The sequence below is a fragment of the Orcinus orca genome, chromosome 10 (assembly GCF_937001465.1).
Source record: "Orcinus orca chromosome 10, mOrcOrc1.1, whole genome shotgun sequence".
NCBI classification, from domain to species: Eukaryota; Metazoa; Chordata; class Mammalia; order Artiodactyla; family Delphinidae; genus Orcinus; species Orcinus orca.
In genome coordinates, this window is record NC_064568.1 from 40,787,828 (window position 1) to 41,068,866 (window position 281,039).

The 281,039-nt window shown below is 48.1% G+C and overlaps 13 protein-coding genes across 36 annotated transcripts; 7 read left to right on the top strand and 6 right to left on the bottom strand.

The window, feature by feature from the left end:
- The first annotated feature begins 11,741 nt into the window (after positions 1-11,741).
- On the top strand, positions 11,742-23,461 carry MYL3 (myosin light chain 3). Of its 4 annotated transcripts, none has more exons than XM_033413300.2 (7): positions 11,742-11,942; positions 14,163-14,190; positions 14,327-14,476; positions 15,296-15,469; positions 16,563-16,640; positions 16,756-16,798; positions 23,442-23,461. In XM_033413300.2, the coding sequence occupies exons 1-6, from the start codon at positions 11,808-11,810 to the stop codon at positions 16,782-16,784; spliced, it is 594 nt and encodes a 197-aa protein (XP_033269191.1). In that variant the 5' UTR covers positions 11,742-11,807; the 3' UTR covers positions 16,785-16,798; positions 23,442-23,461. The 4 variants fall into 4 exon arrangements, with proteins under 4 accessions (XP_033269191.1, XP_033269189.1, XP_033269190.1 ...); XM_033413298.2 differs by having other exon boundaries at positions 23,439-23,459; XM_033413299.2 differs by lacking the exon at positions 23,442-23,461 and adding an exon at positions 16,894-17,226.
- A 5,503-nt stretch (positions 23,462-28,964) lies between these two features.
- PRSS45P (serine protease 45) lies at positions 28,965-104,906 on the top strand. The gene is given in 11 exon segments (XM_049716323.1): positions 28,965-29,215; positions 54,797-54,956; positions 71,684-71,872; positions 72,652-72,914; positions 73,818-73,975; positions 80,282-80,531; positions 82,858-82,884; positions 87,798-87,945; positions 88,454-88,728; positions 89,596-89,714; positions 89,716-104,906. Coding segments are annotated over 6 exon segments (888 nt in total). The 5' UTR covers positions 28,965-29,215; positions 54,797-54,956; positions 71,684-71,872; positions 72,652-72,914; positions 73,818-73,975; positions 80,282-80,302; the 3' UTR covers positions 89,806-104,906.
- Positions 42,076-48,247, top strand: LOC125965578 (putative serine protease 42). Its single transcript, XM_049715758.1, is given in 9 exon segments — positions 42,076-42,103; positions 42,256-42,513; positions 42,551-42,572; positions 42,848-42,899; positions 42,901-42,944; positions 42,946-43,006; positions 43,543-43,807; positions 44,705-44,877; positions 46,175-48,247. Coding segments are annotated over 9 exon segments (1,140 nt in total). The 3' UTR covers positions 46,412-48,247.
- LOC101279869 (serine protease 44) lies at positions 56,875-60,405 on the top strand. Its single transcript, XM_049715759.1, has 5 exons — positions 56,875-57,154; positions 57,548-57,713; positions 58,400-58,656; positions 59,435-59,598; positions 60,169-60,405. Exons 1-5 carry the CDS (start codon positions 56,875-56,877, stop codon positions 60,403-60,405), a joined length of 1,104 nt encoding a protein of 367 aa, XP_049571716.1.
- On the bottom strand, positions 83,527-85,148 carry LOC105748780 (Purkinje cell protein 4-like protein 1). The gene has a single exon (XM_012538254.3). It carries the CDS (start codon positions 85,146-85,148, stop codon positions 84,936-84,938), a length of 213 nt encoding a protein of 70 aa, XP_012393708.1. The 3' UTR covers positions 83,527-84,935.
- Positions 104,907-105,817: 911 nt separating the features above from the next.
- LOC101276814 (dehydrodolichyl diphosphate synthase complex subunit NUS1-like) lies at positions 105,818-107,112 on the bottom strand. Its single transcript, XM_033413288.2, is given in 2 exon segments — positions 105,818-106,903; positions 106,906-107,112. Coding segments are annotated over 2 exon segments (888 nt in total). The 5' UTR covers positions 107,098-107,112; the 3' UTR covers positions 105,818-106,207.
- On the top strand, positions 106,915-137,878 carry LOC101279105 (serine protease 50). Of its 3 annotated transcripts, none has more exons than XM_049716303.1 (6): positions 106,915-107,029; positions 122,481-123,331; positions 124,649-124,809; positions 125,795-126,078; positions 133,923-134,042; positions 135,576-137,878. In XM_049716303.1, the coding sequence occupies exons 2-6, from the start codon at positions 122,867-122,869 to the stop codon at positions 135,746-135,748; spliced, it is 1,203 nt and encodes a 400-aa protein (XP_049572260.1). In that variant the 5' UTR covers positions 106,915-107,029; positions 122,481-122,866; the 3' UTR covers positions 135,749-137,878. The 3 variants fall into 3 exon arrangements, with proteins under 3 accessions (XP_049572260.1, XP_049572261.1, XP_049572262.1); XM_049716304.1 differs by lacking the exon at positions 106,915-107,029 and adding an exon at positions 120,836-121,075 and having other exon boundaries at positions 123,140-123,331; XM_049716305.1 differs by lacking the exons at positions 106,915-107,029; positions 122,481-123,331 and adding an exon at positions 124,016-124,550.
- TMIE (transmembrane inner ear) lies at positions 129,530-138,005 on the bottom strand. 2 transcript variants are annotated; one of them, XM_004283860.3, is made up of 4 exons: positions 137,872-138,005; positions 134,548-134,665; positions 131,137-131,286; positions 129,530-130,832 (listed from the first exon to the last, which is right to left on the bottom strand). In XM_004283860.3, the coding sequence occupies exons 1-4, from the start codon at positions 137,965-137,967 to the stop codon at positions 130,732-130,734; spliced, it is 465 nt and encodes a 154-aa protein (XP_004283908.1). In that variant the 5' UTR covers positions 137,968-138,005; the 3' UTR covers positions 129,530-130,731. The 2 variants fall into 2 exon arrangements, with proteins under 2 accessions (XP_004283908.1, XP_033269192.1); XM_033413301.2 differs by lacking the exon at positions 137,872-138,005 and having other exon boundaries at positions 134,548-134,789.
- Positions 138,006-140,132: 2,127 nt separating this feature from the next.
- ALS2CL (ALS2 C-terminal like) lies at positions 140,133-165,346 on the top strand. 9 transcript variants are annotated; one of them, XM_033413279.2, is made up of 28 exons: positions 140,133-141,417; positions 142,907-143,015; positions 147,056-147,181; positions 147,936-148,134; positions 148,466-148,531; positions 148,980-149,145; positions 149,654-149,785; positions 150,490-150,609; positions 152,051-152,109; positions 152,253-152,319; positions 152,763-152,959; positions 154,048-154,113; positions 154,546-154,644; positions 154,735-154,896; positions 155,634-155,745; positions 156,870-156,947; positions 157,793-157,923; positions 159,122-159,295; positions 159,451-159,547; positions 159,713-159,870; positions 160,459-160,527; positions 161,449-161,622; positions 162,851-162,893; positions 163,492-163,521; positions 163,721-163,782; positions 163,890-164,039; positions 164,329-164,425; positions 164,844-165,346. In XM_033413279.2, exons 2-28 carry the CDS (start codon positions 142,988-142,990, stop codon positions 164,901-164,903), a joined length of 2,922 nt encoding a protein of 973 aa, XP_033269170.1. In that variant the 5' UTR covers positions 140,133-141,417; positions 142,907-142,987; the 3' UTR covers positions 164,904-165,346. The 9 variants fall into 9 exon arrangements, with proteins under 9 accessions (XP_033269170.1, XP_033269165.1, XP_033269171.2 ...); XM_033413274.2 differs by lacking the exons at positions 140,133-141,417; positions 163,492-163,521 and adding an exon at positions 142,498-142,598 and having other exon boundaries at positions 147,914-148,134; XM_033413280.2 differs by lacking the exons at positions 140,133-141,417; positions 142,907-143,015 and adding an exon at positions 143,185-143,190.
- Positions 165,347-185,577: 20,231 nt separating this feature from the next.
- Positions 185,578-191,628, bottom strand: FAM240A (family with sequence similarity 240 member A). Of its 2 annotated transcripts, XM_049716325.1 has the most exons (3): positions 190,716-191,628; positions 190,492-190,637; positions 185,578-186,318 (listed from the first exon to the last, which is right to left on the bottom strand). In XM_049716325.1, the coding sequence occupies exons 2-3, from the start codon at positions 190,632-190,634 to the stop codon at positions 186,216-186,218; spliced, it is 246 nt and encodes an 81-aa protein (XP_049572282.1). In that variant the 5' UTR covers positions 190,635-190,637; positions 190,716-191,628; the 3' UTR covers positions 185,578-186,215. The 2 variants fall into 2 exon arrangements, with proteins under 2 accessions (XP_049572282.1, XP_012393709.3); XM_012538255.3 differs by lacking the exon at positions 190,716-191,628 and having other exon boundaries at positions 190,492-190,700.
- Positions 191,629-206,910: 15,282 nt separating this feature from the next.
- On the top strand, positions 206,911-264,583 carry LRRC2 (leucine rich repeat containing 2). Of its 9 annotated transcripts, XM_033413044.2 has the most exons (15): positions 206,911-207,580; positions 208,323-209,129; positions 210,210-213,563; positions 222,420-223,438; positions 225,150-225,298; positions 225,918-225,981; positions 226,867-227,052; positions 240,682-240,825; positions 246,725-246,932; positions 249,595-249,751; positions 254,522-254,658; positions 256,244-256,389; positions 257,953-258,108; positions 259,759-259,889; positions 262,335-264,583. In XM_033413044.2, exons 8-15 carry the CDS (start codon positions 240,701-240,703, stop codon positions 262,382-262,384), a joined length of 1,110 nt encoding a protein of 369 aa, XP_033268935.1. In that variant the 5' UTR covers positions 206,911-207,580; positions 208,323-209,129; positions 210,210-213,563; positions 222,420-223,438; positions 225,150-225,298; positions 225,918-225,981; positions 226,867-227,052; positions 240,682-240,700; the 3' UTR covers positions 262,385-264,583. The 9 variants fall into 9 exon arrangements, with proteins under 9 accessions (XP_033268935.1, XP_049572267.1, XP_049572266.1 ...); XM_049716310.1 differs by lacking the exons at positions 225,918-225,981; positions 226,867-227,052 and having other exon boundaries at positions 206,913-207,580; positions 208,323-208,434; positions 208,742-209,129; XM_049716309.1 differs by lacking the exons at positions 225,918-225,981; positions 226,867-227,052 and having other exon boundaries at positions 206,913-207,580; positions 222,420-223,515.
- On the bottom strand, positions 216,907-221,104 carry TDGF1 (teratocarcinoma-derived growth factor 1). The gene is made up of 5 exons (XM_033413038.1): positions 220,918-221,104; positions 218,985-219,119; positions 218,412-218,526; positions 218,218-218,327; positions 216,907-217,019 (listed from the first exon to the last, which is right to left on the bottom strand). The coding sequence occupies exons 1-5, from the start codon at positions 221,102-221,104 to the stop codon at positions 216,907-216,909; spliced, it is 660 nt and encodes a 219-aa protein (XP_033268929.1).
- A 4,518-nt stretch (positions 264,584-269,101) lies between the features above and the next one.
- On the bottom strand, positions 269,102-271,541 carry RTP3 (receptor transporter protein 3). The gene is made up of 2 exons (XM_004283961.3): positions 271,323-271,541; positions 269,102-269,862 (listed from the first exon to the last, which is right to left on the bottom strand). Exons 1-2 carry the CDS (start codon positions 271,475-271,477, stop codon positions 269,160-269,162), a joined length of 858 nt encoding a protein of 285 aa, XP_004284009.1. The 5' UTR covers positions 271,478-271,541; the 3' UTR covers positions 269,102-269,159.
- Positions 271,542-281,039: the final 9,498 nt, after the last annotated feature.

A 281,039-nucleotide genomic window follows, 5' to 3' on the forward strand; every position in this document is an offset into this window, starting at 1 on the left:
TTCCCACTCCAGTGGTTGTAAAATCCACTGAAGCCTGGTGAGTCCCTAGTGGTGGCGAGGAGGGGGTCTGTGCCTTGGAATGCCACCTCCCATGTGTGTTTGACACGTGTTTCCGCCTCTCCCGGCATGGGCTCCTGCTGCTGCTATTTATAACCTTTAAGAGCTCCTGCCGACTGCAAAGTTTTCTTAAACTCAAAATATCACCGAGGTCCTGGGCATGCTTTCCAGAGGCCGGATGGGCCCTGCGGTTTGAAGGGATGAGGGGGCCAGGAAGGAGGAGGCAGTGGGAAGGGGGTTAGCTCAGACACTGGGTCTTGCCTGGGGGCGGTGGTGGGGAGACCTTGGGTGAGGGACCCTTAGTTCTTGACACTGGGTCCTGCTTGGCCTGGAGGGACCGTCTATGTGGGTGGTCCTTGTTCAGACTGGGCCATCTGGGGACTGCTGGGCCATCTCTCTGGGCCTCAGTTTCCTCTCACCCTGAATGCCTCAGGGCACGCTAGCTGAGCTAAGCAATGAACTGGCAATGACACTGGGGACATCTCGGGCTGGGACCAGGGCTGTGTCTGCCTGGCTGTCCGACACCCAGCACAGAGGCTGGCCCAGAGGCGCCATGGACGTGGCTGAACTGGCCAGAAGGGGAAGTACTTTGGGGAAGTTTATAAAACTGTGTGGGAGAACGATGTTCAGAGAGGGGCAATGGCATGCTAGAGGTCACCCAGCTCATCCAGACCAGGTCTCCAGCCCTTCCCAACACCCAGGGCCCTCTCAGGCTGTGGAAGAGGCTGAAGGGCCCCAGATGGAGACAGGTGAGTTGCCACCTTGGAGGAGGTTCCAGGGTGACAGAAGAATGGCTATGCATATCTCAGAGACCTCCCCGGAGCTGGAGGGGGCACTGGTCACCATCTGGGCCCAGTAAGGACAAGAGGCAGCTCAAAGTCACACACCCAGCTCCTACCTGCCCTGGGCCGCTGCTCCGTCTCCGGGGCCCCTCTGCCTCCTCAGAAGTGAATGAAAGCCTCAAGCCCCGTTTCCCAGGTGGGAAGCAGAAGCCCCGGCGACTATGGACTCAGTCATGCTCTCTCCATAGGGTGACTGGTGGTTTAGCCTCCCCCCACCTCCACTGCGCCCCTTTCCTTCCCTGCCTTCCTGAGCTGGTGTGGGTGTACAGAGGCAGGGAACAGGAGTGCTGACTTCTAGGCCAACTAGCATACGCCGCCCCTCTGCAACACCCTTTGCCCCACAGCCGGCTCTGGAAGCCATTCCTGGCCCAGGGAGCAGAGCTGGGTCCCTGACGGAAGAGTGGCCACCTCCGCCCCTCCCACTTAGTGCTCCACATATATTTTCCAATTTAAGCATGATCACAGAGGGCTATTTGGGGGCGGACGGGGGCAAAGACGTGATGACCTAGCAGAGAGAGGAGAGGGATGAGAGAGAAAGAAAAGTGTTCTGGAAGGTCAGACCTGATGGAGCCGCTCCTTTGCTCAGACGCTTTCCTGCGACCCCCTGGATCAGATCACTTACTCCCCAAGACGCTTGAGAACTTATTGTGTGCGGGGCTGGGCTCAGAGATTGGAGGCTCCACTTCTGGGAGCCACTTCCCTGCAGGCACCGCTGCCCTGGGGTTCCCATTGCCTGAACCCTGGTGAGTCTCTACCCCTGCTTCTCACTGTCTGACTTGCCCTCCCCTTCTTGGCTTGGTGGGGGGGGGTCTCATATACCCTTCAAATGTCCCCTTCTCTCCTAGGTCTTCCTGGATCTGCTTCTGAGCCCCCAGCAGAGTAAGACGTCTCCTAGGTCTTCCTGGATCTGCTTCTGAGCCCCCAGCAGAGTAAGACGTCTCCTAGGTCTTCCTGGATCTGCTTCTGAGCCCCCAGCAGAGTAAGACGTCTCCTAGGTCTTCCTGGATCTGCTTCTGAGCCCCCAGCAGAGTAAGACGTCTCCTAGGTCTTCCTGGATCTGCTTCTGAGCCCCCAGCAGAGTAAGACGTCTCCTAGGTCTTCCTGGATCTGCTTCTGAGCCCCCAGCAGAGTAAGACGTCTCCTAGGTCTTCCTGGATCTGCTTCTGAGCCCCCAGCAGAGTAAGACGTCTCCTAGGTCTTCCTGGATCTGCTTCTGAGCCCCCAGCAGAGTAAGACGTCTCCTAGGTTTTCCTGGATCTGCTTCTGAGCCCCCAGCACAGTAAGACCTCGGATTCTTGATTCTGGCCTCTCTCTTGATAGACTGCGAGCCCTGAGGGCAGGGACTGGGTCATCTCTGTGGTCCTGCTGAGTCTTTCATGGTAGAAAAAAAAGCATCATCTTGTCCCACGTCTCTGCAGGAGGGGAGAATTAGTGGCTGGAGCTTTGGACTTCAAATATTCTCCCCGCCCCTTGCCCCTCTTATCTCTCAGTTGCTATGGAGACAGCCTTCCTCTTCGGAGCCTCAGTTTCCCCAAGAGGAGGGAGGGAATCCCAGGATCTCAGAAAGAACCTCCTCTGGCCTCTGGACGAGTCTCTTGTCATGCATTGTTAGAAAGTTCTTCTCCAGGGAGCCTTAGGAGATTAAACCTGATGGATTGGAAAGTTCTTAGCAAATCAGGGAGCAGCCCAAGGGTCAAGCTGGCAGGACTGGAGCCCAGCTCCTAGATGGGAGACTGAAGTTTGGGAGGCCTGGGGCTGCAGGGAGGACCCGACTGCAGTGCTCCAGCCCAGGCCAGCCCATCTGAACCTGTGGCCTCTGCTCTCAGTGGGATGATGGGTTTGGGGGGACCCCAGGGTCAGGCAGCGGGGGTGTGAAGGTGGTGAGGGCTCTTGACTGATGCAGTCAATGGTTCCTCTTCATGGTTCCTGACCCCAAACTGCATCTACAGTGATTGTAGGTCAGGCAGGGAGCTGCAGGCAGGCTAGGTGGGGGATGCGCTGGGGGAGGGGCCTGCTACACCTACCAGAGAGGTTCCTGCTTATCCCCTCAGACCAGGACTCCCGAAGGCAGGGCCCCTCTTCAGTGGGGTGGGGCTTGCCGTCAGGCAAGGATCCCAGGGGACACAGGAATCCCCCAGTCCCTCCTCGATTATCTGTAGCCTTGGATGAGCCCTGTATTCATGTGGAATTCCAGCCGATTGTTCCCTTGTTGACTTGACTCTAGGCTCTAAGCTCCAGCAAAGAAGCTCCAGCCTTCTCCGAGGCACTGAGACCTGGGCAGGGGGCAAAGGTTGGTGCAAGTGGGGGAAGGAGGAGACTCAGGTCCGAAGATGCCCCAAACTGACTATGTTGGGGGGACTGTGTGTCTGCTGAGCTGACCTAAGACCCCACTCCATTGTACAGGTGTGAACACTGAGGTCTCCAGAGGGCAAGAGTCTCTAGGAGTCAGTGATGGGACTAGGACCAGAACTGGGTCCCCTGCTGGCCCCGATAACCAATCCCAGGACCAACACCTGGATTTGCTTTGGATGGGACATGGTGCTTTGATGTCCCCCAGCACTCCATCCATCTCCTCAAAACAGCCTCTCCATCCAGCTAAGCTGCAGACTTCTCAGACACCGAGTCTCTGACCATTAGCCCTGCCTCCAGAACCTAATGAGCCTCCCTGGAGCAGAGGGTCTCAAGTCCAGATTGTGCAGAGAGCAGGGGGTCTGGTATCATCCCTTTCTGTCTGCTCCAGGCCCAACAATTGGAGGTCCCTGGGCTGGTTCGAGGGGTCACTGCACATTCCTGGGCATCTGTGAATCTGAATCTGCTGTGGACCCCCTCCAGTTCTCCAGCCCAGCATGATGGGGCCCTACCTGTCCCCCAGCCATCCCCTTTGCCCTCCTGCTGCCTGCTCTGGGGTCCAACATCTGGGAAAGGAATGGGTCGGGAGCCTTCCAGAGAGTCCTTTCCCACGAGAGCCGAGCTCTGACCCCAGTCCTTATCTGGCCTGGGTGTTCCAAGAACAACACAGATGCTAAGGCTTGCAAGCCCCAAACTTGGGGACGCTGACCTCCCCAGGCCCAGCTGCTCTGCTCTGGCCTCTATTTCCTTCTGTGAGCAGGGTGGGGGTGGGGATGGCCCTCCAGGGGATTTGGAGAGGAGGCAGTGGAAAGGTTCCAAAATACTGGACACACACGTTCAAACTCACACACACACGTGCACTCACACTCACACTGCCACCTACCCACACCTCACCAGGCAGGCCTGCCATGGTTCCCTGATTGCTATTGCCCTCGGCCTTTCTCCTCCTTCCCAGCACTCCTAATTCCCACCCAGAGCTCTTCCTATACCATGAGCTTGAAGGTGTGATGCGTCAGGGGTATGTGTATGCAGAGGCATGTGAATGTGTGTATGTACGCACGCAAAGGGAATGTGCGGGCAAAGTGCATGTGCACCTGTGTATGAAGGTGTGTGTGCACAAAGGCATCTATGGAGTGTGAGGGTTTGTGTTTAAAGATGTGTGCATAGGAGTGTGCCTGCTCTGGGTCCAAGCCCCCGTGGGTGGGGTTCCTGAGTGACTGTGAGTGCGTGAGTGTGTATGTGTGCATGGGTGCACATACACACTTCAGTGTGGTCCCTGTTGGCCCCCGTATTGGTAGAAAGGGGCCAGGTGACGTGAGGGGTGTCCAGGGACCAGTAGGTATCTTCAGACAGACACAGACACACACCGGGGGTGGGTTAGCCTGACTGGGGTATCCTGTGAGTGAGTGTGTGTGAGTGTGCATGTGTGTGTTGTACTTTAGACATGAATACACCGGGTGGGCGGGCAGATATATAAATAGCCACACAGGCAGGTACAGCAATTGACCCTGACTATTCCTGGCTGGGGGCTTGGGCCATTTGCAATGCAGCTCCACACCCTGAGGCACAGAGGGTGTTTGTGTGACCACTGGAGGCAAGGACACAGCTGGTGCTCGGTGGGGTGGGCTGGGGACAACCCTGGGTCTGTGGGGCCACCACAGCTAGGTGTGGTCTGCAAGGGGACAGGGAGGGAGGCTCTCCCAGCTACCTTTCCCTCTTCTGCTGTCATCACTACCATCACCTCCTGCCTTCACTTCCACCACTGCCATCCCGGTCCCCTGCACTGCCTTCATTCCTGTCACTGTCTCCTTGTCATAGCTGCCCATCCCACCCTCCCTTCCTGCATCCCAGTCTGGTGCCCCCTTCTGGTCCAGCTTGGGCTGCTTGAGGGTGAGTGAGAGGAAAGAATGAATCTGCTTTCGACCGGGCTTGCAGCTGGGACTGGGGGCCAGAGGGCTGTGTGCACATGCATTGTCTGTAGGCTCTGGGAAGCTCCATCCTGCCCTGGGCACTCCCTTTGTCTCTGGTCCTCCTCAACAACCCTCCCTCCCCTCTTTCTGAATCTGTCCCCACCTCTGTCTCTGTCTTGGTCTCTGTGTGTCGGTCTCTGCCGTAGTTGGGGTCCCCGTCTCCAGTTTCTCCATGATGGCCCAGGGGAGCTGGTTCCTCCTCCCAGCCAGCGCAAACTGTTTGCCTGAGACAGTTGGTCCATCCAGTCAAACAACCACCCAATTCAGACTCCTCGTCTGACTGACAGGGTTTTTTTCCTCTGCTAAATTTACTTGCATTTTTGACTGAATTGGCCATTCAACAGAGGTTGTGTCCACATGCCCCTACCCCGCCCCATGCCAACAGATGAACAAGCTCCCAGATGGACACGCACACAGAGCCAGGAGTGCCCAGGCGTGCTCCTACACACATGTGGTCACAGCCTCGTGTGACACATGCCCACAGGATCACACATGTGTTCCCATCCTCCTGCCCACAGTGATGCATCTGAGCACACACAGACTGCACACATCTACCCGCTCACACACACGTTCATACCTCATAACGTGGGGAAGAGTCTGTACACCCTCAGACCTACTCTGGGGAAATTTTGGAGAGATGGAGATCTGGGCAGAGCCCCCGCCCAGCAGCCTGGGGCAGCCACGGCCCCTCTCCTCTGAGGCCAGCTCATCCTCCTTCCTCTGCCTTCAGCCTCTAGGTGGGGTTTCTGGTCATCTCAGGCCGCTGCTGAACCCCTGCAAGCCTCAGTAGCAGCTCCCAGACCCTGATCCTAAAAGGGGACTCTTTTTTTTCTTCCAAGGACAATAAATATTTGCTCTTTGGGAAACTGCTGGTGGGAGAGTACAGGGTTTGGCCCAACGGCGGGGAATGTCCAGGGCAGTTCAGAGAGGCCGCAGGCCATGCTGGGGGATGGGCTGGGCCCCTCTAGAAGCTACACCAGCAGGCAGAACCGGGAAGCCAGGGCTAGGGCTGCACCTCACTCCCTTCCCTTGGACCCCGGCTTCCGGCCTTTGTTTTCTCCAACCCTTTGCGTAGCATGTTGGCGCACCCTGCTCCTATCCCTCGCATCTCAGACCCCTCTGCCCCATACCTCGCCCTCTGAGAGCCTTTTTCCCACTCCCATTCATCTTGTCAGCACCCCCCTCCCCTTTCTCATGCACTCAGACTTTCAATCTACCTCCTTAGACCAGCCATTGAGGGCAGGGATGATGACCCCCAGGCCAGGCCCTTGAGAGCAGAGCACGCCCCTCAGATTGCGCCCCTGAAGTCAAGGCTGTGCCCTCCTTCCTTAAGGGAACAAGCCTGGCCAACAGTGTCCCCCACCCTGTCCCCCATGAGACACTGGTCCCTGGAGGCTCCTGCCTGCCCACCCCTCCCTCATCCTCATTTGGGCTCCCAAATATAGCGGCCGTGGCCACAGCCGGCCAGAACACCACAGCCCCAAGCGTCAGTCCTGGGCCGGGATCAGAGGGGCAGGAGCTGATTATAGGTCCCTGGGCCAAACCCAGGGCTTGTCTGCCAGCCCGCTGGGCCCTGCCACCCCCACCCCCAGAACCACAAGGTTGGAGCATCTGGTCCCCGTCAGCACAGTGGGCAGGAGGAGGGGCCTGAGGGGTGTGTTTGGCCTGCTGAGGACAGAGTTGTCTGTGTGTGGCATGGGGGTGGCGAGGACGGGCTCATCACTGCTCAGGGGCAGTGACTGTCTTTCGAACTCAGGATCACTTTGCCCCACCCATGGCCATTGTACAGATGGGGAAACTGAGGACAAAAGGAACCAGGACAGGCCTGGGTCACAAGAGCATATGAAGTCTCCTGCCTCCCCCTTGGCCGCTCCTTCCCATCTTTCAAGGCCTGGGGCTGTGCCTCCGGGAAGCAGGCCACATCCTGTTGGTGGCAGAGCAGCTCTGCTGGGAAGTCCTCCTTGGAGTCAGACTTTCACCCAAGGCTCCAGGGGCGTGGGATGGTGCCGAAATTCCTCTCCTTCTCTGGGTCCTCGTGGCTGCCTTGTGCCACCTCTATCCAGAGTTGCTGGGCAGCTCCTGCCCCTCTTGGGGCTTCAGTCCCCTCATCTGAGCAGTTGGGCAGGAACTAGTGGCCCTGTGTAGGGTCTGTATTTATGGGCGTGCAGTGGTGAGTCCACATCTATGTCCACACGCTTGTGCCCTGGTGGGTGAACTGCAGCCCATGGGCCTGCCCATGCCCAGATGGGGTCCCCAGGACCTGCTGCACAGCAACATCTGACCTACTTCTAAGGCTCTGGGTCTGGCCCAGGCCACGTTCTTGACTCCTCCGGGAAGTTTGGGCCTGCGTCCCAGCCCAAAGGCTTTGGACAGGAGGGGCGGTCCTGGGCGGGCCAGGGCAGTCTGAAAAGCCTGTGGCCAGGGGGACAAGGGCACGTGGGGAGCCTGACCCTCCTTCCCTGACTTTGGTTCCTGGGCCCAGGGGATAGCCAGGCCTCACCTATCCATCCCTCTCCTCACTCCCCACCATTCCCTCCATGTGGCCACCGTATTCTGAGTTCCCCAAATTGGCTCTGACAGGATGAGGGACATTCCTCATTCCCCTCTGAACGCTAGCAGGAAGGTCTGCCAAGCACTCACCCCTGCTGTTAGCCAAGAGCTAACCCCTCCCCTGCTCCACCCTCGTCTACACAGGGCAGGAGGCAGTGCCCATTTGGAAAACCAGCAGCCCCTGTCCTGGGTCCAGGGTCTGGGGTCTAGGTTTGGGTTTACGGGCCTGGAGTCTGGGTTTAGAGTCCTGGGTCCTGGGCCTGCTGTCTAGGGTTTGGAGTCCGGGTTGAAGGTCTGGCTTTGGCATCCTAGGTTTTGGAGTCTGGGTCCCCAGAGCAGAATCTGGTCCCGGGCTCTGAGTTCCAGGACCTAAGTTTGGGGTTCGGATTCTGCGGCCCGGGTCTGTGGTCTGGGTTTGGCGTTCCAAGTTCCAGATTTGCATCTGGGATCTGGGTTGGGATCCTGGTTTCTGGGGTTTGGGTTCAGGATCCAAAGACCAGTTCCTATCCCTTTTACGCCCCCTGCTGGCTGGTCCTCATGGTCAAGTCGCTGCCTATACCATCCGGTCGTCCCTACCACTTCAGGCTCTCGAGAGGAGTCTTAGCAACGGATGGGGAGTGGCATGAAGAGCAGGCCTGCGTGGAGGGAGGCGGCAGGTGGGCTGAGGGGCAGCGATGGCTGCATTGCTGTCCGGGGTGCCCCCGGCAGACACAAGTACTGTCAGTCAATCCGCAAATCTCCCCTTGCCTTACTCCAGAGATGGGGTTCAGAAAAGCGTTCCGGTCCCCCTGTGAGAGGTGGGTAAATTGAGATGTTTGGGACATTTGCTCATCTGACATTTATGAAGTGCCTACTGTGTACCAGGCTCTGTTCTAGACCCTACGGATATACAGCCATGGAAGACCAAAAACTCCTCCTACGCCAGCTGACATTCATGGGAGGGGGGACACACATAAGAGACAAGATAACAGGGAAACAGCTCGTTTTAGGGTGTGCAAGGATGGGGAGTCCAGCTGAGAGGCAGGGCAGAGGGAGCAGGTCCAGGGTAGTATGAGGAGGCTTCTCGTAGGAGGTGACATCTCACTGAGACCCAGAGGTGACAAGGAACAAGCCATGGCCAGGGTCCCAGTCAAGGGCACCAGAGGGAGGAAAGCCTCTGCCAAGGCATGGGGGCTAGAAGGAAGGAGGCCAGTGTGGCCAGGGGTCTCCTGCCTCTGCTCATGGGCTCCTCAGAAGTCAGGGCCCACAGTTTCCTCAGGTGGGGGAGGGGGAGGTAAGGTGGCTGCCCCCCGAGAGGGCTCTGGGATGTGCTGTCTGCATCAGACTGGGCCACAACTCAGACCATGGAGCTGGGGGAGTCAAAGAAGAGGGATCCAGACCCCTGTCTCTCCCCGCAGGCTCTGCCAGGATCTTGTCTACTGGGCTGTCATTCCCAAGGGGCATGGAGCCCAGGCTGGGACCTGGGAGAGAGAGGTGAGTGCCAAGCCTTGTGTGGCTCGTCTTTGCTACCCAGTGCCTGCCTCTCCCTGTCACTAAGTCCCCTCTCCTGTCCACCTGCCTGCCCACCTGCCCACCCCTTAATTTCCTCCTGTCCTCGGCAGGCATGTTGCTGGCAGTCAAGGGGGGTGATCCCTGCAGAGTCCCTGCTGGGGTCTAGGCATTAGTTATGGGTTGAGAGTGGCCCTGTGGGGTGAGCCTAGGGCACTGCTGCTCCCAGGAGCCAGAGCTCGGACAGTCAAAGGCCCATCTGAGCCCTGGGGAGGGAGTGGAGGATGGCTCTGTACACGGCGTCCCCACTATAGGACCATATCTGCCCTGTGCTCGAGGGAAGAGGACCAAGACACCCCCTCCCCAAGCAGAGGAAGATGGCTCTGTGTGGCTGTAGCAGGCTGCATGAGTCTGCAAACCCGGGAACCAAGCCTCAGGAGGCCCATGTCACTCATCTACTCCTGTTCCCACTGATGCTGAGTGGTTTCCAAGGGATAGCAATTGTGTGTGGATGCAACAGTGAGATCGGTGTTCTGGGCACCCCTGTGGATGTCCAAGGCTCTGGGCCTCGGTTTCCCCCATGAGGAGTGAAAGGGGATTGGATGGTGTCTTGTTGGCTGTGCCTGTGGCTGGTGGGAGCCCTCGAGGGTGTCCAGAGTCAGTTGTCCTGAGGGTCAGCAGGTCTGGGTGATGGGGCCGCCCAGAGGTCTCTCTCTCTGTGTCCCCCTCTGTCTGCCTTCTCCTCTTGTGGTATTTCTGGCTGGTCTCTGAGGATCCTCCTCCACCCCTTTCTTTCTTAATACTCTTGCCAAACATCTGGAAGAAAAGTGAAAAACTTGCCTCTCCCCCAGCGCCGGATGTTGTCAGATTTCCAGATGTGGGGTGTTCTGCCCTCCAGATGAGGGGAGGAATGTCCTGTGTTCCAGCTAGGAGGGGACCCAGCCCTGTCCCTGGACTGCTGTTCCCCTCACCATGAGGCTGAGTGACAGGATGAGAGGGACCTGGGCTCAGCAGGGGGACGTTGGGGGCATCCAGGTAGAGGCCCAAGTGATCTTCACCTCAGGCTCCACCCACGGTGCCTCCCTACACCTGGGAAATCCCCGGGGGCCAGGAGAAGGGGCAATGCCTCTGAAGTTTCTATCAAAGGCTCCAGGCATTTAAAAATAATAGGGAACACCTCCTTCCCACCCCCCCACCCCCCCGGCACAGACACTGGGCAAGGAATGGAGGCCAATGTGTTTGCAAGATGTCCCCACTCTCCGAGTTCTGTGCCTGGAAAGGCCTTACGCCACCTCAGCCTTCCCTCCTCCCCCCAACTCCTGAAATGGTAGACCAGCCAGGCTGCCCTCTGTCACTGCCATCTGGGGTGGCATTGTGGGTAGGAACTGGGGGGGGGGGCGTACCCTAGACTGGGCACCTGGGAGGCAAACCTCTTTCAGTGCCCTGGGGTCCTTCAGAGAGGCAGACCCTCTCAGGACCCCACCAAAAGTGTCAGCAGAGGGCAACGTGGGGCAGTGGAAACAGCTTCCTGGAGGAGGGTGCCGTGCGGCCGAGCCTTGAATGCTGCAAGCAGAGGGGCAAGGGCAGAGGGTGCAGTGTGTGCAAGGGTCTGGCGGGGAGCAGGCCCTGGGGTGTGTGGGGAAAGTGGGTCGCAGGGAGCTGTGGAAGAGGGGCAATAGGAAGTGAGGGTGAAACCAAGAAACCGACCTCAGGGTCAGGCAGGTGCGGATGCGGGAGGCTGTGGAGGCTGCTTGGCTGTTGAACTAGGCTGGGTGACCGCCCTCGAGGGAGCAGACCCCATCCTACTGCCATTTAGGGTGTTCTCAGAGATGGACTGCAGCTGCCTGCAAGCCATGACCAGACACTCACGCAGGCATGATAAACACCCAGACACAAACACACAGAAGCAACACCCGCGGACTGGAGTAGGTCATCCCCCACGTGGACACAGACCCTCCCACCATAGATACACAGAGACCCTCTCTGCATACAAACACCCAGCCAAACGGAGACAACACACATGGACACACGCAGACCTCCCTCTCCCCCTCCGTGTAGACACACGGGCACAGACACATGGGAATTCGATGCACAGATGGGAAGTTTAACTCAAGGGGTGCCCAGTCCTCCTGCCCCCAACACAACACACAATACATGCTCGGTGCAACCTTCTGCTCCCTTTCAGTTTATTGACCTGCTGAGGGACAGCAGGGCCCCTGCGTATGTGCGCGTGCTTTTGAGGGTGTGTGTGGGGGCTGAGCACCGACCTCTGTCCTCCCCTCCCCCGCTCTCTTCCCAACAGGTGATTGGGAGGAATGAAGAGCCCTCCCTCTCCCCCACCCATTCCTGAGACTGAACAATGCCCCCCCAGGCCCCAAAATAGCCACTGAGCCTAGCCAATGTCCTTTTATGGCTCTGTCCCCATTGTGCCCTGCAGGGGTGGGGCTGGGGTCATGAGGTGTCCAGGCAGGATAAAGGCTGGTTACGGGAAGGCTCACCTACCCGGCTCTCTGCTTCCTTCTCTCCACGTCCCTCTCTGCTTACAACCTCCATGGCTCCCAAAAAGCCAGAGCCCAAGAAGGATGACGCCAAGGCAGGTGCCAAGGCAGCTCCAGCTCCCGCACCTGCACCCGCACCTGTACCAGAGCCCCCCAAGGAACCTGAGTTCGATGCCTCCAAGGTCAAGGTGGGTGTGGGAGCTGGGTTTCCGTGGGAAGGGCAGGGTAGGTCAGTGGATCTACCCCGTGGAAGACCAGGTTCCAGAAAGTGAGTACTGAACTGAAGCTGGAAGCTTCAGGCATCAGGAGGGCTGCAGCAGGAGGGAGGGTGGTCAGACATCAGGCAGGACTCCCCCAGTGCTGCTGAAGGGACTATCTTTTTGGTGGTTGGAAACTGACTCTCCCTTGTCCTTTTCCCTGGACCTCACATCCTTGGGGAATCCTGGACCTGCCTGTGCCCCTCACCCCCGCAGCCAGGCAGGGATCTTTCTTGTCCAGCTGTGGGGTCTTAAGTCCATACCAAGTTCCCCAGGGTGGACAGGGTGGGGAGTAAAGGGAAGCAGGGCTCCTGCCCAGTCTGGGTCACACTCACCCCTGCCAAGGTCCCTGAGCCCCAGAGCTGGTGGGGCCTCAGCTTTGAGCTGGCGATACTGAGCCAGTCTGGGTAGGTCATGGAGGAAGCTGGTCTTGGAACTGTGACCAGTGGCCCCAGGAGCCCTTCCCCGGCTTGGCTTGAAAGCCTTTCTCAGAGTCTAAACCTGGAGAACGAGCCATGAGTCCCACCTGCGGCATCTGCATAGTGGCACGTACCCGTGTCCTGCCCGTTGCCTGTTCTCGGATGGCCACTGGCCACTGCTGCCCTGGCTGCTGGCTGAGGGGCCCCATGGAGCCCTCCCAGCCCTTCACGGTCCCCAGCGAGACCTGCAGCCCATCTGCACAGGTCCGTCTCCATTCCTGAGCCCTTCCTGGAGGCACCTACCTTGTCCCTCAATACACGGGCTCAAATCCCAACTCTGCTCCATTCCCATCACTGCTCCAAGGCTTAGTTTCCTCAGCTATAAAATGGGACAATAAGTCCTCCTCACAGGCTGTTGGGAACCACTCATGGCAAGTGCTCCGTGGAGTTGACTCTGACTCCTGACCATCCCCAGACCCCAGGTTTGTGTCCCACAGGCCCCCTGGTGAGGGTCAGCCAACCCTAGGGCCCAAGGTGGCATTGTGTGGTCTCACCGGATCCGAGGCTGCACAGACTCCCCTGTGAGCAGAGGAACTAGTGCGACCTCTCCCGTGACCCCTGCGGAAAGCTGTGCGGGGGGCCCAGGGCCCGTAATCTCAGCAGGCTTCTTGGTGGAGAGAGCTCTCGGGGGCGCCAGGAGCAACAACTTGGTCTTCCCAACACAGGGCTAAGCCAGAGGGTTGGGAGGGACAGCCCAGCAGGGTGACAGGGGCAGGACCCCCCTCTGCACTGGTGTGCACTACTGAGGTTGGTGGAGGGGACTCCAAGGGAGCAGCAGTGGGAGAGGCGCCAGTCAAGTCCCCCTCCCCCAAGCTCCTTTCCCTTGTGCGACCTTGACCTTGGGGCGAGTGACTGCAGTGATAAAAATAGACCTGGTATCCAAGTGAGGAGGGGGAAACCGGGTCCCAGGAGGCCTCCTGACCTCAGATGGCCCCGATGTGGCCTCAGAAAACACTCAACCGCTGGGCCCTGGCCCCCTGCTGTGCCACGCTGGGGGCTGCCCTGCGCTTATGGACAGGACTGTGTAAGACTCAGGTGTAGGCAGGGCCACGTGAGTGAAAGTGCCCAGCCTTGAGGGCTCTGTGGGGGGCAGACACATGCAAACAGATGCACACACAGGTGTGCGAACGCACATGCACGTCGCACACACACCCCCTCCTGCAAATATGTTCTCATGGTGACAGGGCTCTGCGGCCTGCCCCCTCGCCTTTCCTCCTCCCGCCCCCGCCCTGGTGAGATGAGGCCTCCCATCTCACTTATGTGGACAGTCTACCCACTGGGCCCCAGGCCTGGCAGAGCTGGCAAAGCCAGTCTGTGCTTCAGGCACGTCTGTCCAGGACCAGGGGCCTCAGGTAAGGCCCACCCCGGGCTGGGGATTCAGGGCACCAGGCCTCCCTCCTCACCACTTCCCCTGATGAGGCCTACCTGGTGTCAGGGTCTGGGCACTTGCAGACCCAAGGTTCTCAGGTGGGATGGCGGGAGGGGTAAGGAGGCAGGAGGGAGTCAAGGTGGACTGCAGGAGGTCCTGGGCAGTGGAAGCTGGAATCCTGGAATGTGGATGGGTTGGGGCAGCTGAGGGGTTGAGGCCTGGTCTGGGCGTGGAGGCACCAGGAGGACGCCTGGCCCCATCCTCTGAACCAGACACTCAGAATCTTTGGGGGTCTCCTTTCAGATCGAGTTTACGCCGGAGCAGATTGAAGGTGAGTGGGGGTTTTGAGCCAGGGGCTGCAGAGTTGGGGCCTGGGTCCCCCAGGCTGAGAGTCCTCCCCTGCAGTGTGGGGCGAGTCGGGGGGGCTGACTCTAGAAGTGTCCACAGCTCACGCCCTCTCCTGGCAGAGTTCAAGGAAGCCTTCATGCTGTACGACCGCACACCCAAGTGTGAGATGAAGATCACGTATGGGCAGTGTGGGGATGTCCTGCGGGCGCTGGGCCAGAACCCTACACAGGCTGAGGTGCTCCGAGTCCTAGGGAAGCCGAAGCAGGAAGGTTGGTACGCCCGGCCTGAGACGTGTCCCCATTAGGGCCAGTCCCGGGGGAGACCCCCAGGGTGGGCTGCCATCGCTGGTGGGACAACCCGGGAACTCCCCTGCTGTGCATTCTCCTAACATCTTCCCGTTGTCTGGAGGAGGACCTGGAGGCCAGTCTCAGGTGATGCTGGCAAGGTGACGAGCAGTGAGGGTTCCTGTACCATCTGGCCCCACGCCTATTTGCCAGGCCTCCTGGTCGTAGGGGACTGACAACAGCGCGAACTAGCTTCAGCAGCAGGCGTGAGGGCAGGCCAGGCCGTGTCTGGCCTCAGCATCCCATATGCTCTCCCTGTCCTTCCTGGCCTCCTGGGCATCCCTCTGTGGGGCAGGGTCAGCTTCCCTCACCACCATGGCCAGAGAGGGTTGCCTGCTTTGCCCCAAGGAGGAGTGAGAACCAAGCCCTCGCCACAGGTGCGGAAGTCCCAGAGAAGGTCTCTGATCGGCCCAGCTGCTCTCGACCAATCACAGGTGTGGGGAGAGCGGGGTTGATAAGAAAAATAGAGAGACGCTAGCAAGAACTGTTTCCCCAAAGAAGAGCAGAGGTGCTAGTCGGAGCCCACTGTCGTGCCACTGTCCTTGTGAACAGCAAAGGACGATGTGAATAATGCATTTCTCAGTTGACTGTAAAGTGCCTTGTGATGGTGGAGTGCTTTGTAAATGACAGACTGGTGTAGAGTGCATCGGGGGCTGGGTGAGGGCAATAGCTCCTCATTGCCAGACACAGGGGAGGGATGCCCATCTCCCCTCAGAGCCTGATGCTTGGGCCATCTCTCCCCAGAGCTTAACTCCAAGATGATGGACTTTGACACGTTCCTGCCCATGCTCCAGCACATCTCCAAGAACAAGGACACGGGCACCTTCGAGGACTTTGTGGAAGGGTTGCGGGTCTTCGACAAGGAGGGCAATGGCACGGTCATGGGCGCCGAGCTCCGCCACGTGCTGGCCACGCTGGGTGAGGGCAGCCTCCTCCCCACCCCACTCTCTCCTTCCTGGGGCATCCGGGGGAAACCACTCTGTCACCCACCGGGCCTGTTTCTCACTTGTGAAATGGAGGGTGATGCAGTCAAGGTGCCTTGATGGCAGGAGACGGAAATGTGGGGAATTAAAAATTTAGGTGGGGAATAAAGAAAGCCAGCCGGTGCAGCTCACAGAACTGGAGGGGGATAGGAACAGCTCTGGGGACAGGGTGGGGCAGGGCGGTACATCCAGGGGGATCAATCCAGTCCTTGTGTTCATTGCCTCAAGGTCAAATTCCAGAGCCGAAGAGGTACTGTGCCTGCCTCTTGGGCATCTTGACCCCCGCTGTCAGGTGCCTGGCTGGCAGGAGCGCTCCTTTCTCAAAGAGAAGTTTTCCTACAGCAAATGTTCATTGAGCACCAATTGTGTCTGAGCAAAGTGAACTTTTCCTGCACCAGACATTTACTGAGTGCCTACTGTGTGCTCAGCCCTGTGCTGGTCTCTGGGGTTGTGTGTGTGTGTGTGTGTGAGACTGGGGGCTAGGAGGTGTGAGGGAAACTGCAGTGGGCATTCCAGTGGGGGAAGCAACACAGCACATACAAAAGCACAGAGGCGGGAAAGTTCCAGACTTCTCTGGGGAGCAGTGGTGGTGTCTCTTGGTACCCTCCATGGTCATCCCCTAAGGTCCCCAGCTCTATCTTAGGCGTCCTTCCTCTAGCCTTGAAGGGCTGCCCCGAGGGACTGCTTCCAGGGAGATGGGGGACCTGGCCTACTCCTGATGGAGGGAGTCCCGCCAGCCTGTTGAGGACAGGGGACAGTATGTGCTGGTGGCCTGAACAGCAAGATGGCACTGTTACGGACAGAGCCCAGGCTCGGAGAGAGTGCCAGGCCTGCACCCCAGGCCTTGCCCTTTTTGACTTGTCACTGATTCTTCTGGTTTCAGAAATAAGGGTGACAGCCCAGGTCTCGTGTGTACCAATATGAGGTGTGGGAATACTGGAGAGGCACACCCACCATCCTGCGGGGCTCAGGGGGCCCCCCACCCTTCACACCTCAACAGTGCTGACTCAGCTTTCCACTCCTGCCAGGTGAGAGGCTGACAGAAGATGAGGTGGAGAAGTTGATGGCTGGGCAAGAGGACTCCAATGGCTGCGTCAACTACAAAGGTAAACTCAGCAGGGCAGGGAGTCTGCTGGCGGGAGCGGGGCGTTAGGATCCTAGGTCGCCACCTTTGGCTACCCAGGGCCGAAACCCTGCTGCTCACTCCTTCCTTCTTTTCAGCATTTGTCACGCACATCATGTCCAGCTGAACCTCTTGCCCCAGGTGAGACCTCCCACCCTCCCTTCCAAACCTGCTACCACCTTTGCCACCTCTGCTGATTTCAGCCCCATTGTCCCCCTCCTGCCTCTGTCATCCAGATCCCCTGTTGCCACCTCCCCAGCTCCACCAAGTCCAATTCTCAGCTGACATCCCGCAGCCTTGCTTGCACCTCTCCACTGTAACCTGTGACCGCCTTTGCTCTCAGGGAGCCCAGGGGAGGCCGTGCTGGGGACAGCTCATCTTCCACTCGAGTTGCTGACACCCGTGGCCTGCAGCCTGTGGGACGGAGGGGAGCACATTGAGACTCCTGCACAGGCTCTCTCTGCACAGCTCTGCGGGGCTGTCATCTCTCCCCATCAGGCTGCACTTGCCTGTGACTGCATCTCTGTCCCCGGCCCTTGGGCCTCATGAATAAATGGCTTCTTTCCTTCTTTCTTTCCTCCCTCCTCCCTCCCTTGCTTCCTTCCTCCCTTCTTTCTCTTCTTCCTTCCTTCCTCCCTCCCTCCCTCCCTCCCTCCCTCCATTCGTTCATTCATTTGTTCGTTCGTTCCTTCCTTCCTTTCCTCCCTCCTTCCTTCTCTCTTCTCTGTGGCCCTTTGGTTGACTTTTATAAAAATCTATGAGCCACACACGGTGAGCCCTGGACAAAACGAGAGGAATCACTTTGAAATCTTGCCTCCTTGCTCACCGCATCAAAACTGTCCCATCTGGTGTGCCAAACCCTCTGAGCCTGCCCACCAGGACACTGGGCTGAGCTGGACGAGGACTGGGTGCCCTGCCCCACTTCTGGAGACAGTAGCCATGCTCTGGCCTCTAACACAGGGTTGCCACTTGGTGCCTGAGAGCGCTGTCTGAGCTGTCTCACTCCACAACCAGAAATCAGGGAACTGCAGGGCACTGGCCCAGAGCCACCCATGTCACAGGTGGGGAAACTGAGGCCCAGAGCAGAGAATGGCTTTGCCTGACTCACTGTCCCCAGGCTGTCAGAGGCCTGAGACCCCTGCCTGACTCTGGTCTCTCTGCCTGTGCTGTGGCTCTAGGTCAGAGGGCGAGAATACGGGGTCCACCAGTGGTTTCTCAGCCCTGGGCTTCTCAGCAGAAGACAAGTGCACAACCCCTGCAATGACAGGAGGAGATGCACACACCCTTGCACATGCCAGCCCCACTGTCACACCCTGCTCTGGGGCCAGGCCCTCCCCTCCTTTCGGAGCTCAGTGGGGAGGGTGAGGGGAGGCTTCCTGGAGGAGGTCATCCACTCTGGTTTGAAGGGGAGGAAGAGCAATGCCCTGTAGAGAGTCTTGGGGGCCCTAGAGATAAGGGTTGTGGAGAGATCAAGGGCCCAGAGTGTGGAGCGGGCCACACAGGGTAGGAAACAGCTTGCAGGCCGGGAGGACTCAGGAGGTCAGGGCAGCCCTGCTAGGGTGCATTTGGATGTGAATGCATCTGCTTGTGAGATGAGCGTGTGGGTGTATGAGAGCGGGTTTGAGGCTTGCACGGATCAGGCTGCCTCAGGGCGTTTGTGTGGTGCGGCGAGCATGGCAGGACTGTGAGTGTGAGAGTCTGTGTGCGCGTATGTGTGGGAGGAGTGGCGGCAGCGTGTGTGAGAGTCTGTGAGGGGCTGTGAGTGTGTATGCAGGAGTCTGTTTCCCTTCCTTTCATCCTTTCAGCATTTATGGGGCACCTACTGTGTGCCAGACTCTTTAGGCCCTGGGAACACTGCAGTGGAGGAAGCAGCCAAACCCCTCACCCTTGTGGCACTCGTACAGAGCTGACAGATCACCAGAGCCGTAAAGTGTGTCAACCAGTGATAAAGGCTGGGGAGGGGCCCAGAGGAGGGGAGGGCTGTGCAGTCTGTGTGCAGTGTGTGTGTGGGGTGGTGGGGGGAGGCAAATGACGTGTTAAATAATGAGGTCAATGAGTATCTGAGAAGGCAATGGCTGGGCAAAAATTGAAAACAGGAGAGATAATATCCTGAATATATAAAGGCTTCCTACAACAACAACAAAACGAACAACCCAATTCAAAAATGGGCAAAGGACTTGAATAGACATTTCTTTTTTGTTGTTGTTGTTGTTGTTGTTGTACGTGGGCCTCCCACTGCTGTGGCCTCTCCCGTTGCGGAGCACAGGCTCCGGACGCGCAGGCTCAGCGGCCATGGCTCACGGGCCCAGCCCGCTCCGCGGCATGTGGGATCTGCCCGGACCGGGACACGAACCCGCGTCCCCCGCATCGGCAGGCGGACTCTCAACCACTGCGCCACCAGGGAAGCCCGAATAGACATTTCTTTAAAGAAGATAGACAAATGGCCAATCAGCACCTGAAAGATGCTCAATGTCACTAATTAGGGAAACGCAAATCGAAACCACGATGAGATACCACTTCACACCCATTAGGATGGTTATTATGCAGAAAACAGAAAACAACAAGGGTTGGCGAGAAGGTAGAGAAATTGGATCCCTTGGGCACTGTGGGTGGGAATGTAAAATGGTGCAGCTGCTGTGGAAAAACTATGGAAAGTCCTCAAAAAATTTAAATCATTATTACCATATGACCCAGAAATTCCACTTCTGAGTATATATCCCAAAGAATTGAAAGCAGGGACTTGAAGAGATGTTTGTAAACTCATGTTCACAGCAGCATTATGCACAATAGCTGAAAGGTGGAAACAACCCAAGTGGCCATCAACAGATGAATGGATAAACAAAATGTGGTCTATACATACAATGGAATATTATTCTGACTTACAAAGGAAGGAAATTCTGACACATGGTACAACATGGATGAACTTTGAGGATATTATGCTAAGTGAAATAAGCCAGACATAGAAGGACAAATGCAATCTGATTCCACTCCAATGAGGTTCCTAGAGTGGTCAGATTCATAGAGGCAGAGAGTAGAATGGTGGTTGCTGGGGGTTGGGGGGAGGGAGGAATGGGGAATCGTTGTGGAAGATAAGAAACACAAAGAAGAGAGGCGAGATGGAGTGTCTTAGGCTGGACTTCCCCAGAAGCAGAGCTGAGACAAGGACCTGAATGTAAGTAGTGTCCCTGGGAGGTGGCCCCAGGGAGCACGGGAGAGCAGCTGGGCAGGGAAGGAAGTCCTTAGGGTGCATGGGAGCAGAAGACCCTGTGGGCAACGGGGCCTCAGCCCCACTGGGGACCTCCAGGAGATGGTGGTGGTGTCTCACTGAGGGCATGAGGAAACCAGACTATTTATCTACCAGCTCCCACCTTCGCTGGTGAGGGCAGGGCCCCAGAGGCAGGCTGGAACATTTGTGTGGGGCAATACTTCAGCATCTGCTCCAGGGAGCCATGAGGGCATCAGAGCAAAGACATTCCAGCAGAGACGGGAGCAGAGAGTGCGGTGGGGAGGCGACAGGATGTGGTGGAGGGTCCTTGGGCCGTGGGAAGGGCTTTGGTGTGTGCTCTGGGGAGATGTTTTATCAGCATCACTCTGGCTGCTATATGGAGAGTAGACTGGGGCACGTGAGCGGAAGCAGGGACCGCAGGTAGGAGGGTCCAGGAGAGAGAAGAAGATGCATGTGTGGTCCAGTGGAAATGGTGAGAAGTGATCAGATTCCAGGTCATTTTTTAAGACACTCTCAGCAACATTCTGGGCAGATTTTGAGGCTTTCTTCTTCCTTTCCTTATCTAAACACAGTCCACTCCAGCCCCAGATCTGGCGTGGGGTGGGAGTGAGGGACCGTAGTCTGCCCTTTCACGGTGCATAGTCTGGCTGGCTGGTAGGGCAGGGAATGGAGGCACTAGTGGACTTGCTGCAGTGGCCTCTGCTAGTAAGGGTGTCTGCTTGTGCATGTTTGACTTTGCTGGGCTCTGGCTAGCTTCCCTGGCCAATTGGTGGCCGCAGACCCCCACAGAGGAGAGCAGGGTCTCCCTTTGGCCCCAGTCAGGGCAGAGAGACTGGCCAATATCCTTCTGGGCAGGCCCCAGCTCCTGCCTGCCCAGCCACCTTGCTCTTGGACACCAAGCCCAGGAACAGCTGAGTTCCCTTTCAAAAGTCTCCAGGATCCACATGGGACTGAGTGGTCCCAGCTTTTTCTTTCCACCCTTGCTGAGTCCTGTAGGCAGGGATCACACCTGTTCTCAGCCATCCCCAGGCAAGAAGCGGTCCTGCCTCCAAGCTTCCATGTATCTGGGATCCCAGGGAGTATGTGTCCTGCTCTCGCAAGAAAGCCTGCCCCCTCCTCTGGTTTCCAGAATGGTCCTACAGTGCCCCCAGTCCTCCCCCAAACACACCCTCCTTCTTACAGGCTCCCCTGCTTCCTGGGAGCTGCCACCCTACTCAGCTTGGCCTGGCAGTGGAAGGGAGTATCCCACACATCCCCCGAGACCCTCTGCGGCTCCCACCCGCCAGTCTTCAAGTGTGGACTGGGAGTGGACAGGCTGTGGGGGGCTGGCGCGGGCAGAGCTGGGGCTGTTGTGTCTGTTGAGCTCTGCCTGGGGCTGTTTGGTCCCCCCTTGTTGGGGCTCTACTCCACTTAGAATGTGTCTCTGTCCCAGTCACGGCCGTGATGCCACTCTGGGGCATTTTGCCTGTTATATGTGGCTGTGCTGACCACGTGTGGGCTTGGGTCACTGGCTGTGGGTGTGAGTGTCAGAGTGGAGGGGCCTGGAGGGTAGAACTCAGCTGCAGGGGTGAGGCTTCTCCTCACTCAGGAGCCTCCCACCTACCTTGGCTGGGTGAAATGTGTGTGCATTTCTGTGTGTCCCTGTGTCTGTGTGTGCATACGTGCACAAGTTTGCCCGTGTACTTGTGTCTGTGAGTGCGTCTGTGAGTGTGTGTCTGTATACCAGCGAATGCCGGTGTCCATTTGTCTGTGCACATGCACATGTATGTTTACCTCTGTGTGTGTGTCTGTGTCTGTTTGTGTGCATGTCTGAGTGTGTACGTGCTGGGGGGCTCTGCTGAGTCAGTGCTTGTGTTGGGCGGGCAGCACTGCCAGCCAGGCTGTGGCCTCCCCACAGTTGCATAAACACTGGTCCCAGCTCCCCCTTCAAGCAGGGTGGTCCAGCCTATGTCCCTGCGGCCGGTGGAAAGGGGTGGGTGTGGCAAAGGGTTTGCCCTCATGTCAGCCTGGTGCCCTCCATGCCTCAGGTGCCAGGTCACGTGCCCCATAAGGCTGGAGTCTGGTCTGGGGTCTCTCTATGCCTTACTTCCCCCACCTGGCCCGAGGCCTCATCTCTGAGGTCTCTGTAAGGTGTCAGGAACATTTACCTATCCAGTCGTGGTCCAGGCTGAACCAGAGGGTCAGTGGGGCAGGCAGGGGGCTAGGGGGCCAGGGGCAGAGTTCAGCCTCACAACCCCAGGACCAACCATCCCTCCTCTGCTCTGATGTCTCTGCACGGCTCCCTGCCACAGCCTGCATCTTCTCTCCAGATGCCTGCCATCTGCAGAGATCCTGGGGTCACCACTGGGACATGGATTAGGTAGTACTGAGTCGGGGGGCGAGAAGGCCAGAAATTCAAGTCGAGGCAGAATGAAGTCAGGCAGGGTCTGAAGAAATCAAATATTGGAGGAAATCCGTAAGCAGGTCACAAGAAGGAAGGAAATCAAACTGTAGGGATGAGGCCCTGGACTGTGGGGCTCAAAGCGCTCAGTGGCACAGGGGCTGACAGACTGAGGATAAAGATCTTAAGAGAATGTGGGGAGGGGCGGGGAGACTAAACGGGTCCAAGCAGTGGCGTGCACAAAATCAGAGGGAGTGTGAAGATGAGGTGGGAGGCAGGAGGGGCAACAGAAACTGGGCAGTGGTGTGAGGCAGTCCTCATGCTGCATAAGGGGTGCTTGGGGGCGTGCCAGGCCGGAGTGCTGGGCTGTTGCTTCCGAGGCCTTGGGAGGTAAGGAGGGTTTAGGGGAGGGGGCTAGGGCGAGCCTGCCTGGGTACAGGGCCAGCCACACCCCAGGGAACACAGGTACCTCAGGGAACAGCAGGAAGACCCTAGACTTTGAACCCAGTGACCCAGGGAGCCTCCCTGGGGTTCCCTTTCCAACCAGCCCCAGGTCCACCGTTGCCCAAGTTTGGGGGTTATTTGTTCCTGCCCTCCCAAAGCCACACAATGCTGGTTTGCCCAAACGCTGACAGAGCACAGCTGGAATGTAGAGTGAATGTGTGTACACGAGGCTCCCCAGGGTCGCCCGCCCAACAGGCCCCTCTAGTCTCAGCAGCCAGGGACCAGGTCCCCTTGGATGGGGAAGGGCCTAGAAGGTCAGGGCTGGGAAGGGCGCCTGCCTGCCACTCCTCCCCAGCCTGGCTGTGGACACCTGAGGTTCCACCATTTTCTTCCAATCTCCACTCTCTTCTTTGGCCTGTGGGTCCGGGCACTTTGCACATCTACTGAGGCCTTGGTGAGAATGAGAATGGGTGTGTCAGAGCCTTTCTGGAGGGCTGGGGCGTGGAGTGAGGCAGTGGAAGACTCTGGAACTCCAGAGATGGGGAAGACAGTGCTCCCTGGGAAGTCTCAGATCTTTGCCAACTTCCTAATTTTTCTACTTTGGTCCAGTTGAACACGAGCACCCCTTTTCCCCACCACGCCTATGCCCTGGGTCTGGAGGTCTGTCTTCCCTCCCATCAGCACCTTGTCCATCTCACTCCCTTCTTCGTCTCTTTCCCTCTCTCCCATAGTAGGCTTGCTTGGAAGCCACTTAAAGGTGCTTAGGATGCCATCCCTAGCTCCCAAGCTAACTCGGAGAGACAGTGAGCACCCTGTCCCAAGGGATGTGCAAGCAGAGGGGAACCAGTTCCAGTCAGGAAGGCTGCAGAGGGATTCTTGCTCTGCTGGAGACTGGAAGCACCTGGGTGTCCTCAGGCTCCAGGGCCCAACGTGTGACAATATCCAAGACAGTTTTCATGGGAGAAGAATAAGGCCCGTGTTGCGTGTTTTCCATGAAGCTCAATTTATGCATCTTCAAGGCCTGGCTGTTTTTATTCAGGGACTGCATCCTGCCTTACTTTATTTTTATTTTTTTTGCCTTAAGAATATTATTTTGTTCCTAAAACAATGGTGATGATAGCTGGTGCAGTTGTTTTCCTTGTCTTTACTTGGCAAAATAAGACCTTACAAGTCCATTTTTAAGTTCTGAGGCAATCGCACAGTTTGTTGCAGTGAAAATCTCCCCAAGTCCCTGGATAGAGACCCTTGAATGGGGCAGGTCCTTTCCAGGCTCAAGCCTCATATGGGTCAGGTGCCGACTGTGCTCCACCATGATGACTAACAGAGGCCTGGCCCTACCAGCTGGGATGGAGCAGTGAGTGGAGACGTGGCAGGGGCAGTGCAGATGAGCTTGGGGCTGGGGCACATGAGCGAAGATGCCTCAGCTCCCTTCGTTGGGGTGTCTGGGACCCTGAGATTCCAGGTGTCCCCAGATCGCCGGATGCCCATACCTGTGTGCACCTCTGGTGGGAAGCCAGTGGCAGTGACCTTTCATTCCTTGCTGCAGCACATGGTGTGGGACAGTGGCTGCTGGGCAGGAAGGCAAACACTGAATGGCTTCTAGCTTTTGTGAAGAGAAATCGTGCTCAGGGCTGAGGGATAAGAAGGGAAGCTGGGCACATCCCAGGAGTACCAGGGGCTTCCTCTGCACGGCCTGGGCTGGGGGCCCCCAGGAGGGTAACACACCCAGATCCCACGGCTCTAGGTGGAGACAGCTCGGGCCAGCTAGTAGCAAGCTGCTCTCTCTCTCAGGGGCTCAGGTTCTGTGTAGTCCGTCCCCCACAGGGTGCCTTCCTTGCAGTAAGGGGGTCCCTGGGGTTGGTCTGGAGAGTAGAGCTGGAGGTGTGGGCAGGCCCTGGGCCCCCAGGCTTGCTGTGGCTCCAGGGCCACATCACGGAGTGATTCCTACCCTCCTGGGCACCTAAGGATCCATCCGTCAAGCCCCATACTCAGGGTGGACAGGCCTGGCTATAGGGTCAGCAGGGGCAAAATGGTTACAGAGTGCCAAGAATGACCTTGAGATTCATTTCCCAGCACGCCCAGGTTGCCTGCCCTGCCTGGGCTCCTGCCTCAGTTTCCTCTGTGGTCAGAGTGCCTCTCCTAGGTGGAGGCCCTGAACCCTGCAGGCTGCCTTCCTCTCCTAACTCTAGTAGGGCCCATTTAACTCATCAGTACACAGTGATCACACGTCTATTGTGCTCCCAGCACTTCCCCAGGTGCCAGGAGCTTGTAGTGAACTCACGAAGAAAACGCTTTGGCCGGGTCCTGCTCTGGCCCTGGCCCAGCTCCCAGGTCTCCTGTCCTTGTGTTGTGCCTGTGACTTCAGACCTGAGTGAACAGGGAGGTGCACCTAATTCTGTTCATCTGGAGTGGGTACTGTGCCTGCCAGCCCGACTCTGACCTCAAAGTTGGGCAGGAAGGGGCCTCAGATACCTGGGCCAACATCTTTCCCAGGGGAAGACTGATGAGCTGCTGCTTGCTTGAACACCCCCAGAAACAGGGAGCTCACCCCCTGTTGAGGCAGCTTGGCCAGGCAGGCAGCTCTCTGACGTAGGGCCAGAATCTCTCCAGGCGTCTCTAGTCCTCAGAAACTGGGTCCTTAGAACTGTTTTTCCCCCGACCTGAACCCTCTGTGATCCACTAGGCTGACCCCAGCCCTGCTATTTTCTAGGTTGATCCCTTGTTCCAGGATGGGCCTTGCCCTCTGTAAGGCTGCTGAGCCAGTGGGGGTTCAGGGGTGTTTAGGGTTTTTTTAATAGAAATCTTTTTTTTTTTTAAAGCACCCCAGTGTTTTCTTTCTTTCTCCCTCCCTCCCTCCCTTCCTGCAGGTCTTACTTGCCACATGCAGGATCTTCGTTGCAGCATGAGGGATCTTTTTTTTTTTTTAGTTGCAGAATGAGGACTTAGTTGCGGCATACATGTGGGATCTAGTTCCCTGACCAGGGATCGAACACGGGACCTCTGCATTGGGAGCATGGAGTCTTATCCACTGCGCCACCAGGGAAGTCCCGGCACTCAGTTTTTTAGGGCCCTGAAGACTATCCCAGCACCTGCTCCCGGAGCTGGAAGGCAAGGGCTGGCTCTGCAGTGTAGAGGGCCCTGAGGTCACCTGTGTGGAAGGTGGCCGGGAGGGGGTGTTTCCGGACAAGGAAGACAGTGTTATGGGAGAGGGAGGTCCCTGCAGGTTGCCCTGGGGCTTCTTCTCTGGGCCTCAGTTTCCCTCTGGTGCGGGCTGGAAGTGTTCTGAGCTCCCACCAGAGGTGGGAACCTCTGGTGTTCTGAGCCCTGGAGAGGCCCCTTCTGGACTCTGAGCTTCGGGCTGGGGGCGGTCGGGGGAGGCGACAGCTGCTTTGAAACGTGGAGAATAATAAAGCAAGGAATGTCTGAGCTCAGGGGAAAAATAACCCCCGCCTGCTGGGCCTCCCACCCTGCACGTAATGAATTAAGTACAGGGAGGCATGTTTCAAGTTGGGGTGCTGGCTGGGGGAGGCTAGAAGGCTCCTAATGAGAAACAGGGTCCTGGATGGGGCCACTGGGAGCTGGGGGTTTGAGGTCACCTAACCTGACCCCTGGGGGTGCGCTCACTCCCCAGAAGCTTCCTCTCAATCTCCCTTTGTCTGAATGGGTGAGGGGGCGGTCATCCTGTCCCATCTCCATGCTGACCTCTGATCCCAGGCTGCACCCCAGTGCTGGCCCTGAAAGGTCAGAAAGGGGAGATGGTGAGGCTGATTAGGATGGATCATCTCCTCATTCTCTCCCTTCTTCAAGCATTTACTGAATACCTACTGGGTAGGTATCTCCTGCCAGCAGGATTGTGGGGTCGACGCTGCCCCCTGCTGGACTGATTGAATCCACAGAGCCCATCAGCATCTGACCAGCAAGCCCCCAGGCCCCAGACCACCTCCTGTCTCCAGTCTCCACAGCCCTTCCCCTTCCTCTGCCAATCCCTCTGTCCCCTATGGCCTCACCCGCCTTCCACTCCTATGTTCCTGGCCCCAGCTCAGTACTACCCCTGCCCCCTTCGCTGGGGCTTGGACATCAGTGGCTCTGGGTCCAGCTCTACCTTTCCAGTCCACCAGGGATCTGGCTTTATTATGGGTCACCTCCCCTCACCCCCTCCCCAGTAAACTTAATGTTCCCCCAACAAGGTCCACACTCTCGAACTTCACTCATACTCTTCCTTCTGTCTGTTGGACCCCCATTCATCTACTCCCCAAGACTGCTTTCTAAAAAAAAATCACTCCTTTCCAGAGGGGCCCAGGGAACAGTGGATAAGTGAGTAATTAAACAGTCAGCAAAAGGGTAAATTCTCAGCAAGGGAGCTGTAGAGGAGTGGAGTCAGGTAGGGATGTTCCTAAGGCTCCCCAAGGATCCTGGCCCCCCAGCCTCTGCCAGCTTGGGGCAAGTCTCCCATTTTATTTTTAAGAAGTCTGACCAGGGCCCTGGAGCTTGAAATATTCTCCCCCACCATCCCTTCTCTCCCCCCACCCACTTTAATTAAAACCATTGTTTTTCAAGCACATGTTAATTAAAAAGCAAACGTGTTTTGCTGAGTAATTTGGAAGCTCTGGTTATGCAAACCAGCGTCATTCCAGTTAAAAAATCCCTCACCCAGATTGCCCCAGTGTCTTGGGAGCTGAGGACCCTTGTGGCTACAGTAGATGCACATCCCTTTAGACTTTACATTCCCTGTGGAGGTCTAGCTAGGGCAGGTGTCCTCTCTGTTTCACAGGTGGGAACACAGAGGGGTTACAGAGGCCTAGAGTTCCTAGCAAGCCCAGCATCACCAACCCCCTGCAAATGTGTGCTCTGGGCCTGGGGAGCAATAGCTGGTGAGGAGGGCGATTGACTCCTGTGCCCCACCCTGCAGGCAGGGTCTTTGTCTCAGAGCCTCTGCCCAGCTGTGGGGTGAGGGGAGGAGGATGCAGGCATGACAATGCTGTGAGCCCAGCCAGGTGCTGGGCCACCTCCCTGAGGTCTTCAGCACAGCTGGGGCTACGATTAACCAAAGCTGGGACAGTAGGTCCCTGAGGTGAGGGCCCAAGGTAAGGACCAGCCCTCTGGGTTGGGGGAGCCCTGGATGCTCAGAGGTACCTGCTGCAGCCCCAGCTCCCCACTCTGTGTCTGGTGTTGCCCACAGTGTCCCCACCCTCACTCCTGGCCCTGGGAGTCTTGCAGTCCTGGGGCCCTTCACATCTTGTGCAGTAGCCTCAGGGCCCACTGCAGGGACCTGGAGCCCCCAAGATGCAGGGTTCAGTGACCTCTAGTCCCTCCTGCTCCCTTTCCCTGGCAGGGATGGGGGCATTGCACCAAGAGGCCTTTCCAAACCCTGTCACCACTTTGCAACCTGCCTGTTGGCTCTCCCAGCTCAGAGTCTCACCAACAGCAGGGTGTCTCACATGTGTGCCGGTGTGTGCTCCATGTGCGAGTCTGTACCCAGGTGTGTGTCACTGTTCACCAGGGCCCTGGTGTGAAGTGCTCTCTCCCTGCTTCCTGAAGGAGACCAGTGTCGAGGTTCTGCAGGGATGGGGGTGGGTGGTGGTGCGGTAGTGACCAGGAAGAGGATGTCTAATGCGGGAGGGAAGGCGGACACCCACAACCCCCGCCCGGCACTGTGGAACACGATGGGCCGGCTCGCACCTTCTGCACACACACAGGGACACAGGCGGGGCGCCTGGAGTTCCGGGCCTGTGCCACCCAGCCAGCCCTCTCCCTTCCCTGCACTCAGCCTTCTTCTCTGTAAAATGAGAAGTATGTGCTGTGATGTTTGCAACTTATCACACGCAGTGTCTTCCCAACGGGGACACACACACCCTCACAAGCCACGACACACGGTGGCACACAGCGACGCACGCTGGCAGCCGGTTCCCAGAGCCCGCCCTCCCTGGGCGACGCGCCAGTGACACACACACTGTCGCCGCTCCAAATCACACCCACGTCCCGGGAGGAGCTGTACTCCCGCCGCGCTCCCCTGGGGTCCGCGGCGCGGCGCGGCGCGGCGCTTCTGTGTTCTGCTCCCTCCGCCGCGCCTAGAAACCGCAGTGGGCCGGCCGGGATGAGCTCACGCCGCCTCCGGCCGCCCAGGTCTAACGCGCTCCAGATGCCCCGCGGCCCGAGCCGGGAGCGCGGAGGACGGCCCTCTGGCTCCCCCTGCAGGGCTCAGCTGCTCCCGGCGGTGCAGGCACCCGCGGGACGGGGTGGGGCTGCCTCCGGAAGGGGCGGTGCTTAGCTCACCCGCCCGCTTTTCCTCCGGTTCTGCCCGCCGCCTGAGTTCGGAGCTGGGGGCGTGCTGCTGCGAAGGCTGTCACGCCTGTCCCGCGCGGTTTCCAGGTCCCAGCCCACGACCCCCGTGGGCGGCTCAGCGGCCACGTGCTGGGTGGCGGTCCCGTCACCGGCTGCCCTCGCCAAAACATGGGATTCCACCCCACTCCACCCCTAGTTACTCGGCCCAGCCCGGACCCTTCACCAGGTACTGCAACTCAGGGCCCCGCGCGGCCCTGACTAGGCCCTGACTAGGCCCTGACCAGTCTTGCTCCTCTTGGAACAAACAGCCTAGTTTCTACTGGGAAAGCAGCAGGGGCCTGACCACCGCCTGTTTTTAATAAGCAGCTGGTATTTCCCCGAAATCGCGGCCTCGTGGCTGACCTCACGGGGATGACGGCTGGCTGTGGGCCAGGGGGCGGGAGCTGCCTCAGGGTGAGCCCCTGATGCCTGGCCTTGCAGAGGAGTCGGGCAGAGAGGAGGACCTCTGGTTTCCTGTCCCAGCTCAGCTGCTGGCTCATCCAAAAATCTGTCCCTCTGTCTGTCTGCAGTGTTGTGCATCCCAGGCCAGTGCTTCCAGCGCCCCTCCTCCTCAGCTATGCCTAGGGTCCCGCTTTCCTCCTGCCTCGTTGTATGGTCCTGGTAAACTGCTTAACCTCTCACCTCTCATTTCCTCCACTGTAGGATGGGGTCATTGTGGGATTTGAGAGGGCACCAGCAAGGGAGAGCAGATGGACCCCAGGAACAAGTAATTTCCAGAGGACTGGAGGAGGAGTCTCTCGGGAGCTAAGGGGCCAGGGATCAGGCCTTGGTCTTCCTGGGCCAGAGTTGGGGAGGTAGAGGAAGGGCCGCCGGAGAGACAGATAGATAGGGCAGCACAGATGTCCTGGCAGAATGACAGTGTTCAGTGAAGGGTCAGCATAGGGGGCTTGGAACACCTGGAGTCAGAGAAGGGTGTCAGGAAAGGCTTTCCAGAGGAGGCGGTGCTGAGTGAGGTGCAGTTAGTCAGGCTAAGACCTGGGGCGGGGGGCAGAGTACTTAGGCAATGAAGGGGTGGGTTGGGGGACAGAGTGGAACCAGACAGTTGGGTCCAAGACATCTCTGGTAGTGAGTGGAGACTCTGCTGGAGGCACCATAGGGGGTGACGGCCCTTGGGAACTGGTCCTGAAGCCCCGTCTGTAACTGAGGGACAAAGACCGAAAGCCAGAGGAGGACACAGGGTCCAGTGGAGGGACAGAGGCCAGGAGCCACAGGGGGAGCAAGGAGACAGGGAGAAGAGTTGTAGCAGGCAGATAGGTGTGCGTTGGACATATCTGGTAGCTGGAAGATTCGTTTGCTCTGGAGCTTGCATTTTGCAGATGCTTGGGGCCCCTCCTCAAAGGAACAACAGTAACAGTGAGTAATACTTTTTGAGCAAAGCGTGTGCCAGGCAATGCTCTGAGCACTTGCAGGTATTAACTCATTCTCTCTTCACTAGAATTTTATTCATTTGTTCATTCATTCAGCAGATGTTTGTTGTGTACCTACTGTATGCCAGACATGTTCCAGGTGCTGGGAATCCAGCAGTGACAAGACATACAAAAACCCTGTCCACAGAAAGTTTACATGTGGAAGGGGAAGACAGCTCATGTATATGTGAGTAAAATGAATAGTATTTCAGATTGTGAGAAGCGCTACAGAGAAAATTAGAGGATAAGGGGGATCAAGAGGGCAGAGTAGGGGGGCACACTTTTTGAGAGGGTGTCCTGGGAGAGCCTCAATGGGGAGGTGACATTTGAGTACAGACCAAATCTGACTCACCACCTCTTAGCTGAGAATAGTTTTTACAGAAGAGCATTTGCGATCATTTCCAAGATAGGGAGCACTAATTTTGATGTTATCCCCCTAAAAGAATTCCATTCTTCTTAGTAGACCCGTATTACCCCAAACCAAAACCAAAACCGAAAAAACAACAAAAAAAACCCCCAAAACTAGTACTCAGTTCTTCCAATTATATTTTGAATTTCATCAATAAACATTGATGGAAATTCATTTTCTCTTTTGTTATATAAGCACCTGTATAATCTCGATTTTGTCTCTTGGTCCACAAAGCCTAAGATATTTACCATTTGGCCCTTTACAGAAAAAGTTTACTGATCCTGGTATAGACCCACCAGGTGAGGAAATGAGCTGTATGGACATCTGGGGGCAGAGGGAACAGCCAGTTCAAAGGCCGGGAGGCAGGAGCTAGTGCGGCACATCGAGGAGGCCAGCAGGGTTGGAGCCCTGTGAGTGAGGAGGAGAGTGATAAGAAAGGGTCAGAGGAACCCAGGCAGATGATGCAAGGTCTTGTGCCAATTCCCAGGTATTTTTTTAAAAAGTGTGTGTGGCTGTCTTTAATGGAATATCTTTTTTTTTTCTATTACATTTTCTAATTTATTATTGCTTCAGGGTAGAAAGTTATTGATTTTGTATATTGATCTTTTCCCCAGCCCTCTTAGTTTATTCTCTTATAGTTTTATTAATTTTTCAGTTGGTTTGTTTGGCTTTGTTTTAGAAAGCAATTATACCTTCCACAAATGATGCATTTTGGTCTTCCTGCCTATATATAGCTCAGTTTCTTCCTTTCTTTACCTTCCTCCACTCCCCTTCTGCTTGTCTCCCTACTCTCTCCCCTAACTTCCTTCCTCTCTCCTCTCCATAAGGCACAGGGTTTCAATCTCTTCACATCCTTACCAACACTTGTTATTTTCTGTGTTGTTGATTTTGGGTTGTTTATTTTTAGCCATCATAATGGGTGTGAAGTAGTATCATATTGTGGTTTTGATTTGTGTTTTCCTAATGTTAGTGATGTTGGTTATCTTTTCATGTGCTTACTGGACATTTTTGTATCTTCTTTGGAGAAATGTCTATTCAATTTCTATGTCCATTTTTAAACTGGGTTTTTGTTGTTGAGTGTAGGAGTTCTTTATATGCTCTAGATATCAATCCCATATCAGATATATGAATTGCAAATATTTTCTCCCATTCTGTGGACTGTCTTTCACTCTACTGATAGTGTTTTTTGCAGCACAAAAGCCATTAATTTTTTTTATTACTAATTAATTAGTTAATTTATTTTTGGCTGCGTTGGCTCTTCGTTGTTGCGCGCGGGCTTTCTCCAGTTGTGGTGAGCGGGGGCTACTCTTTATTGCAGCGCGCGGGCTTCTCATTGTGGTGGCTTCTTGTTGCAGAGCATGGGCTCTAGGTGCGCGGGCTTCAGTAGTTGTGGCACGCGGGCTCAGTAGTTGTGGCTCACGGGGGGCTTTAGAGCACAGGCTCCGTAGTTGTGGCGCACGGGCTTAGTTGCTCCGCGGCATGTGGGATCTTCCTGGACCAGGGCTGCAACCCGTGTGCCCTGCATTGGCAGGTGGATTCTCAACCACTGCGCCACTGGGGAAGTCCCGGGATTGTTTTCTTAATTTCCCTTTTTATCCCAATTTTATTTTTATTTATTTTTAAAAATCAATTTTAGTGAGGTATAATTTAAATGAAATAAATTGCACATATTTGACTAGTTTTGAGAGATACATATTTTTGTAAAGCCACAACAATAATCAAGATACAGAACAATTCCATCCCCTGTAAAAGTGCCCTTGTGTCCCTTCACAGTTCATTCTTCCCTCTGCCCCTGGCCCAAGGCAACCACTGCTCTCTCTATCTTCTGTCACTATAGATTGGCCTACATTTTCTGGAATTTTTTTTTTTTTTTTTTTTTTTGTGGTACGCGGGCCTCTCACTGTTGTGGCCTCTCCCGCTGCGGAGCACAGGCTCCAGACGCGTAGGCTCAGCGGCCATGGCTCACGGGCCCAGCCGCTCTGCAGCATGTGGGATCCTCCCGGACCGGGGCACGAACCCGTGTCTCCTGCATCGGCAGGCGGACTCTCAACCACTGCGCCACCAGGGAAGCCCTGGAATTTTATATGAATTTTTATATAAATGGAATAATTCTGTATGGGTCTGACTTCCTTCACTCAACATAATGATTTTGAGATTTACCCATACATTTGTATGTATCAGGAGCTAGTTAAGTAATTAATTAGTTAACTTTTGATGTGTATGGATGTCATATTTTGTTTATCCAGTTACCTGTCAGTGGTCATTGTTTGTTTTTTTTTCCCCAGTATTTGGCTTTTGTTCAGTTTTTACTGGGCCATTTGTCTTCTTACAGAGCTGTAAGTGTTCTTCATATGTTCTAGATACAAATATTTTGTCATATATGTATTGCAAATATTTTCTTTCAATCTCTACCTTGAATTTTCATTCTTTTAACGGTTTTCAAAGAGCAAAATTTTAAAATTTTGATGAAGTCCAATTTATCAATTTTTTCTTCTATCACTTGTTTTTATGTCTTATTTAAGATATATTTGCCTACTTCAAGGTTACACAAATTTTCCCTCATAGTGTTTTCTAGGAGTTTTATAGTTTTTGGTTTGACATTTGAGCCTGTCATTGATTTCTGGTTAATTTTCGGCTTAATTTCCTTTTTGATTGTTCACTGTTAGTGCATAGAAATGCAACAAATATTTGCATGTTAATTTTGTATCCTGCAACTTTTCTGAATTCATTTATTATCTCTAACGTTTTTTTGTGGAATCTTTAGGGTTTTCTATATATAAGATCCTTTTGCCTAATCGGCTGGCTAGAACTTTCAGTACAATGCTGAGTAGAAGTGGTGAAAGTGAGCATCCTTGTCTAGTTCCTGATCTTAGGGAAAAGCTTTTAGTCTTTTGCCATTAAGTATGATATTCATTGTGGGTTTTTCATATATGGCCTTCATCATATTGAGGAAGTTTCTTTTTGTTCCTAGTTTATTGTTTGTTTTCTTTTTTGATCATGAAAGGGTGTTAAATTTTGCCGAATGCTTATTGCCTCAATTGAGATGACATGTATGTATATGTGTGTGTGTGTGTTTCTTTTTCTTCTTTGAACATGTGTAAAATAACTATTTTGAAGTCTTTGTCTACTATGTCCAACACATGGGGCGCCTCGAAGACCCCATAAATTAAGTTTCTCCTATCTGCTTCTTTTCCTATATATTGGTTAAACTTTCCTGTATCTTTTGCTGACAAAAAATTAATCAATAGTCAATCTAAGAAAGAAGTAGAAAATTTTATTTCAGCCAGCCTGAGGATTATAACCTGGGAGACAGTTTTTCAGAAAGTTCTGAGGGGGCTTCCCTGGTGGCGCAGTGGTTAAGAATCCTCCTGCCAATGCAGAGGACATGGGTTCGAGCCCTGGTCGGGGAAGATCCCACATGCCACGGAGCAACTAAGCCCGTGCGCCACAACTGCTGAGCCTGTGCTCTAGAGCCCGGGAGCCACAAGTACTGAAGCCCGCATGTCTAGAGCCCGTGCTCCGCAACAAGAGAAGCCACCACAATGAGAAGCCCACGCACCGCAAGGAAGAGTAGCCCCCGCTCACTGTAACTAGAGAAAGCCCACGTGCAGCAACAAAGACCCAACACAGCCAAAAATAAATAAATAAAATACATAAAAAAAAAAAAAGTTCTGAGGGCTGTTCTGCCTGTTAGAGATCAAAGCGCAGTTATATAAGATTTTGAGACAAAGTTTTATGCATCAAAGTCCCATATTGGGGGCTTCCCTGGTGGCGCAGTGGTTGAGAGTCCGCCTGCCGATGCAGGAGACACGGGTTCGTGCCCCGGTCCGGGAGGATCCCACATTCTGCGGAGCGGCTGGGCCCGTGAGCCATGGCTGCTGAGGCTGCGCGTCTGGAGCCTGTGCTCCTCAATGGGAGAGGCCATAACAGTGACAGGCCCGCGTACCGCAAAAAAAAAAAAAAAAAAAGTCTCATATTGACAGTTTACATAGTTCACCAAGGTGAGTAGTGGGTTATTGTGAGCCCTTACAGGATTGAGAAAGGAATGTTATCTCCTAAGGAGTTACCTTCTGGTGCCAGGAGGAAATTGGTTTTCTTTTGGCGAGTAGGTATTCCTGTGTCTTCTGAGGAGAGCTAGTGTATAATGCAGATGCACAATGCACACTAAAGGGGAGGGGGTAGTGGCTCAAACAGGCAGAGAGAGAATTTTATGTTTAAAATTTTTCTGGTCCTGCCTTAAAAATAATTTTATTTCATCACTTTGCATGTCTTGTAATTTTTTCATTGAAAAGCAAATGTCATAGCAAATCGGGATACTGATTCCTGCCCACCCAGGACTTGTGGTGATCATTTGTCTATTTGTTTAGTACTTGTGTGAGATAATTTTGTGAAGTCTATTTCCCCCTCAATTTGCAGCCTCTGATATCCCTGCTTAGGTTTTTTCCTTATTTTTATATTTTAGCCTGGCTTCCTAGGGTTAACTCCTGGATCACTGTAAGCTAGCTACTCATTGGTCAATGGTTGTGTGTAAAGTAAGCCCCTTTGGTCAGTTTTATTTTCACTATTTATCGTTGGAAATGTGTGTGTGTCTTGGAGACGGCTTTCACCATTTAGGGAATTTACTCTCCCCTCCGCCACCACATGTTCATCCAATGACTAGAAACTTGGAAATTCCCTATCCATTCATTCTTGAAAAGACAGAGGCTTGGGTATGTGCACCGTCTCTCAGCCTACTAAGGATGAGTGTGATTTTATTTTTAAGCTGGGCTTATTAGGAGTTGCCCCTGGGTCAGAGAAGCTCATTGTGCAGCCGGTATTTGGTCAGAGGTTGTGCTTAAATCCACTGCACTAGCAAGGTTTCTGCACTTTGCTGATCTGTGTTTGGTTTGGAAAATACATTTAAATTTGCTCTACTTCCTGCTCTTATTGTTCCTGAGTTGGTGTAGCCTAGTGCATGCACAGTGTTTTAGACCCCTGGGGATGAGTGTGATCCCAGGAGAACTCTTCTTGGCTGCTTCTTTCACTGGCTTTCTCTGTTAAACTTCTGGTTAGTCTGCTGTTTCACTTTTTGTTGCTAGTATCATGGAGCTACTGACCCTCTCTTAACTGCTCACCAGGAAGATCTCTGTTGTTCTTAACAACTCCATTAGGCATGAATTTCTCCACCCTCTGTTCCAAATAAATTCAGCTATTTCAAGCAGAGTTGCAGAGCATTTCTTTCAGCCTGCCTATCCTTCTGGGCAGAATGTTTGTGCTATTGTACCAGAGCTAGGGATGGGGATGGCAGCCTGTTTCTCCTGGAATGAAACTCCTGTTCTATTAGTGGGTAATGGGGAGAGAGTTGGTATCTCACTTGCCCCTCCCATGGAACTTCTGCTCTATGAGTGAGCTGGGATGGGACAGTTGAAGACCCAGTATTCTTAGCTTGCTGTGCCTGGGGTAGAGCTTCTGCTCTATGAGTAGGGGCTAAGTGAGGGAAGGAAGCTCTAGTCCTCTTGGTCATGCCTTCTAGAACAGAGCTTCTGCAAAATGGTCTTGGGAGAATGAAAGACACCAGCTATCTGCTTCTCCTGGGGTGAAACCATAGCTGGGGCAGAGGGAGACCCCATTGTCTTGGCCACTTGCCCAGAACAGAGTTCCATAATACGAAGCTAAGGAGTAGGGATGGGAGCTGGTCGTGGCTCAAATACCACAGACTCTCGCCAAGAACTCTTGGTTCTTACCAAGAATTGTTAGATTTTCTTGCATAAGTATTTCTCAATTTTCTGTATGCCCTTAGGACAATTTCCATAGAACTTAAATAGTTATTTTTAAAAAAATAATTTTCACCAGATAAATAGCTTTCTCTCTGGAGAGAGAATCAACCGAGTTCCTCATGCAGCCATTTTAGAAGTCCAAAATAAAAGTTTTAAAGTCTGTCCAAACATTTGGCAATTTTCAAGATATTTTTCTATTATTGGTTTCTAGTTTAATACTGTTATAATTTGAAGACATATTCTGTACAATTTTAATTCTTTCAAATTTGCTACTATTTGTTTAATGGTCCTGTAATATGCTCTATTTTGGTGTATGCTCCATGTACACTCAAAAAAGGTATATTGTGTTGTTGCTAGGATATAGTATTCTATAAATGTCTGTTAGGTCTAACTCATTGATAGTGTTTCACAGATCTTATATATACTTAGTAGCTCTCTGTATACTTGTTCTATCAATTATGAAAGACATGATAAGTTCCAAATTCTAATTGTGGTTAGAATGTCTTTTTCCACTTGCTCTGTAAATTTTGAAGATCTGTTGTTAGCTCCATTTAGGATCCTAACATATTTAGGATTTTGTTTATCATTATGCAATTAATGTCTTTATTTATCCCTGACAATATTCTTTGTTCTGGTGTTGACTTTGCCTGATAGTTATCTAGCCATTTCCTCTTTTGATTAGTGTTTGCATCATATATCATATTCTATACTTTCCCCCATTACCCGTCTATATTTAATGTGGGTAAATAGTTGTGCTTTTTAAAAAATATCCTGTCTGACAGTCTGTCTTAACTCATATAATACAACATGAATGTGAATTAATAGAATCGCTAATTCATCTAATAGATTCATTTACCTTTGGAGTAAGTATTGTTATTGTTGGATTAAAATCTACCATCTTGCTAGTTGTTTTCTATTTGTCCCATCTCTTGTTTCTCTTTTCCTCTCTGCTTTTCTTTAAATTAATGGAGTTTTTTTTTTATAGAATAATTCTATATTTATCTATTTATTTATTTTTGGCTGTGTTGGGTCTTCGTTTCTGTGCGAGGGCTTTCTCCAGTTGCGGCAAGCGGGGGCCACTCTTAATCGCGGTGCGCGGGCCTCTTCACTATCGCGGCCTCTCTTGTTGAGGAGCACAGGCTCCAGACGCGCAGGCTCAGTAGTTGTGGCTCACGGGCCTAGTTGCTCTGCGGCATGTGGGATCCTCCCAGACCAGGGCTCAAACCCGTGTCCCCTGCATTGGCAGGCAGATTCTCAACCACTGCGCCACCAGGGAAGCCCATGGAGTATTTTTTATCCTCACTATTGTCTTACTTATTATAGTTTTTTAACTTTTCTCTAGTTTCCCTTGAGTTTACAGTGAATATCTTTAGTTAATTGTCCTCTTTCTTCAAATAACAGGATTAGTTTTTTAGGTAGTGCAAGGGTCTTACAACAGTATCTCCCATCCTTTATTAGTTTTCTTTTGCTATTTATACTATGGTAAAATCACTTTGATGATAAGTAATGTTTTTTGAATCACAAGTTATATCAAGCTACTTTAAAAAAGTCCCTGTGCTGTCCAAAATTAAAACAAGGAGGAAGACATGCATTTCAACACACATTTGGAGTAGATATATTTTCTGAGCTTTCTGCTACAGTTCGAGAAGCAGTTTTTGGACCTTAATTAAGCAGTTTTAACCTACCTTAAGCAGTTTTTGGACCTTATGCAAAGGACATTTACATATTTCAAAAATCCACTTAACATTGCAGTTGAGGAGCTTCCACCTAAACTTCAATGAAGTGATTAATTTGCAATGTAATGACAGGATAAAAGGCACATATCAAGAGAAAAATCCAAAAGAACTCAATAAATGCCTTCCAAGTGAAGATTTTTTTTTTGCTCAAAGCCATATGTTCATAGATTAATAGCAGCATTTGATGATGGCACTTATCTGCATGAAAAGACACTCTTAAAGGTGAAAAGCATATGGGCTTCCCTGGTGGCGCAGTCGTTGAGAGCCCGCCTGCCGAGGCAGGGGACACGGGTTCGTGCCCTGGTCCGGGAAGATCCCACATGCCGCAGAGCGGCTGGGCCCGTGAACCATGGCTGCTGAGCCTGCGCAACGGGAGAGGCCACAACAGTGAGAGGCCCGCGTACCGCAGGAAAAAAAAAAAAAAAAAAAGATGAAAAGCATAGGGACTTCCTTGGTGGTCCAGTGGTAAAGAACCTGGCTTCCAATGCAGGGGACGCGGGTTAGATCCCTGGTCGGGGAACTAAGATCCCACATGCCGCAGGGCAACTAAGCCTGCGTGCCACAACTACTGAGCTCGTGCGCCTCAACTAGAGCCTGCGTACAGCAAACTACAGAGCCCACGCACCCTGGAGCCTGCGCCCCACAACTAGAGAGAGAAAAAACCCGCATGCCACAACCAGAGAGGTCTGCCCGCCGCAACTAGAGAGAAGCCTGAGCAGAACGCACGGGATAATGAAAAGATCCTGCATGCCTCAACAAAGATCCCGTGTGCTACAACTAAGACCTGACGCAGCCAAAAAAAAAAAAGAAAAGATGAAAAGCATAAAATATAGGGTTGGCCAAAAAGTTCTGGCCAACCCAATATCATTACAGTTCACCATTAACAGAACATTTACAATTGATTTTGATGATAGAGAATGCTAACTTTGAACCCCAATTAAGTAAAATGTTATTCCTCCCCTCTCCAAAATTTCAGTCTTCTCATTAGTAGATTTATATTATAAAATATTATATCCAATTCGTATTATTACTGTTTTTGAGGAAATGGTTCCTTCTTATAAGAAAACCTACATAATATCCTTAATTTTATCTTATGGTTGGCAAATTCTAAAATATTTGCTATTTGGCCCTTTATAGAAAGTGTTTATGGACCTCTGGACTAAAGCCTTCAAATATATTCATCATAGCATTTAAAATTTCCTGTGTGATAGTTCCAAAATCCATGTTATGTCTTACTCTAGTTCTGTTGATTGGTTTGTCTCTTGAAAGAGTGTTGTTTATTTTTTGTTTGTTTGTTTGTTTTATTGTGTGTCTTGTCATTTTTGGTTGAAAGTTAGCCATCTTGTGTAGAATAGTAGAGACTTAAGCAATACTATTTATGTCCAGAAATGGGTATGTCTTTTCTTTAGTGGGGAGTGTTGACATAATTGTGTCCTGATTGTCTCTGATTTTTGTTGTTGCTATGGTTACCCTCAATATGCAGCAGGCTTCAAACTCTTCTAGTGTTATTTTTTGCTTAGAGTGGTAGCTGATTTGTTGGAGAGTTTTTCTCAGTGTCTTCTCCATTCTCACCTATCTGTCCTCTCTTTGTACCTGTGTCTCACAGAAGATGTCTTTCCATGCTTTTACTCTCTCTTCTAGCAATAGACTGCTGTTACTTGTTCCTGGACACTTGCTAGTGGAGGGAGGAGGTGGGGCATTCTTTGTTGTCCTGATTCAGCCTCCCTCTTAGGCAGGTGCTATATTCTTGGCTCTCAGAGAAGAGGCCTTCTCATTGACCTTGACCCTCTCGCTGTATAGGAGATCTCTATAAGTCTGGTCCAGGAGAGTTTCCTGCTCCTCCCCCAGGGATAGAGGTTATTTTATGTTCTCTTCACCCAGCTACAGTAGGCTTTAAACTGTGTCCTGAAAATTACAGTTTTATGCCCTTCCCCTAGTTGCATAAGGCAGCATCTCCTCCTCTTCCTCCTTCTTCTCCTCCTTCTCCTTCTTCTTTGGCAGCACAGGGGCAGAGGAAACAGTATAGAAGGACCCAGGCCAGACTTCATACCTTTCCCATAGTGATTCCTGCTCACCTCTCCAAAGACTGCACTGTAATTAAGGCTTACAATTTTTTTAAATTAATTCATTAATTTATTTATTTATGGCTGTGTTGGGTCTCCGGTGCTGCACGTGGGCTTTCCCCAGTTGCAGCGAGCGGGGGCCACTCTTTGCTGCAGTACGTGGGCTTCTCACTGCGGCAGCCCCCCCCTGCTGTGGAGCACAGGCTCTAGGCGCATGGGCTTCAGTAGTTGCAGTGCGTGGCTCAGTAGTTCTGGCTCACGGGCTCTAGAGCACAGGCTCAGTAGTTGTGGCGCACGGGCCCTGCTGCTCCGCAGCATGTGGGATCTTCCCGGACCAGGGCTCGAACCCGTGTACCCTGCACTGGCAGGTGGACTCCCAACAACTGCGTCACCAGGGAAGCCCCAAGGCTTACAATTTTAACTTCTCAGTTTAAAAACTTCCTTGACTTTCCTAAAATATTTTCATATGCCTTATAACTGCAGGGTTGATGTAGTTGATGTAGTTGATAATAAGATGTAGTATCTGATCTTTTGGCTCACTGAATTTCAACATAAATTGAATTAAGAGCTTCATCAGAACTCTTAAAAAAAAGTTAGGGCATTGATTGGGAGTGAGACCCTGAAAATTTACATGGGAATACATTTGGATAGATTTAGGACACCCTTACCCCCAGCCACGTTGAACCACTCTTGCTAACAGAAACAGCGCCTCCTCCCATTTGATAAGGCCGGCCATCTCCACCTTAGAGACACTGCAATGACTTCATGTGAGTAAATTACATTATAAGGGCATACCAGTTCTCTGCCTGAATCACCCCAGTCTTCACTGCCTCTAGACCTAATAACTAGAGTAAGATCCCAGCACGCTCTAGGGCAGGTGCAAAGTATAACCCAGGGGTAGAAGACTTCCTTACAAAAAGAACTGCAAGATTTTGCTGATCTACATTGGAAGGAACAAGGGGTGTATATATAGGATGGGATTCAAAGGATTCTTGATTGGGAAGGCTTAGTCCCAAATTTATCAACAGTACACTTGCTAGAAATTTGGAATTCAGTTTGCTGGTTCAGGCAGGTGGGAATGATTCTACATGTTTACTGGGTTGTTTTAAACCTGAACGCAGTAGTGGACCACACTAAAGGAGATTGATATGTCAGAAATTCCTTGGCCTAATGTGGAGAAAGGAATGCAAAGAGAGAGGGCTTTAGAGAATAACCCCTTCATCAAAACATTGAAAAATAAATTGTGAGGGGAACACCCATATCCTCGAAAAACACTGTAACTGGCTGTCCTCTTTTGGCTGGGGAAAAGTGGGAAGTACTGCAACTCAAAAGTTGTTATTGTTGTTTTTCCCCTGACTTCAACAGGGATGATGAAACCCAGAGAGGCAGAGGCCTGGTAGAAGCACTTATGCAACAAAGACAAATAGACATCAGGGGCGTAGAGCTAATAAGAATGGATTGACCTGCGGGTCTCTTTGGTGGTGGCTCATTTTTACAGGCATCCCCGTGACTGAAATTGCATAGCAGCCAGCTCCTTTGTGCAACCCACATCCACTTCACCTGTAGTCCCTCTCCCCGCAAATCTAGGTTTGGTGAATGAGGCCCTGCCTTGTGGAACCGTTATGGAGAATTAAGTCTCCTCAGCTAGTTCCCAGGATGCCCATCCCCACCAGCTCCAGGCCAGGTACCACACCAAGAAGGGCAGGGGCGTCAGAAAGCGCCCGCCTTTTAGAGCCAACGTTAAATTGGAAGGTCCCTAGCAAGGACAGTCTCCTCAGATGTACCCTTACCCCTCGGACCTGGGCAGTGTTCTGGCTGGACACAGTCTGGCGTGAGGATCTGAGAGCGCAACCCTGCACTCTCAGGCAGGAGACTTCGTGGGCAGGGGCACGCAGAGCGCTGAGGCCGTCACCAAGCCCGTGGCGTCCCCGGGCGGCCCCTGCAGCCTCCTGGTCTGGCTTCTGCTCCTTCAGCGCTGGCTCAGGGAGGCCCCAGCGGGTGGGTCAGCGACGCCCTCGCCCACTTCACCCCTCTCGGGAGGCAGCCTCGAGGACCCCACGGAGGACCAGCCAGACCCTGGAGGGGGCTTAGGGAGCCCCTGGGAACCCCAGGTCCCCTGGGGCTCCGGGAGCCCCCAAGTTGGTGGAGTTTAGGTCAGGTGACTCTTCGCATTGGCCTTCCGGAGGGGCGGGCTGAGGCGCCAGGGTAGGGGCCGGTGTTCCCTGGGAGTTTGAGGGGATCGGGGTCTGAATTAGTGCAGCCCTACTGTGGAGCCTGAGGGAGACGTGCCTTGTCTGTGGGTCCATGGCCTGCAGACTTGGAAGCGCTGCCCTGGAGCCTAGGAGGACATGGCCTTCTCGGCTGTCCGAGGGGCTCCAGGGAGACAGGGCCTGTTTCTCTGAGGTTCTCCTTGCTACCCTGTCCTCACCCCATCGTGTGGCCAAGTGTTCCTGAAAATCGTGGAAGGAAATCAGAGTGAAAGAAGGGAAGTGGCCCTGGCAGGTGAGCCTGAGGGTCAGTGGCAGACGTGTGCGGAGGTTCCCTCATCACAGCTCAGTGGCTGCTGACTGCAGCCCACTGTATTTTAAGATGAGTAATGACAAGTGGAGATGTGAGAGTTCTGGAGTCAGTCCTGCCCTCCTCAGATACCCACTAGTTTCTGCTGCCCTGCAAATTGATAAAAACCCAACCCAAACCAAAGCACACACAATAAAAATGGGAGGGATTCTGCGCTGGTAGTCTTGTTACTAGGAATACTAGTTTGGTGAACAAAACCAATTGTTTGGGAGAGCAAACCAATTTTTTTTTTTTTACATCTTTATTGGAGTATAATTGCTTTACAATGGTGTGTTAGTTTCTGCTTTATAACAAAGTAAATCAGTTATACATATACATATGTTCCCATATCGCTTCCCTCTTGCGTCTCCCTCCCTCCCACCCTCCCCATCCCACCCCTCTAGCGAGCAAGCCAATTTTGAGAGTCATTAGGAGGGTTTTTTGGTGATAGGGTCGTAGCGAGAGTGGTGAGAGAGGTTGGGGCCACATTGGGAAACAGCTGATATGTGTGGAAAGGCACAAGGGATGCTTCCCAGGGTTTCTGTGAGGGACATGTCCTCCTCCCACAGCTGTTACCGCTGCAGTGTCATGATGGGAGATCGGAGTGTCTGTGGTGAAATCTCAGGGTTGGTGGTTCCTGTCAGCCGAGTCATTGTTCACCCTCAGTTCTCAACACGTGGAACTGTTAAATATGACCTTGCTCTTCTCCGGCTCTTCTACCCTGTAAATTTCACTGGGGTCATCCAGCCTATATGCATCCCTGAGAAGACTTTCCAGGTGGAAGCTGGGACCAGGTGCTGGGTGACTGGATGGGGCAAGCAACAAGAATTCGGTGAGACTGTGAGGCAGGAAGTAACCTTGGGCAGAGGGAGGCAGCCTTATCCCTGGAGTAGGCAACAACACTAAAGGGAGCGGTAGGGAAGCACACCACCTGGCAGGTGGGTTAGGGGGCAGCCAGGCTAATGGTTCCCGGTTGGCTTGAGCCCAGAAATTGGTTGAGATCTTTTGTTGCCACACAAATATTTGATGGCAGCCGTTTAAGCAAGGCACCAGTCCTGGGACCTAGAGCTGCTCAGGAGAAGAAGAAATACATGGGTGAAGTCTCCTGCAGATTTGTGGGGAACTGTGCCTGGTTGGTTTGGGGGCATTTTTAGGTTCCCTGGGGACAGAGCCAGATGCTCTGGAGTTCTCTCCAGGGTGGATTTCTGCTCAGGGGGTGATGAGCTGTCTGCCAGGCCGAGGTGTCCCTCGCTGGAGGTATCTGCCTTGGTGCCCAGGGACTTTCCTGTCCTTGGGAATGTTGGCAGAGCCCGTGGGCCCCAGTTGGTGAGGCTATAGGGCCTCCTGTCTCTGGGAAGAGGCTGGATTGTTCCTTTGGGTACTACCTGTCTGAGAGTCTGTGATTCTGCTTTAAAGTAAAGACACTTTGCTGATGCACCGGACAGCTTTCATTATTGCTATTGATGCACCGAGTGACAGATGCGTGGTTATCATTTCTCAGGCTGGTAAGGCCTCGCCTCTTCCTGTCCTGATCTGTTCTTCCTTCTCTTGTCCTGGTTTTGGTTCCTACCTTCTCTTCTCCCCATGTCAGCTTTGGGCTTCAGTTTCCTCCGTTGTCAAATGGGGACAGTATCCTCTGTGCTGCCTTCTTCAAGGGGGATTCAAGGTGTTTGGGGGCTTACTGTCCGCCTGTGCAGATCTACCCACTGCTGAGTTTCTTTGCTTGTAGGTGGCCCATTTGTCTCAGTCTTTCTCTGGGAGATGGACCAATATATCATCTACTATGAAGAATGTAATGGGATGATCCAGAAGGCCATGCCAGCAGATAAGGATGTAGTACTGGAAGGAATGCTGTGTGGCTATAATAGTATAGGAAACGATTCTTGTCAGTTAAGTTCATGGGTCTCTTGCCACCTCCGCACTGAGGTTGTCCCCTCAAAGTTTCCTCATTCCCCAGTGGCAGGGCCTGGGTTATTTGCCACCTCCTCTTTCAGCCTTTAATTAGGAGATTCAGGGGAGAACCCCTCAGGATGCCCCTGAGCTGGCCTGGCCCATTCCTTCAATAGGGAGCAGCCCTCGCATCCTGGGCGTGCTGCCAGGGTGTGGTGAAGTTGGGGGTGATGATGATAATAATGTAAGTTCCTATAATTGAGTTCCCTCTATGGCGACTTACTGTGCCAGTGTGAGCATTCACCCACATTAGCTCAGTTACCCAGCTCACAACCCTGCAGCATAATTATACATATTATTATACAGATGTGGTCCCTACAAGACATGAGCTCAAGGTCCCCCTGGGAGTGCCTGGGCCCACAGTCTCCCCTTTGCACCAAGCAGCCTTTCTGAGCAGGGGGCATCTGAGCCAGGTCTTAGAGGATGAGTATTTGGAGTCCTGGAAAGAGGAGAACATCACTGTTGGGAGAGGGAACAGCAAGTACAGAGGCTCAGAGTTCTGAAGAACGTGTCATGTTTAGGGAATGTGTTTCAGATCTGGAGCAATGAGGTGGCAAATATGGCCAGAGAAGGTGATTGGATTCAGAATATGTGTGGCCTGCAATGCTGTGCTATGTTTCGCGTTCTTGTCCATGCAGGACTGTAGGCCAGGAGTTTGTTTTCACCATGCAGGCAATGGTGTTGAGCCCCAGGCAGGACCTGGGCTGGTGGGGAGGTGAAGGGGTTGTGTTTGAGGTTGAGTCATCAGTTCTTGGTGACTGACTGCCTGTGAGGGTGCGGGTGAGGGAGAGCTTGAGGAGGACTCTGAGTTTCTGACTGAGCTGGTAGATGGGGGGCCACCAGAGCAGTTTTAACAAAGGATGTGCCGTGTTTGCGTGAGCTGGGGTGACTATGTGGGATGTCTGAGAGTGTAGCTTAGAATATGGAGGGAGCTGGTTATATGGTCAGGAGCTCTAGAGAAACTTTAGGCTAGGTGTAAGGATTTGGGAGGCTCCATGCAAAGGGGGTATTCAAAGTGTTTAACAACCACTGTGGTATAGGAAATGACCAGTCATAATATCGTCAGAGGATACTAAAGTTTTCCAATTGACTATTCAGTTCTCAGTTCTCAAAATCAAGAAATCTGGGCCTGAGAGATGTCTGGAGAAGGCCCACAGGTGCCTGTCTTTCAGCACCTTGCAGTGCAATCAGCCTGCCCTGAAGTGGGTGCTCTTCCATTCCTGCGGTTTGTTTCTTTCTCTTTTTCCAGGGAGATTCTGGGGACCCTCTGGTCTGTCAATATAATACCACATGGGTCCAGATAGGGATTGTGAGCTGGGGTGTCAGCTGTGGTTGTAAAATTTCACCTGGAGTTTTTATGGATACTGCCTTCTACACTAAGTGGCTAGTTGCAGTGGTGAACCAGGCTACCTCTTTGTATCCAGTGGTGCTCCTCATCCTACTGGTGTGTCTGGTGCTGCCTCTGGGCATCCTGGCGACCCTGTGATCACCCTGGCCCACACCCCCTTCTGTTTCTGAGACTCACACTAGCCCTGCCTCTGACCTCCCACTTCTACTCAATGCCCTTTCCTCAATTTCGTTTGGGATCCACTGACCCTGTGGAGATCCACATGACAGAGAGTGGCAGCAGGAAAGGAACCCTGGAAGTTTCCTGGCCTGGTGATCCAGGAACCTGCCTCATCCACACCTACACCTTGGCTGTGCTCTGCCTGCCAGGAAGAAGTGGGTGAAACCATCCCAGCTGGATGGCCAGTGACCTGCCAGGTGATGCTTCATGATGCTTCATCCACATCTTGGAGAACACCTAGCAAAGGAGGGACATCATCTCCGGTGAAACAGCGTTAGACCTGACACTTTATCAAACCAGTCCGCTTGGTGATTGTTGGGAGAGAGTGAGGAGGCATCACTATGTCCACATCTGACTCAGCTGTCTGGGTTGGGAGAAGGTCCCCAGCTGCCCAGTGCGGATGCATCTGTGAGTGTCCAGCCTCTGCCACACAAGCCCTCCTGGGGCAACTCAGTCTAGGAACCCCCTTCCCAGTGCTCCAGCGGCCACATCCAGGCTCACTCCAAGTTGTGTTGAGGCGTCAAGGAGTGCAGAGATTTCTGATGTCAACTGAATAAATGTTTGAAGAGTCGTGTGTGTGTTCTGGTGTGTGTGTTCTCTACTGGTCTGGAATCACTGAAGAGAACTTACATTTAGCTTAGGAAAGTATTTGTGATCCTTTTTAAACCCTGGAGTGATGTGATGTGAGTTGACAGGTAGCTTTAGCAGTTGGGTCCTGCTGCCGTGTTCCTCATAGCCATTAGCATCTCTGCAGGGAACTCTGTGGATGAGTTTGCTAGCCAATGCATCTGGGAAGGAGGAAGTGAGAGAGACTGGAAGCAAGAGAGGGGTCAGGGCATTGGGCCCAAACATCAAGCCCTTTTTCTGTGTGTTTCTGCCGCTCCCCTTCTTGGTAAATAGAGTCTTGAGCACCAGACTGCCTTGGCCAGGCTATGGAGAACGACACTGAGACTCAGGGAGGGGACAGGTTGGGGTGCTTACTGTGTCTGTGCTGGCTTATTTCCTTCATTACCATATCATCCCAAATTAGCTCTTTGTCATGATGCAGAGCACTTCACTTTTCCTTGATTTCTTTCGTGAAAGTTTGAGGTTGCCTTTTTTTAGGAGAGGATTAGCGCATTTTGCATATGGGAAGAGGTGCAAGTGAATAGTTAGGTGAATAAAAAAGTGGACTGGGGTAAAGCTTGATAATCCTCTCTTGTGGCACCTTTCATCCCCTTCCTTCTGGGCATATAGTGGATCAGAATAAAGAGTACATTTCCAACCTTCCCACGTATCTAAGTTTGGCAATAAGTTCTGGCCAATAAAGTATAAACAGAAATGTTGGGTATGAATTTTGGAAAATATCCTTAAAAGGAGAACAAGCCCTTCATCACCTTCTTCTTTCCTGGCTAGAATGTATACATGGTGACTGGAGCTTGCACAGCTATCTTGGGACATGAGGAACATGTTAAGGGTATGGAACAGAAATTCAGAAGGAGCTTGACTCCTTGGAATTTATAGGGCTGCCATCACAGCTCTTTATGCAAGAGAGAAATAAACTTCTCTTTTAATTAAGCCACCATCACCTTCAGTCTCACTTGCTCACAGAAAAACCTCAATCTAACTAATTCAGTTGATATTATCTGGAGCTTTATTTCTGGATTGTTAGGAATATAAGTTTTTAAAGTCATTTCTTATGTAGACTAAATTCTTCTTTATTCCTACTTGGCTGTATGCCATTGCTTCCTTCTCTGTTCATATTTATTTATTTATTTATTTATTTTTGCGGTACGCGGGCTTCTCACTGCTGTGGCCTCTCCCATTGCGGAGCACAGGCTCCGGACGCACAGGCTCAACAGCCATGGGCCTAGCCGCTCCGCGGCATGTGGGATCTTCCCGGACTGGGGCATGAACCCGTGTCCCCTGCATCGGCAGGCGGACTCTCAACCACTGTGCCACCAGGGAAGCCCCTCTATTCATATTTTAAAATTGGTAAGGTTAAAACTTTATATTGATGAATGACTGTATTATCTCAATGCATTTCTGTATTATTTTCTTTATTGAGGTATAATTTATTCATAGTACAATGCACACATTGCACTGTACAATTTTATGAGTTTTAACAAATGTATACCCATGCTAACATCACCCAAATCGTGATAGAGAACATTTCCATCAATCCAGGATGTTCCCTTATATTCCCTTCTATCATCCCCTCCCAGAGGCAACCTTTGTTCTGTTTACTGTCAGATTAGATTTGCAGGTTATTGCATCTCACATTAATGGAATACAGTAAGTGTTCTTTTGGGTCTACCTTCAACATAGGTAGGGGAAGTTTTTGTCTTCTTTTTTCTTTCAGTTTTATTGAGATATAATTGACATATAGCAGTGTATAAGTTTAAGGGATACAGCATAATGATTTGACCTATATACATCATGAAATGATTACCACAGTAAGTTTAGTGAACATCCATCATCTCATATAAACACAAAATTAAAGAAATAGCAAAATAGTTTTCTTTGTGAGAACTCTTACGATTAGCTCTCAACAACTTTCATATATAGCATACAACAGTGTTAATTATACATATCATGTTGTACATTACATCCCTCGTACTTATTTATCTTTTTTCAAAAATGTATTTATTTTATTCATTTATTTATTTATTTTGGCTGTGTTGGGTCTTCGTTGCTGCGCGCGGGCTTTCTCTAGTTGTGGCGAGCGGGGGCTACTCTTCGTTGAGGTGCGCAGGCTTCTCATTGAGGTGGCTTCTCTTGTCTTGGAGCATGGGCTCTAGGCACATGAGCTTCAGTAGTTGTGGCATGTGGGTTCAGTAGTTGTGGCTTGTGGGTTCTAGAGTGCAGGCTCAGTAGTTGTGGCACATGGGCTTAGTTACTCCACGGCATGTGGAATCTTTCCGGACCAGGGCTCGAACCGCTGTCCCCTGCATTGGCAGGCGGATTCTTAACCACTGTGCCACCAGGGGAGCTCACTTATTTATCTTATAACTGGCAGTTTGTACCTTTTGACTGCCTTCATCGAATTCCACGTATTGTTTTTGAGATTCATCCATGTTGTCATGTGTATCATCAGTTCATTCCTTTTTATTGCAGAATAGTTACCCATTATGTGAATTTTCCACAGTTTGTTTATTCTCCTGTTGATGGACATTTGGGTTGTTTCTCGTTTGGTGTTATTATGAATAAAGCTGCTGATAAACATTCTAGTACAGGACTTACTGTGCCTATATGCTTGTGCTTCTATTGGGAATAGACCTAGGAGTGGAACTGCTGGTTCATAGGATAGATGTATGGTTAACTTTATTAGAAATTTCCAAAGTTTTCCAAATTAGTTGTACCATTTTATACTCCTACTAGCAATAAATGAGACTTCCACTTGATCCACATCCTCATCGGTAGTTGATGGGGATTCCCAGTTCTAATAGGTATGCAATGGTATCTCACCGAGGTTTTAATTTTGCATTTCCCTGTAACTAATGGTATCAAGCACCTTTTCATATACTAATGCTCATATGTATATCTTCTTCTGTGAATCATCTTTTCAATTCTTTTGCTCATTTTAAATCAAGATGCTTGTCTTTTTATTGCTGGGTTGTAAGTAGTCTTCATAGATTCTGATTAGAGTCCTAAGTCTGTGATGTGCTTTTTTCACTTTTTAACTTGAGGTTGCAAAATTTTTCTTCTATTTTTTCTCCTATAAGCTTATAATTTTAGCTTTTACATTTAGGTCTATGGCCTACAGATTTTGGGGCACAGAGTGAGATAGGGAACAAGGTGTAGTTTTCTCTATCTTTAATTTTTATCCAGTTCCATTTGTTGAAAATACATTTATTTTCACATTGATTTGCATTGGTACTTTGGTAAAAATTAATTGGCAGTATATATGTGCATCTTTCTGGACTCTATTCAGTTCCTTATCTATTTGTATATTCTTATGTCAACTTCACAGTGTCCTAGTTATTACAGCTTTGTAGTTAGTCTTGAAATTTGGTAGTGTTATACCTCCAAATTTGTTCATGTTTTTCAATCTGGAGCTTTTTTTGTAAAAATTGACAAGCTGATTCTAAAATATGTATGGAAAAGCAAAGGACCTAGAATAACTGAAATAAAGAACTACTGGATGTCAAGACTTAGTATAAAGGTATAGCAATCAAGACAGTGTGGTATTGGCATAAGGGCAGACATATAGATCAGTGGAACAGGTTAGAGAGTCCAGAAATAGATCCACATGTATATGGCCAGTTGATTTTAACAAAGGTGCCAAGGTAATTCAACTGGAGATAGGATAGTCTTTTTAGTAAATGATGCTGGAACAATGGGACATTTGTATACAAAAATAAAATAAAGTGACTCAATCCTTACCTTGCATTATTTAGAAAAAATAACTCAAAATGGATTATAGAACTAAATGTAAAAAACTTAAAAGAAAAATCTTCGTGACCCTTGAGTAGGCAAAGATTCTTTATATAGGATGCAAAAAGCATGAACCATACAAGAAAAAAAAAAAAGGTTATATCAAAATGAAAATCTTCTGTTCTTTGAAAGACACTGTTAAGAAAATGAAAATAAAAGCCACAGACTGGAAGAAAGTAGCAACAATGGCTACTCAAAGACTTATATATGAATGTTCATAGCATCTTTATCCATAATAGCTTGAATCTAGAAACAGCTCAAATGTTTGTCAGCAGATAAATGATAGCCACTGAAATACTACTTGGCAATCAAAAAGAATAAACTGCTGTTATACACAGGAACATGAATGAATTCAAAAACATTATGTTGAGTGAAAGAAGCCAGACCTGAAAGAGTACAATAAAGTGAAAAGACAAATCATGATTGTGAAATGACATTTGAAACACACATTACCAACAAAGATTAGTATACATAAAAAAACTGAACAAAAAATACTTTAAAAGCAGCTCAAATGTAGAATTGAGTAGATGTTATGAACAAACATTTTATAGAAAGAAGGCACAAATGATAAGTAAAGATATGAAAATATACTCAACTTCAGGGAAATGCAAATTAAAACCATAAAAAGATTAATTTTATGCCCATCATGTGGGAAAAGCTAATAACTGTGGGAATAACTGTTGAGAAGAATGGGGATAATAGAAAGAGTCACACTGATAGTGGGAGTGTAATTCGGTAAAACTACTTTGAAAATTGGCATTATAAACTAAAAAATACAAATGAACATATTTACACATGAATCGTTGACATCGAAGGTCATAACTCAGAAGACACAGGTAATTCAAAAGACACACATTGAAACAGAGGACTCCTAAATCAAAAGTGAAAGTATACCATGAGTATGTATAGAAAACCAGTTGTTCTACTTTTTTGAAAGACTGGAATTGTTAAGAGTTAGCATTTCTCTCAGCTACACTCTTAACCCTCCTACATCTAACATCCTCAGCAGGTATTTAATAGTTTCTCCTTTCAGATCAGAATTCTTGATCACTTTAAAGGCCCAATGAGGTACCTCTCTCAATTTAGACTGGTAAGCAATCTTCCCAGTTAGGAGAACAATTTTGGACTTTCTTAATGCTGGTGGGGAACTGTCCCTCTCCACACATTAGTCCTTTGTGACTTCTTTGATGCAGGCGCTGTATCTTCATTCGATGGCCTTTAAGATTCCTCCCGTAGGTCAACAACAGTATGAGCTTTAAAAGCTGCCTTAACTTTTCAGACACTTTTTACCTCCCTGCAGGTTTCCAGTTGCAAAGCAGAGAGAATTTTCAACTCAAACTACCAAGCACTTATGTCTTAAGTAGCCAGAGTAGTAATGAGAAGGAAAGGATGAAGACTCCCAAACTCTCCAACCTTTTTCCTTCCCTACATTTCTAAGTGACTGCCTCTCTAAGAAGTCAGGATTCCCAGAGCAAGCAAGATAGGAAGAGGAGGGAGTCACCAAGGAGTCAGATTCCAACTCCATTACCAGATTTTTTAGGAATTTGTCAAAACCTGGGCTAACCCCAGGCTTTGAATTAAGCTTTTTTTTTTTTTTTTGCCGTACGCGGGCCTCTCACTGCCGTGGCCTCTCCTGTTGCGGAGCACAGGCTCCGGATGTTCAGGCTCAGCGGCCATGACTCACGGGCCCATTCACTCCGCGGCACGTGGGATCTTCCCAAACTGGGGCACGAACCCGCATCCCCTGCATCGGCAGGCGGACTCTCAACCACTGCGCCACCAGGGAAGCCCTAAGCATTTTTTTAAAAAAATCAAAAAACTGAGGTGAACGTTTCAGGACACCAAGAGACCTAGAGATCAGTCTAAGCTTTCTGTTTATCTATTTAAAAAAAGAAACTCAAAGTTATATTGTAGGGCAATGAAGAAATATCCAGTGTGGAGTTTGATTTCCCATTATAAACAGCTAGAAAACTAGATGGAGTAAAAGAAACGATTTTTCAGACATCAGGACAATAGGCAGCATTAGCACAGTGATCCTGGAGAGAAGGAAACAAGTGAGACGAACCCTGTAACTGTCCTGGATTCCTAAGCAGAGGCAATTTTCAGATGGCACAGGGAGAGAAACCCAAACAGAACATGATGGTATCACGAAGTTAAGGAGACAAGAGATTGGAGTTCAGGAAGGCTAGGTATCTGGAGTTTGCAGGTCAGAATACTGTAGAGAAGTGTTGGTAAACTATGGTTTATGGGCCAGTTCCAGACATAGCCTGTTTTTGTACTGACCTAAGGATGATTTACACCCTTTTTTTTTCTTTTCCCCGGTACGCGGGCCTCTCACTGTTGTGGCCTCTCCTGTTGCGGAGCACAGGCTCCAGACGCACAGGCTCAGCGGCCATGGCTCACGGGCCCAACCGCTCTGCGGCATGTGGGATCTTCCCGGACCGGGGCACGAACTCGTGTCCCCTGCATCGGCAGGCAGACTCTCAACCACTGCACCACCAGGGAAGCCCAGATTTACACACTTTTAAAAAGTTTAAAAAAAAGAATATGTGGCAGAGTCCATGTTGGCCTGCAAAGCCTAAAATATTTACTGTTAGTCTCTTTACAGAGAAAGTTTGCCAATCCCTGCTGGGTAGGATGGAGATATGCAGAGAAAGAACTCCAGAAACCTGCAGAACAATCCCCTTTAGTCTTTGGCTGAATACTGATCTGTACACACGTAGGTTAAATTTCCAGGAGGCTAGGCAAAAGAACAAAGAACATCTGCCAGGGAACTATAAGGTGAACCAGCCTCAGAGCCCACAAGGCACTAGGAAACATTCCAGTTTCATCCATCCAGAGGGCAGGGACTTCACTGTCTACTCAGGTTATCAGTAGAGACCCTGCAAGGCTCACACCTTAGTATTAAGGCTGAGGTAACCCTAGAGTAAAGGCACACTTAACAGAAGACAGCTGGGTTATCATTCTCTTCCAAAATGTATTTTTCTGGCTGAAGTATATGAAAAAACCTAGTCTCACATAAATATACAGCTGGAAAAGGGAGGAGTATTTTAATAAACTTTTCAAGTAATTGAGGATTTAAAAAAATCATTTTATAATACACCAAAACTTGACAAGTGGTAGTTTTTTGCAATGTGGAATATGAAACTTTTTGAACTTTTTGTACTTATTACATTAAAATCCATTGGTCTACCATTCACTCCAAATGGATCTTTTGAAGCTATGCATAATTTTGTAAATCATTGAAAAATATTGGTTCACTTAGTTATGCAGAGTTTCCAGATGTTGACACATTTCATTACACAGTATCAGAAAATCACATTCACTCATATTACCACTACTGTTGTCAGAAAAGTATTTAATTATCGAAAAGCTGTTGAGCACATGGTAGCAAATATAAATTTTCCAAAATTCAAATCCTCACCTCTAAGCTCAAATTTTATCATTGCCAACAAGTACTGTCAGTTGTTTTCTTCAAAGTTGCAGACTCTAACTTTATTTTTGAGAATATGTCTGCCAAATATGCGTCTAAATAACCGCAGTTTATTAGTCACTCTTGTGAAGGACCATGATGTCCCATGATGAAAGCAGCTAATTCAGCTCACAGCTCAAACAATTGTACAGCTTGCTTGAGTTAACATCCAACTTCTTTATACAGCAGCAGTGCTTTGTGCATAATTGTCATTTCATTACACAAAATCTTAAATGTGGATTAAAGGGTCAGTACTTAATAAAATTAATAATTTTTACTTCTCCATCAAGGACATTTGAAAAGTGAATCTGGACTGATTGATTCCAGGAGTGGGATATCACCCTTGTCATTATGCTACAATATGTAAGACTGTCTGGCTGGAAGACTCACTCTGTGTGTCTTCCTCTCCTTGCTAGCTTTGAAGAAGCAAGCTGCCATGAGTCCTACAGCCAAAGGAAACGAATTCAGGCAACCACTGATCGAGCTTGGAAGCAAACTCTTCTCTAGTCGAGTCTCCTGGTGGATGAGAACCCAGCCCTGGCTGACACCTTGATTGCAGCCTTACAGAAGACCCAGGTAAGCTGTACCTTGACTCCTGGCCCCCAGGAACTGTGAGATAATAAACGTCTGTTTCTTTTAAGCCACTGAATTTGTGATTATTTGTTACAAAGCAGAGAAAACTAATACAGAGGCCATTCCCATATGTGATAAAGCCTCTAGCTTCTGTATAATGAAGTTCATGATAGTTCCGGTGGGTCTTTTAATCATGTACCTACTTTGCACCTTCCTGACCAAAAAGCAGGTCCTTATGTCTAAGGTGATGTTACTCAGGATTCCATGATGGTAAGTCAGACCTTCCATGAGTCCACTGATAGTGGTGTCAACAAAGGCATTATAGGCAGGCAATGCTAGCTATATATAGAATATATATGTGTATATATAACCCCTGAGTGTGTATATATAACCCCTGAATAACTAGTGCAACAGTAGTCTACTTTCAGCCGGCACCAAGATTTTGAGCCCATCTGTGAGCCAGGGCCAGGTTTTTTCTTCTTTCATCCGTTGGTCATAGGATACACCCTATCAGGCTATGGGTGTGAACTGATGGAGAATTGTTTCAATTCAATACAAATAAGTGACATGGGGGTCTAGGCCTTTTCTCTGCACAACTTACTTGTGTCTTCAAGATTGCCATGATCCAATCCCAAATGTATCACTTCCAGTGGGTCATGAGTTGCTTTTTCCAACTGAGTTTACGACTTAGTGAATTTGGCTAAATTTCCATCTTATGATAGGAGGTGCTGGTCTCTTAGTCATTTAATGTCCCATGGTCTGGCATTTAGTTTCTTTTTAGGATTCAGTAGTGTGCCAGGATTGCTTTTCAAAGGATATACAGTTTCTTTGCAGCAGAGAGTATGGTCGTGCTCCAGAACTGTAGGGATCTATACTGTGACTGTCTAATTAGGACATAGCAGACTCCTTACAGCATTTTAATTCACCACAGCAAACTCTAGCACCATAGGATTTGCCAGGTCATATAGACCTAGTGACATGGCTGCTTATATCACAGTCTGACTTTGTCTCTTGACGGAGAAACTGCAAAACATTGTGGCCACTTTTATGTATGTCATCTAGGTTAGTCTCCTTTTCTCAAGATTAAAAAATTTTATCTCATTCTTTTTTTGCGATGTAAGGTAATATATTCACAGGTTCCAGGGATCAGAATGTGGATTTCTTTGGGAAGCCATTATTCTGTCTACTACAAGGTTGTTTCCAAATGTTGGCTAGCATGAATTTAGCCACTGTAAACATTTGTAAATGTATTTGTGTGTGTGTGTTTGTGCATGTGTGTGTGTACATAAATCTTTATTTCTCTGGGATAAATGCCCAGGAGTACAATTACTGAGTCATATAGTAATTGTATGTTTTGTTTTATAAGAAACTGTTGATCCGTTTTCCAAAGTGGCTGTAATATTTTATATTCCTACCACGGTGTATGAGTGATCCAATATCTCTGCATCTGTGTCATTATCGGTGTTGTCATTATTTTTAAATTTTAGCTAGCCTGTTAGATGTGTGGTGATATTTCACTGTGGTTTTAATTTGCATTCCACTAATGGCTCTTTTCACGTGGATGTTGATTTTTTAAAAGATGTCGGTATCATTTCTAACTCAGTGGTTAGTAACGTTCAACGCAACATTTATATTGAGGAATTAAAATTTTTACTGCCAACAAGAAGGGGAGGGAAACGCCGGTAAAGGCCTGATGCAGCCCTACAGGGAGTTCCGGGTACATCTCTGTGCGGCGGTGGCGCGGCTGCCACTCTCTGTGGCCAGCGCTCCGAGGCCCCGTCCGGTCCAGGCCCTGAACCTCAGATGACCCCACAGGCGCCGGGGACCAGTTTTCCCGCCCAGCCGTTTCCCGCCAACAGGAGGGCAGGCGCGGAGCCGCCGCGAGGGGGCGCTGCAGAGCGCGGAGGCGACCAGAGGTACCATGGCGTCCCGGGGCGTCCTCCGCAGCGGCGGCGGATCCCTGGGCCTCCTGGTCTGGCTCCTGGTCCTTCAACCTCGGCTCAGTGAGGCCCGGGCGGGCGGGGAGGGGGCGCAGGGCTGGTCGGCGCTGACCTCAGGCTCTCCACCCATCTCGCGGGGCGGCCGCGAGGACGCCAGGGCACGCCCGTGGAAGCTGCCTCCTCGAGGGCTTCCGGGAACTTCGGGGGCCACGGAATCCCGTATGACTGCGGCAGCCCCCGATTTGGTGGCGTTTACCCTAGGTGACTCTGATTCTTACAAGGCTCTGACACCTCCACATACACCAGCACCAGGAGCGACCAAACGACCACAGCTCTTTCCTTCAGGTGATGTTTCCGGGCCAAGCCCTGCGGCAGAGAACTGGCCTGGTCTGAGGGGCATGGGCCCCAGCCCTGGGGGAGGAGGCTCTCAGGGGGACACGAATTTTCCCTGGGGGGGTCTGAGTGGACCCAACCCTGTCCTTGAGATCTGAGAGGACATGACCGTTTTCTGAGGAGTCTTAGGGGATACAGACCTGCCCTGGGGGTCGGAGGGGACATAGCATTGCTCTGAGGGTTCTGAGACTTCTGAGGATTATCTGGCTCTGGTCGTGGTGGCGTCGGCGGCTTTACTTTCAGTCCTCTCCCTTCATTGACCTGCTCTAGTGTGTGGCCATTGGACTTCAAGGGTAGTTGGCGGAAGGCCGGCCCCAGAGAGGAAGTGGCCTTGGCAAGTCAGCCTGCAGATCAATGATAAACACATATGCGGAGGCTCCCTCATTGCCAGTTGGTGGGTGCTGACCGCGGCCCACTGCGTATTTGGGTGAGTTTTCGGGGTTCCAGGCTTGGGCTTCTGGTCAGGCTGTGTGACCTGGAGCCAGTCCTGACCTCTTCCTGAGCTTCCTCTTCCTCATCTGAAAAAGAGGGTCACAGTCCCTGACTATAGCTCTTCAGGGTACAGTCAGAGGTAGGTGATGTTAGGGCCCTTGGTAGCCTGGAAAGTCAAAATGCAAAATCAAGTTCAAAACTACTTTTTTTTAACCCTGTGCTGAGTAGCCTTCAAGCCAAGTGGCAAGAAGCGGGGAGAGATGCAAGTTGGGAAACAGTGTGTGGGCAGAGACTTGTAAGAGGGAATATTTACGGGGAATAGAATGTAGCTGACCAATTTGGCTAGCTCAGTGGTCTCAAACTTTAGTGAGCATGGGAACACCTGCAGAGCTTGTTAAAACAATAATTGCCCATCCCCAACCGCAGAGTTTCTGATTCAGTAGGTCAGGAGTGGGACCTGAGAATTTGCATCTCTGACAAGCTCCCAGCTGACGTTGATGCTGCTCATCTGGGGACCAAACGTTGAGAATCACTGGATAGAGTGGCCAGGGGTCCAGGAAGGGATGTGGTCGGGAGGGAGGGAGGGAAGTGACCGATAAGTGGCTTTGGAGATAGGACCAGGCTGGGAAGAACCTAGAAGATGTGGAAGGGGAGTGTAGAGCCTCGAAGATCTCTCTGCAGCCATGTGGAATACACAGTGAAGATGGGAGACATACGCTTGATGCATACCTCCAAAATGGCAATCAAGGTCCCAGTCCGAGACATGGTTATCCACAAATATTTTAATCCTATTGGAACAGTGGGAAATGACGTTGCCCTTGCTCTGCTTGCCTTCCCTGTGAATTTCTCCTCGAACATCCAAACTGTGTGCCTCCCTGAAAAGGCTTTCATGGTCCAAGCTGGTACAGAGTGCTGGGTGACTGGCTGGGGAAAACTAGGTGAAAGAGGTGAGACTGTGAAGCAAGATGGCAGCAAACTCGGGCCAGGGAAGGGGCTGCCTGGTGCCCTGGTGTTGGCCTACAAGCTAAAGGGAGAGACAGGGAGGCAATTTTCTAGCAAGTGGGTAAGGGAGGAGGGTGGAGAAGATGCTGGTGGGAGTAATTTGATGGTTTTACAAATTTTTATTAGTATGTCAGGACCTGGGGGCTTGAGTGACAAGCAAAGTGGGTTCTCTCTAGGGTGGATTTAAACTCAGGAGGTGTTGATTTGTCTGCTAATCTGAGCTGTCCCAAACTGAAAGTACCTGCCTCGGTAGATAGGGAGCTTTCTGTGAGTGAGAAGAGTCCAGAGAACTCCTCTGGATGAAAACTGTGGAGCCTCCTATCCCTGGGGCGAGACTGGATTTGGTACCTTTGGGGCATTGCCTGTCTGAGATTCTGATCCCGCTCTAAACTAAAGATGTTTTTCTGAGGTACAGGACACCTGTCACTATTACTGATGATACTCAGAGTGACAGACACTTGGTTTTGACTTCTCAGGTTGCCTCTTCCTTTCCTGATCTGTTCTTCTTTACCTGTCTTGGTTTTGATTCTTACCACTTCCTCTCACCATGTCAACTCTGGGCTTCATTTCCTCTAGTGTCAAATGGGGACAATATCCACTACCCTAAGAGGGCATCTGTGTGTGAACACACTGTATTGAGACCCAGAGTGGGTACCAGGGGCTCCTGTTTTGTCCCACTAGGCAGATCCACCTACTCCTAAATTCTCTCTACAGAACCATCACAAGCATCTACACTACTGCTTCAGGAGGCTGAGCTAAGCATTCTTCACTATGAGAGATGTAATGAGGTGCTCAAAGAAAAGATGGAAAGTCGATTTGACGTGGTCAAGAAGAGGGCTATCTGTGGTACCAGCCCCACAGGGAAGGATGCCTGCCAGGTCAGTTCATGGGCCCTTTGCTGCCTCTGCATTTTGGTTGTCCTCCCAGATGTTCCTCATCCACAAGCAGTAGGACCTACGTTATCCGGCAGCACCTCCATTCACCTGTCTTCAAGTTAAGAGGATTAAAGGGGACAAGCCACCAAGGCTCTGCCAGGCTGGCCTGACCTGATCCTTCAGTAGAGAGGATCTGATGCTGCCTAGAGGGAGACAGGGGAGGAGGGGAGATTCAGGCATGAAATACCAATAATACAAGTCAAGTGACAGGAAATGTATACAAGTAAGGACTTTATTCATTATTAATATCTCAGAGTACATACATTTTCTTGGAGAATATTCAATTTTTTGTATACAATTTATTGATGACATATATAAATTTTGTTTGTAAAATTTTTTCAACTCTCACGTCTCAGATTCATGGAAACCTAGGGCTGGTGGAGCCTTGGTGGAGCCTTAGTGGAGCCTGGGGAGCCCCATGCATTCCAATTTCCCAGCGTCTTGCAGTGCATTGAGCCTGTTATGATGTTGATTCTCTTCCATCACTGTGTTTATTTCTTTCTCTTTCTCTAGGGAGATTCTGGGGGTCCCCTGGTCTGTCAACTTAATGACTCATGGGTCCAGGTGGGGATAGTGAGCTGGGGCATTGGCTGTGGTCGCAGAGGGTATCCAGGAGTTTTTACAGAAGTGAGTTTCTACAAGGATTGGGTCGTTGCTAAAATCAATCAGGCTTCTCATATAGACTCAGCAGGCTACTTCAGCCTAACGCTGTGTCTGGTGCTTCCTCTGGGCGTCCTGCCGACCCCGTGATCACCCTGGCCCACACCCCCTTCTGTTTCTGAGTCTCACACTAGCCCTGCCTCTGACCTCCCACTTCTACTCAATGCCCTTTCCTCAATTTTGTTTGATCCACTGGCCCTGTGGAGATCCACAGGACAGAGTGGCAGCAAGAAAGGAACCCTGGAAGTTTCCCGGCCTGGTGCTCCAGGAACCTGTGTTGTCCACACCTATGCCTTGGCTGTGCTCTGCCTGCCGGGAAAAAGTGGGTGAAACTGGATGGCCAGTGACCTGCCAGGTGATGCTTCATGATGCTTCAGCCACATCTTGGAGGACACCTAGCAAAGGAGGGACATCATCACCGGTGAAACAGCGTTAGACCTGACACTTTATCAAACCAGTCCGCTTGGTGATTGTTGGGAGAGAGTGAGGAGGCATCACCATGTCCACATCTGACTCAGCTGTCTGGGTTGGGAGAAGGTCCCCTGCTGCCCAGTGCGGATGCATCTGAGTGTCCAGCCTCTGCCACACAAGCCCTCCTGGGGCAACTCAGTCTAGGAACCCCCTTCCCAGTGCTCCAGTGTCCACATTAAGGCTCAAGTTGTGTTGAGGCATTAAGGAGTGTGGAGATTTCAGATGTCAACTGAATAAATGCTTGGAGAGTCTCTTGTGTGTTCTGAAGCTCTGCTCTCCTGGCGGTTGTGGGGTTGCACATAACATACTCTAGAGAACTAGTTTTCCACTTAGCCGAGGGAGCTTGCATGGATTCCATTACTGTCTAGAAAGTGTGAGATGAGGAGCCTGACTATCTGGATAGAAGTCTGATGGATGTCTTAGGCAGTGGGTCCAGCGGCCTGTGTTCCTCTTGTAGGTATCAGCATCGCTATAACTGGGGGCATTGCAGTTGAGTCTGGCAGCCTCTGTAGACAAGAACAGGGGAGCAAGAGGGCAGAGACTGGGGCATGGCCCACTCACACAGCCTCGTACCTCTCGTGCTGCCCCGTAACAGGAATGCCTGAGGAGACCCCATGGGCTTGGTGTCAAGACACTTAGAGCCCAAAGAGCTGAGGTCCCACAGGGGAGGGTAGGAGGAAGGGCCTGGCTGTGTGTGTGTGTGTGTGTGTGTGTGTGTGTTGCTTCTTTGTCCCTATCAGTAGACCTAGTGTCCCATAGTCACCTGGACTGGTTGCTGATCTTCCCCCAGCCTCTGCCTCCTGCCCACCCATCCTTCCTTGGTCAGTGTTCAGGCTTCCAGATATCAGTGGACCTCAGAGAGCCATGTGTGATAGTCCCACGTGCTGCCTGAGGGAGGCTGGGGCGGGACACTCTGCTTTTCACGCCCCAGCTGGTTATAGTTAATCCTAGTAAAGTCTAGTACCGTCCTTTTACAGAAATGCACAGTTGGGCAGACTTGGAGGCCGGAGTTTGGCTACATACCACTCTCACGTGCAGCTTTCTTTCAGAACAAGCTACCTTGTTCTTTTCTGTGATGTTCTCTTGCTGAGAATGTCAGTATGGCTTCTCATTTCCCTTTCTCTTCCTCCTCACTGACCAAGACTCAGTATCAGCATTGAGTCCTCCCCAGAGCATCTCCTGTGGACTACCCTGGCCTGTGTAATGTGCTTTCTCTGGGCCCCCCTGACTCTGTTGGTCCTGGGCCGGTTCCTGTCTCTTGTTTCCACTGGGTGACATTTTGTACTCAAGGTTAAGAGACTCTGTGTCATCATTCTCTACCTTCCCCCCTCCAACTCCAGGTTTGGGATAGAGCATGATTTCAGGAAATATTTGGTGAATGAGTGAATGAATGGAAAAGTGAATACTCACATCTCCTCTGTCACCTTACTCCTTTCTCTCAGGGCCCTCTCAGCTCATTGCTCTGTCCCCCTTTTACTTTCCAGGTTGACTTGTCCAGGAGGGAAAATCCCACCTGGGAAGCAGGTGTTACAGCCCCTGCTGTAGGAGAAGTCCCAAGCTTTGGGAAGTTCATGGTGCTAGCCTGGGTGCACTTTGGTGTGCTGATACTTGAACGTGATTTTTGTGGTGGGGGAAAGGATTTGAGTTCAAGCAGCTTAGATATTGAGAATTAGCCTCTGGCTCCCAGAAAAGTCAGGCCTGGCCTCTCAGAAACCTGAACAGCAACCTCCAACTGAATGGTAGCCATTTTTATCCTCTCCGGCCAATATTTATGGAGTACTTTTTGTGAATGGGGCACTGGGCTGTGGCCGTAAAGATGTGGAGCTCAGGTGGGAGGGCAGAAGTGGTCATTAGGATGACCCGCTGGTGAGGGGCTTGGCGGCTGGGTAGAACCGCCCTCTGAAAGAGCTAGGTAACACAGGGAGAGGAGGAGGTTGAGAGGCAGCCAGTGCGTTCTAGTAAAAATACTGGCCTTCAAAGGACAAGGACACAAAGCCCAACAAAAAACGCTGGGGGTTTCAAGTCATAAGGAGTAGTGAGGCGTACCAGTGTGAGTTTCTAGTGCCCAAATTGTGGTTTGAAATATGATTTTCCACCCAAAGAAACCAGGGCTTCTTGGAGAACCAGCTTGAAAAATGTCCAGGTGTGGGCCAGGAAATGTATAAATTCAGCCTGAAATTTCCTGTCACACCAGATGGTGAGGAAGTTCTCCAAATGACTAGGATCGTGTCAAAAGGACTCAGGGGCTGATTGGTACAGGTACCCTGTAGTGAAGTGTGGCATTTCTGCTAAATCCCACTTGCAGAAAAGTCACACCTATTCCCCAGCATCTGTGAATACCAACTCACAGCTACCTTGCTTGCAAAAACTCAGCTGCAGAAACAGATTCACTCAAGATGACACCCCTTCACAGGGAGTAGCCCATAGTAAATGACTGGCAAGCAGGGATAGGAAGGCCCAGCCTCTTTGCCTCCTTTTGGGATGACTTGGAAGGGCTTCTCTAGGGTCAGCTGAGACCGCAGTTGCAACTGCATGGCAGCTCAGCTTCTCCCATTGCCAAGTTCTGCCTCACATGCTCCCTGGCAGGTATGAGTCCTCCCAAGAGCACTCCTCAACAAACCCTTGCATACAGGTCTCTCTCAGAGTCTGTTTCCAGGGAACCAATCTATGACACTTGGCCTGGCCAAGGTAAGACAGTCTGACTTTCAGTAAGTGTTTGTTACCTATTTCTGTGTGACAAACCACCCTAAGACCTGGTGGCCAAAATCACCAGGGTTTCTTGTGGTTGATATGTTCTATGAAGTAGCTCTGAGCACTGATTAGCTGACACTGAACAGTTGCTTCTCAGGGAAATGCAGGATTAGACTCCTGGGAACCTCTGATCACAACCTTTTCATCAAGTGATCAATATGGAACCTTATTTTATGTTTCTTTTTGGTTAAAAACACCTTATTTAATGTACTCTGTTGATTCAGTATCATTGAACTCATGGCCAACAGCAGTGTAATTCATGCCTGTAAGAAGCAGACCTAACCCATCTGTTTTCTTTGCAATGCGCATCCCAGGCTGGAGTCCTCAGGAGCGCTAGACAGCACTCCAGCAATATGCGTGGGGCCTTTTTAAGCAGTGAAATCACCAACAAAAAGCACAGAAGTGCAAAAATATGGCACTGAATAGACTGGGAATAGGACATCTGTTTACAATATGAGAGCTGAAACGAGAAGGCACAGCAACATCTTCTCTGACCTCAGCTGAGAAAATTGCTTGCATTGTTTCTACTGAGAAATGTCCTGTCGTTTTTATCTTCCTCCTCTTACTTTTTCGTTGGTTTTGAGCAATTTGATTACCTTATACTTTGGTCTCATTTTCTTCATATTTCTTTGTTTGGTGTTCATTGAGCTTATTGGGTCTCTGGAGTTACAGTTTTTATCAAATTTGGAAAATATTTGCCATTTTTCTTTAAATATTTTTGTCCCTTCTGCCCTGCAACACTTTGGAAGTCCAGTGACACATATATTAGGCCCCAGCTCACAATTCTCTGTTTCTTTATGCTCTCTTACCTGTATTTCATTTTGGATTTTTTTAAAAAAAAATTGTCATGTCTTTGAGTTCCCTAATCACTTCTTCTAAATGTTTATTATAGTGTTAATCCCATCATCAGTATATGTTTCTCATCCCACACATGGTAGTTTTCATATCTAGAGTTTGATTGGGGTCCTTTTACATCTTCAGTATGTCTACTTAATGTTTGAGTGTGTATGTATGACTGCAGTTCTAATGGCTGTTTTACTATTCTTGCCTGTGCATTTAACATTTGTGTCAGTTCTGGGTTAATTGTGATTGATTATTCGCTTTATGGGTTGTATTTTCATGCTTCTTGAATAGTGGTTATTAGTGATTAGATAATCCTTTAGATGATCCTCTTAGATTAGATAATTCTCTAATCCTTTTAAGAGATTGTTTCTCTGGCTTCAGGTATCTTCTTTTTTTTTTTTTTTGACGTCTTTATTGGAGTATAATTGCTTTACAATGTTGTGTTAGTTTCTGCTGTATAACAAAGTGAATCAGCTATATGTATACATATATCTCCATATCCCCTCCCTCTTGCGTCTCCCTCCCACCCTCCCTATCCCACCCCTCTAGGTGGTCACAAAGCACCAAGCTGATCTCCCTGTGCTATGCAGCTGCTTCCCACTAGCTATCTATTTTACATTCAGTAGTGTATATATGTCAATGCTACTGTCTCACTTTGTCCCAGCTTACCCTACCCCATCCTGGTGTCCTCAAGTCCATTCTCTACGTCTGCATCTTTATTCCTGTCCTGCCCCTAGGTCCATCAAAACCATTTTTTTTTTTTTAGATTCCATATATATATGTGTTAGTATACGGCATTTGTTTTTCTCTTTCTGACTTACTTCACTCTGTATGACAGACTCTAGGTCCATCCACCTCACTACAAATAACTCAATTTCCTTTCTTTTTATGGCTAATATTCCATTGTATATATGTGCCCCATCTTCTTTATCCATTCACCTGTCGATGGACACTTAGGTTGCTTCCATGTCCTGGTTATTGTAAACAGTGCTGCAGTGAACATTGTGGTACATGTCTCTTTTTGAATTATGATTTTCTCAAGGTATATGCCCAGCAGTGGGATTGCTGGGTCGTATGGTGGTTCTATTTTTATTTTTTTAAGGAACCTCCATACTGTTCTCCATAATGGCTGTATCAATTTACATTCCCACCAACAGTGCAAGAAGGTTCCCTTTTCTCCACGCCCTCTCCAGCATTTATTGTTTGTAGATTTTTTGATTATGGCCATTCTGACTGGTGTGAGGTGATACCTCACTGTGTTGGGTTTTTTTTTTTTAACATCTTTATTGGAGTATAATAGCTTTACAATGTTGTGTTAGTTTCTGCTGTATAACAAAGTGAATCAACTATATGTATACATATATCCTCATATCCCCTCCCTCTTGCATCTCCCTCTCACCCTCCCTATCCCACCCCTCTAGGTGGTCACAAAGCACCAAGCCAATCTCCGTGTGCTATGCAGCTGCTTCCCACTAGCTATCTATTTTACATTCAGTAGTGTATATATGTCAATGCTACTGTCTCACTTCATCCCAGCTTACCCTTCTCCCTCCCTGTGTCCTCAAGTCCATTCTCTACATCTGCATCTTTATTCCTGTCCTTGATTTGCATTTTTCTAATGATTAGTGATGTTGAGCATCCTTTCATGTGTTTGTTGCCATCTGTATGTCTTCTTTGGAAAAATGTCTATTTAGGTCTTCTGCCCATTTTTGGATTGGGTTGTTTATTTTTTTGATATTGAGCTGTATGAGCTGCTTGTATATTTTGGAGATTAATCCTTTGTCAGTTGCTTCATTTGCAAATATTTTCTCCCATTCTGAGGGATGTCTTTTCATCTTGTTTATGGTTTCCTTTGCTGTGCAAAAGCTTTTAAGTTTCATTAAGTCCCATTTGTTAATTTTTGTTTTTATTTCCATTTCTCTAGGAGGTGGGTCAAAAAGGATCTTGCTGTGATTTATGTCACTGAGTGTTCTGCCTATGTTTTCCTCTAAGAGTTTTATAGTGTCTGGCCTTACATTTAGGTCTTTAATCCATTCTGAGTTTATTTTTGTGTACGATGTTAGGAAGTGTTCTAATTTCATTCTTTTACATGTAGCTGTCCAGTTTTCCCAGCACCGCTTATTGAAGAGGCTGTCCTTTCTCCATTGTATATTCTTGCCTCCTTTATCAAAGATGAGGTGACCATATGTGCATGGGTTTATCTCTGGGCTTTCTATCCTGTTCCATTGATCTATATTTCTGTTTTTGTGTCAGTACCATACTGTCTCTTTTTCTTCTTTTATATATTCTCTTTTTAAAAAAATTATTTAACTTATTTATTTTTGACTGCATTTGGTCTTCATTGCTGTGCATGGGCTTTCTCTAGTTGTGGCGAGCGGGGGCTACTCTTCGTTGCCGTGCACGGGCTTCTCGTTGAGGTGGCTTCTCTTGTTGTGGAGCACGGGCTCTAGGCACGCGGGCTTCAGTAGTTGTGGCACGCGGGCTCAGTAGTTGTGACTCACGGGCTTAGCTGCTCCGCGGCATGTGGAATCTTCCCAGACCAGGGCTTGAACCCATGTCCCCTGCATTGGCAGGCGGATTCTTAACCACTGCACCACCAGGGAAGTCCCCATACTGTCTTGATTACTGTAGCTTTGTAGTATAGTCTGAAGTCAGGGAGCCTGATTCCTCCAGCTCCATTTTTCTTTCTCAAGATTGCTTTGGCTATTCGGGGTCTTTTGTGTTTCCATACAAATTGTAAATTTTTTCGTTCTAGTTCTGTGAAAAATGCCATTGGTAGTTTGATAGCGATTGCGTTGTATCTGTAGATTGCTTTGGGTCGTATAGTCATTTTCACAATGTTGATTCTTCCAATCCAAGAACGTGGTATATCTCTCCATCTGTTTGTATCATCTTTAATTTCTTTCATCTGTGTCTTATAGTTTTCTGCATACAGGTCTTTTGTCTCCTTAGGTAGGTTTATTCCTAGGTATTTTATTCTTTTTGTTGCCATGGTAAATGGGAGTGTTTCCTTAATTTCTCTTTCAGTATTTTCATCATTAGTATATAGGAATGCAAGAGATTTCTGTGCATTAATTTTTTTTTTTTTTTTTTTTTGGCGGTATGCGGGCCTCTCACTGTTGTGGCCTCTCCCGTTGCGGAGCACAGGCTCTGGACGCGCAGGCCCAGTGGCCATGGCTCACGGGCCCAGCTGCGGTGTGGGATCTTCCCGGACCGGGGCACAAACCCGTGTCCTCTGCATCAGCAGGCGGACTCTCAACCACTGTGCCACCAGGGAAGCCCCTCTGCATTAATTTTGTATCCTGCTAGTTTACCAAATTCATTGATTAGCTGTAGTAGTTTTCTGGTAGCATCTCTAGGATTCTCTATGTATAGTATCGTGTCATCTGCAAACAGTGACAGCTTTACTTCTTTTCTGATTTGGATTCCTTTTATTTCTTTTTCTTCTCAGATTACTGTGGCTAAAACTCCCAAAACTATGTTGAATAACAGTGGTGGGAGTGGACAGCCTTGTCTTGCTCCTGGTCTTATAGGAAATGGTTTCAGTTTTTCACCATTGAGAATGATGTTGGCTGTGGGTTTGTCATATATGGCCTTTATTATGTTGAGGTAAGTTCCCTCTATGCCTACTTTCTGGAGGGTTTTTATCATAAATGGGTGTTGAATTTTTTCAAAAGCTTTTTCTGCATCTATTGAGATGATCATATGGTTTTTCTCCTTCGATTTGTTAATATGGTTTATCACATTGTTTGATTTGTGTATATTGAAGAATCCTTGCATTCCTGGGATAAACCCCACTTGATCATGGTGTATGATCCTTTTAATATGCTGTTGGATTCTGTTTGGTAGTATTTTGTTGAGGATTTTTACATCTATGGTCATCAGTGATATTGGCCTGTAGTTTTCTTTCTTTGTGGCGTCTTTGTCTGTCTTTGGTATCAGGGTGATGGTGGCCTCGTAGAATGAGTTTGGGAGTGTTCCTCCCTCTGCTCTGTTTTGGAAGAGTTTGAGAAGGATAGGTGTTAGCTGTTCTCTAACTGTTTGATAGTATTCATTCAGGTAGCTTCTTTGCATACATGTACTGATCAGTGCTCAGTCCAGCACTCAAGGGGGCACCTCCACTGATCTCTGGAGTTCTCTCTCTGTGTAACTTCCCACTCCTGTATTGTCTGAAAAGCTGCCTTGGTGTGCGCAGCCTCTCAGCTTCACCTGCTCGCCTCAGGGGGCCTGCTGGGTTCTGCCTAGGCCCTCTCTCTCTGCACTGCAGCCTCGAAACCCTCTCAGGCAGTAAGCAGAGGCAAAAGTAGGGCTCACTCAGTCAATCAACAGTCTGTCCTTTGTGGCCTGGTGTCCAGTGTCTTCAAAAGTGTTGTTTCATACTTTTGTCAGTTTTGGTTGTTTCAGGTAGGAAGGGCACTGCCTATTAGTCTATCTTGGCCATAGGAGAAGTCAGCATATGCAGTTAATAGGATTCTTTAAGAACTAAAAAAAAAAGCCTGAGGGACTTCCCTGGTGGTCCAGTGGTTAAGACTTTGCCTTCCAATGCAGGGGGTGTGGGTTCCATCCCTGGTCGGGGGGCTAAGATCCTCCATGCCTCGTGGCCAAAAAACCAAAACATAAAACAGAAGCAGTATTGTAACAAATTCAATAAAGACTTTAAAAATGGTCCACATCAAAAAATCTTTAAAAAAAAATTAAAAATGTCTGTCATATCTTTAAGTTGCTTCCCTTTTTTCATTCTGTAATTTGGTTTTTCTTTTGTAGCATTTTATTCAGTCTTCCTAAAATGTCTCTTATTAAACTTTTCAAAGACCACAGTTCAGATTATGTCAATCCTCTCTCTAATCTTTCTCTATTTTATTGATTCCTGCTCATGTTTCCCATTATTTCCTCCTTTCTCCCAAACTCTTTCATTGAGTTTACTCCATTATCTTTTCTACATTTTGAGTTGAACTCATTTTTTATCAGTTTTCTTTATTTTCTGATATAGTCAAAGCTATAAATTACTTTCTGGGACTACTATGGCTGTATCAGGTACAATTTCATAGGTAGTGCTTTCATTGGCATTGATCTCTAAAAAGTCATATTTCCCTCATGATCTCCTTTTTTTTAAAGATTTTTTTGATGTGGACCATTTTTAAAGTCTTTATTGAATTTGTTACAATATTGCTTATGTTTTATATTTTGGATTCTTGGCTGCAAAGCATGTGGGATCTTAGCTGTCTGACCAGGGATCAAAGCTGTATCCCATAGGGGTAAGACAGGAATAAAGACACAGACCTACTGGAGAACGGACTTGAGGATATGGGGAGGGGGAAGGGTGAGCTGTGACAAAGCGAGAGAGAGGCATGGACATATATACACTACCAAACGTAAGGTAGATAGCTAGTGGGAAGCGGCCGCATAGCACAGGGAGATCAGCTGGTGCTTTGTGACCGCCTGGAGGGGTGGGATAGGGAAGGTGGGAGGGAGGGAGACGCAAGAGGGAAGAGATATGGGAACATATGTATATGTATAACTGATTCACTTTGTTATAAAGCAGAAACTAACACACACACACACACACACACACACACACACACACACACACACACACAAAGCTGCACCCCATGCATTGGATGGCGAAGTCTTAACCACTGCACCACCAGGGAAGTCACATGATTTCCTTTTTAAAGGAGGACCATTGTCTAGGGTTTTGGCTTTGTTTCAGAAAAATGGGATTTTTAAAAAGTTGTTCTTTTTTCTAATATATTTATTTATTTATTTATGGCTGCGTTGGGTCTTCGTTGCGGTGCGTGGGCTTCTCATTGCGGCGGCTTCTCTTCTTGCAGAGCATGGGCTCTAGGCACACAGGATTCAGTAGCTGTGGCTCAGTAGTTGCTTGTGGGCTCAGAAGTTGTGGCTCATGGGCTCTAGAGTGCAGGCTTAGCCGTTGTGGTGCACGGGTTTAGTTGCTCTGCGGCATGTGGGATCTTCCTGGACCAGGGCTCGAACCCATGTCCCTTGCATTGACAGGCGGAGTCTTAACCACTGGGCCACCAGGGAAATCCCCAAAGTTGATTTTAATGTTACTGACTTGCGGCTCATGAACAGAATGTGTATCACATTGATTACTTGAGATATTGGTTTTCCTTAGGGCCTTGATTCTAAAAGTTCCCTGTGTGTTCAATGAGTGTTTTCTGTTGGTAGTTGTAAAATTCATCATAGTGCTGTTAGGTGTAGATGATCAGGTGTGAGAGTCAAATAGTCTCTATTTTTGCTTAATTTTGCCTATATAAGTTGTCAGCTTCCTAAGAAGAGCACATCAGAAACTCCAGTTTCCCATAACTTGGTCCTCTTTGCTTTTACCTTTAAAGCCTTGTCATTGCATTTTCTCCTTCATGTCTTCTTCTTACTCTATCTAACTTCTTCTGTCCCTTATACAATCTTTGCTTTAAATGCTATGATTTAATAACCAAATTGCAATCCTAGCTTTATTTTTGCACCAGTGTGACCTGGCATTTCACTTTAAATTCCTTTATTTCCCATGTATCTGTATCTCTCTGTTGTAAATTTGTCTCTTCAGAGAGTCTATTTCTGGACTTTGCCTTTTCGTCCAACATGAAAGTCCTTATGTTGTTTGGTATGTTCAACTCATTCGGGCTTATTGCAGATGCTACTGCCGTTTTGTCCTGTATTTTCTATTTACCATACTTTCCTTTGTTTTTCTTTTATCTTTCATTGGGCAGATTGCATTTCTTTTTCTTTTATTTATATATATATATTTAAGGGCTCCAGTGATTAGATCATGCTGAGGTATATAATCCAGAATATCTCTACTACCAAGTGGAGAAATTACTTACAAGTTCAAGGGCCTTAAGAACATGACCTAGAATAGGTTTGGTTGAATATGCATGAGGTGAAGATCTTGGGATTCGTCCCTGGCCCAGTGTTGCTGCCAACAGGAGGGCAGGCACGGAGCCGTGGCGAGGGGGCGCCGCAGAGCGTGGAGGCGACCAGAGGTGCCATGGCGTCCCCGGGCGTACCCCACAGCGGCGGCCGATCCCTGGGCCTCCTGGTCTGGCTCCTGGTCCTTCAGCCTCTGCTCAGTGAGGCCCGGGCAAGCAGCAAAAAGAGAAGGCTGGGCTGGGCTGCTTGTCTGGGGTGGAGGGGGGGAGGTTGTGGGTAATGGGGTTTGGCAGGTGGGTCTTGGGGGATGCAAGGTGGGGTTGGAGGGTGAGTAGGGTGCGATGGGAAGAGGCCAGTGATGTGCGGGGTGCAGTCCAGTCAGCTCCTCTTCTCATTGTTCTTTCATCTTATCCAGGTGAGGGTGACGGACCCAAGGAGGATCCTGCAGTGAGCCCGGCAATCCAGGAGGCCCCCTCAGCTTTAGGACACCTAAAATCCCTGAAGATTCCAGTACCCACTGTGTCTCTTGTGCCGCCCACACCCCCAGTGGGAGACACTTTGAAATCATTACAGGACCCTGTATTTGGATGCTTGCCTCCTCAAGGTACTGCTTCTGTACGGGACTGTACAGGCCCGCCTGGGATCTAATGGGGAACACGGCCTGGCTGGGGGGTTGAAGGTTCAGACTATCCTGGTGGAATTGAGAGTAAACCTGGCTCTGCCCTGGGGCAGGGTGGAGTTGGTGTACGTGGGGCTAGTGGAGGTGGAGGTGGTGGAGGTGCTGGTAGAGGAGGCGGAGGTGGAGGAGGAGGTGGCGGTGGGGGAGGTAGTGGAAGGGAGGTAGCAGCTTCACCTCCAGTCCTCTTTTTACTGAGGCAAGGAGCATATGCCCATCAGAGTATTAGGATAGTTGATGGAATGGCAGCCCCAGAGAGAAAGTGGCCCTGGCCGGTGAGCCTGCAGATCAGAAATGTTGAGGTTCCCTCATTACCCCACCGTGGGTGCTGATTGCAGCTCACTGTGTAAAAGGGTGAGAATTTGGGGTGGTGGGATTGGGCTGCTGGTCAGCCTGTCTCCCTACCTGAGCTTTCCTTTCCTCACCTTAAAACAAGGCCAAAGCCCCTGGTTTGTGCTCACTGGGAATGAAACATGAGTTTTGCATTTCTACCAAGGTCCCAGGTACTGCTCTGGTGGTCCTGGGACCTCACTTGGAGAAGCACTAGCTCGAGTGGTTAGGGGTCTGTGGAGGGGATGTGGTTTAGTGGGAGAAAATGGCTGATGGCTGGTGTAGGAGATGGGCACAGGCTGGGAAGAACCTGGAAGGGGTGGAGGGGAGTGTAGACCCTCCAGCATCTCTCTCAGGTGCATGTTGTCTTCCCACAGCTATAAGGACCTTACAGTGAAGATGGGAAACACATTTTTATATTCGGATTGCCTAAGTGCAGTGGTCGTTCCAGTTCAAGACATCATTTGGCATAGGGATTTTAATGCGAGCCTTATCACTAACGACATTGCCCTTCTTCAGCTGGCCAACTCTGTGAATTATTCTTCGTACATTCAGCCAGTGTGCCTCCCTGAAAAGAAGTTTGACGTGAAAGCTGGGACACAGTGCTGGGCAACTGGATGGGGCCGAACTTTAGAATTCGGTGAGACTGGCAGGCAGAATCTGAGGGGGGCAGCCTGGTGCCGTGGGGTTGGCCTGCAGGCTGAAGGGAGGGACAGGGAGGCTGATTCTCTAACAGGTGGGCAAGGGGGCAGGTGGAGAGGATGCTGCCTGGGAGTGATTGAAGTGCAGTAGGGATTTCTATTGTTATGTTAGGACCTGGAGGCTTGGGTCCAGGTATTATGGGTTCTCTCCAGGGTGGATTTCAGCTCCAGGGTGATGAGCTGTCTGCCACTCAGAGCTGTCCTTCTCTGGAATTACCTGGCAGGGGGCAGGGAGCTTCTTGTACCCGGGATGTAGGTCTAGCCAGAGCAGGCCTGTTGGTGAGTCTGTAAGGCCTCCTGTGTGGGAAGAGGCTGGTTGGGTACCTTTGGGCACTACCTGTCCTGGAGTCTGTGACCCTTCCCTGTACAGGCACCTGTCACTGTTACTATTGATACTCGGAGTGACAGACACTTGCTTTTGTATCAGGCTGGTAAGCCCTTGCCTCTTTCTGTCCTGATGTGTTCCTCCTTTTGACTTGACTTTGCTTCTTACCTCCTCTGTTCCCCATGTCAGCATTTGGCCTCAGGTCCTTCTTTGTCAAATGAGACAATACCCACTGTCCTTCCTTTCTCTAAGGGGGCAACAGAGTGTGAATGTGCTGATCAAGACCCAGAATACAGGACTTCCTTGGTGGTTCAGTGGTTAAGACTCCACGCATCCACTGCAGGGGGCGCGGGTTCGATCCCTGGTTGGGGAACTAAGATCCCGCGTGCTGCGCGGTGTGGCCAAAAAACAAACAAACAAACAAAAGTTAAAAAAATAAAAAGACCCAGAATGGGATCTGGGGGCGCCTGTTCTATTCTACTCATGCAATCCTTTTACTTGAGTTGTCTCCCTGTAGCCACATCACTGCCACGTGTTCTTCAGGAGACTGAGCAAATCATTCTTCACCACAAGGAATGTAATCAGAAGATACAGACACAGTTAGGAGTCCATCGCCAAGTAGTTGGAAGAGGGGTGATCTGTGGCTATCACGAAAAGATTAAAAGTCCCTGCAAGGTGAGTTCATGGGTCCCTGGCCACCTCTGCCATGAGGTTGTTCCCTCAAAGTTTCCTCATTCCCCAGTGGCGGAGCCTGGGTTATTTGCCCCCTTCTCTTTCAGCCTTTAATTAAGGATATTCAGGGGAGAACCCCTCAGGATGCCCCTGAGCTGGCCTGGCCTGTTCCTTCAATAGGGAGCAGCCCTCGCATCCTGGGCGTGCTGCCAGGGTGTGGTGAAGTTGGGGGTGATGATGATAATAATGTAAGTTCCTATAATTGAGTTCCCTCTATGGCGACTTACTGTGCCAGTGTGAGCATTCACCCACATTAGCTCAGTTACCCAGCTCACAACCCTGCAGCATAATTATACATATTATTATACAGATGTGGTCCCTACAAGACATGAGCTCAAGGTCCCCCTGGGAGTGCCTGGGCCCACAGTCTCCCCTTTGCACCAAGCAGCCTTTCTGAGCAGGGGGCATCTGAGCCAGGTCTTAGAGGATGAGTATTTGGAGTCCTGGAAAGAGGAGAACATCACTGTTGGGAGAGGGAACAGCAAGTACAGAGGCTCAGAGTTCTGAAGAACGTGTCACGTTTAGGGAATGTGTTTCAGGTCTGGAGCAATGAGGTGGCAAATATGGCCAGAGGGGCTTCCCTGGTGGCACAGTGGTTGAGAGTCCACCTGCTGATGCAGGGGACACTGGTTCGTGCCCTGGTCGGGGAAGATCCCACATGCCGCAGAGCGGCTGGGCCCATGAGCCATGGCCGCTGAGCCTGGGCGTCCAGAGCCTGTGCTCCGCAACGGGAGAGGCCACAACGGTGAGAGGCCCGCGTACCACACACACACACACTATATATATATATATATATATATATATATATATATGGCCAGAGAAGGTGATTGGAATCAGAATATGTGTGGCCTGCAATGCTGTGCTATGTTTCGCGTTCCTGTCCATGCAGGACTGTAGGCCAGGAGTTTGTTTTCACCATGTAGGCAATGGTGTTGAGCCCCAGGCAGGACCTGGGCTGGTGGGGAGGTGAAGGGGTTGTGTTTGAGGTTGAGTCATCAGTTCTTGGTGACTGACTGCATGTGAGGGTGCGGGTCAGGGAGAGCTTGAGGAGGACTCTGAGTTTCTGACTGAGCTGGTAGTTGGGGGGCCACCAGAACAATTTTGGGAAAGGATGTGCAGCGTGTGTGAGGTGGGGTTTAGCATGACTGGTTGTGTTTGGAGAGAGGGGGAACTGGTGAGAGGATGCTATTGGCTATGTGGGTTTAGGGGCAGGGAGAGATTTCAGGGTAGATGTGATGATTTTGAGTCCCCATGCAGAAATGATACTCAAAGTATTTTACCACTGTGGAGGCCTAGGACTGACTAGTTGGAATTGACTCTGACCTTAGAGTTGGAGAGGGGCTCTGGAAGCTGCACACAGTGCCAGGGGATGCCCCTTTAGTTGCTGGCTGTTGGGAGGTTTGGAGAGGGTCATGGGGAAGGGGTCAGGCAGTGAAGGATTAGGGTCACTGAAAGAGAATTTGAGTATATCCTGGCAGGACTGATGTACAGGGCTTACTGGTTTTATAGCTCCTGTGGTCCCTGAGCACCTGGGAAGGAGTAGTATTTCTCAGATGATGTTAAAGTTTCCAACTCTCAAATCTCATTCACAGAAACCTGGGCCTGGTGGGTACCTGGGAAAGGACCTAGGTGCCTATCTCCCTAGTGCCTTGCTAGCAATCAGCCTGCTCTGATGATGATCCCCTTCCATTCCTGTGTTTGTTTCTTCTTTTTCTCCAGGGAGATTCTGGAGGTCCCCTGGTCTGTCAGTTTACTGACTTATGGGTCCAGGTGGGGATTGTGAGCTGGGGTGTTCACTGTGGTCACATAGAATTGCCTGCAGTTTATACAGAAGTTAGTTACTACAAAGACTGGGTCATTGATCACATCATTAAGGTGTCCTCTTGTGGCTCAGCAGGGTTCTTTATCCTAACGCTGTGTCTGGTGCTGCCTCTGGGCATCCTGGTGACCCCGTGATCACCCTGGCCCACACTCCCTCCTGTTTATGAGTCTCACACTAGCCGTGCATCTGACCTTCCACTCCTACTCAATGCACTTTCCTCAAACCTGTTTGGGATTCACTGACCCTGTGGAGATCCACATGACAGAGAGTGGCAGCAAGAAAGGAACCCTGGGAGTTTTCCAGTCTGGTGCTCAAGGAACCGGACTCATCCACACCTACACCATGACTGTGCTCTACATGCTGGAAACAAGTGGGTGAAACCATCCCAACTGGATGGCCAGTGACTTGCCAGGTGATGCTTCATGATGCTTCAGCCACATCTTGGAGAACATCTAGCAAAGAAGGGACATCATCACTGGTGAAACAGCGTTAGACCTGACACTTTATCAAACCAGTCCACTTGGTGATTGTTGGGAGAGAGTGAGGAGGCATCACCATGTCCACATCTGACTCAGCTGTCTGGGTTGGGAGAAGGTCCCCGGCTGCCCAGCGCGGATGCATCTGTAAATGTCCAGCGTCTGCCACACAAGCCCTGCTGGGGCAACTCAGTCTAGGAACCCCCTTCCCAGTGCTCCAGTGGCCACATTCAGGCTCACCCCAAGTTGTGTTGAGGCAGTTATGGGGTATGGAGATTTCTGATGTCAACTGAATAAATGTTTGGTTTGTTCTTTTGTGTTCTTATGGTCTCCTCTCCTTGGGACCGTGGGGTTGCATATAACATGCTCTGTAGAAAGCAATTTTCTCATTTGGCTTAGAAACTATTCATTGTTCTTATTAAGCCCTAGAGGGAGAGGTGAGTCTAAACCTGCTCATTCGTGAGTCTAAGGATGGTTTTAGCCAGCTGGGTCCTGCTCCCTATACTCCTGTTATAGTCATCAGCATGTCTGCGGGGAGATTTGTAGCCTAATTTCGTAGCCTTTATAGCTCAGAGTAGAGAATCAAGATAGACTGGAACTAGGAGTAAGTAAAATTAGGGCATGAGCAATATTATTCCTCCTCCCCTGCTTCTACTTGCTGCTCACCTCCACTCTTACCAAAGATTGCATTCCCACAGGGAGAATTATATGAGAGATTCCCTATATTAGGTACTGGCTCTTTACCATTTTTCCGGGACAGAGTATCCCAGAGTCTCTGTGTCTTGCTGGTGATTTATTCCCTCTCAATCTCCTGTCACCTGCCCTTCCAGGGGTCAGCATTTCAGCTCCCAGATATCCATGGGCTTCAGAGTGCAGTCTGTCTCGTGTTGCCCGAGGAAGGCTGGGGTTGAGAGACTGGGAACTTACATGAAATACAGTCTATTAATAAGTATCGAGCCAGCTGCTTTAAGAAGCCACTGAAAATCAAAACAGTGTGGTAGGGGCACAAAAAGAGACATATGGATCAATGGAACAGTATAGAGAGCCCAGAAACAAACCCACACATGTATGTTCAATTATTCTTCGACAAAAGAGGCAAGAATATACAATGGGAAAGAGACAGTCTCTTCAGCAAGTTGTGTTGGGAAAGTTGGACAGCCGCGTGTAAATCAATGAAGTTAGAACACACCCTCACACTATACACAAAAATAAATGCAAAATGGCTTAAAGGGGACTTCCCTGGTAGTCCAGTGTAAAGAATCCGCCTTCCAATGCAGGAGATGTGGGTTCGATCCCTGGTCAGGGAACTAAGATCCCACATGCAGTGGGGCAACTAAGCCCTTGCGCCACAACTACCGAGCTTGCGTGCTTCAACTAGAGAGTCTGTGTGCCACAAACTACAGAGAGCCCATGCACTCTGGAACCCACACGCCACAACTACAGAGCCCACGTTCCTTGGAGCCTGTGTGCCACAACTAGAGAGAAGCCTACGTGCTGCTGTGAAAGATCCCACATACCTCAACAAAGATCCCATGTACCGCAACTAAGACCTGACGAGGCCAAAAATAAATAATCTTTAAAAATATGGCTTAAAGACTTAAATATAAGACATGACACCATAAAACTCCTAGAAGAGAAAATAGGCAAAACTTTCTGACATAAATCATACCAACTTTTACTTAGGTCAGTCTCCCAAGGCAATAGAAATAAAAACAAAAATAAACAAATGGGACCTAATCAAATTTACAAGTTTTTGTACAGCAAAGGAAACCATAAACAAAGGAAAAGAGGACCTAGTGACTGGGAGAATATATTTGGAAATGATGCGACCGACAAGGGCTTAATTACAAAAATATAAGAACAGCTCATACAACTCAACAGCAAAAAAACGAACAACCCAATCGAAAAACGGGCAGAAGACCTAAATAGACATTTCTCCAAAGAAGACATACAGATGGCCAACAGGCACATGAAAAGATGCTCAACATCACTAATTAGTATAGAAGTGCAAATCAGAACTACAATGAGGTATCACCTCACACCAGCCAGAATGGCGATCATCAAAAAATCTACAAATAACAAATGCTGGAGAGGGTGTAGAGAAAAGGGAACCCTCCTACACTGTTGGTGGGAATGTAAATTGGTGCAGCCACTATGGAAAACAGTACGGAGATTCCTCAAAAAGCTAAAAATAGAGTTACCATATCATTCAGCAGTCCCACTTCTGGACATATATCTGGACAAAACTATAATTCAAAAAGATACATGCGGACTTCCCTGGTGGTACAGTGGTTAAGAATCCGCCTGCCGTTGCAGGGGACATGGGTTCGATCCCTGGTCCGGAAAGATCCCACATGCAATGGAGCAACTAAACCCGTGTGCCGCAACTACTGAGCCTGTGCTCTAGAGCCCATGAGCCACAACTACTGAGCCCACGTACCACAACTACTGAAGCCCGTGTGCCTAGAGCCTGTGCTCTGCAACAAGACAAACCACCACAATGAGAAGCCCGTGCACTGCAACGAAGAGTAGCCTCCGCTCGCTGCAACTAGAGAAAGCCTGCACGCAGCAATGAAGACCCAATGCAGCCAAAAAAAAAAAAAGATACACGCACCCCCTATGTTACGAGCAGCACTATTCACAATAGGCAAGACATGGAAACAACCTAAATATCCATTGACAGATGAATGGATAAAGATGTGGTACATATATATAAAGGAATACCACTCAGCCATAAAAAAGAATGGAACAATGCCATTTGCAGCAACATGGATGGACCTAGAGGTTATCATACTAAGTGAAGTGAGTCAGAAAGAGAAAGACAAATACCATATGATATCAGTTATATGTGGAATCTAAAATATGACACAAATGAACTTATCTACGAAACAGAAACAGGCTCACAGACATAGAGAACAGACTTGTGGTTGCCCAGGTGGGGAGGGGGGGGATGGATTGGGAGTTTGGGATTAGCAGATGCCAACTATTATATATAGAATGGATAAACAATAAGGTCCTATTGTATAGCACAGGGAACTATATTCAATATACTGTGATAAACCATAATGGAAAAGAATGTGAAAAAGAATATCTATACCTATATAACTGAATCACTTTGCTGTACTGTAGAAACTAACACAACATTGTAAATCGACTATACTTCAATAAAATAAATGTTTAAAAAAGAAGCCACTGAGTATTTATGGGTTAAAAATAAATTTAACTTCTTGTTCCTGTATCATCCCTATCAGGTGTTCTTGATCAGCAGGTGGCTTTTCTCCATCTTATAGCCCCACTCAACCCTGTGGTTCATGCTTACCTACCTCAGAATTCCCTGGAGGGCTTTTTAAACTACAGATCACTGATTCTACTCCCAGAGTTTTCAATCCTATAAGTCTGGGGTGGGTCCTGAGAATGTACAACTCTAACAAGTTCCCAGGTGATGCTGGTGCTGCTCTGCAGACCACACTTTGAGAACCATTGCTCTGCATTAACACAAGTAGAGAAGTGAACCTCCTCTCTACTGCCTTGGCATGGAAGTGGCATCTGTAACCTCTCCTCACCTCCTATTGGTGCAACTCATCATCTGGACCACTTTAGGTGCTAGGGTGGGGAATGTGGTCCCCAGATCTGGATCCCTCACACTGGACAGGAGCAGCAGGAATCTTGGTTGTCATCTCCCAATCTTGGACACACTGAGCAGATCCAAAGACCACATTCTTCTACAAAAACCCTGTGAAAGCCCAAGAAATGGTGGGTTTTGCCACTATTTCTTTCAGTTTCCACCATCCCACTGACGGTTTGTGGAAGAAGATAAATGCCTTTCCTTTGAGTTCTCCCCCAAGACTCTTTGTTCATCTTAGGTCCAGCTTAAATGTCACTTTTGTAAAGACATCGTCCCTGATTCCCTAGCCTTACTGTTCTTTCCTTGTGCTTTCTACACCTTTTCAGATTCTCAAATCAATATAAATTATGAAGCTCTCCAATGCACGAAGCCCAGGGACACAAGGTTATGATCAGAGGCTGGGCGACAAGGTGCCAGCACTAGTCCAGGGATTTGGATGTGCCTTCACCGGCCAGGTTTTGGGGGACAGTCACCCACTTAAGGCACTTGGGGGTACTTCCATGGGACTGGCCACCACGGAGGCAATGACAAGCCCCAGGCTCTGCAGTCATCTTCAAGGAACCCGCACGAGGTGGGGTAAGTGCAGAGGAACGTTCAGCGTTCCAGGGGCACCGTCACAGGTCCGCGACGTCATCACGTGCTGGAGGGGCTGTCACGTGCCGGAACTCCGTCACGTGCGTCATGTGCGGGAGACGTAGTCGTGGTGTCCGGGGCTACTGCGAGCCCTCCCTGCTGCCGCTAGCGGACGCCTCAGGGGCCTCATGGCTGCATCGTTGACCTGGCTCAGCGATGGGCCTGCAGCCTCGAGGCCCTCGGGCAGGAGCTGCCACCTCCTGGTGCTGATGCTGCTGAACTCCGGTGAGGCGGCGCCTCCTCTGCGCCGCTCCCGTTCTGGGTCCTTCTTCCCCGACGCCGCCACCACCCTCCCCCCCCGCGCCAAAACCCACACTCGAGGCCGGGACAGGCCCCGCAGCGCCCACCCGCAGCCCCTTCTCCTCTGCTACCCCTCCGGGCATCTCCTAGGGCGGTTCCGGGGATCCCAGACTCCTGCGCTCTCAGCTTCCACCCTGAGACCCGCCAGCCCTGTAGCCTCCTGGGGCCTTGTGGTGCGGGGCGCATCCTTGCGTTTCCTCCTGGAGGCGTGGATGTCGCGGCTGAGACCCGAACCACCCTCTTGACAGCATCCTCAGGGCTCATCTTCCCACGCAGCAGGGCAGTGCTGGAGACCCCGCTCCAGGAAGGCGGTCCGGGCCAAACTCATGGTCTCCAAACACTTAGACGAATGTTCCTCACCTCACTTGCTTCCCAGACCCTCAGCTCCTACCGAGGGTGCTTCTCTAGCAGCGGCTTCCTTCCCTCAGGAAACGCATGCCCTCAGGCGCTGTCCCCTTTACTCCCTCAGCCCGGGGACCCCTCCAAACCTGACAACTCAGTGCCACCCGCTCCCCTTTCCTTAGGAATCAGAGACAGACCTCCTGTTCAAGGTCAGGCTGCTCATCCCTGCTCTGGACTCTGGGCCCTTCCTGTGCTCTCATCGATCTCTATCCTCTCCCTTTCTATTTGCTGTGTTTCTTCACCCTATCTCTTCCCCTCACTGCCACATTTCTCAAAATAAGTTTTCACTTCATGTTTCCTTCAGGTGCTTCCTCACTTTTCACTTAACCCTTAGCCCATTCCTGGCATGCCTCTGTCCTAACATCCCTAACCTTTCTGCTCCTCCCTCTTTTTTCATTTTCTCTAGTCCCTTGGCTTCTCTCAGGCCATGCCTCCTAATTCTCCTCTACCTCAGGGTGACTCCCTTGCCCTTCTGTGTCCCTCCCAGGCCACCCATGCTCTGTTCATCCCTGACGTATTGGTGTTCCCTAAGATGCTGTCTGGGTTCCTTCTTCACTGCTCCCTGGGTGAGCTCACTTGCTCTGGGCATTGAGCTGCCATGTATGTGATGCTGCCTCGCAAAACAATGTGCATGGATGTGCAGCCACCTACTGGACATCTGTACCTGGATGACCTAGAACCATCTCAACTCCTTGGGTTCCAAAGTTGAGGCCCTCTTCTTCCTATAAACTGGGTTCTCTTACTCAGTGGATAGTAGTCACTCTTCTCTAAAATCAGAAACTGGGGGGTCATCCTAGATTCAGCCTTCTCCCTCAGTCCCACATCCAGCTCACCAAGTGTGTTCTCACTGCCACTTCTTCATTCAGCCCTCATTTCTTGCCTGGGTTCTGCAGAGCCTATGGTGGGATCTTACTGCGTTCAGTCTTGTTACCTTCCTACCTATTCTCCATACTGCCTTCACAATACAAGTCTGACCATGTCACACCTCCATTGGCCTCCCTCCTCCCAGAGTGTCTCACTCAGGCTTCTTGGCCTGGCTTATGAAGGCACTCATGATGACCCCTGACTTTCTTCCCCGGGCATCATTTCTTGTCATCGTGGGCCTTGCCCTTTATCCTCTGGAGTCTCCAGCTTACACCATGGTGTTTCTTTCATAAGGAATGTCATCACTTTTCATTGCTGTTTTACCTTCTCATCCTTAAGATCTGGCACAATAACCCCTCTTCCTAGAAGCCTCCCTGTCCACCACTTCTTCTGGGCTTACCTGACACCTGTGGCCTTGTCCCCACATTGGTCGCACATGGGTGATTGTGTGTTTACTTATGTCTCCTCTGCTGGGCACCCTGCTCTTCAAGGGCAAATACAGGATGTATCTGTCTGATACACCTCTGTACACCCCTGCGCCCTGCCCCCAGCCCCCTGGCCTTGGGCTCCAGGCTGGGAACAGAGTGGGAGGTGGGGAAATATTTGGTGAATGAATGAATGAACTAATTAATGAAGAATGCACCTCTTCACTGTCATCCTGTTACAACCTCTTACTTCATCTCTGTCCCCCTTTCTCCTCCAGTTTACAAAGGAGACAACACCAAACCAGGTGGGTGAGGTGAGCCCCTGCTTCAAGAAAACCTTGGATCCTGGGAGGGTATGTTCTGAAGAGGGTCACAGAGATAATGTTTCTGGGTCTATAGGAAGCAGAAATTCAGTCTAAATGGCCTGCCTTCTAAAGAACAGCCTGTGCTGTTCAGGACGTACAGACTCAACAGTGCACATTAAAAGAGTATTTGGGCCTCCTGTGGGAATGCAGAACCTCTTAAAGTTGAACCCAGGCTGCATCCCATCAGGGAACATGTCCAGGAGGCTGATGCAGATCCTTTTCCACATAGAAACATTTTGAGCTCTAAACTGTTCATTTGCAAATGGAGCCTCTTGGGCCCTGTGGCAGTGTCTTCTGGGGTCTTCCTGTCATTTTCCTTAGACCTCAGGGGTGGAGGGTTGGGTTGCTCCTGCTTGTTCGCGGGCTTCCTTTGTCACAGGTGCACCCTAATTTGTTATGGATTGTTTGGTTAAGTTAGTTATTTCTGCTTGTGTCCATGCCCCACCCCTATTCCCCCTCTTCACCCTTCTCCCAGCCTTTCTTGTATATTTGATGTGTATCTTTCTGTTTGTGTGTGTTTTTGTAAAAATACATATTGTGGTTTTGTGTGCATGTATTTCTAACTTACGCAAATAGCATGTTCTCTAGATCTCTTTCTGTTTCCTCCTCTTTTCATTCAGTCCCATTTAAAAAAACATTTTATTTGGAAATAATTTTAAACTTACAAAAAAGACTGCAAAAATAGTACAAGGAACATGCACACACACAAAATTTTTTTCAGAATCAGTTGAGGGTAACATACAGCATGGCTCTTTAAATACTCTGGTGTGTGTTTTCTAAGAATATTCTCTTAGATAACCACAGTACAAGTTATCAGTTTCAAAAATTTACATTGATAGCATATTTTAATCTATCGCCCATATTCCAGTTGAGTCAGCCCTCTGCATTCCTACCAGCAGTTTGTGAAGGTGTATATATTGCTACAGACCTCCCACCCCTTGGCATGATCCAGCTTTTACATTTTTTGCCTATCTAATAGACAAAAAAATGACTTCTTAGTTTTTTGTTTTTTTTTCCCACTTGAGGATTTTGTTTATTGCTTTCATAATTATTAAACATGCTAAAATCACATAGAGTGGCTGTTCCACTTCTGCTCTGACTCCACAGTGGGGCAGGTGAGAGCTACAAGAGTCACTTGGTTTTTGTGGCCTCTGGGGGTGGCTAGGCATGAGGGGTTAGAGGTAGGCAGGTTAACAAAGCCCCAAGAATCCTTCATATAGTACACCTTTACCAGCAGTAACTTGTGTCCTTAGACATCTCCTCCTCCTTCATTTTTCTTTTCTTCCCAAATCAACTGGCGATTTCCTTCCCAAATCTTCCCATTTCCCTGCCTGTAGCCCCTTGAACCTCTTCCACGTCTGCCCCTTACGGTTCTAGACTAGACGATGAAGGAAACTTTTCCTTGTCTCTACCAGTCCCAGTCGGCCTTCCTTGGAACTAATCTACTGAGCATGCACTAACATGGGAGCAGTTTGATTTAGGTCTGCCCAGGGGAAAGGGAGGCTCCAGTCCCCACTGTGGCTTAGCTCATAGGAGGGAAGTTGAGGTCCTGATGAGAAGGATGTGAAGGTAAAAAATGCTACCTGAAGTGTGAATGTTGTAACCAGTGGAACAGGGCATATGCCCCACCCTCGGGCACCCTACTCTGAAGGCTTTTCCCTCACTCCCACATTGTCAGGGGTCCCTCTCTCAACCTCAAATCCTCTTGCTCTTCAACCTCATAGGGCAGGCACAGGTACTGATCAAGGAGCTGTATCCCAAGGAGAAAATGTTTCACCCTTAAGCAAGTGGCTGCCTGTTGAATTCTTCATCTTCCCTGTGTTCCTTGTGCCTCTGCAGCTGCGATGGCGTGAGGGGCCAGAGAAAATAATGTATAAGTGTTGAACTTGCCTCAATGAGAAGCTTGAGGGACAAAGAGACAAAGATACATGGGAGTCAGAGCTGTGGAGAAGGGGAGGGAAGGGAGCAAGGTGAAGGGTAAGGCTGGTTATTCAGGAACTGGGATCCTTTTTCTTTTTCTGGAATCGCTGGAACTTGCCCTGAATAGCAAGGGCAGCCTTCTCTGTTTCTGGTGCTGTCAGATCAATGTCAATCTCCTCCTCCTCCTCAGCCTTCTTGGCATTGCCAGCTCTCCCCTTTTCCTCTGGGCCAGCTGCCTGGTTGGTTGCTGGGGATGTTTTTGTGTTAAGCTCCTTCCAGGGCATTTATCAGCATTCAGATGATGTCTTGTCCTTCCACTTGAGCTTTAGATCCCATTCCCCTTTTCTCCTCCTCAGGAATCTTCACAATCAATTCTCTTGACTTGCTTATAAATAAAACGTCTTCCTTTTTCACTCAGTATGATAATCTCCAGGTCCATCCATGTTGCTGCAAATGGCATTATTTCATTCTTTTTAATGGCTGAGTAATATTCCATTGTATATATGTACCACATCTTTATCCATTCATCTGTCGATGGACATTTAGGTTGCTTCCATGACTTGGCTATTGTAAACAGCGCTGGTTTCAGGACTTAATGAAGCTCAGGTTCTTGATGTCTCATTGCAGAAAGAATTCAGTGAGAGACAAAGTGATAGGTAAGAAGTGGATTTATTTAGAGAGAAACACATTCCCCAGACAGAGTGTGGGCCATCTCAGAAGGTGAGAAAAGGCCGACTTCTTAGTTTAACTGACATTTTTCTCATTACTAATGAGTTTGAGCATGTCTCAATGTGCTGTTGGCTTCTTGAGTTTCCTCTTCTGATAAATTGACTGTCTTTATCCTTTGCATATTGTCTATTCTTTTTTCTTGTTGATTTCCTGGAGTTCCTTGTATATTCCTAATAAAAGTCTTGTATTGATTTTAGATATTGCAAATATTACCTCCTAATCTGTCATCTGACGGTTAACTTTGTTCCTGGGGTCAAAAATCCTTGATTTTGATGTAATCAAGTTAATCAGTTTAATGCTTTATGGATTGTGGTTTGAGGTTTTGTTTAAAGAGTCCTTTCCCACCCCATGCCACATGGTTGGCTGTTAACTTTATGGTTTTACCTTTCACGTTTAGGTCTTCAAGTACTACTAGAGAGGAATCCAGTTTTGTTTTTCTTATTTCTTTTATAGTGAGCGAGTTTTCCCAGCACCATCTACTCAACAATCCATCCTTTACTCACTGATTGTGGTGGCTCCTTTATTTACATTAAGTTCCTGTATTCTCTGAAACAATCTCAAGCTCTCTATTCCTTTTTTTTTTGGTCCACTTGTCTGTCCTTGTCAATACCACACTGTTTTTGTCACTATGGCTTTGATGTGTGCCTTAATATCTGCTAGGACAAGTATCCCTTCTTTGCTTTGTCAAAGATGGAACTATTTATGGACCTTTGTTTTTCTATTTCAATTTTAGAGTAAGTTTATCAAATTTCTTAAAAATTCTAACTGGGTAAGTGACTTTATAGATTAATTTTAGGAAGAATTACACCTGAAATATTTAGTTATTCTATTTGAAAGCAATAGATCTTTCTCCATTTATGCCAGTCATTTTCAGTGTCCTTCATTAGAGTTTAAAATGTATTACTGCAAAAATCTTGCTTAGTGTTGGATACTTTAATTCCAGGGTATTTTATAATTTTTAGCTATAAACTGTATCTTATTTTGAATATAGTTGTGCTGTACTCAGGTTGGTTGGCATAGAGAAATATTATTGATTTCAAAAGTCAGTTACTGAAGTATTATATACATACACAAAAAAAGTGCACAAATTATGTGTCCAGCTCAAGAAATTATCACACAGTGAACGCACCTGTGCAGTCTCCACCGAGTTCAGAAAGTAGAGCAGTACCAGTACCCAGAAGCTCTCTTATGTCCTCCCAGTTACTTCCTTTGTCCTCCTCCCACAAAGTATCATTATTCCTGGCTTCAGAAAGTATAAATTTTTGGCCTGTTTCTTAATGTTATATGATGTTTGCTGTAGGTTTGTGGCATATAACTTGTATAAATAAGTATTTTCTTTCTGTTCCCAGTTTGCTAAGAGTGTTTTGTTTTTTAGTCGTAAATCTGTGTTGATTTTTTCAAATACCTTTTTCTGTGTCTATTGAGAAAAGCAGAGTTCTTTTAGAGAAAAATAACTGTTTATGTGGGGAATACACAGAGACCGCTTCCATTGTGGGACCACCCTTGTACCCCAGGACAATCTCTACATGATCATGGTGCATAATTTTAAAAAATATAATATTGGCTAATATTTTATTTACAATTTCTGCATCTGTGTTCATATTCATGCAGTCATACAACTTGATTGTTGGAACTACTTGCAAACTGATAGTGTGTCAGCTGTTACACAGAGTGGGAGGCCTCCGTTGGCTCCATGCTGGGACTTTTTCTTGAATGGTCTGTGTAAAGACTTCTGACCTAGAAGTCTGGAGCTTTTCTTGACTCTGAGTAGTGTGGGGACAGAGGCCTTTTGCATCTAAGAGATGCAGAAAGCTTTATAGCCTTTCCGGAACGTGGCCTAGGGACTTACCCTGACACAAGAAAATACATTTCCTGTCCTGGGGCTCCTTCTATGCTTCTCCCTTGTTTTGAGGGTCTGTGCTGTTTGCTCCCTGTGTGTCTCAGTATCTCTCTCCTCCTCCTGTCATATCTCTGTGTTTCTGTCTTGATGCTTTTTATCTCTGTCATTGTCACTTTCTGTCAGCTCAGTGCCTTTGGGCAGGCCACTGCTCTTCTCTCACCTTCGGTCTCCCCTTCTTTGAAATGGAAGCAAGCCCCCGAGTTTACAGCCTCATGCAAATTACCCTGGAGGGCATCTTGGTCACAGTCATTCTTATCCTCCTCTATGCAGCCACTGTATCTCCCTGTCACGCTTGTTCCTGAAGCTTGTGGCAAACCCTGGTGGCCGAAGAATTTGGACGTGACACGCCATTGGCCCTGGGAGGTGAGCCTCCGAGTGGAAAATGAGCATGTGTGTGGAGGAGCCCTCATTGATCTCGACTGGGTAGTGACTGCTGCCCACTGCATCCAAGGGTGAGTGTGGCCCACGGAGACCCAGGGCTGCAGCGGGCCCAGCCTAGACTCCTCATTTCCTCTATGAAACAAGGTGGCAGTGGGGGACGTGGGGCGGAGTGGGAAGGGATGTCCAGAACAGGGAAGAGTCATGCTCATGATCTCACAGAGGCCGGGGACTGAGCTTGGGCAGGAGCCCCAAGCAACAAAGACTATATCCTGACCAGGGCAACAGCATGCACCCCGTATACACCCCACCCCTCACACACATTAGAACACGCGTGCATGCTAATAGCTGCACACTCAAATCCACAGCACATAGACCAGGCCACTTGAATCAGCTTGACTGATGAATGAGGAGGCAGTCATATCTCTGACTCCGAGGGCCCCCTGGGTAGATGAGCAGGATGGAGTGAGCAGGGCTAATCAGGCAGGACTTCTGCTAAGGGGAACGTCCTTGGCGGAGGTAGGAGCATAGTGTTGCTTGAGAACCTGACATCTACCAGGTGGGGCTCTGTGTCTCCTGTAGCACAAAAGAGTATTCAGTGATTCTCGGCACCTTCAAGCTGAAGCCCACGGACTCCACGAGGGCCCTCTTGATCCCTGTGAGGGACCTCATTACGCACCCCAAGTACTGGGGCCAGAACTTCATCGCGGGTGATGTTGCCCTCCTCCAGCTTCACACTCCTGTCGTCGTCAGCAAGTACGTGCAGCCCATCTGCCTCCCGGAGCCCAACTACAACCTGAAGGTTGGGACGCAGTGCTGGGTGACTGGCTGGGGCCAGGTTAAACAGCGCTTCTCAGGTGAGGAGGATGGGGTCGGGGTGACATGTGGTACCCCAGAGGGTGCACTCCTTTCCTCTGGGGCCTCTCCTGATGAGCCCCCTCATGGTGCCTCTCAGGAAGCTTGTGGCCGTTACTTCTGGCCCCTGGTTCTTTGGATGTGTTAGGATTGCTCCTCACATGGGAACTGTTGCCATGGTTTACGCCATTGCATGTGCTATGGGCACTTCATTTAGTCCTAGGAAAACCTGATCATTTGCCTCTTACGGAAGCTCAGAGTCAGGGATTCATAAATTCACTCACTCACTGATTTGTTCATCTGAGAAACTTCGATGTTCAGGCATCTGCCACACGCCAAACCCTTGTCACTGGTAATGCATGCCCTGCCTCTAGGGAACTCATAACTGAGTATGGGTGGAAGCACAGATTAACAAGGAAAGAGGCAAAGACTTTGTCAGGTGATCTTGAGAGCAAGTCGGGAGGGATCTGGAATGAGCTCCAGCAGAGAGTCTGCCTGAGATGCCTGAAGGAAGAGCGAATGTCAATCAGGTGGCAGAGGGCACAGCCAGTATAGAGTTCAGAGGCTGGAGAGAAGCAGCATGGGGGTGGGCTCTCAATTTCTGAGTGGTTGCATTGAAACTTGGATTGTAGCCTGCTTGGTTCAGGAGCAAAAGATTCCCAGAGAAAGGGATCCTGAAATAGAGCCTTAGAGGGCAAGGTGCTTGCCCGACATGGTCCACACCACAGGGGGAAGGGCCAAGTGAAGGAGGGCATGGAGGTGTGAAGGGGTGTGGCTGAGTCCTGAGGATGGAGGTGACAAGACCCTGGGAATAGGCAGGGCTGAGTAGAGTGAGGAGTCAGTTCTCACCCCACTGGACTCCTCCACAGCCAGCTCCACACTGACCCCAGAGTTGCGGGAGGCCGAGGTGTTTATCATGGACAACAAGATTTGTGACCGGATTTACCGCAAGAAGTCCCTCATCCCCCGCGTTGTCCCCCTTGTCCTGGGGGGACATGATCTGTGCCACCAATTATGGAGAAAACTTGTGCTATGTGAGTTTCTGGGAGGTTCTGGCAGCTCTCCTTCGGTTGGGATGACCCCAGGTGGGGGGCATTTCCCCAGGGGGAGGTGTGCTTGGCCTCCCTCTTTGTCATCATCATCAGGTAGTGCTCTGCTCCTATCTGCCTTCCCCGTGAATTTGATTTTGCCTGATATTCTGGGATGGGATCCCCAACTGAGGAGTGAAGGAGGACTCCAGGTAGTGAGATCCTCAAGGAATGAAAGAAGCTTCCAAGCAGAACTCAGAGGGTGGGCATTCTGGGTCCCCCAATCCCTTGGGTCCCAGCTGGGTCCAGAGCCTCCATCACTCCTCTCTCTTTGCCTAGGGGGGGACCCTGGGGGTTCGTTGGCTTGTGAAGTCGAGGATAGATGGATTCTTGCTGGGGTGTTGTCCTGGGAAAAGGCCTGAGCCCAAGTACATAATCCAGGAGTGTACACCCGTATCACCAAATACAGCAAAGGGATCAAGAAGCAAATAAGCAATGGGGTTCTCTCAGTCCTCTGCACCTCCTCCTGGCTCCTACTCCTGTCCTGGCTGCTGCAGCCCCAGATGGGCCCCTGATCTCCCTTCTCCTTTCTTCTCTGTGCTTTGCCTTTGCCAAATGGGGCCAGATCAAGGTTAGACCAAGGTCATGGGTCTGTAATCAACAAAGATCAAGGTGGGAAAAGAGTGGCCCCTGGGAGACTGGGTCCTGCTTTGACCTCCTAGTGGGGAGGATGTGGTGGATGACTAGGCTTTGAGTGACCAGGAGAAGGAAATTGTGGCCTAGAAGGGCTTTGGAATTGGGGACCAGGATAGCAGGGATTATATCTGTGCAAACATGAGCTGGCTCTGTTCTCTTTTCTGGGTGGCCCCCGGGAGTTGGGGGTTGGTGCGTGGGTAAGGCCTCCTGGAATTAATTCTGCCAGCAGGCTCCCCAGAGTGGGGACTGATGGTTTTTGCTATATCACTTGTGCTGGGGCTTTGGGAAAGGGCCTGGGCCTGAGGCATCAGTTTCCTCAACTGGAAATTGGGCATGCTGTAAGAGAGCAGTTGAGACATGCACTGTAGGTGACAGTAGGAAGGACCCACATATCGTGCTCCAAAATCAGCTTTCTCTTTTTTTTAAAAATGGCATTAAAAAAAAAAACACTGATTATAAAAGTTCCCCTCCTACATTTTTTTTTTTTTGCGGTACATGGGCCTCTCACTGTTGTGGCCTCTCCCGTCGCGGAGCACAGGCTCCGGACGCACAGGCTCAGCGGCCATGGCTCACGGGCCCAGCCGCTCCGTGGCATGTGGGATCTTCCCGGACCGGGGCACGAACCCGTGTCCCCTGCATCGGCAGGCGGACTGTCAACCACTGCACCACCAGGGAAGCCCCCCCCTACATTTTTTAAAAATTAAAAACAATTAAAAGCAATGTCTGAATTTTTGTTGTGATTTACCAAAAAAATTCAGAAATACATGTAAAGATTCTCCCTTGCTCATTCACCCCCACCACCAATGCTGCTCCCCTCCCCAGAAGTAATCATTGTTGGCATCCTTAAATAAAATATCTTTATGGTTTTTTAAATAAATAGAATCTTATATATGTATTATTAATAACCTACATTAAAAAAAACTATATGCCTTGAAAACCTATGTCAGTACCTAGAGCTATTCATAATTTTACATTATTGCATGTGTACCGTGTGGATGTAATGTATGTTATTTAACCAGCACCAGGTTTTAGGCTGTTTCTGACTTGTCAGCATTGTGACAGTGCTGCCATGAGCATATTCCTGCGTGCTCGGGGGTGGGGTGGGGGAGAGCACAGTCTGAAGCATTTCTGCAGCGGTCTTCCTAGGAGTGGATTCAGGGGAGGACCATCAGAGTAGACACAAATTTAGTAATTTTGGATGAATATAATTTACTCCTCCCAAAAGCTGAACCAGTATACATTCACACCTACAGTATACAAGAATGAACGCTTCTCCTTTTTGCTAAAAATGGATATTATTAATCTTCAAAAATTTTGCCCATCCAGTGGTAGAAAGTTATATCATTGCTGTTTTAATTTGCATTTTCTTGATTGGAAAAATGTCTTTTCATGTGTTTATTGAAAAAAAGGTATACTTTTTCACTAGTAAATCCTCCGTTCATATGCTTATTTTAGAAATTAGGTTGTTTATCTTTTTCTCATGGAAGGTCTTTATCTTTTCTAAATATTAAGCTTTTGTCAATTATTTTACAAATATTTTCTCCAGTTGTTGTCACTTATCTTTTACAAATATGTGGAATATATGGGTAATTTTCCTGTAAAGACTTTAAAAATTATTATTGAATGAAGTCAGTCAGTGTTCACTTTCTTTATGGATTTTGTGGCTTGCTTAACTTGGCCTTCTCCATCTCCAGATTATAAAACTATCTTCACATATTTCTTTTAATATTTTGATAAATTTATTTTTTATGTGTAACTGTAATCCTTTTGAAATTTCTGTTATATATAGTGTGAGTCAGGCGCTAACTCTGTTTTCAACTGGAGAACCAACTCGGTTGACATTATTTCTTGTAGAGTCCATCCTTTCCTGCTGATTTGAATGTCCACATTTATAATAATGAAATCCTAATATATTTGTGGGTGTGGTTTTGAAACCTTTATTATTTCCCACTAATCTGTTTGTCTGTCCCTGGGCTAGTGCTGTACTGTTTCAATCAGCTTCATGTTATGTTTTGTTAAATGGTAGCAAAAGCTCTCCTCTTCTTTAAAAAAAAAAAATTGCCTAATCTACAAAGTTTGCCTTCCATATAAACTTTAGAATCAGTTTGTCGGTTTTCATTAAAAATGCTATTGGTATTTTAACTGAAATTAAATACACAGAATAATTTGGGGAGAACTGTCATTTTTACAGTGTTGAGTTCCTAACCAGGAATACGGTATATGTCTCTATTCATTCAGCTCTTCTATTCATGGATGTCTGGAAAACCATTGAGTTTATTTCTAAGTAGTTTACAGATTTTGATTATGTCTGTTATGGGTGGTATCTTTTCCTATTACACTTTTTCTAATTGTGCATATTAGGTATTTTAAAGCTGTTGATGGATTTAAAAAAAAACAGTGATCTTGATTCCTGGTCATCTTGCAAAACTGTGTATTAAATTCAGTAGTTTTTCAGTTGATTCTCTTGGCTTATTTTGGGGTAATCACATCACCTAAAATGGTGACAGCTCCCTCTTGTCCTTTTTGAAAGTCACACCATTTATTTCTTTTGCTATCTCATTGCTGGAGACTCCAGCACAATATGAAATAGTAGCAATAATGGTGAGGGTACATGTGCTGACCCTGACTTCATCCTTTCATTCATTCCCCAGATACTTGGAATTTCCTCTGTGTCAGGCACTGTTTTGGGCCCAGGTGACACAGTTGTGAACTGTTAAGATGATTATTCTTATTTAATTTGTTTACTTAGTGAAACACATGACTAGATCTCCAGTAGATTTCTTAGGTAAATCCTGTAATACACTCTGGATTAAATTTCTTCCGTTTTGTTTAGAATTTTTGTTCCAATATTGGTTTGGCCTACAATTTTCCTTTCTGTTCCACCGTTGGTGCCATTGCTATGCTAGCATCTTAAAACATGTTGAGGAGCTTTCTAGTCTTTTCCTGTGCCCTAGAGCAGTTTATATAACACCAGCATTATCTGTTCCTTACGTTTGGTAGATTGTGCACATAAAACTTATTGGGCCTGATGCCTTTTTTAGGGGACAAATCTTTGACTATTTAAAAAAAAAACTTTAATAGTTATTGGCTTAGTTGGGTTTCCCACCTCTTTTTGCATTAATTTTACTAAAATAAATCAATTTAGCTTAGATTTAAAAATTTTTAACTGATACGTAAAATTTGAACCTATGGCTCCTTTCCTATTTTTAATATTATTTACATGTGTACTGTTTCACTTTTCCTAATTATTAAAGATTAAAATTGCCAAATTTTTGTCTATTTCATAGGTATTTTCCAAAAAAACACCTGATGTACTGTTATTGGTTAGCTTTATGGTATCCATCCTTCCCTCATATTACTACAGGTCCTAGTCAGTAGTCCACACTGTCTGCCATGTTGCTCATCATCTTCAGGAAGAAGCTGTCACACTCCCAGCTCCCAAGTGGGTGGCTCATTGGCTTGATCTAATTAGCATAGTCCAGTTCCCGGCCACCTGACCCCAGTTAGGTTATCCCAATAAGCATAAGCTATGGTTAGAGGAGAGAAATGCATACTGTCTCTGTTTTTTTTTAATTTTTATTTATTTATTTATTTTTGGCTGCGTTTGGTCCTCGTTGCACACGGACTTTCTCTAGTTGTGGTGAGCGGGAGCTACTCTTCCTTGTGGTGTGCGGGCTTCTCACTGCGGTGGCTTCTCTTGTTGCAGAGCGTGAACTCTAGGCATACAGGCTCAGTAGCTGTGGCACACGGGCTTGGTTGCTCCGCGGCATGTGGGAATCTTCCCGGACCAGGGCTCGAACCCGTGTCCCCTGCATTGGCAGGCGGATTCTTAACCACTGCACCACCAGGGAAGTCCCCATACTGTCTCTCTTAATGTGGATGAGGAGGCAGAAGGATGCTGGCAACCATTTTTCAATAAGGAGATCAACTCAGAATGAAGCCACCATCACTGAAGAGAGACAGAAATTTTAAGCCTGTTTGAGTGGAAGTTTCTCTTACTTGTCAACTCCTAAATGGTACAAACTACCTTTTGATTTTAGTGATCAAATATGCTTCTTTTTGTTTATTTTATTTCATGAAAGTTCTTTTAGCTTTAGTAATTCAGTCTTCTCCTTTGGGGAGATTTACTTTATTGTTCTTTTTCTAACTTCTTGAGTAGTATGCTTAGTTCATTATTATAGACTTTTTTCATTTCTAATATTTTCACTAATTCCATAAAATTTCCTGTGAGTCTCACTTTGGCCGTATTTCACAGGATTTTATATGTACTGACCTCATTGCCATTCATTCTATATTGTTTTTTATTTCACACTGTATTTCTTACTTAACCCAAGAGTACTATATGGGTGTTATTTAATCTCCTGATGGATAGTTTGGGGGAGGGACAGGGGCTTCTCCTTTTTCTCTATTAAAAATTATATCAATATGGATTTAATTATTTCCACATTCTGGAATGTGTTGAGGTTTTCTTTGTGCCTAGTATTTGGTCAGTTTTATTGAATATTTCATGTGCGTTTGAAGTAAAAGTGTGTGTTTTGAAACAGAGTTCTAGCTAGAACTGACTGGATCAGGCTTGTTGATTGTGTTATTCAAATCCTCTAACACTTCAAATATTTTATATCTATAAATCTGTTGATTTCTGAGCGGTTTATCATGAGAATTCAGAGTTTGTCTATTTCTTCCTGCAGTTCTAACAATTCTTGCTTCATGTTTGAAAGCTGTGTTGTTAGGAGTGCAAGGTTCATGCCTGCTGTACCATCTTGATGGGTTATACCCTATCAGTGTAAAATATGCCTGTTGTCCTATTTAATATTATTTCTTTTTACAAAGATCCAGATCATAGAGTTCATTCCTAACTCTGCTGTAATAATTGGTTAGGGTATAATTTTATATTTTGTACATGTTTCTTACAGATTTTCCTTGGGGTTATTTTGTACCTTTTACAGTTTCTTGCTTTGAACATTTAATTCATTTATTTTCATTCTTTGTTATTCAATAATAAATACCTTTACGGTTATAGATTTGCCTTGAACACACTCAAAAAGTTTTTTTAATGCATTGCTCTAATAGTATTTTCTAAATAGTTTATAGAATGTTTTTATTTCCTTGAAATAAGTTAACCAACTTTATTTTTAAAATTTTCAAGTCATTTGTTTTATTTCACTTACTCATTCTTATTAAATCTTTGTGTCATTGCATCATCGTAAAATATGTGGCCCAAACTAGTTCCACTTATAGGGAAATCATTGTGGTTTTCTTAGTAGTCTAGTGTGCAGTTGATTTTTATAGATGTTCAATCCCTCAAAGATAGACAAAGCTGGAGAAGACTCTCCCACTGCAAGTGAAGTTTTTCCATTTCTCGTGTATCACTGTTTGATGTTGTTACTGATGACCAGCTTTAATGTTACATAGTCATTATAATTTTTATCTTTTTTCAACAGAAAGTAATTTTATTTTTCTGTTTAAAGCTTTTGTCCTGAATTACATCTCTAGAGATTAATATTGTCATTTCTATTTTTGCTTACATATACTTAATATATTTTTGCCCATCTTTTACTTTCAACTGCTTCATATCACTTTGTTTTAGGTGAGTCTCTATTGAGTAGCATGTGAGTAGATTTTTTTCTACCCAATATAAGAATCTCTGACTTGTAAAAGTAGAGGTTTTTCTTTGTATTCACATTGGCAGTGATAACGGATATGCTTGGTCTTTATTCAATTATCTTGGTTTTATTGGTTCATCATTCCCCCCGCAAAGCATTACTTTCCACAAAGGCAGAAGAGTAGAGAGAGTTTTGCTTCTCTGGATTTTCTTTCTTCTCTCTCTCCCTCCCTCTTTCTCTCTCTTTCCCCCAGAGGAAATCTGATTGTAGGAAATCTGATTTTCTACCATGTATCCCTAAAAATACAGGGATAGTTTGCGTTGCTTGTTTTTGAATTTCATGCAATATGTACCATTTGGTGTCTGAATTCTTTCACTCAGCAATATGTTTTATGAGATTCCCATGTCACTACATGTAGTGGTCTGTTCTCATTGCTCGAGTATTCCGTGCATTCATCCTGCCTTTGATGGCAGCTGGGTAGTTTCTAGTTGGGGCTCTACCCAACAGTGCTGCTGCCAACAGTCTCATGTGTCTTTCCTCCTGCATACGTGTATGATGTTTCTAGGGCTCACAACCAGGAGTGGAACTGCAGGTTGTGAGGTAGGCACATTTTCTGCTTTGCTAAATGATTCCGAAGTTTTCCACAGTGCTGGCCCCAGTCCATCTCCTCTAGCAGCGTAATGAGCAGCAGTCTCATTACCCATGATCTTGACAACACTGGCAACGGTGTGGAGCAGGAGTGAGCCGTCCTCATGGACAGTCCCTCAGGGGATTCTTGGGGTGGGGACTTCAGTGGAGTGGTGGAGAGGGGTCCCAAAATGTCATTTATTCTGCTGATTCATGAAGACCCAGGCTTGCAAGCTGCTTCCTCTCAGGAATTCACCTCCCAGGCCCAAAACACCTGGCCTCTACCCATGAGCTGTTCTCTTAAAAATGCAAAGTGGGAAAAAGGAAAACTTCAGTTCCAGCTCAATCAGTCACAGCAAGGAACTAGCCGTCCCCCTCTCAGAGCCTCAGTTTCCATACCTCCAGGGGAGCCACGAGAAGGGCTTCATAAAGGAACTTGAACTGGGCACTGGGAGTGCCTCACAGGCCAGGCACTAGGCACTGTCACAAGCCAGATACCTGGCGCTATCACAGACTTAGGGTTAGGGATACAGGGGCCCCGTCAAGGCCAAGGCTGAGCCCAGGAGGCAGTGTCTCGGGCCAGACAGCACGTGCTGTCACAGGTTCAGGGCAAGGCGTCAGCAGCACCATTCCAGAGAGGTGTCTGGCAGCAGCATCACATCATGGCTCTGGCAGGCCACATTGTCTACTTAGCCTCCTGCTGCTGCCCCAGCTGGGTGAGCCCCCAACCCTGGGGCGGAGGCTCACTCCCTGCTGCCCTGCATGAACAAACCATGAGTTCTAGAATTCTCACACAATAGAGATGCCCTGCCCCACCCTGCCTCCAAGTCCCATAACGAGGACCAGTGAGGGCCGTGCAGTTGCTTGCCGTGGCATGTGGGCAGGGAGATCTTCAGGGCCTCGCATCTCCATTTCCTTCTGCCAGGGCTGAGAATAATCTCTATGTTCAAGGTAGGGCTTTGGGAGCATGGGAGAGAGGCAGGAGGGCTTTGTTTGCCTGGGTGCCTATGTCCACTGTCCTCATGCCTGCATGGCCTCCATTTGTTCCTGATGGGCATCTCCTCATCAGACTGCATGATGTGCCAAACCTGGGGACCCAGACAGTGTCGAGGCAGTTCCTGTTTGCCAGTGACCATGAACATGAGGAAAGAGCCTTATTAAAAATGGAAACAAAGTAATATCCATGGAACGGATTTGGGAGGCACAGTCTCAGAGAACTGGGACTTGTGATGAGGACGATGTGATGTGTGGGTGACTGCTCATCCCACATAAGGTATCATTCACATGGCTTATATCTCAACACCCCCTGAAGTGGGCTTTACCAATATCCACATTTCACAATAGGAACCTGAGGCCCAGAGAACTAAGCGCTTGTGGTGCCAGTATTCAGTACCAGTTTTCAGCAGACTCTTTGGGGGTAAAAAGTGTGGGACCCCATGTGACAAGGTCTCTGGGCTCCCACCCTAACTGACCACATGTAATCTTGTGGTGGCAGCCCTGATTCAGGTCACCTGCCAGCTGTCCATTCTGCCCCTTGGCAGAAAATTTGCTGGCGTGGCATCTGTTAGTAGGGATGTGTTCCCCACCTTAGGGAATTTGTCCTTTTCCTTCACTGTGTGACTCCCCTTCCCAGACCAGTTCCTTGAGTGAGTGAGTGAGTGAATGAGTGCTCTCCTACTCTGTGCTGTCCTCAGGTATCTGTGACGTCTGAGGGTGGTGAGGATGTGCACTGCTCCTTGTAGCTAACTGCTGTGCCTGTGATGATGTGGGGGTGAGGGTCTGGGACCTTGTAGGGACAGAGGTCATGAGCCAAGACACACATTCCCATTGCCACATGTGAGTGCACGGGGTGACATCGGAATACAGCTTGTGAGTGGGAGCGCTTGGACTCGAACTCCAAGAAGGGGTAGAGGTCGTCCGCAGTGGAATCTGTTTGAGCCACTGAGTGTCCCCCATATATGGAATGGTATCACTGTGTCTATGACAAGATTGATCCGCAACACCTCATGCCCCCAAATTAATCCATCATGGCTCCCTCCAGATTCAGCTGCTGTTCTTGGTGCTGGCATCTCCAGGCTGAATCCCGCACATCTTGTATAAGGTTTGGGGGAAGGAGATCAGAGTCAGCGTTGTCCTGGACGTGAGTTGTGAGGAGTACTGTTCTCTGAAACTGAGGAACCCACTGAAGGTGTGGAGCACAGAAGCAAAGCCCAACCCTACCTCTTAGAGCTGTCACTTTTTTTAAATTTAATTTAATTTAATTAATTTATTTATTTTTGGCTGTGTTGGGTCTTCGTTTCTGTGCGAGGGCTTTCTCTAGTTGCGGCAAGCGGGGGCCACTCTTCATCACGGTGCGTGGGCCTCTCACTATTGCGGCCTCTCTTGTTGCGGAGCACAGGCTCCAGACGCCCAGGCCCAGTAGTTGTGGCTCACGGGCCAAGTTGCTCTGCGGCATGTGGGATCTTCCCAGACCAGGGCTCGAACCCGTGTCCCCTGCATTAGCAGGCAGATTCTCAACCACTGCGCCACCAGGGAAGCCCAGAGCTGTCACTTTTAAAGTAGCAAAGTTCATTCTGTGGGACCCTGGGTCTCCAGGGCCTAAGCTTTGTGAGAGAGGGAAGGGCAAGGCTTTGGAAGCTCTCTCTTTCCTACCAAAGTCTCCATTGGAGCAGGCTGTAATCTGAAACAAGGTAGCCATAAACCCACCACAGTATATGAGAAGGGCTGGAAATGTGGCTCCCCCTTGGGGGAGACAGAATATAAGACAGCAAGCCATTGGACAGAAACATGGGCAAGAATGGAGCAATGAGAGGGCAAGGCAGACGAAACTCCATGGAGATGTTGGGGCTTGTGCAGGTGCCTGTGGATCCCTGTGGGGAGCCACTGGTTGAGGGTAAAGGTGACCAGCCATGGGAGTGTGTGGCAAGGGGACCAGCCATCCACATCTGATAGCAGTACCAGGAGCCCTGGGACATGGTGGAACAAGACCAAACATCAATGGTTTGGGACCCTCTGAGGGACTGCTATGAGGCAGAGCCCAGTAGATTTTTCTGCTAATGTGTATGAGTTGCAATAGATTATTAGCCTGGTCTGTTGATTGTTGTACCCTCTCCACCACCACCACGGAACGCGCCCCTGCCGCCCCCCTTCGCCCCCCGCCCTGTTCCCAGGCAAGGACGAGCCTTGCTTGCTGCTGCTGAGTCCCTGAAGCTCTGGTTGGCACTGCACACTGAACTGCTGAAGGGAACACTTTCTGGAACCACGTCTGCTTGAGACAGTGTAAATACGTGTCCAACTTTGCCTGTATGAGGAGGTCCATGACCGCCTGTGACAGCTTCTTGGGCAGCCCAAACTTTACAGCAGGCTATACATAAGGAACCTTTTAATTTGTCTTTAGTCTTGGTCTCCAACCTTTGCTGTAGAATTTCTCCCTTTCCTGTCCTCAGTGATGTTCAGTTATTAAATACCAGTCCAAGGTGGTCCAGTTCAGAATCTCAATCTCCTATCCATTTCAATGCAGCCCCCACTGCTCCCATTCCTGCTGTTGGAGCCAGTGAGGGGCAAGGAGGAAATTGATAAGCATCTCTACCCATTTCCTGGTATGGTCGCAGAGAGCGCACCTCCAGGGCTGGTGGTCTATGGAGGCATGCCCTGGAGTTGTACAATGTGACATCACTGTCCATTGCTTTCTGGCTACAACTGACTAGCAGCCCTGCTCATTGTGCCCCATCACTTAGCGCTTACTGACACTCACCCCTCTGATGATTCTCTCTTCTCCTTCACTTGTGTAAACAAGGGAGAAGGGATGAATCCTGGGCTGACGGATTGTAAGAAGCCCTGGAGGGGTTGTCTGGTCCCCGTTGTTTGGAGGCTGTCTTTATAACATGGGGCTCCTGCTGCCTCTGGGCCTTTGGTTGCCACTTTGGGGGTGGTGAGAAAAGCCCCTCCCCGCATGTGCATGTGGCAGTGGCTGCTTGTGACGGCTGGAAGTCTGAGGGCTGCCCTTTGCTGCCCGAGAGTCTGCATGGGGCTGTCATGGCCCCCTCTCTACCTTTTTTCTAAGGGTCCTGGTTCCAGGCCTGTGGTCAGACTAACATCTCCTGCAAGAATGTGAAGGGGAAGCTAGTAGAGGCGGGCAAATGGCCATGGCAGGTGAGCATCCTATTCCTGGGCGCGAACAACTGCAGTGGCTCCCTCATCCACCACCAGTGGGTCCTTACAGCTGTGCACTGCTTTCAGAGTTCAGTCAGGGTGGCCCTCCAGTCTCAGGGGCTTTGCTTTCTGGCCTAGGAGGCCCTGCTGAATCTGGGAATCCGGGAGTAGGGGCCTGGCTGGGTAGCCCTGTGCTCAGCCTGTGTCTCTCCAACCATTCCATGTTTGACCTCACTGCTGGTGATCTGCCTCCTACCCGTGACCCTGCAGATCCAAGGACCCCAGATCATACTCCGTGAAGATGGGAATTCAATGCCTCTCAGAAAATGGCACCGAACTCTCAGTCACTCGCATCGTGATTCATGAGGATTTCACCAGCCTCATGTCCCAGGATATTGCCCTCCTGAAGCTCAGGGACTCTGTCTCCTGGTCCCCCCTCATCCAGCCTGTCTACCTAACCCTAAACTCAAGCTATCTCTTGGATCCATGTGCTGGATGATCGGGTGGGGACAAACATATACTCGAGGTAAGTGAAGGCAGGCCGAGGTCCCAAGACACCTGCCTCTTCAGAACATAACTCCACCACGGGCTCCTCCATCCATTCCTTTATTCACTCATTCATTCCGTCAGCAAATATTTCCTGAGCACCTACACGTGCTGCACGTTGCCCTGAACTCTGTTGATAGGAGGATATACACAGTGCCCTGGTGTAAAAGACACTCATGGCGTGTATGGACCTCAGTTCCCAAAGTTAAGTTAACTCCAATGTCAAGCTCTCACCTTGCCGCCTGGAAGGAAATTAATCTTTGGCTATTAATGGGATTTCTTGTCTGCAGGTGGCACAAGGACTGTGGTCTCAGGGGGGTACCTAGGCATTGGGTGGCCATTGTAAACACTTGTTACCTTGAACACCAATAATTCCTGTCCCTTGTTGGTGTCATTCTGAGGTCCTAGAATTGAGGAGCCTTTGTGGGGTCCTGCCCTCCAACGGGTGGCTCACTCTGGGCTCTAGGGTCTTGCCACATTGGCAGGTAGCCATGGAGCAGTGCCCAACCATTCACCCTCATGGAATGTGAATTACTGGGGTAATCTCTCCTTGGCTTCATTCAGTGCTTGGATGTTGGTCTGAGCCCCTCGGGAGACTTTTTAATGAGCTCGGGCTTTTTCAAAAGTCAGATTGTGGTTTGGGGCCTTTATACATCACTATCCCAGGAAATGACCCTGCCTCCCACATTACGAATCTGGATAGCTCCAAGAGGGAGATGTGCCAAAGAGCTGAAGGGATGACGAGGCAGGATCTCTCTCTCTTCAGAGACCCCACATCCCTCCTACAGTCTTCAGGAGGTGGCTGTCAAGATTGTAAACAACAAGATCTGCAATCAACAAACAGTACAAGTTCCTCTTCTTGAAGGGCCAGAAAAAGTTAATAGGGAATGACATGATTTGTGCCATCTTACAGTGGGGCATGGACACCTGTCAGGTGCACAGTGTCTAGACCCGGGCGAGAAGACGACTTTCAGTGGTCATGCATTCCTTTCCACATGGCACTGGGAGACCTTATGAAAATCTCCTTTCCCTGGGCTTCAGTTTCCCAATGTGTAAAATAAGGGTGAAAATACTTTTCACTCCTCTCCACAATTATGGTTAATAATGGCAGTACTTCTCAGGTTATTTGAGCACTTCTGAACATCAGTCACATGCCCAGATCTGGGCCAGATGCTGGTGGAACGAGTTTAGCATAAATGGCATCATTCTGTAAGCAAGCTTCTGCTTCTTGCATCTTCTAGTCAACATTGTTTTTGAGATTTATCCATATTGATACATGCCTCTGTAATTCATTAATAGCTCTATCTACAATATTCTCTTTTGTGAATATTCCACAGTTTATTCATTCTCTGTTTATAAACATTGAGGTAGCTTCTAATTTTTTCATATCGCATACTCTGCTGCTCTGAATATTCTTACACACATCTCCCTATTTACATGTTCTAGAATTTCTCAGTATGGTGCATCCTGCAAGGAACTGATGGGTCATAGGCTGTGCATACTTTCATCTTTAATAGTCATTGCCAAATTGTTTTCCAAAGTGATTGTATTAATCTATATTCTTTTTTTTTTTTTTTTGCGGTGAGCGGGCCTCTCACTGTTGTGGCCTCTCCCGTTGCAGAGCACAGGCTCCGGATGCGCAGGCCCAGCAGCCATGGCTCACGGGCCCAGCCACTCCGCGGCAAGTAGGATCTTCCCGGACCGGGGCACGAACCCATGTCCCCTGCATCGGCAGGCGGACTCCCAACCACTGCGCCACCAGGGAAGCCCCTAATCTATATTCTTACAGCAGTGTTTGAGAATTCCATTGTTCCATATCCTTGTCAACTTTTGGTATTGGTCAGACTGTAAAATGTTTTCCATTCTGAGGATGAGAACTAGAGAAATAGTATCCCTTTGCGGTTGCATGTACCTGTCCCAGTTACTAATGCAACTGTGCATCCTTTCATATGTTTATTCACCATTCATAATTCTTTTTCTGTGAATCACTTGTTCAGATAGTTTACACATTTTTCTATTGTTTGCCATTTTCTTTTTATTGTATTTTTATGTTTGGGATACTGATTTTGTGTTCATTGTGTATATTGCAAATATTTTCTTTCTTTTTGATCTTGTATATACTCTCCTTTGCTCAACAGCAATTTAGATTTTTTAAAACAAATTTTTATTGGAGTATAGTTGACATAATGTTGTGATAGCAATTTAGATTTTATTTCAATCAAACATATCTTCTTTTTTCCTTTTTGGTTTATGCTTATTTAAGAAATCCTTCATTTTCCTGAGGTTATAAGGACATTTTCCTATGTTTTCTTTTTCCTAAAAGTTTGGGAATTTTGGTTTCCACATTTGGGTCTTGAATCCATGTGCATTCATTTTGTGAACGGTGTAATTTAGGGGTCTATTTTTATTTATTTTGTGTATGGACTACCAGTTGTCCCAGTGTCGTTCGCTGAAAAAACCCTTTCCTGTACTGGCTGTCACCACTTCTCTCATAAATCAAATTTCTGTATACACAGGGGATAATTTCTTGAGTTGGACACCTTCAAAAAATTTTTTTTCATTTTTAAGACAAGTATTTCTTGTGGTTTTTAAAATTGAAGTATAGTTGATTTATTGTGTTAGTTTCAGGTGTATAGCGTAGTGATTCAGTGTTTTTGCAGATTATATTCCATTATAGGTTATTACAGGATAATCAGTATAATTCTCTGTGCTCTACAATATATCCTTGTTGCCTATCTATTTTATATATATTGAATAGTAGTTTGTATCTGTCAATCCCATACCCCTAATTTGTCCCTCCCTGCTTCCCTCTTCCCTTTGGTAACCACAAGATTGTTTTCTATATCCGTGACTCTGTTTCTGTTTTGCGTATACATTCATTTGTATTATTTTTTAGATTCCACATATAAGTGATACCATGCAGTATTTGTCTTTATCTGACTTATTTCACTAAGCATAATATTCTCTAGGTTCATCCATGTTGCAGATGGCAGTATTTCATTCTTTTTATGACTGAGTTATATTCCATTGTTATATATATATATATCTCACATCTTCTTAAGCCAATTGTCTGTGGGTGGGCACTTGGGTTGCTTCCATGTCTTGGCTATTGTAAATAGGGCTGCTATGAATATTGGGGATGCATGTATATTTTTAAATTAGTGTTTTTGTTTTTTCCAAGTATATACCCAGGAGTGGAATTACTGGATTATATGGTAGCTCTACTTTTAGTTTCTTAAGGAACTTCCATACTATTTTCCGTAATGGCTGCACCAATTTACATTCCGACCAACAGTGTACAAGGGTTCCCTTTTCTCTATATCCTCTCTAACATTTGTTATTCGTAGATTTTTTTTTTTAGTTTATAATCATTTTATTTCAACTGTTTTTTAAAATCATAAATGAGGTTTTGGAATCCAAAGTCAAAACATTTATTCTTCGTAGCCTCAGAATTTGGCAAGCAATTCCAGACCTTGCTTTCCAAATCCAGTCTTTGCTATTTTTCAGAGTCTGAGCCCTAGTTTTTAAACTACTCCATTCTAAACATACAATTTTGGATAACTATTGTGCACTTGTTAATAAGATTCTTCTGAAAACAGCCCATCAAATATAAAGAATAATGGTTTCTGTCTGAGTATCAGCAGTGAGGGAAGAAAAACTAAACACCTATCAAAAAATCATTTCTTCATTTAAAAAGTAACAGAACCAGTGCTGTTCTCTGCCATGAAAGAGAACATGCAAAATTAAATTACTTTGTAGACTTTGGTAATGTTTTATTACCTACACAGGCCTCAGTCTTACTTAAAGATCATATTTTTACGCAAAGTCACCGTCAGGATTTATTAAGTAAAAATCCTGGGTACTAACATGGTCCTAAATGTGCTATTCCAAAGAGGAACAGGTTACTTTTGAGGAAAAGAGCTGCCTCGGTAATTTCCCTCAAATGCTTATTTAAATAAACACAGTTAATGGAAATTTTTTAAACCAGCTTTGGGTACTATCTAGCCCACTGCCCACCAAACAGAAAAGGAGATCAAAACTTTCTTTCCTTATTCAGGAAAGTTTCACCTTTACTTTTAAGATTACAACCTTTTCACCTTTTATGACTGCCTCATACAATATTTAAATTTTTTTTAATTCTGCATTTCAATGTTGTAAGAGTTCTTTTTCAAGTGATCTTCACAACCCAGAACACAGACAACAGAGCGACATTTTCAAGTCACACTTTGACAATAACGAAGAGATGAAAATGGACGGATGTCTGAAAATATGTATTCCCTTTGCTCCAAAGGTGAGCAAACTTTTAACATGTGAACAACACAGAACTTCATTCCTCTGGAGATCCCTCAAACTCAGAATGCTTCCGTTTAATACATCAGTATACTTAAAAATTAAAGTTTGGTCACTTGGAAAGACTGAACAAAAGTTATTCCCCTCCCCCACCAAACAACAACAAAACAGCTTTAATCACCCCTTTCTCTCCCCACAAAAAAGGGAAGTAGTTGGGGCTGAAGCGTGTAAATCTGAAATTTCAGCTCCTAAAACATCGCTGCTATTTGCTCAAAGGTGCAAGTCCACATATTTCCTCCTCCAATACTTCCCCCATTTATAAGTTTATTTCCACACACGCATGCACATGCACACACGCACACATACACACTCATACATGTACTCTTACTCTCAAGTAAGACACTTTTTTGTGTTTGTTGATAAATTATGAGGATTATGAACTAGATGTGTACAGGGTTTCATAGGTGTTTTGTAAACATCAGAGTCACTTGAGTCCTTTTCTCCAAAAGCCTGAAATCAAATTACACAACCAGGGATCGCTACTTTCCCTGACGCTGTTCACAGGCTGCATATTGACAAAGGGCAGAGAAAAAGTCCTCATAACTGATGTTCAGGTGGGAAGGCAAAGAGACAATCTCAGTCAACCTGATGTGCCAGGGAAGAAAGCCTAGTGTGCTGTCCACAGGACCAAACTTCAATACTAAATCAGGATCAGGGAAACCATTTGAACTAAGTAAACTGTCTAACATATCTACATCCAAATCTGTGCATTTCTTTTGCTGCTGAGCTACTAACTGGCAGAAGTCTTGAGCAGCTCTCACAATATCTACTATTCCATCTTCTGGGGACAGCACCTTCACTGCCGATTGGCAATTTAAAACTTGATCATCTTTGTCATTACTATTTGCAAACTCTGGTGAGTATTTGGAACAATATAAGCCCAGGAGTTCCTGCTGTTGTTTTAAAATTTCATCCATCAATCTGGAATTATTTCTTTTGAGAATACCTTGGTGGTCGTAGAAGCTAATGTAAGAAACGCCCACGGCCATACACCACACCACGAGGCTTGCGATGTCCGAGAAGCTGGGCTCCTGCTCCTCCTCGGTGATCACCAGGCCCATGTGCACAGGCAGCTTCTCCAGGGAACTGCCGTCCGCGCGCCAGCGTAGCCGCGGGTGGTCGGCGGCCGGGGTCGGCCCCCCGCGTGGATGCCGGTGGTGACGGCGGTTCCTACCTTTCCTGCGACAGCCAGGAGCTTGGGGAGCGTGAAGCCGAGCGGCGCTAGGACAGCGGCGGAGGCGGCCCGACGGCAGCGCCACCAGATCCAGTTCCAGGTGCCGGACCAAACACGGAGCCAGGAGGTGAGCATGCGGTGCAGGCAGAGCAGAGCGTGCAGCACCCGCCACACCAGCTTGTACACCCTCGTCATACTCTCGTGGCGCCCGGGCACCCTACTCTCTCCTACACCCGCAGCGCGACCGCTTCTCATCCGGCCCTGCAGCCGGCGCGGGCCATCTCTCCGCGTTCCCCCGCCCCCCGCACCCGAACCCCTTTCTACTGCCAACACCTCACCTCGACCCCGCCGCCATCTATTCGTAGATTTTTTGATGATAGCCTTGCTGACAGGTGTGAGGTGATACCTCATTGTCGTTTTGATTTGTGTTTCTCTAATAATTAGCAATGTTGAACATCTCTTCGTGTGCCTGTCTTCTTTGGAAAAATGCCTAGTCAGGTCTTCTGCCCATTTTGATTGGATTATTTGTTTTTGTGATATTGAGTTGTATGAGCTCTTTGTATATTTTGGATTTTAACCCTTTGTCAGTCACATTATTTGCAAATATTTTCTCCCATTCCATAGGTTGTCTTTTTGTTTTGTCAAGGTTTCCTTTGCTGTGTAAAAGTTTTTAAGTTTAATAAGGTTCCATTTGTTTATTTTTGCTTTTATTTCTTTTGCCTTAGGAGACTGATCCAAGAATAAAATTGCTCTGATTTATGTCAAAGAGTGTTTCACCTATGTTCTCTTCTAGGAGTTTTATGGTTTCATGTCTTACATTTAGGTCTTTAAATCATTTTGAATTTATTCTTATATATGATGTGAGGGAATGTTCTAACGTCATTGTTTTACATGTGGCTGTCAAGTTTTCTCAGTACCACTTGTTGAAGAGAATGTGTTTTCTCCATTGTATATTCTTGCCTCCTTTGTCATAGATTGACTGTAGGTTTGTGGGTTTCTCTCTGGGCTCTATTTCTGTTCCATTAAGCTCTGTGTCCATTTTTGTGCCAATACCATGCTGTTTTGATTACTGTAGCTTTGTAGTATAGTCTGAAGTCTGGGAGAGTTATATCTCCAGTTTTGTTCTTTTTTCTCAGGATTGCTTTGGCAATTTGATATCTTTTGTGGTTCCATATAAGTTTTAGGATTATTTATCCTAGTTCTGTGAAAAATTTCCTGGGTTATTTTTTTGTTTGTTAGTTTGTTTTTTGCGGTATGCAGGCCTCTCACTGTTGTGGCCTCTCCCGTTGTGGAGCACAGGCTCCAGACGCACAGGCCCAGTGTCCATGGCTTACGGGCCTAGCCGCTCCGCGGCATGTGGGGTCTTCCCAGACCGAGGCACAAACCCGTGTCTCCTGCATCGGCAGGTGGACTCTCAACCACTGCACCACCAGAGAAGCCCTCCTGGGTATTTTTATAGGGAGTGCATTAAATCTGTAGATTGCTTTGAATAGTATGGCCATCTTAATAATATTAATTTTGAAATCTAATAACACAGGATATCTTTGCATTTCTTTCAGTCTTCTTCAGTTTCCTTCATTAATGTTTTATAGTTCTTAGTGTATAGGTCTTTCACCTCCTTGGTTAAGATTAACCCTAGTTTTTTTGTTTGTTTGTTTGTTTTTGACACTATTTTAAACAGGATTTTTAAAAACTTTCTCTTTCAGGTATTTCATTATTAGAGTATAAAAATGCAACAAATTTCTGTATATTCAACTTGTATCCTGCAAAGTTACTGAATTCATTTATTAGTTCTAATAGTTTTGGGTGGAAACTTTAGGGTTCTCTATATAGAGTATCATGTCATCTGCAAAGGTGACAGTTTTACCTCTCCCCTTTCAATTTGGATACCTTTTATTTATTTTCCTTGTCTGATTGCTGTGGCTAGGACTCCCAATACTATGTTAAATAGCAGTGACAAGAGTGGGTATCCTTGTCTTGTTTCTGAATTTAGGAGGAAGGCTTTCAGCTTTTCACTGTTGAATATTATGTTGGCCCTGGGTTTGTTATAAATGGACTTTATTATGTTGAGGTATGTTCCCATATGTTGTTGAGATACCCACTTTGATGAGGGTTTTTATCATGATTGGATGTTGAATTTTATCAAAGGCTTTTTCTGTCCACTGAGATGATCATGTGGTTTTTGTCTTTCCTTTTGTTAATGTGGTGTATCATATTGATTGATTTGTGTATGTTAAACCATCCATGGGACCCTGGAATAAATCCAAGTTGATCATGGTGTATGATCCTTTTTATGTATTGTTGGATTCAGTTTGCTAATATTTTGTTGAGGATGTTTGCATCTATATTCATCAAAGATATTGGCCTGTAATTTTCTTTTTTGGTAGTGTCTTTTTCTGGCTTTGGTATCAGGGTAATGGTGGCCTCATAGAATGAATTTGGGAGTGTCCTCTCCTCTTCAATTTTTTGGAATAGTTTGAGGATAGGTGTAACCTGTTCTTCCTATGCTTGGTAGAATTCCCCAGTGAAGCTGTCCAGACCTGGACTTGTGTTTGCAGGGAGTTTTTTTGTTTGTTTGTTTATTTGTTTTACAGATTCTATTTCACTTGTAGTGATCAGTCTGTTCAAATTGTCTGTTTCTTCTTGACTCAGTCTTGGCAGGCTATATGTTTCTAGAAATTTGTCCATTTCCTTGGTATTGTCCAATTTGTTAGCATATAACTGTTCATGGTATTCTCTTATGATTTTTTGTATCTCTGTGATATTGGTTGTTATTTCTCCTCTTTCTTTCTTATTTTGTTTATTTGGGTCCTCTTTTCTTCTTCGTGAGCCTGGATAAAGGTTTATCAATTTCATTTATCTTTTCAAAAAACCAGCTCTTGGTTTCATCATTCTTTTATATATATATATCTTTTAACTCTCTATTTTACTTATTTCCTTTCTGGTCTTTATGATTTCCTTCCTTCTGCCAACTTTGGGCTTTCTTTGTTTTTTTTTTTTCTAATTCTTTTAGGTGGTAGGTTAGGTTGTTTATTTGAGATTTTTCTTTTTTTCTTGAGGAAGGCCTGTATCACTATAAACTTCCCTCTTAGAACTCTTTTGCTACATCCTGAAGATTTTGGAAAGTTGTGTTTTCATTTTCATTTGTCTTGAGGTATTTTCTGATTTCCTCGTTGATTTCATCATTGACCCATTGGTTTTTTAGTAGCATGTTGTTTAGTCTCCACGTGTTTGTTCTTTTCCTATTTTTCTTTCTGTAGTTAATTCCTAGTTTTACATCATTGTGGTCAGAAACATGCTTGATGTAATTTCTATCCTGTTAAATTTGTTGAGGCTGGTTTTGTGACCTAGTGTGTGATCTAACCTGGAGAATATTTCATGCCCACTTGAAAAGAGTGTGTATTCTACTTTTTTTTTTTCTTTTTTGGATGTAGTGTCCTACAGATATCAATTAAGTCCAACTGGTGTTTGGTGTCACTTATGAACTCTGTTGCCTTACTGTTTTTCTTTCTGGATGATCTGTCCATTGAGGTCAGCAGGGTGTTAAAGTCTCCTACTATTATTGTATTATTGTTAATTTCTCCCTTTATGTCTGTTAGTATTTGCTTTATATATTTAGTTGCTCCTGTATTGAGTGTATATATTAACAAGTGTAATATCCTCTTCTTGTATTGATCCCTTTATCATTATATAATATGCTTCTTTGTCTTTCATTATGGTCTTTGTTTTAATGTCTATTTTGTCTAATATGAGTATTGCTACCCCCACCTTCTTGTCATTTACATTTGCATGAGATATCTTTTTCTATCCCCTCACTTTCAGTCTGTGTGTGTCTTTTGCCCTGAAGTGAGTCCCTTGTAGGCAGCATAATGAAGGGTCTTGTTTTGTTTTGTTTGTATCCAATCAGTCACCCTATGTCTTTTGATCAGAGGATTTAGTCCATTGACATTTAAAGTAATTATTGACAGGTATGTACTTATTGCCATTTTATTCCTTGCTTTCCAGTGTTTTTGTAGTTCTTATTTTTTCCTTTCCTCTTTTTTTTTGTTTTTCCCATTGTGGTTTGATTATTTTCTTTCATAGTATTCTTGAGGTCCTTTCTTTTTGGTTTTTGTGTATACAAAACCTACAATAGGTAGGTTTTTGATTTGTGGTTACCATGGGGTTTATATATATTGACCCCTAATTATATCTATTTGCTTTAAACTGAAGTCATTCAAGTTCAAATACATTCTAAAAGATCTACATTTTTTACTCCCCTCCTCCAGATTTTGTGTTTTTGATGTCATGTTTTATATCTTCATGCTTATCCCTTTACTGTTTATTGTAGTTATAGTTGCTTTTACAATATTTTTGTTTTTTTATTCTATGTACTGGCTTACTTAAGTTATCTTCAATCCTTACTATATATTTGTTTTTCCTATTGGGATTTTCCCTTTCGGACAGATTCTTTCTTCTTTTCCATTTAGAGAATATCCTTCAACATTTCTTTTAGGGTAGGTTTGGTATTGCAGAATTCTTTTAGTTTTGCTTGTCTGAGAAATTATTTCTCTCTCTTTCTGTTCTAAATTATAATCTTGTTGGGTAGACTATCCTAGGTTTCAGGTTTTTCCTTTTCATGAGTTTGAGTATATCATGTCACTCCCTTCTGGTCTGCAAAGTTTTTGCGGAGAAATCAGTTGATAGCTTTATGGGGGTTCCCTTGTACATGACTCTGTTTTTCTCTTGCTGCTTTTAGGAGTCTATCTTTAACTTTTGACATTTTAACTTATGATATGTCTTGGTGTGGGCCTGTTTGGATTCATCTTGTTTGGGATCCTCTGTTCTTTCTGTACCTTGATATCTGTTTCCTCCTTTAGGCTTAGGAAGTTTTCAGTCATAATTTCTTCAAATACATTTTCAATCCCCTTCTCTCTCTCCCTTCTCCTTCCAGAACCCTTACTATGCATATGTTGGCACATTTTATATTATCCCATAGATCTCATATTTTGCTTTCTTTTTTTTTTTTTCCATTTGTCTGTCTGTCTGCTGTTCTGATTGGGTTATTTCCATCATTCCATCTTCCAGATCTCTTATGTGTTCTTCTTTGTTACTTAGTTGGCTATTCATTGCTTCTAGAGTGCTTTTTATCTCAGAAATTGAATTATCTACTTTTGATTAGGTCTTTATAGTTTCTAGTTCCTTGTTAAAAAGCATCTGTGTTTATATTGATACTTTTTCTTAATTCACTTAGCACTTTTTTTTTTTTTTTGCGGTACGTGGGCCTCTCACTGTTGTAGCCTCTCCCATTGCGGAACACAGGCTCCAGACATGCAGGCTCAGCGGCCATCGCTTATGGGCCTAGCCACTCTGTGGCATGTGGGATCTTCCCAGACCGGGGCATGAACCCATGTCCCCTGTATTGGCAGGCAGACTCTCAACCACTGCGCCACCAGGGAAGCCCCACTTAGCATTTTTATTAGCAACTTTTTTTTGGAAATTTCCCCCTTTCTTTTTTTTAAATTTTTTAATTTATTTTTTATTTATTATTATTTGCAGTACGTGGGCCTCTCACTGTTGTGGCCTCTCCCGTTGTGGAGCACAGGCTCTGGATGCACAGGCTCAGCGGCCATGGCTCATGGGCCCAGCCACTCCATGGCATGTGGGATCTTCCCGGACCGGGGCACGAACCCACGTCCCCTGCATCGGCAGGCGGACTCTCAACCACTGCACTACCAGGGAAGCCCCTCTTTTTTTAAAAAATAAATTTATTTGTTTTATTTATTTATTTTTGGCTGCATTGGGTATTCGTTGCTGCACGTGGGCTTTCTCTAGTTGCGGTGAGCAGGGGCTACTCTCCGTTGCCGTGCACAGGATTCTTATTGCAGTGGCTTCTTTTGTTGCTGAGCACAGGCTCTAGGCGTGTGGGCTTCGGTAGTTATGGCACATGGATATTAGCAACTTTTTGAAGTCAGCGTCTGGTAGACTGATTATCTGTTTCATTATTTGGTTTTTCAAGGGTTTTCTTTTGCTCTTTCAGCTGGGAGTAGTTCCTCTTTCTTTTCATTTTACTTAACTTTCTGTGTTTCTGTGAATTTAGGTGAAACAGTTATCTATTGTGGTCTTGAAGTGGTGTTTTTACGTGGGAGTGTCCCTACATAGACTGTGTGTGCCCAGTGTCTTCGGTGTGAGGGCCGGATTTGATGCAGATGCCAGCCACGTCTTTCCTCATGGTGTGCTGGCCACTATCACTTTGATAGAGGGTGTGGCTGGTGATGGAGGAGCTAGAGCCTGAACAGGGTGTGCGGTGGGACTTCCTCTCTGCTCCCTGGCTGTGGCTGTCCTGTCAGGGGTGGAGTCTGCTCCCACATTGCTAGGGCAGAAACTCTGAGGTCGGGCTTGAGCCAGCTCTGTTCCCTTTAAGTGTGTGTTTTTCCTTCTTGCTGCACTGGGGCTTTTGCCCCAAAGGAGGGGAGTGATGAAGTAAATGGGGCTGAATTGGAAGATGGTTGATTTATAATGTTGTGTTGGTTTCAGGTGTACAGCAAAGTGAATCAGTTATCTATATCTATATAGATATAGATAGATATATCTATCTATAGAGATATAGATATAGATACAGATATATCTGTATCTATATCTCCACTCTTTTTTAGATTCTTTTCCCATATAGGCCATTACAGAATATTGAGTAGAGTTCCCTGTGCTATACAGTAGGTCCTAATTAGTTATCTATTGAGAAGTTTGACTTTAAATCAAGTCTAGCTTTGTGACTATTGCGTGACTATGGATATTCTGATTTCTGGACTGAGATGTTTATGTGACAGCGTAATCATACTGATTATGATTACATTAATCACAGTGAGCAAAACGTTCTGACTCTGCCCAGTTTTTACCCAGGATCAGAGAAAGAACTCACCCCTTAAATACATTTTAAAGGGACAAAGGGGATTCCAATGAAGATGCCTTTTGTGTTCAATGTACCATTTACACTTTTCCCTGTCCTTTGTCCATGTTTTTCTGTTAAACTACTTTTCTTTTTATTGATTTGTAAAAACTGTAGATATTATATGCTGTAGTAATTGGTAAAGGAACATCATGTCTTTTTCAACTTAATTTTAAGTGGTTCATAAGTATAGGTGTATACATACACACATACTTATGGAGAGAGAGAGAAGATAAAACAAATATGGTTAAACATTAAATTAGTGAGTCTGGGTAAAAATATTATGCTTGTATATTTTCTGTAAGTCTTAAATTATTTCAAAATAAAAAGTTAAAAAAAAAAACTTTAGGAACCGGAAGTTTTAACCCTTTGTGAAATGCTTTACAATATTTTACACTACTTGTCCATGATTTACCTTTTTTACGTGTGGATTTCTTCCCATAGAGTTAATTATTAAAATTTTCATATGTTCATATTTATTGTTATTTCCCTTAATGATTGTAGTTTTTGTGCTGTGCTTAGAAATATCTTTCCTACCCTAAGATTATAAAATTCTTTACTCATACATGTTCTTAATTTTTTCTTTAAATATTTTAATTTTGATTCATCTAGAAGGGTGAGAGAGGAAACCAGTTTTATTTTTCTCCAAATGTAGCCAGTTATGTCAATAATTTTTATTGAATACTTTTTTTCGGCAGTGAATTAGAAATGCCCTCTTTATTATATCATACATTCCCATCTTATTTTTGTGTATTTCTGCCCTTTGCAGTCTCATTCGTGTGCCACCACTCTTTTTAAATTATTGTAGCTTTATAATTCCTTTCTGTATGTGGTAAGGCAAGTCCTCCTTCATTCTTCTTCTTTCTTTTTTTTTTAACATCTTTATTGGGGTATAATTGCTTTACAATGGTGTGTTAGTTTCTGCTTTATAACAAAGTGAATCAGTTATACATACACATATGTTCCCATCTCCATTATTCTTCTTTTAAAGAATTTACCTTGCTCTTCTCCCATGTTCATTCTAATTGAACAATCTTTGTCTCGAGGTATTTTCTGATTTTTTCTTTGATTTCATTGTTGACCCATTGGTGTTTTTTTTTTTTAATTAATTAATTTATTTTTTACTGCATTGGGTCTTTGTTGCTGTGCGTGGACTTTCTCTAGCTGTGGCAAGCGGGGGCTACTTGTCATTGCAGTGCGTGGGGTTCTCATTGCAGTGGCTTCTCTTGTTGCGGAGCATGGGCTCTAGACATGCTGGCTTCAGTAGTTGTGGTGCATGGGCTTAGTTGCTCCGCAGCATGTGGGATCTTCCCCAGCCAGGGCTGGAACCCGTGTCCCCTACGTTGGCAGGCAGATTCTTAACCACTCTGCCACCAGGAAAGCCCGACCCATTGGTTTTTTAGTAGCATGTTGTTTAGTCTCCAAGTGTTTGGTTTTTTTTCCCATTTTCTTTTGAACAATCTCAGTATAATACTAAAAGGAAAATCATGTGGTGATTTTGGGAAAATAGACTCTATTTTGCTCTATTTTATTTGTGTCCCTAGAGCTGGAGTTTATATAGCTTTCTCCATATAATTACTGCATGCTGCTTCTTAACTTTATTCCTAGATATTTTATATTACATCTCTATTGTAATATAAAATGTTTTTTCCAGTGTATTTTCCGTTTGTATTATATATTGATTTTTTGTGTATTTACTTTGTAATAAGCAAAATTCCTAGATATAGTGGATATAATGGATTCTCTTTAATTTTGAGACATACCATCTGCAAACAATGGTAAATTTGTCTCTTACTTTTCAATATGTATGCCTCTTACTTCTTTCTCTTGTTTATTGCAATGTCAAGAATCATATTCCAGAACAATTGCTCTGTCTTCCAGGAGACACTGTGTTATCTTGTTTTAGGTATGTCTTTTAATAACAGTGTAATGCTCAGTGCTATATTTTTCAACGCATTTGGGAGGCTTTCCTTTAATTCATTTACCAAGAAGAATGTTTCTTTTTATCCCCCTACTTTATGTATTGGTTTGATTTTCTTTTTCCACTCCACTTTTCCCCTGTAGTGGTTTAAAAGTTGTCATATCTCAATGTCATTGTACTACAGATATTTTCCACACATGTATTTAAACTTGACTTAACACCTAGAGTTAATCAATGTCTACTGCTTCCTCCTTAGCAGGACAAGAGCCTTCCTTTTCACTTGCCTCATTTCCATCCCCCAGACTCATCTTGTTGAAAACATCTGGGAGTTCAGCTCACTGAACCCTTCTATTATATCCAAGAGTTTTTAATTCACTCTCTTGGGCTTTCCAGGTTTATGCCCATATGAGCTACAATTAGTGATGATTTTGCCTCTTTCGTTTTCATGATTTTTACTTTTTTCATTATTTTGGGTACTGCTCCCCAAAAGCAACCTGGAATTGTAGCTCTACTTTTTCCTGTTGCTTACCTTCCTGGAAGTTCTTCCCACACTTCATCATGAAGCATGTTGCTAACGTGGCATATCATCTGTCGAGGAGAGAGCCATTCCTTTGTTTCACTGTGGCATTTTATTTCAGGAATGAATGCTATGCTTCGTAAAATGTGGTTTCTGCAGCTATCACGATGACTCTACACTCTAACTCAGCTAGAGTGAGTTAGAGATATGGTTGACTGGACTCCATATCTAGAGTGCTGAGTCAGTTCCATGAACAGATTCTTCATGTCCATTTACCCTGCCTGCCAGGATTAGCCCTCCCTGGTCATGGTGTGCTTTGGTTTCATTCATCTGTTGGATTCAGATTTATAATATCGTTTTTTAGAATACATTTAATTTATTTGTTCATCCAACAAGACACCCCGTGCTGGGCTCTGGGCCAGGCACAGGATAGTGTTGGTGCATGGCCCAGGAAAGGTACTGGCCCTGGAACAGCAGTTCTATGAGACACCATCCACGCAGCCTTTGCGTTTTGTTTTGTCTTCCTCCAGTGAGGCTGGGCTCCACCGAAGGTGTGTTGAGGAAGGCACCCCCTTTGTCAAGTTATAGAATCACAAATATGCTTCACTTGAAAGCACAGTCTATGTTCTGGAACATTTGAAATAACATAAATTATCTGCTCCTTGAATGCTGGATAGAAGTTGCTTGCGAAACCACATAGGCCTGTTTTCCTTTGAAGGGGTAGTTCTTGAGCAATACTTTAAGTTGTTTTGTCCGTGATTATTGGATTTTCTTAGAAATTATTCATTTCATCCAGATTTTAGATCCATAAAGAGAAAGTTATAAATAGTCTTCAGATACTAGAAAGTGTATTTTCCCTGGGTCTGATTCTAGTCTCTTTTCTACTTATACCACAAAGTATTTGAATTTTCCTTCTCTTTGAGTTTTTCTTGGTAGGACTTACAAGATATTTATTTTGTTGTTGTTTTTTAAGTACAATTTATTGATTTTATTCCTCAAGTCTATGATTTTTTTGCTTTCTAATGCATGACACCTGCTTTTTGTCTTTATTAATTCCTTTTCAAGTGTCTTCAGCTGAATGTGCAGTGATAAATAATTGATGATGACAATAAATAATTTATTTTCATTCTCTCTTGTTTGGTATTAAAGTATTTAGACTAAGACTCTTCTGTGTGAAATTCAGGCCCGCATCCCGTGGGCTTTGCAATGTATGTCCTTCTTATCTTTCTACACTCTAACTGTAGATTTTAATTCTGTTTTTACTTTAACATTTTTGAAAGTTAATTTTTTTTTCTTTGATGGGGGTGGTTCACATTTTGTTACTGGATTCTGGCTTAATTTCATTGTGGTAAGAGAATGTCCACTTACAAGATCTTTCTCTCTCTCTTCTATTTTCTCTCTCTCTCCCTCTGAGTTCTCTTTTTCTCTGGATTGCCAGAGTCCAGTCAACCATATCTCTATCACTAGCTTGATTATCACTGGCTTGATTTTCCCCTTCATCTTCCATTTTCTCTCTCCACAAAAGGCCCCTACTGAAATCTGTTTAATACATGTCTTTAAAGAAGTCTGTATCTTTGAAAAATGCGTAGTGTTGCTATGTGTATATTTTACTTTGCATAAATGATGTTGTGCTGCAGTCCTCTCCTGTATTTGTTTGTTGAGGAATCTCAATTTGTTCGAGAATCCACATTAAATAGTTTTATTCTTTCCAGTCATTGCCCCCATATGCCCTGTGTCAAATCTTCTTCCCTTCTCCAAACATCATTTTGGGCAGAGCTCATAATTTTCAGTTACTTTCAGTTATTAAATACCTTGTCATATTATAAGGCTCAATTTAAAAATCAATTTGATTGGAACTTCCCTGGTGGCACAGTGGTTAAGAATCCGCCTGCCAATGCAGGGGACACGGGTTCGAGCCCTGCTCCAGGAAGATCCCACATGCCGCGGAGCAGCTAAGTCTGTGTGCCACAACTACTGAGCCTGCACTCTAGAGCATGCGAGCCAAAACTACTGAGCCCGCGTGCCACAACTACTGAAGCCCACGCGCCTAGAGCCAGTGCTCTGCAACAAGAGAAGCCACCTCAATAAGAAGCCCAGGCACCACAACGAAGCGTGGCCCCTGCTCACGGCAACTAAAGAAAGCCTACGTGCAGCAATGAAGACCCAATGCAACCAAAAAATAAGTGAATACATAAAAGTCAATTTGATTTAAACTTCGCCAAGCCCTACTCCATCTCCCTCTTCTGGAGCATGGGGGTCTGGACACTGGGAGCTGACAACTGGGTCAGCCTAGACATGGAAACCTTCAAGTCTCCCTCAACTCACTTTCTCTGCTTGTTAATTTTCAGGGTTTCCTTAGATAGGCTAAAATTGACCTCTAGTTGGTTTTAGACAGAGAAAATGCCCTATCTTAATTCATCATCTATCTTCAATGAGATTTGGTGTCTTTCATTGAACAGATGGTCTTAACTTTGATGTAATTAAGCCTAACACATTTGCCCTCTTCAGGTTTGTGGGGTTTTATCTTATTTTAAAACATGTGCTTCATCCCAAGTCATAAAGTCATGGCCTTACATTTTTAATTAGCTTTATCTTTCTCACTTTTCACATTTAGAGTTTTATTTCCTCTGGAGTTTTGTTATGGCAGGGTCCAACTTCATTTTTCTCCATCAGTTTCTCCACCATCTACAGCAGAGACCTCCTTTCTCAGTCATGACACTTTCTGGAGCATGTGCCAAGTTTCCTCCACCTGCAGGCATCTGGCTGGCTCTCCATTGCCCCATTGGTCTATTTTTCAGTTTCTATGCTAGTACCGTGGTTTCTATAATTATAGCTCTGAAATAGATCTAACTCTGTTTAGATGTTTCTCCAGTCCCCAGCCTCTCCAATTTGCTCTTTTTTTCTCAAACCTGTCATAGAATTCATGGACTATTATCCTTCAATATCAATTCTAGAATCAGATTGTCAAGGTCCTGAAAAAATCCTGCTGACATTTTATTTGGAATCGCTTGAACTTTAGAGGTCAACATAAGGGGAACTGGCATTGTTATAATTTTTGACTCTTTCACTCTCTGTTGAATACAGATAAAAGAATATTTATAAAATGTGTATGGAGAATAAAGAATAACACAACCAACACCAATACCCTCAGCACCAAGCCTATAAAATAGTGCATTACCAGAAACTTGGAGGCTTCCACGTGATGATTACTGAATCTCAAACCAGGAAGGCTCTGATGCTGCTTTGGTTTTTCTCTGCTGGCTGGCGTTTGCTCTTGGTGCCTCAGCTTCCCTGTGTGCAGGGTGATGTTCTAAGAGGACATGTTCTTTAGAGTGTTTTTTTTTGTGGGAGTTCGCTGAAGCATGGCTTGAAAGTGGGTTCCTTCAGTCAGAATCTATATTTGCTTCTGCCAGATACCTGGACATAAAACCAACCCAGGACCTCTTTAAATGACATTCTTGGCTCAAGTTTTTTTAACCACCCAGACAGTGTGAATTCAAGTTGCAAGTTCACATGAGGGCAGGTGTTCCTAGTTTATCGTCACTCGGAAGGTGTGGTCCTTTCTGGGAGGTATAGTTTTTTGCAGGAGGTTTCCTCTTGGGCTCCCCTCCTTGGGCAGGCCCTGGGTTTTGCCTTTCGTCTTCTGCACCCATGAATGAGGCTGTGAAAACCAAAGCTCAGTTTCACGGGGTTTGGCCTATGGCTTTGGGGCAAAAGTCATCTTCTGGGCTTTGCTGATGGCTCTGTGTTTTAGCCCTCGCTTGGGTTTTGCACTCTGAGGAGTCTTTATTTTCTTGCTAGCTCACCCATGCATTTAAAATCTCACAGGTTTAGTTATCTTCAGCAAGGTGGGAAAGGGGATCTAGTCTTCCATACCGTAGGAAGCCAAATGTTGAGAACTGACTTTTTTACATTGTTTTAAGTTGCCTCATCTAAGAACAACGGTATATCTGTACATTAATGTGGGTCTTCTTTTGTGTTCTTAAGTATAGTTTTATTATTTTTTCCTTACATGTTTTATGCACTCTTCATTAGATTATGTCTTATAAATCTTGGTTTACACTACAAGAAAAAATATACATATATGTGGGGGAGGGAGGGAGGGAGGGAGGGAGAGCATGAGCTGTTTTTCAGATTTATAAAACTTTTCAACAATACAGAAGAATGTAAGAAACTTTTAAGAAAATCATAAACCCACCATCAGCAGAAATAACAGCTACTACTTTTTGATGTATGCTGTTGTAAACATTATTCTTATACATGCACCTGCTTTGCACAAAGAGAGAGGGGGCAGGTTTGCATTTCAAATGGCTCATTCTGTAAGCAGGATTGTAGGAAAGAAGAAAGTCAAGGGCAACACCTTGGAGGCCCGCCACGATTTAAAGAGAAGGCAGAGGAGGGGACCGGCAGTTATGGTCAGAGAGTTAGCAGGAGAATGCAGAGAGAGCCCATTGTGATCCTGAACTTGGGCCCCAGTGCAGTGCTTCCATGTCACAGAGCAAGTTCATAGCCATGCGTTGATATCAGGGACAGCACGGGCCTAACACAGCTCGTGCTAAGGATATGGCCCCGGAAGGTGCAAGTTTATTTGTCCAGGACTTGCAGGGAGGCCTTCCTGCTGCCTCCTTTATGCCTCCCTTCCTCCCCTCCACAGGGTAACTCTGGCAGTTCCCTTGTCTGCCAAGTGAACCACACCTGGATTCAGGTGGGGGTGCTGAACTGGAGCTTTAGCTGCAGCCGGCACCGCTTCCCGGGCATCTACACCAGCACCTCCCACTTCACCGACTGGATCAAGAAACAGATCAGTGATGTGAGGTTCGTCAGTAGGGCCGGGCCAGGCTTCCTGAACCTGGTCTTCCTCACTGGCTACATTCTGCTGGTTTCCTTGGGCTCCCTGTGGCTCCTGTGAGTGATGTTTCCAGGGCAGTCCCTCCCGGAGGCCACTTCTTCCTCCCCTCTGTCTGTCCTCAGGAGAAGTGGAGGCTGGAGGAGCACAGGACATCAGGGCAGAGTACTCTGGGGGAGGGTCCCAGAGCCACTGTTTTTTCAGTTGTTCAGTGAAGATGCTCTTGAACTTTGTGTCACTGAAGTCATCATCTTTCTTCTTGATTATGGCCAGACCCTTCAAAGCCTCCCCTCCCCCAAGAGGCCTGGCTGTCCTCTCAGGGGAGCCTCCCTGATAGTCCTCCTTGTACTTGTGCTCATCATGTTCCCCTCTCTGGGCTACAGTTTCCTCTTCTGCCAAATATGGAGCTGGACTTTGTGATCTCACTCCCTGCTTAGTCATCCCAGCACTCCAGCAATTCCCAAGTCCCCATGACTCTCTCCTGGGTCTCTGACCCAACAGTTTTCCCTCAGGCCTTACTGTGAGGGTTGGCCTCTTCCCAAGAAACTCACAATGACCAGACCTGCACTTGTGGACCTGGTTCCAGAACATGTGGGTCTCTCCCAAGCCCTCATATCACCCTAGGAGTCTACAGAAACTGACTGGTTCCTCCTCTCTCCCTGGCAGGGATGGGTGATGATGGGGGGCAGGGAGGGGGGCAAGGCAGAGTGCCTGCTTAGGTGACTGTGTGAGGTGACGGCACCCTGAGCTCCTGAGCTGCCTTAGTCACCTCCATCATACTCTGAAGAGGAAGGACAGGCACAAGCTAGCCAGACTGAGAGGGCAGAGCTCTGCCACCCTTGTGGAAGGTAGCATGGGCACCCCCTCAGACCTGGTAGGCCTCAGGTTCACAGTGGCCAGCTACCCTTGCCCTTGGGGTCCAGAGTGTAGTAGGTGTGGTTTGCAGGAGATTGGAGTACTGAATGGCCAGCCCTATCGTCTCTCCCAAGACAGCAGGACCTGGCAAATGTTAGACTGTCCTGGCTTGATTTAACTTTCACCTTACCTTTTATTAGGCTAGAATTTTCCAACAGCTTTGAACCAAAGCTTCTCATAGGATTTCCCCAGACTATTTTTTAATTGTATTATCCATCTGTGTCACTGAGCCATCAAAATGTTCCCCAAATTCCAACATACCAAGTGGCCTTCTGCTCCAGAAGGGCCCAATGGTTACTATCCCTCTTTCTCTGTTTATGGAAACCTCACCTGTGTCATCTTTCTAAGCAGATGGATCTGTAAGGGAAGGGCATTTGCTGAATGGCGACAGTGCTTAAAATTATGCACTCTTGAAAAATTATTATTGAAAACATTTTAATCTGCTTAATTTCAGTGCCCTGGGGCAAGGCCCCACCGTAATTACCAGGCTGGAGGGCAGGTGGGACGGCTTGGAAATCCCGGATGCCAGCCCCAGGGGTTGGGCCTTCATCTCACCGGGTAGGGATGGAAGTGGGCTGCCGGAGGAGGAGGTGCAAGAACCGGCCGAGGTGAGGTTAAGGGACTCCAGGAAACTGCTGGGCCAGGCCGACTGGGAGACACGGGGTCCCAGGAGGGCAGAGGCGTGGCCAGAAGCCAGGCAGTCCTGAGCACCAGCAAGCCAGACAGAGGGCGGCTGGGACACCAGGAGCACCATCGCGGGGGGGCCACTGGGGGGCGCCGCGCGGACGGGGTCGGGAGCACCCTCGCCCACCACACCAAAGAAGCTGCCGCTGGCTGCCAATGGGGGGCGCCGTCGTGGGGCCAGCCCCGGGAGCGGCATCGCAAGAGGAGCGCCGAGGCTTATTCGCTGCTTCTCGGGGATGGAGCTCTGGTGTGGGGCGCTGGCCGGCTGGCGCAGTCCCCCGCAGCCCCCGAACGTCCGCCCTTGCCCACGCCGGGCTCCTGCTGATGCTACTGCTGTTACTGCTGCTGCTGCTGCGGCCCGCGGGTGCCGCCCCTCCGCTCCTCCCACAGGCCTGGCCTCCACCTCTGATCCTCTGCGTCCTTCCACAGGTTGCTTGGGCGCTGGCAAAGTGCCGGGGGCACTGTCCACGGATGCCCCCGCCGACCTTGACGCCCCCTGTGCCCCCAGTGCCACCTGTCCCTCAGGCGGACGTCGCTTCCCCCGGCAGGCTGCCACTAGCCAGCCGCCCAGGACCCTGCAGTACTCTGCTTCTAAAGCCGACGAGGATGAGTTCCTTTCCCGTGAGTCCTGGGAGGAGGGTGCCCAAGCAGCCTGAGGACCTTAGGGGCAGCGGAAGAAGGGGCACGGAGAGTGAGAGGGGACCTTCCTTTTACCAGTGCTTATTGAGCACCTGTTGTGGGCCAGGCCTCCCATGCTGTCGAGGTAGGAGGCAAGGAAGGTGGGGGGAGCCTGGGGTGTGCTCATGTCCTGCCTCCCTGATGGTCTATGGGGACAGCACCTCTCCATCCGGCCCAGTCCCTGATCCAGGCTCCCAGCCAAGGCCTTAGGGGGTCTCCAGCATGGCTTCAGGGAGCCTTCCCTTGTGTGTCTCGGGGCACACCCACAAGGCATTCTCTCCATCAGTGGCTTCCAAGCATGTTGAAGTAAGACCCACATAAGAAATACTTCTCATCCTGGAACTGAGTGCACAGAATTTAACTGTCACAGAAAGTCACACACAGGACCCAGCTGCACCCTGCTGTGCTATTCCCTCTCCTGCGTTAGCCTTTACAGCCGCTGGTGACAGCCCACTTACATTGATCTCACGATCCTCTAGTCCATTTGGAACACGTAGGAGCGGGACTGCTGTGGTGTTAGATGTGTGCATCTTCAGTTTAAAGAACTTTTTCTGTAAAATCTTTTCCAGGGTGACTGCACCCATTGACCAGCACTCACTCCAGCAGTGAGTGAACAGTCTGGGGCCCTGCTCCTCACCAACACTTGTTATCAGGGATATTTAGTTTTGCCTGGCAGGTGGTGGTGAGCAGAACCTCACTGTGACTTAAGTCCACACTTCCCTGAGGACTAATGGGGCTGAAGAGCTTCTGCATTTGTTTGCTATTGGGGTTTCGTCCTCAGATGTATGTGTTCTTGCACACTACCCATTTTTCTCTTAGGTCACCTGCCTGTCTCTCACTGAATCACAGGAGAAGGATCCTAGAGGAGGGGGAGGGGTCTTCCTTGGCTGAAGTAAGGGAACCAGATGGAAACACAGATGGGTTTGTGAAGGGCCTGGCCAGAGCTGATGTCTGCTTGACCAGGACAAAGGAGCTAGTGGCGCACCAGGCTGGTCAGCTGGGAACGCCCTGGGGCCTAAGCTGTGGGACCAGAGAGAGGGATACCTGGGGAGTGCTGAGGCCCTTCTGAGGCTGGAGACCCCAGTCCTCATGTGAACAACATCATTATGTGATGACCAATGAAGAAGGAGAATCATTGGATGGGTGCAGGCCATCTAGAGAGGTGGGAGATCAGGCTGAGGGGAGGAGGAGGGAGAGGTGCTGTGGGATGTAGCTGGAAGGGCCCATTCGTTATCAGGCTCCTTTCGTTTTCCTCCTTAGCCTGTGGCTTCTCCTATGAGCGGAACACCACCCTCAGGGATCCGGAGGCCATGGCTCGGCGGTGACCGTGGATGGTCAGTGTGCGGGCCAATGGCACATATCTGTGCAGGCACCCTCATTGCCTCCGAGTGGGTGCTGACCGTGGCCCACTGCATGATCCAGTGAGTCGGGGCCTAGATGGATGGGTGGAAAGTCATTGGAGCCACCAGGGCCCCAGTCATCTTGCCAGCTGGCCCATCAGTGGCAGACACCATAGTCCTAGCCCCACCTCACCCTAGCTCTGAGCAGGTGGGGGATGAGTCCTGCAGATTCCTTCCTGGGAGCTGGGGGTTTCCTCGCCTCACCTGGCCCCCTCCAGTCCTGTGCAGTCATTCCATAGATAGGAAACGGAGGCTTGCAGCCACTGTCTAGGCCTCCTTCCTCCTATCCGCAGAAAGAATGTCCTAATTCTTCTGCTCCACACCCTTTGTTTCACTTACTCATTCCTTCCTTCATTCAGCCAACAGCCTTGGCACTCTTTGAAGCCAGGCCTGGCCTGGGCACTGGGGGCAGAAAAGGGCTGCACCACTCCTCTCAGGTTGCTGGGGAAGACAGACAAGAAGATAGATGCTCACAGGGGAGTCTGGTCAGGGTGGGAATGAGAGAGTGGGCATGCCCATGTTCTGGGGCCAGGGAGCGGCCTGAGGGTCACATCTGGCCATGAGGGCTGACCAGTGGAGAAGCGAGCTCCAAGCCTAAGGGACACGCTGAGAAAGTAGGCTGGAGGGCAAGGCAGCGCTGATTGCACAAGGTCTCTGTCACTTCCAGGGCCCAGCATGGGATGCTGGACAGAGTCCAGAGTTTGGAGCCAGAGAAAACTGGGTCCACGTCCCAGCTCCACACTTCTTAGCTGTGTAGCCTTGAGTCAGTCACTTGAGCCCCATTTTCCCTCTCCATAAAATGACGGGTTGTTGTGAGGACTGGACCACACAGTGTGTGTGCAGGGCCCCCTTCACATCTGTTGTGAGGAGTGGGCTCTGGGGCTTGAAGCAGGTGGGTGGCCTACCTGGATTTGCTCAGGGTGCAACAGTGTGGTGGAGGGTAGGGGGTGCAGGCTGGGGTGGGGTTCTTGGAGCTGATGGAGGACTCTCCTTGCTGTTCCCCTAGGAGTGATGTTACCTATTCAGTGTGGGTGGGGAGTCCATGGGTTGACCAGATATCCAAGTCTACTGTCGACGTCCTGGCGCAGCATGTCATCGTGAATAGCCATTATCGGTCCCATCGGTACTGGTCCGGGGTCGGCCGGGCCAATGACATTGCCCTCCTTAAGCTTGAGCGGCCACTCAAGTACAACAAGTATGTCTGGCCCATCTGCCTGCCTGGCTTGGACTCTGCGCTAAAGGACCACACCCTGTGCACCGTGACAGGCTGGGGACTCCCCAGGGTTGATGGTGAGTCGGAGCCTCCCCACAGCAGGGTGGGTGGTGTGGGAGAGGACCTGGGTGCAGGCCAGGGTCTACCGTGGGCAGATATTTCTGAGACACCTCCCCCAGGGACCCCATCCCCACCCCCATCAGGCTCTCATCTCTGAGGTCTCTTTCCCTTTGAGGGTCTCAGCAGTGAATGTATCATGGCCATTTAGGCCTTAGGGGACCCAGATTGCCCTTGAACCCTCAGGCCCAGGCCAGGGTTGTAAATAGGACTTCCTTGAAGGTAGAGGGGGCACAGAGTAGTATCTTGCTGTCTGCACACAATCCCAGGGCATCCGTGTCTTGAAGCAGAACAGCCAAGGTGAGAGGAGCAGGATTCTGTGTCTGTAAAAGGCTCCCCAGAAGATCCCATGTGGCTGGCTAAGGGCAATCTGCACCCAGAAGGTGGGAGTCACTGAGGGTCCACTCATGGCTCCCTCCCGCAGCAGTGGCCCTCAATCCCTCATCATCCCAATTTAGGAGCCCAAAGGGTAGGAGTGTTGTCCCAGGGCCGTCCAAGGGACCATTTCCTTATGAGCCCTAGGAATGTCCATTTCCTTCAGGGAACCCCTATTCTTTTCCCACAAGAGAGGCGCCCTTCCTTGTGGCCTCACAGAGCCAGCTTGCCTGAAAGCACCCACAGGGTCTCCAGCCTAGGGTGGGGTGGCTTTTTGTCATGCCTTCCATGGCCTATCTGAGGAATGGCTGGGAATGGTTGGAAGTCACCTGTCCCCTAGGAGCTCAGACTAGGGACAGAGATACAATTGAGAGAACAGGGAGGGGAGTAAAGAGTGCCTGAGACCCACAGAGGGGAGTCTAGGGAAGCTTAGAGAAGGAAGTAGGCCTTTGGGGAAAGCTTGAAGAAAAGGCAGGATTTGGACCTTAGATGGGCCTGGTAGGCTTTGGGGATAGAAGGAACACAAGAGCCAAGATGCTGAGATCAGAATGGACTCAATGGATAGTACTCTGCAGGATGTGAGACCAGGTCCAACAAGGCCAGATCATGGGTAGCCTGCTCCCAAGGTCTCTATGTCAAGGGGCCCTTGGGAGGCATCAACTGGAGTGGTGGGTGGCCTATGCCTGGAGAGATCTCCAGAGGTGCTGTGTGGCAAGGAGAAGGGGCTAGAGGAGTGGCGAAGAACAAAGGGAAGATGGACACAAAGCTGGCGGCAGTGGGCAGGAGCGAAACCGCCAAGCCTGAATGGGGGCCCCTGTCCCACAGGTGTGTGGCCCCAGTTCAGGACCATCCAGGATAAGGAAGTCACTATCCTAAACAGCACGGAGTGTGAAAGCCTCTACCACAGGTTCTCCAAAATCCCCTCTGATTCAGATCATCAACTCCCAGATGATTTCTGCAAAGGACGTCAACAGGAACAGTTTTGCTATGTGAGCATCTCTCCCCCTTGCTCACTTGCCTCCAAGGGCACCTGGCCAGGAATGGGGCTGGGGGAACAGGGAAGCCAGGACCTGCGGGGAGGTGGGGAAGGGGATGGGGATGAGCAGGGCTGACTGAGGGGGAAGATAGGAAGATGGGGGAGGGGAGACTTGATGAGGAATGGAGATTGGGAGGAAAGAGATGAAGGTTGGGGTGAGAGAGATGGGCAGAGGGGATGGAGGTTGGAGATGAGGGAGAAGAATGGGAGGCAGTGGGAAGATGGAGGGTGGGTATTAAAGAGATGCGGGATGGAGAACTGGCAAGAGAGAGATGGGAGGTGGAGCCCTTTGAGGAAGGTCTCCTGGGTCAGGACCTCAAGGGCACCCCCTCAGCTATGTGACACTCGGGGGCTGCAGGGAAGGTCTGATGTGAGGGCACCCTGCTTCTTCCTGAGCTGGATTAAGTCTCCCTTGGACTACATCTGGCCTCCTTTTTTTGTTTCCCCCACCCCTCCCCACAAGAGATAAGTGGTGAGCCCTTGGCCTGTCCTGTGGAGAGCATATGGTACCTGGTGGGAATGGTGAGCTGGGGCCCAGGCTGCAAGAAGAGCAAGGCCCTGCCCATCTACCTACACATCTCCTCCTGCCAGTAGTGGGAACGCCTCAATGGGCAGACGCTGCCAGCCCCATCCAGGGCCCTGCTCCTGGCACTCCTGCTGCCCCTCAACCTCCTCGCTGTCCTCTGACACTCGTGCCGTTGTCTCTGGGTGCACCCTCCCTTGCCCAGGCCCCTCCTCACCCTCTGTGCAGCTCTCACAGCCTCATAAGGCAGGGCAGAGACTAGGTGCTCAATTAAATGTTTCTCTTCCCCATGCTTCCTCCTTCCTGGGCCTGCTCCAGTGGGAGATGAGAAAACCAGACAGGGGTGGGATGGGCAGTTTATACTGAAAAGTACAGAGCCCCAGGATCCGCCTCCATCCAAAGGTTCAGGGTGGCTACCACAGAAGGTGGAGGGAGTGTGTAGGGATGATATTGGGGTCCGATGATGGAGGGCCTAGATACTGGGGTCAGATGATGGAGAGTCAGGCTGAAGCTGGAGCTGCCAGGACGCAATGTGAGGCTGGGAATAAGGGTGCAGCTCTGTCTGGGCTGGGGAGGTAAGTGTGTTCTCCTTGACTTTGGCCCATCTTCTGGCCGGTGGCTAGAACATACCCTGTTTTTGCCCTGAAGCACTGTAGTGGACTTTGACCTTCCAGCCCTGTCCCCTGTCTGGAGGCTGGGGCAGATGCCCACTGGGATCAGATATTATCCCCACCATCATCAGACATGCCTGTCCATAAAGGGCTAGTGGAGGCCCAGGTCAGAGGTCAGGGAGGCAGCTGGCAGGGCAGATGTAGCCCGGGCCTGGACTTACCCCAGGCATTACCAGCTGCTTCTCTGACTTATAGTGGCTCCTGCTCCTCTGGGCTTCTGCTGCCCAGCCAACAGGAGGGCTCTGGCTTGTATGAGTAGAATGATCTTTGCCACAGCCATATGTATGAGAAGCCCATAGGCTGGAGCCCAAGGGCAGAGTCAGGGTTCCCACTTGGTGGCGCAGTGAGTACTCAGCTTCCACAGCAGGGCCTTCTGTAATCTCTCTGCTCCCTCATGGCTGTAAGACCCCATGCTCCTTCCCCCATGCCCCTTCCCCCATGCCAGCCTGGTTCCCTCTTCTTGTGTAATAATGGTCCAGGTCCAGATCAGAATCCAGGTTTGACTCCTCTGTGTCCCAACCACTTATTGAAACCCAGGGTGTGGAGCAGAGGCAAGTGGAGAGCAGGCAGCTTCCTCCCTGGTCCTGCTGCCCTGCCTCAGGGCTAGGCCCCACTGGCTGCAGCTGACCCTCTGCCTCTTGGCCACCACCTCTCCCTCCAGCTCATCTGAATTCAGGCTGGGAGAAAAGTCAGGAGAGGGAACGTCAGCCTGGCCTACACCACCTATCATCGATCACTGCATCACCCTCCACATAAGTGCTCCAGGGATGGGGCATCCTGAGGGGTCATCTCAGGTCACTCGGGTATGAGAAGGCACTCAGCTTTATTTACAAATCTCTGCAGGCTGCAGAGTCAGCGTCAGCTTTGCCAGCAGCTCCCCCTGGCTCGGAAATCTCCAGTGTCTCCTTAGTCTCCAGGCCCAGGTCTGAGTACCTCAGTTGATGTTCGCTGCCATCTAGAAACCCTTCTCTGCATCTCCCCTCCCCAAGGATTCAGTCCCCAGGTCAAGTTTGAGCCTTCACCTTCTGGCTAGCAGTGCTTCTTTTAGGCACCGTTGTTAAGAATGGAAGAGGAAGCTCTGGGCTGTTATATTCAGCACGTGGAAGGCTGGTTGCTACCTCAATCCCTAACTGCCCCCTGCGGTGATCTCCTGGGGTGCTGACACCTGCTACCACAGCTGAGCCTAGAAAGGGCCAGCAGAAAAACCCAAAGTCCCCCTTGGCTTCTCAAATTTTCCCTGTATTCCCAAGATGGGGCCCTTCTCTCTCTGGCCCACTGGCCTCAGCCTTCTGCACCCCTGCAGCCCCTAGCCCTGAGCCCATGGGCCTCATGCTAGGCCCTCCAGCAGCCTCAGCTGCATCACAGCGTGTAAGACAAGTGTACCCATTGCTTAGAGCTCGGTATCTGCTATGCTGGGGGTTCTGCTTCTGGTCTCCCTCTGCTCACTGCCCTGGGACAGAACCCCTGCCAGGCTTGGGGCAGCCCCCTCATCACCAGAGCTGCTATCCAGCTAAGTTCGAGAACCTTCTGCTGCCCCTGCTTCCCCCAGTGACCCTCTCTCTCCTCATGGCCAGCCTGGTGTGGCCTCACATCTAGCCCATCCGGGTCAGCCATCCCCTTCCAGAAGGAAACCCACATCCCATTACCCCTTTAGCCACTGCTGTGCCTGGCAGAAGAGGGGACAGAGGCATGTATGGGTGGGTAGAGGCCACTTTGGGTCTACAGAGGGACAGTGGCCCAAGACCACCTCTGCTGAGTGGCCACTTGGATGGGGTGACAGGAGTGGAGTCCAGGCTGGGAGGCAGCACACCTAGTGAAGTCATATCCTTGCCCCAGTAGGCTCTAGGACAGGGTCCTGGGCCTCAGCAACCCCCTCTGAGCAGGGAGAGGGTGTTCTGCAACCTCTATGGTCCATGTATGAGCTTGGAGTCTAAGATGTCTGGACTCTGGCCAGGACTATGAGCCCCAGGGCCAGCTAGCCCCAGCCTCCACCTCCAGGAAGCTCTCTTCATTTCTCTTCTTTCTTCTTCTTGGCCTCATTCTTCTCATCCTCCTCTACCTTGATGGCCACTGTATCCACACTGTCCTTCTTCTTCTTCTTCTTATCACCTGTGGAGCAGAGGAAAAAGGGTGCAACAGGAGTGAGACAGGGTCCTAGGGCCTGCACCAGAGCCTCCCAGTCCAGCCCTTCATTCCTTCTTCCTTCCAAACCTCTCCTACCTGCAGAATAGCTCCTTGTTTTCCCTGCCTCACTCTGACCCATTTCTTTGCTCTGGTCTCCAAAAACAGGGCTGGGTCCCCTCCCTGAACCAGGTGGAGGGGAGGAATAGGGCAACTCTGGGTGGCAGGATGGAGGAACTGGCCAGTGTGGCAGAGTCGGAGGGTGGCGGGGCTGGGGGCCAGGCCTGCTCACCTCCAGGGACTTCTGTGAGCTCATCGAGGGGTGGCACAGTCTCTAGTTTGTCCGTGTATATCTTGGCTGCCTTTCGCTGTAGGTACCGGGCTTCAATCTCCTTCCGGGTCCGTGGCACGCGGCAGTTGAAGACACAGCAAAGAGTGATAACTACGGGGAAACAGAGCAGGCTTGGCAAGGGCCAGAGCTCAGACACCCCAGGAATGGTTCCCAAATTTCAGGCCTGTCTCCATCTACCTATGTGTGTCCCACCCAAGAGACCCTCTCAGGAGGCTCCACATTTTGACAAAACCCCTGTGGGCTCTGGGATTTTCAAAATATCTTTCCTGAGCCGGGCTGGCTTCACATAGTAGGCCCACTTTCAGGAGGGCCTTGTGCTTGGTTTGTTATTCTGCTGTCACTTCCTTGAAATTCTTAATGATTTTTGAACAGAGGGACTCACAATTTCATTTTGCACTGGCCCCGTATATTGTGTTACCAGTCCTGGTTCTGGTGGGTCTTTCTGACTAGACTGAGAGGTCCTGGAGGGCAGGCAGTGGGCTGGACCATGACTCAAGCTACAGCCTCCTGGAGGGTGTCCTGTGCTTCTAACCCAGGCCTCTGGGCTCCTGTGCATCCTAGTTTTTCCTCCCCAGGCTCCTGAGAGCACCTCAGACCCTGGAGGACATGGCTGCATCCTCCTCAACCTCCCTGAGGACAAGCCAGGGCTGCTCCTGGCTGTGAGAGCGTGAAAGAGGGCACAGACCTTGCCCCGGCGCGTTCACCTTAGACAGGGTTATTCCAGGAGTGGTTTTCTGGCTCAGGGCAGCTGTGCCCACGCAAGCTGGCCAGGGCATGGAGCTGGCCTGTCTAGGGATGGGCAGGGCAGGGCTGCCAGGACCCGGCTGGACTGAGTTTATTTTTCTAAGGCCCCTACAGTCTGACCACCTTGGCCCCAGCCTCAGGGGAGGGGATGGAGCTGCTTCCTATTATAAATCAGATGACCAGACATAACTTCCTGACAGACTCCTAGGGGCAGGAGGGCCAGGCGGACAAGTCAGGCCTATTTTGGGGAAGATAGATCAGACCCATGTGGCCTGGGCTGGAGCACCCCTTGGGGTCATCTTGTGCAACCCCTTCAGCCAATGTTGTGGTCCCACTGAGTCTCCCCCAGACTCACAGAATGAGAGAAAACAAATGAATGAGATGGTTTCAAAGCCTTTGTGGCTGAGGACAGGACTGGACTCCTGAATAAATGGATGGGGTGTCAACAGCATCCAGGAACACATGGTGGGGGGTTAGTTGTGCAAGGGTCCCAGCAGTAGGTCTGCCTTTCTTACCCAAAAACCTGGGTTCTGGTCCTCTCCAGACCCCTGTATGCCAGAGGTCCAAGGTTGGACCTCCACCCTACTGGCTTGGACCACCTCTTCCAGCTACCCCACCAGGTGCCTCCTCAGGACCATGCCCATGCTCTCTGCAAAGGCTGGAGGCCTGGGCTTTAAAGGGAGCTCAGCCACAGCTATTGGCAGTCAGAGCAGGACTCCAGCACCGCCCCTCACTCCAGGCCTGCCCCACCCAGCCTGGCCTGTTTGCTTCTCTTCAAAGAGGAGAGAAACAAAGTTCCTTGGATCGAGTTCCAGGCCCAGGCAGGGGCTTGGGATAGGAGTCCCCAGGCTGGAGGGGACCCCGAAGAGGTACCCCATCCAACTCCAGCTCTCTCCACAAGGTTCTGGGGGTGATGCTCCACAAACAGCTGTACCACCTAGGCCCAAGCAGACAGGGAAGTGGGAAAGATGTTTCCTCCCCAAGAGATGGCGTTCCCTACTCCCTAGAGCCCTGAATAGAGGGTAACAAATGCTAAACTGTTGCTCAGAGGCCTTTGGGACTATCCCTTACCTTTCTCTAGGAAATGGGTTTAGGAGAGGAAGTCAGTCTGTGTGGTTGAGGTCCAAGTGCCTTTTTGGGCCTGACACTGCAACTTTCCTATGTGGCCCCAGGTACTTCTACCATCTAGGGCCAAGCAGAGCCCTGGAGAAACCATTGTGTGTCTTGAGGCCCCACGGTGCCCTCATCCCTGCTTCTTGGGGTGCCCCAGAGCTGCTCCTTGGACCTGCACCCTGGATTGCTCCTGTGGCCCCTGCAGGGCAGATACCTCCCCCAACCCTGCCTCTTGGTACTGGGGGTTATTCCCCTCTCTGGACACATGAGCTGGGGCTGCAGCCACAGCTGTTTCTCTGTGGGGCCTCCACTCAGAAGCCTGACTGATCATTGGCCGTGGCTAGGAACAAAATGCAGGCTCTTGCTCCCACTCCAGCCGGGAAGACATGGGGGCGTGGAAGGGCACTTCTGGTGCCAGGAGAAGCACATGCAAATTAGAGGTCCTTGCCTCCCCTGGAGCCCCCGCATCTAGATGGGCCCTTCTGGTCAGCCCTGCCCCCAGGCTAGCTCCAGCTAGGACTTAAATGCTCCTTTAGCCCCTGACCCGGGTGCACTCAGTAAACGTCTTATGGGGGTTACCTGAGACCTGTGTGGAGGCCATTTCCTTGCACCTCTGCCCACACTGTACCTCTGCCTGTAATGCCTTTCCAGCTGCCTAACACAAAACCACTCATCCATCCTACCTATCTACAGCTTGGAGGACCCCTCCTCCATGAACTCTTCGCTGGGGGAGTGTGTTTTCTTTCTCTTTACTGCCTGTGCCCCACTCCTCCCTTTGGCCTGTAGGAACCTCTGTCAGACTCTGCTGTGTACCTGGCGGCCTCTGCCATCCAGTTGGCGTTTCTCGGCCCCCTTTTCCCCAACTCCAGACCCCAACAATGGAAGGACAACTGAAGGGAGCATGCCAAACCGGCTTCTGTTGCGACTTCGCATCAAGCAACTCCCAGGTCCGAGAGAGGAAGGGGGTCTCCTGCTTTTGACTGAGGTAGGTGAGTCGTTCCAGGGAAATGGTATTTGACAGTGCAGGGTTTGCAGCCTGGGAGCCACATTTGCTGGGTGTCTGGGGAGCCTTTGGGCTGAGCTGTAGCCAAGGGTGGCCTTGCTGGGGCCCCTGGGTGTGGGTGTTTTAAGCTGGCCAAACTGCAGAAAAAGCATGAGGAGGCCAACGATAGGGAAAAATGACACGTCTTCGTCCTGGTTCAGTGGAGTCCCCTGTAATTACCATAATTGCCGTGTGGCTGCATCGCCGGTCGGGCAGAATACTTCAGGTCACCACCGGCCTGTCAGCCCTCCACAGGGACTTTGTGTGGATCAGGAGGTGCCAGAAACCACAGCGGGCCTCCTGTGGGCGCCTGGCCTGCCTGCACTGCCCGGAATTGCTGCTCTGAGCCCCTGGGGGTGGAGCGGGGGGGTGGAGGGGTGATGAGGCGGTGCCGGGCTCCTGCTGTGTTGTGGCAGCGGCAGGGGGCGGTGATGGGGGGAGCAGCTACTCACTGATGGACAACACGAAGAGCGAGAAGATGCCCACCACGTGCCACAGGCGCATGTCCCAGAACACCACCGTCTCCTTGGTCAGCGGGGGCGGCTTGGGCTTGGGTGGGGCCGTGCTGGGCTGTGGGTCAGGAGAGAGTGGAATGAGCCAGGCAGAGGCCAGGGGCTGGGACGGGGCCGAGAGAGGCCCAGGTCTCAGCAAGCACTCACTCAGTCCAAACATTTCAGAATCTCCTAGAATCAAGTGTCTTAGACGTTCATAAACAATGCCTCAGACCTTGGGAAGTTCCAGATTTAGAACGGGAAGAGGGTAAAGCCCCAGAACCATGGAGCTGGGAACTTGGAGTGCAAGGGTTGATGCTTGAGGAAACCAAAGCCCAAGGGGCAAAGGTGGATGGCTTGTCCCAGTCAGGTTCAAGGGCCCTTCTCTCCTCCTGCTCTGGCCCTGGGCTCCTCCACACTGGCAGATGGGGTCTCAGGACCAAGGCCAGAGACAAGGCGAGTCCTGTCCTGTGGGACTTTGTTCACATGTACCTCCAGTGTGGGGTGGGGTGTGGAACTGGAGTCAGGGCTCTGTGACTCTGTTACTTGACCAGGACTCCCACCAGGTGGCCTCAGCAGTCACCTGTCCTACCTGAGTCACCACCTCTGACCAGGCTAGGCCAGAATCCTCACAAAACGGGTCTAGATAATATGTCTGAAGTGCAGTAGCGACACCTGGAGGCCAAAAGCTGTAAGCACGGCTGGAGCAATCGTGAGCAGAGCACAGCGCGCCACTTCCCACCTTCCCAGTAGGACACCACCCTGTCCTGGGAGTCTGAGGGGACATGGCCCTGCTCTGGTGGGTGGGAGCAAGACCTATGCATGACCTGTGGGGCTGAGAGGGATATGACCCTATCTCTGTCACCAAGTTTGGCTGAGGGGTGTGGATGGGGGTTAGTACTTGGAGGGAGAGGGGATCCTGGGGCATCTGTTCAGTGCCTTGTCCCCTGATTAACCAAATAAGGACAGACATGAGGAGTCTCTTCCAGCTCTCTGGGAAGGAAAAGCAACCCGCAGCTCAACCATCTGTCCAGTCTTTCCTCTGGTGCATAAGCATGGATGGGGCACCTACCAAAAGCCACGTACTTCTTCATCAAATGGACACCACCCTTCGGCATGTATTGGGGACACTTGGAGAGGATCAGCAACCTGTCCCAGGTAACCCAGAGGATCTGTGTGCCCAGGAGTGGTACATGATTCCTGGCTCTTTTCTCTTAACCAAGGCAAACTGGGGTAGGAGACTTCTTTTCTCTAGGCCTCGGTTTCTCCATCTGAGTGGGATGGTTCCAGCAGTGTCTGGGAAGCTCTCTACACAACCTGAGTGGTAAAACTGACAAGCTATCCTTCCTCAGCATCATCCCAGGGGCTTGGACCCATTTGCGGGCTCAGACACATGTCTGTGGGGTCTGGCCCATGTGTGTGGGGTTGGGGCACACATATGGGGTTAGGGCTGGGCACTGTGGGTATAGGGCACGTGCGGTTGGATACACATGCATGTGGTTGGGCACCCATCTGTAGAGTCAGGGCCAAGGTCTGGGCAGTGGCAGGGTTCCCTGAAACTAAGGCTCAGTGTGTTGGCCCAGTTGGGTTATATAACTGGAAGATTCTGAGGGCCACGGTAAAGGTCTCAGATTCAGAGCCTGGGCAGCCAAGAGCTCACTTCTTACACATTCTTGTTCCAGCTTTGTTCAAGACACCCTGATAGGGGTCGTGGGTAGAGGGAAACAGGTAACAGTTGGGCATCTCCTTGTGGGCACTGCTAGGGGTCTGAACTCAAGCTTGGAGGCCTGGCCTCCAACAGAACCTCACAGGCTGATGGAGGGTGATGCCTGTGGGTGGGGTGGGTGGTGCCATGGACCCTAGCCCTGCTCATCTTTCTGGTGCTTCCCTGGATCGCCTGGACTCAGCCAGGGCCTCGTTCAGGCTGTAGGCAGATGGCAGGCAGATGGACTGGAAATGCAGTTTCCCTTGATGGGCTGGGAGAAGATGTTTTCCTGGGGGCTGAGGGAAGAATCCTTGGCTCAGAAGTGAGTTGACCCCCACGCTCAGGCTTCTCCTACACCCAGACCAGCTCAGTTTCTGTGCCTGAGGCCTCAGGGCAGCTGGTGAGGGGACCAAGTATACTCCATGGGGCTCAAGCCAGCCTCGTTCCCCTTACAGGGACACTAGAGCTGACATCTGACTCCAGCCCAGCCTTCTGATCACACCCCCTGGTCAGCAGCAGGAACAGGGGGTGCAGGGCTCTGTCTCCATGTACCTCAGACCCACCAGTTCAGGGCTGTGTCCCCTCAGACCCCACGGAACAAGTGCCCTGTTCTCCCTCTCCCATCTTGTCCTCCAGCACCTGCCCCTTGCGGGCTCTCCTGGGTGCTTGGCTGTCTCTTACACTTCTGTTTCCCTGCTGTCTCCACTCTGCCACTGCCTACAAGGCTCTGACCCCACTCCTCCCTTGTCCTGCCTCTTGGGCCTTCTCCCTCCAGCCTAATGCTCCAGAATTTTGGGTCTGGTCAGCCTCTTTGACTCCCCTTCCTGGCGTAGCAGGAATGGGGTACAGAGGGGCCAGCCAAGGAGGCTGCAGATGGCCCCCACCCTTCCCTCCCTGGCCCCAGCCAGGCTCCTGGCCAACCCCCCAGCCGTCCTCTTCACCTCTTCCCGGGCGATCTTAGCAGCTCCTTACAGTTCTCCCAACTGTGTGCCCTCTTCTGATTTATTCTCCTTCCAAACCAGGACTCATGACTCTTGCCCGCTCAGAAACGTTTGCTAGCTCCCAGTTATCACCAGGACCAAGTGAGACCCTGAGTTCTTGGGCCCTGCCCTGCTTGCCCCTCCCCTCCAGGGCCTAGTGTGCAGCATGGAGTCTAACTCAACACATGGCTGCTCTAGGAAGGATGTCCTCACCCTCCTGCCTCCCACCCACCACCTTCGACCTCACTAGACCAAAGATTAGAATAGGGGCTGAGTGTCCCCCATCAGACACTCGCTGATGCCCGGCTGTATCTCCAATCAGACCGGGAATCCCTAAGGTCAGGGTGAGTCTCCCCCATCAGAATAATGTTCCTGAAATCAGAGGCTGTGCCCTCCCATCCGACCAAGGACACTAAGATTGGGGGCTGGGTCTCCTCCACAGCCTGGAAGCACGTGGGATAGAGCTGTGTCTCCCCATTAAGTCAGGTCCTCTAGGGCAAGAGGAAGGGAAAAATCAGCTGCTGGTCAGTAAGGCACCCCCCAACCCTCTGCCTGGAGGGTGACAGCCACCCCGAGCCCCTCCGCGCCGCCCCGCCTCACCTCCACCAGCTGCCCGGCGACCCCCGCGAGGCAAACCCCCAGGGCGGCGCCGCCCAGCGCCCAGAGCGGCCCCGCGCCTAGCCGCTGCCCCGCCATCTTCGCGCGCTCCGCGCAGCTCGGCAGCAGGTCAAGGGGAGCCGAGGGATGCCTGCCGGGCCGCCTTGGCTCGGTGACTAACCCCCGGGCCAGCCGGCGCTCGGCGGTGGCGATCTGGTCTCAGGCAGGCTGCGAGTGGGCATCATTTATTCATTGTCGGTGTCTGGTTCCTGTGCTGCCCGCTCCCACACCACTCTGGGTGGAGGGCCCGCCCCGCTGCGGAGATCACACTCCAGACTCCGCACTCCCCTAACCCGACCGAGACCGACATAGGGCCGGGAGTGGGTGGGAGGGAGGGCAGGATGGGGTCAGGTCCTTGAACAACAGGTCCCACCTTCCCTTCCCCACTCCGGCCTCAGTTTATTCATTTGGGACAAAAGGGAGGGGCTGGAATCTGCTGATCTAGGAGGCCCTTCCCATTCTGACGTTCTGAATTTGAAAAACTGTACTGGACCCAGATTGGGGGTGTTGGGAATGGCATGGCAGGCAGGTTGCCATGGTGACAGGTGCTCGGGGATATCCTGGGCTTTCTGGGCTGGCTTCCTGCCCAGAGGCAGCTCTGGTCACCCTGGACACCAGAGCAGGGGGGAGGGAGAGGGGGAACAGGGGATGGCATAGTCAGAGTAGCCAGCTGCGGGTGTGATGGAAGGTTCCTGAAGGAGCCAGCATCTGTGACCCCACAGGACAGGGTGGGCTCACCCTGGAAGGGCTGGAGGACCATGTTCTGTTTCTGATTGATCCTCAGCCTCTGCCCCAGCCTGAGCTCTGACTCTCACTCCAGTCTGAGCCATGACCCTGACCTCACACTGAACCTGGCCCACACTGCACTCTAGTCCTGACCTCAGAGTGAGCCTTGACAACCCAGGGACTGAGGGAGGGAGGCTTGGAGGAGCTGTGGAGACCTGGGGAGGACTTTGGAAGAGGAGTGGGGAGGCCTGCGATAGGGAGACTCCTCTGATCCATCCTCCCCCTCTCTCCTTTCCTTCCTTCCTTCCGTTATTATTAATCTGAGAAGCAGCCCAGGTGTTGGACCCCTGCATTCCTCATCACCAAGGGCACCAGTGGAGACCTGTGCAGGCTGGGGTGCTTTGGGCCTTGGGCCTGCCCTCAGAACTGGGGACCCTGTAGATCCAGAGTCTTTTGCGGCTCCTGCCTGGTGGTGCCGTAGATGGGCAAGGACCAAGGCAGGCTGCAGCAGAGAGGAGAGGGCCAGCTGCGGACACCTACAGGCGTCAGGGCTAGGAGATGACAGGGCAGGCAGGAAAATGAGAAAACCACTGGCAAAGGACAGCTGGTCCATCGAGAAGACCCTTGACAGTGGGTGGCAAAGTCTGGGGACTGGGTGGGCTGGGCCACCCCACACTCCCCAGGCTTGCCCTCGTCAGGCAAACCACTTGCTGCAGCTCTCTGCCTGCCATTTCTTCAGGCCATCTGTTAGGAGAGCCACACTGACCAGCCAGGGACAATGGCTGAGGTTAGTGAGCCTGACAGTGGCCTTGAGTAAACCATTACTCCTCTCTGCTTTGATGTCCTCACCTATGGAATGCAGAGGGCAAGACTCTCATCACAGAGCTGATGGGAGGATTATATGATCTAACGATTATGGGAGTGATGAGTACAAGCTGGCTCTCCTTGATGGGACAGCTCAACCCAGGAGGGGAGGGTGTCGTTGCTTCTTTCCATCCAAAAGGTAGGGAAAGCCCAGTGAAGAAATCTGAAAGGGAATACAATCACGTGTGTCCGCAGTGTCCCCTGATATGGCCTCTGCTCCAAGTGTGCTTTACCTCTCAGCAGGCTGTTGAACACAGCTGAAATGTCACTGTATGCTATTTATCATATACCTTTTTCCCAATACAACATCCTAGATCCCCACATCCCCCAAACACAGTGTCAATACTGTCATGCAGGCTTTGGAGTCAAACTGACTTAAAATAACAAGATGGCCCAAAAGGCTTAGTGCAGTTTTAAGCTTTAATAACCTCAGAAGTATAAAACTGCAAACTTACAAGAGACACCATTTGAAAGTTTAATTATTTAAATTTCCTTTTTTGCCCTTTGGAGATGGCAAAACTTGACAGAAAAAAATTAAAGTTATCCAAAATTCACGATGAAATTAGCATAAAGAAAATATAAGGAATGAAACTTTCAAATTATGTTTCTTGTAAATTTGTAGTTTTATACTTTATAACTTCTGAAGTTATTAAAGCTGAAAATGGAGACTTATGGGTCATGGTCATATTGACAGCTGTGAGCTCTTAGTGGGCTACTGAACCTCTCCAAGCTTCAATCCCTCATCTGTAAAATGGGTATAACTACAGTATCATGGCACCTGCACATTACAAGCCTTCAGTAAATGCAAGTCGTTATGATTATTGCTGTCACTGTTGTTAAAGGCAGTGTGAAATTACATTGTATGAAACCCAACTATACTTGGTTCATTCAGTTCCTTATTCTCGAATATTTGCGTGTTTCCAGTTTTCCAGTGTTAAACACCATAGTGAGAGGGACATCCTGAAAGCTAAAGCCTTTTCCACCTTTTTATTCCTCCCCCTGTTTACTTGTGAAGAATTGAGGCCCAGAGAGGGGTTGTGTCCTACCTAAGGTCACTCAGGAACTGGGGCCTCAAACTCAGTTTTCAGCTCCTAACCCAGAGCTCTGCTCACTGTCCAATACTGTTTCTACTTCTTATGAGGGTCCCCATATATTCCTGCACCCCACTCCCAGTTGGGCCCATCAGGTCTGGGGTGGTGGAGCTCTGGACACCCATGCTCTCCAGCCTGGCTTCCCTGGAAGACAGTGTTCCCTCCACGCATGGTGGCATGAACGCTGGCCTGCAGAATCCTGTTTGTCCCTTGTGTATTATTTTTAGTTCCTTTGGGTTTCCTGTAGGGATCCAGTCCAGCCTCCAGGGCCTCTGGGCTGGAAGCTGTGGCCAGAGTCATTTGGCAGGGGCCAGGGGATCCTGTAGACATTCTCTTCTGGAGCCTGAAACCCCAGAGCTCAAGGTTCAGCTCTGGGGAAGCAGGGGGTAGGGAGCGAGGATCCCCCTAGTCACAGAGCCAGGCTGAGATCCAGTGCATCTTGGACTCAGCCTGGGCTGGGGTTGGGGGCTGGCTGGCCTAGGCCTGTGACACAGTGGCTGGGGCCTGTTGGGAGCTGGCAGTCTCTGACCTTGTTGGCCTCGGGCCTGGCCCAGAATAGCTCTGGGGCTGAGCTGGGCCTGGGTGAGACCTGTGTGTTCATCAGCATGTGTTTATGTCCCAGGGCACTCAAGTACGTGGGAATACACATGCACTCTGCACTGGCCTCTGCATGCCTGGGTCTCTCAGTGCGCACTCCATGGAGCAGTGTGAGTCTGCACACACGCACGTGTACAGAGCTGCCACCCAAGTTATGCAATATGGAGGCCCTGCCAGTGGGTTCAATAGCAGATGGGTCCGTGTGATACAGGTAAGTGTACACACAACCATATTCCTGTGACTGTGGAGTCATGTATGTGTGCAGGGGGTGTAGGAGAGGTGCAGGTGGGTGTGTGCACATCTGTGGTGGGGTTGGGTAAGGGCCCTGGGCTGTACTGCAGGGGGTCAAGGGCAGGTGGACCAAGTGGAGGCTGTCTTTTGGGCACTACCGGGCACTACAAATTACCAACAACGCTGGGAGAGAGGCTGGGCAGGTCTTGCCCCATTTATCAGGTGTAAAACGGCTTGGCAATGGCTGTGACACTACCCAGTGAGTGGGGAATGAGTGAGGGAAGACCAGCCCTCAGCCTTCCAATTCCCCTAGATGTGGCTGAACAGGAAATCTAGGCTCTGGGGAGGAAGTCAACAAGGCGCTTCTCTTCCTGCTTGAGCCCAGGCAGCACTGCCTTCCCTCAGCTACAGGTACAGATAAGGAAACTGAGGCCCAGAGAGGGGGAAGGGCTGGCCCAGAGACACCCAGCACAAGATTAGATCCCTCCTGCTCAGGGCCTGGCCTGCCTGCCCTGTTTGTTGCCAAGTGGTGGGACCGTATGCTCCTGGATCACCTTGCTCTCTCCACCTGTGGCTATGGCCACTCTTCAGCCCTTGGCCCTTCCTCCCAAGGCCCAGAGACCTCTTGTCTGCCCACCGCAATGTGCCAGGCCACTCACAAACCCGCCAAGACCCTGCTCATCTGTGAAGGAATGCTTGCAACCCGCCATGTACTCCACGGGGGATCTCTCTTCAGCCTGGCAGGACGGGGCATGCCTCCCACCAGCTCAGACTTGAGTAGAGCATTGGTGGGCCATCCTTTCTGCATTTCCACTGCCTGTCTCTGGATGGGGCCTCTCGGCCTCAGTGTTGTCAGCCGTGAAAGGGGCAGTGACGTGGGTCATTCCCTGGAATCCGCGTGCCTCAGTAAGTGAATGGAGAACCGGAGGCAGGCAGCAGACTCCTTTGTTACAGGCTTGAACCGTGGGCCCTTCCCCTGCCGGGAGGTCCGCTGGAACAAGGCTTCCCCGCCACCTTTGCCAAGGTCGCAGGCCCTGGCGCGCAGACAACCGCTGGCTTCACGCTCTACTGGGCCATGTTGAGACTCTGGAGGGCGGGCAGGGGACTTCCCCAAGGTCACTCAGGAGTGGCCGCTGGCCACGGACACCCTGCCCACCGCGGGTAGCCTCGGTTTACCCTACTCTCGGCCACAGGTTTCATGAACCCACCTGGTGCTCCTCTTGTGCCGGCCCCTGTGACTGGTGCGGGCGGAGGCAGGTCACCGGGCTGCACCTAGGCCCGCAGAGAGTCAGAATGAGGGCGGAAGGGAGGGGAGGGGAGAGGGATTGGAAAAGACCCCGCCGGGACGAGAAAACCAAGACTGCTTCCTAGACACACCCAGGCTCTCCTGGGCGTGAGCAAGAGCGTGTGCGTGTGTGTGTTGGGGGGAGCGAGGGTCAAGCTCCCACCTCCTCTCCTCCTTCTCCCAGCCCCCCACTGTGTCCCAGGAGACTTCAGACCCCGGAACACAGCAGACTGAGACTTCAGGAGAGCCCTAGTGCACGGGGCAGATGGACGCCAAGCCCCGCCTACTTCCAGGCAGGCCCCCGCCCTTGACTCGGAGCGGTACCCGGAGGCGAGGCGGGGACGGGGGGTGGGGGTGGAGTGGCCTTCGGGGTGGGGCCTGCAGGGGCGGGGCCGACGTGGGGCGGGCGTCCGCGAGAGAGCTACCGCGGCGGCTTTCCCGGCATGGGACCCCGCGCGCGCCGCACAGGTAAGGGAGGGCTGGAGGTCTCACGTCTGGGGTAGAGCCCTTCTGCTCCCCGCCCCTCCTCGCTCCAGGTGGGACTTTAGTCTCCGCGCCCCCTCGGGCCGCCGCGCGCCGCCCCTCCACGACTCCTCGGTCCCTGGCAGCACTCACACCCGGGCCGTCCGAGTTTGTCCGAAGGTCCCTCCCTCCCAGCGGGGTTCAGCTTCGTCCTCCCTGCCCCTTGGTCACCCTGTCACCACGGGACAGCCTCCCTGGGCCCGTGCTTGACATGAGGGCAGACAAACACGTGGGCAGTGCCCAGGGGCTTGGCCTGGGCTGTGGGGTGACCCCGCGGGGCCTCAGCCAGCCTGAGAGACTGCCAGGAGGAGGTGACGCCGGCTAGTATTGCTTGCAGTGAGAAGGCATGGGCAAATGCCTGGTGGTGGGAAGTGGATCCCATGTTTGGGAAATTCCAGTGACTACTTAGGAAGAGGAAGGAAAGCTGTGAAAAAAGCGGCCAGAGAGATTGGGAAGTGGGGGGTGGGGTCTAGGACAAGAAGCCTGGAGCCACGGAAGGGCAGAGGAAGGGTGCCGGGGTAGGGTGGGGGGAGAGGCCCAGGTGGAGGCTGGGACCCGTCAGCTGTGACAGTTCAGCGCCCCCTCCCTTGGGCAGCCCCTCCCTCCTCTGCCTCCCACTGAGTTTGCTGGATGATCAAAGGGGTTCCAAGGCAGCCCAGGAAAAAGCCTCCACAGCAAGCAGCACTTCCTTGCCTGTCCAGACCAGGAAATAACAGAGTGAGTACCATGACAGGGTGTGGCCCAGGGGCCTGAGGGGCCAGGCCTTGGAGGAGGCAAGGGAGAGAGGGACCCAGCGTGGACAGAGGCCTAGAATGCAAGAGAGAGAAAGAGAGAGAGCACGAGAGAGAGAGCGCGTGAGAGAGACAGCAGGTCTGGCGGCTGGTTAGATTGCCACGGGGACTGGCAGCTGACTCACCTGGACACGCCAAGACTAGCCAGTCTGTCCTCACCCCGCCCCATGGTGAACATGAAGCCTGCCTGGGAAGCCTAGGTACTTGCTGTGGCAGCCTTTCAGGTGAGCTTGGTGGGACTGGGAGCCAGAGGCCTGGGTCTGAGCCCTGTACACGCTCTACAGTTAGTGTTTCTGGGCCCTCCCATTCCTTTCTGGGCCTCAGTTTCCCCATATGTACATCATGTGCAGTCTACTACTAAGGAACCTTAGAGCTGGATGGAGTGAGAGCGTGAGGAAGCCATGCCCTTAACCAGAGAGGAGTGGGTTGGAGGTGGGACTGGGGTTTGAAAGGGGAGACTCCTGCCGGGTCCCTGTGGTGTTAGGTTCAGCACCTCTTCCTCTTCCCTCGCCAGTGTACACACTCAGGCACACTCACGCCTGGCCTGGCCCCTGCCCTCACACTCTCCTCACTGCCTGCGGGATGAAGCCCCAGAACTCCCTAGCCTGGGAGCAGAGGCTCTCGGGACCAACCAGACCAGATGTCTAGCCTCAACTGCAGTCTTCTCCCCACCCGCCGTCTCACCAGCCATGTTTAACCTCTGGCCTTTCCTCTGGGCAGTGTGACTCGGTTTCCTAGGGTTAGAGATCCTTTTGGGGCCACAGACCTGGCCAGTCTGTGTTGCCAGTGTTGCCAGTTTGTGTCGGTAAGACTCATCGTCAGGGGCCCCAGGCTGCACTGAGAGATAAGGGAGACTGAAGAGCAGGTCCCCATACCCAGAGGAGCTCCCCTCCACCGGTTTATGCTTTCTAGGGAGGACTAAGATAGTTTGAAAAGCTGTGATTTAGTCAGACCTTCATTTCACAGAGGAGGTGATTGAAGCCCAGAGAAGAGCAGGGCTCTGGATAAGCTGGGGCATGGCCAGGGCCGAATAGCTGGGCAGAGGTCAGAAGGGGGTCCTGTGGGAGCTACTGAGGTGTGAGCCATGGGTCCAGGGTAGGGGAGCTTCTGCCAGCCCCATGGGGGCAAGGGGAGGAAGCCTAAGGGGGTGAGGAGTGCCCTGGGTGTGGCATTGGTTGGGGTGGGCCCCAGGTAAGTGTCGGGGATCTGATGTGCAAGGCCTCCCAACAGTGAGTTATCTGCTGCAGGTCCCTAGCTCACCCTGATCTGGTTCCTAGTCTGTACCTCCCATCCTGGCTGCACCCTCTCCCCTCCACCTTTAGCTGGTGTCCTCACCTCTCAGCTCAGACCCCGACAGACTGCCAGCTGAGGGTGGAAAGGCCACTTCCCAAAGGGTCTTTCCATTCCACCAGTTTCTGGAGATATGGGTGAGGGTCAGATGGGCCCAGGCCGCACTTGCTGTACCCCTGACTCCTTGGCTGTGTTGTCCTGGTATTCTGAGCTGACTTGGAGCAACCCTCCCCCAGTCCTCCACAGGGGGCTGGGGCTGCTGCAGGGGGCCAGCAGAAAGAGAAGCCTGCAGTTGGGTGTCCAGCCATTTCTCCTTCCTGCTTCTCCCTCCCAAGGCCTCGCCCTCCTGAAGCAACAACAGCAGGAAAGGTGGGGCAGGAATGTCCTGGGCCTGGGCCCTTGGCCAGAGTTCTGAGGCACTCATCTCACTCTGCCCCAGAGCCAATTCTCTGGGAATTGTAGGCTCTGTCAGGAGCCTGGAATGCCCTTTGGTGTCTTTGGGGTTGGGTGGGGAGGGATGAGACCCCTTCTCATTTGATCCTTTAGGTCTGTCTGTATCTTCTCATATTATGTCTACAGCCCCACCGAGGTCAACCAACTCAGAGCCTCAAAGTGTCAGAGTCGGAGAGAGGCCGAGTCTGAGGGTCTGGGGTTAAAAGACTCTCTAATTCTCAACCCTGAGACGTACAGTCACGTAATCTGGGCAGATGACCTCCTTTGCCAGGTCTGGTAGGAGAGGGCTGTGTCTGATTGGAGGATGCAGCCTGGCTATGGGGATGGGTTCGAACCCAGGCCCCTTGCTCCCCCTCCCTCCAGTCAGGAGGCTGCGTTCTCAGGTGATCCTGCTTTCTTGGAGGGTCCCGCTCTCCAGGGAAGGAGGTCCAAAGACCTGCCCACCCCCATGGCCCCCACCTCTGGAGTAGAACCCGTCCTGCAGCTTGCAGGGGGGCATGAAGTGTCTGGCTCCTGCCCACACTCACCTTACCCTCTCATGGCTTGGAATCATCTCCTCTGAAACTGTCACCAAGTCCATGTCCCCAAGTCTGACTTTGAATCCCATCACTCCCCCACTCTGAGGCCCTCCATGGCTCCTCTATTAGCCACTTAGGGAGCTCTTGGTGGGCCACCTGCAGAGCCTGGGCCTTCATGCCCATGAGCCTTTGCTCATGGTTCCCCTACCTGCATGCCTTGTCCTCCTCTCTGCCTCTTTATTTCTTGCCCATCCTTCATGGCTCCAGCAGGATATTTCCCACTTCTCCCAGACCCCTCCTACATAGCCCTGTTGGGTGACAGGGAGTCCTGAGCCATGGCCTTGAGATAAAGGCTGTGCTCCTCCGAGAGTATGTCCGTGTTTCCAGAGAGTCAGTGGAGAGAGGACTAGGTCGGAGCACTACTAGATGTTACTCTGAGCCCTTGGGAGCCATGGTGGGTGTTTGAGCAGAGGAATGAGCAGGCCAGAGGGCTTAAGGAGCGTCTGCCTTTTGGGTAAAAAATAGATGCTTCCCTTGGCAGTTCTGAGTCCTCTTTCCCACTCCTTCAGGCTCCCCTCAGCTGGGCCCAAGTGGAGCATGAGCAGGGGTCACTGGCCAATTCAGAAACTCCCCTTTGGGGTGACATGGGCTCCTTGCTCAGTTCTGAGGTAGGGTGGTCATGGGCCTTTTGGGCATATAGCCTGAGAGGGCACCCTGCTCCCATGGCTGCTATTTGCTCTAATTTTGCTTGGTTCTCAGGCCCTGAGTCTGGCACCCTGGCCATGTGCAGCCCTCAGGAGGCAGCCCTGCTGCGGCTGGAGGAGGTCTTCTCAGCCACACTCGCACGCATCAACAGCTTTGTCCTCCAGCCCCTTCTGGAGGCCGGTGAGTTGAGGGGAGGGTGGGGGATGCAGGAACCGTCCTAGGGACAGGAGTCCTCCCTTGTTGGACCTTCTGAGCTACAGCTTTCTCAGCTGCAAATGGGAGCGGTGACATTTGGTGTGGGTGTCTTCGGATGGATCCAGGGCCCTCACCCCCAGTTGCTGGCTGCTTCCTTCTCAAAGGGACCCCAGGGAACCAGGCTGTGAACCCCGTTCTAGCCCAGACCTTCTGTGAACGGAGACGATGTTCCATCCCTCCCAGGGCACAGGCCTGGATTCTCTGCCTGAATTCTCATCTTGCTTTCACCCAGGGCATGACTGGAAGGCAGGATGCCCGGTTTACAAAATGACCTTGGGCAGGTGCCTTCCTCTTGGGGGCTCTGTTGGTGCATCTGTGAATGGCAGGAGACTACAGGACCCTATGGACTTCACATTCTGGACCTGAGGAAGCTCTGAAGCTCAGGGGGGATTCTTGTACTTGGTGGCCCTAGGTCATCAGTGCTGTCCCTGTTTAGTGAGGAGGTGGACACGTGCCCCTGTTGAATCCACTGCTGTAGCCTGCCCATCCCTTGCTGAGCTCAAGGGGGCACATGGGCTTCCAGTTCTGTCCCAAGGACCCCAGGGATGTGAGACCCTAGCTGCAGCTCCAGGGCTAGGGGTGCTGCTGCCCCTCCGGTGACCACCCAGGGCCCCTGCGTGCTCCCTGGAAGGTGGAGCGGCCCTGTTCTCCTCACAGTGTGCTTGTGCTCCTGCCCCAGCTCCAGAGCCCTCAGATCCCTGGGGCAGAGAGTGCCTACAGCTCCTGCAGCAGCTGCACAGGAGCTCCCAGCAGCTGTGGGAGGTGACGGAGGAAAGCCTGCACTCACTGCAGGAGAGGCTGCGCCACCCGGACTCCATCAGTCTGGAATCCCTGCTGCTGCTGCACAGCGCTGACCGTGTCTTGCAAGTCCACCTGGAGTAAGATAGCCGAGGCGGGGCTGGGGCCGGCACTGGGACTCACGTGGGTCAGGGCTTTGGCAAAGGTTTGGGTTCAGCCCTGGGTTTGGGTGTTAGCCTGGTGGCAGGCTCAGGCACCCCCGATCTGAGCCTGGTGGCCTCCCAGGGAAAAGAGACTTTGAGTTAGAATTGTCTAGTTGGGTCAGTTAAGACTCAAGGTCACCAGTGCCCAGAGCCAGGCCCTCAGGGCTGCAGCCACTCAGTGGGTAGGATCTGGGGACACCAGAAGGGCAGGGGCTTGGGTCTGGAGCTGAGCGTTGGGCTTGCTGGGTGTCCCCTGTGCTACCTACAGGTACATCGAGTCCTACACAAGCTGTGTGGCAGTGCAGGCCTTTCAGAAGGCAGTAAAGAGGAGGAGGTGAGCATGGAATGCTGCAGTGGGCCTCTGAGTTGGGGGTGTCTGGGAGGGAGGGCTTGGGGAAGCCACGTCCCCAGAGCAGTGAGTGTCACGGCCCGGGACTCATCCTGAGCAATCCTGGCTCTAGCAATTGCATGCTGCCCCACACTGAAGAGAGGGAGGGAAGCCTAGTGAGGCTGTGAGCAGAATCCATATACCAGCTAACGGGAGTGACCCTGGGGCGGGGAAGCATTCCTAATTGCTACTCAGGGTGGGCTTTCATCTCTGAGATGCTGCTACCAAATCTCCAAGAGGGTCACTCAGCCACTGTTTTTCTGATGGGAGAGAGGTTTGGGGTCTGGGACTGTCCTGGGATCTGAGAGATTAGCCAGGGCAAGGGGGCAATGGTGGCAGGTGTGGGAACAGAGGAGGGGAGAATGAAGGGGTGTGCGGCCCTCCCTCCACTCAGCGAGTACTGGCAGGGCCAGCGGAAGGCGCTGCGGCAGTTCCTGTCGGGCATGAGCTCAGAGGGCTCGGTGGGCACAGCGCTGGTCCAGGCTCTCCGCCAGCCACTCACCCATCATGTGCAGCAGTGCGTGCTCCTCCTGCTGAGCCTCAGGGACACTGTCGGGGAGGTAGGTAGCAGGGGTGATGGGGAGTGGGGGGTAATTGCTGGTTATCAGGCCTGTCTACCGTGGGGAAGCTGAGGGATGGGAGAAACGGGCCTCTGGCTCAGGGAACCTGCCTACTCAGGAACCCTGGTTTGAGAAGGACCTGGCCATGCCTTGGGGACATGGTCTTGTTCTGGGGGGGTTGAAGGGATATGTCCTTGCCCTGGGGTATCTGAGGTACATGGCCCTGCCCTGGTGGAGCCAGCAGAGACCCAGAGAACAGATGTAGAATCATGTACTGGATGTGAGGACACATGGCCCAGCCCCAGCTGGGGGAGTCATCGAATGGTCCTAAATCCCCTGGAAGCATCCTCCTACTGCCAGAGGAGGGGCCGGCAGCGAGAAAAGGGAAAACTTAGACTTAGACCCAGACCTCCTGACCGGCTGGGGCCAGGCCAGGGCTGGGGCAGTCATCACAGGGTGGGAGAGGATTCTGTTAATACCCCACCCCGGCTGCTCTGTCCCCCTACAGAGTCACCCCACCCGGGAGCTGTTGGTGCATGCAGCCACCGTCTTTGGGAACTTGCAGTCCTTCATGAGGCAGGAGCTGGACCAGGCCATGGCCACGCAGGCCCTCTGGCACACTCTGAGCAGCCGGCTGCGGGTGAGTTCGAGGCCTGAGGGGCAGGGAGGGAAGGGGTTGCCATCCGGCAGGGGCCCGTTGGGTAGCTTGAGCTGCCTGCTGCCTGCTCCATGCCTCAGCTTCCCCACCTGGGTCGGGGGGCAGTGGCTAAAGCAGGTGTCTGTGACGTTCCCCTGTCCAGCCATCCTCACCCATTTGCTGAGCACCTCCTGGGCTGGATGTGAGCTTCTGGCTCTGGGGAAGAGTGGTCAGCAGAATCGACCCTCTCTCCTGGGATGTCACTGAATGATTGCACCCCCGAGTCACTGCCCGTATTGCCCTTGCAGGAGGGAACGTCCCCTGTGCTCTGATAGGGCGTGACAGGCTTGGGGCCCAGTGCAGCAGAGAATTAGGAGGACAAGTGAAGGGGACAGGAATTGCCAGAGAGAGGCAGGGATTGTAGAACCCTGGGTGAAAGTTGATGAGGGCTTGACTGGGGCCGTGGCCTGAGATGGGTTGGAGGAGGACAAAGTAAGGCTTCAAGAGAAGTTGTGCTGTCCTTCTGGGTATAGCCAGGAGTGAACCCCCCCACCTTGGAGCCCCAGTGCCCATCGCTGACCTGGGAGCCTCCAGGAGATGCTCAGAGTGTTCGGGGAGGTGCCTGGGGCAGAGGCGGGCCGTGGAGTGGCCAGCAGCATCCAGGACAGAGGTCCCTGAGCCTTGCACCTCCCTCCTCGCCTCACCAGGATGTGCTCTGTACCCCCGCTCACCGACTCTTGCAAGACAGCCAGGACATACCTGTGACGGTCACCCCGCTGAGGGCAGAGCGTGTGCTGCTCTTTGATGATGCCCTTGTCCTGCTACAGGTAGGGTGGGGCTGGCCAGAGGTCGTGGGGTCACAGTGGGGGTCTGAGGGCTGGTTGAAAAAAGGAGTAGGAAAGAGACATGTGGCTGGGAGCGAGAACTTGGGCCTGGGGAGGTGATGGGGGCAGAAAGGCAGAGTGCTAGGGTGGGGGCAGCAGGTGGAGCCATCCCTGAAGGAGTGTGGGCTATGGAGCAGGGCTCTTCCAGTCTCAACTCTCCACAGCTCGTATCCCTGTTAAATGTCTTCCCCTCAGTTTCCTTACCTGTAAAGTGGGACACTTGTCAGTTTGTGCTTCAGCAGATGGCAGACAACTCCTAGTTGTCTTCCTCCAACAGGAGAGGAACCTCAGACAACGGTCATAAGTGGCCCATAGTGGCTGAGGAGGGCTGCGTGAACCATTCAGGGCACATGCAAGGCTTCTAGAGAGGAGTTCCATGTAGCAGCAGTGCCCGGGCTCTCGGCATTACAGAAGTCAGGAGGGAGCCAGTACTCGGGTTTGGGATTTGTTATGTGGCCCATAACCTTGGCTGTGCCTAGTTCCCCCCGAACTTATATTGCCCCTGTGATAGCCAGAGCACTGTCTTCTGTATCCCCCTAGAGTCAGCCTGGAGCTCCCCTGCAGGTAGGGAGGCTGAGGCCTAGAAGGGATGCTACTTGCCCATCCAAACCTGTGTCTCCTGAAGCCTGGTTTTGGGGTTTTGATTCAGTTTGAGTTTCCCTCCACTCCCGATTTCACCCTCTGTGCTCCAGGTATGCTGACGAGATACTGTCACTAAAAGGTGCTGAGCCCTTTCCCACCTCTGGACCTTGGCACGTCCTGTTGTCTGTGCTGGACCTTCTCTTGTCCTGGCCCGTGTCTGGCACACTTCTCCTCGCCTTCAGGCCTGGGCCTGGTGCCGCTTCCACCTGTGTCTGTTGCCAGGCGAAAGGTCACTCCGCAAAATCTTCCAGAGGAAGGGAGGTTTGGTCTATCTCTCAGATCAGGGCTGACATTCCAAGTAGACGGAAGAGCACATGCAAAGGTTCAGGCTGAGGAGAATTTGTGGCAAACTGGAGGAGGCCCAGGCAGTGGAGGGGAGTGGTCTGTGTGGTCTCAGGGGTCAGGCTCAGCCGTAGGGACCTTAGAGAGGTTTCCAGCAGGGGCTAACAAGATCCATGCTGCATTTCCAGAAGACCACTCTGGGGGCCCTGATGGAGCAGAATGTCGGGGGTGCGGGAGGCTTGTCCTGGGTTTCTGGCCAGGCCCTCGGGTGGGAAGGGAGGTGGAGGACCTGCCCTGGAGATGGGGAGCCGGCAGGGGTGGTGTGGGACTCAGTGCTGGGCGTGCCGCACTGAGCATGCTGGGGACACCCAGCGGTGTGCCAGCTAGCTGCTGCTTGGGAGCAAGGCCAGACCAGAGAATAGGTGAGCATCTTGCCCACCTGTGCCCCCTTTTCTTCCAGGGCCACAGTGTCCACACCTTTGATCTGAAGCTGGTGTGGGTGGAACCTGGGCAGGACGGGTGAGCACCCCCATCCAGTGACATCCCAGGCCTTCCCTCCCTCTACCCCGTGTAACCTGCCCGCCCCAGGGCTCTGACTTGGGCCCTCCCTCGGCACCCTCCTGGACAGAGCCGGAGCCCACTCATTGGCTCCATCTGTCTAGGTGCATGTTTCACCTCCTCACGCCTGAGGAAGAGTTCTCCTTGTGCTCCAAGGACCCACAGGGCCGGGTGAGTGTGGGCGGACTGTGAGTCCGGGGAGTGGGGTCAGGGGAGTGAGGGAAGGCGACAGGAGGGTGAGGGGAGGGCACAGGTATACAACCGTGGAGGCTCGTTGGGAATGTCAAGCCTCTGGAGTCACGGTCAGAGTGAGTCAGGGGTCAGCCTGGGCTCAGGCATCAGAATGCCGAAGAGAACACGTGTTTTTCTCTGTGAAGCCAGGGTTGGGGCCTGTTCGAAGGTTCTGTTTGGCCTCTCTGGGCAGGCCCAAAGCTGCAAACAAGTATTCAGGTCTGAGTGAGGCCCCAGGGAGCAGCACGGGAGCCGTTGGAGGTCCCTGCAAGTGATAAGAGTGGGTGTGGGTAGGGTGATACCTGATGCTGCCCCAGGAGGCTTCCTAGAGGGGCTGCCTCCAGCAACAGTGGCCTGTCCTGTGTTTCCCTGTCCCCCCGCAGGTGGCCTGGCAGTGGAAGGTCACCCAGGCTGTGTGCCAGACCTTGCGTGGGAAGAAGGACTTCCCGGTGCTGGGGGCGGGCCTGGAGCCTTCTGAACCCCCCACCTGCCGCTGTGGAGCATACACCTTCCGTGCGGAGGGCCGCTTCAGCCAGGCCACCTATGAGGGCGAGTGGTACGGTGGCAGGCCCCATGGCAAGTGAGTGACCGAGGAGGCTCTGGACCAAGCAAGGCAGGGATCCTCCTGGGAGTCTGAGGGGCAGACAGGACCCATATGGACCTAATTGCCTCGGGGCATGAACCAAAGGCTGTTACCCCCCTGTGGTGAAATCTGTTTGTCCCCCACAGTCTCTCTTAAGTCCTCTTGGACAGGACCTGGCCCACTGTAGGTTTGTGCCAGATACAGTCTTGATGGCAGTGAGGCTACCGAGCGTGGGGCAGACATCAGGAAGCTGACCTGCAGGGCCCACGGTCACCATTCTGTTCTCAGGCGGGTGGAAGAAAACTCTCATGTCTACATAGCACTGTCTGGTGGTGGTAGAAATGTTTTGCAGACATTCTGTCTTCATCAGTCCTTACAAGAATGCTCTGGGGGAGTGTTATCACCCCCTTTAGGTGACAGGTGCAGAAGCTGAGGCCCAGAGACTGGCATGACTTTCCCCAGGCCTCAGGGCAGGTTCTAGGGTGAACCTGGCCTCAGTTGCAGGTCGACACGACCCCACAGGCAGATAGGCTTTTGAAGAACATGGCCCCAACTTGTGCTACAGCTGGCGAAACCAAGGCCCAGAAAGCAGAAAGGACTCGCCAAGGTTACGCATGCAAGCATTCCACTCGTTTCTGATACCCTGCCTGTTTCCAGAAAGGGCTTGAGGAAGCTTATGAACAAAAACACAGAAAAAGCAATGCTGTATCAGAAGAGGAGACAAGGATGGTAGAAACCCCACTGACTAGCACTTGGCTTGAGCTTGAAGGTTAGCTCTGAGCTTCCTGTTGGTCAAGGGAAAAAGGCAACCTGGATGCTTCCAGAGCTCTCCCTGCTGGGTGTGGAGCACACTCTGTGAGGCTGCTGGGACCATTGTGCCAGGAGTAGAGAAGGGCTGAGAGCCCATGTGGGGTCATAAAGCTCGGAGAAGAAGACCGAGTTGGGGCAGAGAGTCCAGTCCAAGGGGGATCGAGGCCTCGGAGAGAGTCTGCGGCGGAGGTTGGCTGGGGGTCTTGTGTGTGTTGAAGGTCTGGTGGGTCTGATGCCCATGGACCTGATGCCCGTGGACCTCGACTGTGTTACAGGGGAACCCTGAAGTGGCCAGACGGGCGGAATCACGTGGGGGATTTCTGCCAGGGCCTGGAGCACGGGTAAGGCTGGGGCTGACACAGGACTGTGTGGTGGGCAGGCAGGGAGTGGTTTCCACCCCTCTCCACTGTCACCAGCCGGGCCCCATCCTACATTCCCAAACCTCAAGCAGAAACTTGGAGGCCGTGTGGTCCAGCTCCACTCATTGTCCTAAAGGGGAAACTAGGCCTGAGGAGGGGGGCAGGTCATGGAGGGAGTGGTCCAGGGCCAGAAGGCCCTCCCAGAGTGCATGGGGGTTGGGGTGGAGATGGGGTGTCCTGAGGGGCCCTTGGGAACAAGATGGGGCTCAGCACCTCTCAGATTCTCCCCATCGTCTGAGAAGGCCCCTTGGAAGAGCAGGGACGCTCCTGGGCATGGAGGGGGTGTGACAGGTGTCTTGGGCCGGGGCTGTGGCCCCAGTGCTGACTTCCCTCCCTGCCCACCCACACTGACAGCTTTGGCATCCGCCTGGTGCCCCAGGCCTCCGAGGATAAGTTTGACTGTTACAAGTGCCACTGGCAGGAAGGCAGCATGTGCGGCTATGGCATCTGTGAGTAAGTGACCCTTGGCCTGATGGTAGGACAGGCTCGTGGGACAGGCTCGTCCTCTGGGAGGCAGGGCCAGCCATTGGTGACCCTCCGCAGGTACAGCACCAGCGAGGTGTACAAGGGCTACTTTCAGGAAGGCCTGCGGCATGGATTTGGGGTCCTTGAGAGCACCCCGCAGACCCCTCAGCCCTGCAGGTACACGGGCCACTGGGAGAGGGGCCAGAGGAGTGGCTATGGCGTCCAGGACGACGGCGACAGGCGAGTGCTCTGCGGCCCCGCACCAGGATTGAGGGGCAGAGGGGCTTCACAGGCCAAATGCCTCAGGGCCCGGGTTCCCTGTCGTCACTGGGTCCATTCTGTCTGTCCCCCAGAGTCTCTCTGAAGCCCCTCACTTTCTTTCCATTCCCTCGGTTGTTGCTGAGGCTCAGGATGAGGGACCCCGACCTTGACTGCAGGAGCCCCCCCAACTCTGGCCCCTCCCTGCGCTTTCAGAGAGGAGTTTCTGGCCCCCTGATCTGGTCCTATCAAAGGATCACAGCCCTTCTAGGCTCTCTGGGCTGAGACAGAGCCCAGTGTCCTTGGCCTGACATTTGAGGCCTTGCCTGCTCCTCTGACCTCATGCCTGCCATGCCACCTGTGTACCCCCTAGCCTTTTAGACCACTGAACGCCCCCACGTATCTATCGTACACTCCTGCCTCAATGGCTTTGCATATGTTAAATGGCACCCTTACTTACTCCATCTGTCCTTCCTGCCACCTCTCCCGGGAAGCCTGCCAGGATGCCTTCCCCCAGGCAGGCTCCCTTCCTCCTCCACCCTCATTCCTCCTGTGGGTCCTCACCTCACCTGCCCTATGTCTGACTTGAGTGGATTCAGGCCATGTCATTGCTCCTTATCTGACCCCTGCCCCCACCCCGGTCCCATGTCAGCAGAACACACAGAAGGTGCATGGGAACAATTCTGATCCAACTCTGGCCCTACTCTCTCCTCCCCCAGGGGTGAGCGCTATATTGGCATGTGGCAGGCTGACCAGCGCCATGGCCCAGGGGTCGTGGTCACTCAGGCGGGTGTCTGCTACCAGGGGACCTTCCAGGCAGACAAGATGGTGGTGAGTGCAGTGACTGACCCACGTGTGTCCTGAGCTACCCTTTCCCTGCTCTGGGGGCTCCAAAGCTGAACTGAGACTGGTCAGGGGTGGATGGGGCAGGAAGCGGGGTTCCGACGTGCTGGAGGGAGCCAGAACCTGGGCAGGAATCCAGTTCTGCCACCTACCTACCCTGGCCTTGGCCAAGTCCCTGCCCCTCCCAGCCTCAGTTTTCCCATTAGCAGCTCAGGTGAACTACTTATCGTAACGACTCACTAAAATAGCAACAATGAAGTGCATAGTAATGAGGATGCCAGCAGCCTCTACTACCCATGTTTATAGACCCCTAACTGGGTGTCTAGCTCTGGGCTAAGCCTCCCAACATGATCTCATGGGATCCTCCCAGTAGCCCTGGGGTCATGTTATTGTCCCTGGTGTAAAAGTGACAAACGTGAGGCTCAGAGAGGTCAGAGAACCCGCCCACTGTCGCATTCCGTTGAGTGTCAGAACTGAGGCTCACGTGCAGGTCTCCCGTGCCCGGGCATAGCCCTCACCTTCTGCCTCACCCACACCCTGCCAGGTGCTTGGCACATAGTGCGGCTCTGGCCTGATGCTGTCACTGATATTGTGGCTTGTTTGTTTATCTATACTTCGTCCTGGAAAGGATTGAAGGAGGAAGAAAAGGTAAGAATAGGCACATAAGATAGATTCAGAAATAAGTAGAACACGAATTGTATCCCATTTGGTTCTGAGCTTCCTGGCAGCCAGTGCAGCACAGGAGCCTGATCAGCTCCACGGTCCCCGGGGTCAGTGACAGGGAAGTGGGGATGGTTCAGGAAAAGCCCAGTACTTCCTGAGCTGTAGGTGGGAAGGAAGGGTCCCCCAGGAGGCTTCTTGAGAGAGGCTGCTGGAGGGGAGGAGCCAGGTCCCAGGGTGTCGGTCAAGGTAACCCAGGGTCGAGGTCCATGGGCCTTGTGCTCAGTGCTCAGAAGGCCAGGGGCTGGCATCCCACCTAGGCACAGTCCTGGGAGGTATGGCAGGACTCAGGACCCTTCTGCCCATGGGTCACTGCCCACCTCCCCTCCCCACCGCCAGTCTTCTGGCCCTTCCTAACCCACTGCTCCTACCCTCCCCGCTTCCTTCCCTAGGGCCCAGGGATCCTTCTCTCTGAAGATGACTCCTTGTATGAGGGCACCTTCGCCAGGGACCTGACCTTCGTGGGGAAGGTGAGAGCCACAGAGACCTTACTCCACTCCCTGCTGAGACCTTGGCTGGGGCCTGTAATCCCCCTGCTTGGATTTAGGGCTGAGGGTAGGTGGAGCAGGTAAGGGAGGGCCTCTCCCATCTCCACTACATCTAGGGGGTGGATACAGTGACGATTCCCTGCTGCGGAGGTGTGATTTGATCGGGTGTGAGTCAAGAGGGGATAGGTAGGCTTGCCTTGGGTGCAGAGGGTGCTGGTGGTCTGGCTGTGTCCCCTCCTGGCCCCCAAGATAGGGATCCACCCCCTCCACCACCACCATCAGTGCCTTGGGCAGGTGCCCCTGGAGGCATTGTCCTTCAGTATGTTTCTGCCTGAGCTGACCTCGCAGAAGGTATCCCTGCTGTATCCCTGCTGGGGCCTTTGGAAATGTGGGGGCTACTTGGGGGGTACTATGGCATCTAGTGGATGGAGACTAGGAATGCTGTGAATGGAACAGTCGCATGCAGCAAGGAATTGCCCCTCCTCAAGGCCGGTAATGCCTCATGTCCTCCCGAGGCCTCTGCCTACTTCTGGACCCAGTGGTGGTCCTCCCCACTCTGACCTGTGAGTCCCTTCTCTGTCTCCTTCGCCGTTTCCTGCCTCAGAGATGAGCCCTTGGTGGTGGGCACAGGCAGGGGCTCCTGCAGGGGTGGAGGATTATGAGCCCCTTGGGGTGGGGCAGATTGAATGGATGGTGGGAAGGCCATCCATCAGTTTCTAGCCTCTGTGACCCGGGATGGACAGGCATGAGGCCTGTCATGATGGGATGGAAGGGCAGCTGGACAGACAGATGGACAGACATCCCTGCATCTGTCTCCCGGCTTCCAGGGCAAGGTCACCTTCCCTAATGGCTTCACCCTGGAGGGCTCTTTTGGCAGTGGGGCAGGGAGAGGACTGCATACCCAGGGTGTGCTGGACACAGCTGCTCTCCCTCCAGATCCAGGCAGCACCCGCAAGAGGTGAGAGACTGACCGTCTGGCCTGTGTATTCTGAAGCCTTTCTGGGGGGTGTGTCTGTGTGTGTCTATGTTTCTACCCTAAAGACTCAGGTCTCATTAGAACGGCTTTTCTGTACCTCCTCTTAGCTCTTTGGAGAGTTCAGAGAGCTCAGGTCACATAGCCCTTGTCAGAGACTCTTGGAATTAAGGGCTATGTGACGGTAACTCCACATGCCACAAAACTGGAGAAAAATACTATGTGTAGGCTTTGCTTAGACCCTGCTTTTATTCTAGGAAGGGTACAAGACAGTTTATGAAACAAAACAAACAAGAATAAGATAGAAAATTAAAGTGTGAGTTGAGCTTACAAGAAAGGGAGGTGCAGATAGGCCTTATAGTCAAGCATTAGCCTGGCTCTGAGTTCCCTGGCAGCCAGGGTAAAGAAGGAAACTTACTAAGTGGAATCACTGTCCCTATCCTGGGGTATTTGAGAAGAGGATGGACTTCTTCCCTATGGGGACAGAGTTCTTCCTTGGAAAACCGTTGTTCAAGTGGTGACTCTTACTATGTCTGTTGAGGTGAGGGTGGTGGTTCTAATGGTGCCAACCAGCATTTCACATGTTGTTTACTTGACACATTGTCCCTGCGTGTTTCTTTTCCCTGACAGCAGGAGCTAGAAGTGGATGGCAAACCCTAGGGGTGTGAGCCCGGGTCGGGTGCAGGTGTAGGAAAATCTATGAGCGTGACATGGGAGAGCAGTGCTCCATTAGACACTGCACCAGACACACACACGGCCAGACCCCTAAGCCTATTGGCTGAGACAGGATCAAGCTCAGGAAGGACCCAGGTGTGGTAGGAGGGAGAGCGGGGTCCCGTGGCGGGGGCATCCTGGGATTTGGGCCCTGGTCTCTCTTAGGCCAAGACCCCACTCTCTGGACTTGGCCTTCAGCTCTCCAGATCTTTCTGTTTCTTTTCCAGTGCTCTGTGTGCCCCTGTCTCTTTTCTCTACCGTGGAGTAGATTCTCTCTGACCCTTCTCTGCCTCCCGTTTCTCCTCCTGGAGCCTTGGAGGTCAGGCCGCTCTGCATCCCCCACTCCACCCACCCCACCTGGGCCCTGACTCTGGGCCAGGCTGGATATCCCCACCTCTCCAAGGGCTGATCAGGGTCCTGCCCAGCATGGCTCCATCCCTATCCATGTCCCCCACTGCCTCCATCGCAGGCAGCTGGGCCTGGGCGTCTTCCCCGTGGAGAGCCGCTGGCAGGGCGTCTATGGCCCCTTCCAGGACTTTGTTCAAGCCGGCTGCCCTGGAGACCTGCAGGAGGCCCTGCTGGGCTTCCACGTGCAGAGCTCAAGGGAGCTGCGCAAGTCCCAGGAGTACCTGTGCTGCGAGAGGTGAGGCCCAGGCATGCGTGGGCGTGTGTACCCATAGGGCATCCAGAGCTCAGTGTTGGGGTCAGTGGGGCTCTGAGTGGGCCAGGGGAGGAAGGCTTCCCAGAGAGGGCAGGCCTGGGCGTGGGTGAGAGACGTGTGTGTGTGTGGTGCCCCAGGACCCACCCCGAGGACCACGGAGGCAGAATGGAGGACATCCTGGAGGAGCTGCTGCAGCACCGGGCGCCCGAGGCCCTGCAGCAGTGCCTCAGGAAGGTAAGGGCTCCAGGGGAGGGTGCTGACCAGAGGGGACAGGCCTGCCTGTGGGCCCTTGCTGAGAGTGCCTCGGTGCTCCCATTGAAGAAGTGGGGTCCTGCGTGGGCATGCTGTGCTCCAGCCCACGGTGCTGAGTATCTCTTTGTTGCCTTTGCACCTGCCCAGGCCCTGAGCAACTCTCTGCATCCCCTGGGAAAGCTTCTCCGGACTCTGATGCTGACCTTCCAGGCCACATACTCAGGCATTGGGGCCAACAAGCACCTGCAGGGGCTGGCGCAGGAGGAGGTGAAGCAGCACGCCCAGGAACTCTGGGCCGCCTACAGGTGAGCTTGGTGGTACATGGGGACAAGCACTGCACTGTGACCACGGGGGGGGTGTGGGGGAAGCTCTGCCCTTTCCAAGCATCAGCTCTGCCAGGTGCCCTGGGTAGGAAGGGTGCCTTTGCCTTGGGTCTGGATTGAGAAAGAAACAGAGGGTGGGTTGGTTAATATGCAGCTGGTGAGCATAGGGGTTAGAGGGTGGGGAGGTGATAGCAAGGCCTGACTGCAGCCAGAGTCCAAGCCCCAGCCAGGCCCCGGGCTAGCCCTGACCCCAGGAGAACTCTAACCCCACTGCAAACGGAGCCTGACCTGGGCTCAGACACCATCTCCCGTCCTGTCCCGGCTGAGCTGTGACCTCGTCAAACGCTATAAACTGAAACCTTAGATGCTGCAGTTAGTGCTGTGGTAGGGTTCCAGGACACTCAGGCAGACATCCCGTGCTCCCAACCTCCTCACTGCTGGGGTTTGGGCCACTGGGCTCTGCAGTCCTCAGGCTCCATGGTTCTGGGGGTGGAGCCCACCTGCCTGGCCTTTGGTGACTCCCATCCTGTGGGAGATGGCAGCCACGCTGCCCCTCCCTTTGGTTTGCAGGGGTCTGCTGCAGGTTGCCTTACAGTGCAAGGGCCAGGTCCCAGAGGAAGATCAAGATGCAGAGACAAGGTGACTGCCCCCATTAGGTCTGTGGGGTTCTCTGCCCTGGTGCAAGCAGCCAGGCTCGGGCCCTGGGAGTCCTTATACCTTTGCTTCTGGGCCCTCCTTCGGGGGAAAAGGGTATTTCTTGGGAAATGTTAGGGGTTCATGCTATTGACCAAATATTGCTCATTGACCATTCAAGAATCAGAATGATCCATGACCTCTCTTCCTTGAGCAACCTGGGGAGGGGCACTGCCACAGTGCATCAAATACATCTTTGTTCTAAACATGTTATCCCACCCTCATCTCTTGGGTGTATGGAGGGTGAGCACTGCCTCAGGCACCTCCTTCTCCCTGTGCACAGATGTGGAAACTGAGGCCTGGCAGGGGCTGAGCCTGAGGTCACACAGAGCAGGAATTAAGTGGGTCATTAAATCTGTCTCCCCAGTCCCCCGAGACCAAACCTTACAATTTGCCTTCAGATTCCAGGCCCAGAGATCCTGATCAGAGAGGTCCTTCTGTTACTGCATTGCAGGAGGCATGGGAAATGGGGTTAGACATTAGGGAGAACTTCCCCCTGAGTCCTAGGAAGCACAGAAAACTAGGAGGCAGAACTGGACTAGCTTGGAACGGCTGCTGAGAGCTTTGCTGCAGGTCACTCATCTATCAAGGCCCTGGTTTTGCTTTCAATTAAATGGGGATCAAAATGCTGCCTCAGCTGCCATATTGGTTCTCAAAGTCAAGTGAGAGTGTGAGGTAGTCACAGATGACAATTGGTTGTGAAATGACTGAGAACAGGCTGGGAAGGGTTTTCTCCGGGATGGAGGAGGCTGGAGGCAGGAACACTGTGGTGGGACAAGGAGTTCTGTGGACTCTTTGAGGGGCAGCCCAAGTAGATCCCCACGCCCACCCTGCTGACCCTGACCTGTCCTGGTGGCTCTCACTCAGGGACCTGCAGGTGCACAGATTGATGCTACCCCTTGTCCTGCCCAGCTTCTACTCGGAGCTCTTCACTCTCTACCTGCTTCTTCATGAGAGGGAGGACAGCCTCTACAGCCAGGGCATTGCCAACCTTAGCCTCTTCCCCGACACCAAGCTGCTTGAGTTCCTGGATGTACAGAAGTAAGCCTCCCTACCATGCCACGATTGCCAGAGTTCTTGTGTAGCAGAGGGTACAAACCCAAATTGTCTTCAGCAAAAAAGCGGGGAGGTTAATTGGCTCGTGTACCCATGAAGTTCTAAGGTGTGGCTAGATTCAGGTGTGGCTGGATCTGGGTGTCCAGTTGCATGATAAAGGAAGCAACTTCTCTCATTCTCTGTTGGGCTCTCTGGCTCCCCCGTATGGTGACAAATATGGTACCAGCCACTCGAGGTTTATATTCTCCCAGCTCAGGCCCCACAGGGAGCTGGTGTCTCCTTCCCAGCAGCTCCAGCAGAGCCTCTGAAGTTCCTCCCTGGCTTGGCTGGGGTCTTGAATGTGCCCCTGAATGCTGGCTGTGGCCCAGATTGGCCAGGCTGGCCTCAATATCTACCACTGGGGCTGGGGCAAGGTCGCCTGCTCCCAGCTCTTGGACTGAGAGTGGGAGAGGGGAGATCCTCAAGGGGAAACTGAGGACTGTTCCGGAAGTAGGTCAGAGCCTCCCTTCCGCCCTCAGTCATCAAAATGTTCTTTCTCCTTCATGCCCCTTTGATCCATTGATACTACCAGTGTTGAGGGCATGAACGCACTCTCTCCTCCCACACCTGGTTTCCTTTGTCTCAAGGTGATGGCGCTTCCCATTCCCCTTCCTGCCGAAAAACCTTGTTTCCCCTTCCGATGTGGTGAATGTTTCCTGTATCTGACCAGGCACCAGCCCAGAGACCTGGTTGTCCATGGCTTTGCAAGAGTCCCTCCTCCCCACCCCTCCTGCTGCCTCAGTGCCGCCTCCTCCATGCTGGCCTCCCTGCTCCATTGGCTCTACTTGCCTTGCGTGGCATCCCTACTTCTCGCCAGCCTGGGCCAGCTCACTGAGCCCCTGGAGCAGTCTCTACCACTGAGCTCTCTGGCCTGACCCCCAGGACTTTGCCCAGGAGGGTCCCCTGGCCTGCAGCACTGCCCCTCTGTCTCCTCATTGTGTTCCAGTCCCACTCGTGTTTTGGGGCTGCATGGAGGGCTGCCCTCTCAGGGAATCCCTCCTGCCCTCCTCTTGCCTGGGCTTCACACAAGCGTTCCCAGATGCCATTGTGCATCCCCTGCCCCTCTCCCCTGCTCAGCCCTCCTGGGGGACATGGAGGTGCAGGGAATTTGCCCTCTGACCTCAGACCCCGCACCCTGGTGCTGGCAGAGCTTCCCACCTTGCTTTAATTTCAGGCACCTGTGGCCCCTCAAGGACCTCACGCTGACGACCAATCAGGTGAGAGTGTGGGCCCATTACCTGCCCAGGAGAGGGAGGTCTGAGCCTGAGCTGGGCCCCCAGGTTTGCCCAGGCTTCCGAGCAGCTCTCTGCCTCATGGTCACTGGTCAGAAGCTGCATAGGCGGGTGAGGGAGGATATGGCAGGCTTTCTGCACTGTTCTGATTTCCCATGTGGATGAGTGTACAGCCACAGTGACCAGGTTCAAGCTTAGGTTCCACCCTTGTACTGGCTGTACGACCTTGGGTGAGATGCTTGATCTCCGTGCCTCAGTTTTCCCATCTGTGGAAGTAGTCCCTGATGCGTACTAGCACTACCTCCTGTGGTTGTTGTCGGGTGATATGGGCCAGAACACGAGGGGCGTTGGTTCTCAGTGTGTTTGCTGGATCGGCAGCATCCGCGTCGTCTGGGAGCCTGTTAGAAAAGCAGATTCTTGAACCCATCCCAGACCTACTGAGTCAGAAACTCAGGGAGTGAACTTGGAATTTGTGTTTCAACAAGCCCTGGGGCTCAAGAACCATTGACATAGAACTGGGCGGCACCCAGTGACCATTGGCTGTTACGATTCTTATCTTCTTTTTCCATTTTGATCCTCCCAGCCTCCTGGAGAGCATTTACCCCACTTTACAGTTGAGTAGACTGAGGCTTACAGTGGATCTGTGACCTTCCCTGGGTCACTCAACCCTCTGGGCAGAGCTGTCCTGAAGCCAGTGATGGGGAAGGGGGTGGGTGGTGAGGGGCTCGGGGGCCAGCCCTGACCCTGGGAAAGAGGAGGTGACGGAGCTGGGGGGCTGCGGCCTCATCTAACCCACTCCCCCAACCACGCAGAGATACTCCCTAGTCAGAGACAAGTGCTTCCTGTCAGCCACGGAATGTCTGCAGAAGATGATGTGAGTCCACACCCCAGGGAGGGTGGGTGTGGGTGGCAGGAGTGTTGGGGCCCCTGGTTGGGACTGAACCTGAGGGCCTTGATCTGGAGCCGGCTACCCTGCTGCAGCACCACGGTGGACCCCCGGGAGAAGCTGGAGGTGCTGGAGAGGACATACGGGGAAATTGAGGCCACTGTGTCGCGGATGCTCGGCCAGGAGCACAAGCTGCCCATGGACGACCTGCTGCCGCTGCTCATCTACGTGGTGTCGCGTGCCCAGTGAGCCCCAGCTGGGGGTGGGCTGCAGGAGGTTCCCTTCCCACCCTGCCCACCCCCAACCAAGACATACTCCAAAGTCTTTGAACATGGGGGTTTATGGACACAGCCTTTCTTGGTACACATGGGGAAGCTGAGGCCCAGAGAGGCCCACCCAGGGTCCTGTGGGTGCCAAACTCAGAGCAGGGACCAGGTGTCCAGCCACCCAGGCCAGAGCTCCTTCCCGGCTGCTGGATGCCTGTCCCTGATAGGTCCCCTCTTCCCTCTCGTTGTGGTGGCGGTGGTTCTCCAGAATCCAGCACCTGGGAGCCGAGATCCACCTGATCCGTGATATGATGGCCCCTATCCACACAGGAGGCCTGTATGACTTCTTGCTCACGGCCCTGGAGGTGAGGGACAGAGGCGGTGGGCCAGGCAGAAATGCCCTGGCCACTGGGGCAGACCCCTTTCACCCCAGACACCATCACGGGGATGAGCTCAAATTCACAGCTTCTGTGTGTCTCCATGGGAAGGGTCCTCACAGAGCCACTGCTCTTGCCCTTGTTAAAAGGGGCTGGGTGGGGGGAGGTGGGCACAGTGCATCCCGGCCCTCGGATCCCCAGGGCTGAGTGTGTTCCAGGCTGCATCCCTGAGCACAATAGGAGAGGGAAGGAGCCATTTCCTTGCAGACTGTGGCTGAGGGCTGAGTTGGAGACACAGTGGTCCAGGCCCGGGAGGTGGGTGCACCCCAGTGTCAGGCCCTAGAGCCTGTGCATGTGGCTGAAGCGGGCAGGCCAGCTGGCTTCAGCCTCACCTCTCTCCCGCCAGTCCTGTTACGAGCACATCCAGAAGGAGGACATGAGGCTGCATCGCTTGCCCAGCCGCTAGAACTCCAGGGAGCCGTGGTAGCTCAGCTTCTCCTGGACAAACTGCAGAGCTGAGAGGGGCCGCCGTGGAATTCCCGTGGAGTGAGCGTGGCCCACTCTGGCCCTTGTGGCCCACAGGACAGAAGGCAGGATGAGCCCTGGAGGTGGCTCTTGGGGGAGATGAGCGTTTAATTTCTCGCAGGGAGATGCTGCTGCTGTCCTGACTGGGAGGAGGGTGAGGGTGATGGGTGTGGCCCCAGAGCTGGTGGTTTCCCCTCCCCCTGCCACTCTCTAGGCCAGCCTTGGATGACCTTCTTGACCAGCAGCAGCTCATGGACTGGGGGCAAGGAGCTCCTGGCCTCTCCTTGCCTCATCCTTGCCTCCAAGTTATTGAGCCTCTCTGGGCCTCAGTGTTGCCATCTGTAAAATGGTGGACTACATGGTCTGTAAAGGGCCTTCCATCCATCTTGCTGACGTCTGGCGTCCTTCCGTAAGTCTGACTTTGGTCTGTTGGGCTGTAACTGAAGTTCTTATGTCTCGGGTGGTGTCATTCCATTTCTCCTCTCCTGGTCAGAGGCGCCAAGCTGCTAGTGACAGCTCCATTTATTGGGCTTTTTTCCCATGAGTTGTCTCCTGTGGACCTGCCTTCTTCCCGACTGCCCCAGGGCAGAGCTGGCCTCTCAGGGCTGCAAGGCAGGAACAGCTCCACCTCCGCCCTGACCTGCTGGATGGCCTCTGGCAAGGCCCTTCCCCTTGCTGGGTATGCAATTGAGAGCGTGGGCTTGGGGGTCTCTGAACAGTCCGCATATCATGGCCATGCTGGAGCAGGCTGGGGGCAGGGGAGGAAACACCTTGCTTGCCTCACTGCCAGCAGGTGCCAAGGGAATTACACACCTATGACCTCTGTGGGCCTGCGTGCAGGAGGGACAACGGAGGCACGAGGTTGGCCTATGCCCTGACCGATAAGCACCTCTGGCTCAGGACCCCAACAGGAGTTGGGGAGGGAGGCATTGGGAGTTCCTTTGCCTTTGGGAGGGGAGGACTTTATTTAAATAGTGGTTCTAATGTGGAACCAAAAAACACAGAACTGGGTCTTGGGGCAGCTTCATCCCTGCCGGGCCTCAGTTTCTCCTCCCCACATGGAGGAGTTTGGGGCAGGTGGCCTGCAGGGGCTCCCCCTGCCCTAACAGGAGATGTGTGACGGTAGGCAGGGTGACTGTGTTCTGAAGTGGTCCAAGGGCAAAGCATGGGGAGAGGGTGGGTTTATGCAGGGGCGTAGCCCTGGAGGACAAGCTGGGCCTAGCTGCCAGGCCCATGCCTTGGACTGTAAGAAAATTGGGTCATACATCTTGGCTTCCATAAAAAAACCCTGAGGGAGGCTCCAAGAAAGCCTGGGCCCAAGGCCGAATCCCCAAGGATTTAGCAGGGGTCAATCCAAGGACCCTCAGAGATACTGTGGGGCATTGAGTGGAGAGACTCAGCTGCCTCCATGCACTGCCGCCTCCAGAGGAAGGGGCGGGGGTGAGCTTTCCCTGGCTGTTCTGCCAAATGTGGCAGCTTGAATGGAGAAAGGTCCTGGGCTCTGGTTTTGCCAGACACTCCTGTGGTGTCCCCGCAGAGTCCTTGGAAGAGGGTTGAACTGAGGAAGGGTAAGGATATCCAGGCTGCCGTGGGCATGCACCTCACCCAGGACTATGGCAACTCTCCAACAGTTGTCAGGTAGTTCTTGTCCCTTAACAAGTGACAACAGCCTTGCCCAAGGGCAGCCCTGAGTTGGTGCGATGCCGCAGCCTCACTCCAGAGAGCACCGCACACTCCCTGGCTCCATCAGGATCAGTGCACGCTCACCGCAGTGCAGATTCACCAGGACCTTTCACCCATCCTCTTGCTGGGCCTCCCCAACACCTACTGAACTGGGGCCCCTGGACAGGGCTTCAGGAGATTCCCGGGGCAGCTCGGGCTGTTGTGTCAGACCCTTTCAGCACAACCATAAAGCCAGCAGGGGCCTTCGAATTAGACAGTGAGCGAATTGACAGCTGAGGTCAGTTCTTCATTTACAGAAGAGATACCTGGAGCCAGGTAACCCCCTGCCGTGTGGGTGCCTGGGGAGGCTGATGGGGATGGCCACCTGCGGGCAGGCGAGTCCCCGCTCCAGTGATGGCCTCCCCCGGCTGCTGCAGGAGCCCCTTCGCTGCAGTGAGAGCACTGGTATCCACTCTGTGAGTCTGGTTGGGAACCAGGAACTCTAGCGCCTCGGGTGATCCGGATGATGTCAAAAGCAGCCTCTGCGCTCTGTCTTTCTGGTCCCCATCTCTTCTCCAGGATGAGAATTCTGCTTTCAGCAGTGATCGTGAGGAAGTGGTAAAATTCTTCACAGTCAGTCTCAATCAGGACTTCATGATCACCAGGGCCAGAGAGGAGAGAGGCCAGGGGAGATGCTTTTCACTGACGGCGTTCTGACAGGCTACAAAGAGCCACACTGGCCCTGCCCTCAAGGACCTGGACTTGGGGCTGAGAAAGACAGAGACACCTGAGAGTTATTAAATGGCCTCTCAGTGAGCAGATGTGTCCGAGTCACACGGCCCAACCCCCCACTTTTCTCCCCCAATGCAGTCCTGGTCCTGCATGCAGTCGCTCATGCAACCTCTCAACCCCTGCTTCCCCCCCACCCTTTACTTCCCTTCAACAGTCAAACCTATCTGCTGCCACCTACTGCTCTCCAGCTCCTGCCCCTCCTTGTTCTGTCCCCTAGAAATGTCCTTCTCCAGTTCCACTGGGTCCCAGGCTGCTCCATCCTCGCAGGCCCAGCTCTCATGAAGCCCCGTGTCCCGGGGCAGGAGTCTCCCTGCTCCCCAGCCCTTCTCCAGGGCCCCTTCCCTGGCCTCATCACGTTACTGGTGTGTGACTGGTGGGTGCCTGCTTCCCCCCAGTTCGCCAGGCACACGGCTCACTGTGCATGCTAGGCCGAGAGAATGGGGAGCGGATCCGAGTTCTGACCAAGTCTCTTTATTCAGACCACCCCTGAGGGTGCTGGGAGCTAGTGCACAGTTTGGGCGGCCCCTTGCCCACTGCAGCCCCAGAGATGCTGGAAGGAGTCGGGGTGGGGGGTGAGAGAGCAGTCTGAGCAATGTTATGTAACCCGAGCAGGGACCTGAGTGAGGGCCACATGGCCACACCTGTCGGGGCTCCCAGAGGGATGGCTGCTTACTGTGGGGTCAGCAAATGGCAGGGACTGCCCTCCTGTGGGCACTGGGGAAGGAATAAGTTCAGGGTTAGGGTCAAGGTCAGAGTCAGGGTCAGTGTCAGGTTAGGGTTAGGGGTTAGGATTGAAGTGAGAGTGAGAGTCAAGGTCAGGTTCAGGTCAGCTCAGGGTCCTAGTGCAGGTTGGGGCTTTCCTGGTTGGCTTGGTCAAGAGTTGTGCAGAAGTGAGCTCTGGCTTTTATCTCACCATGAGCAAGAACCAGGGATGGGGACCAGGCTGCCAAGGCCTTGATCTGTCCATGACCTCGGCCAAGTCCCCCTAACTGGGTCCTCTGCGCTGTGTGTAAGGAAGGTTGTTGCTAGGCACTATTGTTCTGCCATCCAGGAAGGAGGAGGAGACCTGGAGCGGAGGAGCATATGTTCTGCTCCTGGAGAAACACAGGACTGAGCGGCTAGGTCAGGATGGGGACCGAACCTAGACAGCCTCACTCCAGAGTGCAAGCTCCACCTGGGGGGTGAGCTGGAGCCCAGGAGTCGGGGCCACCTCCCCTCTCCCCACACGCACAGGAGGTGCTTCGAGATGGGCAAGTCTCTCCCAAAGCCACCTCCGCATGTGCCCCTGGATGAGGCCTGACCCCTCAGATCCAAGGGGGGCTGGCAAGAGACCGGGAGAGGGGGAGGTGGTCCCGTCAGCAGGACCAGGTGGGGGGTGACGGATCCAGCAATCAGTTCAGTGTAGAGCACTAGCTATGTCTGTAGGAAGCACACAAGAGAAGTTTGGTTTTGTTCTTGTTCTGACAGTAGAGGGAGACCACAGGGCACCAGCAGTAATAAGATGATGCTAAGGGAGATGGTATCAGCATCTAGAAAATTAATCTTATTTTGTCATTTTGGTGGAGGCCATCCTGCCTCCCCAGTCAATAGTCCTCAGTTCAGAGTGTCCCGAGAGTGGGTGTCCAGGACTTGGATCGAAGGCAGTGGTGATGGTCTGGGATGAGGTTGCCAAAGCATTCTGAGATGACAGGCTGGGCCAGGTGTCCTGCAGGTGAGAGCCAAGTCGCTAATGCCCCCCTCCCCAACGTCTCTGACCTTCAGGAGTCCGAGGTGCCCCTTCCCCACCAGCGGAGCAGCTGTCCTTTCTCGGCTGCACGGTCAGTGTATGTATGACCTGTCCCTGCAGCACAGGGACTTTACGCTTTTAGAAGTCCTTGCCATTTCTTACTCCGGCTGGATTCATCCCTAGGAGATTGCTGTGTGGCATCCCTGAACGTGGTGGCCATGCTGGCAGGACCACCTTAGGAGCTGTCACCTCACACTCATGCTCATTATCAGCGATGTCCACAATTGCCTGATCCAGCAAGCATAGGCATGAGGTAAGGGAAGCCCCAGGCTTGTCATCTCAGAATGTTTTGGCAACCTCGTCCCAGACCATCACTACTGCCTTCAGGAAACCAGGCTACGGGACCTGTGGGGGCAGAGCAGAGCTGAAGGTGGGCACAGGAGGGGAAAAGGGAAGTGGGAGAAGGCACGTTACCTGAAAGGTCCCATGAGTGCCAGATAGTTGTCTGCTGTTGGCACGCGTGACCATGAGGGTGGCATCACCGTCTGACTGGACGTGTTCAGGGAGTTCAAATATGTAGCAGCACATTTAGGAGTTCTCAGATGGTATGGCCTGCGTTTGCTCTGCAAGTGGGAATTGTTGTGTTGTACCCAGAAAGGGTCTCACTGTAGTCAACACCCAGTGGTACCCCTGGGACAAGGGTAAAGGGTTTCTAGAGTCTATTTGCCAGGACTGGCCAGGTCTAGTGCACTGGACCGTGCACCCCAGAGTTCCCTTTGTCACTTGCTGGTGGAGCTGCCAGTCAGGCACATTAGCCAGGCTTCCTTGGCCTCAGGTGCTGGCATTGCCATGCCCTTTGTGATGATGTATCCAGGTGGCTGTGGTCTTTACCTGTGTGATGCAGAATTGGTCAGCATGTCGGTTCCAATGATGTTCATTGCCAAAGCATCATTTTCCATGGGTCATGGACAGAGTGCATGGGTCCTGTGCAGTCTGCTGCCACAGTGTTTGTCCCTAAGGGGCTAGGATTCGATCCCGGTTGTTCGGTTGTCAGGTGCTACACTGATGTCCATTGGCTACTGGCTGCAAGTTGGTGAAAATGTAACAAGATGTGTTCAGTGGGTGACTTCCAGGACAAGCACCAGTCTGCACCTCTGTCCACGGGCAGAGTTTTTTCCTTTCTACATGCTTTGGCTTTTTTCTGTGGCTGCCCAGCCTCAGTGGACCGTTTAATATAACTGGGCTGACTGTGCGTCGGGCCCAGGCATCCTCTGGTACCTTGGTGTACTGAAGACCCCATGTCTGAGGTTCACCCATTCATGCAGGTGAGAGAGTCCATTGATGGCTGGTTTACTTCTTTCTTGGGTGTACCAGTTTCATTTAATAACAGGTGCTTGCTGGGCAGGGCCCACTTTATCCCATAACACATGTGCCAGGGAGGAGCAACACAAGGGGAGCTGGTCTCTCATCGTCCACCTATGCCCAGTTAGAAGGCAAGTGAATTGGCCCTCACATGGGGTATGCTGAGCCGTGACTGTCAGGCAACTGCCACTCAAAACACCAGGGGTCGCCTTTGCTGCGTGTCAACTTCCTTCTGCCCCAGGCTCCAGGTTGCGTATCTCAGTTCCCCACACTGTCATTGGAAAGGCTCTTTAGGACAATTGGCCTGAGCGGGAGGCAGTCTGTACAGCCTGCTGATTGCTTTCTTTAAGCACTTCTGCGTCCACAGCTTTTTAGTCGGTGTGTGGTGATCTCCTTCCCCGTCCACCCTTGTCTTCTAAACTGCTTTACTGCTACCATGTGGCTGGGCCGGGGAGCCTGGAGGGCACCTGTTGGGCACCAGTCCCAATGTCATTGTCCTGACTGTGGCCTTTCCCCAATGGCAGCATCCCTCACAGTAAGAAGTAGTTCTCATCCTAAAACCTCTATTTCCGCAAGGCATTATTCAGCAGGGTCAGCTACCTGGGTGTGTGGAATGTCCACCAAATGAAACAACACAGGTTAGTTTCAAGCACGTGGTAGGGCCAGTGTTGGCTGAAACGGCACCTTTGTAACCTAAAAAGGACAGCCTAAAGCACTATCCTTGCCTGGAGAGGAGTGGCCAGAGATCTCATCAGGAGCATATAGGGCCACAGCCCCATGGAGTGTGCCTTTTTTCCCTGTTAAGACAACCTTCTGACTGGAGTTACAGATCCAGCACACAGTGATAGCTTCTACCTCAGAAACATAGGTTCCTCCACCTTGTGAGGGACAGCAGTTCTTTTCTTGCTGCCCGAGGGAGGCACCCCCTTCTCAGAGTTCTGGGTTCCTTCCCCATAGGGCCCGTCTTCCAAGTTTCTATATTTTCATATCTTTAGCCTCCCCTATTTCTTCCTCCAGCCCTAGGGAGAGGAAGCTGCTTTATATAACTGTTCGAGCATTCTTTTTTTTGCCTTTTTAGTTCTTCAGTTGCTGGGTGTGGTAGGCAGAATAATTGTTCTCCGAAGATGTCCACAGCCTAATCCCTGGAAGCTGAGAATAGGTCACCTTACATGGCAGAAGGGACTCTGTAAATGTGGTTAAGTTGAGGACCTTGCAATGGGGAGCTGATCCTGGGTTATCTGGGTGGGTTCAATCTAATTATGTGGGTCCTTAGAAGTTGAGGAGGGAGGCAGAAGAGAATCAGAGGGAGATGTGACCACCGAGGAATGGCCCGGGAGATGGCAGTGTTGGAGCACGGGAATGTGAGAGACTCTAGAAACTGGAAAAGACAAAGAAATGGATTCTCTCCTAGAGCTTCCAGAAAGGAACACAGCCCAGTGAGAGCCGTGTTGGATTTCTAACCTACAGAACTGAAAGAGAATGCATTTGTGTTGTTTGAAGTGACCAAATTTGTGACAATTTGCTCTCGCAGCAATAAAAAACACATAACTGGTTAATGCTTTTATATTAAATCCTCTTTGTTAATATAACTGGTGAGGTTTCATCCTCCCTGCCCTGGGCTAATTCAGAGACTCCCTCCAACTCCCTCACGTCCTGCATATTCCTGTCACTCCAGATAGTGGGCCGTGTGCGCTCAGGGCAGATCCCATCTCTCCCGCCTCTATCTCTCATGCTGGGTGGCTCTGACATGCAGGAAATTCTTCCCTCTGATGAGCCTCTGTGTGTCTCTAATCTTGTGTGTCCTATAACTGGCCCCTGGATGGCACAGACCCCACAGGATTCCCAGGCTCCCAGGAAGCTAAGATTCTATTCCCTCCTTGCTTGTGACATCTTCAACTTATAAAGTACCCTGTCATCATGTAGGGCCTCCCCAGAGTTGGGGCTTTTGGCCCCAAACCCTCTTCAGCCTTTCACTTTAGACCCTTCTGGTCATGTAGACCCAACTCACTCAGGGCAGGTAACAAACCACATGCCCTCCAGTTCTCTCTCATGAAAAGGGGTGGTGTAGCTTCCTCCACAGACCACAAAAACAAGCACCAGATAAACTGAATAGTTAAAAGGTAAAAATAAAACTAAATATATTAGAAAAAGAGATAGCAGAATAAGTCCCCAAATTAGTATGTGAAAGACCATTTTATTTAAGGATGAGCATGAACTCCTGTTGATGCTGCCTAATGGTTTTGGGGACCAAATTAAAATAGTAGACCACCTGGTAGACTGTACCAACTATCAGTGCATAGGCTAGAAAATTCATTCAAGAAGTGGAGGGTAAAATGAAGTTCTTGTAAATAGATAATAGATTTAATGTTGGTGAGCAGAATATCCAAGATGACCTTGAAGTTTCAGGAACTGCTGACTGAGCATGGCTGTGCCCCTGGTATACTAGAGAACATAGAAAAAAATCTTTGTTAATTGAGAAAGAGAAATTATAAATTTGGCTTTGATTCACTGTCTTTATAAAAATGGTGATTCATCTTCATGTGTCTGTTACTCGTCTATTTGAGAGCCATGAGTTAAATCTTTGGAATGCTTATTGGCTCTAGGACCTGTTTTACTCCTTATCCCTTGCAAGATGTTCTTATCAGGACTCAGCAGAAGACTAATATAGCACTTGGGGGCAAAGATTCAGCCTAGTAGTCCTGCACTGGAGGCCGAGATGGAAAAGATCTCCATGGCCACCATGGTGCTGTGATAGACAGGGAAGGATGTGACCCAGACACTGCAGAACACCAGCATGCTTGAACTTGACTTCATTGAAGGTGTCAGGTAGATTCCTGGCCCAGAAAGCCACAGCAGTGCTCCCCAGGGTCAAGGATCCCATATATCCCAGGACACAGTAGAAGGCAGTGACAGAGCCCTTAATGCAACCAGTGATGTGTGTAGGGTCAGAGTGTGTGCTTATTTCAATGAAAGGAGGAGAGAGTCCCAATCTGGTTCTAGATAGTGACTTGGATCAAGGCACAGATGGGAAGGACAGAGTCAGGTACTCCTGATATCAACCACTGCCTCATCCTTTTCCCTTATGTTTTGAAAGCCAAAACCACAGAAATGATTTTACCCAAAACAGTGGAAATAGCCACAGTAAACACAAATGCAAATGTTGTTTGCTGAGGTATGCAAATGCCTGTGTTGGGAAGGCCAATGGAGAGTAAGAAAGAGAGGGAACCCAGGAAGAGGGAGGTGAGCAGGATGTAGCTGTGGGTTGGATGTTGGCCTTGACGATGGGAGTGTCTGTGCTTCCCAGAGACCCCAAGGACCACAGCTGTGAGAACAGAGAAGCACAGAGCAGTGCAGGCCAGAGCCATCCTCAGTGGGTCTTGATAAGGTAGGGAAGTCACTTTCTTTGGGAGACAGTGGTTTTGATTTGGGTTTGGGTACTGATGATCTGGACACCTCACACACTGGTGTGTATCTGACAAGAAGAGAAAAGATGTGCAGTGTCTCCAGTTCAGGGACTCCTACTGATTCCCAAGAAAAGGAGTCCCTTTGGGAATTTTGGACATATTGTCCATCCTGATGCACATTCAGACAATAGCAATGAAATTTACAATTTTCCATTGATGCTGTCTAAAGGTTTTTGGAGAAAATGAAAACTTCTGTCACTTATCATTTCCTATGTGTAAGGGAGCTATTTTGTTTCTTTTCACAGGGAAACTATTATAGATTCTTAGAGATATAAATATTATATCTTCAGGTTATGTCCCGGATCACAATGTTTCCCCACCTTAGGTGAGTAATTTATTCTTGAGAAACATGTTTTTACTGAGGATTAGATAAGTTTAAGGAATGACTGTTGGTTTTGTTAGGTGTGATAATTTTTTACTAGTTATATGGGAAAATGTCATATTTTCAGAGAACTTTTCAGAGAAACCTAAGGAATGAAATGTCAATATATCTGTAATTTACTTTCAAAAACATTTGCGGAACAGTAATAAGTGAAGCAAACATGGCAAATGTTAGCAGTTAAAATTTTGATCACATATATACGCATATTCATTATACTTTAAATTTGAAAATGCTTATAACATAAAGATCAGAAGAGGAAAAAAACCATAAACATCATTTGGGGCAAATTCTCCTAAGTTAAAAGCATAATTAAGTTTAATTTCAGTGGAAAATTGTTAATTCATTCCAGAGCCCCAAATTTAAGCACTGAGTTAAAATAACACAAAATTCCTTTAAAAGTAGGCACACAGTTATTCCAGGTTTTAATGTTATCTGTCATAAACTGACATAATAAGACAGGCTCGCTTTTATTAACTTACATCTGTCTACCTACACTGCTTCAAGTCCTTTGTGTCTCTTACATATTATACACCTAAATTTCTGCTTATAAATTATGCACTTGATAATCAGTGTATGTTACTTGAGTCTTTCATCCAAGAATCCATCAGAAAACATAGGATAGAATTAAAAAGTCTACAAAAATAATGTTAATAAAGCACCAAGATTGCCACCACAGGAAACGAGCAAACCAGGAGTAAATCAATGAGACATGCTTTTTTTTTTTTTAAGTGGAGTATAGTTGTTTTACAATGTTGTGTTAGTTTCTACTGTACAGCAAAGTAGAGTTCCCTGTGCTATATAGCAGGTTCTCATTATTTATCTATTTTAGGCATATTAGTGTATATAAGTTAATCCCAATCTCCCAATTCATCCCATCCCCCTTTTCCCCCCTTGGTGTCCATACGTTTGTTCTCTACCTTGCAAACTGGTTCATCTGTACCATTTTTCTAGATTCCACAAATATGCTTTAATATACAATATTTGTTTTTCTCTTTCTGACTTACTTCACTCTGTATGACAGTCTCTAGGTCCATCCACGTCTCTACAAATGACCCAATTTCGTTCCTTTTTATGGCTGAGTAATATTCTGCTGTATATATGTACCACATCTTCTTTATCCATTCGTCTGTCGATGGACATTTAGATTGCTTCCATGACCTGGCTATTGTAAATAGTGCTGCAGTGAACATTGGGGTGCATGTGTCTTTTTGAATTATGGTTTTCTTTGGGTATATGCCCAGTAGTGGGATTGCTGGGTTATATGGTAATTCTATTTTTAGTTTTTTAAGGACCCTCCGTACTGTTCTTTATAGTGGCTGTATCAATTTACATTCCCACCAACAGCCTAAGAGGGTTTCCTTTTCTCCACACCGTCTCCAGCATTTATTATTTGTAGATTTTCTGATGATGCCCATTCTAACTGGTGTGAGGTAATACCTCATAGTAGTTCTGATTTGCATTTCAGTGAGACATGATATTGATCCCTCCATCCCCCTCTGTCCTCACTGAAGCTCCTTTAAGGAGAAAGATTCTTAGGGGCGGGGCAGAGGTCTCCCTTTCCCCAAGAGGGATCAAAGGCTATACACACCTCTCCAAGTATGCTGGGGAAACTCAGAGAAGGGAAAGACTTAATCTTTCATGGTTCTGTTGGATACAGACACCTGTCTCCATCCTATCAGGCCTGTAGGTGACTTGTATCTTGGGGGTGTCATAAGAGACCTTTGAGTGCTTAAAGAAACACCACCAGTGGCTCCTGTAGCCCTCAGACAACTGCCAAGAGCTCTTCAAAATGAGGCTACTCACTATGTATGTGCACCCTGAGGGCATTTTCCCCGCAATGGGAATCGTCCAATTAGAAAAGGTGGTGTGAAAATTTGTCCCTGATTTCAGCTGAAGTGACCGACGACACCACCTCGGCTCTGGAAGGCATTCAGGGCAGCCTCAGCTCACAGGCCAGGGTTGTTATGGATGACAGAATCTGCCTAGGCTTCCTCCTTACAGGAGAAAGTGGGGTCTGCAGTCACTAATACACCCTGCCCATCTGGATTAATGCCTCGGGCCAAGAGGAAAGGTCAATATGGAGACTTAAGGGGAAAGCCACGTGGCTTTCTAGAGTACAATTCCATCATGGTTGGTGGGATTTGTTCAGCTGGTGGGATCCTGGACCCTGGGGTACATGGTTGAGTCAATACTGTAGGAGAGTTTCATCCTGCAGCTTGAGGTCCCGTTCACAGTTGGCTTAATTAACTGCTGTGTGAATCAAACGAAATGCATTTGGCTGGCCTGTCAGTCAGATGTATTAGATCAGGAATAAATTCTTCTAAACCCTTTGCATGATTCTTTCCAAAAAACTATTCTATCTCTCTCGTTTGTGGGTTTTACTTCCCTCGGTTCGTTTTCTGCCTTCTTTGTATCCCTCCCTCTTCTTGTCCTAAGTCTTCCGTAGACTCTGGAGCTGTCCTCCAAGATAGCCTTCTGGGGCTGGGAGGATCTGAATGGGGCCACTGTCATGAACAAGGGGCAGGGACCACCCATCAGTAAAGTGACTCAGGGCATACATATACAATTATGTTTATTAGGGAGAAACTACCAGCAGAGAAGCCACAGAGCACACCTAGAGGTGGGCTCAGGCCTGGCACAGATGGACTGGGCACATGTGAGAAGGTTCCAGAAGCACCACACCCCTGTAATGCCCTTCATTTTATAGGCTGAATGGAAACACTTGGACAATTATGAAATTATGAAATCTTCCTGGTCAGGAAGTGCCCTTGTAAAAAGAAGCCTCTGAGCTTAGCCACTGACATCAGCCTGTTTTATGTGGACTAATTCAGACAAGCTGAGCTAGTTCTCTGCTAAAAGGGGGAGGAAGTAAGCCTGGGGTGACAACTGTTCAGTCTCCTCTGCCCTGCTGTGAATGGGGTATTGTTGAGGAGTTTCTCATAGAGCAGTGTGCTTGTGCAAACCCTCCGTTCAATTCATCCAACAGATAAGTTTCGTGTCTCATAACATATAGTGTTGTTCCAGATCCTAGGGCTGTACCAGATGCCAAGGTTTCTGCCTTCACATTCAGCCTCTGAGCCCCCTGAGGTGGGTCCTGGGTCTTTCTGGCCCTAACTTATCTTACCCTTTCCCCATAGCCATACTGTGTAGCTGGAACCTTCCTTTCATGGTCTTCTCCCGTTGCCTTTCTCAAGTTCTCCCAAAGCTGGTCTCCAGCCTAGTGGATGCATTATCCTGGTGACCTTTCCATAGATTAGAGAAGAGCAAGCAGGATCTGCTCATTTCCAAGGAACAACAACTAGGACTATTCAGATCTCTGAGAGGACACCAAGCCACTGGGGAAGAATGGATTGAGAGCTGAGTTTCAAGGCCTGATTCATCCCCTAAGGCTCTTTTTTGACCTTAAACAAACGAACCCTATGTCATACATCTGTTATTTTCAAGGACTAAACAAGGTTCCAAAAACACATGTTTTTCCTAGAAGAGAATTCCATTGGAGCTTTAAAAGTGATGAGTTACATCCATATAGGCAGACATGACAAGCTGATTTTATGATCAATCCTAAAAGAGGAATTTCATTCTGCTTACATTGCTGTGCTTTACAAAAACACTAAACTAAAACACACCAATCAATAAAAATTTCTTCAGGGCATATTCAGCCTGGGAATAGGATAGAGCCCCACCCAGTCAGCAACACTTGGGTATTTCCAAGGAGAGACATCCCTTTTTAATACTCAGAGATGAGACATTCACAGACTGTTTCACCTGCCAGCACACCCATAATACCTCTCCCTATGGAAATGGGACCTCCAAGTCCAAAACCTCTTCTTCCCACTCATCACCTCCTTGACCATGAATTCGTCATTCTTTCTGCTGGGTGGAGACCAGCATGGAATCAGCCAAGATTTCTGCCAAGTCTCTATCCCCCATTTCGAAGACCAGATAGACATCAGAACAGAGGGTCCTAAGATAACCACTTTTACAGTATCTAAAAAGTGTCCTGAGGAGGTAGTGCTCCAGAATATCTGAGCAGTGACCTGGGAATAGAATTCCTTCTGTGTTTCACACTCCATTTAAAAAGTACCACTTCCACCAAGCTTTCTGAGTGACCTACAACCCATCAACCCAGCTCCCTTGTACCCACCCTGCGTGAGCCATCGTTCATGGAAAGGGGGCAGCAACTGCCTGGAGGAGGTGACCTTGGGGAGGGTGGGAGACTCTGACCTTCGCTTATAAATTAAGCAGTATAAAGATGATAAGTTTTAATTGTGTTAAAATTACTGTGACCCTTGAACTAGGGTGTAGTGGTCTGATTCTAAACCTTGTGAATTTTGAAGGTAGAACTGGCAGGATTTGTGAGTGGCTTAGATGGAAGGTTTAAGAGAAGGAAAGGAGATGGGGTGACTACGTTTTAATCTGAGTAACAGGATGAATGGGGCAACATTTATGGAAATAATGAGATTGGGGGGTGGTGGAAGATGGGGGTGGGGGTGGAGAAGCCTTCTGGAAAAATCTTAGAAGAAGGAATGCTTTGATTTTGAAATTTTAAATGTAAGAACAGCCTTTAAGTGCACTCACTTGAAGCCCATTTGTAATTCTAGAAATTATCATTCTTAGAAGCTTAGCAATCTATTCAGTTGTTTTGCACCACCATTTGCACCATCTGTTTGCCTACCATAACTTACTATGTGTCAGGCACTGTATTTTACTTATGAGGAAGATAATTATTAACTGTATTATAAAGATGAGGAAACTGAAGCTCACATCTTAAATAACTTGACTAAGGTTACCTAGCCAGAATTATGCACAGTAGAATTCTCTTTCTGTATAGTTAATATGTTATATGGAAAGTTAGCCCAACACAGTAGGGGCTTTCTGGCTTCAAAACAAACAGCACCAGCTCCCTGCTCCCTGTGGAATATGTGCTCCCCCATCCAGTAGCTTCCTGATCACTAAATCCTTTATCCAGTGAGTGCATAGTACTTAACTTGCTGAGCAAGGAGAATCTAAGAGAGATGTCTTTGAAAAATTCTTGGACTCCTGTTGGAGTATATTTATGATGACCACATTTCTTCACCAAAAATGGTGACACGGGATCAGATATTGGCAGCACATTTGAAATCGGGACTGCTCTGGAGACCCCAGGTTATGAGGCTGCCCTTGAGATAGAACTGGGAGCAGGTTTTTTTGCAGAATTTAGTCCTTGAGTTGAGTGGATTCTGGGTGCTCTCCTCCCAGTAAGTAACCCAGTACCTAACTTCTCAGACTGATGCTTTCCCCTAGAGGTGTAACTTGGCATTCTAGAACATTGCTCACATCTGGGGCCTCAGGTCCCAGCAGACTTTACAGGTGATGTGGGAGGCCCTGTCTCTAAAGAACAGCCCCATTCCCTGATGCAGACTCTGAAATCTCCTTTTAATCCATATTATTTGTAACCTTCTTTGTGAATAAGAGAAATGTGCAGGCAGCTTAAAAGAGGGAATTTATCCCTGGTGGTGCAGTGGTTGGGAATCCGCCTGCCAGTGCAGGGGACACGGGTTTGAGCCCTGCTCCGAGACGATCCCACATGCCACAGAGCAATTAAGCCCATGCAGCACAACTACTGAGCCTGCACACCACAACTACTAAAGCCCATGTGCCTAGAGCCCATGCTCAGCAACAAGAGAAGCCATCACAAGAAGAAGCCCGTGCACTGCAGCAGAGTAGCCTCCGCTCTCTGCAACTAGAGAAAGCTCGTGTGTAGCAATGAAGACCCAAAGCAGCCAAAAATAAATAAATAAATCTATTTAAAATTTTTTTAAATAAATGTATTTAAAATTTTTTAAATAAATAAATTTATTTAAAAAATTTTAAGTAAATAAACTTTTAAATAAATTATTTAAAAATAAATAAAGTCCCTTATTTATTTATTTATTTTTGGCTGCGTTGGGTCTTCATTGCTACACGCTGGCTTTCTCTAGTTGGGGCGAGCGGGGCTACTCTTTGTTGCAGTGCCCAGGCTTCTCATTGCTGTGGCTTCTCTTGTTGCGGAGCACGGGCTCTAGGTGCGCAGGCTTCAGTAGTTGTGGCTTGTGGTCTCTAGAGCGCAGGGTCAGTAGTTGTGGTGCACGGGCTTAGTTGCTCCGTGGCATGTGGGATCTTCCCGGACCAGGGCTAGAACCCCTGTCCCCTGCATTAGCAGGCAGATTCCCAACCACTGGGCCCCGAAGGAAGCCCCAGTAAGGGAATTTATTATTCAGATGCAGCAGTACCTCGGGGAGCCCAAGTTGGGAAAGCGGCCAGACCCTGAGAAGGACCAGAATTGGGAGTGGAAGACTGCCAAGAACCATGGAGGGTGCTTTTGTCACCCCTATGTTTTTCACCAGGTGTCTACTTCCCTCTCATTTCCTAGCAGTTAGGCTTTCCAGTCTGAGGGCAGTGGTGGCCCCTGGAGCTCTCAGATCTCCATGGTATTAGTTCAGATGCTTGGAAGGAAATGGATTCTTCCTTGGCCCCACCCCACCCTGGGGAAATGTCCGCTGGATCTGTGCCATTCTCTCTTCTGAACCCGAGTCAGGACAGGATTTTGTGGTACAAGCGTGGCTGTTGTGGGGACCACAGATCTGGAGAGGAATAGCCAGAAAGAAACTTCTTTGAGTTTAGCTCTGGGCAGACACTGCTCAGAACAGTTAAGGGTGGAAGCGTGACTGGGTTCCAACAGGAGGTCTGTTGAGGTCCTGTGGGTGTTTGCCATTTGGTCATGGTCCCCTTGGATCTATGGGGACTAATTATTTTCTACTCAGTACACTCTTCACTTTTTATTTGAGAAACTGATCCCCATTCCATGTAGGCCTGGTGGGAATCATACAGTATTTGTTCCTTCATGACTGGCTTATTCCACTTAGCCTAATGTCCTCAAGATTTATCCATATTGTAGCATGTGTCAGACATCCCTTCCTTTTTAAGGCTGCATAATGTTCCATTGTATGGATATACCACATTTTGCTTATCCATTCATTCATTGATGGATACTTGGGTTGCTTCCACCTTTTGGCTATTGTGAATAATGCTGCTATGAGCATAAGTGTACAAACATCACTTCAAGATCCTGCTTTCAGTTTTTTGGGTGTATACACAGAAGTGGAATTGCTGGATCATATGATAATTCTATGTTTAATTTTCTGAGGAACTGATATATTTTTTCCACAACAATTGCACCATTTTACATTCCCACTAATAGTGCACAGGCTTTCAATATCTCCACATCCTCACCAACACTTCTTATTTTCTGTATTTTTTGATAGTAGCCATCTTATGGGTGTGAGGTGGTATCTCATTGTAATTTTGATTTGCATTTCCCTAATGATTAATGACGTTGAGCACATTTTCATGTGCTTATTGGCCACTAGCATATTTTCTTTGGAGATTTATATTGAATTTCTACGTAAATATGTCTACTCAAATGCATTATCCATTTTTTAATTAAGTTGTTTATTTTTTGTTGTTGAGTTCTAGGAGTTCTTTATATGTTCTGGATATGAATCCCTTATCAGGTGTATGATTTGTAAATGATTTCTCCCATTCCATGGGTTGCCTTTTCACTCTGTCGATTGTGTTCTGTGATGTAGAGAAGTTTTTAATTTTGATGTAGTCCAATTTATCTATTTTTATTTGTTATCATATCCAAGTCAAAGCCAAGAAATCATTGTCAAGTTCAATGTCATAAAGTTTCCCCCTGTTTTCCTCTAAGATTTTTATAGTTTTAGCCCTTATGTTTAGGTCTTTGATCCATTTTGAGTTTATTTTTGTAAATGGTATAAGGTATGTGTCCAACTTCATTCTTTTCCATGTGGGTATCCAGTTTTCCCAGCACTATTTGCTAAAAAGACTGTCCTTTCCCTATTGAATGGTCTTCCCACCCTTGTTGAAAATCATCTGACCACATATGCAAGAGTTTATTTCTTGGCTCTCTATTCTATTCCATTGGCCTATGTGTGCAGCACCACATTGTTTTGATTATTTTAGCTTTGTAGAAAGTTTTGAAGTCAGCAAATATGAGACCTCCAACTGTCTTCTTCTTTTCCAAGATTGTTTTGGTTATTTGGAGTTCCTTGAGATTCCATGTGAATTTTAGGGCAAGTTTTTCTATTTCTGTAAAAATCACCATTGGGATTTTGATTGGATTGCATTGAATCTGTAGATTGCTTTGGGTGGTATTGACATCTTAACAATATTAAATTTTCCAATCTGTAAACATGGGATGTCTTTCCATTTATTTGCATCTTTAATTTCCTTCAGCAGTGTTTTGTAGCATTCAGTGTACAAGTCTTTTGCCTCTTTGGTTAATTCCTAAGTATTTTATTCTTTTTGATGCTATTACAAGTGGAATTTTTTTCATAATCTTTTTCAGATATTTCATTGTTGGTGTATTAGAAATGCAATAATACATTTTGTTTTGTGTGTTTATTTTGTATCCTGCAACTTTTCTGATTTCATTTATTATTAGTTCTAACAGTTTCTTTTGTATGTGTATGTAATCTTTAGGGTTATCTGTATATAAGATCATGTCATCTGTGAACAGAGATAAACCTTTTATTTTCTTTTCCTTGCCTAATTGCTCTGGCTAGACGTTCAGTACTATGTTGAATAGAAATCGTGAAAGTGGGCATTCTCTTCTTTTGGGACTCCAGTGACACAAATTTCAGATCTTCTGTTATTGTCCCACAGGTCCTGACACTCTGTATCTTTCTTTTTTTTTTTTTAAAGAAAACTATTTTCTCTTTCTCGTTCAAATTAGATAATTTTATTAACTATCTGAAACTTCACTGATCCTTTTTTCTGTATTTTCCATTTTGCTGTTGAGCTCATCCAGTGTTATTTTTGTTGTTTGTTTATTTTGGTTATCGTAGCATTCATTTCTGAAAGTTCCATTCAGTTCTTCTTTATATCTTTTGTTTCTTTGCTGATATTTTTACTTTCTCCATTTGCTTAAAGAGTGCTTGTAGTTGCTTGTTGAAGCATTTATATAACTGCTTTAAAATCCTTGTCATATAATTTCAACGCCTGTGTCATCTCAGTACTAAGTGTCTGTTGAGTATCCTTTCTCATTTGAGTTGAGATTTTCTTGGCTCTTGGTATGAGTCATTTTGGACTATATCCTGGACATTTTGAGTACAAGGCTAGGAGACTCTCCTTTTTATGTATCTGTTTTAATAGGCAGTCAATCTATTTATGTTAAGAACACATGTCCTGGCCCACTTTTGTGGGCTACACTTTAAATGTCAATTACTTTTCAAAGCCTTTGCTTTTGTGGTCTGTTGCTTGTGTGCTACCCAGAGGCCAATTTGAAACCTATGGTATTCCACACCATAGTTCAGCTCTCAAAGTTTTTGCTGTTTGAGCCTGGTCAATTTTATAAATGGGATGTGTCCAGGACTTGATACATAGTTTGAAAGCATCCCATTCTGCTATGGACTGAATTGTGTCCTCCCTGCCCCTCAAACCTTACCCTGCCCCAAATTTATATGCTGAAGCCCTAATCCTTCATGTGATGGTATTTGGAAATGAGGCCTTTGGGGGGTAATTAGGTTTAGATAAGGTCATGCAGGTGGGGCCCTTGTGATGGGATTAGTGTCCTTATAAGAAGAGACACCAGAGAGCTTGTTCTCTCTGTCCCTCTCTCCCCCTCTCCCTCTCTCCCTTTCTCTCTTTCTCTCTCCTCATACCATGTGAGGACACAGTGAGAAGCGGCCATCTACAAGACAGGAAAGAGCTCTCACCAGAAACCGACCATGCTGCCGCTTTGATCTTTGACCTCAAGCCTCTAGTACTGTGAGAAAAGGCACTCATGCTTCTCTCCCTGTCTCTTTCCCCCCAGTCGCTGCTGCCAGGGCACTGAGGACTTAGTGTAGGCCTTCTTACCTCTTGGGAGGCATCTGCAGAACCTCCTGGCTGGCCTTCCCACCTTTGTCCTTGCATCTTTCTGTGCAAAGTAATCCTCCTGAACCATGGCCACTGTGGCTCTCCCCTGGCCAACACCCTTCAATGGCTTCCTGTGCCCTTGGGAAAAGCTCATACTCTCATCCAGCAAGGCCCTGAATGCTGATTTCTGCAGATTCAGCTCTTGCTACACCTTCTTCTTACTCCCATTCTAGCTTAGCTAAATGTATTCCCTCAAGGCACCCAGGACCTGAGCCCTGAATCTTGCCTTCACTGGATCATGCTTACTTGGGTTTAACTACCCTGTTCTTAAGAAGCCCTCCCTAGACCAGAATGGGTCCCACATCAGGTGGACACCTTTGCCTGCTGTGGCTCCCAGTGCTATTTAGTCCCTCACACTTATTGCCTTGGCTTTTCTGCCATCTTCCCTAGACTGTAGCCTCCAGAGTCATCACTTCTGGTTTACTCTGCTGTATTTGGTCGTACAGCACAGTGCCAGGTATGCGGTGGATGAATTAATGCACAACGAATCTTCACATGCATTATCTGCCTCACTTGACTGCATTTAGATTCCAGCAGCAGCGTTTTGCGGTTCATGATGGGAGGCCTTTTCTTCTGAGAGCCTCTCAGCCTGAAAGCTCTGTCTTTTCTTCTCCTTCTACTTAATTCCTATTTCCCTCTTATACCCAACAAAAATTCCTCTTTCATCAATCTCAAAAGAACCCAGCTGGGATTCATGGTTTATTAGTTGAATTGAATCCCAGGTTGAATGAGAGACCATAGCAGGAAGCAGGGCTCCAAGCCCTGTTTCCTGGATCATATGAGTGTGGAATCTGAGGAAATGCTCCCCCAACTCTTCTTGCCTCCTGGTGGCTCCCATCTGGGCTCCCTGGGGATGTGGATGGAAGCACTTTAGGGCACATCAGGGCATTTAGAGGACTGGAACACCACACTTGCTCTGTTCAGAATTGCATCTGCCTTGCTCTCTGTGTCTCCTGGTAACACTGCCCCTTAAATATGTAAGGCTTTGCAGGCACTGCCTACAACCATTAAGTACTTTACAGCATGTATCTCTCTGCTCCTTTGCCCTGGTTGGGAAAGGTTGCACCAGGCCTAGGTACAGTTTGCACTTTTAGAAGCAGCAACCCTGTATGGGGACCTGAGAGATGGCTGGGCAGTGACAGTGATATTTCAAAGTCCAGAATCTATGTGACAAGCACTTTGTTGGGGTGGCCAGATATACTTTAGCTGAGCTGACAGAGAGCCAACCAGTGCCAGCATGTGGAGATTTAAAAGAAAGCAACAAAATGAAGAGCATGTGTACCAGTGATGGCATGGCAACCAAGTTTTATTAAAATTATCCCGATCTTATTGAATGGTTCTACGTAAACATGTTTTTGAATAAGCCTATTAAATTCATGTGAAGAAAAATAATATTAGATCAGTTAATTTGTAAACCTTATTTTAAGGACTATTTACAATATTTTTATTTCTGCAGATAGGTGCATTTCTCTTCTCATAAAAAGAAAACAAGAGAAAGGATTACATGGTGCTGTTTCCTAGGAGAAATGTGGAGCAAAACTAATGTGCGATGATTAAAGTATGACCGTGAAAATCATCCCCCCTCATGTGCTTAGAATTTCAAATATTGGGATTTCAAAATTAGAAGATAATTATATGGAAATAAAGTATGCTGCATGGAGCTTTGCTGTTAGATAATCTCGTCTTTAGACACATTGGGGATAATATTCTGGTCCCCATGCAGAGAGAACTGCCTTGGCTAATAATTCCCACTCAGCAGTGGGGAAGGATTCACAGGTAAATCCCCACAGGATTTACAGGTGGGGGAAACAATAGTATGGGATCTGTATGGTGTAGCAAAGGGACTCAGGGATTTGCACTGGCTTGTCCTGGCAGAGTGACCTCAGTGCTTTGTATCCTCTTGTGTCAGTGAAGCTCTTGGCCAACATTGGCCCGCTTTTCTGTCTCATCTGAATTGTTCCGCAGTCTCAGCTTTGTTTCCAGTTTCTGCTTCCATTCTTCTCTGAGCCTGAAAATAGAAACAAAATATACACAAATGGAGTATTCATCTCCATGGCTTTTGGTTCAGGGACGCTTCCTTCCTTTTTATTCTGAAGGTGTCTGTGTATGCATGTGTGTGCATGCATGTGTTCAGGTTTTAAAAGGTATGCAGAAGACTTGCAAATTTAAATATATACATATTTGAACTCTCACTTCTGTTTGAGCACTATTCTAGTCTTAATTCTCTGAAATTTCCCTTGAAAGTGCAATATCTTTAAAGTACAGGAGGGGGGAAAAAACTTCAATCTAGAATTATTTACGCAGCAAAGCTATCTTTCAAAAACAGAGGTGAGATAAAGTTGTTTTCAGATATGCAAAAACTGGAAGAATTCACTACCAGCAGACTGTCACATATGACATGTTAAAGGAAGTCCTTCAAACAGATGGAAAAATGATACCACATGGAAATCTGCACAGTGGAACGAAGAGCACCTGGAAGGACATCTGTGTGTGTGCGTATTAATGATTTTTTTTTCTTACTATTTAAATCTCTTTAAAAGATAGTCAGTGGTTCATGGGAATTCCCTGGCGGTCCAGTGGTTGGGACTCTGCGCTCCCACTGCAGGGGGCACGAGTTCTATCCCTGGTCAGTGAACTAGGATCCCTCAAGCCGCACGGCACAGCCAAAAAAAAAAAAAAAAGATAATCAGTTCAAAGCAAAACTGTTAATGATGTAATATGGCGTTTATAACATATGTGGAAGTCAAATTGTACTCTGTATAATAACACAAAGACCAGGAGCAGAGAGATGGGACTATATGATTGTAAGGTTCTTACCCTCTACAGGAAATAATGTATCACTTGAAGGTAGACAGTGATAAGTTAAAGATGTATATGTAAATGTTAAAGCAACCACTAAAATAACACACAGAGATATAGTTAAAAAGCCAAAAGAGGAGATTAAATGGAATCATTAAAAATATTTAATTCAAAAGTAGGCAGAAAAAGAAAGGGAATAAATAAATGTTGAGAGAAAAAGGTGACAAATAACAAGATGGTAGATTTAAACCCAATCATACCAATTAATGTTAATGACATAAGTAATCCAATTGAAATGCAAAGGTTGACAGATTGCATTAAAAAATATCCAAATATATGTTGCCTATAAGAAATTCATTTTAAATATGAAGACATAAATAGGTTAAAAGTAAAAAGATGGAAAAATATCCCATCTTAACCCTAATCAACGAAGGCTGGAGTGGTTATATTAACAACAGACAAGGTAGAGTTCATAGCAAAGAATATTACCAAAGAGAAAGAGGGTTGTTTTGTAATAAACGGTTTAATTCATCAAGAGTATATAATAATCCTAAACATTTATGTACCTAATACAGAGCTTCAAAATACATGAAACAAAATGTGATAGGTCTGTAAAGAGAAATAGATCTGCAAATCTTCAGTACCCATATTTCAAGCATCAGTAAAACAGACAAGAAATCAGTAAGGATATAGTTGAACAACACTATCAACCTACTGCTCCCCACTAATTAAAGGCAGTAACTCCCTAACATCCCTCTTCTGTCAGTGTTTGTTTCTCTATGATAAAAATAACAAGGAGGAAACTGAGGCACAGGGAGACTTGCTACTCATCCAGAGGGCTCTTCCTTTGGCAACTTGCTGCTGCTATATTCAATCCTGGATTAAGTGGGAGTGTGGAGGAGGCAGGGAACCTGACATTTGTGAGCCCTGACCTTGGGCCCTGCCCCATGCTGGGTGCTTTAGGCACATTTTCTTTTTTTTTTTTTTAAGTTTTTTTTGATGTGGACCTTTTTTTTTTTTTTTTTTGCGGTATGCGGGCCTCTCACTGCTGTGGCCCCTCCCATTGCAGAGCACAGGCTCCAGACGCACAGGCTCAGCGGCCATGGCTCACGGGCCTAGCCGCTCTGCGGCATGTGGGACCTTCCCGGACCAGGGCACGAACCCGCGTCCCCTGCATCAGCAGGCGGACTCTCAACCACTGCGCCACCAGGGAAGCCCTGATGTGGACCATTTTTAAAGTCTTTATTGAATTTGTTACAATATTGCTTTTGTTTTATGTTTTGGTTTTTTGGCCACAAGGCATGTGGGATCTTAGCTCCCGGACCAGGGATCAAACCTGCACCCCCTGCATTGGAAGGCAAAGTCTTAACCAGTGGACCATCAGGGAAGTCTCTAGGTACATTTTCTTATTCAAGCCTCAGAGCAACCTAATGAACCAGAACTGTCTTCTACAATTTATGAAGGGACAACATGGAGTAGTGGTGAGGAGCAGAGAGTCTCTGGAGCCAGACTGCCCAGGTTCAGATTAGAAGAGGCAGGAGAAGGATAAATAAGAAGTTAGAGCTTTGCAACCCCACCAACCAAAAGTGTCTTTCCTGCAGTCTTTTTTATGTGCATGGAGAGATCCTGCACACATATATTTTAATGTTTTAATAAACCACAGTTTGTTTCAGAGCTTATTTTATTCACCCCTTGGCTTACTCCTTGCTTAGAGACAAGGTTTTTGCATCTTCCGCAGGTCAGTTTCACTCCACCTGAGGCCTTCTGTGTACTGCCCTGGGGGACACACACGTGGCACAGGCCTCAGTGTGGCCTCTGGTGTGCAGCATGCTGAGTGGCCTGGCCTCGGGGGAGGAAGATGGCAGGGACTTCCCAGATGACTGGCCACCTGACTCAGCTTCTCTGAGAATCCCTGGACAAGATGCCCTAACACAACGCCTCAGCAGGTAGGACAGTCTGCTTTTTCTTGCCTGTGGCCAGGAATATGGCTGAGCAGGTCTCTGCATGTAGAAGAGGCTGGGTTTGCCTCTAGGGCTCAGGACGGGGTTTTGGAAGGTAACAGTGAATATAACTCTTGTGAGTTCATGCATGTTCTCAGCCTAGCAACCATGGACTGACAGTATGGAGTCACAGGCCCTGCCGTTGGGCCAGCACACACCTGTCCCACCAGCAACTGGCTACACACTAGCTGTGGTCTTAGTGAAGAGACAGTGGCTGAGCTGTTCCCTATGAGGGGGTAGACAGCCCAACCTGTCTTTCCCTGTGTTCTGTGGGTGACCCCCTGCAGTCATCGAGAGGCAGTATGTGTGAGTGTGGTGAGGTGCCACTGTTTCCAGAGACAGCAACCCTGGTCTGCTCATGTGAGTTACTGCTCTCCACTCGACTTGCTTGGCTAGAACAGGGATGCACACCAGAGGGCTGAGAGCCCATTGGCCCTCCTCCTAGAACCACGCAGGACATCCTGTGTCTTGACCCAAACGAGCACTGAGAATTAATTGGTCATTGTCTCCTTTGCTTGATTGCCCTTCATGGATACATCTGCTGATCTGCTCCCCAAATTTAGTGTAACCCTCACACACTAGAAATGGTGACAGAGAGGAGAGATTTTTCTGTTTATACAGATAAGAACTAGAGTGTACATTTGTTAGCTTAGAAGAATTTATTATTTTTATTTATTTATTTTTTGCCGGCACGTGGCATGTGGGATCTCAGTTCCCCTACCAGGGATTGAACCTGCATCCCCTGCAGTGGAAACATGGAGTCACCAGGGAAGTCCTAAAGAATTTTTAAAATTACTGCCCATAACCATAGATGGTGACAGGACCATATGCATGGAAAATCAAAATAATTATGTCCTCTAGGATGCCCATCTAGCATTCCTCTGGGGAAATCAATTTTGCTTTTAAAAAACAGACAAGTGTGGGGCTCCCCTGGTGGCGCAGTGGTTGAGAGTCCGCCTGCTGAGGCAGGGGACACGGGTTCGTGCCCCGGTCCGGGAAGATCCCACATGCCGCGGAGCGGCTAGGCCCGTGAGCCATGGCCTCTGAGCCTGCGCGTCTGGAGCCTGTGCTCCGCAATGGGAGAGGCCACAACAGTGAGAGCCCCGCACAACGCAAAAAAAAAAAAAAAACCCCCCAAAAAAAACAAACAAAAACAGACAAGTGTGGGTATGATGTGTCCATGTGGGTTCATGGACTGTAACAGATGCACCTCTCTGGTGGGGCATGTTGCTGGTAGGGGAGGCTGTGTGTGGCGGGGGAGGGGGTGTATGAAAGCTCTCTACTTTCTGCTCAGTTTTGCTGTGAGCCTAAAACTGCCCTAAAAATTAAAGTCTATTTTTAAAAATTAATTATCAATAATAAAAAATAGACAAGCCACATACTTTCCCAGTGCACTTCTTCCCAGGCGATGCTCTTCTGATTCTCGGTAGTAAGTCTGTTTGCCAATTTCTCTTTCCCAGAAGCGTTTGAGCTCGTCACAGGTGTTCCGGCAGAAGACCTCCCGGCGGACGTACTGATTGTTCATCCCCTGAAAAAGAAAATATCAGCCGAACCCCCGTAGAACACGCTCTCTTGGACTCTGGAAGGTACAGGCCCTGCTATTTACCTGAGGGAGACCCAGGTCAAGCACAGGACCTCACGGGGAGGTACACTGGTTTGTTGACAGGATCCAGGGATGTGAAGGCAGAAGCTCTCTGCTGGAGCCTGGCGTGTCTCAGGCACCCAGCAAATAGCTCTGTCCTTCCTTCCTCCTTACAGATGAACGGCCCCTTGGCTTTTTATCAGCAAGTAGTGTGTGACAGGCATTTTATGTCTTTAGTTATCACCACATCCCCATGAGTCAACATTCCCTTCCTCATTTTAAAGGTGAGACATTTGAGGAGTGATAGAATTTGCTTGTGGTCCCACAACTGTAACTGGCAGAAGCAGGCTGCACACTTCTGAATGTTTTCAAGCCCTTTACTAAAGAGGTTTGTCACAGAAAATGGTCCCAACATCTGACACAACCGAGCAAGCAGCTTTGAGGTTTGTGCGTGCCTGTGTGTGTGCACACGCTTGTGTGTGAAATCATACATATCAGATACTCAAAAATGGTCCCTTTTTTACATGAAGAAACCCCTGCCCAACTCCTAGACCTTGGTTGGTCTAGCAGACAGGTCAAAAGCAGGGGCTAGAGGGTGAGAGTGGGTGCGGGGAAAGGAGTTAGTGGGCTACTGGAAATGTCCAGGGAGGAGCTATGACCAGGTGGTAGAGGCAAGGGTAATGAAGGCATTCTGGAGGTGGTCAGCGCCACGTGGTAAACAAAGGTGAGGGATGTCAGCGGAGCTGCACTGGCTGTGCCTGTGCAAAGATGGGCACCCAGAGGAGGAGGGCCATGCAGAGTGACCTTGAGCAGTGCTGGACAGAGTTTGAGTTGCCTGGGCGTTAACATCCAAGGGGAAGTACTGAAGGGGCTTCTGGACACCTGGGTCTGGAATCAGCATGAAGGTCTGGATCACAGCTCTCTCAGAGGGACTGACAAGGGCAGTGGGGCAGGGTGGAAGCAGAGGGGTTTGAAGCCAGACATTCGCTGCAGACCTATTTGTCCATTAACTTGATGCACCCTCTGTTTGACAGTAAGTTCTCCAGGCCTCAGACTCCTCATCTTTAAAATTTCTCTGAAGATTAAATTTGATCATGAATATTCAATTGTTCCGCAGTTTAGAACTTTTGTAGTTCTAAAACCTCATACTGTATAGGATATAGTGTAATCATTAACAATAAGTAATCATCACAACCTCCCCCAACTTTCTTTCTATAGACATGAAATAATTCTACTTCTCTTTTCTTTCTGGATCAGTGTCTATTGACCTTGGCTGACCTTGGAATCGCTTGGAGAGCTTTACAAAAAACAAATGCCGGTCCCCAGGGAGTCTGATTTCATCAGCCTGGGATGTCAGGATTTTTAAAAGCGTCCCCCGTGATTCTAATGTGCAGCCAAGGTGAGAACTCTGTCTTTGATCCTGTCCTCTTGTGCGATGGGTCAGAGCTGGCCCCACGGACGCTGAGGTAGTGAGGGCTGAGCATAGGGATGTCACAGCAACAGCCATCTTGCAAGGTAAGCACTATTCCGCAGGTTAGAAAGTTGAGTAGCAATTTGGCTTTATCGAGGTCATACAGCTGGTAAGGGGGGCAGCTGTCGTAATCAGGGCCCAGGCCCCACCCACTGCCCCCAGCTGTCCCCTAGGGAGGAGGAAAGTGACTTTCTTAACCCCTGGAAGTGCTCAGTGATCTCATACTTTCCTGGCAAAAGAGCAGAGATCCAACTGACCTTGCAGTAAGCCCTCAGAGTTGTTAGGAAATGTGATTATCCTATGTTTTATTTAAATATATTAAAGCATGTACTGGTACTCAATAAATGTTTATTGAATTGAATAAATGCCCCCCTGTCTCCAAGTTATCTTTATCCTGAAGAGCTGGCCTGGAAGTGGCAGTGGTCCCTGTGGTAGTGCTTCAGGCATTGAGGGAAAGTCTGTGGGGCCAGTGAGGGGAACCTTGGAGTCACCTGGCCTGGTCTGACGGCTTTGGGGTGCTTCCTAGGGGCAGGGACACGCAGGACGAGTGGGTGGGTAGGAGCACCCAGGATGCAGGAAGTGGACTGTGCAGAGGCCTGTGGTGAGAGCCCCACAGAACCAGAGTGACAGAAGCAGTTGGGGTGGCCTGGGGTCGAGGTGAGGGAGGGGAATGACTGCAAAGGGGCCTGGGGAACCTTTTAAGGTTGTGGAAATGTTCTGTATCTTGCTTCTCATGATGGTTAAACAACTGTATACAATTGCCAAAACTTATCAAACTGTACATCTAAAGCAGGTGGATTTTATTACACACAAGTTATGCCTAAATAAACGTAGAAAGGGACTTCCCTGGTGGTCCAGTGGGTAAGACTCCATGCTCCCAATGCAGGGGACCTGGGTTCGATACCTGGTCGGGGAACTAGATCCTGCATGCATGCTGCAACTAAGAAGTCCTCATGCTGCAACAAAAAGATCCCGTGTGCTGCAACTAAGATCCGGTGCAGCAAAAATAGAAGAAATAAAATAAATAAATATTATAAAAATAAAATAAAATAAGCGTAGAGAAAAATTATCTTCTGTCTTTGGACTGGAGATTCATCCAAGCTCCCCAGCTCTAACCTCCTGGGAGACCCAGCATCTCATTGTTAGGGTTTAGCCCATTCCTTCACGGGTAATACATGTTTCTGGGAGCATTGTGTTTTCTGGCTTCTAAAATGTGGACAACTACCTTGCAGAAATGTGATGAGGAAGATGTCAATAGTTGGAAAGCCCTTTGGAAACAAAGGGGATTGTCCTTGATAAATAAATGGCTCTATTCGTCTGTATCTGCTCAGCTAAGAATACCATCCACCAGGCTGCACTCCGCTCAAGAGAATCAATAGTATTCCTTCCAGTCAATCACCACCAACCCAGAAAAGCCATAACGTCAATGACAATTATGAACTTTACTTCACAAAATTAATGAGTGCTTAAAGAGAACGACAGTGTATAACACCTTCACAGAATTCAGTTAAACAAAGTGTGTTGAGCTTGTCACCATCTGTGAGGCATTTGTGCTGCACCAAGTGCCAAATGTTGTTAGCGAGTCAGCTGAAACAAAGACACATTTGTCCATTGTGAGCGCTAATTGCTGTGCCAACCATTTAATCTCCTAAGTCTCTGGTTACTCAGAGTATTAAACCCAAACTGAGGAATGTGAGAGTTATTTTAAGAAGAATTTTGACGTATCAGTTATTCCTGTGACTCTCGGCTAGTGTGGCTCACTGCATCCCAGCTGACTGTGTGTGCCACCAACGTACTTCTTGCATACCCAACACCTCATAAGAGCAACTATTTCATGGTTCTTTTTTTTTTTAACAACATTTCAAAAAGCTTCATAAAGATCATGGTTTGAAATAGGGTTCCAGTTCCAGATAAAATGGAGGAAGCACACTCTACCCATCTCTCCAAAGAACGCAGCTCCAAAGCCTGGACAGAATACTCAGTGCAACTGCTTGTGGACTCCAAGAAGTAAACAGTAGCAGGTGGATTGGAGAAGAAGGCCAGAATTCCAATTACCATTGAATGGCACTAAGTTTTCTATTTTTATTCTGGTATCCCCAGTTTAGACTCAAGTCAACAGGAAACTCAGAAGTGGGAACGTGGACAGAGAGAGCTCCAAGCAGTCCTCTGATTCTAGGAAGAAAGGAGACTCCTGATGCTCAGAGAATGAGGGAAATCACTAGTTTTCCTTTTCCCTATTCTTGCGGGTCTCCAGGAAATTCCAAGGCGAGGGAGCTTGGCAGCATCAATGGAATTGACCAGCAGCAGGGCCTGCAGAGATGCAAAACCCACCTGCTCAGATAGGAGGAGTTGTGGTCCTACTGGATGGAGCCGACCCTCGCTGCTTCTCTCTCTCTCTCTCTCTCTCTCTCTCTCTCTCTCTCTCTCTGTCCTCTCAGCACATGACCAAGGTGTGGGTGCAGCCTCCAGAAGTGCACAGCAGAGCAGGTAACTAAAGCCCTAAGTTTCTGGCCAGAGGATTGAAAAAGGGGAGTCCAGGGAATTGGAAATTACCAGGGATACCACGGAGGTGGGTATCTTTAAAAATTGCTCATGAGCGCCTAGGCTGGCCTGTGGGCTGCACATGTGTGGTTCTGATCCCAAAGAGCAGAACTTAGTGGGGAGGAAATCACCAATGCAGAAAAATTGGGCAGCAGCAGCAGCCAGCTAGATCTAAATGTAATTTATAGATCTCTACCCAGTGACGACAGAATACAGATTCTATTCAAGTGCCCATGAAGCAAATCACAAAAAATAAATTCCTGGAACTAGTGAGTTTAGCAAAGGTGCAGGATATGAGTTTAATACATAGAAATGAGTATATGCTACCAGTGAACAATTGGAAATTGAAATTAAAAAGACAATCCCATTTACAATAACTCCCCCCAAATTAAATACTTAGATATAAATCTAACAAAACGTGTGCAAAATATGGTTGCTAAAAACTGCAAAATGCTGATGAATGAAATAAAAGAAAACTTAAATAAATGCAGAGACATATCATGTTAATGGATTGGAAGACAACATAGCAGAGATATCAGTTCTCCCAAAATTAATCTGTAGATTTATTGCAATTCTAATAAAAATCCAAATTGGATTTTTAAAAATAAAGACAAACTGATTATAAAACTCATGGAAAGGCAAAAGGACTAGAGTAACTAAAGCCCTTTTGAAAATGAAGAATGAAGTTGAAGGAATTACACTACCTGATTTTAAGTCTTACTATAAAGCTACAATAATGAAGATGTGTGATACCGGCAAAAAAAAAAAAAAAAAAAAAAATCAGAGATATGTCTCAACAAATAGTGTTGGAACAATAAGATACCAATATGCAAAAAAACCCAAACCAAAAACCCCCTAAACCCCATACCTTATATAAAAATTAACTCAAATGGATTATAGATCGAATATAAAATGTAAAGCTATAAAACGTTTAAGAGAAAATATAGGAGAAATATTTTTTGTGGCTTGAGGCTAGGCAAAGAATTCTTAGACATGACAAAAAGCACACTTCGAAAGAAAAATTAATAAATTGCGCTTCACCAAAATTAGAAAATTTTGCTCTCCAAAAGGAATGAAAAGACAAGATACAAACTGAGAAAAAAATATTTGCAAATCACGTATATGATAAAGGATTTGTGTCCAGACTATATGAAGAACTTTCAAAACTCAACAATTTGAAAGCAAGCAACCCAGTTAAAAGATGGGCAAAACACTTTAGCAGACACTTCACCAAAGAGGATGCACAGATATCAATTAAGCATGTTAAAAGATGTTGAACATCATTAGCCACTAGGGAAATACAAATTAAATGAAAAGTGCAGAGATACTGCTACATCCTTATAAGAATGGCCAAAATAAAAATTTATATATTGACAATATCAAGTGCTAGAGAGGAGAGGTATGGAGCAATTGGAACTTTCATACGTTATAACTTATAAAGTTAAACATATTCTCACCATATGACCCAGCAATCCCGTTGCTAGTTATTTAGCTTAGAGAAATGCAAACTTAACGTTCTAGCAAAAACCTGTACACCCACACACAGTTCTATCTGTCATTGCCAAAATGTGGAGACAACCAATAGTCATTGAATGTGTGAATAACTGTTGAACATCCATAGAATGGAATACTGTTCAGTAATAAAAAGGAACAAACTGTTGCTACTTTCAATAACTTAGATGAACCTCAAAGGCATTCATGCTGAGTGGAAGAAGCCAATCTCAGTAGACTATATACCCTCTATGATTCCATTTATATGACATTCTCAAAAAGACAAGGCTATAATAATTGCCTGGGGTTAGAGGTAGGGGGAGAGTATAACTGCAAAGCCATAGCATGAGGAAACTGGTGTGTGGTGGGGAGGGGGTGATGTAATTGTTCTGTATCCCGACTGTGATGGTGGTTACACAGAGCTGAATGTGTGGTAAATTCTTAGAACTGAGAACACACAGAAGAGTCATTTTGCTCTATGTTAATGTAAAAATCAAAATTTAAAAACAGAACAGAACTATTTTTTACTTTTTGCTCTTTGATAAGATTCAGTGATTGCAAAGTCTAAAGATTATTTACCATCCCTGAAACACCACTGAACCCTGCTTCTCAATTGTCACATGGACCAGCAGCGCTGGCATCACCTAGGAGTTGTTATGAATGCAGAGTTTATCAAGACCAAAATCTGAATCAAAATTTGCATTTTAACCTGATCCCTAGATGATTCATGTACATAGGAAAGTTTAAGAAGCTCTGCTTCAGAATTACAAAGACCAGAATTTAGCACATCCTCTTAAGCATCAGTCTTCTGAGGAGCCCACTATGGTTGAGAGTCTCTATCTGAACATTCCTTGAGGATGTTGGTTCCTCTGAGGGTTTTAGCATCTCTCCCTCCATATGCACTGTTTTCATTTACAAGATTTCATCTTATCAGTGCCGTGTTAAATGAACACTGGCACTGATTCCTGGCGCTCTCACAGAGTTTAGCTTGTTTTGAATGTATCACTTAAATATATAAATTAGATATGGAAAAGCCCCATTAAGATTTCTAAGTCATTCCCAAGCAGATGCAAAGTGAGCGTTCAGAGGGAAAGATGAACCCCAGTGGCTGAAAAAGACAGGGTTACAAGGAGTCTATCCATTTGCTTCCCCCAAGAAATACAAGATGAACTTCCATCCCAGGCACACTCAAGTTCAAAATCCTTTACCTTTGAGATGGGTCTGCTGCTGTCTTGATACAGTGTCAAGGAGGGTGAGTATTGCAGCTCTAGCGTTTGCAAAGTCCACGGCCTGTCCTGAAACCTCAGGGCCTCAACCCTTTATATGCCCAGTGGAGGTGTTTCAGAAATGCCTCAGCCTTTCAAGGTTACAGGCACCAAATTAGCAGAATCACAGAGGTCTCATTCCAGGGACATGGTGACGTGCTTCCTGGTGAAAAATAGTTCCCATTGCCTGTTCCCCCTACCCACCCAAGGGCAGGCGAGCTTCTGCCCTGGCAGGCCCTGCAGGGACCATGACTTGGCTGGAACCAGTTATTGTTCAGAACATGCTCTGGATTATCCGTGAGCTTAAACCTGCTGTGCATCAGGCAAAGCGGCCCTGTGCCCTTCAGAGGGTAAACGAGCCCAGGATGGTGTGACAAGTCACACTTTGGGGTCACTTTACAGGACGACTTAGAGATGTGTGTTGCCCTTTGGAGCTGCTAATCCACTCGGGGAGCTTGGTGATGACTTTTCACAGTTTGCTTAGTTGTCCCCCAGCAGGAGCAAGAACTGGACACCCCTGACCATCTTCCAGCAAAGGCATTAAACCGAGAAGGGCTTCTCAGTTGAAAGGGGCCTTCAAGCCATTTCAAGGAGCTTGTTGTGTTCTTGGGTTAAACATCTGGGATGCTCCCTGTCTGAGAACAGTCAGGTCATCATCAAACCCTGCTAGGCTATTAGTAAGCATGCTTATAACTTAGTTACATGAGTTTCAGTGTCAAAGCTCAAACCTCCACTGCAAAATCTGAGGGCAGTGAAGCAAGTGGAATCGCTGATGTTGAATCTGCAGAGGTATTCTAGTAAGTCTTTTCTCTCCGAATATGAATGCCTAATGGAGCAGCAGAACCAGATGGTACAGTGGAGGTTTTCTCATTGGGGAAAGAGGGAGGTAGATTTGGAAGCAACCCCTCAAAGCACCACCTATTCAAAATGATAGCAAGAGCAACGCTGATATCACTGGATTATATGTAAAGTAAAAATACCCATTTTGCTTTTAGTGTTTTTCTCTTGATACATGTTATATGCAAACAGAGAGGATAGGATAAAAAAGCTAGTAAAATATTTCTACTGTAAGTTTTTAGTACCCTTTTCCTCTTTAAAAGAAATCCACGGTGGAACAATATTTAATAGGTGAAAGATTAACTTGAAAGGTTTGTTGCTGTTCTTTTTTTTACAGACATGTTATATGCTGGGAAAACCTTTTTGGTTACATGAGCTTCTTCACATTTTAGTGAAGCCATTAGCAAGTACTTTAAGAAAAAACTTACCAAACTAAGCTTCTGAAGTGTTGCTATTTCCTCTGTGCTCACAAGTGATCTGAAAACCTACTTAATGCCCTGGCATGGAATTTCACAGCCTCTATAATTTGTTTACTCCAAAGGACAAACACTTACGATTTTCCTAATTTGACTGAATTTTGAATTGACAACACAGAGTCGAAAGGTAGACCCATACGATCCATGACGTTGCTGAGCCACTGAATCCACCAACCCTAGAGGCTCCCTACGTTAGGAACTCAAAATAGTGGGAACGTAAATTTCCTTTATAGTCTGAGTCAGTTGAGATGTTCTTTCCCATCTTTCTTCCTAGAATATAGTCTATTCTTTCTCCTTTTCTCTGCTTTCTGAATTTTCCCCCTCCTCCTCTTTCTGGTAAGGCTTCCGCACACACTGACTCACACAGACGTATTGGACAGGACATGCACTTGGAGGCTCTGGATCTGGATCTCAGCTCTGTCACTAGCCGATCCACACCAGCTAATTAGTTTTGCTAAGTCCCAGCTTCTTCACTGTAAAATAGGAATGATTAAACCTGTAGAGAGATATAATAATGGTAAACAATTGTTTTTATTTGTATTATAAATAACAACTAGCATTTATTAACTCTTTCTAGGTGTCTGGTACTGTTCTAAGATTTATAGGTACAAACACAGTATGATATACATCATATACCTATGATCAGGGACTATCATCACTCCCACTTCATAGATAAGAAAACTGTGGCCCAAAAGGGTAAGCATCTTATCTGAGGCCTTATGGATAGTAAGAGACAGATGGGGGTTTGAACCCAAGCAGCCTGACTTCAAAGCCCTTAATCCAATGTGAGCTCCAGTATTGTTAAAGGTCATACCCAGATTTCTCTAGGTCTCTGCCCTGTGCTTCCATCATCTGTTCCCCAGCAATAAGTTACATAGTGAAGGGGGTTGAGACTTCATGCAAAGCTGTGGGGCTGCCAGATAAAGTGAGAAGAAAGGACACCACTCAGGCCAGACTCCCCAGGGGACATCTCTTGGGAGCTGAGGTCATGGCAGTGTCAGCAGGGCAGCCCATACAAGCTCTGTCCGGGGCTTGCTGTTTTCTTGGTTTGAACTTTTTATTTTGGAATAATTATAGATTCACAGAGAGTTGCAAAGAAATGTACGGGGTGGTACTGCACATCCTTCACCCAGTTTCCCCCAGAGTTAGCACCTTTCATGACTATAGTACAATAGCAAAACCAGGAAACTGTCATTGGTACCACCCACACAGCTTCTTCAAAGTTTCACCCATTTCACACGCACTTGTGTGTGTGTGTGCGTGTGTGTGTAGCTCTGTGCAGTTTTATCATATGTGCATATTATGTGTCCACCATCGCAGTCAAGATACAGACTTGTTCCACCGTAAGGATCCCTTGTGTTGTCCTTTTATACTCACAGCCACTTCCTTCCTTCCCTCCACCCACAACCTCTGGCAACCACTAATTTATTCTTCATCTCTACAATTTTGTCATTTCGATAATGCTATATAAATGGAAATCATGCAGTGTGTAAATTTTTGACATTGACTTTCTGCACTCAGCCTGATTTCCTGGAGATCCATTTAAACTGTTGTGTGTATCAGTAGTTTGTTCCTTTGCTGAGTAGTACTCCATGATGTGACTGCATCAGCTTCTTCGATTTTTTACCTATTGAAGGGTGTTTTGGTGCTTTCCAGTTTGGGGCTATTATACACAAAGCTTCTATGAACATCTGTGTACAGGCTTTTTATGAACAGAAGTTTTCTTTCTCTGGAATAAATACCCGAGAGTTCAATTGCTGGGTCACATGGTAAGTACATGTTTAGGTTTTTAGAAAAGTGCCAGATTACTTTCTGGAGTGGCTGTACCACTTTATATTCCCGTCCTGCATATATTTTTTTAGTATCTTCCTTTTCACTTGTCATGTTTTGCTTTGTTTTTTTTTAAAACTTTTTGTTTTAAAATAATTTCACACTTAACAGAAACTTTGTAAGAATAGTACAGAGAATTCCATATCATCACCAAGATTAACCAAATGTTCATTTTGCCACATTTGCTGTAGCATTTCCTACATCTGTCTCTCTGTATATACCTATCATCTCTATCCATCCATCCATACATACATACATCATCTCCTTTCTGAACTGTTTAAAAGTGAGTCGCAGACATCATGCCCCTTTACTCTTAAGTACTTCATACTTCAGTGTGTATTTCCTAAGAACAAGGATGTTCACTTACATAACCACCATATAATGGTCAAAATGAAGAAATTTTAAAATTATTATCTTACATACAAATGGTTTTCAGATTTTCTCAATGCAACTGATAGCAGTTTGGAATCCAATCCCAGATCGTGTGTATACTGCATTCACTTGTCACATCTGCATTAATCTGGAACACTTCCTCAATCTTTTAATTAATTTATTTATTTGGGTCTTTCGTCACACTGACAGTATTTAATTCTATAGGTCTGTATTTTGCAGAATATCCCTCAACTTGGTTTTGTTTGCTCTCCTGTCATCGTTAGAATCAGATTATGGGTTTTTGGCATAAGTATCAGTGGAGTGATGTTTCCTGCTCAGGGCACCCTAGCAGGACGCACAGATAGCCATTTGTTTCTATGTTGGTGGTGTCTCTGTTGATCATTGATTAACGTAGTGTCTGCCAGTTTTATCCACTGTAAAGTTATTATTTCTCCCTTAATTAATAAGTATTTTGTGGGGAACAAGTAGGAGACTGTAAATATACTGTTGCTCATCAAACTTTCAGCCTCCACGTTTAGCACCCACTGATGACTCCTGCCTGAAACATTTTTTGTTATAATGGTTGCAACTGTAATTTTCTAATACCATCTTTACTTCTACATGTATTAGTTGGCATTCTACAGTAGAGTTTGCTCTTCTCAACTATCTCTCAGTCTATTGGTCTGTCTATATATTGTCAGTATGGATTCATAGATTATTATTTTATTCAATGGATTATAATCCATAGTACCATTTAAAAGTTTGATGCCCAGATGGTTGCAGAATTGGCCAGGGGGAGCCTCTTCAAGCTGGCTTCTGTGTCTTTTGACATGTCCCCATCCTTCTTTGAGGACCTCCTTACTTTTTGGCTCATCTTGTACCTCTCCTGCCCCTGCCCTGGAATCAGCCGTTTCTCTTTGCAGACCTGGCTACTTTTCCGGAGGAAGGTGTTGATACACCAAGACCTGGGTGCTGGGTGTGCTTGCAGTGGAAGAGTCACAGCTTCCGAGCCCTCTCAGCACCCAGGTTTCAGGCTTTCTGAAGCGAGTTGTGGGGACGCTGCAGAGCCTGATGCTGCTTGGTTGGTTTCTAGTTACATTTATTCCTAAGACAGCCCAATACAGTGGAAATGGGACATTTTCTGAGTTGAGGGTTTGAACAACTCCCTCCTTGAACTTGGCCTGACCTAGTAGGGCAGCTGCAAGAGCCGTGCGGCCGAAGCAGTCCTTGGAGGACAGGAGAGAAGCAGGGGCCACAGTCCTAGGAGAAGACTGCCACCAGGCAGAGCATTTTGAAAATGCAGCTGCTTTGCTCCTCACATAGCTCTTGTCCCAGAGGAGACCCTGATAGATGGAGATGTTTTTGCTTCCGCTATTGTTGCTGTTGTCATCGTACACAGTCTTTCTCCTTTCTTGGAAACAAGGGATTTGTGCTGATTCAGTTTTTGATATGGGTTGTCCCAAAATGGTGAAGGAGAATTCCAGGGGTTGCCAGGGCCCAAATGAATCTTGAGATGTTTTCATTCAGCGCAGCATGTACTCTTGGCTCTGAGAACTGTGTTATTAGATGTGGTGAGGATGGGCAGGGAGAGAGTGAAATAAATAGCATGAAAACATGCCTCTCCTGCAGGAGATAACAACCCAGCTTAAAAAGCCCTCCCCCCAAACAGTCCAAGGGAAACCCAGTTAGAGAGACCAGCCTGCACACCAGGAACCCTAACCATCAAGAGTCATTCAGCTCCAAGCAAGTGGGGACCTGGTCCAGCCATCAGGTTCACAAATGAGACTTTGTGAGACATCCCGTTTATAAGGAAGGGGGCTGCTTTACTAAGCTTGGAGGCTGAGTGGAAGCAAAGAAGTTATGAGTCATTGGTCAGAAGAGGGCTGGCAGGAAACACACTTGCAGCCCTGACTGAAGAAGTGGCAGAGCCCCCAGGAAGGGCCATCTCTGTCCTTTGCGATGGGGCTCTAAGAAGCCCCTCGTTAGAGGAAGGTGCTTTCGTTCAACGCTGAGCTGCAAGTACTGCCCCTCAACAATGTTAGGCCTTTTACAGGCAAGTTCAAGATCAATAAGGCAGAAACTGGGGAGCCAACACGTTGCTTTAGCTGATCCCAAGCTCTTACTAGCCTGGGTTTTGCAACACTGGGAGTATTTGTGTGGGTTGCATGGTGTTCCTAGCCCTTATTTGGCTGCTTTTCTGGGCTAAGCTGACTGGACCAGGAAAGGCCTTCCCAGGGCTGGTAGCCCCGAACTTTCCTGTTAACGTAATGATGGTCTCTCTTCCTAATACTCCATGGAGTGAGTTCCATTCCCTGCAAAAGCTCACAATGCTTTACACATGACATATTAGTTATCCCGTTGTTTCCTATTTGGAAGGAATGTAAAATTAGTAAGAAGATAGAATGTTTGAATTTAAGTAGAGGAGACTAATTTTCTATGAGAGAGGGTAGGGGAAGATGAAACTAATGTTTATGTACGTTATATTGTGAAGCATTTGATGTTATATTGTGGTTCTTCACTGACTGTCCTCACATGAGGTTCTTGTCCCTGTTTTATAGACATGAAAACTGATTCTGGGGAAGACTGAACAACATGACCATGATCCCACAGCTGTAAGTGGCAGAGCTGAGGCTCAAACCTATGTCAGCCTGACCTCAAAGCCTGCAGGTGCTCTTAAAGCTGGTATGTTTGTATCTGGTTGAAATTGGCCCATATAGTAGGCACACAGAATATAAATAGTAACTAGCCTTATAAAACACGATTAACATTGTGTCATTTGAGCCATACTTGACTAAGACATGTCAACATCCCTGGTCATCTTCACAGGGAGGAGGGTAGGGGATTCAAAGTTAAATCTTTGATACTTAAATAGAAAATGACTATATCCAATGTGGTCAGTTAAAAACAACAGATGACCAAATAAATGTCCAAATAGAGTGGGATTGTTGGGGTTTGATCAACAGAAAGTGAGGACTTGGAGTCTAACACTGTGGGGTCTGGAATCCAGTTTACTCCAAGTGATTCCTGACAGCTCAACTTCATTAGCTGTGCAATCTCTGTTAGGAGATGGCCAAGCATTGAGTGGGAAACAAGAAACTCTGATGAGTGTACGGCCCAAAGACCATACCACCAAGCACAGACAGTTAAAAGGGGTGCACATGGCCAAGATTACAAAGGTATGATGACTTTCCCACACAGCATCTTGAGGAAAGGCCTGACTGCAAATATTCCAGCCTATTATCCCTTGAGGATGATGCTACTTAAAAATTACGGTCTGTCTTTTTTCGTTTTGTGAAATATGGTCACCATAAGCAAAGAGGTCTCTGTATGGCTGGGCCAAATCCAAGAGAAGTCTGGAGGTTGTGTTAGGAGTCTACTGCAGGGCTCTGTCCCTGACTCTGCCATCTCTGGGTGGCTTTAACCTTAAACCTGTGCTCCTTCACCAGGACCCATGGGTTGTTAAATAGGAAGCAGCTGAACATCTTTCATCTCCCCCTATCTTCTCTCAGCAATTCCTTTCTCAGGCCTGATTCCTTACTTCCAGGCTCCACTTGACTTAGTGGAGCGGTCAGGAGCCCTGAGTCATGATTGTGATCCTGCATAGCTAAGCATTTAATACTGGTTTTGTAGGACATTTTTTAATTCACAAAATGCTTTCAATCACATTGTCTAATGAGCTATCAACAAGGGTGAGGAGAAGTGATAAGAAGTGCGGCAAAGATGACAAAAGGCATAAGATGAGCTTGGGAAGGGACCTAAATGATGCTGCTCCTCTGGTGAAGGAGGATAATGTTTGTGAGCCGGCCCCTGAGTGCCAGACAGCCTGGGCAGAAGCAGAACAGGACTTGACAATCACTGACCCATAGGTCAGTGATTTTCCAAGACCCTTGCCCACAGCAGACCCCAACTGATACAGAGCCGGGAACTGGAATTTCTCTAAGAGTCATCCACGGCAAATGCTGACAGAAGCTTCCCTCTGAGGCTTCAAATGCCTTCATGTGGTCAGGACCACGGGCCCGCTTTGTGATGCATTTATCTGTCCTCCTGGAGGTTTACCTTTAAGAACCTCATTTAGAAACATGCCTTGCAGAAGGTAAGAGTTGTGAAAGTGACAGGGCCTGGGCTTGTGTTTCTCTTGGCCTGACCTTTTCCACCCCTTTATGAATCTGATCCGTATTCCATTACCTTTGGAGAAGCTGTTCTTACTTGGCAGGTAGGGGGTGCCAGTGAGTGAGCTGCCTGGATTACACCAGCATTTCCGCCAGTCTTCCCTGTCGTCCTCTAAAGAAAAATGAGAGTAGGGGAAGATTTTCTGGCAGTGGCATGGGGAAGATTATTTTGGGAAAGGACTTTCTGAGGTCTTTCCAGACACTAAAAATTAGGCTGCTGAGTCCAGGCACCTCTGGCCAAGCACGTCCTTACTGTTTCAAGGGTACAGCTCGGGAAAGGGAGGCGGCCCGCAGAGCAGCAGCTCTCTGGCCAGCCCCTAGGCTGGCTTCATGGAAAGGGGGTCGGGCTGGTAACAGTGTGATGGAACTCCTCCTCCGATCCCCGCCCAGGATGTGGGTGAGTGAGAACATGTGTGCGGGGAGCGGCGTGCTGATGCCCTCTGTCAGGAGTGCAGCTGGTGATCCGTGAGCCAGCACCCAGCCAGGGCTGCCTCTGCACAGTGGTGATGCCAGCAGTTGGACCTGAGGACCTCTCTCCACCCACAGTCAGGACCCTGTGCTCTCCAGGATTTCCTGTCAATGGTCTTCTCACTGTAGTGATGAGATGTGACCTGCTGCATAAAATGGGGCTTTATACCCCACAGAGCAATAATACTATTGTTTCAGATTTGAATGGTGAACCTGACTATTTCCAGTTGCTCCATACTCAGCACCACCTGCTCTGTGCTTTTTCCCTTTGTGTAGTTGTCTCTTCACACCCCAGGCTACAGGCACCATGGTCTGTGGGGGCTATGTCCTGTGTGTCCTGATGTGTTTGCCCCAGGCACCTAGGACAATGCTTTGCATATAGTGAGCGTGGTTTTTTTCCCCCCTACTAAATGTTTTTAGCTTAAAGAAAATCAGTAACAGTAGATTTACTTTGATCCAAGCCCACATGTTTGGGATGAGAATGGGGCTGGGGATGAAGAGTTATAATGTAGTATGGGATTTAAGGACCTAGAACGTGGAATCAGTGTTGGAGTCTATCTTCACCTACCAGCTGTGTGGTCTTGGGCAGGTTAGTCACCCTCTCTGAGTTTCAGTTTCTTTTTCTGTGAAATAGTTACCCAACACTATCGTTGAAAGCATCAAATGGGATCATATGTGTACAAGTTTTCTAGCAAAGTTCCTGGCAGAGTAAGCCCACAATAGATGGATGAGTATTAGAAGCAATTATGAGAACATTAAGAACCAGAGGGGTTAAATGAATTGCCCCAACGAGTAGTATTTGTTCTATTACACTACATTGTGGGGATAAAAAGCCAATAGAAAAGCAGCACAGGCCTGGAGGCTACATATACACAGACAGAAGGTTAATGTAAATCCTTAAGAGATAATCTAATACAAAATTAGGCAAAGGACATGAAGGAGAAATACGGGTAGCCAATAAACACACAAAAAGACGGTTCAGCCTCATTTCAAACAATGCTAATGACAGTAATAATGTAATATTAGGCTAAAGTATTTGCTGAAGGTTAAAAGGGCTGATGCCCAATGTTGAGATGATGTGGGAAAACAGGCACTTTCAGAGTCATTTGGTGGAAAAGTAAGCTTAAAAACATACTATTACATCAATTTATTAGGGTTAATGAGTTGCTTTATTTTTTTAATAAGTAATATATGCATGCTTTTTTTGTTTGTTTTTTGTTTTGTTGTGTTGGTATAAAATGTTGAAAGAACACAGAGATACCTAGAATTAGACATGAATGCCCCCCTTCACCACCACATCCTTTTGCCCCAACTCAATCCCGCTTTCCTTTTCAGGTACAACCACTCCTGAATTTGACGTGTCTCCTGATCCTTTTTCTAGGTATATGTACAAATATATGTAGAAATAAGACGTGTGGCTTTTTAAATATAAGTGCAATGTTATACACGCATGTTTTACCCTTAAGTTCTTTCCAAGTCTATACATATAGATTCATGCTCTCTTTTTAACCAGTACATGTTAAGATGTATCATATACGTTGTTATGGCTACACAATACCTGTTTAATCGTTCCCTTATTTATAAGCATTTAGGTTATTCCTAGAATTTTATACGTACATGTGCAATTCTTTTGGGGGGGGATAAATTCAAAGTGTAGCCCATGTAAATTGGGGGCAATCCCTCCAGGTTGTCCTAACAAAGGCTCTAGGAACTTATTTTCACCACAGACTTATAAGAAGGCCTTATTATTTTTATAAGCAAATAGGCCTTATTTTTTATAAGCAAAAGAATATTTTTAAGGATAATTTCGTAGTTCGTGTCCAACTTTTACAATTCCACTAAAGCAATTACACGAGTGTACAAATATACAGGCATAAGGATGATCTTTGCAGAGACTGTGAAGAGCTGGAAACCAACCAAGCACCCCACAAAAGATAAAAATTCTGGGAGCCTCTGTCCTGTGTGCAGGGTAAGGATGGTTAAATGTGTCAGGAGAGCCCCAGGTTAGGGAGGGGGTGTTTAAGCCCATGCACCTTACCCTCGCTGCACTCAGCTTCACAGAATCCCAGTGCCTCTGGGTCTCTCCCTGAACACACCCAGCACCCTCTATGCTGAGATGGGGGCAGGGGGCCAACCCATTGTAGATCCCACACCAGCCATCAGGGGCCACAGTTTGGTGACTTGTTGGGTGGGCTCAGGACTGGGCATATGAAGCCTGGGCAGGGGTTCAAACCAGCTCTGGGAACTGTGGATTCGCAGAGCTGCAGAGGCCCCTGTGGTGTGTGAACAAACAGAGGGTCAGGCTCACCTGTGGTAGGAGCACCACCTGTCCTGTTTCCACGGTCCCTTCCTCGGGATTTGCTGCAGCAACACGGCAGGGGAAGTGGTGAAAGCACTCTGCAAACCCAAATCCACTAGGAGTAGAGTCCATGCAGCTTGTGGAAGCCTCCCCACTCTGCCTTACACGTCCTGCCTCGCGTACAACCATGCACTGCAAATAGTGTTGGGCAGGCACAAGTTTTTTTGTAATTTTAAGAAAGAAGGGAAGTAGGAAAAATGCAGCAGGCACATGAAGAAAGCCCTGACCCTAAGAATAAATAAATGAAGAACACTCTTATTAGTTAGTCTATGAAGTTCTACCTTAAAATATCTGGGGAGAGAGGGTGTTAGGAACTTAAATAATTTGTCTTTATCTCCCATCACATTGCAAGGCCTAGAGGAGGAGCAAACCAGGACTTCCTCAGGTACCTGGGCCTCACCTGCCCCAGAGAATGAAGAGAGCAGTCTCACCGTGCAGTCTGGGCAAGACACCAGGGTGGTAAGGTAGGTGGGTGGTCAGTTTGCCCTGAAGAATACAGACAGCAGCCCTGGATTCTGGGAAGATGGTGACACACATGTTTGTCCTGCCTTCCTTGTCCTCTCTGCACTTTTTTTTGGGTAACACCGCTACCTCGAAGGCTGTCTGAGCATCATGTTCTCCTGAGATGCACAGGGAAGGGAGTGGATCTGGGCTTCATTCTCTAAGCTTCCAGGTGAAGGCAGTTGACCAGAAGCCATGGGGGGTGGGCTTGCCTCTCCTCTAGGTGTGGGGCAAAGTCCAAGCTGGTCAGACCCTGTCTCTTCCTGACAGGAGACAAACTATCTGCTGCCCAGAGGGGCCTTGGTGACCCTGGGGGACCTGGAGGGACCTGCGGGGCTGGACTGACTTGCTCCAGGACCTCACTGCTAGGACAGCAGCCCCTGGTCCTCACCCCCAGGGTGCTCCTTCTGGTCCTCCGGCAGAGGTCCCAGTTTGCCAGGCCATGTTCAGCAAACCTACAGGAAACTGACTGGGAGAACTACAGACCACAGAAGGAAAAGGAAACCGCAAAACCCACTCGCCAGCTGATCCCCTTCTAGTTCATATTTTACGGCACATCTTAAAGGAGTCGGCATGAACCAGAGACTCCTAGAATGTGGTTCAAACACCAGGCGCTTCAAGTGAGGAGCAGTCAAAGAGCTGAAACAGAATCTCGAGGGTAAGAACAGCATCTCGATCTCACTCTGAAAAAGAGGGGGGAAACGTGTAATGTGGATGGAAAACTCCAATGAGAGGAGTTGGGGCCATGAAGGTGCTAACATGAGAGTTTGGGAAAAGCACATCAAGTAGGAAAAGTGAGCAGCCAGAGAAGTCAGGAAGGAAACAGAAAGAAAAGAAAAAGCCTTGGGAAGCAGTGAGAAAGCTTGTCAGGTTCAGGAACTTGGGGAGAAGGCAGAAAGGGGTCTGTGAAGGTCACTTGGGGTCACTTGGCGTTAGCTTTGGGCTCTTGAGTGACAAGTCAGAAACCATCTTGCACTTAGTTCCAAACACTTTGAGAAATGCAAAAAGTCAGAGATTTTGGAGCCCGTGTGTCAGCTGGTCTCAACTCACTGGTAAGAAATTGAGAAGTGATGTGATGTGCCCTGGGGCCTCATGGCCAGGGAGGGACAGAGGGGTCGTGAACTGGTTTTTGGTTTTGAGTCACTTCCTCCCACCCCCATGTTTCTTGCATTGGAGGTGGATCCTGGTCATTGCTGGGCATGAAGTCCCTGCCCTGCGCTGTCCTGAGTCCTGACTCTGAATGAGGCATTGTGTCCTTACTGGGTGCAGGACTCAGTCTAGTGGGGCCCCTGCCTGCTCTTGCTCTCACGTCATCCTCACAATAATCCTTCGATCGTGGATATTGGTATCATCTCCAGTATAGACACAAGGAAAGTGAGATCTAGAGAATTAATGTCTGCCCACGGTCACGGAGCCACTGGGTTTTCTCCATAGCGAACCCATCACTGTTCAGAGTTTCTAGAGGTGGTTTGCTTTGTTAAGAAAGTTTCCATACAAGGCAGTACAGACTCGAAACCCTGATCAGTCACCACTGCCTGTCCCCTTGGTGACCGAATGCCTCCTTGGCTGTACGCCTGGTTATATATTTGTGATACCACACATTTTATCCATGGCATTTGCCTAATAAAGACTGGTTTTATGTGCAATGAAGATAAAGACAAGGACAGCTGGTTTACCGATGACCGATGGCAACCCCAGGCACTTTCCCTGCTGGGCACATCTTGTCTTCCCTCTGCAGGTGACAGCAGCAGCTCTGGCAGTTACCTTGATCCACTCAGCTCAGAAGCAGCGGGCAGTACCGAGCCCTGGAGGCCAGGCGGGCTCAGGATCTGGCCAACTTCTTTACTCCTCACCTGTGTCTGGTCCAGGCCTCTCCTGGGTCCCAGGGGACTTGGTGGATGCTCAGTCACTGCTGTACCGTTGTCATGACAGCAGCTGGAGGAAAGGTAACATGTGGCTCTGAGTATGACCTTAGGCCACCTGCCTTGCCCCTTCAGCTGGCTGAGGGCTCTAGTGGGGCCTAACACTGTTTTATAAGGTAGCTGAATAAACAGCTGAAACCCTGATTAAAGAAGTAAGAGCCCCAAACACAAAACCTTCCAAGATAACAATATAGGACAGGGCTCCTTCACTTACTCTTTTAAAGATTTGTTTGTCACCTACTGTTACTGAACCAAACTTGGGTCCACTTGCCCTTGCACGGTAAAGCCAATCTACTGACACTGGACTGTGATGAAGGAAAGTGCAGCGTTTATCGCAGGGCGCCAAACAAGGAGTCCAGGCAGCTAGTGCTTAAAAAACCCAAACTCTCCAAGGCTTTCAGGGAAAGGTTTTTAAAGATAGGGCGAGGGAGAGGGTTGAGGGGTGTGTGGTCAGCTCATGGACATTCTTCTGATTGGTTGGTGGTGAGGTAATTGAGAGTCAACATCATCAACCTTCTGATTCCTACGGGTCTAGGGTCTATGTGCTGGTGGTCAGCATAGAGTTAACTTCTTCCCCCTGGTGAGATTTTCAGTGTCTGCAAAACAGCTCAAAGGACATGGTTCAGAATACTATATATAGCCCTTGAGAAGGAACTAAAGTTCCCTGACTGTTTAATGGCTAAACTATTATTATTTTGTCTTGCTTGACTGTTTTCCTTTGTTTCTGCATTTTCTCACTTCTCTGATTAAATTTATTCTTTGGAACTCGGGGAGGGCCTGGGAGCCTAAAGTTTTACTGCAAACAAGAGGCAGGTGGAGGACATGGGGGGGCGGTCTGTACTGGGAAGGCCCCATAATGTACCGCTTGGTTACATTACTATGTGCTAAGCATTTTTCTAGATACAGCAGTGAACAAAGCACAGGAGACCTCAGCCTCATGGAACTCAAATCCCTGTCCTTGTGGAGTGACACAGACAACACACAAGTAAGTATGATGACAATGAACCAACACTAGGATGAGAAAGACCTTGTGATGGAAGGTGTTGGGAGGGGTGACCTTAGAGAGGTCAGGGGTCTCTGAAAAGAAAACCTCTCAGTGGGGCCCCAAATGGTGAGGGTGAGCCCTCATTGAGGGGACCCCCATTCACGTCAAAGTGGGGGAGCCCACAGTTGGGGTGCTGAGTTCAGGGAGGAAATGCCTGGGCTTTCAGACGCCGGGACACAGGGCTGCTATCCTGGTGGGTCAGAAGAGGGCAGCTGGGACAGAGAGTGGAGTCCCAGGCAGCTGCTCTTCCTCCTGCCTCCAGCCCGGGAGCCAGGAGGTGGGCCTGGTCTTTGCCCTCACCTTGGGGAAGGATGAACCCCTCTACCTGCTGGGGCCACCACCTTGGGCAGGTACAAACATTGTTTTCAGACAAGAGCAACAAAGAGTGAGCTACCCCTGACATATTCAGGGAAATCAGCTATTGGATTTTAATCCAAATATCTCCCAAGGTGGAGGCGGGGCACAGAAAGGCTTGGGTGAGCCTGGCCACCTCCTGCCACGCCACGTGTCTGGCTCAGGAGTGGAGCAGAAGGGCGCTGGGAGCTGAATGAGTTGCCCTGAGGTGTGAACTCAAGTTACCCAGCACTGTTCTGTGGGGGTTGAACTCAAATGTTTTGCCAAAACAACTGCAGAAGAATAAACAAAAGGAAGGAAAGTAGAAAGGGATACAACCCTCTTAATAATCCAATTAAAATGAGAACGTAATCTGCCTATTTTCTTTTTTTTTTGAATTTTTTAAATTTATTTTTTATATAGCAGGTTCTTACTAGTTATCCATTTTATACATATTAGTGTATATATGTCAATCCCAATCTCCCAGTTCATCCCACCACCACCCCCCCCTGCCACTTTCCCCCCTTTAATCTGCCTACTTTCTAAAGCCATTGCTTTAGAACCAGGCCACGTGCTCAGCACTGCCCTGTGGTTTGGCAAGGAGTGTTCAGCACACGCTGCAGCAAGGCAGCCCAGGGGAAATATTTGGAAGAGACTTATAGGAAAAGAGGTGATTAATGGGAAGCATGGTGGTAGGACCTCCCCCACTCCCTTCCAAAACATTTCTTGAGCACCGCTTACATGCTGGCACAAGTACCACGGGGACAACGATGAACAGACTGCCCGGGCCCTCATTCTGCCCACAGCACGTGGAGGCACAGGCCTTTAAGGCGACTTGCTAGCAATGGGCGGGGCTGAGACTTGCTTCTAGGCTGTCAGAGTCCAAACCCACTGTGTTGGGAAAAAGACCAAAGTTTGGATGGCCAGCTCTTGGCAGCCTGAAAAGGTGTGTCTGCGGTTTCCTGCTCTTCTCCATCCTGTTTAAAGGCCCTTCTTTCTCACCACTCCTCCTCTTCCCAGCAGAGGCCCCACCCAAGAAGGAGGCTTTTCTCCCTGTGTGCCAGGAAAGGGCTCACTTGATTTCATCCAGGTCCAAAGGGGAAACTGGACCTTCAAAAAAATGATCCAAGCCGCTACATGATCTCCAGGAGCACGCTTGAATGGGTGTATGTGTGTATCTATCGAGCTACCTTTGGCTCTGAACCTCCTTTTGGCCATTTTTCAATGGGCTGTTGGAACAACTTGCTTCCCAGTGAGAGCACCTGCCCCAGTGATTGACAGACGCCAAGGGAAGGGCCACATCCCTCTCAAAGAACATCAGTCAGGTCTGCCCACCTAGCAGTTTCAAGTTGGAAGGAGGCTGGGGACTGGTAACATGGCCATATGGGGAGAAGGTGCAGTCTTTCCAGCTCTGCACACTAGGTGTGCTCGCTTGCCCTGCAGACCAGCGCACACCGGGCAGCTGTTATTCCCTCTCCTAAGAAGTGAGATGAGGCACAGCTGAATTCAGAACTCGCTCCAAAGAGCTCCTCTGAGTGACTCTTGCAGAGAAAAGAATAAGCTTCCATGCACTTCCCAGGCTGGAGGGCACATCACCAGTTGCAATCGCCTGATGCTTCTCACTTGGGGCTTTTAGGGGCTCATGGAGTTACAAAGCAGTTAGTCTTATCTCCCTTTGTGGACTTCCCTCCTCCTACCCCTGCCCAGAGACGGAGGATTCTCGTGGGGGTGACACTGACCTTTGGCTAGGCTGCGCCTGTGCTGACAGAGATGGAGCCAAGACTCAGCAACTGTGAGTGGAGAGAGAGCCGAAGCTTCAAGGCAAGGGTCTTATGCAAGGGATCTAACCATCTTTTGTCTGGTGGGACTGTTGACATTTCTGTTTGTAACTGATGCATCTGTACAACCGGGACACACTTTAGAGGGGGAAACACCCTTTATCCAAATATCCAAGTACTATAGGAAAATGAACATCTTACTTTTCACAATACCAAACAAGATTTGATTTTCTTTTCATACACATGGGTTTTATTTTGATGGGCTAGTCTGGTAAATCCTATAATAATGTCAGTTTTTCTGATTGACATTGATTACATGATTTATCATGGCTTTGTTTTTCTTTTTCCAAACAAAAACAAACTGGAGTGATTTGGAATTACAATAGATAATCTCTCCCTTGTCTTTTTCTTTTTTTTTTTGCGGCACGCGGACCTCTCACTGTTGTGGCCTCTCCCGTTGCGGAGTACAGGCTCCGGACGCGCAGGCTCAGTGGCCATGGCTCACGGGCCCAGCCGCTCCGCGGCATGTGGGATCTTCCCGAACCGGGGCACGAACCGGTGTCCCCTGCTTCGGCAGGCGGACTCCCAACCACTGTGCCACGAGGGAAGCCCCTATAAGGCTTTTGAGGGTGGAATCTAGAGTCTTTTGCATCCCCTTGCACACCATTTCCCAAAATGTACCTCTGGTTCATGATTTTAGATGGCATACAGGTGAACGTTATTATTATTATTTTTTTTAATTTCAAGACTGGTATAAATTATCCAGGGCTTCACAAATGCTATTGTTTGGGACGAGTAAAAAGCACTTAAGTGGATCGATGTTCAACATCACCAGTCATTAGGGAAATGCAAATCAAAACCACGTAAGAGGGGCTTCCCTGGTGGCACAGTGGTTAGGAGTCCACCTGCCGATGCAGGGGACACCGCTTCGTGCCCCGGTCCGGGAAGATCCCACATGCCGCGGAGCAGCTGGGCCCGTGAGCCATGGACGCTGAGCGTGCGCGGCCGGAGCCTGTGCTCGGCAACGGGAGAGGCCACAACAGTGAGAGGCCTGCGTACCGCAAAAAAAAAAAAAAAAAAAAAGGAATGAAGTTCTGACACATGCTACAACATAGATGAACCTGAACACAGTATGCTAAGTGAAATAGACCAGTCGCAAAAGGATATACACAACTCTACTTATGTGAAGTGTCTAGAATAAATTCATGGACCCAGAAAGTAGACTAGTGCTTGCCAGGGGTTGTGGGGAGGAGGAATGGGGAGTTAGTGTTTAATGAGTTTCAGTTTGAAAAGATGAAAAAGTTGTGGAAATGGATGGTGGTGATGGTTGCCCAACAATGTGAATATACGTAATGCCACTGAACTTTATACTTAAAAATGGTTGAAACGATAAGTTTTATGTTATGTATATTTTACTGCAATACACAAATGAGTTGATGTAAAGAAAACAATTAAGCACAGGTGATGTGGCCCTTATAAAGTAGAGTGTGAATGCCCAACTTTGGAAAACACGGTCCAGCCTTGCCCACGGTGTGGTTAGGGATTACAGGAGTTGCATGCAAATGAGAAGCCTTCTTTCAATACTCTGTTTTTTTTGTTTAAAAATTTTTTTCCATTTCTGGGCTAAAAAATGTTTTACACTACTTTGTGGTTAATAGGAAGGTAGAAAGAGAAGAAATGTGACATTTGTTGAGAAACTTTTTGTGCTAGTGTTTTATTTTGTTCACTTCATTCTAACAACACTGTGGTGTAGGGACTAACCCGGTTCAAACTGGGAAACTGGGCCCCACTGCCAGTAAGTGGACAGAACAGCCCTCCCCACTGGGCGGCCCACCCTCACGCTCTGAGCTCTCTGGGGTATCCCTCACTACTTCCCTGCCTATCCCATTTTCACCTTCTGTCATAGGACATTGAAAAAAAAATTCCACTCATTTGGAATTTTCCGTGGATCCAGCAGTACATAAATAACGGAAGCAAATCTTGTCCCTCACAGCAGAACACACACACTAAAGCCAGAAACAAAACTGGGCACCACTCTGAGCTCTTGGCGCTTCCAGATTCCTCAGTTTTAAGCCTGTTGTAGTCATCTCGTTCCATATGAAAACAAATATACGCCCTCACCGTGGAAAACAGAGAAGTGCAGAGGAAAAAATCCCACCACCTAGAAATAACCACAGTTCACACATTGGTCAACGTACTTCCCACTTTTACTGGGCAGACCAGATACATATTTTCAAAATGGGCTTTACAATGTATAGTTTTATCACCTGGCTTACAACTAAATATATTGTGAACATTTTCTTTTACCACTGTTAAAATAATTGCATAGTATGGAGAAATCATAATGTATTAAGCACTCTTAATACATTGAGGGAATTTAGATATAATTTTTTTTCAAGGACTTTATTCTCTTTCCAAATCCTTGAGAAAACAGGTGTCCTCGTCTTATACAACTTCCTACTGATGATAGAAACTTGCCCTTCAACTTAGCTTTTTAATCTGCTTCTCTGTACCATCTGATCAATCAAGTAATGCATTTTATTTTCTCAAATTTCTCATTTGCTCCCACTTTTCTACCTAGTCTCCCAGGGATACACACACATTTCCATTACTCCAGCATCCTGTCTTTCACCGCTGATGTCTGCCCCCTCCCTTCTCCTTTGCTCCCCTTACAAATGCTTCCTTTCCTTTCATTTTCAAGATACTTTTTAAAAAATTAATTTATTTTATTTTATTTTTGGCTGCGTTGGGTCTTCGTTGCGGTGCGCGGGCCTCTCATTGCGGTGGCTTCTCTTGTTGCGGAGCCCGGGTACTAGGCGTGCGGGCTTCAGTATTGTGGCACCTGGGCTCAGTAGTTGTGGCGCACAGGCTTAGTTGCTCTGCGGCACGTGGGATCTTCCAGGACCAGGGCTTGAACCCGTGTCGCCTGCATTGGCAGGTGGATTCTTAACCACTGCGCCACCAGGGAAACCCTTAAGATACTATCTTAATTGATTCTGATCACAACTCTATTCAATGCTTTATGCTCAGTTCCACATTGGGAGTAACCTTTAATAATCTGAAGATAGAATTCAATTGTTTAAAAGAAACTATTAATAAGCCCTTGGTAGAGTTACATGTATCAAGAAACACAGGACTTGGGAACAAGATATGGCATTTTTTTTTTTTAAGTAGTTTTTTGGAGAGGGCAGGGAAGAGGAAAGTAGTTGGTACTTTAAGGAAATGTTAGGGACCATAGGGAAATCTATTCACCATTTCAAGACTACTAACAAATGATCATCTCTCAGTTGGGACATTGGAGAGACAGCCTTTAAAGGTCATGAAACCTGCATGGCAAATGCTGCACACAAATGTGGGTTAATAATAACTTTGTATAGCAAGGCAGATGCCAGGCAGCATAAAAGCACATGCAGACAGCGCTAATTCTGGAGTCCCGGAAGCTGTGAGGTGCTCATCCGTCACATGGCCATCTGGAAGGTAGAGACACTTGGTCATTAAAGGAAATCCCTTGGGCGCTTTATCCTGTTGGCAAACACGTGGCACATCTACATGAACCCAAAAGCAGTTAGGGCCCAAGATTTGATGAGTACAATGTGCTTATGGGATCAACAGTACCGATTATGTGCAGTTAGACTCCCCTGAGAAAATATTGCAACAAACTCTTAACTTGATCTTCCCTGGATACATGCTCTCACACCTGGTAACCTACCCCAGCCGGTGACGCCTATACTTGCTGGCGTGTGGCAGAACTTGGTTAGGCTCTGATGCTAAGGAGACAGCACATTTTGCGTCCCGAGTTCCAGGGAGAAAATATGGTCCCCACCTATCCAGCCATTCCACCCACACCTTCCAGTCACCTATCCTGGGCCTGATACCCAATGCAAAAGGAAAAGACAATCCCTGCCTGGATTGGGGTCCCATGTTGTACTCAAGGAAGCATTTGTTTTCATTTTCAATTTGTTGAACATTTTCAATTTCTGACACATGCAGGGTCAGAAGTAGGAGAGGTCTCTGAACTAAGGTGGCCCTAGAAATCTGGCTCAGGTTGGGGTAGGGAGCAAACCCTCTCCTCTTGTTCTCTTCTAGGTCCCTGCCCTTGTCATTGTTTTCCTCAAATCAGTAAAAATCAATGAGGTGAAAGGGTTATGAGACCAATCACCAGGGGGCGCCCTAGAGGGGCCTTTTAGGATCCCTGAAGAAGTTCCTAAGAAAGGAGAGTGGGGTCAGTTCCTCTGGTGGAATTTAAGGGCAATAATTGGAGTTGGGTGCCCCCAACCCTGCTGTGGGGTGGGCACTGAGCTGCCCCCCTGGAGCCTGTCTGGGTCTCCCTGCCCAAAGAAAGGAACGCCAGAGAGTGTCTGTTCGTGTTTAAGAGGCCAAGTCTTTTCTTGTTTATTTGCCTCTATAGAATTTCACATACTGTAGAATGTCAGATAGACTTGAAATAACTCTCCACCTGAAAGGCAGCACGACTGGCCACATACTGAGGAAGTAAATATCAAGGACACCAGGGCGACCATCCCATCTGGAGTCCTTGATGCTTTTACAGGGAGAGCTCTGGCTGCCAGTCTTCAGCAAGCCATGAGGTAAGAGGAGAGACCCTGTTAATTAAGTGTCCACAGGCAACTAACTAACCTGAGAGGGCAAAAGGGGCAACCCTTTGCTTACCACAACCAGGTAGGAAAGGCTGAGGAAAGCAGCGGAACTGGCCGTGCCAGCATTTACACATGGAACACTTTCTGGGCAGCCAGGTGTCATGGGGCACAGATCCACAGTTCCTGAGGATGAACGGACATGCGGAGTTTAAATCCCCACCTCTCCTTCCCTCTCCTCTCCACCCCCAGCCCGTTTCAGTGGCTTACTCTTTGCGCAAGTCATGCTCACAGTTCCGTCCATAGAAAGAGGGGGGGCAGGCACAAAAGGACCCCAGCATGCAGGTTCCCCCATTCAGACAGCAGGTTCTGTTTAGCTCCTTACCTGAAATATAAGAAAAGTGGCTGAGAGGGTGGAAGGATTGAAAAACTGAGTTCCCGTTAACCAAGGTTAATATGGTGGTAAGGACTTAATCTCCCCAAGTGTTGACAGATGTCTATAAACATTGTAAACCTAACAGAATAAGACTCTCCTTTTTAGTGTTCCATTGGCTACCTGTGCTTTTGATCAGAGAAATCTTTTTTCATGCATAAGCCAGTGGTGGTACCTGGAGTCCCCAGCATGAAGTGGGATCAGGTGAGGGAAACTGCATTCTGCGGAGGTGAAGTACACAATGCCTCTCTGGCCCCCAGAATCAAAACCAGTCCAACTATTCATCTGCCCAGCTCCAGAGCCAGGTGCCCACTGTCTTAGGTGAAAGAGGGTCTAAAAGATACTCAGTTAACCTGTGAAGGACCAGGATAGCAATACCGCACTGTAGATCTAAGGCAGGTACATCTTACTGTTCTGGATTCCCATGGATGGTACAAACTGGGAAGGCCGATGACGAATTGCAGGCTCCTCCCGGGACTGAAGGCCGTCGTCTCTGAGGGCCAGGTCTCCCTGTGATGGACGGGCAAGTTCACAGTGGCCCAATCCTGAATGACAAAATTAACTCCTTGCGTCTGTATTTCAGGCCACGTGAAAACTGCTAGTGATCAAAAAGCAAAGTCTCTTACCAGTGACTAATCCCAGTTCAAATGCTCTGGAAAAGGCCAGGATCAAAATCATACTAGGAAGAGGAAATCAGACCTCCATTAGCAAAACAAAGCAAATAAAATCCCTTTGAATTAACACCTGGGTCTTCTCATCACAGGACCACAGACTGCTAGGGAGAAATTGTAGAGCACCACTTTCCTTTTTTTGTTTTTCCTTTCTTTTAAAATGGCTGACTAATTCACGTAACAACACAAAGAAAGATGATGAGAATAAAGTCCACCTAATCTCCAACTCTTTCCAATACGTGTTATTACTTCTTAGGCTGTGTCCTCATATGCACATAATTTTAAGTAGGTATAAATCTTTTATCTTCTATTTCACATGTTTTTTTCTCCTGCATATAGTTTTCATATAGGAATTTTAAATGCCTGGATGACATTCTATGTAATTTATGAATTCCATTTTACAAACTATTTCATTTAAACCAGTCATTTAAAAGATGTTCAAGGTTTAAAAAAATTTCCCATTATTCTTAACGGTTCCCAAATATTGAAAACCTGCCTATACCTTTAACCTTCTCAGAAGCAGATTCTTAATTTCGTTGTAATATTGACCTTTTCTAACAAGAGAGTAGGAAAACACTAGTCATTTCAGAGGCAGAGCCAGTGACCTGTTTGAAGATGTTAAAAGCCAATAGCAAAGGTGGATGCAACTTTAAGTTCCAGGTCTTTTGGAAAAACAGCAGCACTGTTGGCAGCTCTTTAAGGTTTGAACGAGATGAAGTCAAACAACAGAGAGGCGTAGGACATGTTTCCTAAGCTGGGAAACTAGTAATCAAAAGCTCACACTCAAGATTGGTTCATACCTGGAAGAAAAGCGCTCCATCTTTCTTTGGTCCATGGCTCCTAACAATTTAGAAAGAAAAAGATATTAGGCTGGCTTTAATTCACAGCCATTGCCAAAACACCCAAAGGAAAACGTTAATTTCTTGAAGTGAAAATGGGCATTTAAGGAGAAAAATATCCCAGATGAGAAATATGGTCTCCCCAGAAGGTCTCAGAAGCAGGAGCCAGGATGCCGGAAGAAACTGGGGGGTTCCTCAGACAGGTCGGTCCTAATAAACGCTTTGAATAAAACCTTCAGGGAGATTCTCCTTCCTCAGCCACAAGCCCCTGGGTGGCGGGGACAGCCCTCCGGTGGGCGGGGAGGCGGAGGCCCGTGCGCATTACAATGCTGAAACCCTGGGGGGGTGGAGGTGAGAGGTGGTGAAGCCAAACAAAGAGAGAATGGAAAAGGCCATTCTTGTAAAATTGTTGTTAATTAGCCCTAATGTCTCTATCATTAGTTCCGAGTTAAAAAGATCAGATTTACTCTTTGAAAGAAAGAAGAAAAAAAAAAGCAAACCAATTACTCTTAACGGGGTGGTGATTCCAAGTTGGAGGAGTGGTGGAAAGTATTGCTGTAATCGGGAAAACCTGAACACCACGTATGGGTCTCCCAAGGCGTTTGATATTTTATTGAAAAGTTTTATTTCCCGAAATTTGCTTTCATCTTTGGTTTTCCAAGAAAGGTGTGTTGAGCCCGTGCTCCGCCCCAGGCAGACTCAGGTGGTCGGGAAGGGTGTGTCTCAGCGGGCGGGAGGGAAAGGCGAGGAAGCAGGTAGTCCAAACAGAAGTTCAGGGTCAGGAGGGGGTTCCTGCCCTCGCAGGAGTGAGTGGGTGTAAATTCCAGGCGCACCTGAATTTGCAAGTGAGACTGGAAGGAAGCAGAGCCGGCGCCAGGGGTGGGGTGTGGGGCGAGGGGAGACGGGCAGCGAGGTGCGAGTGTCCAGGGCCTGCGCCTTCTTGGTGGCCTGCGCATTGGGGTGCCAGGCCTGCTCTAGGAAAATGTTCTGGAAACATGGCAGTCCGGCCTGGGAGGCCATTTCGGCCTTGCCACTGGGTTTCACTGCATTTTAACAGTCTCCCAGCGCCCACAGTGTGGCCTCTTCCATCCCTTCTCCGCCCTGCCCCCAACAACTCGGGAATTAACCCCAGATTCAGTTGTGTCCCCTGTTACCCTGTAAGCATTTATTTGGTGGTTCCCTGAAGCCCCAGACGCTGCTGCTGGAGAGGCATGTCACTTAGCCCATGGCCTCTAGAAACCAAGCAGGACCCTGAGGGGCCCTCCCAGGTACAGAAAGCCCCTCCATGTCCCTTGTCTCCTGTTGAGTCACAGAGGAGCAGGCTCAAGCAGTTAATGATTAGGACAATAGAGTCACAGAATCTTCAGTTCCTCCCTGAAGGACACAGTGTCTGATGCACATTCCTGAGCTGTGTTGCAGATACTATAACTGCCACCAGAGGGAAAAAGCTAACTGCATGATGACCAGACTGTAGCCATGACATGAGCTGCTCTGTCTTGAGCAGCACTGAATCTATGGCTAGCACAATTCCAAGAACTGGCCTCAAGAGAATGGGAAAAAACTGACCCTGGAGTTGAAGATGAACTGTGCTTAAAACAATCAAGATGACAGTGACACAACCTGGCTCCAACAGATCTTAGCCCACCATACTCCCCTATTTCAGGGTGGATGGGATTGGTTTATGAACCTATTTTCTTGGATTCCCTCTGGGATTAGGTCAATGCTTGAAGGAATCCTTAAATTGGGATTTTATCTTCTAGTCAAGGGATCATAATTGGCACGCCAGCTCTTTGCAAAACAGTTACTTAAAACGTTAGTAATGAGATGCCTCTTTTGGAATCTCAACAGGCACGTAAGGGAACCAAAGAATATTTCTTACACCGTGTCAGATCCTTCCACTCTAAGAATCCTTCGTCGCCCATGCTCAGCTTGAAGTTACAGAGACGTCTTCACCCCTTTTCCCTAGACGTGGAAAGAAAATCCGGCAGTGGGGATTGTAACTGAGGAAATGAGACTGTAACTAGGGACTGTCAGCAACTCAGCATTGTTCCAAATCTATTGCTTTCTCCTTTTTTTGCCACACCACAAGGCTGGTGGGATCTTAGTTCCCTGACCAGGGATCAAACCCATGACCCCGACAGTGGAACCATGTAGTCCTAACCACTGGACTAACAGGGAATTCCCCCCAATATATTTCTTAATTATTACTATGCCTGACTTCTACCATTAGCCTAGCTTAGCTTGCCGCTGATGGAGAAACTGCTTGCTGCTTGATGTGTATCGAGATTGAGGATTAGTTTTTCTATAGACTTCACCCTTGTTCCTTATTCTCCAGGACTAAGTGACCAAAGATTTATGGGTCAGATAACGTTCCAACCACAATCGAGACCTGACGGCTACTTGGAACCGCGTGATGAGACAATCATCTCTGAAAATAGAAGACTGACCCCTCCCCTACACGTAACCCTTTTCCCTCTTTTCCCAAGCAAAACCTGGGGGTTTGGGTCTTTGTGACATGAGTCTACCATCTCCCCAGGGTTGCTGGCTTCCTCAGTAAGGCTATCTTTCCTTTTACCCAACACTTGTCTTGCAGTACTGGACTCTTGAGCAAAGAGTCTCTTGGGAAAGAGACTCTTGGGGAAGAGGCAGGGATTTCCAGGAGTTGGGCCACCGCCCACATTTTGGCCTTTTATGGTCAGCCTTGGAACTGTCATGGCGCCTGTGGGTGTGTTATTTAGCATATGCTAATATATTACAATGAGTGCATAATGAGCTCAAGGTCTACTGGGAGTCAAATCTTCCACCATCTTGGGCCTGGTCAGCTCTAACCAGTTTTTTTTTTTGTTTTTTTTTTTAACATCTTTATTGGATTATAATTGCTTTACAATGTTGTGTTAGTTTCTGCTGTATAACAAAGTGAATCGGCTATACATATATCCCCATATCCCCTCCCTCTTGCATCTCCCTCCCACCCCTCTAGGTGGTCACCAAGCACTGAGCTGATCTCTCTGTGCTCTGCAGCTGCTTCCCACTAGCTATCTATTTTACATTTGGTAGTAGAGAGAGTCCATGCTACTCTCTCACTTCGTCCCAGCTTACCCTTCCCCCTCCCTGTGACCTCAAGTCCATTCTCTACATCTGCATCTTTATCTAACCAGTGTTTGTCGTCTCCAGTTTTTCTCAACCACTGTGTTATTCTTGAAAGGTTGTGCCCTGCCCCCTTCCCTCCTGTTTCAGTTCTCTTGTCACCCATCTCTGTCCATTGGATTTACACCGTGGCAAAACGAATTGGCAGCAGCATCTGAAGCCATTTCAGCATCCGTGTCTACCTCTGTGAAGGCAACAGGTCCACAGGTGCTAAAGAAGAGCTGTTATTTGCTTCTACACCTGCATCTTGGGAGAATTAAACTTTAAATTATTTTTAGTGGGAGGTAGGTCCCCATCAAAGCAATGGTGGGATGCGATGCAACCCATTTACTTATAGCTGGTAGCATTTTTACTCCACAGCAGCTCACTAATTCCTGCTGTGCTTCAACTCCCTGTGTGGCCTTTCAACTTGTTAAAAAGCTTCAAGTGTCTCGCTGAGATTCAGAGAGAATGGGGAACTTGGCCTGCAGCTCTAGAAGCTGGATATGGGGAAGGCCAGTGCAGAGGAGAAAGCTAATCACCCAACCCCAGGAGTTGCACGGAGGCTTAAAGAAAGTACAGTACATTCTTAGTACACTTTGTGCTTCACAGTCCTCAACAATCCGGTGTGCTAAGTAGATAACAGCATTGGCAATATTAGTCTCATTTTATGGATGAACCAAAGAATCCCATCCGTGGACTTAAATGTCTTTTTCCACAGAGGCTGGGCAGGTCTGTGGCAGAACTGGCAGCAGGACACCACCCCTGCATTGACACTTCCTTATTTAAAGGGGCTCTTGTGGAACTTTTAGGACTTGAATTAGGACCCCTGGAAATCACCTCCCCACTTTCAGGAGGGAACCAAGGCCCCGAGTCTGCATGGCTGGTGTGTTCAGCCTGCAGCCCACACAGAATCTCTGTGTACCCAAAGACTGGAACTCACTGAAAAGATCTGCATTCCCCACGGGTACAGAGGCCAAAGAAAGTCAAGTGTATGCACTAGACAGAATCTGGGCGAAGTTTTGAGTTAGGAAGAAATGAGGGGGAGGGGAGGGCAGAGGTGCCTGAGTGGCCAGACATTTGCTATCGGGCTGGCGGCCCGGAGACTGTTCATTCAACAAGTACTTAATGAGTCTACTATGTTACCGGTCAAGGGCTAGGCTCTGGGGACACAGTGGTGAGAGGTGGCCCCACTGCGTAGTAGGGGGGATAAAGGACGATAATCAGTGATTGTAGTTGTGTGGCTGTGTCTGGGTGGGGAGTTGATTGGTGACCCTGGGACGGCCACTGGACACCTCTGCTCGGTCACTGCCGACTGACAGATGCCACCCAGCATCTGGCCAGTGAGTACTGTGTTAGAGACCCACGGAGGGCCTGGGGATGGGAGACCCTGGAATGGGGGCCACCTCCTCCCTTATGGAGGGCACTGACAAACAAATGGTCTTGGTCTCAGGACGGTTCAGTATCGCCCTCTTGTTGTCAAACCCAAGTTCGTGTGCCAATGCACAAAGGGGCCAAACAGACCGAAACATGCATTGGGCACACGAACTTGGCTTCGACAACTCTGAGCTGTCCTGTGTTAAACACTGGGGCAAGAGAGACAGAGTTGTGTGTGTTTAAAATATACAAGTAAGAATTTGCCTTAAAACCATCCAACCAACCAAGAATAGTCGAAACAAAACATCGTAATCAAAAGAGAAACTTCCAGTGTCTGTCTCAAATTCAAGGAAGAAAACACATTTGGAGGTAGGATAGTTTTAAAAAGCCAATTCGAACATTTCAGTGGTCGAGACCATTTAGAATTAACCCCCAACTGAATAGTTAATAAACAGAGCAGCCATTTCTGCAGCACAATGAGGAGGTTTTAAGGTCAAAGCCTACTCTTATCATAGGATTCCTAGGGGCACTTTGTGTCTTACTTCTGTCATTTTCCCCTCAGGCCAGAAGATGGGGGAGAGCGGCAAGCCAGGCCGGGGAATTTCTCCAGCTGAGGAATGCGAGGCCTCTTATCCCACCAAGCTCAGCGCCCAACAGCTTCTGATAAAACTCAAGTAACTGTCAGAAGTGGAGCCCTCGCCCGTTCATCAAGTAAATGGCTTTCTGTTTTCACCATTTAACAAACAGCCACTGGAAACCTATTCTGTATTTGCTACAGACCTCTGTGTGGGGTTTAGAAGAATAGATTCTTGCTCTCAAAAATCTTCAAACTCAGTAGGGAAGACTGCTCAAACGAGCCATTTTAGAGCTATACTGTTACAGAAATTGGGTAAGAGGGACAGAGAAGGGCTTAAGAGGGGACTACATTTGTGTATGTGTGTGCAGGGGGTGGGGACTGTATCATATGAATTTCTATGTAGACGTATCATAAACTGTCTTATCAGGAATCACTTGGTGTGTTTCTGTGTTCTGCAGTGAACTCCCTTATATGTATATCCTGGTGATTGCTTGGGAATATATCTAGCCGATAAACTTCTGGCACTGGAACTGCTTGGTTAAAGGGGGGACATTTCCAAATTATTTTCCAGGAAGGCAGCACCGGTGTCCTGTCCCTCCCTTCTCCTCCCTTCCACACAGATCCTGCAGGTCCTTACCAGCTGGCTGCAGCAAGCGTCTGAATTTTTGCCAATTCTGTATGTGAAGATAGTATCCTGTTGTTGTTTGGATTTGCACTGTTATGTTTATTGGATGCTTGTATTTCTTTTTCTAGGGACTGGCAGGTGGTTCTTAGAGGGAACTTGAACTGGAGTTTCCCTCATTTTGTCAACACTGTGGTAAATTGCTGGTTTTCTTGTCTTTCACCAGCCCCTCCCCCTATGCCTTATCCCTCAGACTAGGAGATCCAGAAACCTGGTCTCCTGGAAATCTCGCTTCCCCAGCCTCTAGTGCAGTGTTTGCCTGTGCTGGTTTCCTTTTGGCTAAATCTTATACCATCTGCCACATTTGTGGCTGACTCAGCGTTACATTTCAGCCTTACTTTCTAAAAGGGAAGGTGAGGCGGGCGTGGACTAGGTCTTTGAGAAGCTCCAAAGGAAAACAAATTGCGCCTCCTAGCCTGAGCCAGGAAATACAACAAAGAACACTCCCTCCCCGCAACAGTAAAGGGGAAAAAAAGTCAATCCTAAGTACTCCAAGCAGTGCCAAATTCTGGGCAACTTATTCAAGAGAGTTCACCGTATACAAGATGAGATAGTCCTGATGTATTTACTGGAAACCATGGTAGGGCAAGGGATTCTGATTTAGACTTTTAGACATGACTATAGTTTAGAATTCTCACCAAAATTTTTTTCCTTCCAATCTAATTCAACAAATATTTACTGACCAGCTATATGTGCTGAGCATATTGGGAGAGACAGTGATCTCCAAGATTGGGCTTCTGCTCCCTTTCCCCTTCCCCCTAGATAAGATGAGCCCAGTAGTCTATGCCAAGTGCCATTTTAGTGTTATGAAAAAACTGTTGATGGGGAAGGAGCAGTCACTTCCTGATCCCTGCTGACCAGATCAAGGTCAGTGGCCCCTGACAGACAAATGGATGGGCAGACAGACTTCTTGGAGTGAGACTTGGGAAGGCAAGCTGGGGTCCCACTTGGTTTCACAAGACCTGGAGGATCTCATTTTAAAGTGCTTCTTAAGTGGATTTTGTATCTGATTGCATTCAGGCATTCTTCACAGCTCTTAACGGTTTTGAAATGGATGAAATGCAAGTGGAGGGATGAGGGAGGCCAAAGTGCAAAACCCAAGCTGTGTCAGAGATGGGTGAAGGTGCTCCAGGGAGAAGATTTCCTGTATGCAAATGAGCCTGGGCCCTTTGAAGTGCACCCCACTCTGGAAACTCTGGAAACCAGGTATTTACTTGGAAGAAAGCTTCGTGGTGCGTGTGACTCAATGTTCCAACAGGAATCCTAGACTCAGAGTGGCTGTGAGAAAGCATTCAGTCCCCTGTGGGTATCTGGGTGAGCTTGTGTGTGGAACCCCTTTGGATGTGAGGCAAACATACACACCTCCCCGTGGAGAAGCTGGAGCTGTGGTCTTTGGACTGCGTTTCATGAGTTTACAAGCCCAGCTGGAACTGAATTGCATAAAAAAAATGTTGAGCTCTAAGAAAGTGGCCAGGGTTGGTAATAATAAGGCTGTTAGGAGTTGGGCTGCTTCCAGCTGTAAGGGGACACTGGGATGTGAAGACTGCAGGGCACAATCCTATCTGCTGCCCCTTGGGAGCTCAGAAACTGGAAGGTCTTTCTGGACACACTTAGCCCAGCGATACAACAAACTGCACAGAGTGAGTTTAATGCAATAATAATTCCTTGCATGAACATGGTACCTTTTGTATTTTAAAATATTTCCTGGTTCACATCCCTGCCTGTGAATCAGAAACAACAACTCCTGTGGAGCATGCTGAAAATATCGACCCCTGGACCCCTGTCCCAGACTTACTAAGTCAGAACTTCTGAGGGGCAGAGGGGTCTATCCAGGCCATGCCAGTGAGAAGCCAGTCCTCGGTATCACTGCACCAGACTATGCTAATTCTAGATCCTTGCCACTCACAATATGGTCTCTGGACCAGCAACTTCCACATCACCTGGAACTTGTTAGAGATACAGACTCTCAGCCCTTCTCTGGCCTCTTGCAGCCAACTCAGCATTTTAGTAAGGTCTTGGGTGGTTTGGGTGGAGGGTTGCCATGTAAAATACAGGCCACTCACTTATATTTAAATTTCAGAGAAACAACAAATAATTTTTTAGTATGACTCATGTAGTATTTGAGACACATATTAAAAAATTATTTGCTATTTATCTGAAATTCAAATGTAACTGAAAGTTATTTTCATTTGCTAAATTCCTCGATCCTGTTGAGTGCACATCATTATAGTCTGATGACTGTGGCCTGTTCCTCCAATCAGCATCATAAAGGCATCCCATTGTATTTTTTAAAAAATTTTATTTTTATTTATTTATTTTTGGCTGTGTTGGGTCTTCGTTGTTGCACGCGGGCTTTCTCTAGTTGCGGTGAGCAGGGGCCACTCTTTGTTGCGGTGTGCAGGCTTCTCATTGTGTTGGCTTCTCTTGTTGCGGAGCACGGGCTCTAGGCGCGTGGGCTTCAGTAGTTGTGGCTTATGGGCTCAGTAGTTGTGGCTTGCGGGCTCTAGAGTGCAGGCTCAGTAGTAGTGGCCCACGGGCTTAGTTGCTCCAAGGCATGTGGGATCTTCCCGAACCAGGGCTCGAACCTGTGTTCCCTGCATTGGCAGGTGGATTCTTAACCACTGCATCACCAGGGAAGCCCAATCCCATTGTATTCTGAATGCATTTGTGGGAAAAAATTTTTTCCACTTAAATATGATTAAGCTTTTGAATGTTTCTCTCTCTTATAAATTGAAATGGTATTCAAGTAGAATGTGAACTGAAACTGCTTTTTCAATTTATATTCTTTAGTTGAGGATACCAGAAAAAAAAAGAAAACAAAATGCAAACTAAACATTAATTACTAACTAGGTAACTTACATTATTTATCAAAAGAGAAACATAATATGAAAATTCTATCCTAAGTAATAAAAAGCACATCTAACATTTTAGAGGTATGATTCAATATAGTCACAAAGATTAATTTGAGCCCCACTAACTTAGTATACAATTAAAAATGGTAATTTAATTAAAATGTCAACAAACAGAAAATGTTCCATTATGGAAATAGTCCTTCAGAAATCAAACTATTTTGTAATTAGAGTTATTATGTATATATTAGACAAAAGGCGTTTTTCTGTTGTAGGGTGAAGGTGTATGAGGAACTGTGGCCGTGAAGGGGCACCAAGGGGTTGTGTAGGCACAATTGCTGCTTGTTAACTGTCATGTTGTCCCACTGTTGGATATCAGGAAAACATATTTGCTGAAATAGTAAAATCTCTAAAGAGAACCTAAACTCACATATGTTTTAGGAAATTAATTTCTTAAATTAAATAAAATTAAGAAAAAAATGTAAGGATGAAATCAAGACCTTGGACATCTGCTTCAAATACTGAAAAAAAAAAATTACATTTCCTTGGTCGTATGGCTTTCTCATCCTGCTTTCAGTTTGGTTTCCAGCTTAGCGGGCTAAGAATATGTCACCCTTTGCCTTCTCTGACCTGTTTTTTTTTAGCACACTTCAGGATGTCCAATGTTGAAAGGCGCCCCGCCACCTGCAGGGAGGTGCAGATAATCCCGGGTTATATGGCTCAGATTGGCCGGCACATCGTTTACGCTGTGACAAGCCCTCCCCGCCCAAGTCTGTTTTGTCTCACGCTGGGCTGAGTCACATAGAATAGATAGATAGTTTATCAGCACATGTCCTACAGATCATATTATCAGCCTACAAACATAGCCCATTAGCGCACAAGCCGGGAAGCTGGGGCAGTTGGAGCGCTTCTGGCCCCAGTGAGTCGCTGCTGCGGAGTAAACAGGCTCGGATTCCACTCGGCAGGCAGCGGCAGGGGCTCAGGGCTGCAGCCCATTCGCGGGTAGGTGGGCGTGGGGGGTGAGTGCGCGGCTGCTCCTGAAACTGGGGGATTGTGGGGAAGGCGAGGGTAGGGGCATGGGGCACCTGTGGAGGGGGCGGGGGACAGTGCTTCCTTGTTTATGTCTGTCCCTGCTGTGCTGAGGCTTGACAGGGGTGAACCTCCCAAACGAACACGGATTGAGGATTATGCAGGGCCTGGAATTGAATGCGGAAGGAGAGCCTGTGAGTGGGCCGGTCTAGGTAGCTGGGCTGCTGCTGTGGCCGGGTCTCCACACTCCGGCTCTTGCTAGTGGGTTACTCTCAGCATCACCCTTGTTCCCAAGGCTGAGCTCAAAACTTTCTGGTCCACAGTGTGTCCAGGGGTGATAAATCAACTCTGTGCTTCTTCAGTGCCCTGAAAGGGATGATTGACATCTGGCCGGGGAAGTCTGTCCTCCAGGAGAGGCGTGGGGGTGAGGGTGGGAGAGTGATTAGAACCCGGAAGAGAATTGTCTGGTTTTGTAAGCAGTTTGACTGTGCTGGTGGCTCTTCTTTTATACATACATACATATATATATATACATTTTTTTGGGGGGGGCTACGTTGGGTCTTCGTTGCTGCGCACGGGCTTTCTCTAGTTGCCACGAGCAGGTGCTACTCTTTTTTGCTGTGCACGGGCTTCTCATTGCGGTGGCTTCTCTTTGTTGCAGAGCACAGGCTCTAGACACGCGGGCTTCAGTAGTTGTGGTTCGTGGGCTCTAGAGCGCAGGCTCAGTAATTGTGGCGCACGGGCTTAGTTGCTCTGCCGCAGGCGGGATCTTCCCGGACCAGGGCTCGAATCCATGTCCCCTGCATTGGCAGGTGGATTCTTAACCACTGCGTGGCGGCTCTTCTGATGGACCAAATCCTCTCCCATAACTTAGGAGCTGGGTGTTCTCCCATAGAACCTCTGTAACCATACCTGATAGAGAAAAATCCCCAGATGCTCATGTACCTTTTGTTCTTATCTCATATATAACTGGGAACAATGTCTGTCTTAATTTCTTTTTTTTCTTTAAATAACTGACATTTTTTGAGGTTTACTAGGTGCCAGGTACTGTCTTAAGTACGTGACACAAATTATCACGCGTGATCCTTCCACTAACCCTATGAGCTCAGTGCTGCTGTCGCACCGTGTCCAGATGAGAACACCGAGGTTCAGAGAGGTTAGGTAGCCGTCTCAGGGACATGCAGCAGTAGGCGGGGGAGGCAGGACTCCAGCCCTGAGACTGTCCTGACCCTGAGACTGTCCTCTTAATCCTGTCTGGAGCCTCTGCCTCCCTTGGCCAGATTTTCTACTTTAACAAATTACCGTAAAATAATGTGCGTCCCCAGGGGAACACTGATCAGGTGACATAAAATATAATTTAATTTAGAATTTGGCAGAAATATTGTGACTACTGTGACTGACCTCACTTGAATATTTACCCTCTATTTCCCCCACTGTTTCTATCAGAAATCTCACTCTGTTCCAACTCTGGGGTCCAGGCAGTGGCCTTATGTGAGGATAGAAAGGAATTTGTGGGCCATTAAAGCCCCTGGTCTGTCATATTATTGCCTCCACTGTACCTTGGTGTCACCAGAAGTTCCCATCGGTTACAGTCATTCCCCTGGATCCAGCAAGGCTGGTGATAGGTGTCTTCTGCACCTGGCGGATACACCTGGAAAATGCTGTGGAAGGCCTGGAGCTGGTCAGTCCAAAGGGAAGATGGATCTGGGGGGCTCTAAGGGGCAGGTGGGGAGGAGGGGAGCCAGGCCTCTCTCCCCATGGCTGGTCCAGGTGACCCCCCGGCACCAGCTCCATGCCCTTCTCCCCTCACCCCCTCTGCTGCTGTCCCCCTCCCAGCCTCGCAGAGGGAGAACCAAGGATGGCTTGGCACCTGTATCGTGGACTTTGTTGAGTCTCCTCCCAGACTCTCCCAGGGCCTTCACACCTCAAATTCTCTGAGATATAAGCCCTGTACCCCACCCCCGCCCTCTTCCAGCCCAGCCTGTCATTTGACAAGAAGTGAGAGGACTAGGTGACCAGAAAGTCCCCCCTCCCACCTGGAACCCTGGCATATGATTCTAAGTGGAGACTAGTGTTCTGCTGCCAAAGGATGTGTTTTTCCGGTCATGTCCTCTGGCTCGGGATCGCAGCTGGTTCTGTAAGTGATTCTGATATAGCTGGCTTGGGGAGGGAGCATGGAAAACTCTTCGATCAAACCCAGAAGAGTGGTCCTTCCGCCTTCCTCACAGTCCCGGCAGGACTCTCCCTGACCCCCTGCTCCCACCCCCATCACGCACTGGAGGGCATCTCTCCTCTTCTGGCTTGCACAGCCGCTCCTTCAGTCTCTGTTGTCGAATCCACATGCTGCATTGAAATGTATCCCTTTAAACATCTGTTCGCCCCTCCAGATTGAGAGCTCAGAGGCAAGGACATTCATCTTTCTGCATTTAATGAGTGTCCCCAGATGTCAGTTCTTTAGGGTTCCTGGGAATCAAAGAACAGAAATACATACCAAGTAAACTGGCTCCATACCCAGAATTTCTGGGTTGAGGCTCAGAAGTGGGAGCCTGGCGTCTGTTACTGAGTGACCTAGTGTCGGTGGCTGACTTGAGGGGCCAGGCTCTGAGCCCAAGTCTGGGGCCCCTCAGGTGGTTGCTCCCGTCCGGAAACCGTAGTTCCGTCCATGGACAGATAAAGTATAATTAAACAAATGGTCAAATGATTCAACTTGTATTATGTGCTGTGAAGTAAGTAAGCAATAGTCTGAGAGAGAGAGTAGCAGGAGGCTCTACCTTAGATGAAGAGACAGGGGAGGCCACGCTGAGGAGGGAACGCAGAAGTTGAATTCAGGGGTGTCAGGGTGGGGAGAGTCGTGTGAATGGGGGGAACGTCTAGGCAGAGGGAGCAGCGTTTGCAGGGTCTGAGGTGGGAAGAAGCAGGTGGTGGACGGGCTCGGAGGAGGAGAGCAGTGGGGGTGAGTGGGAGGGGCTGTCTGAGGGCAGGTCGTGCCAGGGTCTTACTGGGCCCTGTGAGGGGCTGGGATCTCCCTCTCATTCCAAAGGGAAGTCTCTGGAGGACTTGGGCCAGGTGGCAGCATGATCCAGTTCTCTTTGGTGATGGTGATGCTCACCGTCGTGTAGCAAATGGATTGGATGTGGGTGAGTGGGAAGTCAGGAGACCAGCTGAGAGGCTTTTGCACAACTGAGGCCAGATGTGGCAGAAATTGGTGGTGAGAAACACATGCCCCTACAGAATAAATTAGATGTGTGAATGAGTGTGTGTGTGTGTGTGTGTGTGTGTGTGTGCATGTCCATATATTGGGTGGTCAGGGTGAGGAAACAGAAAGCATAAAGGAGTGACCACCAGATAAACATGGAGTCATTGTCGAGATGGGGAATTAAGGCAGACAGGGATGGATAGATTCTAAATGAGTGAGTTTGGAGGGAATCATGTTTCTTTTGAGATATGTGTGAGATATCCAAGTGGGTATGTCAAGGAAGCAGCTGGATATAGACACCAGATGTCACTGTAAATTAAGACTGATTTTTATAAGTGCCTCTTATTTTACTGTTCACTTTATTAGTTATTTATTGCTGCATAAAAATTACCCCAGCACTTAACATCTTCAAATGATAAACACTTGTTATCCCACAGCTTCTAAGGGTCAGAAACCTGGTTTCTGGCTCAGGGTCTTTCATGAGGTCTAGATTTTGGCCAGGGCTACAGTCATCTGAAGGCTTGACTGGGGCTTTAGGATCTGCTGTTAAGACAGCGTCCACCCACACGGCTGTTGGCAGGAGGCCGCAGTTTCTCTCCACAGGAAGCTTCTCCATAGAGCTGCTTGAGCATCCTCAGGACATGGTGCCTGGCTTTCCCCAGAGTGAGTAATCCGAGAGAGAGAGCAATACCTTATGGGACTGAGTCTCAGAAGTCGCACACCATCACTTTCACCACATTATATTCCTTAGAAGTGAGTCACTACGTCCAGCCCAATCTCAAGGAGAGAGGAATTAAGCTCTACCTTTTTAGAGGGAAGAATGTCAAAGAATTTGTGCATATAATTTAAAGCCATCACATCCACCAAAGCTTTTTTTCCAGGAAAAAAAAGGCATTTTTGGGAGCAGAGGAGAGGCAGATTCAGGGACAGATGCAGTTGCCACTCACTTAGCACCTTGGGGGAATGAAAGCTGCGGCCATTTATTGTTCACGAAAGCTGGGATTAGCAAATGATCGCTCTCAGGCCTGGCACTGCCAGAGCAGGCTAGCACCGTCAGCCATGGAGACCAAACTGGAGTAACCCCCTCCGTCCCCATTCCCCCAGACTCTCAGCACCTGTCTACCTGGCCAGCTGTATCTCACTGCTGCCCAAGGCCCGCACTGGTTGCCATTCACACATTGGAGACTCTACTGTTGGCAACTGTCAGGCACCAAGCAGTCGAATCTCTGTGCAAGAGCTGGAGACTTACCAGCTGCCCAACTTGAGGTGAGTGGGAGGAGAGGACACACGGGCACCTGGGTGTCACTGGGGCAGAGAGCGAAGCTGACTGTAGCAGGTCCCCCCTTGCCTGCTCCGTGCTCATGGCCTGCCAGGCCTTTCCGTCTTGGGCCAGTCGCTCTTGTCCTGAGAATGTCTCCGGTAGGCGGCAACTGGGCAGAAGCATGGACGCAGGGTCAGTGCTCAGGCAGGCCCACCCCAGGCAAGCAGAGAGGCCAAGAGTTTTCTCTTTTGTTATGTAAGTATTGTACTTACATAAAATATTTACTATCTTGCCCTTTACTAAAAAAGTTTGCTGACCCTTGCAATAAAGCAAACACTTTTTGCAGGAAAAAATTTTTTTTTTTCCTCTGTGAATCCAACCTTTGAGAGTCTCTGTTGACATTTCATTCAGAATCTGAAACACTCGGCACTGGAGGGGAATGAATCTGACCACACTCTGTGCCAGTGTCCTTTCTGTTGCAGTGAGGGACACTGCGGTTCCCTCCTTTCTCATAGCCCCAAGTGTTTTCTTCTCTGGAAGATGCTCTGTGGCTATGGGCAGTACAGCCAAATCTAGGGAGGCTTGTTCTTGTGATTCTGCACTCACCATGGGAAGCCAGATCTCTAGCAAAGAACTGGAATGAGAGTCCTGGAACCATGCATATTTGCTGTCAAGTTCAGTGCAGGCCCAGGCTAAAGCTCTGCGTTCTTATGCTGCCTCAGAAGAGTCTCCTTGGTTGTAAACGTTTTCTCTGAGAGGTTATTGTTTTACTTGTGTTGAGGGCTTCCAGACTGGATCCTGGAGAGGGTAATTTTTCTCTCTTCTGCTTTGGTATAGCATACCATGGTGATATTTCTATAGCTCTGCAGCAAGTTAATGCTTAGAAAATTACATCTTATGTACTTGCCTGAAAGACTGGGTTGAATGGAGTTCATGCTCTGAAGAAGAGATTAGCTTTGTGAATTTGCCAGGGGAATCTCCTTCCCCCAAGCTGCTAAGTGACTGGCATCTGCATCTGTCCCTGAATCTGCCTCCTCTCTGCTCCCCAAAGGGGCTTTTTTTCCTGGATGGAATGACTTACGGGCTCTTGTCATAAAACCACTCTCCCAATCTCAGCACCCGCCCATGGGGCTACTACCTCCTGGGTTAAGGTCCATCCCGTCCAGTTGTCTAGGGAGGCCTGGACTCAGCCCTGTCCTGCACAGGATGCCAGCAGCTGGGCTGGACCCAGGATTTAGGAGCTGGTATTTCTTACCTTCGCAGGATCTCTGGAGGTTACAATGTAGATCCCCAGCGTACATGGTCATCACTTACCATTCTTAGAGTCTCTAGTTTTCATTACACACATTTGTAAATAGAACATCTGATAGGCAAAACCCTGATTTAAATCCTAGCACTTTCAAAACCCCCTTGGTTGAAGGATAGTACCTCTTTCTCTGCTTGGCAAAAACACAGAGAAAATAGTGAACGTGGTTAGATGACAGACAGGATAGACTCTTTCCCACCAAAATACTGAGACTAATGTTGGTTTACAAATGTTTAAAAATAGAACACAAAGGCATCAAGAATAGACCATTTCTCTAATATAGGGACTTGAATTATATTTCTCTAAATTAATGCATAGAAATTATCGTACATAGTAATGTACAGATCTGGTTACTCTTCAAGGATTTATTGGCCTGAGAAAATAAAGGAAACTCCACAAAAGAATCAGAGCCATGACTGGCTGATCTAGAACACACACACCCTGGACAGCAGGTGGGTCTTCCAGCTTCAGGTACCCTTGGATGACTCACTGTCCACACTGCTCAAAAGCAGTTCATTTTACTTTGGCTTTTTGGTTTGCTTTTATGTGTAGACTTGGATTATGTGCAGAGATTTCCTCAAAGGAGCTAGGCTGCTTAATTCTTTCTCTTTAAAAAAATTTAGACCTGGGGCTTCCCTGGTGGCGCAGTGGTTGAGAATCCGCCTGCTAATGCAGGGGACACGGGTTCGAGCCCTGGTCTGGGAAGATCCCACATGCCACGGAGCAACTAGGCCCGTGAGCCACAACTACCGAGCCTGCGCGTCTGGAGCCTGTGGTCTGCAACAAGAGAGGCCACGACAGTAAGAGGCCTGCGCATGGCGATGAAGAGTGGCCCCTCGCTCTCCGCAACTGGAGAAAGCCCTCACACAGAAACGAAGACCCAACACAGCCAAAAATAAAAAAAAAAATAAAAAAAAAAAAATTTAGACCTTAAGACCTTTGCAGCTTAGGTGCTCCTGAGCTGAAGGTAACAGAGTAAGGAAAGTGGTAAAAGAAAAAATAAATGCAGAGATTTATGGTTTGGGGTAAGATGGAGTAGGCACACTTCACCTTGTCTCTCCCACTAAATGTAGCTATAAAACCTGGACTTATTACACAGAACAGCAATGTGAAGACCCTGAAAAGTAAGCAGTTGCAAGAGAAGAAGGGAAGGACACCCTAATTCAAAGTAGAACAGAACCTGTGGTCTGTTTCCCATTTTTCCCCTCCAGTATTCCCCAGCCTGGACTCAAGGCAGCCTGAAACCCAGAATTGAGCACAAAGCACCTAATTTTGTTCCAGGAGTGAGAAGCAGGCTCCTAATGCTCAGAGCGTGGGGGTAAATCCCTGTCTTTTTTCTTTTTCTTTGCTCCACCCTCTAATGCCTTAGGCCCCCGTGGGATTATGTAGTAGTAGCAGCAGTGAGGGGCGACGGGGAGAAGGTTGGTAATGGAGGACCTCCGTCACCCATCCTTTGGGATAAGGGATCCTTCCTTTCTGAGCAGAGGAGCTGTGGTCCCCAGAGGGTGGAGGAAACTCTCATTGCTTTTTTCCTTGCACTGTCCTCCCACTGTGTGGCCCAACACAGTGCAGTTGTAGGACATGCACAGCAAAGCAGGGTAGCTAAAGCACCAGGTCTCTGGCCAGAGGACTGAAAAGCAAGCCCCAGGAATCTAGAAGGACCAGAGAGATCACCGAGAGGGAGAAGCTCTGGAGAACAACCCCAAAAGGTTGCTTATGAGCTCCTGGGCTCTTTCCCAAGCTGCACCTGCATGGATCTGACCCTAAGCAGCATTGGCAGTCTGTTAGAACCCCTGTCCCAGATGGCCACTGGGTGGCGCCCACAGAACAGCTGAAGAGCACTGCAAAGTCAGAAGACTGATCTGACGTGGGAATCACAACCTCAGAGGGCAGGTTGGAATGTGAGGTCTGAACCCAACCAAATTGATCACTTACTGTGTTAGTTATCAACTTATTGCCTCTCAACCTGAATGCACTCTTCAGTGTGTGTATTCTGTGATATATAATGGAATTCCTTTAAGTATTCGTCCTTTGAAGTGAACACCATTGTTAACCTTTCTCAGTAAAGGACGCTGGAGTGACAGTGTAGTAGGAAGAGGTTTCCTGCGTTTCCCAGGGGAGAATCAGCATTGTGGGACATCTGCTGGAGCCTGCCCCAGTCATGGGCACAGAATATGGTCCCTTTGCAACCTGGCAGCCTTGGCTAGCAATAACTTTCTGCAGCTCTCTTGACACAGAAAACAGAGCCTTGTGTGGCCCATTTGCTCTGTGGGCTTCCTGCCCTCCTTCAGAAGGAAAATGGAGAATTTGCCAGCAGACCTCCTTTAAAAGAATTGTTAAGGGAAGTTTTTTAGACAGAAAGCAAATGATACCAGAGGGGAACTTGGAACAATAGGAATGAAGGAAGAACAACAGATACGGTAAATATCAGGGTAGATATGACAGGCTAGCTTCCTCCTCATGAGTTCTTTGAAATAAGTTTGACGATCTGAAGCCAAGAAATCTAACACTGACTGATATAATACACAGCACAACTACAACATAAAGGTGAGAGCATAAGGGGATCTATATGGCAATAAGGTTTCTTTTTTATTTTAATAAATTTATTTATTTTATTTATTTATTTTTGGCTGAGTTGGGTCTTCGTTGCTGCTCGTGGGCTTTCTCTAGTTACGGCGAGTGGGAGCTACTCTTCTTTGCGTTGTGCGGGCCTCTCACTGCGGTGGCTTCTCTTGTTGCGGAGCACGGGCTCTAGGCATGCGGGCTTCAGTAACTGTAGCACTCGGGCTCAGTAGTTGTGGCTCACGGGCTCTAGAGCACAGGCTCAGTAGTTGTGGCGCACGGGCTTAGTTGCTTCGCGGCATGTGGGATCTTCCTGGACCAGGGCTCGAACCCATGTCCCCTGCATTGGTAGGCAGGCTCTCAACCACTGCGCCACCAGGGAAGCCCAGGTAATAAGCTTTCTATATCTCACTTGAAGTGGTTAAAATACTGTTTCTAAGTAGACCACGATAAGTTAAGCATGTATCTTATACTCCCTAGGGCAACCGTGAAAAAGAAAAGACGAAGAAGCATAGTCAAAAACACAATAGAGAAAATAAGATGGAATAGTAAAAAATGTTCAGATAACAGAAAAGAAGGCAGGAAAATATAAAAGAGGAAAACAAAAGAGGGCTCAAACAGAAAATGAATAATAAAATGATAGACCTGAATGTAAATATATCCTTAATTGTACTAAATGTAAATTGCCTAACCATACCAATTAAAAGACAGAAATTGTCCAAATGAGTTAAATAAGCGAATCAACAAGATTCTGTCTATAAAATCTCATATAGATTATAACCATATATTTAGGTTAAAAGTAAAAGGATGGAATCAGGAAAGTGAAAAGACAGCTCACAAGATGGGAAGAAATTTTTGCAAATCATATATCTGGCAAAGGACCAGTATCTAGACTATATAAAGAACTATTACAACTCAACACTAAAAAGACAAATAGCCCAATTAAAAAATGGGCAAAGAATCTGAATAGACATTTCTCCCAAGAAGGTATACACATAAAAAGATGCTCAACACATAAAGCACATAAAAAGATGCTCAACATCATTAGCTATCAGGGAAATGCTAACAAGGGACAACCTTCACACTCACTGGGATGGCTACAATACAAAGAGAGATAATAACAAGTGTCAGCGGGGATGTGGAGTTACTGGAACCCTCATACACTGCAGGTGAGAATGTAAAATGGTGCAGCTGCTTTGTAAAACAGTCTGGCAGTTCCTGAAAAGGTTAAACATAGAGTTAACATATGACCCTCCAATTCTACTCATATGTATTTACCCAAGAGAATCAAAAACTTATGTCCACACAAAACTTGCACCATTTGCATCTTTGTCAAAAATCCCCTTTAGGTAAAAGAGTTTTAAGGGAGACAAAAGACAGTCCCAGATGTCAGAAATTAAAGAAAAGAGGGAAATCAACTGGGGTCAGTGTTTTCAGCTCTTCAGACTAAACTTATTGACCTCAAATGTTCAGCTGCATAAACATAAGCCAGTTCTGCCACTCATATTGGCAAGCCATTTGTGGAGAGCACAAACTTGAGTCAGAAGATTTAAATATTTGGTTTTGTATCCCCACTGACTGCTATTTAGAAGTGTCTGGAATTGGAACAGAGAATATTCAACAGCCGTGCTGTTTGCCAACTGACACTCCGTGTATCTGTGCACATCAGGAAATGGCTTTAGCCAGATTTTGATGCTGTAGGTAGGGGAAGTTTAAAACAATATATAGAAACTTATTTTACTTCGATAAGGGAGATAAGTATAGCTTAGTGGAATGAATATTGAAATGCACTTTTATGTCCTGATAATTTTTTTTTTTGGCAGTGAGCAAATAATGACTTAAAACAAATAGTAAATATGAGGTGGGAAAATGAAGAGAGAAAGTTCACTGAGTGGGCTGAGAGTGAAGCAACCTGGATGCAAATCTTTTACTCACTTTCATTCATTCATTTACTCACTTGTCTTTCAACAAATATTTATGGAGGGTCCACTATGTGCCACACACTGTGCTAGTTCTCACTAAGAGGTGATGACCAAGATGTACCTGAGTCTGACTTTCCTTGTGTTTGAGAAACCACATAAACAGAGATCAGCAGCTGTGAGGGTTCATGTCGCAGGAGAAACCTACAGGACAAGTGCCCAGGCTGTGTGGTCAGTCCCAGGAGGAAGAGTGCTCGGTGGGGTTTGGTACAATGCTTGGTGCGCTTAATGGAGGCTGGTGTTTGGCCTCAGATAACTGGTGTGTGTGTGTGTGTGTGTATCTTCTAAATAACTAATCAAACTTACCTCTGAGTGTGTTACAACCTACTGAGAAGATCAGATGCCAGTAAATTCGATAGAATGTGGAACCACAAAGCTTGAGGAATGCCCAGGGGGCTTTGGGAACCCACATGTCAGCTGAGGGGTAGAGAGACAAGTGTGACATTCTAGAGGAGAGGACCCCAGTTGAGTGCTGAACTCTGACTTACAAACAAGAGTACTCTCAGACCCTAAGAACATTAGCAACTGCCATCCTGGAAGAATCAAGGCATGAAATTGATTCACTCATATTTTATTTTAAAGTTCAAGTTACAACTATTTTCTTCCGTGTGTGTATGAAGCTGACATATATATATATAATTTTTTTTAAATAGGTAATTTCATGCTCTTAAAATGGGGCATAAAGTGGTCGTATTCGACGTCTCTGTCATCAGAGCCTTGTGGGAAACTCGTGTCAAGAAGCACAAAGCCTGGCAGAAGCAGGAGGCAGAAAGGCTCGAGAAAAGTGCATTGGAAAAGTATGTGTTCTCTGTACTTGCTCTGTAGCTCTCTAGCGAATAAGACAGGCTGCATTTGTGTTGTGGAGGGGGATGCCTTTCCTCCGAGATTTCTTCCTGTCTGTAACACTTGCTCACTGGACTTCAGAATCTTCACGCTGTTGCCTACAATGAACATTCGATTCCTGTAACAGTAACACTCATAGCTATAAGGACCCCCATACATTCCAGGTACTGTGCTAGGCATGGAAAAGACAGCAATGACACGACAAATCCCTCTACAGGAAATTCTGAAAGACCACCTAGCTGCCCTCAGCAGGCTGATGCTGTCCACCCACGTGACAACATGAGGCTGCTCTATGTCCTGCACTCAGCTGTCACCCGTTGAGCTGAATGTTAGATAAGATTCATTGTGTTGATGCAATTTTTACTTGGATTGGAATGATGTGGTTTGACTACTGTCATACACTCATGAAGTATGAGTAAAAGAGTGTTATTGTGTGTATGAAAACTAAGTTGAGGGCTTCGGAAGAACTATGTGTGTGATCAATATGAACCACCCAATTGAATTAACACTGTACAAGACGGATAAAAGTACAATCAGCTAGAAAGGTTGTACATTCAGGTGGCTTTGCACGTCTGTAATTCTTATGCCCTGTGAGGAAACCCAAACTGGAAGTCTTGGATCATGTGTTATGGGTGTGGTTTATATAAGAAAGGCAGAGTGGGATTCTGATTGGCAGACCCATTCTCAAAGGCGGTCCATGACCCTACATCAAATTGGCAAATTGTGACATATGTCTAGGCTTTAGGTTAAAAACAAAATGTGTAGGATATGAATGTCTCTTTATTCTTGGTTCTTCACTTCTACGAATTATTTCGATCAAGCAAATACCTGTTCTGATCATGCTTGATAATTAAGCTGCTACTGTAAGCATCACAGCTGTTCCAGGTGGTTATAATTATCCCCAGTCTGAAGACGAAGTTAGGACCTAAGTAACTTGCCCAAATTGACAGGGCTGGTAAATGGAGGATTTGGCCAAACCTTTCCCCCTATATGATGCTGTAATCACAGATAGCTGGACTGTCTTTTCACTTGCCACTAATATGAGATTATCCACTATGACATGAATCTTAAATTTAAGAATGGGAACCCTCAGACCAGGCAACACCCATGGCAGAGGATCTTAGGGATCTACATGAGCATGAATTACACAAGGTCCCAGCGCCCTATGAGCCCAAAGTGGTTCTCAGCCCTGCTCCAGCTTCCTCCCACCCCCAGCATCTGGGGTTACTCTAGGGTGGGACAACTTGCTGAATGGGGACCCAAGCCCTGGGAGGTTTATGGAGGCGTCTGTAGCTGAGGTAACCGCCTGTGGGTTCTGGGAACAGCAGCCACCTGCAGGAGCTTCGGTCTGAGAACCGTGCCCTGGAAGCCACTTTGCAGTCACGTTTGACTCTCGATCTCTGTCTTCCATCGTGGTGCCAAATGGCTTTGTGTCCACATTCACACGTCTCATGTACACAGGGTTGGTCCTGCATTGGGCTCAGTGCCATAGGGCTTGTGGTGTGCCTTATCTTAACCTAAGACAGAAAACTTCTTGGGAATTTGTTAGGATTTTCTAGCTCAAGATAAGAAAAACAGCCACCAAACTGGATGGGTGGTGAGGAGGAACTGGGAGGGTGGCTGGAGGAGTGTGATGTTCAGGAAGAAGCATTAATTTCCCAGGACCTGCAAACATGAATGTAGTGAATTTACCTTTTTCTGGCAGGTATTTTTGAAGTTTCATAATATAATTTATACTGTTGTCGTTAGGACTATTTGAAGGTTACCCTTTAGTTTCTCAAAATTTGTTTCCTGTGGGAAAGTTAATATATACATACATACATATATATTTTTTAATTAATTAATTTATTCGGTTGCACCGGGTCTTAGTCGTGGCAGGTGGGCTCCTTAGTTGCGGCATGTGAACTCTTAGTTGAAGCACGCATGTGGGATCTAGTTCCCTGACCAGGGATCGAAACTGGGCCCCCTGCATTGGGAGCACGGAGTCTTAACCACTGGACCACCAGGGAGGTCCTGAAAGTTAAGGTACTGATGACTGCTTTGTATAAAAGGCAGTTATCTGGTTAATTTAAATGTACTAAACCAGGCAAAACCGTTTAGTTTGTTCTGTTACCTCACTTCATGGTATTTCATTTTGTAATACTGTATTTGTTCCATGAGGTATATACCAACACTTAAAAGTTATGAGTACGGAACATCACTCCACTTGAATGAAACTCAGTCATTTAGATGGAGAGATAGAGATGCTTTTGTTAGGCTCTAAGTGAGGAATTTTTCATCCAGTGAGCCTATTTGCCATCTAGACTAAGATTGTGGGCTCGTTTCCTAAGGAAAGAGTATTTTATTTGCACACTTACTGATTTAATGAATAGAGCTCTAATGGCATTGTTTTGTATGTTTATCTTGTATTTGAAATACTACGAAAATTGACTTAAGGGGACGATTATTCAATTATATGGGCGATAAAGTATAAAGACAATGACATTTTATTTATGTTAATTACTCTCAAGGAAGAGAATGGATTTGTAAAAATAGTTTATATTCTCATTGTGACTTTCTCTAGGTTTCAAAGGGACTAAGACATCAAACATTTAAAACAGAAATCCAAAAAAGATTTGGTATTTAACTATTTTTAAGTAGCGCATCTAATTTCCTTTTTCCCTCCACTTACATTGGCTGTACCAAGATATGTGAAATAGTTACATCAATTTGTAATTTGTGATATAGGAAAGATGTGTTGAGTAGGGGTTAACCGGTATCATTTCATTACCTTGCTAGACTCTACCTTTAGGTTCAGTCTAAGAAATGAAGAAAGAAAATTTAGAGACATTAATCTGAAAAGTGCTCATTGAATACAAGAACCCGCTGCGGCTGTGCTGCTGGTTGTGAAAATTCTGGAAGGATTTCTTTTATTATTTCAATCAGTGCCTTGGATCTAGGGTCTGCCCTGTATCCCTGACTGCTACAGTCAGAACTAGAGCTACAGGTAGATATTTAAACTTATTTTTATCATATGGTATTAAAAATATTTAAATTACACAGAAGAGCTAATAATGAAAAGCAAATCACCCCAAGCCCCTGCTAGTATTTCCCAGAGGAGCTCACTTCTAACTCTTCCAGCACTTTCTCCTGGTATTAAATTCCTATTTCTCCATGTGCTGGTATTTTAAAATTTATCTGTTTTATTACATTATTTGTAGATTTCATGTGTAGATCCTGAAGCCCCAGGTAGTTGATTACCCAGTGCTTTTCCCCAGCTCAGCAACCTGTGACTAGGACCTGGGTAGGGTAGTAGCTGTGCTAGCCAATGCCGTCAGCAAGATAGTTTTTTTCAAGCGCTCCTGTTCTCCTAGATTAATGGCAAGCACGAAACTCCACTGATACCTGAAGTGGTGTCTGAAGAGCAAAAAGTCTGATTAAGGGGGAAACGTTTGCACATAGTCCTGGGGAACCAGCCCTGCAGAAATCTGGGATCAAGAACTCCAGGTAGACATAACAGCAAGTGCAAATACCCTGAGGCAGGGGTTTGCCTGGGTGGTTCAGGGAAGAACCAGGAGGCTAGAGTGACTGGGCCAGAAAAAGTGAGTGAGGGTGCAGTAGTGGATGAGGTCAGACAGGCAAGGGGAGCGCACAGATCCGCAGGGCCTTGTAGGCCATAGTGAGACATTTGCTTTTATTGGGTGAAATGAGAAACCAGTGAGAGGTATGGGCAGAGGCATGACATGGTGTGACTGACACTGTCACAAGCTCACTCAAAATGCTGGATGAGTTTAGACTGTAGGGCGGCAAGAGTGGTGCCTACATGAAGATGCTGGTGACTTGGACCAGGATGGGAGCAGTGAAGGTGGTGAGAAATGGTCAGATTCTGGTAGAAATGACCCTATTTGTTGATGGATTTGATGTGAGATATGAAAGAAAGCATAGAGTCAAAGATGACCCTGAGGTTTTTGACCAGAGCAACTGGCAGGCTTTTTCTAAGATGGAGGAAAAAGCAAGTTTTGCAGGTGAAGATCAGGAGTTTGGGTTGGAACATGTAAATTTGGGGGATGCCTTTTAGATATTCAGGTGGAGATGCTGGGAGGCAAGGAGGCTGGATTCACTGAGGACGTCTTGGCTGGAGATATATAATTGCGCGTCATCAGCATATAGATGTATTTAACACCAAGAGACAAGAATGTCTGTAGACAAGAATGATTTGTATTGCTATCAATTGTCTACAAGTTAACTTCAATCTCTGCCAAGTTGTAAAATAGCTTAGTCAACGACAAAGGTGCGTACCCCTATGGGATCAGATAAAATCCACTAAGTCTCCAGTATTCCAGAAAAAGGATATCCACCAGTCTCTTGCTTTTATCAGCCTTATGTTTCTTCTTACAATTGACAGTGCCTGGTAGTCCAGGCCAGGACTTTCCACATGCCCAGTCCTCAAAGATGTTTCTGCCCCAGACTCTTTCCTCTGTTCCTGCCCCTCCTGACCACTTGGCTCCTGGGCTTTCCTGCGATTCTAGTGCACTTTTCCTTCGGGTACCACCTGAGAGTTTCCATACTAGGACTGACCCTCTACTACAGGGTTTTTCATTTTGTTTTGTTTCATTCAGCATTTGTATTGCTTCAGGCCCTGTAGAGACCAGGGCTGCATCAGCAGCCTGTTTCTAAAAGAGCCCTCTTTCAGAAGCCTGGGATACTGCCTGTCACCAAGTCCCTGAGTTGGGCTGAGTAGGGCCCAGATGCCTTCCTGAGTGTGGAATGCACCAAGTTCCTATCCAAGGCAGGCTACCTTATTTTGAGACAATGTCTCTGTGTGATAGATTTGAAGGAAAACCACAACAAACCTTGTTTTTGTACCACATAGAATGTTCACCTGTTAAAGGCTCCAAGCAGATATCAAATCTCTACATGGAGAAAGGCCCCCAGGTGCAAAACACTGTTCTAATGACGGCGTGAGCATCTGGAGGGCAGCAAGACGTAGTCCATCATGATGGAGCTTATGACCAAGCCGGGGGGATAAGACAACTATAGAATAATATGTCAGAGAAGTAGCAACAAGAAGGTGCTGGGAGTGATGGGGAGGCTGAGGAGTCCTGGGCCAGCTCCAGTGTCAGATTGGAACTGGAGTTTATGAATAACAGGTTCATCTGCAGGAGTGAAGTTTCCCAAGGTGGCTGATGGATGACCTTCTAAAGTCGAATTTTATAAACTGGTGCTGCCTGTATATTTCTATCCATATGCTCCTGAAAGATCATCAGATTCCTTTGGCCTTGCTTTTTTTTTTTTTTTTTTTTTTTTGCGGTACGCGGGCCTCTCACTGTCGTGGTGTCTCCCGTTGCGGAGCACAGGCCCCGGACGCGCAGCGGCCATGGCTCACGGCGCAGCCGCTCCGCGGCATGTGGGATCCTCCCGGACCGGGGCACGAACCAGCGTCCCCTGCATCGGCAGGCGGACTCTAAACCACTGCGCCACCAGGGAAGCCCTGGCCTTGCATTTTTGAAAAATTTGGGTGTCACCTCATAATATCAAGGGATATTGTAATTAATCAAAGGCATAGGTAATTTTGGTAGAAATTTTAGCCATGTTAACTCACCTCCTCTACTTTTAAAGTCAGATTTGCTAATACTTCACAACTCCGAGGGTTTAAGCTTCCCCCACACCCCATATCCACCACAGCAGAGGAAACAAGAAAGGAGGGGCGGGAGAGGGGGCGGAAGTGGAGGGGAGGGCTTGTCTCCTGCTGGGAAACTGCAGGTGATGAGAAGGACTGCGCTTGCGCTTGCGCCCAGGTGGCCCTCCTGACTTCTCCAGGCAGGTGATGGCGATTCCCCAGGAGATAACCGAGACCTCTGCTGCCCGTTTTAGGATAAAGGAGGAGTGGAACTTCGTGGCCGAGTGCAGAAGGAAGGGCATCCCCCAGTCTGCGTACTGCAAGAATGGCTTCATAGACACCAGCGTGAGGCTTCTGGACAAGATTGAAAGGAACTCCCTCGCAAGGCAGAGTGCAATTTCCAAGGAGAGAGCGAAACGGAGCAGTGAGTTTGTGTTTGAACTTACGGGGCAGCACTGGAAGGTGAGTCCATGCGTTTCGGTCCCTACAGCACGCCGAGGCTCTTTGCAGCGCTGCGGCCGACGTCTGCTGCTAGGCTGAGCTCAGGCCGTTGACCTTGGCCCAGTGCACGCTGTTGCTGTTGTCTTTAGAGAGCTTTCCCCTGGATGCGGAGGAGCCATTGCCGGCGTCTTTTCCGCGGTGAAGGACTGTGCAGTCTTGAAAAGAGCAGCGGGATCCCCTTGGATCCTTACGACGCTGCGAGGGACTGGGACCCCAGCGGCTCCTCAGGATGGCACAGCCTTTACAATGCTTGATTCTGGGAATTCCCTGGCAGTCCAGGGGTTGGGACTGCGCGCTTCCATTGCCGAGAACGCGGGTTCAATCCCTGGTAGGGGAGCTAAGATTCCGCCAAGCCGCGGGGTGCGGCCAAAAAAAAAAAAAAAAAGTTCGATTCTGCCGCCTCCTCGCCACCCCTCCCCGCCCATTAAAAAGAACTTCTTGCCTTCTTATTTTTTTTTAATGCTCTGAGCACTCGACTTGCCTAACACCCCTCTGTGGGCGGTGACTTTGCTGACTTGGCACAGAGTGTAGAGCCGCAAAGGAATTTCGCAGACCCTTCAGCCAGTTTTCCTCTGAGTTTCTGAGGCCAGGACAAAGGTGTGCCCTCTTTCTTGCCTCAGGTGTGTACAGGTGCTTCCTCCTCGCACTCCCCCAGGTTGCTGCTGGCTTGGAGAGGCATCTCGGGGCTGCTTGTGCTCTGATGTTTCTTGTCTGAAGCAGCACATGGTGTGTGTGCGCTGGGTGGCGGCACAAATGAGCTCGGGCTATCTTCCGTTCAGTGGGACAGAGGTGCTGGGACCTGCTCTCCATCTCTTTTTATCCCACCATTTTGTGGCTGAAAGGACTCTGGACTGGGAGACCATGTATTTTGGGTGACCCTTTATTGGCCGTGTGACCTGAGGCTGTTTGCTCCATTTGTATACATTTTATCTCCTTCCCTGTTCAGTGGTGCTAATGCTTGCCTTGACCCCCTCAGAGGGCTGTTGTGAGGATTAAACGAGCAGATATTCTGTGACACTGTCTTGTTAGCGACACAGCCCTCTAAGACTGGGAGAGACTATGACTGACACCTCTTTGGTGGTCTTTCTCCTGCATCCGCATCATTGAGATCAGTGGATACATGGATACTGCCTTTTCTGGGGCAAGAAGGAGGGCCTGTCTGGATTTCTAATTAAATACCGCTGGTAAATCATTCTCATGTGCCGTGGTCAAACACTATCCCAGCCCGCTTGGGGAACGTGTTTAGTCCTCTCGGCTCACAGCACCTTTGGAAAACCACTTTAAAGGGCATTTAGTGAGTGCCTAGTGTGGTCGGGGGATAGGAAGAGGGTTATGAGTCAGCAGGCTAGGGAGACCCCAGGGTGAACTATGTGGATGTTGTCTTCATTACTTACAGCCTTCTTGTCGCCTGCATTCGGTTCCCTGAGCTGGTACCTTATCCTCATGGGTACCCACCGAAGGCAAGACTCCCCTGTACATTCCTGCCCCACTTTGCAGCTGATGTGCTGTGGTCAGCTCCATGAGGTCAGGGGACATGCATGTCCCTCAGTGCTCAGCATACCTCATTGCAGTGGGGGCTCGTAATCCTGTGAACTGAATTTCTTCAACTGGACAAATAGCCCCCTCTAAAGCCTTAAGCACTTCTCAACACCTTTACAATTTTATCCCAGAACACTAGAGCCAGGGGAGGCCCTGGATACAGCCGAGTTCCTCTCTGTCACTTCAGAAGTGAGGGCCCAGGGAGGGGGTGTCCCTAGAACATGGCTCGGCATCCAGGTCTCCACACTGTCCTTCTGGGCTCTTTCCCTGTTAAAGACTCATAAAAACATTTAGAAATTTGGCACAGCAAGTATTAGGTGTTTATCAAATATTTTAAAAAGCGATTAGTTTCAGAGCTGCCTGATTCCTTCTTGTATCTCTAGTGCCAAACATGAGTCTGCCTGGACATAACATGGCTCAAAAGATGTCTGCTGGATACAAACTACTATATATAAAATAGATAAACAACAAGGTCCTACTGTATAGCACGGGGAACTATATTAAATATCTTATAATAAACTATAATGGAAAGGAATATGAAAAGGAATATATATATTCTTTTATGTATATATGTATAACTGAATCACTTTGCCATACACCTGAAACTAACACAACATTGTAGATTAACTACACTTCAAAAAAAAAAAAAAAGATGTCTGCTGAAAGAAAAAAAAGCGATTAGTACAGAGGAAGGGAAATGCAGCACACATTTTAAAATCTAAGATGTGGCCAGATTTTATTTTTAGAAAATGTTAAATCCATATGTTGTAAATAAATAATACATGTGTAGCTTTGGGTGGGAGCCTGGTTGTCAGTGTTCACTCGGCATTTGACTTTAATAGAATCATGAATTCATGGCCCTTTTGAAATTTGGCTAATCTGCTAGTGTGAAATTAATGACATCGGCAGCATCTTGCTTTCTTTTTTGGAATGGCTATAGAGCTGGCAGGTAAGCTCTCACCCATGCTCTCTCCCCTCTTGTTTCTGAAATAAATGCACGTTTTCCTTGGCTCTGTGTGCTCTGCCTCTGAACTCCGACATACGGAGGAGCTAGTTCTGATCGATGGGATCCGTTCTATTCCAGGAGCTCCCAGATTCCTTGAAGGAGCAGACGCACCTGAAAGAATGGCACATAAGCAATACCCTGATTCGGATCATTCCTAAGTATATCGAGCTGTTTCAAGCCATGAGGATTCTGGATCTGCCAAAAAACCAAATCTCCTGTCTTCCAGCTGAAATTGGTATGTTGCTTAGCTGGAGCCTTCCGGCCCCTTGTCTGGGAAGCAGGCAATACTGAGAATTCTTCCTCCTCCTGCTGCCGCAGGAAGTCGCTGGGCCGGACTGTTTTGGGTGTTCCCAGAGCTGCTGGCTCGGGCTATCTTCCGTTCAGTGGGACAGAGGTGCTGGGACCTGCTCTCCATCTCTTTTTATCCCACCATTTTGTGGCTGAAAGGACTCTGGACTGGGAGATGTTGATGCCAGGGTCTCACCTGTGTAACTCAGCAGTACTGACATCTGCCAGTTTCTCAGAAACAAGTCTCATGAGTGAGTGGTGCTGTGTTTAGAAACTTTTTGTTTTTTCTTCCTTTTAGTTTTAGAAATGCAAACATGCAATAATATATTTATTGTAAACATGAGACACAGTATATTGTTCCCACATATTAGTTTTAGAAATAAACATGCAATAATATATTTATTGTAAACATAAGATAACAGTATATTGTTCCCACATATTAGTCCACTGATTAGTTTAGTTTATTGTACTAATTTGATCAAGGTTCTATTATTTTCAATCATTTTGTTGTTCACTTGCTTCACTGTAAGTGAAGTCCACGCGATCATCATCACCGTTTCTCTTTGTCTTGTGTGTGAGGCACATAGTTGTGCTGGGCATATAGTTGTTATGATTCTTCTAAGACACTCAAGTCTTCTTGGAGACATATCATCCCCATAAACCTCAGTCATGAGCAGGGCAAAATATTTAAACATTCTAGAAAGGAATAAAATGTAAAGTCAACTCTCTCAGTAAGGATTGTTAACAGTTTCCTGGGTATCAAAATTGTACACACAGGGCTTCCCTGGTGGCGCAGTGGTTGAGAGTCCGCCTGCTGATGCAGGGGACACGGGTTCGTGCCCTGGTCCGGGAAGATCCCACATGCCGCGGAGCGGCTGGGCCCGTGAGCCATGGCCGCTGAGCCTGCGCGTCCGGAGCCTGTGCTCCGCAACGGGAGAGGCCACAACAGTGAGAGGCCCACGTACCGCAAAAAAAAAAAAAAAAAAAAAAAAAATTGTGCACACAACCCATGTTCTAGATATCTACATTGTAGCCATATCTATTTATAAATATGTATTAAAATATATATGCATGTTAAAAATATTTATATACACATATGTTAAAATATATGCACGCTAAACATATTTACATACAAGGGCTTACAGCATGTTCTCCAGCCTAAGCCTTGTTTCCCCTTATCATACCATGAAGGTGGGGGTGGACTCTAGGGTCAGGCTGCCTGGGTCTTTCACTTACTGGCAGGTCACCTTAGGCAGGTCACTCACTGGTTTTCAGTCTCCCTATCTGTAAAATGGGGATAATAATCATACCTACTTCACAAGGTTATTGTAAGGATTAAATAGTTAATACAAAGAAAGCATTTAGAACAGATAAACCCCCAACACTTGCTAGCCACCTCCATCATCATCATCATCATTGTCTTTTTCTTAAGTTTTTAAAAAATTTTACTTAATTAATTTATTTATACAGCAGGTTCTGATTAGTTATCTGTTCTATACATATGAGTGTATATATGTCAATCCCAATCTCCCAATTCATCCCACCACCACTCTATTGTTGTCTTTACATAAATGTTATTTTTCAATATTAGAATATCCAAACTTTCGTCATTCTCCGTAATGGCTAAGTGATGATTATGGCGTGATTTATTTAACTTGTTCTTCAACTATTTTAAATTTAAACTAAGTAATTGGATACTAGGTCTGAGACTCTGAAGGTACGATTCTAGTCTGACTTTGAGTAACTTGGGCAAATACTTTAAAAAAATTCAGCTACAGGATGAGATAGTCAAGAAAGAGGACCATGGGAATGAAGAGTTTTGAGCTCTTTTCTGTTGAATGGCTGTATTTTGTAAAGGAGGTGGAGTTGGATCTCTTATAATGCTGTCTTAGAGAACTACTGAGCATTGGCTGAGCAGAGGGGGTGCGGGGAAAGTGGTCACCAAATGGGGTGTTCTTTTTCTCATTATCAGGACAATTATTTCTGACATTTGACATCAAGGAATTAAGCATGGCAGTGGGTGGTCCTCTTAACTCCTTTGTGGAACTCCTGAGAAAGTATCATTAAATGGGTTTAAAATAGCTAATTATTGAAATCATTTAATAATGTTTACTCAAATAATTTAAAGTATGTACATTCCTTAAGGTATTCCTTGGGCTCTAGGAACAAGAAGCCTCTGGACAACAAATGGTGCCTCAGTTGGGTTATAGTCCCCTCTCTGGAAATTAGGTCTGAGGGCCTTGGGAGAATGGGCTACAAGTAGGGAGATTTCATTTCAGTTGGAAAAGATCCTGGAACATTCTAGGAAGGGATGGACTCATTAGCTATTTAGAAATATAACGTGCTGGAGCTATGACACCTGTCTTAGTCTGTTCAGTCTGCTTTAAAAAAAATACCACAGACTGGGTGGTTCATAAACAAAATAAACTTATTGCTCGCAGTTCTGGAGTATGAGCTCAGGGTGCCAGCATGGCGGGCTGAGGGCCTTTTTCTGGGTTGCAGACTTCTCGGTGAATCCTCACATGGTGGAAGGGGCCGGGGAGCTCTGTGGGATCTTTTTACAAGAGCATGAATCCCATCGTGGGGACTCCATCCTCATGACTTTATCCAAACCTGATTACCTCCCAGAGACCCCACCTACTAACAACATCACCTTTGGGCATTAGGATTTCAACATACAAATTTTCAGACCGTAGCAGTGCCTTAAACGTTTTATTTTAGTTTTTGTGTCGTGGGACCCTTGTCACACTGAAAGACTGTTTTCTCAAGAACCTCAAGCTCATGGTGCTTGAAGATAATGCTGTTCACCACGTCTGATGGAGACAATTGAGCCCATCTCAGATGAATAATGCCAAGTTCTTACCAGAATGTTGAGAAAGAAAAAGTAGTGTTTCTATAATGAGATCAGACATTGTGGAAATAAGTGGCATGGAGAACAACAATTTGAATACAAACATATATAATTTCTTATTGTCTATACATTATTAAAATGTTATATTTGAGACAGACTTTCTAAAGCTATTGCTTTTCCTTTGAGCTAGGAAAGTTACTTTTTTTTTTTTTTTTTTTTTTCTTTTGCGGTACGCGGGCCTCCCACTGCTGTGGCCTCTCCCGTTGCAGAGCACAGGCTCCGGACGCGCAGGCCCAGCGGCCATGGCCCACGGGCCCAGCCGCTCCGCGGCATGTGGGATCTTCCCGGACCGGGGCACGAACCCGCGTCCCCTGCATCGGCAGGCGGACGCTCAACCACTGCGCCACCAGGGAAGCCCCGGAAAGTTACTTTTTCTTTGAGCTAGCTAGAAGGAGCTCATATACAGCTTTCTCTCCAGTTACCTCATCTTCTCTTTGCATCCCCTCATGATAAATGCACATACAGTTGGTATAAATGTGTCCCTAATGCAAATGCCTCTATCAACCAGATCAGGTAACTCTTTAATAGATAAGTTTACTCTTCTGTGTCTGGAAACTAGACAGCTTAGAACATTCACACCATCTATGCCAATCTTCTACTTTCCTTATTTAAAGAAGGATTGTGCAATATACTGTCTTACAGAAGCTGGGGCTGTGGCGATCATTAGTCTGATCACATGCTCTCCAGTCCTCCCCAGAAAAGCAGTCTTTCCTTATTTTTTTATCAGCCCCCATATCCATCCTGCTATTTTGACACCAATAGCTGACTGTAAGGTTGCAGTGTATATATACCAGGTGGGTAAGTTAGAGAGGCCACTGATTTCCACAGCATCACCATTGTCTTCTAACAGTGAGACCACCAAAGTTGACTCAGAAGTGGCCCTGCCTCCAATATACTGTCTTTGTATGTTTCCCTTTCTCATTTATAAAATGTCAGGAAATTTGTATTTTGAGTGCCTGCTCCGCAAAAGGAAACAATAATTTTGGTTTTCTAATTTTTAAAATTAGGTTAAGAATGTTAAGGTATTCAATGCCTTAGAACATGCGTGACATGATTTTTGGAATATTAAATATATTTACTCTTGTGCTAGTTTCTGGTTTGGAATTGGTCATGTATTTATTCAATCAAGACAGAATTGGGATTCAGTGTTTCTCCATCAATCCAGTTATTGCCTGATATTCTTAGTGTGTTCGCTTCCTGCCTGTGAAATGGACTTAGCCTTTTTTAAAGCATATTCTTTAGGAAGCACGATACATCATAATTAGTAAATGCAAACCTGAAGCCAAAGATAAATGAATTACATGCAGCCTATAAACAATGACTCCTTGTTTGAGTCATTTAGCACGTACATAGAGGTTTGTGTGTATTTCAGTACCTAGCTCACTTCCCATTAGAGTCCACCGATAGGCCATAGCTTGTCACTGTGCTTCCTAGGAACTGGACCATTTCAAAGCCATTGCCTGTTACTTCATTCATCATGTGATTTCAAAGGGGTTTGCGCTCTGTGGGTGCTGGCCCCTGACCCAGTCTACATAGGGGACAAATCCCCCACACTCACCTAGCCTGTAGTTTCACAAAGGGTTAAACAGATAAAGAAAAAGGAAAAAGTGCTCTGCAAGGACCAAAATGCTCAGGATAAAAGACGAGCAGACATTCAATCAGAGTGCTTAAAAAACAAACACAGAATTATGTTTAATGCCTTTCCCACCATCATTTATACAAATGTTTTACATCTTCGTTTTGCTTTTTGTCCTTAAAAGACCTTAATGGACCTACACCATGCATGTTGTTTTTTTCTGATGACAGGTCGTTTGAAGAACCTGAAGGAACTCAATGTGCGTTTCAACCGTCTGAAGAGCATTCCTCCAGAACTGGGAGACTGTGAAAATCTAGAGAAACTGGATTGTTCTGGAAATCTAGAATTAACTGAGCTCCCCTTTGAAGTAAGAAAGAAAATGTTTGCACTTTTATTTGGTTTATGACATGGAATGGTCTGTAACATGGGGAAGAATTTTAAAAGATGAAATTCATTTTTATTTATATGACTTTTCCTGACATTTTAATCACCCTAAACCAGCTATTATCAAGTCTTTAAAAATGTTCTTACAGTCGGCCACAACCTGAATTTAAGTTCAAAAAAGCTATCAAAGGAAAACTAGGCAAAAAATCCTATTTTCATGCAATATATTTTTATTTAATGCCTATTTAATATATGATGCCTGTTGTCTGTAATGCAGATCCTGATTTATTTATCCATAATGGAGGAATAAATTGAAAACAGTTGGAAATAAATACAGGGGATAAAATTTAAAAATGTATATACTCGTAACAAAACTTATAGATAACTAAAGCAGTTCTACAGATAGGATTTGAGAACTCCATTAATTTAAAAATACCCATTAGTTTCTTTTTGTCTGTATTCATTGGGGAAATGATTTTAAATTACTTTTCTGATAAAACAGAACATATGAAAGTGAACAGTTTTTATTGCCAGATAAAACTAAACAAGGTTCTTGTGCTTGAAGAGAGAGATGGATCTCACAAATTCTGCTGGTAATGAATAGGCTAAAAATAGTATCACTGGTGAGGCTCTGACAAGGCCGTGGCCACAGATTCTATCTAGTCCTAGAAGGCGTATTCTTTTCCTTTCCTGAAAACTTCCGGGTGGGAGGAAGAGGCCACTTCCACTCTTAGCACCCATGTCACCCAGGAAATGCTGGGCAGTGGTCCCGGTGGGGGTGCACAGCCAGGACTCAGGATTCCCCACACAAGCTGCTCGTTCCCCAGTCCTCCCCATCTGAGAGAGGGACCCAGTCCTCTCTCAGATGTGCAGGCTGGAAGCAAGCCAACTCACCCTTGACCTCTCTTGCTCCCATGCCCCATGTCCACTCCATGAGTAAGTCCTGTTGGGCACGCCGTTCAGAGTAACAGGGGAGATTTCTGATCATTTGCCGCATCACTTTACCGGTTCACATGTGAGTCTTCTGAAGATTTGCTAAAACCCATTAAGACAGTCTTCCCCAGGTCATCCTACTCTTTGAGGCTTGCACTTTCTGTCTTCTCTGACTTTGCACATGCTGTTCCCCACCTGGAGTTTCCTCCCCTACCTTTCCATCTGTCAGGGAACCTCAGGACCCAATTCAAATACTCCATTCTCTGTGAAATCTTTCCTGACCTCTGACCCTCACCTCACTGTGATGCTGGGCAGATTAACCACTTCTTTCTTTGTGTTACTGAACATTGCAAATTGGAAACTTCACACTAGTTCTTACTACATAAAATTGCATTGCTTGTTTATGAAAGTATAAACTCCTCAAAGGCAGCCACTGTGTGCTTTTCATCCTAGCACCCCCAGCGTGTAGCACAGTGAATGACACCTAGTAGATGCTCAACGTACATACTATATTGATCTGGTTTGCATATGTTCATAGAAATGCCTTTGGGAAGAGACATCAATCTCAAAATTATTAGTTGAATTTAATTCCCACTCTTAAAAAGTAATTAGAATATTTTGTTATTCCTTCCTAGTTAAGTAATTTGAAGCAAGTTTCATTCGTAGATATCTCAGCAAACAAGTTTTCCAGTGTCCCGATCTGTGTCCTGCGGATGTCTAATTTGCAGTGGTTGGATATCAGCAACAATAACCTGAGTGACCTGCCACAAGACATAGACAGGTAGCTACTTGCATTCTGAAGGTGAGGTATATGAATTAGTCACTAACATTTTAAACATGCATAACACGTGAATGTTCTGTGAGATCAACTAATTTTCCAGAGTTTCTTGTTTCCAGGAAACCAGTTTGATTCTTTATAGAATAAGACAATTCCCAGTCTGCACCATACATATACATGTACAGTTGACTCTTGAACAACGAGGTGGTTAACCTGCATGTAATTTGTAGTCAGCCTCCGTACCTGGGGCTCCTCTGCATCTGTGAATTCAACCAACCATGGACCCATGCAGTACTGTAATGTGTGGACCCGCACAGTTCAGACCTGTGTTGGTCAATATATATATATGTGTGTGTGTGTGTATATGTATGTGTGTATATATATATATATATATATATATATATATATGTATGTATGTATGTATATAGTTTGAACACATCTTTAATTTACTTTAGTTCTCAATAGAATGGAACATTAACTTTCCTTTCCTCCCCAGAAGTAGAAAAGTAAATTTATTATGTACAGAATCAAAATATATTATTCTATTTGGGATATCAGGATAATTTTTATTAGTTTCATTTACTGCTTTGATTGATATACTTAGTAATGTCTTCAGATTATATCCTTACAGCTATTTCTTGTTTAAAAAGTAACTATTATACTAAATCATATACGATTCCTTCATTCATTCATTCTACCAATATTACTAGGCAGGCCCAGAGAGCGGGCTGGGTTCAAAGTGGTAAATGAAACAAACTGTCTGGCCTCCTGGAATCCACAGTCTTCGTTATAAAGTAGCATAAGTAAACTATTGGGACATAGGAACCGAAAATGGCTTGGTCCCAAATGCTGTCTCATATGACCTTTCTCTACTCCTGGTACATATGATGTGTATGGATACTTCCCTGGTTTATGAGGCTAAGTGGGAATTGTTTTAGTTTGAAACATAAGGGGAACTTTGTGAAATATTTTGTGGGATCAGTCAAAATTTTGAAAATGAATGAAAGAAAAAACTAGAGAGAGGGGCACTGAGTTAGAACAAAATGGAAAACAGAGTAAAACATATTTGGAGCATGTTTTTCTCATTTCCTTTTCACTCTGCAGGTTTACTCCTGTTTTAAAGTCAAAATATGATGAGAGAAGAGTAACTGTGTTTTCAAGACATACAAAAGGAAATATGTTGCCAGAATTTGTTTATTCTCACTCCAACTCTAATATGATTTCTTTCCCATGACCTGTTAACCCTTGGGAATGCAGTAGACACTTGAATATACTGATTTTTTAAGTTCCATCTTGGCCTACTTTATATTGTGTAATTTGCTTATCCTGCTGCTATATCTCTGCCTTTAACTGTCAATTAAGTCAGTAAAAACTTAAAAAAGAAACCCAAATCATGTCACCCAGCATGACTTTATTCATTTAAATTGTAAAGTTAGTTTATTCTTATGAGTCACTTAAAAAATAAACTAACTAGGGATTTCCTACTAGAATTTATTTATAATTTACTTTGGTTTTCTTGCTATGAGGCTAAGTCCTTGTGTTCTAATCCCTTTTACATCTTCTTAGGCTACGAGAACTGCAGACCTTTCTCCTGTATAAGAACAAGCTGACCTATCTTCCCTTTGCCTTGCTTAACTTAAAGAAGCTCACCTTGTTAGTCGTCAGCGGGGACCACTTGGTGGAGCTCCCGACAGCCCTTAGTGACTCATCCACACCTTTAAAGTGAGTAGACAGAGAGCCCAGTAGAGACCCATCCAGACACAAGGGAAGAGCAAGAAGCACCTGGAGCCTGTGTGCCCGTCTCAGGAACCAGATTAGATGGTTCTCGTACTCTAAGAACAAGAAGTTCTGGTGCCTTCTTACAGGATTTTGTAGTTTTTGGCCAATGGCATGGGGAGGTAGAGCTCAGAGGATTTCTGGACAAATGCTACCTGCTGGTTGAAGGCACCAGGGCTCCCTGGTCGGATACTCAGCACTCCCATCACCGCTGGCCTGGATGGGTCAGTGGCTGTTGAATCTTTCAAAACTGTGAAGAAATTAGATCAAATGCCATTTTGGATTGTCTCCTTTAGCTTCTTTTTTTGTCACAGTAGTCCATCTTTTTTTTTTTAACATCTTTATTGGGGTATAATTGCTTTACAATGGTGTGTCAGTTTCTGCTTTATAACAAAGTGAATCAGTTACATATACATATGTTCCCATATCTCTTCCCTCTTGCATCTTCCTCCCTCCCACCCTCCCTATCCCACCCCTCCAGGCGGTCACAAAGCACCGAGCCGATATCCCTGTGCCATTCGGCTGCTTCCCACTAGCTATCTACCTTACTACGTTTGTTAGTGTGTATATGTCCATGCCTCTCTCTCGCCCTGTCACAGCTCACCCTTCCCCCTCCCCATATCCTCAAGTCCGTTTTCCAGTAGGTCTGTGTCTTTATTCCTGTCTTACCCCTAGGTTCTTCATAACATTTTTTTCCCTTAATTTCCATATATATGTGTTAGCATACGGTATTTGTCTTTTTCTTTCTGACTTACTTCACTCTGTAAGACAGACTCTAGGTCTATCCACCTCATTACAAATAGCTCGATTTCGTTTCTTTTTACGGCTGAGTAATATTCCATTGTATATATGTGCCACATCTTCTTTATCCATTCATCCGATGATGGGCACTTAGGTTGTTTCCATCTCCGGGCTATTGTAAATAGAGCTGCAATGAACATTTTGGTACATGACTCTTTTTGAATTTTGGTTTTCTCAGGGTATATGCCCAGTAATGGGATTGCTGGGTCATATGGTAGTTCTATTTGTAGTTTTTTAAGGAACCTCCATACTGTTCTCCATAGTGGCTGAACCAATTCACATTCCCACCAGCAGTGCAAGAGTGTTCCCTTTTCTCCACACCCTCTCCAGCATTTATTGTTTCTAGATTTTTTTTATGTAGTCCATCTTTTAAATACCTTCTTGGTGGTGATTTTATGAGTCCTTTTCAATGTAGCCACATCATTTTAGAGTTTGATGTCACTAATTGGGAGTAATATCAAACAAACATACTAAGACTCGTATATGACGGGGACACTAAATGTTATCGTTCACCTCATGGCTTCCTGCCCGCTGTCCTCTGTCTGTGGCTAAGTAACTGTCATTTCCCCATCAAGCCTCTGTACAGTCTCTGCTGTAACCTGACTCTATAATCCTGTTGGATTATTGCACAGTAGAATTCCACTGGTGACACATATTATGTGGTTAGCTGTGACTTCTAAGAAGAAGTGAGAACTTGGGATTTAATGCCACAAAGTTTGACTTCTTCTGAGAGGATTTTTGCACAATACAAATACATAGGTGAAAATGTGATATTTTCCATACTCTCTTGAATAGATTTGTAAGTCTTATAGACAATCCTATTGAGAATACCCAGTGTCAAGACGAAACGATGGAAAGTGAACAAGATCGCCAACATTTTGATAAAGAATTTATGAAAGCCTATATTGAAGATCTTAAAGAAAGAGGTAGGTTACTCATATTCAAAATTATTTAAAATGAGTGTATAGTATTCCATTCACTCATGCAACACATTTATTGCTATTAGTCAAACTGACAAAAAGTTAATTGGGGGCTTCCCTGGTGGCGCAGTGGTTGGGAGTCCGCCTGCCGATGCCGGGGACACGGGTTCATGCCCCGGTCCGGGAAGATCCCACATGCCGCAGAGCGGCTGGGCCCGTGAGCCATGGCCGCTGAGCCTGCACGTCCGGAGCCTGTGCTCCACAACGGGAGAAGCCACAACAGTGAAAGGCCCGTGTACCGCAAAAAAAAAAAAAAGTTAATTGGTTAGGGGCAATAACCAATAAATAAAAATAATTTGTAAATTATTTTTGTATTTACCAAAAAAAAAAAAAGATACATTGCCTTTCCTTAAATAATGAAATTTTCCTAGTGCATTAGCATGCTTAATACATCTACAACCATGTGACAGAGAGGCTGGGAAACAGCACTTAAAATGTGAAGATTGTGTTACTAACTTTACATGGCTTTTCAATGAAATGATATTGATAAAACAGTATTCTAGTTAATGGGAAAAGAAGGTTCCATGTCAAAATCCATTTAAATTCAACTTTAAAAAATGTCATCTCGTATAAATCAAGGTACACCTACGTAAAAATCACAAAAGGAAGAAACAAGATGGCAGATTAGTAAGTAGATGCATTTAGTTTTGGTTTCCCATAGGGTGGTGAAGATACAGGGCGGTCACAGTACCTCAGGAAAGGGCTGAGAAAGAAGCGTTTTCCCCAGTGGCTATTTCCGAAGTGTTTCAGAAGCCTTAGAACCCCTTCCTTCTGTCACATCTAGACACAGGAAAAGGCATAAATCAGCCTTTGTTCTTCTAATCCCCACCTCTTTTCTGGGTGTAGATGCCTGCAAGTTACCCCTTAATTTTTCAGGTCTCTTTTTCTGATAAGCCGGGTGCAGACCTGAAAGAAAGATGTCACGCATGTGGGTTTAGAGAGGAGGTAGCCCTGGCCCCCAAGACTTTGAAGACAAGCACCTGGGGGCAGGTTCCATCAGTCACACTCAGAAAACATGCATGTCTCATCACATTAATGAAAAATACCATTTATTGGCAAATTAAAAGTTTTTCAATTAGATTAAGAAAATTTCTATATAGTTACCTCTAATCTGTTTGTCCATCCCTAATTTTGCATGCTGAAATATTATGAAATAAATTAGAAATTTATGTTAAACATGAAACTGAAATAACAGAACCATTTATTTATCAAAATTTATCTTTGGGTCATATAACTTTCCTCTTGTGAAAAACCTTCTTGTATTTTATTCATTTCTTCATAATTGTATTATAGTGCTATTATATAAAAATGCAAGAACAAATTAGAGAAAATAAGTATTAATCTTTCGATCTATGTGGCCAGCAATAAAATAATTTGATTTTCAAAGTTAACTTTAGTAATGATAGATTTTGATTCCATTCATTTATTTCTAAATAATTATCATAATTCTATACTTCACATATTCATAGTAGGTTGAACTAAATGATATTGCCAATATTCAGCTGGTTTTGACCTGCGAAAATGGTGATTTCTTAATAGTTCAACCTATGCTGGACATATGCTTTGAATTTTTTTAAGTTTGTTTCTTTTTTCTCCATCATGTTGTCTTCTCTCTTTTTCCTCCTTCCCCATAAGACTAATGTCTGAGTTAGAGAGTTCATCACTCTAAGGAAAAAAAGTAGATTTAGTGAGTCTACATGGACATCCAACCTGATATGATTCAAGAATGATGAGGAAGTGAAGCCCCTCGCTGGTTCTCAAACTTTAGTGCACATGAGAATCAGCGGCAGGCCCCACTCTCAGAGTTTTTGAGTCATCAGGTTTGGGTGGGGCCTGAGAAAGTACATTTCTAGCAAGTTCCCAGGTGATACTGATGCCTTGAGTCTGAGAAACACACCTTGAGAACTATTGGTATAGACCATACCTTGACAAAAATTGGCTGTGAAGAGAGAGAGAGAGAGTGGGGAGTAACCAGTTGGAAGAGTAAGTATGATAAAAGGGTTATTAATAAGATGGTGCTTCATTTAGGAATAGCCCAAACTTCTCTTGTAAACCGTATTCCCTTCCACCTGGCATCCCCAGTCCCAAATCCTTGGCCATCTATTTTTGTTTTGTCAACTTTTATTATTTTAGGATCATACAGTTTCCAAGATGTTGATGTAGCTGTGTGAGTTGGTTGGAAAGATTGCAAAAGAATGAGAGTTAATAATAATGTATTCTTCTTAGATCTAAATATCTCTAACGCCAGACTATACATTTGCGGTAGTTGACTTAGTTCTAATAAATGCATTTATACTTGAAGTATGAAGTGGCAATAATTTGTGTTTTGACATAGTTACACTTCATAATAAAATGGGGAATGGTTGAGTATATATTTTCTTTTTGTTACAGAATCTGTTCCCAGCTATGCCACTAAAGTATCTTTCAGCCTTCAGCTTTGATGCCATCCATCAGAAGACTACAGAATTTTCCTGACTTGTGGAGCTGTAAATCTTCCTGTTGTGGGTCATGTCATAGAGGAATAATGGCTTGTGCTTAAAGACAAAGTCTAGAAACCATGGTCATAGTTGTTAGGAAAGATGATTTTCAAATTTCAAATATGTGAGTACCTCTCTCTGTGGACTGGAGAATTGATAAATGGGTTTATATATTGACATTTAAAGGTTCATTTGCATACACTTGTTTCCAAATCATGCACATTTAATATTTTAGAAAATGTGTTATTTTTTAAAAATTATCACTTAAAGACCAAAATTTGAAGTTGATTGCATAGTTTTCAGGAATCTGGAGATAAAGGGATGGTGAGAAGAGTATTTATACTGGACTAGTCAGATGAGACTTTTTTATTTTGTTATTTTGAAAGAGTTTTAATGCATTATTTCTTTTACTGAGGACAGTTTTCCTTGGGTTTATACAAATGGCTATTTTCATGTTTTAAGTTATATTTTACAAGTGTAGGCTTTCAGGAAAGACTTTAGGTATAATCTGGACCTTGAGGGCAGAAAGAAGGGCTGGATTGTCTGCCCAGGCATGGGGCTTAGATGGTGTGCTGGTGTCCCTAGTGGAGCAAGTGTGGGCCTGGCTGGTCCTGGGAAGCGTTGCGTGGCCTGCGTGGGTGGTCAGCCTGCCTTGGGTGGGCCCCTTGGGGGTCCTGGGAAGCGTTGCGTGGCCCGCATGGGTGGTCAGCCTGCCTTGAGTGGGCCCCTTGGGGATCTTGGGAAGCCTTGCGTGGCCTGCATGGGTGGTCAGCTTGCCTTGAGTGGGCCCCTTGGGGGTCCTGGGAAGCGTTGCGTGGCCTGCATGGGTGGTCAGCTTGCCTTGAGTCGGCCCCTTGGGGGTCCTGGGAAGCCTTGCGTGGCCTGCGTGGGTGGTCAGCCTGCCTTGAGTGGGCCCCTTGGGGATCTTGGGAAGCCTTGCGTGGCCTGCATGGGTGGTCAGCCTGCCTTGAGTGGGCCCCTTGGGGGTTCTGGGGCGCCTGCCAGAGCACAGAGCAGAGACCTTGCCTCCAGGGACCTATCCTCCAAGGTGGCCATATAAGTAGTGGGAATGACTAGTCCACACTGATGAGGAGTCCCTAGCAAGGCTTCTCTGCAGGTACCACAGGAGAACTCTGCCTGTGGCCAAGACGCTGCGGTCCAGAGGGAGCTCAGGAGACTGGATTTACACTGGCAAAGAAGGTATTCATTACAGGGCTTTGAACTTTGATATCACATTGTAGGATTTGGAGAAATTGTACAAATATCTATTTTTATTCTATTATCTTGGACTAAAATAAACAGGATTGTGAATGTGTTGAAGCTAAGTTTAAACAAGTAGGTTTTGTGACTAAGATGGAAAAAATGCATATCTTCACATATATTTATATATGAATCGACTCCTATATGGTCTAGCCCAGTGGTGTCCAGTAGAACTTTATGCAGTGAAGGAAATGTTCTGCATCTGTGCTGTCTAATTTAGTAACCACCAGATGCATCTGCTTCTTGAGCTGTTGAACAGTGTCTGGTGTGACTGAAGAACTAAATTTTTAATTACATTTAAATTTAAATAGCCAAGTGTAGCTACCATATTGTACAACATGGTCGAGCCATTTGGGTTTTTCAGAAGTTAATCTGGGCTAGAAATGAAGAGTGATTTTTATTTTCTTATCTGAAGAACCAGTCTACCCCCAGAGGGGTTAATAGACACCCAATATTTTGTCTTAATGGGTTTAATCATAACTCTAAATATTTTATCCTCAACAGACATAAAGCAGGCAGAACAGTCTAAAGTCACATAGTAATGCTTCAGTAGAGTACTGCTTCAAGTTAAAGACAAACTCTGAGAAGTAGGTTAAGAGATGGAAAGAATAGGAAAATGAGAAATCACTTTAACTGAACCTCAAACAATTGTATTTTTCTTTATAACACTTTACAAATATAATGCAAATTTATTAGTTGTACTACGTGAATGATTTTGGAATTTTATTTCATGCTACAGTATATGTTACATACAGCCAAATGGAAAATATATCTGAAAAGGGGGGAAATGAGGGCTTTAGCATAAATTGACTGTCCATAGCTCATGTAAAATTTATTTCAATAAAACCAGTCTTTTGTGCAAAAACCTTATCTCGATGTTACATAAAAATAACTGAAAAAGTACTACATTGATATATAATTATTTCATGTTACATAACATCCCCAAAGAAATATATTTATTAAATATGAGGCTTGTAGAAATACTATTTACTTTATTCATATTAATGTAAAAATGCAGAAAGATTCTAAAGTAGAATAAGCATCTTAGTGGAGATAATAGAGATTTGAACATTTTGCATGATGCATATGGACTGATTCATAATTTGGAAAAGTAATTTGCATAGTAGAATATATGTATGAACATTAAAGCAATATGAATGAAAGAAAATATAATTCTTAGGAGAAAAATGTTCTGGTTCCAAAAGCTTATTATTATACCCATTTTTCATACGCTGGAAGTTAAGGGGCAAAGACACTTAGGTGAAATCATTGAGTAGAGCATTTTAATTAATAGCAAGACCTACACCAGATTTCTTGACTCTAGCTTTCTAGAATGACCATTTGGCATGCTTGCCAAACACCAGTTTAGGGTAACTCATGATGATTGTGAGCAGTAATCTCCAGAAATCAGTTACTGTCTTTCCCTTTCTGTCAATTACTGTCTTTCCCTTTCTGAGTGGGAAGGAAACTTAGATACTTTTAGTTATCTTTTTTTTTTTTATTGGAGTATAGTCAATTTACAATGTTGTTTTAGTTTCAGGTGTACAGGAAAGTGATTCAGTTATACATATACATATATTCATTCTTTTTCAGATTCTTTACCCATATAGGTTATTACAGAGTATTGAGTAGAGTTCCCTGTGCTATATGGTCGGTCCTTGTTGGTTATCTATTTTATAGTGTGTGTATGTTAATCTCAAGATCCTAATTTATCCCTTCCCACAACGCTTCCCCTTTGGTAACCATAAGTTTGTTTTTGAAATCTGTGAGTTTCTGTTTTGTAAATAAGTTCATTTGTATCATTTTTAAAAATTAGATTCCACACATGAGTGATATCATGTGATATTTATCTTTCTGTCTGACTTACTACTCTTAGTATGATCATCTCTAGGTCCATCCATGTTGCTGCAAATGGCATTATTTCATTCTTTTTTATGACTGAGTAATATTCCATTGTATATATGTACCACATCTTTATCCATCCCTCTGTCAATGGACATTTAGGTTGCTTCCATATCTTGGCTATTGTAAATAGTGCTGCAATGAACATTGGGGTGCATGTATCTTTTTGAAGTATGGTTTACTCCAGATATATGCCCAGGAGTGGGATTGCTGGGTCATATGGTAGTTCTATTTTTGGTTTTTCAAGGAACCTCCATACTATTCTCCATAGTGGTTGTACCAATTTACATTCTCCCCAACAGTGTAGGATGGTTCCCTTTTCTCCATGCCCTCTCCAGCATTTATTGTTTGTAGACTTTTTGATGATGGCCATTCTGACCGGTATGAGGTGATACCTCATTGTAGTTTTGATTTGTATTTCTCTAATAATTAGTGATGTTGAGTATCTTTTCGTGTGCTTTTGGTCATCTGTATGTTTTCTTAGTTATCGTTCTGTAGTGTATGTAGGTGTAAATGCTTATTTTATGGTATGTATATTGGATTTATTTCTAAAAATTAGGAAATTAAATCGAAGCTTTAACACTTGAAATGATACCAAACTGCAGTGTTAATAGGCAGCTCAAATCTCTGCTTAGAGTCTCCAGTTGTTTCATCAGAGTGAGAAATTGAGATGCTTATGTCATTTTATTGCAGCATAATATAAATTACAGAGGAAGCAAATTATAGTTGAGTATTGGGCCTTAGCACCACTCATAATTCTTAGGAAAGAAAGCAGCTAAACACTGGTAATGGGACCAAAGAAGATATGATGTTAAATAGATGAACTTGCCTTGATTGTAAAATTCACCAGGGAGACAAAGAGGACCCAAGGCTGAGCTTGCACCAGTAGAGCTGTGGCTTTGAGGGAAGGATGGACACTGTCTGGGGCTAGGACTTCAGTCTTTAGTAATCAGCTGCTACACTAGAATCTAATTTCAGTTGTGACTGGTCAACCCCAGGTAGCTCCTGTAACCCCAGGTATGGGCAATGAAGTGGTCCAAAACAAGATCTGGTTCTCACTTTTTTTTTTTAAATTCCATCACTGATTTTTTAAAAAAAATATTTATTTGTTTATTTATTTAACTGCACCAGGTCTTAGTTGCAGCACGCGGGATCTTCAATCTTCATTGCGGCATGAGAGGTCTTTAGTTGCGGCATGTGAGGTCTTTAGTTGCAGCATGCGAACTCTTGGTTGCGGCACGTGGGATCTAGTTCCCTAACCAGGGGTCGAACTTGGGCCGCCTGCATCGGGAGTGCAGAGCCTTAGCCACTGGACCACCGGGGAAGTCCCTGGTTCTCACTTAGAGCATGTTTATTTTTGTGACTTTCTGAACATATTTTGTAACCTCCTGAAGGGGTCGATAGTCAACATTGGAACTCGGAGCCAGGATTGCAAGGCCAGCGCTTTCACAAATGCACTGTATAATCCTGGGAAAAATCACTTCACTTTGGGTGAGCCTCATTTTCCCCACCTGCAAAAAATAGAGTTGGAGAAGACAATTTCTAAGGCTGATCCCCACTTTAATATTTTATGATTTGCTTTCCACTAAGGACCCCTTTTTATATTAATGACCCAGCATGCCTTCCCCACCTCACTGGTCACTCAGCTTCCAGCTATTTATGGGCTGCTGGGGCACCCTCTTTTCTCTTAGATGTTTGTTTCTTAGGCATGTGTTGCCTAATACAGATATGTAGACTATGCTTCAACGTTTGAACATGAATAGCAAGTCTGTGAAGAATTTAGCTACACATTTCTGTTGTGTTCCCAATAGTTATCTCTGTGCTGAGTTGTACAAATATTATTCCTGATATTGCCTTGAAAGTGTAAACTTACATCATAAAAAATTGCATTTTCTAGAAATGCAAATCGAAGGCACTATGAGATATCACCTTACACCCATTGATATGACTATTATATAAAAAAAACCAGAAAATAAGTGTTGGTTAGAATGTGAGGAAATTGGAATCCTTATGGTGGGACTGTAAAATGGTGCAGCTGCTGTAGAAAACATCATGGCAGTTGCTCAAAAAATTAAAGTAGAATTACCATATGATCTTGCAGTTCCACTTCTGAGTATATAGCCAAAAGAGTTGCAAGCAGAGTCTCAGAGAGATGTTTGTACACCCATGTTCATAGCAGCACTACTCACAACAGCCAAAAGGTGGAAGCAACCCAAGCGTCTATCAATGGATGGCTGGATAAACAAAGTGTGGTACACACATACAGTGGAATATTGTTCAGCCCCCAAAAGGAAGGGAATCCTGTCACATGCTACAACATGGATGAACCTTGAGGACATTATGCTAAGTGAAATAAGCCAGTTACCAGAAGACGAATACTATATAATTCCACATGTATGAGGTATCTAAAGTAGGCAGGTTCATACAAACAGGAAGAAGAATGATAGTTAGCAGGGCCTAGGGGGAGGGAGAAAAGGGGAGTTGTTGTTTAATGGCTACAGAGTTTCAGTTTTGCAAAATGAAAAAGTTCTAGAGACTGTCCCAGCTTGAGCAGCCTGTGCTTTCAGTAACCACTGTCATTGATGAGAGAGGCAGGCAGATGGAGAAGGAGACAAGGGCGAGTGAAAAGGAGCATTTGCTGTAAATGACTACTGCTTTCATTTTAGCTACATATACGGAAGGATTCCTATTTCTAGATAAAAAAGATGTGAGAATGAGTCTTAAAATTATTCTCATTAATCAGAATAGAAAACTTGTATAGAAAGCAACTTGGTTTCAGAATCCTGGTGAGAATCCATGGACAGACTTCCACCCTTGGTCCTTCAGAACAGGGTCCCCCGTAACGATGTTTTTGATTTTGCAACCCTGTCAATGAGAAACTGAACACCCACTCCAAATGGGTGTGTATTTATTTATCATATCACTATACCATTCTACTAATATATTAACATACATGATAAAACATGTGACAAGAGATAGTTAAGTACAAACAAAAATTAAATGGAGTTGTAAGGATATCTCCCCACCTTGGCAGATGGTCCTGCCTCAGCCCTCAGCTGCGTGTAGCTCCTCGGTGGAGACCACTGCTCTAGAACCCGGCTTTTCAGACTAATGCTTTGGACAGCAAACGCCTCCACAGATTGACATCAGAAGGTCTGTGCAAAATCGTCTGGGGAGAGGGCCCCCGGGTTTCCTAAGATTTCCAAACTGTTCTGTGAGCCATAAACGCCTCAGTCTCAGTTCTCTAGAGAATGAATGAAATTGCAGCATTCTTTTTTTATTAAATTGAGGTGAAATTTATATTAAATTAACCATCTTAAAATGAACAAATAAATGGCATTTGGTGCATTCACAGTGTTGTGCAACCATCACCTCTAAAATACTTTCATCACCCCCCCAAAAAACCCATACAGATTAAATAGTTGCTCCCCACTTCCCCTCTCCCTCCAGTCCCTTGTTTGGCAGCCACAAATCTACTTGCCATCTCTAGATTTACCTATTCTGAATATTTTGCATCAATGGGATTATACAATAGATGACTGTGTGTCTGATAAACTCAACATCATGCTTTCCAGGCTCAGATAGTGGTTTTTACCACAATTACAATGATGATTATTAGCATGAGACAGCAGCAGCAGGTCATGCCTAAGCTCCTGGTACGCTGGGCTGTGTGGGAAGAGAAAGTGCAATTGTTGAAGGAGTTCTGGTCTCTTCTCTCTGCCTGGAAGTTGGTGTTTGCTCTCGGGCTCCAGGAAATGGGGAGGCTCTCAGCTTGTGTGGTCTCAGGAAACGACTGTCTGGGTAATACCTTCTTTTTCTTCACTGCATCCCCTCTGGTGCTACTCCTCGTGGGAGAAGGTTTTTCGGTGGTGATCCCGAGGATGGGGGAGCTTATTGTGGGAGGTAATGGGGATACTGGTGACCACATGGCCAGACCTAACTCACTCTGCACACAGAAGCCCTGCAGACATGCCTCGCAATTGTCACTGTCATGTGGCCCTTCAGGAGAGATTTCCTTGATCATAGGAATCTCCACCAGCGTAAATCCTTCTCTATAGCACTTCTTCAGAATGTGCAACACCAGGTTGTTCAGGATCCTTGAGATGTTCCCTTCTGTAAACTTGGGAACCTCAAACGAAGGCTGGGAGCACTTCTGACATCTTTGGGCAAAGACCCTCATCTTCACCCGGCCCCTGGATTCCCCCTCACTCCAGTGCATGTGGAAAAGGACCTGAACTTGGGCAGAGGCCCAATTTCGAGAGCATGAGGAGCACTGGAACCTGTGGAGAAAGAAGACAAGACCCTCAGCTTGGCCCAGTATGGCCCAGTATGGCCCAGTTGTGGGCTGTGCCGGAGGGACACACAGAAACATGATTTGATCCGGGTCATGGATTAGTGGGGAAGAAATCCCGAGCCCCTTGTTCCTATCTCCATTGTACCACCAGCATGCTCTGTGACCCACAGATGTGTCTGCCATGAAAACAGCAAATCACAAGCCATCAGAGCTGGAAGGAATCTTGGGCAAATTCGAAGTCCGGTGTGATCATTTTAGAGATGAGGCACACGCTGGGAACTTGTCACGCCCAGAGACCCAGTGAGTGGAAGAGGCAGGACTGGAACTCCAGTCTCTTGACCCCAAATCAAGGCTTCTTCAAATGTAGATTTAAGTGGGTCAAAGGCTACAAGTGCAACAGCCCCAAGAACCCTGAACTGAAATCCAAAAATAGATACAAGTGGGTGTGGATAAGTGCTATAGTCTGAATGTTTGTGTCCCCCCGCAAATTCCCATGTTGGGATCCTAACGTTGAAGGTGATGGTGTTAGAAAGTGGAGCCTTGGGGAGGTGATTAGGTTGTGAGGGTGGAGCCCTTGGGAATGGGATTAGTCCCCTTATAATAGCGATCCCACAGAGCGCCCTAGCTCCTTCTGCCATGTGAGGACACAAGGAGAAGCCTGTGGCTCAGAAGAGCAGCTGGCACCTTGATCTTGGACTTCCAGCCTCCAGAACTGGGAGAAATGAGCTGAGACTCTGCTCCCATGCTCTTGGCCTGGGAAAACCACGCGCCACCAGGAGAAGAGAGCTCTGCTTCCTCTGCCCGGACCCTCTCCTGGCGAGGGGTTGGTGGGCAGGCAATGAGCACGGCCCCAGTCCCGAGCTAGAGTCCCAGCCTCCCACCCTCAATCCTTGGGGCTCTGCTTTCCCAACTGGAAAAGAGAGGGTGAGACTCTGGATGACTTCTGAGGGTCCTATTTTAAAAAGACTCCATCAGCTTGGAGTAGAGAGGGGTAAGGTTGCTGTGTGTTGCTCAGCTCTCCCCGTCCTCTGCCCCCTCCCTGACGCTTCTCCTCAGCACACAGGGCCTCTCCCCACGGACTCTGTGTTGGACCCTAGGTCTCCCAATGCAGGGAGCATGAGCCCTGGGTCCTGCTCGTCCAACTCTCCTGCGGTTGAGGGAAATAGCCTCCCCTCCTCCCCTTCTCTTTTCCTCACTGCTTCTCACCCTCACCCCTCGCAGCCTGTTTTCTCTGTATCTGGGCATTAGCGCAGTCCTGCTATGGTTTTGCGGTTCAATGTAAAAAGGAAAAATTTTTAATGAAGCCAAAACGTCTTGGATCAAGGGCACCTTGCTTCCTGTAATCTTCAATTTACAAGCATGAGCACAACAAGACAAGTAACGAGTGTACACCGTAAGAAATAAGCAAGAATTTTCTGGAATATTGCTATCGCATTCCCTACTCACCTGGCATAGGTCCACTGCTGGTATTGTGTCCACCCTGGCTTCAGGATGTTAGGAAGAAGGCTTTTGTCTCGTGTCAGTTTCCACGTGTGCCATGGTTTCACCTCCCGGATTAATTCCTGGAACACCTGCTTCCACGCCTCCATGTCCTGATGCATCGCTGCTGTCCCCGTGAGCTGGGTGCGACAGTGTCTCCCGGGCTCTGACGGATCTGGAGCAGGACAGAGGTTTCCCACTTTAGAGAGCAAGGGTTCAGACCCACTCTCCCTTTATGTCCCTGGACTGGGCTCATGGACCAGGTCTTTGCCCCAAGGACCAAAGGTCAGTTGATGCTGGCTCCAGGTTCTGAGAACAGCACTAGGCTCCACAGGGAATTTCGAAAGACACGGAATGCATGGCTTCATCCAGCAAAGTATTACCAAAGGAGGGCCCTGGACTCCGTGTCAGGACGGGTGGATCTCAGCCTGGCTCTGCTATTTGCCCACCTTTAACTGGGAACACACCTTTTTACCTCCGAAGCCCTATAGATGGTGGAGACAGGCTGCAGTTTCCCTTTCTAGAAGTAACATTTGAAAATCCTCGTCCATTGGGCTGCTGTGCTTACGATCCGGGAGGAGAGATGCAAGAAGGACACGGCCATCCTGGGACCTTGCTCAAATTCCTGCATCCCTGCATCCTCGCCCTTGCTCTTTACTTCCTTGCTTGTGCCAAGTCTCTGTGGGACCGTGTTTCACAGGCACTCAGCTGTCCAAGGCAACTCCCAAGCCCACTCTTCCACCCATTGGAGACCAAAGCTGTTGTAGTTCCTTTGCCCCGGAGATGAGGCTACAAAGTCCCCACGTGGGTGGGAGGCCATGGCCACACTCCGAGGTGCTTCATCATCCCCTGCTTCCTCCAGGACAGGCTAGGGAAGGAGGAAGGAGAGAGGAGCGGGGCTGACGCCAGGGTGGGTGCTAAAGCAGGAGAGGAAAGCCCTGCCCTCAGCGAGTCCTCCAGGCTGGCAGCTCCTACCTCAGCTCAGGCCCGCAGAACAGCCTCTGTCCTGGCCTGCCGGCGCCTCCAGGGCTGCCTGAGCCACTTTCCACACTGCAGCTGCGGGTCTTTCCAGAGGCGGAAACCCCCACCTACATGGGGCTGTAGCATGGCGTTCAGACCCCTCACAGGCCAGCCCTGCCTTTCTACCAGCCTTAGCCCTGCCAGGCTCATGCTCCCCCAAGGCCACATCCGCGCCTCCACACTAAACCCCAGCCCTGCACTCCGGGCCATCCTCTGAACACTCCTGCCCTCCCTGCCCTCCTGCCTTGTGCGCAGATCCACCCCACCCAGAGCACCCACCTTCCCTCCCTCCCTCACCCACCTTCCCTCCCACCTTCAGGTTGTAGGGCCCACTCAGTACATGTTCCACTGTCCACTCCCTGGTCCTGCCTGGTGTTAACTAAAGAAATTCCTGTGCCCGCCTCCTAACTGCTGCTGAAGAAAGAGATCTCCTGAAGGGGAGAATGGCCTCCTCCTTTTCCCCTGCAGTTGAACAAATGCAAATACTCTTCTGCAGCGTAAAGCTCATTCAGATAACAAGGTGGTGACCAGAGAATATTTAAACAAAGGATCGGTCTGACTTTGTAGCCGGTATGAAATATTGTGTGAAAACGTCATATCCTGTTCTGTTTCATTAAAACCACCTTTGAAAATAATTATGTAAGGAGATCTTGAAAGATACCCAGATAGTGTTTCTGGGTCACGTAAACATTACCTTTAGCCCCTTGCTCTGGTGAGAATATTCTAATTTGAAAACTCTGTGCGCTTAAATGATATAAATATTTGAACACAAGTATTAAAGGGTGTGAGAGTGTTTGTCGCAATTAAATTAACATAGGCTGAATGTCTTCTCTCTAACTACCATGAGTAACATCACTTACCTGTTTTTCCAGAGAATTCTGGGTTTCTGGGGTAGGGGTGGGGTATGCCAAGGCCTGGGAAAGCTCCGTGGGGCTGAAGAGAAGAGAGCGGGATATTCATATTCGTGTCTCACAGGGACACTACTAGTCCCAGCCCCAGAAGTTCTCATTGAGTTGATCTGGGCATCACCGTTTCTAAACAGCTCCCCAAATGCTTCTGATGCTCGGTTACGGTTACGGTGGTGACCACACGAGGAAGCGGAAGGGAAGGGAAACCTGGAGAGATCCTGGTAGCAATCACACGAGAGGGAGACGGAGGTGTCCCTCCTTCCCGCAAGGTTTACAGAGCCTGCTTTTGGGGGAACCAGTCCTAGGGCTGCCTGGTGGCATCCATCAGCTGGGTCAGGCACTGGCAGTCTGAGCAGTGGGCTGTAGATGGAAAAGGAAGGGATAGAAGCGGGAGGGAGGGAGGCAGTGGGGGTGGGTGGGGAGGAAAAGGAAGAGGGGGAGGGGGAGGGGCTGGCCATGGCAGCATTTGGCAACCTCACAGGCACCTCTTTCCCGCCCTCTGCTGCTGCACCAGAGTTCAGCTCCTTCAACAGCAGGCGCACCCTGGGCCATCAGAGTCTGCCCTCCTCACCCTCCAGTTTTGTTTCTATATATTACTTGGCTCGGGTCACAAATTAACCAGATTTGGGGAGCCCGCTTAATCAATTTCTCTCTTTCAAATTCTTTTTCTGTACTCCTCCCACGTACTCTCAACCTCAGGGCAGATTAGGAGAAGATTTAGGAAGAGGGTGAGGGTACAGGGGAGAGTCTGGACTGGAAGTCAGGGGTCTTTGGTCTGTGTGGCAGTGAACAAGTGGCTTCAGGCTTTTGGAGGATGAAATGTGCCTTTTTTTTTTTTTAAAGGAATTTTGCCTTTTTTATTTTTAAATTTTATTTATTTATGGCTGTGTTGGCTCTTCATTTCTGTGCGAGGGCTTTCTCTAGTTGCGGCAAGCGGGGGCCACTCTTCATCGCGGTGCGCCGACCTCTCACTATCGCGGCCTCTCTTGTTGCAGAGCACAGGCTCCAGACGCGCAGGCTCAGTAATTGTGGCTCATGGGGCTAGTTGCTCCGCGGCATGTGGGATCCTCCCAGACCACGGCTCGAAGCTGTGTCCCCTGCATTGGCAGGCAGATTCTCAACCACTGCGCCACCAGGGAAGCCCAAAATGTGCCTTTTATGTGGAAGGATTCTAGGTGTGCCTGGTACAGAGAAGAGAGCCCTTAGATGCTGGTCTCTTATGTGGAGAGCTTGACAAACACAATTTCCAGGACCTTATTTGGAACACCCTCAACTCTCACAGGGACCCATCCACTCCGGAAATGGAAATTTATGTGTATAAATAGGAGCTTGCATCACTGCCTCTTTGCTGGCCAGGGCACAGCAGGTTCTGTCCCTTCCTCGTGGGGAATGGCTGTGGCTGGTCCCTCTGGACATTCATCTCAGCTTCTAAGCCAGGGGCCATTCTCTTTCAAACAGGGTCAGGACTCAGCCTAGACACTCGCTGACACTCTTTCTGAACCCTGGGCTGGGCCCTGGGTCAGCTGCTCTGAGGAGGCCATCTCTGAAAGCTTGGGACATGCACAGAGTGGGAAAAATTTGAGTTACCCAATGCACATGCTCCCAGCTGAAAGGGAACAAGACGGCACTCTGCCGTCTTGAATCAGCTCGCATGCTGTAAACAGGTGTCCTTTTCATGGTCTGTTTGTGCCATGTTTTTCGAATTTTTGTGCTTTTTGTTGGTGACTCTGTTGTTTAAAGTGGCCCCAAGTGTAGTGCTGAAGTAGTGTCCTGAGTTTCTAAGAGCACAAAGGCTGTGATGTGCCCTATGGAGAAAACATGTGCTAGATGAGCTTCATTCAGACATGAGTCATAATGCTGACAACTTGATTTCAGATTTTCAGCCTCCAGGACTGTAAGATAATAAGTTTTCATTGTTTTAAGCCACCCAGCTTGTGGTAGTAAGTGAAGAAACGAATACAGAAGGGTTTAAAGCCTCCTGGCATTTCCCAGCAGTCCTGAGGGCTGGGGCCACCTGCCTGCTTTTCCAACAGGTGCAAGGAGCAGGAAGCAACTTCAGCATATAGTGCATTCCTTCTTTTCCCTACCTACCATCACTTCCTCGTTATTTGTTGGAATAATGAGAAAAGATTCTCATTATTTGTTGGCCGGACAATTTTGATAGCCCCTTGATTCATATTCTTCCCATAGTGTTCTCTCTGAAAAATCAGCCTTTACAGAGTCGCCAAAGAACTCTTTTTAAAATCCAGATGCCCTGGGCTTCCCTGGTGGCGCAGTGGTTGAGAGTCCGCCTGCCGATGCAGGGGACACGGGTTCGTGCCCCGGTCCGGGAGGATCCCACATGCCGCGGAACGGCTGGGCCCGTGAGCCATGGCCGCTGAGCCTGCGCGTCCGGAGCCTGTGCTCCGCAGCGGGAGAGGCCACAATGGTGAGAGGCCCACGTACCGCAAAAAAAAAAAAAAAAAAAATCCAGATGCCCGAGCCGCAACTATGGAGCCCACCTGCCACTACTAAGACCCAGCGAAACCAAATTAAAATACATAAATAAATAAATAATCAATCAGTCAATCAATCCGGATGCCACACCCTGGCCGGGCCGGCCTCCTCACTCCTCTGTGAACGTGATAAGCTGGAGCAGGGCTTGCTCAGTTACTTCCTCCATGTCTCCCCTCAAATGTCACCCCCGTAGGGAGGCCTTCCTCAATCCCTAGATATAGTAACACCCTTCACCTCCCCTCCCACACTCTTTCCCTCTCACCATTCTATATTTATCTTTTTGGGGGTTTGTTTTTATTTTTTTGTTTTTTTTCATTTATTTTTTTTGGGGGGGGGTTTGTTTTTAAATCACGTCCTGACATAGCCTTAGTTTCTAGGAAACAACCAATTTGAAATAGGAGAGCAGGGAATTTTTATCCACCCATACAGTGCCTGGGTGCTCAAGAATTACTTGAATGATTGTTAAATGAATTCTGTCCAAATTCTGTTGCTGCTCTGTAGAACAATCCCAATCCGAGGCCTGGGGGTGGGGTGAGGGAGGAATGGGCATGGTCCTGCAATTGCTCCTGTCAGTTTTTCCAGGGCAACTGTCCACAGCTTCCCAATCTGCGGGATAATTTCCATTTTCTCTCTAATAATTTGCCTCTTTTTCTGTTGGGTTTTGCTGGGACGTGTCATCATCCCTGATCTATCCATCCCAAAATAATGCCCTCTTTCAGAGTCCCAGCTTTAAGAGCATTTGGGTCAGGACGGGTCTCTTTTTCAAATCTGGCCACCTTAGCCTCTAGGATCTTACTCCCCAAGGAAATTGCTCTTTAAGTCAACTTTAATACAAATGTCTTCCACGGTTTTTCTTTCATTTTGCTCTGTCCCTGTCCTGTGCTGAGTGCAAGAAGAAGAAGAAGAAGAAAAGAAAAAAGCTTTGTAAACCAATTTAGTTCCTCCTTCAGACTGATAAAACCCTAACCAGTCTTCTAATCGGTAATTAATTCCTAAGAACAGAATTTTCCATCTTTGGGACTTTTAAAAGTTCCATTTGAACTTCCGTTTTTATTATCATTCAACTGAGAATTTTTTACTTCTCATTAAGACAACTTGCTCTCTATATTATAAAAGTTCTCATTACTGATTATCTGTTTATTGACTGAAATTCACCATCCCTGTGAGTGAAAATTCAGAGCCTGGGCCAGGGCTAATGTAATGAACAATCCAGAATGAATGTGAGACCAAGTGACTGGCCATATGAATGCCTTCCTGAGCACAGCAGTTGAGGCAGCTCAGTGGGACCTACTGATATCTGGATGAGATGTACAGGCCGGTGCAGGACTCAGGAGTGCTCTGAGGCCCGAGGTACCTGACTGCAGAGCTCCCAGCCTGCTCTGGCCGTGAAAATGGAGACCCCCATAGTGGGCAGGGACCCTCACTGCTCAGCCCCTTTGTCTTCTCTTGGAGCATGTTTATTTGTGTTTTGAGTTTTAGTTTTTCATAATTCTGTTGTTAATGGTGCAAAAAAAAAGTGAAAACTTAAATGACCATTTTTAAAAAAATAAAAATTATTATTAAAATGTTTAACACAGCCCCCTGTTTCTGTTAAGGTAATTAAAGAAGGAGTCCGTTAGACTGAGGTGGTTTTTCTGCCTTGGTAGTCTTTGTAAGCAAACTGAAACCTCAGCCAGAATCAATGCACTGGAATCTGAGAAAACGAAACTTAAGAACAACCTATCACAGATAGCCAACTAGGCTTTCCCAAATTAGGCAACCACGTAAGCTATAGCCAATCAGATAGTCTCCTTGTTTAGCTTCTGTGTCTTCTCTAAAAAAGCCTCCCCCAGCCCCTGTCGGTGGAGCATAGCCAGCCAACCTTCAGTCTGGTGCTGCCTGATTCCAGTTGATATATGCTCAAACTCTTGAAAATTTTAATGTGCCTCAGTTTATCTTTTAACATTTCTTTTCCCCAATAGTATGTATGTGAGATTTATCCATGTTGTGCCATGCCGCCATAATTTATTGATTCCTAATCGTGTATATTCCATTGAATGAAAATCACAATGTATTTATCCACACCAGTGTTTCCTTATTACAAATAATGGGACTATGCATATTCTTAAGACATGTCTTCTTATGCACCTTTATATACCTTTTTTTTGTGTGTGTGTGTGCTGTACGAGGGCCTCTCACTGTTGGGGCCTCTCCCGTTGCAGAGCACAGGCTCCGGACACGCAGTCTCAGCGGCTATGGCTCACGGGCCCAGCCACTCGGCGGCATGTGGGATCTTCCCGGACCGGGGCACGAACCCGTGTCCCCTGCATCGGCAGGCGGACTCTCAACCACTGCACCACCAGGGAAGCCCTATATGCCTTTTTTTTGGTGTATGGTCGGGCCACTCAAGATGGCTCTCTGTACCTCCCCTGCCCTACCAGTGTCTGTTTCACCTATATCTTACACACGACTGACCTTCCTGAACTCCTGCCCCCGCCCCAGCTGGTGATTGTTCTTATCAAAGGGGCGGTGAGGGGCGTGCCCCTCCGCTGGTTTCCCTGGTAACTAATGAGCCCACCTGACATCAATTCCCCTGTAACTGGTAATCTCCCCTTCCCCCCTGCCCCAGAGCGAAGACTGCCACCATGTTCATTTTCCCCGTCCACCGCACACAGTCGGGTGTCGCTCCAGGACCTCGCTTCAGACGTGTAAGCTCCCCCATCCATTACACCACTGACGTCTCTGTTGCTGACTCCGGGCTCTTTCTTTGGTCTTGAAGTGGGGCAGGCACAGGCCTTGTAGGTCTGTGGGGTGCAGCCCAACAGTTGGGTAGATAAGCCAGTTTTTTGAAAGTTTATGAGTGTTTCAATTGCTCTAATCCTCACCAGCACTTGGAGTTGTCCTGCCACCAGCCCAGGGGTAGGGCCACCAACCTGAGTCTGCATTTCTCATCCCACTGGCCTTGGTCCCAAGGTGTCATAATTGGGCTGCTTTATTAAATTAGGACACATTCCTCTGGGGCCGAGGCTAACCTTCTCTCCCAGAGGCAGTGCTCCTAGGGCAGCAGAAGAGTCAATAAAAAACTAAAATAATCCAAGAGTAACTCTAAGGTATAAGGAAACTTAGGGCTGAGGGAGAATCCTTAAGGGAGGACAAACTTGGAAGGGCTTCGGGTCTCCTTGGAGACGGTGCGGTTAGCCCAGGGATAGCAGAGACGTTCACTGGGGGCCTTGGGGCCAGGAGGCCTTCTGAGTGCCTGAGCCACGTGGAGGCTTGCACAGGGGCTGCAGCTCAATGTGTGACCCCGGGCTTGGAGAGGAAGTCCGGGCGCCAGCGCTAGAGGAGAACACGCAGGCTGCACGGGGCTCCCGGCTCTGTATGGAGAGGGCTCTGGAAAAGGTCATCACCAGACCCAGGCTGCACATGCGCAGCCCAGACTGCCTGTCTTCACCCCCACCTTGCCCTCCCCTGGCCCTCACTGGAACTGGCAGGAGGACGCCTTTCTCCTGCAATGTCCTTCCGGCGCCCTCTACTGAGAAAGCTGACCATCGCGCTCACTCTGGAATTCCAGCTCAGTGCATATGCTGAAGGGTGCATTCAGAGCTGGGAGGTGGTAAGTTGATGATTGACACAAACATTATACAAATGCATGACATGACCTCATTGAAGCGGGTGGCGGGAAAAGGGGCTGATCTGAATCACTTTAGAAAACAGTGTTTTGCCTGGAAATTGTAAGGCTAAAGATGAAAGGAGCTGTAAAGAGCATACTGTAATTGGTAGATTTGTTTCCCAGAGGGCTGCAATTCCGAAATTGCTTCGCAGGTGTGCTGGGGTAGAACAAAGAAGTAAATGGATGATGGAACGTTGTGTATACCGCAGGAGAGGGAAGTTACAGACACACAAGGAAGGAAGGCTGGAGTGAATCCCGAGGACGGGTTAGACTGGAGACATCAGTATGCAGCTCAGTACGTGCACAGCTGGCTAGAATCAGAAACAATGTGAGTACATCTGTGTACTTTACGTGTATGACTTTTACTTACATTACCTCACTCTTTTGAGACACCCCAGTAACAAGTATACCCGGTGTTAAGGCTTTGATTTCTGACTATCATTGTCCAGTGAAAGGAAGGAAGGCAGGCTTGGTAAAATGGCTGATTCTAGGCTGTGGGTGGGGAACATACAAGATGAGCCTGTAGCATCTTGTGGTGCCAGAAAATAAGGAGGGTCTCAAAAAAACAAAAGGATGGGGGCGTGCCAAAAGGTTGCGGGAACCAACCTGAAACAGATCCCAACAGCCAAAGCTGTAACCAACATTTCCCTAATGGGCCAGACACAGTGCCAAGGTTTTTAAAAAATATAAATATCGAATCCTTGCTACAGCCCTGGGAGATTTTTACTCCCATTTTAGAGATGAGAAAACTGAGGTTCGAAGAGGTGAATTAGAAATGCCTCTCCTGTAGCCCAGGTGCACTGTTGGAAGCTGAAGGCTGCCATTCATCTTGTGGCTGGTCTATGTCGTACCCACGTTCCAGGTGCCTGGCCCGTCTGAGGCCATCCCTTCCCAACCTTGGCATCATTTCTCCCTCGGGCCTTTCCTCCCCCCGCAGCGTGAAAGGGCACTGCTGTGGGTAAGAAAGCAGGCAACCAGGCTGCTTCCTTGTTCCTGCCCAGCCTGAGGGTGGGGATGGGGGTCTGTCAGAGGGGCCACAGGAGGGTGGGCTTTCCCTGCAGGGGAACTCCCCCGAGGTGGAGCACAGCTGCTCCTTGTAGCAGCAGGCTCTCTTCACAGAACCCAAACACCTGTGCTCACTCCTTCTCTCACTTCTAGAGGACAGGCCAGCCCTCTTCTTTGGCTGTGACAGGCCTTAAAAGATTCCGAGGAAGGTTCCCCAGGACATTTTCTCTTCTAAGTTCCTTCCTGAGCCCTTTGCATGGCGGGTGGCAGTTCTGGTTCTATCTCACTGAAGTCCTCCCAGCTTCAATTCAGACCGCTGCCTCAGCCCCAGCCTCCCTGGGGAAGAGAGCCCGGGATGCCTTGGTTCCCACCTAGCCAATGGTAGCGACAATTAATGCACCACGAATGGCCAGCATCACAGCAATGAACCCTGACCCAAAAGCTTGAGGGAGATGATGTCGGAAGAACCACTTCACAGGTGTGACGGCCAACACCCATGGGAGCAAAGGAGCCAGTCGGCATAAGTGGGTTCTCTAAAGAAGGAGGGGCTGGGCACAGGAAGGGTGTGGCTTGAGGGCTTCCTGGGGGCAGGTACCTCCTGCAGCC

Coding starts and splice junctions, on each gene's coding strand:
- MYL3 (XM_033413300.2), top strand. CDS start 11,808: ATGGCTCCCAAAAAGCCAGAGCCCAAGAAGGATGACGCCAAGGCAGGT. Junction 11,943..14,162: donor TCGATGCCTCCAAGGTCAAG/GTGGGTGTGGGA, acceptor GTCTCCTTTCAG/ATCGAGTTTACGCCGGAGCA. Junction 14,477..15,295: donor AGGGAAGCCGAAGCAGGAAG/GTTGGTACGCCC, acceptor ATCTCTCCCCAG/AGCTTAACTCCAAGATGATG.
- LOC101279869 (XM_049715759.1), top strand. CDS start 56,875: ATGGCGTCCCGGGGCGTCCTCCGCAGCGGCGGCGGATCCCTGGGCCTC. Junction 57,155..57,547: donor TTTGGTGGCGTTTACCCTAG/GTGACTCTGATT, acceptor CCCTTCATTGAC/CTGCTCTAGTGTGTGGCCAT. Junction 57,714..58,399: donor GCGGCCCACTGCGTATTTGG/GTGAGTTTTCGG, acceptor ATCTCTCTGCAG/CCATGTGGAATACACAGTGA.
- LOC105748780 (XM_012538254.3), bottom strand. CDS start 85,148: ATGCCCTGGAAGGAGCTTAACACAAAAACATCCCCAGCAACCAACCAG.
- LOC101279105 (XM_049716303.1), top strand. CDS start 122,867: ATGGGGGGCGCCGTCGTGGGGCCAGCCCCGGGAGCGGCATCGCAAGAG. Junction 124,810..125,794: donor GTGGCCCACTGCATGATCCA/GTGAGTCGGGGC, acceptor CTGTTCCCCTAG/GAGTGATGTTACCTATTCAG. Junction 126,079..133,922: donor GGGACTCCCCAGGGTTGATG/GTGAGTCGGAGC, acceptor CCCCAACTCCAG/ACCCCAACAATGGAAGGACA.
- TMIE (XM_033413301.2), bottom strand. CDS start 134,767: ATGTTTGGACTGAGTGAGTGCTTGCTGAGACCTGGGCCTCTCTCGGCC. Junction 131,287..134,547: donor GCTCTTCGTGTTGTCCATCA/GTGAGTAGCTGC, acceptor GTTTCCCCGTAG/TTATCACTCTTTGCTGTGTC. Junction 130,833..131,136: donor GCTCACAGAAGTCCCTGGAG/GTGAGCAGGCCT, acceptor TCTGCTCCACAG/GTGATAAGAAGAAGAAGAAG.
- ALS2CL (XM_033413274.2), top strand. CDS start 142,513: ATGTTGAGACTCTGGAGGGCGGGCAGGGGACTTCCCCAAGGTCACTCA. Junction 148,135..148,465: donor GTCTTGCAAGTCCACCTGGA/GTAAGATAGCCG, acceptor TGCTACCTACAG/GTACATCGAGTCCTACACAA. Junction 149,786..150,489: donor CTCTGAGCAGCCGGCTGCGG/GTGAGTTCGAGG, acceptor TCGCCTCACCAG/GATGTGCTCTGTACCCCCGC.
- FAM240A (XM_049716325.1), bottom strand. CDS start 190,634: ATGAACAATCAGTACGTCCGCCGGGAGGTCTTCTGCCGGAACACCTGT. Junction 186,319..190,491: donor GGAAGAAGTGCACTGGGAAA/GTATGTGGCTTG, acceptor TTCTATTTTCAG/GCTCAGAGAAGAATGGAAGC.
- TDGF1 (XM_033413038.1), bottom strand. CDS start 221,104: ATGGCCTCCCAGGCCGGACTGCCATGTTTCCAGAACATTTTCCTAGAG. Junction 218,527..218,984: donor ATCCATGGGAATCCAGAACA/GTAAGATGTACC, acceptor CTTATATTTCAG/GTAAGGAGCTAAACAGAACC. Junction 217,020..218,217: donor GCCTTTCCTACCTGGTTGTG/GTAAGCAAAGGG, acceptor TCTACCTTCCAG/ATGGCCATGTGACGGATGAG.
- LRRC2 (XM_033413044.2), top strand. CDS start 240,701: ATGGGGCATAAAGTGGTCGTATTCGACGTCTCTGTCATCAGAGCCTTG. Junction 240,826..246,724: donor GAGAAAAGTGCATTGGAAAA/GTATGTGTTCTC, acceptor TGCCCGTTTTAG/GATAAAGGAGGAGTGGAACT. Junction 254,659..256,243: donor TAACTGAGCTCCCCTTTGAA/GTAAGAAAGAAA, acceptor ATTCCTTCCTAG/TTAAGTAATTTGAAGCAAGT.
- RTP3 (XM_004283961.3), bottom strand. CDS start 271,477: ATGCATCAGGACATGGAGGCGTGGAAGCAGGTGTTCCAGGAATTAATC. Junction 269,863..271,322: donor CAGCAGTGGACCTATGCCAG/GTGAGTAGGGAA, acceptor CTTTCTCCACAG/GTTCCAGTGCTCCTCATGCT.